Genomic DNA, 288358 nt, shown 5'->3' on the forward strand with positions numbered 1-288358 from the left:
GATCATTTTCTGGGAAAACACACATTACTAAATTTGTCTCAAAGAGAAGTGAAAAAATTGCAATGACCAGCAAGCATGGACAAAAGCAAACAAGTTTCGAAAAACTGCCTCCCCAAAAAAGGCGTTGGGGTCAGACTGTTGTCACAGCGTGTTCTTTCAAATGTTCATGGAACAGATAATTCTCCCATTATGTAAACTGCTCCAAAGTAGAGAAAAAGAAGGAATATGCTCTCGTTTATTTTATAAATCTAACATGGCATTAAGAATAAAACCTACGAAAGGATATAGCAAAAAAGCAAATAAAGTTATTTCAACAATAAAGATGCGAAGCTTCTAATTAAATCCTAAGTAGACACGAGCACACACACTGAATTCAACAGCACAACGGAAGACAATGTCGGCTGCTGGGAGACACGCAGATTGCACACACACTCCTGCCACGTGCCCTGCTGAGGATGCTGGCGCCTGTTGGGGGGCAAACGGCACCTGCTGGGAGGCGGGGGGTGCCTTACCCAAGAGAGCAGCCTGCTGAGCAAGGACCGCCCACCCCGCCCCCAGCAAAGCGCAGAGCTGGGTCTGTGGGTGACCGGACAGGGGATAAAAAGAGCCGTGTCTCCAGCACCTGGGAACGGGGTCGGGGAGCTCCACGGTCCCCCAGATATCTCCTCTATGTGCCCGACAAGGTCGCCAGCATTCTCATGTCTGACACAGAGCACCCACACCAGTCAGGATGGGAGTGGGGGCAGTCCCGGCGAGCGAAGGCCTTTCCAAGTGCCCACCCCAGGGCTCTGGAGAGGGAGGGGAGGACAAACAGGAGAACCAGAGACCCCAGCGTGAGCCTGCGAAGAGGGAGGCAAAGAGACGGGATTTGTGCTGAAACTGAGACCAGAGTTAATGTAGGCTGAACTGAGTCACGGGGAGGAAGCTGAGTGCCCCAGAACCAGCAGAAGAGGCAATCCAGAGAAAGTCTGGCTGAAAGAAGTGCCCAACAAGCTACTTATAATTGCCTCTTTTTTTTTTAAGTCACATCACATATACGGGATCTTAGTCCCCCAGCCAGGGATCAAACTCTCCTGCATTGGAAGCATGGAATCGTAACCACTGGACCACCGGGGAAGTCCCTTGTCTTCTCTTCATCATCTGTGTTTTCCTGATTTGCTGCAACAGGCATCTTATTTTTATAAACGGAAAAAAATTTAAGATTGAAACTGACACTGTGGATTGTGTGGAAAGGAAAAGTATGCCGTTTAGGGTATGTTTGAAGGAGGCTATGATATGGTGCCCGGAAAAGATTTAGAGGCTGTTTATCATCACATACCTACAGAGGTAGGCTCTGTAACTGTCAACTCCATAAAAATGCAAACTATAAATAACCATCATAAACCCTGAAGAAAATATAGGCTCACTCCGGGATCTTGCAGACGCCGGGACAATGGCCATTGATTTCGAACGTCAGGGAGACAGATCCCAGGTTCAAGGAAGGAAAACCTCAGTCCACTGGGGCAGCCCAGCATGGATCAGTCTCCAGGTTAGACAGCTACAACTCCATCTCCCCCCCAGGCAGGTATGGGTGATGTGCGGACTCCTCGACGGACAGAGACACCCCGCCCTGGCCCCTGCTACCCGCCTCAGCACCCACGCCATTCCTCCAGCTGCTGCCCACATTCCCAGTCCTCCGCCAGGTCCAGGATGGACCCAGAGCCCCCTCGCCGAGCTCCCTGCATCACCGCTCAAGAATCCCTTCCATTTTCCTGAATGTCTCCTTACCCGTCCAAGTCACATTTTGCCCTTCCCTCCCTGTCCTCTCCTAGTGGCCTGGGCACGCCTCCCTCCCAACCCTGTGACATTTTCTCACCATTGGCTCCCACTAGGCTGTGAGTCCCCCGGGGGGTAGCACCTCTGACCTTTCAACTCTGAATCCCTAGGACCACGCCTGGCACACAGCAGGCTCTCAGCAGGCACTGGCTGGCTGACTGAATAACCACATCATCCAAGGTTCTTTTTTTTAATCCACACAGGGAACAGTATCCTGAATGTGTTTGGCGGCAGTGAAAACCCTGCTTGCCCACTAACCCTCTTGCAATTCTCGATGCCCCATAAATCAATCGAGGTGGACATGATTATTGCGCACTTTGGTTAATTGCAAACCCAATCATTTCCCATTAAAAAGAATGGCATTTTACATAAAGTTGAAACGAGCCACTGGTTTTGAAAGTGCATGCAATGTGGTTTTCTGATGGGCAGAGGAACTTCAGGGAAATATTTATTGTGCTCACAGATGACATTCTAGCTATTGTCTGCATTCCTCTTTATGGCATCATAAAGATTACTTTTTACGGTCAGATGGCTGACATCTTCATCAAATCCCCTAATGTGCGCATTCACCGAGGATCATTTGTGCCAATGAGTTACATTCAGCAACATTCAACAAAGGTTTATTGAGTGCCTGCTATGAGCTGGGCTCTGAGTACCGGGATTTGTCTCCAAAGCTTTCAAATCTGCTAAAAATATTCTCCATTTCACCAGCAGGCAGGCCAAAAAAAAAAAAACAAGTTTGCTCTCGTCTCCTCTCTGGGGCCCACTGGGTGAAAATGCGCCTAGAGCTGCCCAGAGAAATAAAACCTTCCTTCAAGGACCGTCCGGATCTCCTGAAGGGTTGTTTGCAGCTGGCTGCAGGGAACACAAGCTCAGTCTCTAAGCACCTGAGCTGTGGGGCACGCTGCAACCCTTCAACCCTGGAGACCTGCCTGGCCCCCTCCCAGAGACAGACTGCCACCAGCCCTGGCCTGGCCCTGGGTCCACATTCAAGGTCACCTTCAAGGCAGGGAGACAACACACTTAACGCGCACCTCTGAGGCGCATCTTCTTCATCAGCTGATGGGATAGTACCACCTTACCTCCCAAGAATGTGATGAAAGTCAAATATAAAATCTGCCTGACTTGCCTGGTGGTCCAGTGATTAAGACTCCAAGCATCCCCTGCAGGGGGCACAGGTTCAATCCCTGGTTGGGGAACTAAGATTCCCCACGTGCCGAGGGGCGCAGCCAAAAAAGCTTTTAAAAAGAAACAAATAAAAGCTACGAAAGATAAACTACCTAGGTTACTGCAAGTCATCAAGGAGATGTACATAAAAGGTTCATCTCACCTAGCCCGGGGCTCTGTGATAACCGAGAGGAGTGGGATGGAGGGAGGGGAGGGAGGCTCAGGAGTGAAGGGAGATATATGTATATACATAATTATGACTCACGCTCGTTGTTGTATGGCAGAAACCAACACAATGTTGTAAAGCAATTTTCCTCCAATTAAAATAATTTTTTAAAGGCTCATCTTTTTGTATTTCTTCCAGCCATACAATGGTCAGATAAGACCTCACCCTTCCCCCACCTCAGGCTGTCACACCAAAGTGTCAGCGAAATGGAGAAAAGAGGACGGACAGAGGGGAAGCACATTAGAAGGAGACTCAGCTGACCTTGGTGACAGGCCAAGCATAGGAAGCGAGGGAAAGAGAAGGTTTGATGCTGGTGTCAAGGCTTTAGCTATCGGACCATGGAGATGGTGATACCAGGGACCCCAACCTGGGGAGGGCCAACCTGGCTTTGAAAGCTCTCAGCTCTGGCTTTTGCTGTAACCTCTGTCCCACCTCACATCCTTCTTCATTCACCAGATCCGTCCCCCTTGCAGCCATGGTGTTTCCTCCTCCAGGAAGCCTTCCTTACCATCAAAGGGGGAAGGGAGCCTCTTTCCTATAGTGTTGTGTTGGTTCACAACCTCAGATATGCAGATGATACCACTCAAATGGCAGAAAGTGAAGAGGAACTAAAGAGCCTCTTGATGAGGGTGAAAGAGGAAAGTGAAAACGTTGGCTTGAAACTCAACATTCAAAAAACTAATATCTTGGCATCCAAGTCCATCACTTCATGGCAAATAGAAGGGGAATAAGTGGAAGCAATGACAGATTTTATTTTCTTGGCCTCCAAAATCACTGCAGACAGTGACTGCAGCCATGAATTTAAAAGACATTTGCTCCTTGGAAGAAAATCTTTGACAAACCTAGACAGCATATTAAAAAGCAGAGACATCATTTTGGTGACAAAGGTTTGTATAGTCAAAGCTATGATTTCTCCAGATCAATTCAATTCAGTCACTCAGTTTTATCTGACTCTTTGCAACCCCATGGACTACAGCACGCCAGGATTCCCTGTCCATCACCAATTCCCAGAGCTTGCTCAAACTCATGTCCATCGAGTCGGTGATGACGTCCAACCATCTCCTCCTCTGTCGTCCCCTTCTCCTCCTGCCTTCAATCTTTCCCAGCATCAGGGTCTTTTCCAATGAGTCAGTTCTTTGCATCAGGTGGCCAAAGTATTGGCACTTCAGCTTCAGCATCAGTCCTTCCAATGAATATTGAGGGTTGATTTCCTTTAGGACTAACTGGTTTGATCTCCTTACAGTCCAAGGGACTCTCAAGAGTCTTCTCCAACACCACAGTTCAAAAGCATCAATTCTTCGACACTCAGCTTTTTCCAACTCTCACATCCATACATGACTATCGGAAAAACCATAGCTTTAACTAGGAGGACCTTAGTCACTAAAGTAAAGTCTCTGCTTTTTTTTTTTTTTTTTTTTTTATTAGTTGGAGGCTAATTACTTCACAACATTTCAGTGGGTTTTGTCATACATTGATATGAATCAGTCATAGAGTTACACGTATTCCCCATCCTGATCCCCATATGCTGTCTAGGTTGGTCATAGCTTTCTTCCAAGGAGCAAGCGTCTTTTAATTTCATGGCTGCAGTCACCAACTACAGTGATTTTGGAGCCCAAAAAAATAAAGTCTGTCACTGTTTCCATTGTTTCCTCATCTATTTTGCCATGAAGTGATGGGACCAGATGCCATGATCTTAGTTTTTTAGGTTTCTCCAGTGAAAGTGAGTGAAGTCACTCAGTCATGTCCGACTCTGCGACCCCGTGGATAGCCCACCAGGCTCCTCCATCCATGGGATTCTCCAGGCAAGAATACTGGAGTGGGTTGCCATTTCCTTCTCCAGGGGATCATCCTGAGCCAGGGGTTGAACCCAGGTCTCCCGCATTGCAGGCAGACGCTTTAAACTCTGAGCCACCAGGGAAGCCCAGTAGTCATGTAAAAATGTGAGAGTTGGACCATAAAGAAGGCTGACTGACGTAGAATTGATGCTTTCAAATTGTGGAGAAGTCCCTTGAGAGTCCCTTGGACTGCAAAGAGATCAAACCAGTCAACCCTAAAGGAAATCAGTCCTCAATAGTCATTGGAAGGACTGATGCTGAAGCTGAGGCTCCAATACTTCATCCACCTGATGTGAAGAGCTGACTCTTTGGAAAAGACCTTGATGTTCGGAAAGATTGAAGCCAAAAGGAGAAGGGAACAGCAGAGGATGAGATGGTCGGGTTAGCATCACTGACTCAATGGACATGAATTTGATCAAATTTCGGGAGATAGAGACGGATAGAGGAGCCTGGTGTGCGCCAGTCCACGAGGTGGCAAAGAGTCAGACACGGCTTAGCAACTGAACAACATTGTTCCATCAGCATGGATTCTGATCCCTCTCCACTGGGTAGAGGCAATATGCCTGGATGTCTGGGACAAGCAGGTGGAAGACCGCCAGGGCTGAACAAACCATGAATGAACAAATCGTATCCAGCAGCTCCCCAGCAGGAACCAGAATCTACCTGGGGCGATTGAGATGGAGAGGACCAACAAAGGAGACCAAAGTGCCCAGGGGTCCATGCCAGGGGGCAGGTGCCACCCCGCCGGTGGGGGAGCGATGTTACCAGAAGGAAGCAGCTTGGGGACAGATGCTAGGGCAGGAGGAAGGTGGGGCCAATTGCCCTCTCTTCTCCGCCACTCCCTCATCTCCAACTGTACCTCCTGCTGGCTGCGCTTAGGGACTGGGTTATGCCTTCCAAAATTCAAATGTTTAAGTCCTAACACCCAGCACTTCATAATGTGACCGTATTTGAAGATAGGGCCCTTAAAGAGCTAATTAAGGTGAAATGGGGTAGTTAGGGTGGGCCCTCATCCAATGTGACTGACGTGTTTATGAGAAGAGGAGATTAGAACACAGACACACAGCTGGGGGCAGGGGGCATGGATCCCGTGAAGACAGGGGGAGAAGACAGCAGTCTCTGCTGGTCAAGGAGAGGCCTCAGGAGGAGCCCACCCAGCCAACAGCTTCACCTCAGATCTCCCGCCTCCAGAACTGTGAGAAAAGAATTTCTGTTGTCTAACCCAGATGCTGGGACGTGTTCCGGGGGCCTGAAGAAGGTAATACAGACATCCCGCTGGAAGCCAGCATGCAAAGCGATGTGGCCACATGATCCTTAGGGGTCAGCCTCCTGGAGCCCAGAGCAGAGCAGATAAGGCCACGGAGGGGGCCTGGGCAGGGGGCAAAGAAGAAGAATCTATGCCCAATGAATCATCAGTTCATTCTGAATGCTGAGTGCACAGCTGAGAGGAACCAGGTCTGCACTCAGAACTCAACACGTGCCTGGAAAGTTGGAACCGAGTCAGGGTGAAATACCTTCCCCACCAAGAGTCAGGTGCTGCCCTCAAGGAGAAGGGAGGCCCAGGGCTGCAAGAGCCTGGGTAGAAGTGAAAACAGCTCACAGTGCAGGTTCCTAGAAGCAACAGGCAGGCCGGGTGACACCAGCAGGCCCAGTGGGCCTGATCCAGGGACCCTGGCTCTGGTGCCATGCAGAGCAATACCAGGACCGAGGTGCTGGCATTCTCTTTATCTCCCAAGGGCCAGACTGTGCATTGCATTTCACATACATGATCTCATGATCACGTCCCAAGATTTCATGATCCCAAGTTGTTGTTCAGTCGCCAAGTCGTGTCTGCCTCTCTGCAACCCCATGAACTGCAGCATGCCAGTCTCCTCTGCCCTTCACTTTCTCCCGGAATTTGCTAAAATTCTGTCCTTCACTTTCTCCTAGAATTTGCTAAAATTCATGTCCGTTGAGTCGGTGATGCCATCTAGTCATTTCATCCTCTGTTACCCCCTTCTTTTTTCCTTCATTCTTTCCCTGCATCAGGGTCTTTTCCAGTGGGTTGGCTCTTCACATCAAGTGGCCAAAATATTGGAGTTTCAGCATCAGTCCTTCCAAAGAATATTCAGGGTTGATTTCCTTCAGGATTGACTGGTTTGATCTCCTTGCAGACCAAGGGAGTCTCTAGAGCCTTCTCCAACACCACAGTTCAAAAGCATCAATTCTTCATCACTCAGCCTTCTTCATGATCCAGCTCTCACATCCACCAGTGTCCAGTGTCCATGGAATTCTCCAGACAAGAATACTGGAGTGAATTGCCATTCCCTTCTCCAGGTGATCTTCTCAACCCAGGGATCAAACCCAGGTCCTCTGCATTACACGCAGATTCTTTACCATCTGAGCCACCAGAAAAGCCCCAATAATCCTAAGATTTCTAAGCAAACTCTGGGTTCTAATTTGCAGCTAAAGAGACTGAAACTCAAGATAGGGCCTTTCTTGTACATGCCAGGAGGGGATCTTGATTTTGTTCTATAGCACTGGATCCCAAACTGGGAAACCTAAAAATCACTTGAGGAGTGCACTAAAATGCAGATTCCTGGGCCACAGAACAGGAATTCTGATTCCGTGCATGTGTGGTGGAGCCCCATAATATGCAATTTAAATTAGAGCCCTGGGAGGCAGGCGGTCTCGGTGACAAGTCTAACGGGAACAGAGAACGCATCCCAGAGCTACAGCCAGGCCTGATGCCACGGGATGTGATGGCGTGAATGTGTTGTGGGCAGGAGGTAGGGAAGGCAACCACGAGAGAGAGAGACGTCTCTCAGGAGAGAGACGCCGTGATGATTACAGGAGTGGAGAAGCGTGAGGATGGAGAGCAGAACTGTCACACCTGGACGTGTTAATCAGAAGCGGGAGTGATGGGGGGGCCCGCCGCGATGGCCTGGGGGACAGCAGCACCAGTTACCAAGGTGGCAAGCACGGGACGGAGCTCAGGCGGCAGTGGGGTGAGTGGCTGTGGCCTCTCCGGGGTGCGTCCAGAGGCGAGGCCGGGCAGAGGTCTGGGCAGGGAGCTGACTATGGAGGCGTCAGAGCGTGGCTGTGGGTGACCAGGAAGTGGGGGATGGACAGGAAGGAAAGGAGTTGCCATGAGGTATCAAGCAGAATACATAGGGCTTTCCAGGCGGCTAAGTGGTAAAGAATCTGCCTGCCAATTCAGGAGACAAGGGTTCGATCCCTGGGTCAGGAAGATCCCTTGGAGGAGGAAATAGCAACCCACTCCAGTATTCTTGCCTGGAAAATTCCATGGACAGAGCAGTCTGGCAGGCTACAATCCACGGGGCTGCAAAGAGTCAGACACAACTGAGCACACATGAATGCGCACACACACACACACATACACACACACACACATAAAGAGAGAGAGAGACAAAGAGAAAGAAATAGGAGAGGAGCATTTAACCACATGCAGAAAGGTCAAGAATGAAAAAAAATATACAGTCAGGTAAAAGAGGTCAAATCCAAATAGCACCATGTAGAATAAACTTCTGGGACCCAAAACTAAATCTCAAAGTCCATAAACATTCACTGTAATTACCTTTCTACTATAAATTTAATAGTAACCAAACTGTAAGAGATTGACAGTGTACACTGTAGGTAAATAATTACTTGCACACACACACACACACACACACACACGCACACACACACTAGAGCCATTAGGAGGCTAGTTAATTGTTGTCTAGTTCTGCCAGAATGGAGTGCTGTTGATGGCGATGTTAACACAAGTTGGGACACAAGTCTCTTCTTTCTAATACATAGTGACCATCCACGGAACACCAGTACAGTGTCTGCCCTTCTGCCATTGAGAAGACAGCATTTTTACTCCTTCCTTGCCCACGCTTTGCCTTGTGACTTTGCAGACCCTCCCTTTAGAGCCCCGCCCCAGCTGACTGAGCCCGCCCACAAGATCTGCTTTGGCCAATCACACATCAGCAGACTTAACAGGTCAGAGGCTCTACATGTGCTTGGGTGGCTTGGGTTGGTTTGGGTCGGCCTGGAGGCTGCTTCTACTTGCATGAGAACTCACCCTGCAGAGCCACTGGGCTCATGGCTGCTCCATGTCTCCAGCTTCAGCAGACCGGAACCCAACCTGAAATCTGGGGTCCTAGCAGTATCCAGCCAAGCTCAAGTTCATCTAACAATACAGCAATATACTAAACAACTCCGGAAAGACTAGAATTATGCTATGCACTACATTCTATTATCTTTCCTTATATGTGTTAGTCGTGTCTGACTCTTGCAACCCCATGGACTGTAGCCTTCCAGGTTCCCCTGTCCATGGGATTCTCCAGGCAAGAATATTGAAGTGGGTTGCCATTCCCTTTTCCAGGGAATCTTCCCGGCCCAGGGATTGAACCCAGGTCTCCTGCATTGCAGGCAGATTCTTTACCACCTGAGTCCCCAGGGAAGCCCATCTTTTCTTATATCAGTTTAACTTGTTATTAACTATTGTAGGCTTTAAAACAGTATATTTTAATAAATAAAAACTAAAGTAAAAATAAAACTTAGACTCTTTTACTATTTCAATTATCTATTGATCTATTTTCCTATTCAGTCATTTGAGAGAGTCCTTCATAATTGGGTTGCACATGTAACAAATAACATTTACAATCCTCAATGATTGCAACAGTTTGTGCTGCATTAATACACATTGACACAGTTAATAACAGTCCATTACATGACACACATAGGAGATCTTCATTTCAGGTCCCACGCAAATCCCTGCCTATGCTTGAAAAGACTCTTTTGGTATCAACCACAAATCTCAGAGATCTCCTCCCACCCACTGGAAATATTCAGGCATCCTTCCTGCTATCCCAGACCCATCTAAAACCAGTCTCCTAACTGAACCCCAATAACTTGGCTGGACCCCAGAGGCTCCATCTGCCCCCAGCAAGCTCCCCACCCCATGACACTAGGGTCCTCCGTGAATGGAGTGATGGCCAGAATTACAATGCGACTCAAAACTTTCTGCTACCAGACCCTTCCACATCTCATTGCAAGACTCCCACTTGTTTGGCTTTTACCCATTCAACTCATCCAGGGATCCACTATTCTTTGGGGGTACACCTCCCCCATTCTCATCCTCTTCCATATCATTGTGTTGGAGCTGCCTCCATCTCTCCCAATCTCAACAAGGGAACACCCAACTCAAAGCAAATCTATCCAAGTGTCCATCCTTGCAGCTATGGTGATTGGTTTGGGCATGGACAAGAGGTCCTACCGACACAGATGAGTTTTGGTGCTGGAACTTCAGCCAGAACTTTCAACTGATATCGTTGTAAAGCTGGACGAAAGAAGCTACAGCTTCCGGTAGCCACTGTGTGTGAAAAACCTGTCCAAGAGCAGAGTCACACAAGGGGAAGAAGAAAGAGTTGAGAGACAGAGTCTGCTAGACCTGAGCATTGTATCCAGTCATGCCTGATGCTGGCCAGGCATCTCGGTAACGTGAACCAATGGCATTGCTTTACTTACCAGTTGGAGTTGGAGTTGACCACAATCCTCTTCGCAGCTGAACAGTGCCTGACCTTGCTTTGTCCCTTACTTGCCCAGACAACTTTCTGGCATGAAGTCCCAGCACCTTGCCTCCTGGCCACTGTCTACAGGGACATCCCCTGCCCTTTTCTCCTCCAAGGGCCGTTGTCACAAGGAAGCTCAAGCCTTCCTCTTCCCCATGCTCATCCTGCAATCAACAATGGCACCTCTTTTAGTCCTGAACTCAGTAGGATTTGTCTTTGGTGACGGAAATAGTAATGAAACACTCCACTCAGAAGGAAAGAGCAACGTTCCACGTGTCTCTTTTCAGGGCCCATCACACTTAGCACTGAAGAGTAAGGGCATGTGAGATGGAGCAGATGGCGATGATAAAACTGGTGGGAAAAGCTATTGACTGCTGACATGCTGCTGGCTCCTTAGGTTTAGAATATCAATAGCTCATCCGTGCCTCCTTCTGAATATTTACCAACTTGCCTCATTCTCCACTCCTAACAAAACCAGTGCAGCTCCAACCTTGGAAAGAAGCAAGAGCTAAGCTATGTGGCAAGGGGAGCAGATCTTCTTGGATTTTAATGATTTGTTTCAAATGATCTGGGCCCCACGGGCTCAGGGTTTAGCCACCAGGGTCTCCTCATTTAGATATTCATTCTCCTCTCAACCACTCTGAGACTGAATGCACTGAATTCAAACCCCCGTCCCTCTACTGACAAACTGTGACCCTGCTTCCCCAGCGTCCTAAACATCACAGCAAGGCTTACATGCAGGTCCACGGCTGACCCTCAGAGTGGAACAGTTCCTCACCTGGTTACCAAGGATTCAGCTGCCTCTCCGTGCCATCAGGGCGCTGGATGTGAGAAGTTTAACATGCAAACCCTGTTGATTAATACGGGCCAGTGTCTGTAATCTCCCTGGGCAATCTCATCCATTATTGGTTTCCATTTCTGCCCTGAAGTTGATGCTCCCTAGCTCTGAACCTATGTCTAATGGGATAATGTTTTTGAGCCCCAAACTAGAGCACCCTACCTTCAGAGCATCCTCAGGTGGCCTGCAGACATCTCAAACTCATGTGTCCAAAACTGAACCCTACCTTCTCCTGAAACCTGATCCTCTAACCACAACCCCTGTCCGCATCTATATGGAACAAGCTATGTGCCATGTTCGTGAAAATTATTCTCAACTCTTCCTCTAACCAACCCACCACCACCTGCTGATCCTAAAATGCTTGATACCTCTGTCATCCACTCCTCTGTACTCCACTGCAACCTTGGCTGGGTTAGACCATCAGCCTTCTTTTTTTAACTTAATTTTGTATTTTATACTGAGGGTACAGTTGATTTATACTGTTGTGTTAGATTCAGGTGTACGGCAATGTGGTTCAGTTATACATATTCATAGATCTACTCTTTTTCACATTCTTTTCCCATGTAGTTTATTACAGAATATTGAGTATAGTTCCCTGTGCTATGCAGTAGGTCCTTGTTAATTATCTATTTTATGCAGTGTGTATATATATGCTAATCCCAAACTCTTAATTCATCCCTCCCCTACATTTCTCCTTCGGTAACCATAAATTTGTTTTCAAAGTCTGTGAATCTGTTTCTGTTTTGTAAATATGTTCATTTGTATTATCTTTTTAGATTCCACATATTAAGTGGTACATGCGTGCTCAGTCGCATCTAACTCTCTGCAACCCCATGGACTGTAGCCCACCAGTCTCCTCAGTTTGCAGGATTTTCCAGGCAAGAATACTGAAGTGAGTTGCCATTTCCTCCTCCAGGGAAACTCCCCGACCCAGGGATCGAACCCATGTCTTCTGCATTGGCAGGTGGATTCTTTCCCACTCAGCCACTTGAGAATCCCAGATATAAGTGGTATCATGTGGTTTTTGTCTTTGTCTGACATAATTCACTCAGTATGATAATCTCTAGGTCCATCCAAGTTGCTGCAGATGATGTTATTTCATCCTTTTATGGCTGAGCAGTATTCCATTGTGTGTGTGTATATATATATGTATACACACACCACATCTTCTGCATCCATTCCCCTGTTGATGGATGTGTAGGTCACTTCCATGTCTCAGCTATTGTAAATAGTGCTGCAGTGAACACTGCGGATGAACATATCTTCTGAGCCCTCATTTCCTCTCCAATCTGCTTTTCACCCTGTAGCCAGAGTGATCTTTTCTAAAATGCAGACCCAACCCTGCACTGACCTGCCCAGCACTGACCTTCCAGGGTAAACTTTGCTTCCAAACCTGATGCCCCAGCCAGACAGATCTGTCTGCAGCTCCCCAAGACGCTTCACAGCCCCAGGCCCTCGCTCAGGCTGTCTGCTCACCTGGGCCCCTCGCCTGACTCCTTTCCCTGCCCTCCATGTTGATCTCCCCATCCTCTGTGTCCCTACCATTCGAGTTTTGCTCTAATGTGGCACTCATCAGATGCCTGGAGTCCTTCACTTATTAAGGACTTAAGTCAGGTCTCACTCTTTAGGAGTGTGAGGTCCCCGTTTTACCCCTGGCTGAATCCCCAGCATCTAAGCAGCTTTCAGAAAATCCCTTCTCACTAAGGATTTGAAGGAGAGTTTCTGCCTCAATAGCAGTGTTTCGCTTCTGCCCAGGACGGTCCTCAGAACGCAGCGGGTCTGGGTGTGCGGAGCCCTGCGGGACAAGAAACCAAGGGGCAGATCAGAAGGCTGGGCTAAAGGACCATCCCCCAAAAGTTTGCAACCCTGGAGCCTGCCCTTTAGGGGAAGGGGGAAATGTCACAGATCCCGTCCCTCCCTGATGAAACCACTGTGCCCCAAAAAGGTCTCTGTGTCCCCCCAGGCATTTTCTCTGGTCACCTAGGAACACTGCTTGGTATTTATGAGTGTAGAGAATGCTGCTCTCACAGCTCTTTTTCCTTCCGTTTCATTAGCCAGGAGCGTTTTAATGGTTTGATGCTTACTCTTCTCAAATGCAGAAATGTTAGTGGCTTCCTACCGTGAAAAGTATTCTTCATTCCCAGGCTCGTTTCACCTTAATCTACACGGGGTGGGGGTTTCTTCAAGAGCTGCAGCCTGACCTCTGGACAAAACACAGTATGTGGTCTTCAAAGCTCAAAGGACCCCGAATCAGTGGGCAACAGAGCTTTCAGATGAAAATGAGCGATGGAGAGAAGGAGAAGAATCCACTCTTCCCAACAAATTCCAAACTTTACCACGTGATGGTTCCTCGGAGGGTATCATAACAGACATATGTTAAATTGATATTTTCAAATGAGTGTATTCATCACAAAAATCACTGCAGCACTATCAGCCTTTGATCTGAGCACTGGAATCCCAAGATCAGCGATGGATCTCGGGTCCAGTGGTTAGACAAGGAAGCAAAAAGGCCGAGGCAGGAGTAGAACCAGTCAGACAGTCAATCAACAGTTACTCAGCTCCCACTGTGTGCCGGACACATGGGATCAGTGGCAGACAGAACAGAATAGTCCCTGACTAAAGGACTCTTGTTCTCCTGAGAGGGGACAGACCTGGAAAAGACTAGGAAGTGCTTCACAGCCAAAAGGAGCCTGGATTTCATTCTAGAGGTCATCACAGGCATTTAAGGTAGAAAGTGACATTTTCTGATTCATACTTTGAATGGGTCATCTAGCAGTTAAGGAAAGAATGGGTTTTTAGGATACACTCAATCCTTTATAGAATCACGCTAAGAGTTATTGTAGTAGATTCAGCAACTTAGGAAGAGCCTTAGACTGGGGTAACTCTTGGAGGCAACAGTTTGGGAATGTATTTCCAGTGTGCCTTTGGGGTCCACCAATGTGGGGGATGAAAGAAAGACGAGTGAGGGAAGTCTCTTTGATTCTTCACTTAGGCAGTGAAGGAACTGTGATGCCATTTATGGAAAAGGCTGAGCACAGGGAGGAACCATTGGTAGGAAACGGACAATCAGAGTCTTGTGTTGGACATTTTGTAACATCTGCATAGCGATGTTAAGAAAGCAGGTGGTTTTGATTTCCGTTTCTCTAATAATTGGTGATGTTGAGCATCTTTTCATGTGTTTATTGGCCATCTGTATGTCCATCAACAGAGGAATGGATAAAGAAAATGTGGTACCCATATTGTTGTTCAGTCACTAAGTCGTTTCCTACTCTTTGCATGGGACCCCATGTACTGCAGCACTCCAGGCTTCCCTGTCCTTCACCATCTCCCAGAGTTGACTCAAACTCATGTCCATTGAGTCGGTGATGCCACCCAACCATCTCATCCTCTGTTGTCCCCTTCTCCTCCTGCCTTCAATCTTTCCCAGCATCAGGGTCTTTTCCAATGAGTCAGTTCTTTGCAACAGGTGGACAAAGTATTGGAGCTTCAGCTTCAGCATCAGTCCTTCCAACAAATATTCAGGGTTAGGATTGATTGGTTTGATCTCCTTGAAGTCCAAAGGGACTCTCAAGAGTCTTCTCCAGCATGCATACAATGGAAATATTAGCCATAAAAAGGAATGAAATTGTGCCATTCGTAGAGACATGGATGGACCTAGAATCTGTCATACAAAGGGAAGTAAGTCAGAAAGAGTAAAACAAGTATCGTATGTCAATATATATGTGGCATCTAGAAAAATAGTAGAGAGAAACTTATTTGCAAAACAGAAATAGAGATACAGAGGTAGAGAACAAATGCATGGATGCCGGGGGAAGAGGAGGAGTGTGGGATGGACTGGGAGATTGGAATTGACACATAAACACTATTCTGTGCAAACAGATAACTAATGGGAAATCTACTCAGTGGCCTGTGTGACCTCAATGGGGAGGAATTCCAAGGAAGAGGGAATATATCATACATTCAGCTGATTCGCTTTGCTGTACAGTGAATGTACAGTGGTATCCAGCAACTAGCAGAACATTGTACAGCAGCTAGACTCCAATAATAAATAAATAAAATGACTCAAAGGAAAAAATAAAAATTAAGGTAAAATACAAGACAAAAATGAAGCAGGCAGACTTGAGTCTGCAGCTCGCAGGCCGGAATTGGAGGTTGGGGTAGGGGAAGGGGGCGGTTCCCATCTGAGCTGGAACCAGAAAGAAAGTTAAACACTGTGGAACAGATATACGATGGCATCTATCCCAGAAGGGAATACACACAATGAAATGACTCCCCAGGGTTTCCACTTAGGTAGGCTTGTTTCAGAGTAAAAGTAAGAAATGGTATTGAAGGAAAGGAAGCAACCGCAATAAATTCAAAGTTTCCTATACGTGGGAAGGTGGGCAAACCATTCATCAGAAGAACTTGCCCCTCATCCCTGGTCCTGCCCATATTCCCCGTGGCCTCAGACAAGTCACTGGACCTGTTGAAGCCTCAGGATCTCTGTCTGTGAAGTGAGTGTTCCTCGGGATGGTGCAGCTGTAGTCCCCTTAACGCCTCATCCTGGAGCCCAAATCACTCTTGTGCTTACACCCTTGGGCCGGCACAGTGCTGGGTCTGGAGCCATACTCAGGTGTATTGAAAAGGATCGTATATCAGGAAATTCATCCATAGGGGACCTCCCTGATGGTCCAGTGGTTTAAGACTCGGCGATCCAAGTGCAGGGGGCCTGGGTTCGATCCCCGGTCAGGGAAATAGATCCCCCAGGCCACAACTAAGGATCTGCATGCCGCAATGAAGACCAAAGATCCTGTGTGCCACCACTAAGAACTGGCACAGCCAACTAAATAAATAAAAAGAAATATTAAAAAAAGAAACACCCATAAGTTTGGAGAGGCCAGCATGAGTGAGGAGTGGCAGTGAGTGCATGGCGGAGGCCTTCAAAGGCGTGTGATCCAAGTCACTGTTCCCCTCTCAATCCCTGCCGAGGAAAGTCATGGACCCATGTTGCTCTGATGATGTGCAGAGTCCTCTCTGGGAGGAAAGGAAAACGTCTCTTTGTGATGGAGGCAGGTGAGATCCACAGAGCACTGTCTTGTGTGCTACAATCTGTGTTGCAGGCAAACGAAGTGAAAGTGATGGTCGCTCAGTCATGTCTGACTCTTTGGGACCCAAGAACTGTAGCCCACCTCTGCCCATGGAGTTCTCCAGGCAAGAATACTGGAGTGGGTTGCCATTCCCTTCTCCAGGGGATCTTTCCAACTCAGGGATGGAACCCAGGTCTCCTGCATTGTAGGCAGATTCTTTACCATCTGAACCACAAGGGAAGCCCATTTTGTAGACAAGAGGGAAACGCTTCACAAAGTCACGTGATAGGGCTTGGTTTCCTAAGCCCAGCAACAAGATTCAAACTGCTTGTGTTGTTTCTAGCATTAAATTCATCACCAATCTTCTCAGCATCAATGAACTAACTCAGTTCTAACTATTTTGTTACACAGTGATGTGACATTGTAATTTGCTTATGAATATTTTTTGCAGAAAAAAAAAATAACAAGCTAAAAGAAAGCATGCTGCAAATTTCACAATGAATAGTAAATGCAACTTATTGCAGCAGAGTAAAATGAGAATCTTCTATGTAACAAAAAATTAGGACAAGTAAGTGGATACTATTAAGAGACATGTTCAACAAGTACACAGAGAATTTTATAAGAGGTTTCTTGTCAATGGCCAGAAAAGAATCAAGAAAATTAGTCATCAGAAATCAGAATTGTGTCTAACAAAGATTTTTAAACAATAGATTTAAACAGATTTTAAATCTGTTTAAACAGATTTCGAACAAAGCTGAGTTTATAACTTCGGCCAGCTATAAAATGGTTTAGATTTCTGCACACACACAAAAAAAAATTTTAGATGGAAAGATGGTAAAAGAAGTTGTTATTTCAGCTATGAAAGTTTTTCTTAAAATGATGAAGAGAAAAATTTTTTAATGTATTCTGCAGGAGTGAAAGATCTCCAATTAAGATCCAAACCATTGCCTGTAGAATATAAGACCTTTCAAATAATATCAAAGATGTGTTGATTCAAAATTTGAAAAATTGCAAGTGTGTATTTTTAACTTTAGATAAATAGTGCAATATGGGAGCTACCACTCAGTGAAAAAAATTTTGACAGTAAGCTTAATGAAATTCAAATGCAAGCCAAGTATTTCTAGTGCAGATTTTGCATCGAAATTGAGATGTGTTGTAAGTGTAAAATACACACTGGGATTTCAAAGATCTTGTATGAATAAAAGAATATAAAATATTAATAATTTGGAATATTGATTATATGTTTAAATAATATTTTATGTATATTGAATTAAATAAACTCTGCTATCAAAATTACTTTCACTGCTCAAAAATCTCTCAGTGCAAGAATCTGCTTCCCACCTCGGGGGAGAGAGGGGGGAAGAAGAAGGAGAAGCAGAGGAGAGAAAAATGTGAAAGGATGCTGATGATGAAATAAATGTAAATAACTCTTGTTTTCTTAAAAATAAACACACACACGCAACAGTCTGGAGCTAAAATCCAACTTAAGAAGTGACAGGGTGAAGAGGAGGGAGTCAGGAAGGAAAATGGTCCTGAGATTCGGCCAAAAAGAAGGAATAAAGTACCGATTCACACTACAAGATGGATCAACATTACACTAAGGGAAATCAGCCATTTACAGAAGACTGTTTAGTGAAGAAGCACATTTACATGAAATAATTGAAATGTCTGGAATAGATAAATCCATAGAGATAGAAAGTGGATTCGTGGTTACCTAGGGCTACAGGGCAAGAGGGAATTGGGGGTGTGGATGATTAAGGGCTCAGAGTTTGTGTAGGGAGAGATGAAAATATTCTAAAACTGAGAGTAGTGATGGTTGCATGACTCTCAGCATATACTAAAAACCACTGAGCTGTGTACTTTGAGTCGCGTGCTCTACCTTCTGAGCTAGCCAGGTGGCTTAAACTGTATACTTTTCTCTCTTTTTTATTTTCTGGTTGCACCACACAGCTTGTGGGATTTTAGTTCCTTGACCAGGGGTCGAACCTGGGCCCTTGGTAGTGAAGGCACTGAGTCATAAGCACCGGCCAGCCAGGAAATTCCAAAGTATGTACTTTAAATGGGTAAGTTGTATGGTGTGTGAACGATATCTCACGAAAGGTGTTTTAGATATGTGTGTGTGTTAAGTGTACTGAAGCTCTCTTACTCTTGTTGTAAAGAGGAGGGTAGGCGAAGATACTAATCAGTTCTAAATACTGCCTATTAATTCAATTATTGAAATAAGAGTCACTCCCCTGTCATAAGAAAGTAGAGACTAATCAAGAAATGCTTCTCCCAGAAACTGCTCGCTGAACTCATTCTATTCCTAGATCTGTTTGGGGGTTGGAAGGAATGTCATAGTTAGTGGTCGGGGAGATGCGATAAAGCGAAATACGTGTTTTATAATAAATGTCACTTCTGTCAATTCTGGCAGTTGCAATACGTGCAAAACCAGAACTCTCCCTGCGGGGTGTGAAAGGGAGAGCTCTGCTCGCAGGAGCCGTGGAGCAGAGCCCGAGGGATGCGGGATGCTATGGTGGAGAGGATGCTGGGGTGACACATGGGAGGGGAGGAGGGTGGGGGGGATCGGGGATGGGGAAGTCACATGCCTTGCAGCTCAAAATCTTGGGGACCACAGTACAGGACATTTGATGGATATTAAAACTAAACTCCAGTTACATTCTCTATTATTATCTTAACACTTGGTCTTGCCCGAGTCCAGTGGGCAAACTTCTCAAACTTGAATGGGCACCAGAACCATCTGGAAGGTTTGTTAGAACACAGTTAATGGGGCCCCCTCCCAGAGTTTCTGATTCAGTAGGTCTGGGGTGGGAGGGGCCTGAGAACTCACATTTCTAACACGGTCCAGATGATGCTGATGCTAAAACTGAAGCCACCAATGCGTGGACCACGCTTCCAGTAGCAACAGCAAAAAGAACCTGCCAAGTGCATCCCACAGCTGGATGAGGGCACGGTGGGGACCCTTCGACACCCATCTCTTAGGACGCCTCTTGAAATGCTCCAGGGGCGGAAAGGGTTAATGGAGGGCCATTGTGCTGCCCCAGGAAAACTGGCTGGGTTCCTTAAGCAGTTTACATCAGATTCAAGGCTTCTTGCTTATTGATTGCAATCAGTCAAGTTAGCCCTGTAACAAATTGCCTTAAATTATTGAAATAGTAATAGGCGCAGCTGGGTAAATAATGCACGGGATGGTGAGGGTCTATATTCATTAAGAAGTTGCCCACATTGCATGTCTCCCACTGGGTCTGATTCAAAACGATTTGTTCCCGCCCGCCCAATATTTCTCACTGCTTGCCCATCTGCACACTCTCCATCTGAGCCATTGATTGAAATCCCTCATGCATTTCTCAGAAGTTCCCCAAGCGGAGTCAAGGTTTCACCGTGCATATCTGCAGAGTGGCCACACAGACACATGCCCTAAGTGTCTTTAAGACGCTTAACAGCGTGAGTGCTAAGCGTTTAATCCGTCCTGAAGATGATGAAACTCATGATGAGAAACAAGTTGCTCTCATTTACAGGCTGCATTGTAGGCAAATCAATGAACTTGAACCCAAGAAGCCTTTGTTTCCAAAATGCAAATTTCCTTCCCTCCCCCCCCCCCCCCCCCCCCCCGCCACAGCTTTATGGAGCTACAATTAACAAAGAGAATTGTCTAGACTTAAGGTGTACCATGCACTGATTTGATACACACACCTATTGTGAAATACTCACCACAACAGTTAACACATCCATCACTTCTCATAGTTACCACTGTCTGTGTGTGCCTATGAGAATGTCAAGAAGACTGAAAATCCGGTGCTTTCTCCGCAAACCTCAAGTATATGAACACAAGAGTGGTAACGATAATCGTCATGCTGTACGTTGGAATTTTTGCCCCGGCCAAAGGAGCATGAAGAAATATAGTGTTTGCTCAAGGAAACTTCCCCTGTAATGAGATACGGCAGAGACTAGCCGTGGTAGGGCTGATGAAGATTAAGATAGGCTCCTTTGAAAGCTCGTGAGACAGAACATACAAATCACCATGGAAACCAAGCCACGTTTTATTGTGTGATAGGTTAGCTAATTATCCTAAAAAGGTAAGAAAGCCCACGGCCTAATGGGAGATCAGGGTGGGTATTAATGAATAATACGGCAGGATGACGGAGGAGCTGGTCAGCTAGGAGCACCCAGGACTCCCTGACCTGCCAGGCAGGACTGGGCAGAGAGTGTTTTGATGCCCTATTAGATGCAGGGATGAGAGGGTTGGCCATGGACTAAGATGCCCTGTCTCCCCAGCTTCTGAGGCTCCCTGCTGACTCTCTGATGCTTCCAGTTTCCATGGAGCTGAGCGGATTTGGAGGGAACAGACAAGTGGGAGCAGATGGTTTTGCCGCTGCCCCAACCCCAGAAGCCAGCCCAGTGCCGTGTGATACACCCTCCAGGTGAAAGGCTGGATGGGAACAGGAAGGCAGGGAAGGAGCGTGTAAACCCATCCTGGGCGCCTGCCCTGGGAACTTTCGCCCATGTTAGCTCACTGAATGCTCCCTAAAGCCTGGTGGACCAGTGGTAAGAATCTGCCTGCCAGTAGAGGAGACGCTGGTTCGATCCCTGGTCCGGGAAGACTCCACATGCCAAGAGACAACGAAGCCCCTGCGCCATGGCGACTGAGCCCCCACACCTAGAGCCTGCGCTCTGCAACAAGAGAAGCCCCGATAATAAGCCCCAGCACCACAACAGAGTAGCGCCTGCTCGCCTCAACTAGAGAAAGACTGTAAGCAGCCGTGAGCACCCAGCTTAGCCTAAAAGAATTTTAAATGAATTTAAAAAAATTTTTTTAGCTGGTCTGTACTAAACTAAATTTTTTTGTTTGCTAAATACCAATACGAGCCCAACACTGAGTCTTTTCTTTTTCATTCCAATAATCTCAAGCATAAAGGACTAAGGGATATGACAATCCTTTCGGTAACCATAGACTAGATTTCACATATGTAGACTCACCACATTTATTTCAGACCTTTTTATTTTTTAGCAAAATCTTTCTGATTTAAGTAACTTCTGAAACACAACAGTTGTGTAAATCCTTCCTACCATGTCTCTATGCTTTTACCTATCTAAGTGTTAATAGGTATCCATAAAAACAAAAAGACTTGTGTGTTTTCCATTTCAGGTCATTGGTATCACATGATATTTATATTCTGCAGCTTCGTGGCGTCACTTGACATTGAGTTTTCAAGAACTGTGAGTATTGACAGTGTAGATCAATAAGTGAGTTCAGCAACATTGCTGAGTTTATTCCATGAAGGCAAGGGCAGTCATAAGGAAAGTGACATACACCTTCGGCTTTGAGACTTTCAGACCTGGAATGTGGTCAGTTTACAGAAATATTCCATGTGGGCTTACGAAGGATGCCTCATCTCTGATATTTCTGATTCCATTTGTGTCAATTAGATTAAGCATGTAAGTGCCATGTGTGTGAGTGCGTGCTCAGTCACTCAGCCACGCCTGACTCTTTACAACCTCATGGACTGTAGCCGGCCAGGCTCCTCCTTCCATGGGATTCTCCAGGCAAGAATACTGGAGTGGACTGCCAGGCCCTCCTCCAGAAGTGCCATATACTTACTATTATAAATAAAATTATACTAGAGGCCTTTACCTGTATCAGCAATTTTGATCATCACAACTTTTCAAAAATATGTATGATGTGGGTCTTACAGACCAAGAAACGGGAGTCTCAGAGCTGGGAAATGACAGGCTTGGCACCTGTCTGCTTTGAAAAGGAGTCAGTCTTCCAGAAGTCAGTATCTGCAACTGAAGAAACGATCCAGCCACCAAGGCAAGTAGATGCACTTTAGTCTGTGTTTAAATCCAGATCGGTGAAGCTCTGAAATGATAGCTCTCAATCTCTAACCTACTGTGCAAAATCTTGCAAACAGAAGTCCGGCCTCTCTTAATTCTGTCGGGCTCCTCTGCACTTGACATTTGGGTTGACCTTCTCTGCTGACTTTGCAGTGTCTCCCCGACTTTCCCCAGTGTGGACTACCCACCATGGATGTCCTAACACGCTCAGGTCCTCTGGGGTCACGCCCACCCCCTCCCACCTTTCAGGCCTCCGCTGACCATCAGGTGACCAAGCAATGACAGGTTCACAGGTGAACAACCAAAACCCGATCCAATGTGTCTTTCCACCCTTTATGACTGCAATCTTTGGGCCTAACAGAACAGAAACTGAAAAGGCAGATTCATTATGATACTCAGGTAGCTTAGCTATCAGGCCTCCTCCCTTGCCAGAGCCCCTCTATGGACCTTAATTCTCTGTGGGTAATTTTATCTTCTCCAGGAGGATTCCAAAAGTTGTGTTAACCTCAAGCCACCCCGAACCTGGACCCACGGCTGCAGAAATGACTTCCTCTTCGCGGGGATCTCGACGTTGAGCTGCGAGCACTGTGGGAGAGTTCACAGGCCACAGTCTCAGGATTAGAGCTGAGATCCGAGCAGCAGGCAGGGACCTCGCATGCCCCACCTCCTTCCACCCGCGCGTCATGCAGGGCACCTTCCCCCACCCCGTGGGACGCACTGGCCTCATCAGTCCTGCTCCGCGGCGGCCTTCCAGCCAGCACCCCGCCTGCGCCCCGCCCGGCTCCAGCTGTGTCCGCTGGACTCTTGGGGAAGGGCCAGGCCCAAGCCAGATGATCTGACATGATGAAAAGGGAAATACTCCGCATTCCTTCTGCAGAACACATCTGCCAAATGCCATGCAGTGAGGAGAAGCAGGCTGGGGATTTCTCGAGCTGACCAATGCGGCTGCAACCCTAACAGGGTTCCGTGGGGGGAAAAACTGGGTCACCTCTAATGCAGGTGAGCTTCACGGGGACACGAGCATCTGCCATGGAAGGAGCAGGGGGTCAGGGAGCGTGACCGCCAAGGAGAACGCGGGACCAGCATTAAGGTACTCTCCCAATGTATGCGGACTTCCAGTTTTGGAAAAACGTCTTCATATTCCCAGAAATGACCCAGTGGAACAATCAAATTACATTATTTTCTCCAGTCATCAATGCATAGTGATGGTTCCAGACAGAAAGGGCCAAAACCCTCTTTTTAACTCTGTTTTGACTCACGCTCTGCCATCAGCCGGAGCTTCTCATGAAGGTCCTCCTTCACCAAAGTGCAGCTTCTTTCTTCACCACCAACTAAGGTGGTTTGGCAGTGAAAACCTCAGAGTGTCAGTTTGAACTTGAGTCAAACTAGGCATCTTCTACCCAGGACACGTTTTTAAATTCATTTTTATTGGAGTATAGTTGCTTTATATAATGTTGTGTTAGCTTCTACTGTACAGCAAAGTGCATGAGTTATATATATATTTAGATATATATATACACATATAGCCACTCTTTTTTTGAATTTCCTTCCCATTTAGGTCATCACAGAGTGCTGATCAGCGTTCTCTGTGCTATATACAGTAGGTTTTCATTATAAGCTATTTGATGTGTGCCTGCATGCCTCAGTCACTTCACTCAAGTCCAACTCTTAGCTACCCCATGGACTGCAGCCCACCAGGCTCCTCTGTCCATTGGATTCTCCAGGCAAGAATACTGGAGTGGGTTGCCATGCCTCTCTCCAGGGGATCTTCCCCACCCAGGGATCGAACCTGCATCTCTTACATCTCCTGCATTTTATACATAGTATCAATAGTGTATCCTGCAAACTAAAATGCCTAGGAAGGCCAGGCAGGGACCATGAATGGCTGAAGCAAGCCAGGTGGGAATGGTGGCCTCCCTAAGAGGATGTGTCCACCTAAAGGCCCCAGGGTTAATTCAGAGCAGACAGACCGCTACCACGCAGGAACACAAGCCCGGAGTCATGCACTCTGATTGGTAGTTGGAAAACCTGGACTTTGATATAAAATCTCCAATATTTTTTTTTACAACTAATCCAAATGTTTTTTAAAAACAAACACTGAGGACCAAACAAATACATCTGCAGGCTGAACATAGCAGATTGTAAGTGCTGGTGCAGTCTCACTGCCGAGACCTGGGATCAACCAATGTAAATCTATCTAACCCAGCTCCAGAGCACCTGCTCGCTCCACACAGCACCATTTTGCCAGGCGGAGACTAGGTGAAACATCCGATTTCCTGGCATGCTGCCTGCATCACTCTGGTTACTACCTCTCTCGGAGGACTGGCGTTTCTGAGGATTCAAACCCAGAAATGGGGACTTCCCTGGAGACCCAGAGGCTAAGACTTTGTGCTCCCAAAGGAAGGGGCCAGGGTTCAATCCCTGGTCAGGGTGCTAGATCCCACAGGCCACAGCTAAAAAAAGGTCCCACGTGCCACAGTGGAGATCAGATATCCCTTGTGCCATAACTAACATTCAGAGCAACCAAATAAATAAACAAAATATTTTAAAAAATATAAATGATGCCCCCAACAACAAGGCTGCCTTCTTCAACCTAATTCCTGCTTTTCCATGGTTCCTTTCCCTCATAGCTCAGTTGGTAAAGAAATCACCTGCAATGCAGGAGACCCCAGTTCGATTCCTGGGTCGAGAAGATCCACTGGAGAAGAGATAGGCTACCCCCTCCAGTGTTCTTGGGCTTCCCTTATGGCTCAGCTGATAAAGAATCCACCTGCAATGTGGGAAACCTGAGTTCAATCCCTGGGTTGAGAAGAATCCCTAGAGAAGGGAAAGTCTACCCACTCCAATATTCTGGCCTGGAGAATTCCATGGACTGTATAGGCCATGGGGTTACAAAGAGTCAGACATGACTGAGCGACTTTCATTTTACTTTCTCCTCAACTCACAATAGAATAACCTCATCATTTTGCTCAGTCAATGGTATCAGTTAGCCTCCCAGAAGGAGACTTTTTTCATTTGCGTCAGATTTGGCTTTTTTTTTTTTTGCTCCCATCAACCTTTTGACTATTTTCCTATATGATCCCTTTAAGATTCTTCCTCAAAGATCCCACAAAGCCTCACACAGTGTTTGCACAATAGCGAGCATTTCACAAGTGTGAAATCAGAGAACAAAGGGCACCCCAAACCTTCAGCCCACTCTCTCTTCTCCGCCCCTGGGCAGGCATTTCTGCCTTAGACCAGCTGAAAAGCCAGGCTTTCCATAATCTGATAAACTTCCAGTGCATCTACATTACTGAGTAATGCACCAGACCGTGTGGCAGGTCCTATTCTTAATCAAACCCTCTCAACTATCCTCTAAGACTGGTCCTAACTTGGTCCTGCACTACAGATGAGGAGAACAAGGCCCAGAGAAGGAAAAAAAACCCTCAAGCAGCAAAGTTAGGATGTGAACCCAAGTCAAAGCAACGCCCAGGGAGATAGTGAAGGACGGGGAAGCCTGGCATGCTGCAGTCCACGGGGTCGCAAAGAGTCGGACACGACTTAGCGACTGTACAACAGCTAAGCAAATCCAGAGCCGACACCCAAGGTCACCAGCTGTACAAATTTCATGCGCTACTATTTCCCCCATTTTACCCATGGAGGAAGACGCTCAGAGAGATAACAAAACTTCCTAGAAGTCACACCCAGCTGTTAAAAAAAAAAATAAAGCAGATTCACAATTACCTCAGGATGATACTAGGCACAGATCCCAGGGGCAATTCTAGATCCACTTCTAAATTTTAACACAAGCTTAGTGGAAATGAAAAAATGATTATAATAAGCGTAAGAAAGAAGTCTGATGCTGGCTTTGCTATAATCCCCGCTAATCGTGTTTTTAATTAAAAAGCTAAAAATAAAAGCATACGTGAGATTGGCGTGCAGGCTCTTCCCCTGCATTTGTGAGTCTGATTTCTTCCCTATTTACAAGCATGAGCTTGTCCCCCAGCCTTTCACCACTTCATGTGTGGTCCATGGAGCAGCAGCATCGACACCATCTGGGAGTTTCCCAGGAATGTGAAATCTCAGGCCCCACCCCAAGACCCATGAAATCAGAGTCTGCATGTCAACAGACTCTCCAGGTAATGTGCATACACAGGAAAGTCTGAGATGCACTGGACCCCAGAAGATCTCAAATATCAGCCTTTTTATGGACAATTCTCTTTGGGGCATCCAAAAACAGAATCTGACTAGTGAGCACCAGCTTTTAAATACAAAATACCCAGAGACATAGCTCCCAAACAAGACCTGTCTGAGGGGATCACCAGGGAATGTCTCAGAAATCTCAGTTTCCAGGCGAGGGAGCCCACTTTGGGGGACCCTGAATTATACCTGAATCCTCTGCTCCCGTGGCCCCCAGACTCAGCATCTGCACCCAAGAGGCCCACCCACCCCTCTCCAAGTATTCTAGGTCTGCTTTTCACAGAGCAGTAGGGAGGGCGTCATGGCTTTCAACCTCTTTGCTGAACAACTAGAAGAAAACTGATCTTTCACCACATGGAAAAATGCACCCAAAAATGAAGTAATAGGGGAATAGCAATGAACCTTAGGGGCTGTCCATAAAGCAAGCCTAAGAAGATTGTTTTGAAAATGTCCTTATAAAGTCACATGGTGAGTCCTCGGTGGCCGAGCTGTGGGTGGTAAGGGGCTGAGACCAGAACCATGGAATCCTGGGTTATAAGAAGGTTGGAACTGCTTCGTTCAGAGGCCAGATCTACAATCAGTCCTTGGGGGAGGTGCCCAGGAAGGGACCCTTGGCCAGAAGGACCCGAGCCCGGGAAAGCCAAGACCCTTCATCCAGAAGGCGGTGCTCGGCCTTTCTCAGGGCCTGCTGCAATTTCATTATCCTGTTCACACTGTACAGATGGGAATTTAATAATTAATTAGGGAGTAGCTCACCCCAGAGCCCGTGTAGGGGGATTATGCAAATCAACCAAGATGTGTGGCAAGGGGCTGAATATTTCATGGTGTGTTTAATTTGCAAATACTACCCACCGAGAAGGCTTAGGCAGGAAACCTATCATCATAATAATTATTATTGCTCATGCAAAACCACTTGAGTTTCCACCAGACGTCTTTCCTTTCAACTGCTTTTGCCAAACATGTCTCCTGAGCAATGTGATATTTTTAAAAATGAAAGAAAAAGAAAGAAAAGTAACTGCCATGTAAAAGAATATTAGGAACAAAATAAACCTTTTTGGATACAATAAAAACTCACATAGACGCTACCTTTGCTCATCCTACAACTGTTAACACTCAAAGATCTTCTACCTTGTTCATTTTTCTCTTACATGCACTCAGGTTACCAAATGAGCCTGGAAGGTGAATGAAAAGAATCCAAGGCATTACATCTTATGCAGTCCACACATGCATTAATTAAGCCACCCACGGATTCTGAATACCCCCAATATCCTTCCTATAAATTTCACCTCTGCTTAAATAAGTCCAGGGTAGTTTTCTATCTCCTCCCTGCAAGAACGCTAAATGTTCTAGCTTGTGTGGATAACAAGATCTAGAGAACCACGTAACCAGGGGCTTCTAGCTAATTCCATCTGTTCCACAACCATCACCACCAGCACTGGTTGCAAACTTGATCATCAAGAACAGGGTCAGCAAACTTTTCCTGTAAAAAGCCAGTAATAAATATTTCAGGCTTTGCTGGCCTTACAGCCTCTGTTGGAATTTCTCAGTGCTGCGGCCACAGGGGAAAGCAGCCACAGACAACGTGTAAACAAGGGAGCATGGTTGTGTGCCAATAAAACTTTATTTATAAAATCAGGTGGCTGGCCAAATTTGGCTGCCATCCAAACTTCCTGGTACTTGAAGTCCAGCTATAGCATTTCTTAAGATCTCCTGCAACTTTATTTTAAAAAAACAAACAATGTAAATCCATGGCTAATTCATGTCAATGTATGACAAAAACCACTACAGTATTGTAAAGTAACTAGCCTCCAACTAATAAAAATAAATGAAATAAACTAATTAATTAATTAATTTAAAAAAACCAAATTTTAAAAAATGATGGACTCTCTCTCTGTGACTCTGAACATGTGTCTATGCCGATCCAACTGTATTAGATTAAACCAGTGGTTGGTTCTCACATTGGGCAGCTTCTGGAGACCAAGATCAGCTTTGTGGGCCTGTAAGTTGTATAGTGGAACGGGGTACCACACTTAGAATGGCCCCAGGCCCACACTTGATTTAATTTTCTGCTGTCACTCTCTTGAAATTCTTAATAATTTTTGTATAAGGGGCATTTTTATTTTGCCCTGGACCCCAAAATCATGTTGCTACTCCTGCTGGAGACATGGAAAATATCAAAGATTGTCACGACTTGAGGAGGTGCTGTTGGCATCTGGGGAATAGAGACAAAAGATGCCGCTATACAACCCATAACACACAAAACATCCCCCGACCAGCACCATACAATCATCAAAATGTCGACAGTGCCAAGGTTCAAAAGCTCTGGGTTAACCCGTGTAAAGTTGCCAATATTACACCATGTCTGACCTATTGAATACCAATAAAGTCATTTTGCATAGTGCAACCTCCTTTAACTGTGTTTTACATCTTTACAGGACCTAACAAAACTATTTACAAACCAGGAAAAAAGCCCTCTCAGTCTATGCATTCCTGTTTTCTCTTTGTTCACCACGAATAAGCCTCTTTGAACCTGCCTCCAGTTGATTTCCTCCTAGATTCATTTCCTGATTCCTCCAGAGAAGAATACTTCCAAATGGCAAAATTTTTTAAGATTCTGGAACATACTCAGCAAAAATGAATCTCCCAACTACTTCGCCCCCATCCCTGATCCCCCCTTCTAGAGCAATCCTATTTAGAGTGTTCTCATTTGCCCTTTGCAGACATTGGGGACAGTCTGTTGCTGTTTAGTAGCTAAGTTGTGTCTGACTCTTTGGAACCCCATGGACTGTAGCTCGCCAGGCTCCTCTGCCCATGGAATTTTCCAGGCAAGAATACTGGAGTGGGATGCCATTTCCTTCTCCAGGGGATCTTCCTGACCCAGGAATCGAACACGCATCTCCTGCACTGGCAGACAGCTTCTTTACTGCTGAGCCATAGGCAAGCCCAGGAGCATTCTATGAGCTCAATTTCCCTCTTGGTTCCTTTAGGACACCCTTTATCCGCCAGCCTGAAATGTACCGCAGAGATCTCCTGCACCAGGTCCCAGCCCTGCTTTTGTTTCCCATTTTTGCGGGGGCTGCTTACTTCCATAATAAGGATCCCAAACCTTCCAGAGCCCTCTCCTCCTGCAATCAGCTTATCAGATACCCCTACTCCCCCTTTTCTGAAGTCCTGGCTGAATAAAAAGCAGTGCTCCATTTTCCATTCTCTAATTTCTCTCCCTGGGTGCTCTTTGTCACAGAATGTACATCTATTTAAAGTCTGTCAGGACCCAGCGCCTGTCAAAGTCGTTGAACAGAATAAAAAGCTCTTGAGCCTGATCCAGGCCAGTTCTCTATACATAGACTTGACCCTCATTCCTGTTCCAAAAAGAGCAGGAAAGAGACAGCCTGAGGTTGGAGGCTGTAACTTCCCCAGTATTGATTCTGACTCGCAGAGTGACGGCGGGTCCTGGGTATATGTGACCACGGACATGCTCATACATTATTAATACCACTTCTGAATTAAAAAGAAAGACCAGCAGAAGCAACCAGAAAAGCATAAGCAGGCCGAGAACACCAGTTCAAGAGTGCGATTAATTATTTAGCGCTATTTAACCACAATCTTGATTCAAGGGCAACATTTGAGTTGGGAGAAGTGTGTAGGAAAATGTGGCTCTGACCCCAAGCAGCAGCAGATGGCTGCTGGAGGAACAGCAGGTCCCTGGGAACCAGCCCTTCTCTTCCTTCTTGACCCTTCAACTCCCACGGCCACCAGACTTTGTCTCCCAGGAGAAAGGCTGCAGGCTCTCACTTCCCCTAACCCTGCGAGGAGGTGAGGCTGAGATGCTCTGGGTCAGTCATCCTGGCTGCTTGATGTCAGATGCAGCAGCTTAGTGATGGGGAGAAGGCTGAGCCAAGAGTGGCCCCTGGGACCTAGGCAGGTCTGGCGTTCGCCTCCCCCCCGGGCCCGCCTGTCCTCACGCTGCAAGCAGAACAGAGGTGGAGAGGATGGGACGGCAGCGATGGCGTGATTGTGGCTTGACAGGAATCCCTCCACAGTTCCTCCAGCTGAGCCTACCTGCCTCCCAGCGCAGGCACTCCTCAGCTGCATCCTTATCTAAACGGGTGCCTTGGGGTGGCGATGCCCGGAGGGAGGGTGCAGGATAAACTCGGTAAAAGAACAGAAAGGAGGCCATGTGGAATTACAAAGGATTCTGTTTTTTGTGATTTCTTCCTATTCACTTTATCTTTTTTCATTTATTTTTAATTGGAAAAGGGTTGCTTTGCAATGGTGTCTTGGTTTCCACCAACAGAATCAGTCATCAGTATACACATATCCCCTCCTTGCTGAGCCTCCCACCTGCCCCACCGCCGCCGCACAGCTCCGGGTCGCCCCAGAGCGCTGAGCTCAGCTCCCAGCGTATTACAGAAGCTCCCCACCAGCTCTGTTTCACACGGGGTAGTGTACAGATGTCGACGCGGCTCTCTCAATTCATCCCCCGGCTCCTTCCCCTCTGTGTCCACAAGTCCATTCTCTGTGTCTGCATCTCTATTCCTGCCCTGCAAATAGGTTCATCAGCACCATTTTCCTAGATTCTATCCTCTATGCATTAATATTTAATAACCATTTTTCTCCTTCTGACCTACGTCACTCTGTATAACAGGTTCTAGTTTCATCCACCTCATGTCAAGTGACTCAAAGTTGCTCCTTTTCATGGCTGAATAATATTCCACTGTGTATATATGTACCACAGCTTCTTTATCCTGGAATGGCAAAGGACTCTTAGTTTTTACTTTCCAGACTCATTGTGATAGAAAAGCCTGTGCTGCCTGTGAATGTGTGTGGTGAAATTCATGACATTAAATTTACCATTTTAAATAGTTTGAAGTGTACAGTTCAGTGGCCTCAAGCACATTCATGCTTTTGTGCAACCATCACCACCGTCCATCTCCAGAACTTTTTCACCATTCTAATCTGAAACTCTGTGCCCATTCAAAAGTAATCCCCCATTGCCTCTCCTTCCAGCCCTTGGCAACCGTTTCCCTTTCCATCTGTAAGAATGTGACTATTCTAGGTACCTCGTTTAAGTGGAATTATACCTTATCTGTCTTTTGTGACTGGCTTATTTCACTTAACATAATGTCCTCAAGGTACATCTAGGTTGTAGCAGCTGTCAAAATGCCCTTATTTTTTCAGGTTGAAGAATATTCTATTGTTTGTGTAGAATACATTCTGTTTCTTCCTTTCCTCTGTCCATGAACACTCTCATGGTTGTTTCCACCTTTTGGCTATTGTGACTAGTGCTGCTATGAATATGGGGTGTACAAATATCTGAGATTCTCCAGGCAAGAATACTGGAGTGGGTTGCCATTCCCTCACTCCAGGGGATCTTCCCAACCCAGGAATCAAACTCATGTCTCTAGCATCTCCTGCATTGGTAGGCGGGTTCTTTACCACTAGTGCCACCCAGGAAGCCCCTTTTTTATAAACACATATCCCCAACAGAGATTTTATTTCACTAGTTCTGGAGTGAGTCCTGGGAACCTACATTTTTAACAAGACCCTCCCCCTCAGCTGATTCCAATGCCAGACCAGGTCTGGGAAACAAGGAACTAGATCCCAAACAAATTGAGTTGATCCCAGCCTAGAGTCCTCTTTGCAGTTTCTCTGCAGTCAGATGGGTTCTGTAGTAAGCCCACCCCAGGGAAAGTAAAAATAGCTTCCATGTTGTAAATGCCAGCTCCAAGAGCCTGAACAGGGGACATCTGACTGTCCTCTTTGGAACAGGGAGGCCAGAAACCAGGATTCAAGCTCATCTCTCTCAACCAAACACCATGCTATTAGACTCATGGACTAAGGTGCTCTGACTCCTCTAAGCAGGTGGCAGTTCTCCCGGGTCACTCAAGATGCCATCCAACACCACAGGATAAGAGGACAGTAAGTCCCCTATGTATGAACAAGTTCTATTCCGAGAGTGCATTCCTAAGTCCAATTTGTCATTAAGTCCAAATTAACCTAGGTACCCAGCTAACACAGTCGGCTATATGGTACTGTACTGTAATAGGTTTATAATACTTTTCACACAAACACAACATAAAAAACAAACACAAAAAAATTAAGAAAGCATTTTTGATCTTGAACAGATCAAATAGATCTTGACTAGTACCTTGAATAGCACAATACAACAGCTGGTACACAGGGGCTGGCACGGAGTGAACAGGCAAGAAGAGCTACTGATGAAGGAGGGAGAGGAGGTGGGAGATGGTAGAGACGAGAGGTCATCAGCAATAGGAGAGCTGGGGGGGCAAGCTGAGAGTTCACTCACGCCTGACGCTGATGGCAAGGGTTCAGCTTCCTTGCTGGATTTAAGTCTATCTACCCTCTTGAAGAACCGATCCAGTGATATCTGGGTAGTAGCTCTTTTATTCCTGTCATAGATGACACAGTGGCACTAGACTGCGTTCTGAATAGCTGCTGCAAACTTCATGCACCATTCAGGTCCTGCACCTCAAAAACTGACAGTGTCTCCTCAAATAGAACTCACTTACGTGATTGGACATGAGAACACACATTCGTGTCTTTTCAAGTTTGCAGCTGGAAGGCTCGTATGGAGGGACTTACTATTACAGAAGAGAAAAGGGCTGCACCCCTCAGGCACTGCTATAGAGCAGATCCTCAAACTATGAGACGCAGCATCGGTCAGAAGCCGGCTGCTTCATTTCCGGAATGGTGTCACCCAGTTTGGAAACAGGGCGCATGGCCCATGGTCGAGCTTTAAACCCGTAGGTCAGCTCCTCTCTGTCTTTAATGCAAAGTTGCAAAGAAGATGAACGGACCGGGAAAGGCCCGTCGCCTTTTGCTACATTCGCACCCCGGGATTCAAGAGCCTGTTGCCCAGGCACAGGCGCACGGGAGGCAAGGTGGGCGCGGCCACCTAATGATCTGGCGCTGGCTGGGAAGAAAAAAGATCCAGTTCTTGGCATCCGACGCGTGTGATCTTAGTGAGTCCTCTAATCGCCCTTCAAGGACAGATTCTCCCCACTTTACAAATACGAACGTGAGGGTTAGGGAAGCTGTGAGGTGTACCCATGGTCACCCAGCTGATGCCAGGGCGGAGACGGGTAACCAGACCCCCGTGTCCTGGCCGTGACGTCCCGTCCCTCTCTGCCTGCTCATTCCCCCCTCCCGCCTCCCAGCTCCAAAACGGTCCCAAAGCCTTTTGGCCCCATCAAAGCATATTTCACAGATTAAAAATGTTAGGAATTCCCTGGTGGTACAATGGATGAGAATCTGCCTGCCAGTGCGGGGTACCTGGGATCTCATGAGCTGTGGAGCAAGTAAGCCCGTGGGCTAGAGCTGCTGAGCCCAAGCTCCGGAGCCCCACGCTCTATAGCAAGAGAAGACCCCGCAGTGAAAATCCCGTGCTCCACAGTGGAGGTTATTCCCTGCTCACTGCAACTAGCGAAAGCCTAAGCACCGTAACAAAGACACAGCTCAGCAAAAAGAAAGAAAGAAAGAAAAAAATTTAATGTTAAAAATATCAGGATTTGAAGATGAGTGCCATCAAGAATCCAGGAGAAAAAGAAGGATCTTGTTTCGGAGAACATTCTGCTAACTTTCTCATCTTCCAATCATTAAAGTTTAGACTCTAGAGGTCTCAGAAAAAAAACCCTTTGTCAAACCAAACTAACAGTATGCCTCTGAGCTCCTATAATAATTACTGGTGGTGCTGGTGGTTTAGTCACTAAGTCGTATCCGACTCTTTGTGACCCCAAGGACTGTAGCCCACCAGGTCCTCTGTCCGTGGGATTTGCCAGGCAAGAATACTAGAGAGGGTTGCCATTCCCTTCTCCAGAGGATCATCCTGGACCAGGGATCAAACTCAAGACTCCTGCATTGGTAGGCGGATTCTTTACCAACTGAGCCACCAGGGAAGCCCTTAATAATTACTATTTTGTTGTTTAATAAGATGCTGCTGCTGCTGCTCCTAAGTCACTTCAGTCGTGTCCGACTCTGTGTGACCCCATAGACGGCAGTCCACCAGGCTCCGTCATCCCTGGGATTCTCCAGGCAAGAACACTGGAGTGGGTAGCCATTTCCTTCTCCAATGCATGAAAGGAAAAGTGAGAATGAAGTCGCTCAGTCGTGTCCGACTCTTAGAGACTCCATGGACTGCAGCCTACCAAGCTCCTCTGTCTAAGGGATTTTTCAGGCGAGAGTACTGGAGTGAGTTGCCATTGCCTTCTCCAATAAGATGCTATTGGATATTTTCAGGAAGCCACAGTGTGAGTCCATCAGACTTCCTGTGATATTTTCCAGAACATGTTCAGTCCCCTTTATAGTGCCACATACATGCTTATCTCAATAACTTCTTACTGACTAGACGAAGAAATGAATGAATGCATGCATACTTCGCATACATCTTGAGTTGACCTATTGGAGTGCTGTGTTAGTCTAGGTTCTCCAGAGAAACAGAATATATGTTCAAGACATATGTATAGACATATGATAGAGAGATCTTAAGTCTCTCTCCTCTCAGCTCACATGATTGTAGGGCTGGTAGAATATTTGTTGGGCAAGCCAGCAGCCTGGAAACTCTGGCAGGGTTTCAATTTTCTGATGTTGAAACATAAATTCCCTCCTCTTTGTAAACCTCAGTCTTTGCTCTTAAGGCCTTCAACTGATTGGATAAGGCCCACCCACATTATGGAAAATAAAATGCTTTATTTAGAGTCAACTGATTGTAAATGTTAATGGTGTCTGGAAAGGCCTTCACAGCAACATCTAGACAAATGTTTGACCAAACAGGTACCATAACCTAACCAAGTTGACACATGAAGTTCACCATCGCAAACACGTACCTCCTAAATCTAGAGATTTATAAAAATGTAAGTTACTATGGATACTACTAACGAGAAGAAAAATAAGGATGTTCAAGACTGACAGCTGTTAGTAATAAGATGAGTATGTAATCACAAAGTCTAGAGTTGGGATGCTGTTACTATTTTTATCCTGCTTGCTTACAGAAAATATTTGAAGAATCAGAGTCAAGAGCAAGTATCCAGAGATTGTCAAGAGAACTAAAGTTATTGGGCTTCCATGAATCTTCACTCTAATGAGTAATACAATTACATATTACTGTGTCTCCACTAACTCATAGGATTTTAGAACTATGAGGAACTTCCATGAGAGACTGCTGTTTTATGGGGAAACAAATTCAAGACCAGAAAGATCGATGCCCTGAAGGCTGTAACCTGCTAAGCCATATGCCTCAGCCCTTCTCCACACGCAAGTCAGTCACGTTAACCCAGCCTTTACCGAGTACCTACCACATGCCAGACTTTCTGCCAGACCCCTTGCCAGGTCCTGGGAACACATGCCAGACTTTTTTTAAAGCACTCCATGTATTGAAATCATTTAATCCTCACAATGATGCTTTACGGTGTATACTATTATCACCCCTGTTTTATAGAAGACAAAATGGAGGCATTGGGAGCATAAGAAGTTTGCCTGAGGTCACAAGGCAACCAGGCCAGAGTGATGGAAACCCAGGTATCCTCATGCCCAAGTATTGGATTGGCCAAAAAGTTCATTCGGATTCTTCCAGCGGATAGCATGGAAAAACATGAACAAATTTTTTGGCCAAGTCAATATCTGCTCTTGTCTATTACATGATTGTCCTTCATGGTCAGGAAGATGAAACTATAAGCAAAGGTTTTTTGGGTTTTGTTTTTTTTTCAGTGTTGGGAGGGATGATATTAGACAGGGGTCTTGTAATGTCCCAGGGAGTCATGCAACTAAGAGAGGTGAGGTGAGACCTGGGGTAGAGATAGAGCCAGATTTTGTGGGGCTAATGCAATCTGAGGGCTTTCCTTTAAAATATGAAGCTATGGGGAGGGAAGCGGTAGCGGGGATTGGGATGGGGAATACATGTAAATCCATGGCTGATTCATGTCAATGTATGGCAAAAACCACTACAATATTGTAAAGTAATTAGCCTCCAACTAGTAAAAATAAATGGAAAAAAAATAAAATAAAATATGAAGTTATAAATACAAAATCAGGTACAAAAATGAATATTTACTTAGAATAAGAAAAAGATCAACTGCAAATTTGCAAAACTGATCAACTACCACAAACATTACACTATGCAAAAACCTATATTTTTATTAACTGCCTAATCCACCTCAGCAATACTTTCATCCCTACACATTTGTCCTGCACATTCTCTGATTGCTCTTCCTCTAATAATGCAACTTTTTTCTGCAGGGAAAATAGATCATTCAGTTCTTCTCCTGACATGATTGATAGAAATTTTATTTTTGTTCTTAACAGTTAGAAGGAATTCTTTCCAATTCCCAGCTAACTTCTGGTTTGTTCACGGAAATTATAGGATTGTTGTCAAAACCAAGAGAACCTCTCAAGGTTTATATATGAGCTGTGAAATGTTCGGGTATTTCAAATTTTCTTAGGCAGTGATGATGAGATTCTTCAAATTCTTTGATGGATGTCATTAACCAGTTTGGTGTTGATTTTCTTATTATAGAGTGTACTATAAGTTTAAACTGTGTTGTCTATGTCAGTATTCTGAGCAAATCAGCAAGAAACTTAAGCCTTTTCCCAATGTGTTCATATGATTCACTCCTCTTAATTAACTGGATTATCAAAAAAAATCCATGGATTTAGTCATCCACTCTATTAGAAAGAGAATATCTTTCTCTTGGTGAATTTCTGCCTTTGAAATATTGAAAAAATTTCTCTTACAATTTTTTAAAGTATGAGTAATTTGTATTTATTTCTTGGTTTATTTTAATATTTTTTCATAGTCCATTAAGTTTATCTGTTGGCTCTCAAATAAACAAACTAATTTAAAGATGACAAAAATAGATTCACTTTCATCTACATCCAAATTAAAGAGTCTGTAATTTCCCAATTCTTCTATTGAAATGTTCCAAAATCTCTTTCCAAATGCCAAGAAAAATGCATATTCAGGTTTATCAACTTTTTCAATAAGCTTTTTCTTCTTAATTATGTTTAGGCTCTTCTCCCAAATCTTCAGAAATATATTTTATAGCACTCGACACATCCCATGTTGCAAGGCTCACACGGTTTCATAATGGGCAGATCTTCTCATGACACTTAAATCCTGGAAAGAAAAATCCATGCTTGGCCAACATGGGAAAAATCCATGGAACAGATGCAACATACCAAAATAGTCAACAACTTTAGGCATGGTAGAGGCAGCAGGGGGACCAGGAAAGAAAATGCCTGAGGTCATACCTGACTGCAGCTAAAATATTTTATGTTTGCAAATTTACAAAAACATATGGCTTGAGGGGAGGAATAAATTCGGAGTTTGGGATTAACATATACACACTACTGGATATAAAATAGATTAACAAGGACCTACTGTATAGCACATGGAACTATATCCAATATCTTATAATAATCTGCAATGGAAAAGAATCAGAAAAAATATGTATATGTATATATATGCGTGTGCCTGCCAAGTCACCGTGCAATTCTTTTCAACCCTATGGATCATAGCCCACCAGGCTCCTCTGTTCATAGGATTTTCCAGACAAGAATACTGGAGTGGGTTGCCTAGTCTTCCTCCAGAGGATCTTCCCAACCCAGGAATCAAACCCACATCTCTTCTGTCTCCTGCACTGGCTGGCAGTTTCTTTACCACTATTGCCTCCTGGGAAACCCATACATACATAAATACACCTGAAACATTGCAAATCAACTATACTTAAATTAAAAAAAAAAACTTACAGCCTTGTGAACACGTTGCTAGTGGCCCTCCCAGGGCTAAAACTGAACCCACAAGACAGAGAGAAGTTGAGTGTCCTAACAAGGAGACGACAGCCACAAAATCCCCAGGGAATTGATAAGGCCAGACAAGGTTCCCAGTACACCAGTCAGACCAGAACAAGGGCAGCTCAAGGACACGCAGAGAGCTTGCCCTGTGGTCAGTGAGATGCTCAGGATGTTATCGAAAGGAGCGTGTGTGTGTGTGAGCTCCGCCTGCTTGCTGCTCAAACACCAATAAACAGCCCAGCTTGGTGGAAAGGAAAGTTTGCTTTATTTCAGATGCCAGCAACTCAGGGAGAGAGGGTGGCAGACATCTGTCCATAGGCCGACTCCCCCGCCCTGACAAACAGGGGGTGAGAGCTGTTATAGACAGATTGAGTGGGGGAGACACATGCAGAAACCACAGTCAGCTCTGACAGTCAGCTTCAGATGGGTCATCGGTGGTCTGACCAGCGTCATCTTGGTTGTTTTAGGTACACTTAGTCTTCAGTTCCAGGGTCGGTTTGCTTCCGTTCCTCTGAGGCCAGTTCTGGGAATTATGGCAGCTCATGTCCTGAGCAGTCTGCTCATCATGCAGTTAACTTCTTCCACCTGAATTTCAGTATCCATAAGACAGCTCACCCGATATGGCTCAGAGCATGATCTACAGCCCCTGAAAAAGAACTAAAGGTCCTTGACTAAGCCAAATGGCTAAATCATTATTATTTAGTCTCCTTTGACTGTTTTCCTTTGTTTCTGCATTCCTCACTTCTCTGATTAAACTTATTCTTTGACTAAAGTTTTCCACAGACAAAGACCCAGCCGAGGACACGATGGGGGGCAAGGCCCATAGGGTCCTGCTCTGTTTCAAGGAAGGTTGTTTGTGGTTTTTTTTCCCCCAGATTAAAAAAAGAAGTATGAAGGGAAGGGAGAATGGGGAGTTAAAGGTAACAGGTAATAAGTAATAGTTATAAGGAACAGGTACAGAGTTTGCATTGCTAAAGATGAAAAAGTTCTGGCAGAGAACAGGTGTGATGGTTTTACCGTTAATTACAACCATTAATTACTTCTGTGGCATTAATGCCAAGGAACTGAACATTCATAAATGGTAAGATGGTTAATTGTGTTATGTATAGTTTACCACAAAATTTTTTAATAGAAATAAATTAAAATTTTTAACAGAAAATATTGAAATCATTGCAGACTCACAAGCAGTTGTAAGAAGTAATACAGAAAAATCTCTTACACTTTACCTAGTTTCTCCCATGGTAATATTTTGCAGTACAACTAGGATGCTAGACCTAATACAATCTACACCCATCTTATTCAGAGTTCTCAGTTTTATCGTACTTGTGTGCGTGTATGCATGTGTTAAACAGTTTTGTCCCCTCTGCAGGTTTGGGTATCCACTACTGCAGTCAAACTACTCAACAGTTCCACCAAACTGTCCTTCATGGTGCCTTTTTATAATCACACCCACCTCCCTCCTGTTCGCCCCAACCCATCCCAAACCCCTGTCCTCCATGGACAATGATAAAAAAATGAAACAAAATGTGATCACTTGAAGAATGTTATATAAATGGAATTGTACATTCCTATCATCCATTCCTCCTTGGTTTGACCTTTCCCTCAGTATCATTTCCTGGAGATTCATCTAATTTGTTACATCTCTCAATAGTTTGGTCCTTGTTGCTGCTGGATATTAATTCATGGTATAGATGTATCAGAGTTTGCTTAACCATTCACCTAATGAATGATATCTGGAGTTTGGAAGGACAGTTTTGAGGTATTACAATAAAACTGCTGTGAACCTTCATGTATAGGTTTTTGCATGAACATCATTGCTCAGGAGTGTACTTACTGGTTCCATGGTAATTGCATGCTAGGTTTTTTTAAGACACCATCAAGCAATTTTCCAAAGTGTGTTTTCCAGAGTTCAATTCAGTTCAGTTCAGTCGCTCAGTCGTGACCGACTCTTTGTGACCCCATGGTCTGCAGCATGCCAGGCCTCCCTGTCCATCACCAACTCCCAAAGTTCACTCAAACTCATGTCCATTGAGTCGGTGATGCCATCCAACCATCTCATCCTCTGTCATCCCCTTCTCCTCCCACCTTCAATCTTTCCCAGCATCAGGGTCTTTTCACATGAGTCTGCTCTTCGCATCAGGTGGCCAAAGTATTGGAGTTTCAGCTTCAACATCAGTCCTTCCAATGAATATTCAGGACTGATCTCCTTTAGGATGGACTGGTTGGATCTCCTTGCAGTCCAAGGGATTCTCAAGAGTCTTCAACACCACAGTTCAAAAGCATCAATTCTTTGGCACTCAGCTTTCTTTATAGTCCAACTCTCACATCTATTCATGACTACTAGAAAAAACATAGCTTTAACTAGATGGATCTTTATTGGCAAAGCAACATCTCTGCTTTTAATATGCTGTCTAGGTTGATCATAACTTTTCTTTCAAGGAGCAAGCATCATTTAATTTCATGGCTGCAGTCACCATCTGCAGTGATTTTGGAACCCAAAAAAATAAAGTCTGTCACTGTTTCTACTGTTTCCCCATCTATTTGCCATGAAGTGATGGGACCAGATGCCATTATCTTAGTTTTCTGAATGTTGAGTTTTAAGCCAACTTTTTCACTCTCCTCTTCCACTTTCCTCAAGAGGCTCTTTAGTTCCTCTTCGCTTTCTGCCATAAGGGTTTCCAGAGTTGGACCATCTTAAATTCCCACCAGCAATGGATGAATGATACAATTTGCCCACATCATCACCAGCATTTGGTGTTGTCACTATTTTTTATTTTAGCTACTCCGATTAGTGTGTAGTGGTGTCTCCGGGTGATTGCATTTCTCTCATGACTACTCATATTGACCATCTTCACGGGGTGAATTGTTAAGCATGGTGTGTCAAATAGGCAGTTTTGAAAAGTTTTTGTGAAAATGGTTTCTATTGAACCTGATAAGGACCACTGCCGGCCTGAGCCAGGCCAGGAGCATCAGAGACAGGGATGGGTGGAGCAGGGGATTACAGAAGAGCTTTAGGAAGCAAAGTTGGCCAATTATGGCCCCCGGTGAAACAGGGCCCGGCATCACTGAAAGGGATGGAGGAATCCAGTGTAACTTTCTAGATTTCTAACTCAGACGGAGAAAAATTCAGTCCGGAAATGAGTTTTGCCTGCAAGATATCCATGTAGCCCAAAGTATATGGATATGAGCGCTCAAAGTCAGGGTCCAATTTGGGCTGAAGATACAGAATTGGAAACTCGGAGACACCCCATCACTAAGATTACTGGGCCGGGGGGTGGGGAGCCTGATGTTTTAAGACGCTCTTCTACTGGTTCCCTGTAGGCCACAGCCCCAGGCATCTGGGGCGCTGCAGGGGCCCCTGTAGACAAGCCTTTTCCATACCGCGTGACACGCCTCACACACCTGAGTTTTTAACTTGTATTAATATATAGGTTAGGTTATGATTTCACACCTTCATTAACGAATTTTTATTTATAGATTTTTTTTCTCCCAGTGTGAGTACTTTTCAACCATATAATAAAAGTGCTAAACCCGGTGTGAAAGCGTGCAAAATGTTTAAATCATGGAGAAGTGGCCGTGACTTCCGGCCAGTTGGTCTTCCCGGGGTCAAGGGATCTGGGCGCCAAAGTGCTGGCTTTCGGGTCCCCTGGGCACTCTTTTCCTGAAGGCAATCTCCCACCTGCTCTCTTTCCGGGGGACCCCCACCGCCGCCGGCCCTCTTCGCCCGCCTCCAATTCCCCCGCGGGGAACAGGTGGCCCTTTGAACTCGAGAATTCCTCTCCCCAGCATGCCGGCTCGCGGAAAGCCACAGGCCCGAGGAAGGGCCGATCCCTTCCGAGCTGTGCCTGGACCACCTCCGGGGAGCTCTCAGCTGGGCTCTGCCCTGGGTTGGGGGCGTGGGGGGTGCGGGTGGAGAGGGGACGACCCGCTCCCGGCTACTGCTGCCCGGCGCCTCTCCTTCCGAGTTTCCAGCCAGCTGCAAGCTCGCCTTTGCAACCTTTAAGAAGGTTTTTTTTAATTACATTTCCCAAGCCCCTCTCACCTCCAAGTGGACAACACCCACACACCCCCTACCCCCAACCCCACCCCCAGCGACGCAGTATGATAGCAAGCTAAGCCGCCCGGCCGGAATGAGTAGAAGTGCAAACCAAACTGTCTCTGCGCCAGAAACGGAGCCTATTCATTTGTCAGACAGCTCTGGGGGGCGGGAGTCAGGGCCCCAAAACACACTGACGGTGGATTCCAGTTTGCCTCTGGCAACTCATAAGGTTGCTGCTTAAACATAATTCCAAAGAAACGGAGGTTATCCTTGGGAGGGAGGGAAGGATGGGGAGAGAAAGGCGAGCTCGTCTTGTCCTGTTACCGAATCGCAACCACTGATCCTTCGAGACACAGAAGGCATAGGTCAAATCCAAGATCTTACTGCAGATCGCAAGCTGAGGGGGGAGGGGATCGTTCTCCCAGGAATAGGAAACTGCCTTCTTGTCGCCTAATCATGCCTCCAACGTCTCCCGCGCTGATAATTAGCATGGATGCAGGCAGCGATAAGGGGACCCCACCTCCTGCCATGGCTCTACATCCATGTAACTGATCATGCGTGCTTTCGGCTCTGAACACCAAAAGCTCCTCCACGCACTTTTTATCCCCCCTCCCCCAAAAAACAGGGGAAATCGTGAAGCTTTCTTTTCACTTACCTTTAGCCTCTTGCTTTATTTTTGGAGTTTTCTAACTTAAAAATTCAATGTTCAGACCCTGGTTATTTAAAAACAAGCACCTTAACGTCCGCTGCATAAACTGTGCCCCTAAATAATATCCCTGGAGGTCCCGAGATTCCTAAAATGAGTCCAAGGAAGTCAGGAGATGGGGAGGAAGAGGAGAGAATTTGTAGTGGAGAAGATGTTGCCCACACGTTGCCTCAGTTTGCTTTCCAGAATCTTCTCAAGCCTATGTCAGAAGACCTTCCTTGGTGCCAAGGTAACTTCTCTCCTGGGCTGAGTATGCCCCCCCCACCACAGTTGTACCCGCCCTGTGGCGTAGACGAGGCCCCCCCCCCAGCATTTGAAGGGAGTCGGTGTCATTCTTCTGGGGCTCACTGCAAAAAGTGTAGCAAGCTCCTCCTTTAGACAGAATGCGTGCGTGCTAAGTCGCTTCAGTCGTGTCCCACTCTTTGTGACCCCATGGACTGTAGCCCACCAGGCTCCTCTGCCCATGGAATTCTTCAAGCAAGAACACTGGGGTGGGTTGCCATGCCCTCCTCCAGGGGATCTTCCCCACCCAGGCATGGAACACTGGTCTCGTGTCTCCTGCGTTGGCAGGCAGTTTCTTTACCACTAGTGCCGCTTGGGAAGCCCTAAGACGGAGCGCATACCACAGTTACATGGAAAGCCTGTCACTAACAGCAGCGGATGCAGTGATTTGGGGAGTGCACAGATACCAAAAAAAAGGGGGAGGAGGGGAAACAAATATGTATTTGCTGACTTTTTGTTTTATCAAGAAAGGGTTTTTTTTTAGTTGACATATTGTTGATTTATAGTACTATGTTAATTTCAGGTATATAGCAAAGTGATTTAGTTGTATATTTTTTCAGATTATTTTCCATAATAGAATATTACAAGATATTGTTTTGTTGCCTGTGCTATATAGTAAATCCTGGTTTTATATCTATTTTATATATAGTAGTGTGTATCTGTTAATCCCCTCTTCCTAATTTATCCCTCCCCTGCCTCACTTTCCGCTTTGGTAACCATCAGTTTGCTTTCTATGTCTGTGAGTCTGTTACTGTTCTGTAATAGATTCATTTGCATTTTTGTAGGTTCCACAAAAAAGTGATATCATATAATATTTGTCTTTCTCTTACTTCACTCTAGGTCTAGCCATGTTGCTGCAAATGCAAGGTTTCATCCTTTCTGATGGCTGAGTAATGTTCCATGATATGTATATGCGTGTGTGTGTGTGTGTATACAAATATATGTATATCCATTCAATTCAGTTCAGCTCAGTTGCTCAGTTGTGTCTGACTCTTTGCGACCCCATGGACTGCAGCGCGCCAGGCCTCCCTGTCCATCACCAACTCCCAGAGCCTACCCAAACTCATGTCTATTGAGTCGGTGATGCCATCCAACTATCTCATCCTCTGTCATCCCCGTCTCCTCCTGCCCTCAATCTTTCCCAGCATCAGGGTCTTTTCAAATGAGTCAGCTGTTTGCATCAGGTGGCCAAAGTATTGGAGTGTCAGCTTCAGCATCAGTCCTTCCAATGAATATTCAGGACTGATCTCCTTTAGGATGGACTGGTTGGATCTCCTTGCAGTCCAAGGGATTCTCAAGAGTCTTCTCCAACACCACAGTTCAAAAGCATCAATTCTTCAGCGCTCAGCCTTCTTTATAGTCCAGCTCTCACATCCATACATGACTACTGGAAAAACCATAGCCTTGACTAGACCTTTGTTGGCAAAGTAATGTCTCTGTTTTTTAATATGCTGTCTAGGTTGGTCATAAGTTTCCTTCCATACACACACACACATATATATTTCATGGAATATATATATGTGTGTGTGTATGTGTGTGTGTGTGTATATATATATATGTATATATATATATATACATATATGTATATATATATATACACATACAGTCCATAGGGTCACCTCTGGTCTGTAGCCCACCAGGCTCCTCTGTCCATGGGATTCTCCAGGCAAGAATACTGGAGTGGGTTGCCATGCCCTCCTGCAGGGGAATCTTCCCAAACCAGGGATCGATCCTGAGTCTCCTATGTCTCTTGCATTGGTGAATGGGTTCTTTACCACTAGCACCACCTGGGAAGGCCTGGCTTTACATTGAACCTCAAAAACATGTGCATCCAGGGGAGATCCCTGACAGTCCTTTGGGAAGGACTCTATGCTTCCAGTGCAGGGGGTGCAGGTTCGATCCCTGGGAAGGGAACTGAGATCCCACATGCCACAAGGCATGGCAAAAACATAAAATAAACCTCTAAAAAAGGTGTATCCTTTGATTCTATTATTGCACAAATGTGTTCTAGGAAATAATGGAGAACGTGCAAAGACTTCACGCTCACTAAATATCCAACAGTAGGAAGTGGTTTAATACAGTTATGGTCTATGTAATGGAAGAATGAAAGTTTAAATGATATGGGCTTTGTGTTGAAATAGACAGTGGTTCAAATTTTATTGTTTTAAAAGAGCTACAAACAATAAGCATACTTTTTTGTTTACTCATTGTTTTATTCAACAAATATTACTAAACAAGAGGAATACATTAAAGATCAAGATAGTTCCTTGCTCTTAAATTAATAGAATTGCATTTACTGGGGTGACAGAGTCTGGGGATTGGACAGCAATGAATAAATTAGTGAGAAAACTATCAAATTGTGATAACTGCTATGAAGAGAATTAAAGTTGGTGACTTAATTAATGGGCTTCACTGGTGGCTCAAACGTTAAAGAATTCACCAGCAATGTAGAAGACCTAGGCTCGATCCCGGGATCAGGAAGATCCCCTGATCTTACTACCCACTCTAGTATTCTTGCCTGGACAATCCCATGGTCAGAGGAGCCGGGCGAGTTACAGTCTCCAGGGTTCCAAAGAGTGGGACATGCAGGACTTAATAAATAGATGTTTCTGGCATTTTACACTGAGCTCTGAATAACAAAGAAGAGGAAGTGATGAGAGCACCCCAGGCATAGAAGGCAACTAACGCAAAGGCCCTGAGGCAGAAGCAAGCTTTAGATGACTTGAATGTAAGTTAATTAATTAGCAGCTGGACCCTGCAGCTAAAGCAAAGTGTAAGAGGGCAGAGTAGTAGATGAGGTCAAAGACAGAGCAGGAGCTGGGTCCTGTGGGTTTGGTAAACCAGGGTAACGAGCTGGGATTTTATTCTGTGTGCTGTGGGAAAGACCTTGCAGGTCTCCAACAGGAGACACAACCTCGTTACTGTAACTGCACTTCACTCTGACCGCTGTGTGAGAAAGGATTTGAATGCAGGAGTAGAGGCAGAGAGACTAGTCACCGGCTGCTGTGTGGTTCAGCCAAGGCGTGAGGGTGGCCTGGACTAGGCTAGGAGGTGGAGAGGGGGAGAAGTGGGTGCAGTCAGGACTGACTTTGGAGTTAGTACCAACAGGACTTGCTAATTGATGGATGGCTCCTGTAATTTCCCCCCGTTTCGTCCTGTTCCCGTCAAATGCTTCCAGCTCTGATTCTGGTCCTTCTCTAGCAAGGTTCATCCGCACTTCCTGCATTTGGGTTCTGTGGGAGGACTTGGACCATAAACTAAATCTCCCTTTCCTCAAAGCTAGCTCAAGCTGGTTTTCATTCCTTGCGACCTTGGCTGAGGCCATCAAGCAATAAGAGGGGCGCAGCAGTGGAAATAAGCAAAAGTCCGAGAGATAAGGCAGCCTGTCCAGTTCAGAACTGCAGAGCAAGGATTCAAACGCAGGTGTTCGCAGCCCACAGCCTGCACTTCCTTCTCTGTGCCGTGTGCCAGACAGATGTGATGCTGCTGATGTTCATGAAACACCACCGGTTGTCCACCAAAACTGAAGCCCCCTTGTTCCGTGGAGACAGAACAGCAGCTGCCTAACTATACTACTTTCCCAGCCTCCCTTGCAGCTCGGAGTGGACCTGTGACTTCATCCAGTGGAATATTAGGAGAAATGATGATGCAAGAAGAACCCATTTATTTATGGCTTTGATTACGCAATCACCAAAAGGCTCTGGGGGGGATGGAACAATGACTTGAAAATAACCTGCATCCCAGAATGAGCACATGGAGTCTGAAGTGCCCACCAGGACTGTTATGTGAGAGAAAAAATCTTTAAGTCATATTGTTGTTCAGTCTCTTGATTACAGCAGTCCTGCCTTACCCTAACTGATCTATATGTTTTTAAATATCAGTGGCCTCTTCTGTTAAAAAATAGTTTAACCCCATAAACTTAATACCTCCAGACAATGGAAGATCCTTGAGGGTCCCTACTCCAATCTATGATTGAATTTGTCTCATTTGTGGACTGGATTCAATACCTGATGCACTCTCAGGAGTACCTTTAAAATCCAGTTTTGGTTGGAAAACAAAATCAACAAGATCTCCACGCATGAGGTAGGAGAATTTTTTTTTTAATGTACTATTGTTTATTTGTAAAAATATTTGAGTTAAGTATTGTATTCCTTGTTCTTTATAAATGCTTAACAAATGATAAAGCAAAATTTAAAATCATGACAGTGTTGGTCACTCAGTCGTTTCCAACTCTTTGTGACCCCATGGATTGTAGCCCACCAGGCTCCTCTGTCCATGGGGATTCTCCAGGCAAGAGTACTGGAGTGGGTTGCCATTCCATTCTCCAGGGGATCTTCCTGACCCAGGGATTGAACCTGGGTCTCCTACACTGGCAGGCAGATTCTTTACCATCTGAGCCACCAGGGAAGCCCCAAATCATGAAATCTAATATTAATTTGGCTGGAAAAGAAATAGATTTTTTAATTAAGTTTATTCTAGGAGGGCCAGGTTCTGGGGGTCAAGAGATCTGGCTTTCAAATGTTAATGAACCATTTTACTAAAGATGTTGGTGAGTCAGGGAGCAAGGTGAAAACCCCAGTTGATCAATGAGAATTTATTTATATCAGTCAAGGAACTTCTCTCCAAAGGGTCCAAATTTGAATACCATCCTAAGAACCCCAGGGATGGCTGTGACTCAGTTACTTCCTGGGAAGCACATCCGAATATTTAAAAGAACCCTACAATCTCCCTGCCCTTCCCCTTGGTTCACAAACTAACAAAGCCTTCCAAAACCTACCAGAAAAACATCCCATCAGCAGATCTTGCTCCGTGGACATCGAGTGCATGTGGCTGGAGTGATACCACTACATATTATTCCACGAGCCTTGGCAGTGCTGCCAAAAGTAGGGCCCAAGCTTGCTCTGAAGAGCTGTGGGTATAGACGTTTGCAGCTCAAACCTGAGCAGGAGAGGTGGAGAAGGATGGTAAGGAAAATGGGACACACACAGTCAGCAGGAAATGCACTGTCTGGGGACTCAGACATGGATTCAAATCCTGACTATACCGTGTATTCATTCACTCATTGACTTCTCTGAATCTCAGTTGCTAATAAACTGAAACTATTTGCACCCATCTCAGAGGGCTGCTATGACAAAAAGCTATGACAAACCTAGACAGTGTATTAAAAGGCAGGGACATCACTTTGCCAACAAAGGTCTATATAGTCAAGGCTATGGTCTTTCTAGTAGTCATGTATGGATGTGAGAGTTGTTGGACCATAAAGAAGGCTGAGCACTGAAGAACTGATGCTTTTGAACTGTGGTGTTGGAGAAGACTCTTGAGAATCCCTTGGACAGCAAGAAGATCCAACCAGTCCATCCTAAAGCATATCAACACTGAGTGTGCATTGAAAGGACTGATGCTGAGGCTAAAACTCCAATACTTTGGCCACCTGATGCAAAGAGTCGACTCATTGGAAAGGACTCTGATGCTGGGAAGGATTGAAGGCTGGAGGAGAAGGGGACAACAGAGGACGAGATGGTTGGATGGCATCACAGACTCAGTAGACATGGGTTTGAGCAAACTTCAGGAGATAATGAAGGACAGGGAAGCCTGGTGTGCTGCAGTCCATAGGGTCACAAAGAGTTGGACAGAACTTAGCAACTGAACAAAAGAGAGCACTCTGAGGAGGAAGGAAGCATCTATAACATAGAATGTTCTGGCACAGTCAGCACTCAGTAAACAATAGCAAAACTGAATCCAAACTGATCCTGCCTTGAGACAAAGAAATCAGCAAGCCTTGCCCTTCTGGCCATGTCACCATGAGGAACGGCAGTGCCAGCTGCCCCCCACTTCCCCCATTTCTGAACAGTCAAAAACAGGCTTCTGTGGATGCTGTGGGGCCATGCTCGCCCACCACATTCCAGCTGCTCTCCTGCGCCTGTGGCTGCCCGAACCCTCCCGCTCTCCTCCTGGCTAAATCAGCCGGAAAAACCTCCTTTTCCCACTACCTTATTCTATTGTCCAAAGGCATGAAATGACAGTAAAGAGATGTTTTGTTTTCTTTCTATCCCTGAGCTGATGGTTTGCTTACCTAACCAAAGAAAGAAAAAATAACCTTCATTCTGCTTTACTTTGGTCCTTAGAGTGGTGGCTCCGACAGTAAAGAATCTGCCTGCCAACGTAGGAGACCGGGGCTTGATCCCTGGGTCAGGAAGATCCCCTGGAAAAGGAAACGGTTGTCCACATCAGTATTCTTGCCTGGAGAATGCCATGGACAGAGGAATCTGGTGGGCTATCGTCCTTGGGATCTCACAGAGTCGGACACGACTGAGTGCCTAACACGACATGAGGCAGCGGTGACCGGACTGTGGGGAGAAAAGCCGCAGAAAAACTAACTATATCTTCCTTTCTTATGATGAGCACAAGCACTGGGTTTTAGTTTAAACTTGCGTACGTGCTGTCAAATATGCAAAACTGAGAGATTTTCTCTGTGGAATTTTGGGGCTCCCTCCCATGCAGAGACAATGCTGATTGGTCCAATCACCATCCACCCCCTTCCAAGCTTCTTGTAACTTCCCAGTCTCTGTAATGAGAACTCACCCCATCTGACACCTACCTTGATACTCCTCTGTGGCCCACTTCTGCAAAGCATTTGGATCTTCTACAGCCCTGTACCTCCCAGTAGAGTCTTAGCACCCTGGGTCATGTTCCTGACAATAATATGTCAAGATTAATGGACTGTTCTGGCTGGTGGCCCAACTCTTGTCTCCCCAAAGCATCTTTCATTGACCTGCCTAAAGTGCAGCTTCACTTCCGTTATTTCTCTGCTCAGTAACCTTCAGTGGTTTCCTATTAGTCCTTCTGCAACCGAGCTTCCCTACATGGTGGCCCTAACCTCCTTCTCCATCACATCTCTGTTCCAGCCCATGAATTGCAACCAGACTTAACCATTCCTTATTGAACTTCCCACATTTTGCTATCTCCAGGACTTTATCCATGGGACTCCTCCCACCCACTCCTGACACCTGAAATACTCTCCCTGCTCCCCTAACATCCGCAGATTAAAATCAAGTCCATCCATCGGAGACCATCTCCAACGACACCTCTTCCATAAGGACTTGTTCCCAATCCTTCCAACCAGTGATGAACCTATCTTCTAAATCCTATGACACTGTCTACCCCTCTACCTTGTAAGTGTCAACTCCAAAGTCTATAACGAGTTTTGAGTAGCAGTCTGGTTGGAAGGGAAGGCCAGAGTCTGGCCTTAAACCTGCATTTACACAAACACTCTGTGTCACTATAATTATATGAGGACAGAGGCTGATGAAATGAAAAACTGGAGTTGTTCAGGCACCGCCCCCCCACAAACCCCAGCTACTGAGACTTCACTGCTCCACCTTCCTTTCTCCCACTGGACTGCATGTGTCTTATGGGCAGAGGCTGTGTTCCTCAAGTAAGTGCCTGCTGCTGGGTCCAGCACAGCGCCAGCTGTAGAATAACTGCTTGACACAAAACGCGCTGGGTTTATTAGAGCAGGCAATGCCTCTGGGATGCCATCCACCCCACCTCATGGGTGTCTGTGCCAAACAAGTTAAGACCCCAGCATCTACTCCCTACTTGTGTCTTGCTGAAGCCAGGTGTGGGACAGCCAGTCCCTCTCTCTTTAAGAGGCTCCTATGACAGCTCCTGACCTGCTTCTCCTTTAAGCCTCACTTTTACTTTTGAACATGAATTTACCCCAGAAAGTCATGATGGAGTGGTACTCAATCCAAAGCGACAGTCCAGGTGCCAGCCCTCAGCAGATAGTCATGCCAGTTCACTTCACACTGCTTTGCCAGCTGGGAAGAAGCCTTAATCAGTTTCATCGGGAATTTACTTTCGGAGGGTGTGCTCTCGCCTACAGGTGCCACCCCTCGCTAGAAACAGCTCCATGCTCCACACCCCAGTAACCAGGGCTCCCTGCACTGGGGGGTGGTGCCTCGTCCCAAAGGCTCCCATCAGCCTCACCCACACTGCACACTTCCCAGCAGACTAAGGTTCACTGTGGAAACCAGAAGCTTGCGCAAGGGACTTGGATTGAGCGTCCAGGGCTGTACCTATCCCTTGCAAACAAGAGAAAAGAAAAAAGCAGCCGAGAAGGGGTGGAAACCCCAGCCCTCTCGTTTTCCTCTATAAATGTAAAGCCAGATTTTAACCTCTCCCAGCAACTCTGTACACGGAGCAAGAGAGAAGCTTACAGATATTAGTCTCAGGCTGCATTAGACCTTCACTTCCCCCACTTTCATAGTGGCTTTAATTTTTTTTTTAACTCTTGGACCCAGGTTAGCCCATTTCCTGTTCATCTTTTTTTAAGGAATTCAGGTCCTTCTCAGTAAAGAAAGACAAGCATTCCCTGGAACTTGATATTAGGAGTGTTTCTAGATGGTTGGTTGAGAGCATGTACATTTGTTCATTTGCACCCTAAACACACCCCATGGCCTCATTTAAGTCTGACTGCTCATGTGTGCATTGCAACTGCCTTTGCCTGGTTCCAACTTAATCAAGCACTTTAATGAGTAACATTCATATTTGTTATCTCCTCCATGGGAGCCAGTGCTCATCAAGGTAAATAGCAGCTAGCTGTCTCCGCGGCCTATGGTTAAGCTGAGAATCATCTGTCCTCATCTAGACAGTGAACTGTTTGTCCCCCAAGAAAGGAAAACCCTTCTGGGTCCTTTCCAAAGGTTTCATTTTAAAATGTTTCCACTTACAGATCTTTTTAAAATGACAAGGGAGTTGGACAAGCAGTAAGAAACTGTCTATTTGGGTGATAGTGATTCAGAGATTCTTGTGGCATGCCTATCAAGTGCTAGGCACTATACTAAATGCTGAGGATGCAATGAGGACCCCAAGTGGTCCAGACTCCTGCCTTCAATGTGGTTACAGTCTGATGGGAGAAGGACACACTAGATAAGGGTCATGCTAACCAGTGCATAACTGCAAAGTGAGATCACTATTAGGAAGGGAAACATGTGGTGCTGGAATAGCCATTCCCTACCGGAGGAGAGGTTAGAGCTGAGTTGAAAGACAGAGGAAGGAAAAAATCAGTTTTCACCAACTGTTAGGGCTGGATCTCTCCCCCTCCCGCTCCCTCTCCCAACATCTAGTACAACTCCTCTATGTGAGGAAACTGAGGCCCAACAAAGCTAAAACTCTTGCCCAAGGTCAGACCTAATTATAGAAACCAGTGATCCCAATACCCAATCTCTTCCTGCTAAATCACATGGATTTTATTTATATCCCAGCTATAGACTATCTCATTGCCAATAAAAAACACAGACTATAGAGTTCAAACCACATCCCTCAGGACCACAAGCATAAACAACGATCACGTTTTAATGTAGATAAAACCTTTTTATTTTGCAAATCCAAAGAGGTCTCATCACATCCAAATCCAAAGACAGCTTGTTTTCCGTTAAAAAAAACGCCAAGGGCATCACCCCGTCTGAAATGCACTGGCCAATTTCTCCAGTCGCGCAGCGCTAACAGGGGCGTGAGGTGTGTGTTCAGGCTGACTTCAGGGCCCAGCTGCAGTTTCTGACGTATGCGGGGCAATGGAGTGGCTCCTTGTCTGTCACTGCAGGGATCCGAATCTTTCTCCGGATTCCGGAAGCCTCTGGGGCATTTATCGCAGCTCAAGTGGCCGTGTGGTCGCCAGTGTGTGCGTGCGCCGCGCGGTGAAACAGTCTTTTGAAAAGCCGGTGAGAATCCACTTGCAATCCGCGCGTGTGCGGGTAAAAGGGCAGAGCAAGGACGAGAAAGACCCGCAGCGGAGCACACCCCGACCCGAGGTGACCGCTGAGGAGCGGCTGCAAGGTGGGGGGGACGTGATAAGGTCGTCTTTATCCTCTAGATATGCCTGAGCTTTGTACTATTGTATGCAACAGCGTATTCGTGCATTACACATTTAACGTACGTATGTTAGCTTTCCAACAGAAGAGTCTTAAAACAAACATCTCAGTCTACAACAAAGGTGTATCTCTGGAGAGAGCAGCGGCGATTCTCCTGGAAGCGAAAGTCTATTCCAGAAACCTCAGAGCAACTCCCCCCGACCCCGCCCCGGTCCCTGACCCTTGGACCACCTTGGAAAGGATGATGAAAACGTGCTCTCCAGGGCATCCCAGCGGGAGATTGGGAAAGTTGCAGGCGCCTCGAGGGTCGCCGCACTTGTCGCCCGCGCCCCCCTGACCCGGGCGTTTAGGGCAGTCTCGATTTGCATCGTGCGCAGCCCCAGCCCACCCCTCAACGGGCGCTGATGCGGGAAGGTGCGGCCAAGGAGGGCAGAGCAATCAGAGTCCGCACCGCCGCCTCCTCTCCCGCCCCCTCCCCGCCGGCCCCGCCCGCCTCGCCCCCTGCTCGCGCCCGGGGCGCCCGGCCCGCCCCCTCCCCTCCGCGCGCAAACGAACCTCGAGACGCCGAGCGCTCGGCGGCGGCGGCGGCGGCGGCGGCGGGCGGAGGCCGGGCGAGGGAGGGGGCTGGCCCTAGCAGCCCGACTCGGCAGTTGTCTCCGGAGCGCGGGCTGCGCCTCCCGAGCCTCTGGGCTGGGGAAGCACTCGCCGTTCGCTCTCGGGCCGGCTCCTCCAGGCGCTCGCAAGCATGCAGCCCGGGAGCAGGCGGCGCGCCCCGGGCCGCTGCTGAGCCGGCCGGGGTGGCGGGGACCAGCGCCTGCCGAGCCCCTCCCACCTTGCCCCGGGGCCGAGAGCGGCGCCCCGGCACCCCCTCTTCGCCCGCCGCCCGGCCAGCGCCACCCCCCGCGGGCTGCAGGGGCTCATGCAGCCGCCAAGGTAAGCGCGCGCCGGGAGCGGGACCGACCCGGCTCTGACAGCCCGGAGGCGCCGCCGCCGCCACTTGCCCGGGCCACTGCACCGCTTTGGTTCCCACCGAACCCCTCGCCCCCCCAACCCTGCGTCTCATCTTGCTTTCATCTTGCCCAGATTTGGAGCTTTGCTGCGCCTCGATCGCTTGAGCTCTTGGCAGCAGTAAAGTTTTTGTGGTTTGGTATTTGTAATTTTTTTCCCCTAAAATGCTCTCCCCCGGCAGCCCGCAGCGCGCGCGGTTGGGCACACCCGGCGACCGTCTGTACCACTGTGCGCGTGCCGGGAGCTCCGATTCTCCCGCGCGGCCACCTCCTCCTCGGGCGGCCGTTCCGATCGGCCCGCGGGGCCTGGGACCGAGCGGGCCACCGGGCCGTCCCGCCGTGAGCCTTCACTGGCCAGACTCGCCCGGGCCGCGTCCCCCTGCCCTGCGCCAAGCTGCCTAGTTAGAGGGGGCGTCGACGCTGCGCTCTGTGTGGGTTCGGGTCCGAGCGGTCCCTCGCCTGGGAGGGCAGGTGCGCAGGAAGATGAGGGGCTTGGGCTGAGTGCTTAAGGGGTAGGACCCCGGGGGCCCCTGGTGTTCCTAAGCGGACAGGTGGACCCGGCGGGCTCCGCGCAGCGAAGACTCCGCGCGTGACGCGAGCCGTGGCCCATCCCGGGGAAAGCGCTGGGGAGGGGGAACAGGTGTACCCAGGGGGAGGGCGATGAGGGGGGCGCCCCCGTGCAGTTCTTGATTGCAGCCTGTTAATGTGATTGCGTTGGATTTGCTCGGACGTAGAGTCAATTCCCCCAGATTTAGATTTTTTTTTTTTTTTTTTTTTTTTGATGGGCGCCCGCGAGCTACTATTATGTGGTGTGGTTTCGGAAGGCGTCGGATTGTATTTATTTTTATAAATCGGGTGTCTTGCGGACGGATTAAGGGACATTGCGCCATCTAGCGGAAATGATGAGCCGCGCGTTTCTTTTAGGCCTCGAAGTTGGATGTTCTCAAAGTGGGAGACGCGGGGCGTCTCTCTGGGAGGCAGGAACTAACCCAGGGACGAGTTTTCCCCGCTGTATTTATTTACCTTCCTGCTGAGCTGAAGCGCAGCGACGACAGAGCTCCGCGCGCCCAGCTCACGGGTCAGAATTGCAGGTCGCACTGAGTGGCAGGCTTTCACCTGGAGAAGATCCGTCACCTTCTTCTGGCTTTAGGGTCCTCTCTCACAAGCATAGGGCTTCCCGGGTGGCTCAGTAGTAAAGAAGCCACCTGCCAATGCTGGAGACGCACTGAGACATGAGTTCCATCCCTGGGTGGGGAAGATCGCCTGGAGGAGGACACATGGCAACCCACTCCAGTATTCTTGCCTGGACAATCCCATGGGATACAGTCCATGGGGTCGCAAAACGTGGGACATGACTTAGCGACTGAGCACACACAGCACAAACATAACCTAGAGGGTTACCAGCGGTGAGCCAGCGCCTGTTCTCTGGACACGTGTCGCAAAAATTGGCAAAACCTGTGCCGGGACTGAGCTCTTCTCCTGTGCATCACAGACAGGAGTGATTTGTCAGGGGAGTCTTGAGCCCTGACTCCCCTAGAAAAGAGATGGGCTGTGCTCTGGAGGGCAGCTGAAGGAGAATTGAAAAAGAGGCTGGCACAAATCCGTCCAAGAGAGGTATAATATACGAAAATGGCTTTTTTTTTTTTTTTTGCGCAGAGACTTCCTGCTGTTGCACTTCCAGGGCAGGCAACAAGCAGGCCTCCTTTATAGGGGACGTGATCCCCAGTTAGCAACTGGGCAGACTTTGTTGGATGGCAAACCCAGCGGACAAAGGCTGTGGGTGGGGCACCCAGGGCCAGGCGGGCTCCGCGGTCTCTCGGAGCCTGGTTTCTGCTCCCACCTTCCAGCCCAGATGATGTTAGCAATGAGCTGGACTCTCCCTGTCCTGAAGGGTCGCCGGCTCCTTGCAGAGCGGTGTGGTGCTCTCCTTGTGGGGAGGGTCCTTGCCCCCTGAGAGCCTCTGAGCTGCGGAGGTGGTGAGGGAGGTCCCCAGCTGCCTTTTTTCAATAACCCGGCTTCTGTCCTTTCCTTCCCAGGTGGTAGACTGGCGCTTATGCTCCGAACAGACTTTCCAAATGAGAGGTGGCTTCTCCGCTCACTCCCCACGCTGTCACAAACTGTGTCTCCCTTTGAGGGTATTTATTTAATAACTAGATTTAGGACAGAAAGGGCCTTGCCGTAACGAGGCGTCTTATTCAAAGAAGGCTTCTGTGACCTTCGCTAGGGAACCTCTGTCTGCTTTCTCTCCTTCCAGGCCTCTCTGAGGCCTGATTCAATCCTTCTCCAGCGTGTGTAATAATACACAGTGGAGGATGAGAAGCCCCTAGTTCACACACCCCTTGACTTGGCTTTTAAACCAGCCTGTAGGGGCCAGATAAAGGAATCCTTAGATGAGGAGATGTGAAATAAAATGATTAGGTACTGAGCGTTCCTAACACCGGGACGGGGAGGGGGGCGCTGTTTCAAGTCACTCTCACAGTGATGCTCGCTGCTTCTAGGGAAGCGGTCAGGAAGAGGTTCTGGGATTTCCACTTCTCAAAACTGTTGCCCAGAGAGGTGGAGAGGTGTGGCCAAGGTTTTCTGCAAGTTTACTGGGCTTTTTTCCTTCAGCCTTGCTACCAAACAAATTAAACTCAAGCACTTGCTTTTCCAAGTATGGTCCCCAAATTAAGTCATGTCTTAAAGGGATACTCTCTCCCAAAGCCTGCCACCCACGAAGAGAGGCAGGATATACCCAAATGAAACTGATCCTAAACAGACAAAGTGCAGGCTTATTGGCATCTGTTCCCTGAAACGAAAGGGCACCCCTCCTTAAAGATCACTGTTCTAGAATTTGACTTATAACATTCCAAGACAACTTTTAAGTGTCTGCAGTGTCCCTGTGGCTCTCAAGGAGAACGGCTTTGCTTTTCAAGCAACATTCATTGTTTATTCATTGAACAAACTTAACAGAGACTTAACTTGAAGAGGGGAGATCAGGCCTTTCAGATGACGGGTCTCTCCTTTCCTCATTCTGACTGAGCGACAGTACAGTTTCAGCCTCCCTTCCTTTAGCAACATTGCTCTGAAGAGTGATGAACAGGACGATGGAAAAAATTAAGGACTGCCTTGCCCAAGTGTGCAGGCAAAGTTGGTCAGAAGTCAGTTTCCTTGGTGAAAAAATGAGCATCTTTTAGGATGACAATTTCTTAGCCAGATCTGACCCATAAGGAGAAAGTGCTGTATCACATTAGAGCCTAAGGATAAGGAGGCAAGAATGCCTACTGAGGTATGAAACTTTATAATTCTAAGGGCTGGAAGAAAAAGAAATGTTGTGATTTGGGCAGAAATTGGGAAAAAAAGGCCAAATGCAAATATCTGTTATAGCCCCCTTTGAAAGATTTAAGAATTTGTCTCTGCGGCTTAGAGGGTAAAGAATCTGCCCACAATGTGAGAGACTCAGGTTTGATCCCTGGGTTGGCAAGATCCCCTGGAGAAGGGAATGACTGCCCACTCCAGTATTCTTGCCTGGAGAATTCCATGGACAGAGGAGCCTGGGGGGCTACAGTCCACAGGGTTGCAGAGAGTCGGACATGACTGAATGGCTAACAGTTTCCATCAATTCTGCAACCATTTTGGAGAAGGAAATGACAACCCACTCCAGTATTCTTGCCTGGAAAATCCCATGGACAGAGGAGCCTGGTGGGCTCCTGTCCATGGAGTTGCAAGAGTTGGACACGACTTAACAACTAAACCACCACCACCAAAAGATTAAAAGTCACTGCTACTTGAAAAACATAAATGCGTGTACATACCTTATAAAATTATTATATCCAGATTTACTACAGTAAAGAATGAAAGTGCTGCAGACACTGTTTATGCAGAAAACTATGATAAAATTGCCAGTTGAGTTTGCTTTTCCTTTTTCGATTGTTTTGTTTAAAGCAGCACTCCAAGATGGAGAGCTTTCAGGAATCAGGATCCTGGGTTTGTCAGAGTCTGAAAATCTGGCAGAAACTTGAAAACAAAAGATTCTGTCAACAATCTGGTAAAACACAGCTAAGTCTTTTAGATTCTGTGTCCTTCACAGGACACATAGCAGAGATGAGCATAGAGATGAGCAGAGCCCTAAAGCTTGTTGATTTCTATCTTACTAGGGCATCTTTTTGGAGAAGGCAATGGCACCCCACTCCAGTACTCTTGCCTGGAAAATCCCATGGACGGAGGAGCCTGGTAGGGGGCAGTCCATGGGGTCGGGAAGAGTCGGACACGACTGACCGACTTCACTTTCACTTTTCACTTTCACACATTGGAGAAGGAAATGGCAACCCACTCCAGTGTTCTTGCCTGGAGAATCCCAGGGGCGGCGGAGCCTGGTGGGCTGCCGTCTATGGGGCCGCACAGAGTCGGACACGACTGAAGTGACTTAGCAGCAGCAGCAGCAGGGCATCTTTTGGGCTTCCCAGGTGGCGCTAGTGGTAAAGAACCCACCTGTCAATGCAGGAGACAAAAGAGACTCCAGTTCAATCCCTGGGTCGGGATGATCCCCTGGGGGAGGGCAAGGTAACCCACTCCAGTATTCTTGCCTGGAGAATCCCATGGACAGAGGAACCTGGTGAGCTGCGATCCCTGGAGTTGCAAAGAGTGGGACATGACTGAGCAACTGAGCACACCTACATGCACAAGAACAAATCCACTGGGCTGCTGAGGGTTTAGCTAAGCCACCCCATTGGAAGGACTGATGCTGAAACTGAAACTCCAATACTTTGGCCACCTCATACAAAGAGCTGACTCATTGGAAAAGACCCTCATGCTGGGAGGGATTGGGGGCAGGAGGAGAAGGGGATGACAGAGGATGAGATGGCTGAATGGCATCACCGACTCGATGGACATAAGTTTGGGTAAACTTTGGGAGTTGATGATGGACAGGGAGGCCTGGTGTGCTGCCATTCATGGGGTCACAAAGAGTCAGACATGACTGAGCGACTGAACTGAACTGAACTGATCCTCGTGGTATCGCTGCCTCCGCATCCATTTTGTTTGGCCAGGAGGGCTGTGGGGAGCTTAAATTGACACCAGCCCCCTTGTGCAAGCGCACGCCCTAGAAAGCAGCCAGGGATCATAACCCACAGTCTCTCCTTCTCCCCAGGAGAAGGATCCACAGTCTCTCCTCTCAGCTTGTGCCCCCTTAGCTGAGACCCGCTTCAGGCTCAGCGGAAGCCCACATTTTTAGTTTGAATTGACCAATCTGGCCTTAGGTCAAGGAACCCCGGCAGCCTCTACCCACGGCTCCTAAAGGCGTGTGCCCCGAGTCGGGTCTCTCTGTTCGCCCTTGGCCTCCCTGTGTGGCCCCTGAGGTACACCAGGCCCTTCCTGCAGGACCTGTGAGCGGCCCACGTCCTTCTTGCAGTTTGTCCCGTGGTTCACAGGTGAACCGTGACGTCCCTTCTGGACGAGAGTGGGTGCACCCGCGTCAGAGTGGGGGTTTGACAGAGCCTCGCGCAGAGCCACGTGGAAAGGCACGTTCCATCCACAGCATTGTAACAGCTGCCAGCTTTCCTCAAAACAATGGGCACCTTGAAGAGAAAAAGAATTCATGCTTGTTTGGAAGTTTGGGTACATGACTTTCATTTGCATGCTGTGCTATGCTCAGTCGCTCAGTCGTGTCTGACCCTTTGCGGCCCCATGGACTGCAGCCCACCAGGCTCCTCCGTCCATGGCATTCTCCAGGCGTGGATACTGGAGTGGGTTGCCATGCCCTCCTCCAGGGGATCTTCCCAACCCAGGGATCGAACCCAGGTCTCCCGTATTGCAGGTGGATTCTTTACCGTCTGAGCCACATTTAATTTAACATCATTTATGGAAAAGAAGTAAAATATAAATAATAAATTGATTTTTAGTACAACTTTTCTCAGATGGGCTTCCATTTATGCAAGCACAAAGAAATACAGCTGATAGGAGTTCCCTGGTGTCTTGCAGTTAGCATTTGGCATTTTCAGTGCTGTGGTCCAGGTTCAATCCCTGGTTGAGGAACTGAGATCCGGCAACCTTCGTGGTGTGGCCCAAATTTAAAAATTGGAACCGTAGAGCTTGAGGACTGGATCACCTGTAGACGTGAGGAGGTCCATGATCACTTCCCTCACAGGTCCAGACTTGCTAATAATCCCTCACTGCTAGGTCTGGTAGGTCATTTCTGCCACAGAACAAGGAGTTTATGGGAGTTTATGTTGTTTTACATGAGTTGGTACAGCTAAAATAGTTTGAAAGTCAAATTTCTGAATACCGATTTCAAAGTGCTCCCCTTACTATCCTCGGTTTTGTGTCCTTGGGTATCTCAAGGTCATATGGTAACGAAAAGCTTGATGCGACGCTCTTCCATGCAGTGAGGTTTTACATTGCTTTGATTTTTCTCTGCTGAGAGCATTTTGAGAAAGGAGATTCCTCAACTCCAAGCATCTGGTTTCTTCATGAGCAAATAGATGCTACTGGCAGAGTCTGCTGACTTCAGGGGTGCATTGCTAGGGAACGTACAGCTCCCCACATATACACACCTGGGCCAAGAGTCAATGAGGGTAAAGCAAACCCAAGCCAAGATGACACCCAAACCAAACCAAGAAGGTGCTCAAATCTTCCCTTTCTGGGTCAGTGACCAGTCTCTAGGGGTGGAAGCCCATCTGATTTTGAATTTAAGACAGGCTCTGAATGGCTTGAAGTCTGAAGGGACTGCAATGAATTATATTGTAACTAGCGTTCCCTAAACATATTGTTGTGTAATATTTACCTGTCACTCAGAGGCTGTTGGCTTCCCAAGTGGCTCAAGTGGTAAAGAACTCTCCTGCCAATGCAGGAGATGAGGGTTCAATCCCTGGGTCAGGGAAGATCCCCTGGAGGAGGACATAGCAACCCACTCCAGTCTTCTTGCCTGGAGAATTCCATGGACAGAGGAGCCTGGCGGGCAACAGTCCAAAGGGTCTCAAAGAATCAGACACACTTAGCAACTGAGCTAAGCCCAGGTAAGTGCTCTGTGAAAACTCTATGAAAACTTGACCTAAAAATACCCAAAAGAAAGGGAAAAAAAATCTTTATTTCAGCTTCCTAAGTTTTTATGGGGATAGAGTAGGAGAGATGGTTTGGGAAATTTTTTGTTTTCTTAAAACATTTTAATATTTTTGTTTGTTTATGGAAAACAGTATATCTCTAAACATATTCACATCTCTAATCATGAGCCATCTTTATATATATGGAGCATAGTATTTGACTAACAGGAAAAAGTAAGCCCTGGTGAAAATGAGAAGTAGCTGTGATTTGGTGGGAAATACACGGGACTTGACACCACAGGACCTGGGTTTGAGCCTCTCCCTGCCATTTATATTCTCAGAGACCTTGGACAAATCACTTAATCTCCCCGAGTCTCGGTCTCCTCATTTTGAAACAGCTGTGTCCATCACATTGTTGAGATGACCCTACAGCTATGTGGGAGACTTTTTCTTAGAGTGGTTGCTCAACAAAACTTGAGTATAACTGATAATGCACTTAGAACCCACCTGGAGGTCAAGGTTATCTAAAAGTCCTTGGGCACTAATTCAAAAAGATACATGTACCCCAATAGTCATAGCAGCATTACTTAGAATTGCCAAGATGTCAAAGCCTCATTTGCAGCAATATGGATAGACTTGGAGGGCATTATGCTAAATGAAGTAAGTCAGACAGAGAAAGACAAATACTGTATGATACCACTTGTATGTGGAAGTTTAACAATACAACAGACCAGTGAATATAACAAAATAAGAGGAAGCTGACTCACAGGTATAGAGAACAAACCTGTGGTTGTCAGTGCGGGTGGGGGAGTGGGAGATACAAACCCCTGGGTGTGAGATAGGCTGTAAGGATGTATTTGTGCAACATGAGAAATAGAGCCAATATTTTGTAATAGTTGTAAATGGAGTGTGACCTTTAAAAATTATATAAAAAGTAATTTTTTAATTTAAAAACTAAAGGTCGTTGGGGGAATTCTGCGGATTTTCCAACAGTTCCCACTCATCCAAAGGCTCCAGTGTATAGTAGATACTTTGTTACAATCAAAACAATGGTTCTTATTGGTAATATAAGACTAACATTGGCAATTACTTATCAACACTTACTCTATTCCTAGCATCTGTTCTAAGTGGTCTATTACTGTGTTAACTCATTTAATCTTCACAATAACCCTATGAGGCAGCCAAAGTATATCCCCATTTTTCAGATGGGATAACTGAGGTTTAGAGTATCTGTTCAGACTTTATGTTCTTGGCCAGCATGCTGTACTGACTCTCTAATGTAAAAGTGAAGACATTCCCTCAGCCTCCAACAAATTAAAAAAAGAAAACCATGGTAGTAGAGAGAATGTCACATAAAGCAATACATTGGTTTTGTCCTGGATTGGCACCCTTCCCCACCGCCCATCAGCTGGGGATCTTCTTTATTTCAGCTTTGCATTAGCCATTCTAAACAGTTTTGAATTTGATGAATAACTTGGTTATCTGTTCCTATTGCTAAATGCCTATGGTATTTGTGCTTGGCACCAACTTGTTCATTAATCCAAATACCGTGGCCTTCTGCTGGTTGGGAGAGATGCAGACGCACTGTCAGTTGAAACAGTTGCCATTTGGTGGATAAATGGGTCCAAGCTGGTTCTTCTCCCAAGAACTTACTGGAATGTGAAGAGGAACATGCTGGGTGGTCTGTTCTCCATTGTAGGAACCTGGGGCATCTTAGTATAGGCACCCAAAAGTTGTTTTAAAACGAGGTTACTAAGTGTTTTCAAGGTGTGGTTTCAGGTATACGGTCGTATTGCTGGGAATGATTGCCGAAGAATTTCATGCTGGCACTAAAACATAGAAATGTCACTTTTCAAATAACATTTCCTACTTGCTCATCAACATTTCGCTTGGGGGAACCCAGAAATGGTCCAGATGGGGCCCGAGAGTGGCTCCTCGGACTCAGGTGTGGGCAAGGCCATTTAGTTACAGAGCTAACACCTGGTCACTGAATCCCTAGAGACACCAGACTGTGAAGCTGGGAGACACCACCCCCAGGGGCATGGGACACCCAGGTCATGATTCTGTAGATTGAGAAGCTGCGGATCCAGAGATATCCAGAGATAGGATGGGACAGGGGCCACACAGCTAGACGTAGAACTGTCCCAAACCCCCGGTCTCTCTCTTTCTCCATATCCACTTCAGTGTCTAAAAACTCAATCTCGGACTTCCCTGGCAGTCCAGTGGTTAAGACTCCGCACTTCCACTGCAGGGGGCGCAGGTTCGATCCCTAGTCTCAGGAAACTAAGATCCTGCATGCTGCACCCTGCCGCCAAAAAAAGAAAAATTAATTAATTAATTAAAATTCTCAACCTCAACCCTGACAAGTAAGCGATTCACAAATGCTATCCCTCCATACTGACCTTTGCAGGCAGAATTGGCAGCTGCAGACCAGCTGGTAGGTGTGTGCTAGAGTCATGGACAAGAACTGGAGAGGAAAGTGAGGAAGACTTTCATAAATGAAACTCCACCTATATACTAGTGGATAATCCCATCTAGGGAGAAAGGGAAGATGTAGCAAAAGAATGAATGAAGCCACTCCAGGAGCTTACTGAGAGTCTCAGCGGTCAAGAAGGAGAGGTACAAATAGATGGAAGGAGGGGCTTACATTATGGAAATGAGACCCCAGAAACTGTTAGTAGATCATCTGAAGGCCTCCGACGAGACTGGGGGATCTCAAAGGGAATCCTTCCTTCTGTCCTGAGTAAGAAGATGAGCACATATTAATAGATGGACAACGGTCAGTAGACAGACAGAAAACCCAACATCTCTGTGCCTGGGAAGGAGCCAGTGAGCACATGAGAGGTGGCAGGTGACGGCTGGGAGTCACCCAGACCTGCCCAAACCCCACTCTGCCACTCAGCCAGCGGGATGACCTGACTCGGTTACTTACCTTCTACCGTGTAAGTTGGGGTAAATGTGGATTTACTAACTTACAGACGAGAGAAGACAGAATACGTGTTTTTGAAAGTGGGAATTAAGTCCAGGAGAAAGAGGATGTAATTTTTTAAAGGCAATTGGCATCCCTCACGTGGATTTCATTTATTTTTTAAGTGGGGTATAGCTGACTCTGCCAACAAAGGCCCATATAGTCAAGGCTATGGTTTTTCCGGTGGTCACGTACAGTTGTGAGAGCTGGACCATAAAGAAGGCTGAGCACCGAAGAACTGATGTCTTCAAACTGTGGTGCTGGAGAAGACTTCTGAAAGTCCCTTGAACAGAAAGGAGCTCAAACCAGTCAATCTTAAAAGAAATCAACCCTGAATACTCATTGGAAGGAGACTGATAACTGATGCTGACGCTGAAGCTCCAGTATTTTGGTCACCTGATGCACACAACAAGCTCATCACTGATGCAATGGACATGAGTTTGGGCAAACTTTGAGAGATGGTGAGGGACAGGGAGGCCTGGCGTGCTACAGTCCATGGGGTCCCAAAGAGTCAGACAGAACTGGGCAACCAAACAACAATAGCAACATAGCTGGTGTACAATATTATATGTTACAGGTGCATAATAGAGGGATTCACAATTTGTACAAGTTATTCTCCATTATTCTCCATCTATGGTTATTACAGAATATTGGCTGTATCTCCCATGTTATACAACATATCCTTGAAGTTTCTTTTATACTTAATAATTTGTATCTCTTAATTCCTCACCCCTACAGTGCCCCTCCCCACTCCCCTCTCCCCACAAGTACCTTAGTCAGTTCTCTGTAAATCTGAGTCTGCTTCTTTGTTCACATGAACTGTTTTATATTTAAATCTCTCTCTGTGGACATATATCCCCTTTGGCTGGGGAACCCAGTTCTTAGTGTCTTCAGCTCCTGCCATGAGTGGAGGGACTTACAGGGCTATTTCACTGAGAGACAGAATGAAATCGGAAATACCCATTGGGGAGTGAGCAACTGGGGGCTTGCTAATACTTTTTGGTAAAATGATAGCTAGCTAGCTAGAGAAATCGATTGCTTGATTGATTTTACGTGTGCTTATATGCATACGGAAATATCTAGAAAGATACACATGAAACTGTAAATAGTCATGACCTCCAGGGATAGTGAACTGATTTCATTTAACAGGAAATTGATTTTTTTTAACGTGTGTATAATACTGTTTCAATTTCTTGAAATAAATTTGATGTTAGATTGAAGGAAACAGAAAGTCCAGGAAATTTGCTGTCTCTGTGTTTTCTTTAAAAAAAAAAAAATCCCTTTTATATCATTCCAGCACCATGAATATGCACATGTCTACCAGCAGGGGTGTGCTTCTGGAAGGTTCTGGGGCAGACACTCCACACAGATGTCCCATGCCAACCTGGTCCTCGGAAGTGGACCCCTGAGCAGGGATGCCACCCCACGGGGCAGTCTGATGTGGTTTGTCCAGAAGGTGGAATTTTGACAGATGGTGTTCCAGTCTTGAGGCCAATAGTGATGCAGCTGTCACCATAGATGGTGCTAATGACATCTTGCTCTGCCGTCAGTGGTCCAGTTCCTTAAAGAAGCTACTGACAGAGACCCCAGTTCTGAAAGGCCCCCCAGCCTTGTTAAGTCCCAAGTTGACTTGTGGCAACCGAATGGGAAATAAAGATGGGACTCCTGAGACACCACACAAACACCACTCTCAAGTGTCCTCAGAACTAGAATTCTTCATCTCCACTTCTGACTGCCCCCCTGGGGTTCCAGGAGGGGGGTGCAAAACTGCCTGCTGCTCATCTGAGAACCCCCAAAACCCGCTCAGACCCGAGTACTCAGTGAATGTTTGTTGAATGGATGAAACAGAAAAACTGATTAAAAGAATCTACCTTGTAGCGGTGGAGGGATCTTACTAACCTGATCATAGACATTAAAAGACATGTGAAGGGTATTAGTGGCTCAGTCATGTCCAACTCTTTGTGACCCCATGGACCGTAGCCCACCAGGCTCCTCTGTCCATGGGATTCTCCAGGCAAGAAGACTGGAGTGGGTTGCCATTCCCTCCTCTGGGGCATCTTCCCAACCCAGAGATCAAACCAGGGTCTCCTGCACTGTAAGTGGATTCTTCACCATCTAAGCCATCAGGCACAAAAGATATGGCCAAGAGCAAATAAAATCTGCTAATGTGTTTTAAATCCATTGAGAGGTTTCAAAGAGAAAGTGAAATATTTATTCAGTTTCTAAAGAGAGCCATTGGAATATCAGGGAAAGGTGTGTTTCAAAAATCCATTAAAATATTGTAAAAAAAAAAAAAAAAACCTGCATGTTTTAATTAGTAAGAATAAGCGTCCCTCGGGGTAAGGGACAGAGCTCAGAACCGAGAAAGCAGTGTGCACAGAGAGAAAAGAAGTCTGCAGCAAAGGAAAAAACCAAAAAACCCAACAAGATAAGCCAAAATGGGAACGCACTGAAAGGCTTCCCAGAATCAACGGTAAAGAGGTTTCTTCATGCCAGAGTAAGGACAGTGAAAGCCATACTTTGGAAGAAGAGAAGCAGGGAGATTTCCTAAGTCATCATGGAAACAAGCAGGTCAAGGAAAGCCTGTGGCCCTCTACCCTGGGACCATCTGGAGGAAAGGGAGAAGTGGCAATTAAAGATGGCAGTCATATCTCGGTGGCCAAAAAAGGCAACTTTCCTTCCACACTGGCCCTCGCCCAAGGGCGTACATGCCGGGCCTCCTGCCCACAGAGGAAGCCCACCCATTCAGGAAGGGTCACATTTAATAGTCACTTTGGGGGAATAGATGCTAAAAAAGTAGTGTCAGCAGGCACTTTGTAAAGTCCTAATTAACTGGCCAAAGCACAACACACTTTCTGAAAAGAGAACATGAAACTGGACCAATCATCTATTAGCATTCCTTGAGGAGGTAGAAATAGGCCTGGAGAAACACAGGGAAGAATTATGTTTAGACGTTCAAAATTCCTTCTGACAAAGTTCCACCCCAAAGGTCATTTCCAATAGTAAGTTCCTCCAGAATGCAGAGGGAAATCACCATGGATCGGAATTGTCCTTAGAGATAGGAAACAAAAAATATGATAAACAGGTACTTTTCTAAATGAAGAATTATAAACAGTGGGGATCCCCAAGGACTGCCAGTGCTCCCAGACTTTGTTTAAATGTCCATAGATCATCTGGAGGAATGAATGATTCCAGGCCTGCAGATGAAATGGTTCCAGACTCTGTGGAGAGATGGCAAACAAATGGTGATTAACTGCAGGACCAGTTTATGAGTTTACAAGAAGATGCATATTAAGCTTTCATAGGGGCAAGTCTCATCCAATGCATTTAGGAAAACATAATCCAAATTACAAAAATAACGAACTGTGTCCAGGCTGTTTATAGCTCCCAAAGACTCTTGAGGGTCTTTGCAAAATGTTTGTTTGCTAAAGGCCATGCAGGACCAAGTGTTCAGAAATGGTATTGGACAATAAGCCAAAAATAGTGCTCTCCCTGGGCTCTACCCAAACCTGGCAGTTTTATGACCTTCTCCTAGAGGAAAATATCTCAGAACTGTATGAAGGTGAGTAATCGCCCAAACAGAAGGCTTTCCCAAGAAGCTGAGTGCTTTATTCTTGAAGGACATCAGCGTGGAAAGATGAAGCTAGAAAGGTGATATGATCAAAGTCTATAAAACTTTAAAGGTTACGCAGAGATTGAGCAGCTCTGGTTTATCAAACCTGAGATGGCCAGACTCAGTGTAGCCCTTGAAGTCTGAAAGAGGAATTTGAGCTATATGATGCAGGGAACTTAAATCTGGTGTTCTGTGACACCCTAGAGGGGTGGCATGGGGTGGGAGGTGAGAGGGAGGTTCAAGACGGAGGGGACCTATGTACATCCATGGCCAATTCATGTTGATGTATGGCAGAAACCAACACAATATTATAAAGTAGTTATCCTCCAATTAAAAATAATTTTTTAAAAAAGAGGAATTTGAGGGATGATTACAAAAGAGGATTGGGTCCCAATAAACAACTGAGTTCCTCTAAACGTGGTACAGGGAAAAATTTTTCAAATGTGAGGAGTGGAGGAGGCTCAAGAAATTTTGCCAGTGAGTGAGTTTTTCCAGCCAAAAAAAAAAAAAAAATGAGTGCCATTTCCCACTCCAGGGGATCTTTCTGACCCGGAGATCTAACCCTCATCTCTTGCATTTCCTGCATCTTCTGCATTGACAGGCAGATCCATTACCACTAGTGCCACCTGGAAGTCCGATGGATTAAGAGCCATTGACAACACAACAATGGAAACAGTGACAGACCTTATTTTCTTGGACTCCAAAATCACTGCAGCCATGAAATTAAAAGGTGCTTGCTCCTTGGAAGAAAAGCTATGACCAACCTACACAGCATATTAAAAAGCAGAGACATTACTTTGCCAACAAAGGAACGTCTAGTCAAAACTATGGTTTTTCCAGTAGTCATGTATGGATGTGAGAGTTGGACTATAAAGAAAGTTGAGCAATAAAGAATTGATGCTTTTGAACTGTGATGTTGGAGAAGACTCTTGAGAGTCCCTTGGACTGCAAGGAGATCCAACCAGTCCATCCTAAAAGAGATCAGTCCTGGGTGTCCATTGGAAGGACTGATGCTGAAGCTGAAACTCCAATACTTTGGCCACCTGTTGCAAAGAACTGACTCCTTGGAAAAGACGATGAAAAGATTGAAGGCAGGAGGAGAAGGGGATGACAGAGGATGAGATGGTTGGATGGCATCACCGACTTGATGGACATGAGTTTGAGTAAGCTCTGGGAGTTGGTGAAGGACAGGGAGGCCTGGCGTGCTGCAGTTCATGGGGTCACAAAGAGTCGGACACGACTGAGTGACTGAGCCGAACTGACAACACATCCCTGCACTTCTGACGATGGCAAAAATACTTCCTGGGACCAGTATTGGACCTTAGCTTTCTCCTGATTGGTCGGAAATTTGCCTAGATGTGAGAAGACCCAAAGTCAAACCAGTTTGAGCAAAACTAGGACTTTGCTGGCTCCCATAGCTGGAACAGGCTCTTGGGTGGCTCCGAGGAGCTAAGATGAAGCTTCAGGGAGAATCACAGGCTAGAGAGTGGCATGGGGATGGTTAGCCCTGAAAATTTCCATCAGTCCTTGAAAAGCTCACCAGACACAGTTCAACTTTAATAATTATATATATACATATATATATATATATATATATGCCAACTCTGCAGACACAGCTTCAACCCACAGCACTCTTCAACACTCGCCTTCCTGTTAGATTACTCCCCCCAGATCCATCCCACGGAGGAATCAGAGATCAGAACCAGGCACTTCTTCATGGTAACAGTCTCAGGACAGGTTCTGATTGGTCAGCCTGGGTCACGTGCCAGTCTCTGGCTTTAGTGAAAGCAATCATTGGGTTCTCTGTCTTGCCTGGACTTCAAGTCCAAGAGGATGAACTGATTGACTCAACCTGGGTCTTACATGCACCCAAGGTTGATGGAGGGTGACAGAGCTTAAAACCTACAAGTCCCTACACATTTGTCACCTGGGAGAGCTCATTAAAAATACGGAAACCCAAGGCTCTACCTCCTGAGATTCAAATTCAGATGCTCCAAGTGGTGCCTGCCTGCTAAGTCACTTCAGTTGTGTCCGACTCTTTGCCACTCTATGGACTGTAGCCTGCCAGGCTGCTCTATCCATGGGATTCTCCAGGCAAGAATACTGGAGTGGGTTGCCATTCCCTCCTCCAGGGGATCTTCCCAGCCCGGGGATCAAAACCTGCGTCTCCTAAGTCTTCCTGCTTTGGCAGGCGGATTCTTTACCACTAGCACCACCTGGAAAGCCCTAAGTGGCACCTGGGCATCTGTATTGTTGTTAAGTCCCCTGAGATGGTCTCCCAAAGGAGTAAATCCCTCTTCTTCAGGAGGCTTTGGGTGGGGCTCCCGAGTTCTAAAGATGCACACCCTAGCAGAGCGTGTGCTGGCCTTGCAGAGGCTTTCCCAGGCTCTTGCTGTCTCTGTAGCCTCACCTCTTTCTCCTATAGCCATCATCAAGATCTTCCAGCTCCTCAGACAAGCCACACCTTGGTAAATGGTATCTTTGGTGTTCCTTCTACCTGGAAGCCCTGCCCTGTGCCTCCTCCCTTGCCCACCATCTTCCCCTGGCGCACACCCACACTGGGAAAACTTCCCACTTTGCACCCTAGTCTGGGCTGGAGGCCCCCAGCGTCTATGTTCTGTGCCTCCCTGTCAGAGTCTGTTATTCCTTCTTGAAAGAGATTGTTAAGTTTATCTGTCTCGCCTTGACTTTAAGCCCAGTGTGGACTTGCATCATTGGCGTGAAAGACACATACTGCATGTCAGGGATGGGGTTTGGTGTGCTTGGCTCTGCAGTTTATTAGCTGGTAATTGGGTGAGTACTTAAGTTCACCCAGCCTCAGTTTCCTCATCTGCAAAATGGGGATAATAATGGAAACTACCTTAGCTTAAAGTGTCTAGAAATGGAACGCACTTAGCCGGCACCTGACATAATGTGAGAGCACATTGAAGCATAAGCCATTATTATCATTCTTTTCCAAATTGTATTTATTTATTTGGCTGCGCTGGGTCTTGCTGCTGCACAGCCTCTTCTCTGGTTGTGGCGAGCAGGGGCTGCTCTCTAGTAGCGGTGCACAGGCCTCTCACTGCAGCAGCCTCTCTTTGCAGAGCACAGGCTCTAGAGCGTAGGCTCAGTCGTTGTGGCTCACAGGCTTAAAATTGTTCTGAGGCATGTGGGATCTTCTCAAATCAAGGATCGAACCTGTGTCTCCTGCACTGGCAGGCGGATTATTTACCACTGAGCCACCAGGGAAGCCCCTATTACTATCATTCTTAGTGAAAATGAATCTACAAAGACACCTCGCAAAATTTTGGGTCAAGCGTTCCCCAGGTGGTCAGCTGTTCACTTCTGACCTCTGCTTTTCCCCCTCATCTTCCTCTAATATCTATTTCTACCAGCAGTTCAGCAGACAGGAGTTGTCTTATTGATTTCTTCGTCCCCCAGGGACTAGCATGCACTAGTCCTAAATATGTATTTATTGACCGATGACTCAAGCCGTGGACTTGAGAACACGCCTGTTCATACCCCAGAGGCTGGGGAAGCCAGAAGTCCCTGCCCCTGGGAGGGCATCAACCTTATGTAGACCTTGCTTTCCAGAAGCCCTCTGCCCCTTCATCACACAGCACCACCACCGCCCCCCCCCCCCAAGGTGGAAAGGGAGAGACGAGGGATGGTGGTTCAGTGCGGGCACCTCCACAGCCAGGACTGAGGGAAAGGGAGCCAAAGCATGACAAAGTCTCCAGGGAAAATGCAGAAGTGATCAGAAGGTAACGAGAGCTGTTAGTCTTAAGTCAGCTACACGCGGAGTTAGGTGAATTTCTATGGCAAATGGAGTGCTGAGTTCCCAAACCCAACATTTCAAGAATTTTTTATTTTTGCAGAGAGCCGGGGAGTTGTCAGTAATAAGCTGGTTGGTTTGGCCAGTATAGACAGATTCCTCAAGGTCAACACAACCCCATATTGCTCTATTTGTGGCTGGGTTTCTCTTCATAGTCTTAGCTGTGTGAAAGCCAAATCTCTACTTTTACGATGTCCAAATCCAGCCTCACACATCTCTGCTGTGAGAAGGAAGCCCTTTGTGCCCCTGCCCAGATGATGCCCTTATGCTGTAGGAATTGGGTCTCCTCCCCAGAGGGCGGCCAGGCCCCAGCAGGAATGCTGGGGCGCGTCCACGGCCCAGTGTCCCTCCCAGGTTCTACAGGCACACCTCGTAGTACTGCTCTGCGCAGATACTGCTTTCTTTAAAACAAATTGAAGGTCTTTGGCCACCCTGCATCCAGTAAGTTTATCAATGTCATTTTTTTCCAACAGCATTTGCCTCACAGACTTTGTGTCTCTGCGTCTCATTTTGGTAATTCTCTCAGTCCTTCAACCTTTTTCTTTCCTGTTATATTTGTTAGGTGATCAGTGATCTTTGATGTGACTCTTGCAAAAAGATTCCTGACTCACTGAAGGCTCACTTGATGGTTAGCATTTTTTAGCAGCAAAGTATTTTTGTTTTCTTTTTTTTTCATTGGAGGTTAATTACTTTACAATATTGTGGTGGTTTTTGCCATGCATTCACATGAATCAGCCACGGGTGCACATGTGTTCCCCCTCCTGACCCTCCCTCCCACCTCCGTATCCCACTGCTAGCGCTGAGTCACTTCAGTTGTGTCTGACTCATTTCGACCCCGTGGACTGTAGCCCGCCAGGCTGCTCTGTCCATGGGATTCTGCAGGCAAGAATACTGGAGTGGGTTGCCATGCCCTCCCCCAGGGGATCTTCCCGACCCAGGGATCAAACCTGCATCTTTTACATCTCCTGCATTGGCAGGCAGGTTCTTTACCACTAGCGCCACCTGGTATACATGTTGTCTTTTTGACATAATACAATTGCATACTTAACAGAGTGCAACATAGTGTAAACAACTTTGATATGCCTTGGGAAGCAAAAAAAATTCATGTGACTTGCTCAGTTGCTTTGTTGCGGTAGCCTGGAATGGAACCCACAACATCTCCAAAGTACGTTTGTATTCAATTGTAGTCTTGGGGTGACAATATTATCAGCCTGCCCCTTAGATGAAGACACTGAAGTGTAAAGGCTCAAAGTCCTGCAAACAGAGACCTTAAGGTCCATAAACTAAAAAGTCCTGCAGCCAGAGGCCCCACTCTTGGGCAAGGACAGTGCCTGAAGGGCCTGCTCGCAGGCCTCCTTCTCAGCCTCCCTGCGGGGTCACCCAATCCCATTCTCTGACCTGGAGATGCTGCAGCTGTGTGGGGGTGGGGCTGCTGGGAATGCTAATAGACGCTTTCTCTCTCTCATTAGCAAGAAGCTTTAGAACTAACTTGTGAAAAGCAGGATCTAGCAGAGGGTGTTAATTGGTGGACCTCAAAGGTGTCTCTGTGCGGTCTGGTTCTGGGCCCGCCTCACTGTGCTGGGGCCCTCCTGCGATTCTAGAGAACAAACTGTGGGTCTGGCTGCTGGTCGGGCCAAGCCTGAGAGGAATGCAATCCGAGACCTGGATTTTGAGATGGTGGCCTTTCCTCGGAGGAACCTCTTGCATTTTACCAACAGGGGCTTAAAATAAATCCCCCCCTTTTTTTTGAGGGGAGAGGGGTTAATGATAATTAGACAGAGCCTGTTGGACTGAGACCCAAATGTCTGAGGGAAGTATGGTGGCACTCCAGATTGTCAAGGCCAGCAGTGGCCATCACGGCATTTTCCCCTGAGGAGACAACGGCTCGCTTTTGCCGGGTGGCCTGGCTGCTTGAGGTGTTAGTCGCCTTTCCTACTTGTTTTGTGGAAGCCAGCTTCAGCAGTTTGACTGCTTCCGGCTGCACACAGACCTTGGGTCCTCTTCCCCGAGCCCAGAGCTTTCTCCGCCCGAGCTCCACTCCCAGGGAGGCCGGCAGCATCCCGAAGGCAGACCCAGCCCTGCGGCCTCCGCGGCCCACAGCGAGTGACCGACTGCCGCAGAGCTTAAGGGAAACATCGGAGTGGGATAAAAACTCAGAAGTCTTTTTCAAAGAACCAGATGAGTAGGCTTGCAAGTGAGGTGAGGGGGTCCCCGAAAGAGGGAGGGGTTTGACTAAAACCACTTGCTCCGGCCTATTTGTGTTCCATCCAAAAGGCCTTTCTCAGGGGACCCTGCCAGTCGCTCTTAAATAGCCCAACAGCCGCAAGACAGCTGCGAGGCCTCGGGAATCTTGAGGAGGAGACATTTTACTCCTGGAAAAATAAGTGACCGAGTTAAGGGAAGTCACCACCCTGATGCCCTCCCAGGAGCCGCCTAGGTGGCCTTGCCCCGGAGTCCGGGCCCTGCGCACGGGGGACCGCCGCATCCACGCCTCGGGGTGGGGGGACGGGTGGGAGGCGGGGGTCGCCACCCGCCGCCTCCCTTGGGCTCGGGGGCCCCCAGCCCGGGGGCCACGGGGTGGGGGGTGAGAGATCCGGAGGGCCACCCCGCCCCACCCCGGACACATCCGAGGTGGATCCTCCAGCCTCCTGCACCCGGGACACATTGGAGCGAGAGAAGAGCCCGGGTTATCAGTGGCGACTTTGGGACTGCGGTCTGGTTGTAAAGGGGTCCTGGGTGGTGGTTTTCTTGTTTTTTTTTTTTTTGAAGCTCAGTTTCTACTTAGCTTGGCCACTTGTAGGGAAGATGGGGGCGGGGGGGCGCCGCGCGGCCGTCCTTGCACCCTGCGGGCCTCGGCCGTCTCGGGGGGTCGGGGCCTTTCCCGGTTGTACATCCGCGGGGTTAGGGGCGCCGCGGCGCGCCCACAGTCCCCGGCTTCCCCGGGTCCCCGAGGCCAGCGCCGCGGCGCGGTCCCCGCCCAGCTCCTCTCCGCCCGCCCCCCGCCGGCCGCGCTGAAACCCGAGCTCGAGGGGGCGTGCCGCGCGGCGGCGGGGGCCGCGGGGCCGCGCCGACATTGGCGGGGAGCCGGGCGATGGCCGGCGAGGGAGGGGCGCGCGGGGCGGGGGGGCGCGCCGGGCGCCCGCGGCCGAGGTGGACCGAGCCTCCCGGCTCGCAGCTCCCGCCGGCGGAGCGAGGCCGCCCTTTCTCGGCAGCGTGATTTATCTGCTTCTTCTTTTTCTCCTGAACTCTTCTTCCAGGGAGAGGCTAGTGGTAACAGGCCGAGCTGGATGGATGGGTATGGGGAGAGGGGCAGGACGTCCAGCCCTGGGATTCTGGCCGACCCTCGCCTTCCTCCTCTGCAGCTTCCCCGCAGGTAAGGCACTGCCCCAGCCCGGGGACGGCCGCTCCCCGAGTCTCCTCGCGGCGCCGGGCCACAGGTCTGCGGGCAAGTCGGAGCGCAGGCTCGCCGGGCGCCCTCGGGCCCCCGCCTCGCGTTTCCACGCGTCTTTGTTTCTCCCGCGTCCAGCCGAAGGCGAGATGGATGCGCGTGGGGACCTGGGGGTGGGGGTGGGACCCACTCGGGCTGAAATGAGAAAGAGCCAGGGGGGAGATCGCAGGCGCCGGGGACGTCTCCCAACTTCCCAGAAAAGGGGGTACCCGGGACGCTCCACTTGGGGGCCCCGGAGAAGGGGGAGAAAGGGTGGCACGGACTCGGATCCGGGGGGCACTTTCTCTAGCTTCTCGTCCCGCAGTTTGCAGACCTGTCCGGTGCCCAGGGGTGGAGCCGGGGCGCCCCTGAGGTCCCGGCCGAGCCCCGGACCGCCCCCTCCCGCGGGACCGCGTCCCGCCCCCACGGGCTTGCCCACGCGGGGAAGCCCACGGACTGGGCACCGCCGGCCCCCTGTTCCTGTGTGATAACATCCCGCGTCGCCCCCTGTTTATTTTTATTGTGTCAGAAAGGGAGAGAATTTCAGAATTAAAGCTGAAAAAGCCCATCTGTTTCCAATGAATCCCCCATAGTTTTTCACAATGTTTTTGGCAGATCGCTGCTTTCAAATTCCTCCGAGCCGGGACCTCTTGTTTTTGTTGGGGGAAGGGAGACCAACTCCACAGAGAAGCATTTGTTCCTTCCCAAACGCTCCAGTTTCTTTACTTTTTTTTTTTTTTTTCCCCTTTCGGGGGGAGGGGGAAGGCACGAAACATAAATCCCGGGTCTGTTTTCTTTATAATGTTTCATTAAAGTTTTTATTCCATTTTTGCCATATGCTACTCACAGCCTGGAAACGCCAGTTAAACCCTTTATATCCATTTTCCCCTTGCTAAAAAAAAAATACAAATAAACCCAACGTCACGGACCAAATGGTCCCCGATGCAAGGCGGGATTTCCCGGCCTCTTCCATTGTGCTGCGGGGTTCCGAGGTGTCTTTTTGCAAAACTGAGAGCTTGCTTCGCTCCACAGCCGGAACGAATCCGCAGCCCCCGCGCTCTCCCGAGCTTTACAAGAAAGGACTTGAGTTAGACCGGGGATTGGGTTGTTTTGTTTTGCTCCTCAGCCAACTGGGTTTCAGGAACTGGCAGAACTGGGCAGTCCGGACCCGGCCTGGCTGCAAGTTGGGGCTCCCGGTGGGAGGACCGTGCCGCAGCGGTAAGGGAGAAAGGATCCGTTTACCTTCCCGCCCCAGCCCTGCTTCGGGGCGGGGGACCCCCCTCCCCGGAACCCACCCGGCCCCGCGCGCCCCAAGGGCGTCCCGGGTGAGCCGCAATCTGCTCGTAGTCCAGGATTCCATTGGGGAGGCCCCGGCCAAAGACAGGATGGAGGGTGTCAATGCCTCAAAGAGCTTGGACCCACCCGGTGCACCCTCCCCGTGGAATATTACAACCTCCACACCAGGTCAGGCAGCAGGGAGTCCTCCTCCTCTTCCCCTTTTCTTTTTTTTTTTTGAAGGCAGTTTCCACCCTTCCACCCCCTCTGCCTTCCCCCATAGGAGGGTCTGGCTGATTTGGTTCCCTCCCAAGAACTAGGAAAATAAAATTTGAAGTGACCCCCTTCTTTCAAAAAGAGAAGAAATCCCTCCTTTTGGAGAAGCAGGAGTTTGCAGTGCGTGTGCATCTCGATTTGGTTCAGATAAAGATCCAGCCCATTGGAGGTTTTATCAGATAGGCTGATAAATGGCTTTTGTCCCTTGGCTGCCATGGGGGATGTGATCTCAGCTTGGAGCTGAAATTAAGAAGGGGGGCTTAGAGGCCCTTAAAACAACACCTTCCCGCCCTTAAAGCGGCAGCACTTGTTAGCTTCTTGGGCTGGAGGGAGAGGAAAGGAAAGGCTGACAGGAGGTACTCAGAGGTAGGAAGGAGCTGGCAGGGTGGTGGGGGGATTTGCTGTTTTCGTTTCTCCATCTTAGAAAACTTGAAACGTCTCCCCCATAGTCTGAGGAAAGCTGGTGGGTTATATAATTCACAGCCCGAATTCCATCACTTGTTTCCAAGAAGCCCATTTCTTTTTGGCTTCAAGGCTGGTAACTAAACCCTGGCAGATAGAGCAGATAGCTGTTGCACTGTCATGCCAACTGGCTAATGTTTCTTCTAATTTGAGGCCTTGACAGGCGCATTTAGTCAAAATTGCCCACCTTGCTGAAAACTGAGCTTCCAGTATGCCCGCACAGGATACACTGGGGGGCTCTGAGAACGTGTGGGCTCCGGAATCCTGGGTCAAGAAGAGAGGCTCTTAAGAGGCGAAATGGATCATTTCCACCACAAAGAGATGGACTATCGAATTCCTGACCTGTCGGCAGAGGGGCTGCTTGGGGATAAAGTCAGAGAACCTGCGGGTCTGGTGGGAGTGGGGTGGGCGTTTGAGAAAAAAGAAAAGAAAGCTCTGGAGACAGTCAGGGGCCCTGTGTGCCAGCCTCTCGCTCTAAAGACAGGTGGAATCCGCTGGAACAGCCGCATGAAAGCATAGACTTGTTCCGTGCTAGTCGACTTGAATGGCGTCCAGGAGTAAACCCATAGGAGTGCAAATTAAATTGGACATAGTTATGTGGAGAAAGATGCCTTAACCTCTTGCTAGACTGAGAGGGCTTGTGTCTTTTGAGAGTGCTGACATGTTCTCAGCATGCATGACACATCTCCTGCGGTCCTGACACAGGGACCGCATGGGGGGCCCTCATCTGAGCAAGGCTGGCGTCCACCTCCGAGGCCTGGTGGAAGGACCAGGGCCCTTCCGTGTCCCTCGGGTCATCAGGGTGTCCTGGGCATGATGCTGCACTTTCAGCCAAGGGACAGGGTGGCCACGTCTGGTTGGGAGGGGGGGCGCATGGCGGGAGGCCAAGAAAGGCTTCTTAGGAGAGTCTGCCACTAATAACATCCACTTCAAAAGACAATTAATAGATAACTTTTTAAAACTTTGAAACCACCTTGACTTAATAAAACAGATTTCCAAGAGGAACTCATCAAAGTCATATGTTGTAGATATGTTGGCACGCTTCCCTTTGGCTACATAGGGATGCTGTCCTCCAGCTCCGGTGGTTCTCAAAGTGTGGTCCTTGGACCAGCAGCACCAGCCTCCCCCGGGACATGTTAGGAACTGACTGAAGCTGATGCTCTGGGAGTGGAACATGCAGTCTGTACTCAACTGTGAGGATCGATGTTCTAAAAATTATTGCCCTGGGCCTTTCATGTTTCCTCCTGTCTTTCCTTTTCCTTTTAAACTGCAGTTGTTTTAGAAATGAATCCTCATGGGGGAACTAAGGCTTGCACAGACCCAGGCCCTGTGCAGTATCCAAGGACATCCATGCCATTCTAGAGTTGAGAACATTTATCTGAGAGCTGCCATTCAAAAATGTGCAAGCAAGTCAACCCGCTTATCACATCATTGTCCTCCCAGTAGGGAGACAATGTGTCCCAGAGGGAGAGACTGTAATGAGTCCCATTGCCAGAGCCAGATGGACAGTAGCGTCAGCCTGCAGGCTGGTGTGTGACATGCCAGGGGATCTGCAGGGCAGAGGCCTGGCTCCCAGGTAGGGTGGGATGTAAAGTCCTGCAGATGGTTGGCCCCTTTGGCCCTGAGGATGAGCTGGGGCATAAGGAGAGGATCTCTGGTCGTCAGGTTTAAGAAGGGAAACTGCTGCAAGCTTGGAGGAATCCCAGTGCCAGAGGAGAACTGGGCGGAGACGATCAACAGGCTCAGATAAGGATGCTCCGTGAGATGGGGCAGTCGGGTCCAGATCTCTATGGCGGTGAGGGAGCCGCATGGGGACCACTTTATGTGTTGGAGGTCATAAGGTTCCTGCTAAAATGTCCTTCTTGGGTGCAATGTGCAAGGCCCTCAGAACTGGTTAGAGGATCCAGATTTTATGTTTGGTTGAGGGGTTGGGGTGTCATACTGTTTTAATGTCTGGCTGCATTCAACATGCCTAAAATTGAAGGCCCTGTTTCTTTAGGGTGACTAACTCATTCCAGTGGAGCCTGGACTTCCTAGTTTTAAAGTTGGGAGTCCCATGTTTTTAGAAGCCCCCTCAGTCCTGGGTACCACAGGATGGTAGGTCTCCCCGGACGCTCTGTGTCCTGGGACCAGGGCTTGGCCTGTGTCTGTTAATCCTGCCGCCGCAGACAGTTCAGTCCTGGGTGTAAAGGGGCCTCTCCCTTCTGTCCATTTATCTGGGGCTGGGCCTCCTTCCTGCACCCTGTCCTGCCTGTCCCTAATGTCACCTGCCACGAGCAGCCGAGCCACCCTAGGACCTGCCTCTGGGGCAATCCCCGCCCCCAACCCACTTTCCAATTTGCTCAGGAACTCAGGGCTCTGCGTGACACTCCTCGGAGCACCCAGAAGGGAGAGCCCGCTGATGCCGGCTTTCACGCTCCTCTCCAGCCTCATTCCCATGGTCTCTGGCACGCCCCTGGGCTCCAGTCCCTGCTGGTCTCCGTACCTGCCACCACCCACCCGCCTTATGGGTGGGCGGCCCCCAGGTCTTGCCCATGCCATGCCCGGTTTGGAAAGGGAACGCCCACTGGCAAAGCCCAAGGTCAGTGCATCTGTCGGGGCCCAGCGCCATCCCTCCGATGACCCGAGGACCGGCCACCTTGGCTGCTAACACCTGTGCTTCCTCATGTCCTCGCTGCTTCCCGAGTCTTGGGTTTTTAATCTTCTTCTAAATCACTGGATCTGTTTGTAAGGGCAGGAGCCCCACTTCCTACTTCTCCGTGCGCTTTTCTTTGACACGCACCCCAACACACCTGGCACAATCCCGGAAGTTACAGGACCATTGCGTTTCTTTGTGTTTCTGTTTGTTTTTTTGCTCCACGGACCGAGATTGCAGGTTTGGGGAGGGGGGGTTGTCCAGATATCCCAATCATTCTTCCCAAAAGATGTTTTTCTGTTTATAAAGATAGTACTCATTTTTAAACCTAAAGATCGAAAAGGATAGATAAGAAAATGAAAATAACCGAAATACCAACCTCCCACAGGCTCCCATCACTAGTTAACATTCATGAACAGCCTTCAAGATATGATACTGTCATATTCCCCACAATATGATCATTTGAAGGAAAACAACAATTTTTTTTAAATTTATTCATTTGGATTGGAATAGAGCCTATTAACAATGTTGTGATAGTTTCAAGTGAATGGCAAAGGGACTCAGCCATACATACACAGATATCCATTCTCCCCCAAAACCCACCTCCCATCCAGGCTACCACATAGCACTGAGCAGAGTTCCATGTGCTATACAACATGTCCTTGCGGAAAACAACATTTAAAATGTATATTTATTTATTTATTTGGATGCATCAGCCTTGGTTGTGGCCCTTGGGCTCAGCAGTTGTGGCAAATAAGCTTAGTTGCCCCAAGGCATGTGGGATCTTAGTTCCCTGACCAGGGATTGAACCTGCGTCCTCTGCATGGCAAGGCGGATTCTTAACCACTGGACCACTGGGGAAATCCCCAAACAACAATTTTTAAAGCTCTCCCATTTATTCTGTGGCCAGAGCATCCGAGGTATTCTGCTAAACGTTTGAAATATGTCACCTCATGTCTACGGCCATACCACCCTGAACGTGCCCGATCTCATCTGAAATATGTCACTTCGTGAGATGGTCACCCCGCCCCCCCTGAGCATCATTGCTCCCACTGTATCGATGAGGAGATGGAGGGTCAGAGAGGTTCCTAACATCACGCAGCATCGTCAGTGGCAGAGCCAAGAGGAGAACTCAGACCCCTGTCCTTTTCCACACGCCAGATTTTGGATAAACACACTCATTAAATGTGCTCTGTAGCATTTCAGACTCTGAGCTGTGTAGCATACAAGGCTTTACGATGAGGGGGAAAAAATAAGAAACTTTGGAGATGTGATTGGATAGCAGAATGAAGAGTGACCACACTTTCCCACGGCGCTCACGTTGTTGCCTCTTCCCAGAGGCCCCTCTGCTCCCTGTCCATCCCCACCTTAGCATTTCAAAGCAGATGCCACCCTGCCATAGGTCGGGAAAACAACTTTGGCAGAGCTGTCGTGGTGCAGATTTTCCCAAGTCAGATTTATGTCTTTGGGGTTTTTGCTTATTTATTCATTTCATGCACCATTTCGCCTGGGCAGTCGGAATACCGAAACGCCTATTAAAATGATCCCTCTGCGCCCAGGTCCCCGCAGAAAGGAGCCATTATTGCTCCCCGTGCTAAGGAATGTTCCAGGAACACAGGCTCACACACGTGTGTGCACCAGCCGGGCCTGTGCCCTCCCAGTACACGAGGAAGGTGGAAGAAGGGTCTGCCTGTGGAGGGAGGTGGGGGAGCAAAGCCACTTCCAATGGATTTTGACCTGGGACAGCTCAGCAGAGGAGGGCAGGCTCCTGAAGGCAGGGCCAGAATGGAAAATTGTCATCTCTGAAGCCAGCCTTACTTAGACTTGCTCAAGAGACACAGGTTCAATCCCTGGGTTGGGAAGATCCCCCGGAAGAGGGCATGGCAATCCACTCCAGTATTCTTGCCTGGAGAATCCCATGTACAGGGGAGCCTGGGGGGCTACAGTCCATGGGGTCACAAAGAGTCGGACATGACTGAGTGCAGCAGCAGCTACCTAGACTCAGGAAAAGGGAGTGTGCCTCAAAGCAGGAAGCCCAAACTGCCCACCTGCAAGCTTCGTTTATGCCTGAAAAGTGACGCTTGTGCCCCCAAACCGTCCTCCCTGTGGAACCCAGGCTTGCTCAGCTCTCTGCCCTCCTGGCAGGGTGGTCTTGGCATGGGATCCCGTGCCCGGCTCCTGCCTGCTGTGGGCCCTTCTGACCCAGAGAAGCCCTGCTGACAGGCCCGCCGTGGCCTTGCGCCTGACGGTGAACGCATGTGCTTTTTAACGCCCTCTTGGCTGCAGATCCGGCTGCGTGTGGCTCCAGGGGGAGCCAGCGGGGAGGGTGTCCAGTTGGGAAAGCTGAGGTGTGCCCTTTTCCTTGGCACTTGGCGTGGTTTCCTGCAGCGACTTGGCGTGTGTGGAAGCTGGGACAGAGAAGCCTGGCTGGGTGTGACGAGGGGGCAGTGCCGCCTGCTCTGCTCGGCGAGTGGCATTCAGCCACCTCTGCCCACACTTAGCAGTGAGTTAACCCCCAGCTCCCCTAGGGCTCAGCCAGTAAAGAATTCACCTGCAATGCAGCAGACACAGGAGCCGGGAATACCCCTCCCCCCCGGAGGAGGAAATGGCATGGCAACCCACTCCAGTATTCTTGCCTGAAAAGTCCCAGAGACAGGAGCCTGGCAGGCTGCAGTCCCTGGGGCCGCAGAGTCGGACACGACTGAACCAACTTAGCACAAGAGCAGTTGTCCCCTCCTGCCTTCCCTCAGCCGGTACAGATTCTCTGAGAGGCTTCCCCCCGCCTTCATCTTTCTCAGGTCAGCCGGTCCCCAGAGGAAGCCCCTGAGACATCTCCCGGTGCTCTCAGGGGGGCAAGAGACCGCTGGAGTCACGGGCGAGGGCGGTTCCTTGGACCGTTCTCTGGCTGAGCTGGGAGGAATGCCTTTGAGGGAAGGGGATCATTCCGGCTGCTTGCGGGTTAAGTAAGGCAGAGTCCTCTGCACCTGGTGAAAAGCCCAGTCCCTTACCTGGGTGTGTGCCTTTTCGGTATCTGATGCCAGACACCTGCGTGTTTACGCCAGGGCGATGGAGCAACAAACCTGGCGGCCCCAGGCATCTCTCAAGCTAGGAGACTCCGGAGCACTGCCCAGCCAGAGCCTGCCAAATTCTGGCGCTATATCTGTCCCCTGTCCCCTCCCAGCTGCGGTGCCAGAGGACAGGAGAGACTGGGGAGTGGCCCACTGTGCCTGCCTGTTACTACGGTGTGGTACTCCCTGCAAGCCCAGAGAATGGGAGCAGGTTTCCCACCTCCTCTGGGATCTGCATCCCAACTTGTTGCTAAGAGATGAGCCTCAGCATCAGTGCTGCCCCAGGGTAGGGGGGCGTGGGGGTTGGGGGGCTGTCAACCCCTTCCACTGAGTTCTCCTTGAAGCTGTTCTCCCTCTGCTCTGCCTGCTTCTACGCTAATTAAAGCCACCCTCTCTTATGTTACGCCACTTCCGAAAATAGCCTTCTCATCATGCCAAGTGCGTACTGAAACTTATTCGGTGGGCTTCCCGCTTTCAGCAGGATCTGACCTGAAATCCTTGGGCTGGCTTATCAGGGTTCAGTCAGGGAAACAAACCACACAGGGTGTTGCCACAGAGGCAAGCTATTACAGTGGACTGTGTCTGGATGGGCAGGGGAGGGCGGGCAAGGCCACGAGGGAACACGGAGGCGGACACAGCATTGCAGGAAGGGACTTCCACTCCTGGGACTGAGGGGATGAAGGGAAGAGGACCTTGGGGGCGCAGGGCTCTGAGGAGGGTGGCTGCTGCCCGGCTGATCTGGGCACTTGGAACAGCAGCAGCTGGAGGGGAAGAAGGGGCAGGACTGGGTTGTGATGGCCAGGTCAACCTGCCTGGGCCTCGTCTAGTGCCGCCTTGTGGTGGGATCAGGCAACAGGGAGCTGGGTGGATGGGGGACACAGGGTTTGCACCGGCCCAGCCCCACCCGGAGCAGAGCAAAGCAGTTTGAAGCTGAACCACATTCGCTTCATCCCCGGCTTTCACTCAGGGCTTCCGTGTCTGGCTCCAAACTCCCAGCGCACTCTCGCCATCCGGTATTTCGCCTTTCAGGCCCGTCCCAGCTGTTTTGGAGTCCCTTGGACTAAGGTACTTCTGCCCCACATCACCTGGCGAATCCCACTGCCCTTCCAGACCCCGTGGAACAGCTGCTTCCCCGGTATTATCTGTGCCTCCATCCTTCAATCTGTGTAACGTGAACCTTCTCCCCAGCCCCACGGTGGTTTTTATAGCTGACTTCACCTGAGCTTGTTCCAGGAATGGCAGGAAGCACCTTGCCTGCACACAGTGGACTGAGTCCAGAACCTTCAGCTAGTATACGAATCCAGGCAGTTACCCTGCAGACCACAGAGCCGGGCAGAACCAACGTGATGGGCGGCTTGCCTTCCAACAAGCCTTACTCCTTTAAGGAGAGGCAGGTTTCTCTCTTTCCTGGCTCACCCCACCCCTCCTACACCGCCACTGAAACCTGATCTAATCCCTTTGCATGAGGGTAATTTATTGGTCTGCTGGGCTTTTCTCGGTGGCAAATTGCATTGTCTTTATTCCCGGGTTCAGGCGCAGGAGCGGCTCCGCATTCCTAAGACTCCTTTCTTGGGGCCGGGCCTTCGCACCCCTCGGCACTCGGCGAAGTGAGTTTTATTGGGCTTCTTTGTTATGCAAACAAGGCGGTAATAATCAGGCTATTATTCTGAAAGATTGGGCTTGATTAACAGTTCAAAGGAGGTCTCCGAAAGCAGCTAATGCCACGGCAGTGCATAAATATCTCTGTCCTGCCTGGGTCTGTACAGCTGCTGCTCCCAGATCCCGGCCCCCCGCCCCCGCCCCCCGCCTTTCTGTTCCAAGAGGCTCTGGGTTGCTATTTAAAGGAAAAGAATTAAGTCAGGCAAGCCGTGGGGATGTGATTCTCGCTGCTGTGTCTCAGACCTCGAGGAAGGCAGACTGGAGCCCATGCGTGCACGCTCTGTTGCTTCAGTCATGTTCGACTTTGCGACTCCATGGACTGTAGCCCTCCAGGCTCCTCTGTGCAAGGGATTCTCCGCGCAGGAATGCTGGAGTGGGTTGCCATGCCCTCCTCCAGAGAATCTTCTCAACCCAGGGACCAAACCCACGGCTCCTGCGTTGCAGGCAAATTTTTTTTTTTTTTTAACCACCAAGCCACCAGGCTGGAACCCACCTCCCCACAAAGTGAAAGGTTACAGAGGTGGGGTGCCAGGGGAGGGGGGTACAGGTGCTTTGACGAGTGTGGGAGTCAGAGGGTCCTCAGGGGATCTGTGGGCATGAGGTGGCACCCCGGCTCAGGTGTGGATGGTTGACACAGTTCCGTGAGGCCCAAGGAAGTTGACCCAGGAGAGCCAAAGGGCCATCTCCGGTATCTGCAGGGTTAATGTTGAGCCTTTTCCGTGTGGCTCTAGAGAAGGACCAGAGCCCCCACCCATCTCCCGTGAGCCAGCAGACGTGGGGTCCACAGCTGGAGCTGTCAAGAGCAGGAGGGGCTGGCCCTGCCCAGCAGAGCTCCTGCGGCAGTGGAGGCCAGCCTGCCGCTGAGCAGGGGGGCTTTCCTGCCCCGGGGGCTGGCTGGAGGTGCAAACTGTTGACCTGTGTCTGCTCTCAGGCCCCGGGTTTTAAAATTCCATGCTACACGTTGGGAGGCCGACCTGGAGTTTGCCCACCAAGCAATCCATACTTATAGTGATCTCGATGAAGCCAGCTGCATGGACAAACAGAAGCCCTGGGCCTCACTGCACAAGTCAGGAGTGAATGGATTCCCGGGGTCCCCAAGTCCTGCTGTGGCAAGGGGGCCCTCCTCCAGAGCTGAGCGTGGGTTCTTGTCTAACTCTTACAAATGAATTGTGCAAGGAGACACACGTGCTGATAAAGCAAGAGACTTTATTGGGAAAGGTGGAGAGCAGGAGGGTGAGGGAACCCAGAAGTGCTCTGCCACATGGCTGGCAGTCCCAGGTCTTCCCGGGATGGGGTTAGTTTCCGGGTTGTCTCTGGCCCCTCATTCTGACTCAGAGTCCTTCCTGGTGGTACATGCGTCGAGAAGGATGGATTCCAACAAGGATTCTGGGAGGCTGGTAGGACATACGGACTGGTGTCTCCTGTCTCCTTTTGACCTTTCCCGAATTCTTGCGGTTGCTGGTAGCTTCTTAGTTCCTCGTTCCTTACCAGGACCTCCTGTTACTGAGATAACTCACGCAGGTGGCTACTGTCTTCCCTGGCCAGGATGGGCAGTTTGTTTAGTCACTGGTTCCCATAACAGTCCCAGCCTGCACCCCACCTTTTGAGCCAAGTGTCCAGCATCGTGGGGCACCAGAGGGAATTCAGGGGTTTCCTAGTGGTGACCCTGGCTGGCCAGTGTCTTTGCAGCCTCTGGATTCTCATCTGTTTCCTAGTAGCTGATCCCCAAAGTCCTAAGTCCCAAGAGGCTTGAGTCAAACACAAAACAGGCGTCCTAGGCTTCCGAGAAGTGTAAAGTCTGTGCAGGGTCTTAGCCTTTTCCTGGGTCCCTGAGATAGAGCTTCAGGTACCCAGGATCAGCACGGGCTCCCTGAGAGCCATCCCAGCGGGGCCATCTGAGATGGCAACAGGAGCTCAGGAGAGCTTTGCGGCCCCGGCTCTGCACACTTCAGCTGCCGCCTGGCCGCATGGTGAGGTCTGCAGGAGCCAGGCCTGAGCAGAGAAGGCAACAAGAAGCCTCGCTCAGAAAAGCTTGCCTCCTCCTCCCACTCACAGTAAGATGTCTCAAACTCTCAGGCTTGCCTTCCTTCCTTCCTTGAACACTCACATCAGAAAAGACTAAGGTTTACTGCCTGGAATTCAGGTGGTTTGGCTTTTCTTTTTTTTTAAGATACGGCACATAAAAATCAGCCACTTTGGGCTGTCTCTGGCAGGTGACGCCCCAGTGCAGAGCTTTTCCTTTTGATGCTGGGCGAGATTATATCAAGTCTCTGACCTGGGGGGGTGGAGGTGGGGAGAGCTTCCGCCTGTGATTTACAGAAGTAGACACAGGGAGGCAGGATGACTCCAAGGGGGTCAGAACCCCTCGGCTCCCCATCCGTGGGGACTGTCCAGCTCTGGCATCCCCGCCGCCCTTCCCTGGGAGCCCCCCCGCCCAAGGAAATGACGGCAGCCGGGCTGGGAAGAGCTGCACAACCTCCTGGAGAGAGGGCAGAGGGGGACGGGGTCCCCCACCTCTGACCCCGGCTCTTGTTACTCTCAGTGGCCTCTTGGAAGCCTCTCCCCCACCCTGATCGGTAGCATCTCCATTATGATGAGAGCGCCTGGGCTTCCTCTTAGACACCCAGGAAGATGTGCAAGGCCCGAGGAGACCCAGGACATCGGGGATGTGTGGCCACAGGCATCACGGTCCTGGCTTGATCCAGGTGGGGCTGGGCCTTCGGGTGTGAGTGGACCCAGGAAGAGCTGCCCAGACTCTGATCTGAGTCAAGGCGGAAGGGCAAGTTCCAGGGCCAGCCAGGGCCCTGACCTGAGCAGGAGGCAGCGGCGTGGGGGCTGCAGGCCATCCCTGGGTTCCCGGGGGAGGAGGCAGTGGGAGGCGCTGGCTTCCTTCCAGTGCCCTTCCATCCCCGCCGTGTGACTTTTAACCCGCGACCCCACGGGGGTTGTATGTGTCCCCCTCCGAGACTATTGGCAGGAACTCTGATCTGGGGAGTGCCCACTGGTCCCAGGCACCCCCCCGTCCACCTCCTCAGTCCCCAGCCGGCTCTGAGGCAGGTGCTGCCCCCACAGATGCAGAAACTGAGGCCAAGCCACTCCCCACAAGTGCTAGGAGGGGACAGAGCGGGACCTCAGGCCAGACCCCCGCCCAGCACCGCGCGCGCGACCAGCGTCTCCTTCAGACTTCACCCTTTTCGGCCCGGTCCCGGGTGACAGCATCGCGAATGTTCTCCGGAAGGTTGAGAGCTTCGAGCTCAGCCCCTTGAGTCTCCCCACCACCACCGCCGCCCTGCTCGGTTGGAGGCCCCTGGGCGCAGGGAGGGCAGGAGAGCACCCTCTGCCGCCACCTGGGGGGCGGGCAGCTGCCATCCCCCCTGTCGCTCCCCGTGGCTGGGGGTCTGGGGGCTCAAGACAAGGGCCCGGACGAGCAGGGATGAACAGACGAGAGCTGCCCGCCCCGGCCACTCCGCGCTGGCCGCTGGGCTCCCTGCTGGGTTTGATCCTCGCTGCCCCCCAGCCCAGACCAAGTGCCCCGGCACCGTCCAGACCTGTACGTGTGGCGGCGGAAGTGGGGGTCGGGGGGGACTTGGCCCCGCTGAGGCTGTGACTGCTGATGAGAAGGGAACCCGCTCTGGCCCCAGAGGGCCTGGCGGAAATGCAGATTTCAGGCCCACCTGGTGCGCAGTGACATCTGAGGAACGGCCCTCCGAGCAGGTCCCCGAGCATTTGAGGGACTCCCTTTGGGGGGGCGGATTTCGGTCATGGGTTTCAGACACCCCAGAGAGCTCTGAAACACTGCTCTGAGCCTAGGCGGTGGAGATGGCAGGACACCCCACATTGCATGTTCGGGGAAAATAGAGCCACACATGACAGGGGTGAGGAGCCCACACCATCTGAGTGCAGGCGGGCCCTGCCCTGGGCACCGTCCTGACCCCAGCCCACCGCCGGCTGCACCCTGAGAAACAGACCCTGGGAACCAGCGTGTGGATGCGATGCCACCGAGAGTGTGTGGGCCTCCTGGTGGGTGAGGGTCTCTCAGCGTCATAGGCGCGGTCGTCCTGAAGCCCGCCTGAGGGGGGTGGTGTGCCCCGAACCACCCAGTGGCCGCTGGAGGGGATCATGGAGGCCCCAAGGTTGTCTGAAATCTTGGCGCTGCTGAGGGCCTGGGCTCTTCTGGCCTGAGGCTGTGCTGTGTGACCCCATGGACTGTGGCCCCCCAAGGCTCCTCTGTCCCTGGGACTCCCAGGCAGGAGTACTGGAGTGGGTTGCCATGCCCTCCTCAGGGGTATCTTCCCGACCCAGGGATCGAATCCACGTCTCTTGCATCTGCTGCATTGGGAGGAGGGTTCTTTACCTGCAGGGCCAGATGCAATCCCTGCTTCTTCCTCACAGTGGAACCTCAGGCAAGAAAGCCAGCCTCCCTGAGCCTGGCTCTGCTCCTTCAGGAGATGGGGTGATGTAGTGGCTGCCCATGGGGCTGCCCGCGGCCCTGGCCACCGAGCCTGGGACACAGTCGGTTGGCTGGGACTTCCGTCTCTGCCACCCCAGCAGGGCTCTGGAGGAGAGCTGAGGCCAGCGCAGGCCTGCGTGTGCTGCAGGGGTCTGGCCGTAAAGGGACAGTCACTGTCTTTCATGTCCTTTGGGCGTGGTGAGGGCCAGAGGGGGGCCTAGGGCTGGTGGGCAGTGGACGGAGCCACAGCAGCCGCCATGCAGCACGAGGCTCAGTCCTTCCGGGATGGTTTCCTCCTAGATACCTCTTCCAGAATTCTGAGAAGGCAGCAGGGCAGGGCAGCTCACCTGCTTCAGAATCACTGAGGCTACTGGAGTGGACATCACGCAGACCAGAGGTGGAGGGTTGGGAGCTGCAGAGGCCAGTTCCTCTGACCTGTGTTTCTCCACACGGCCTGTTCTGCACAATCCCCTCCACACCCACCCTTCCGCCTCGAGGGTCTCGTTTCCCGTCTCCCACACAGGCCACGGTAGCATCTGCAATCCACTGGGAGGTTGGGCCCTTGGGCCTCTTCCACAGGTTGGAGAATCATGAAGATGGCAGGCCCAGAGATCTAGCCACCTTTTTTTTTTTTTTTTAATTAAATTTATGACTGTCCTGGGTCTTTGTTGCTTTGCCCTGGCCTTCTGTAGTTGCGGAGAGCAGCCCCTGCTCTCTTGTTGGCGGTACACGGGCTGCTTATTGCAGTGGCTTCTCTCGTTGCAGAGCACAGGTCTAGAACATGCAGGCTCAGTAGTTGAGGCACACAGTCTTAGTTGCGTGTGGAATCTTCCTGGACCGGGGATCAAACCCGTGTCCCTGTGCTGGCAGGAGGATTCTTATCCACTGTACCACCAGGGAAGTCCCTTCTAGACACCTGTTAAAGGAGCCCTGGGCCAGGAACGTGCCTTTCAGAAAGCGCAGCCGCACAGGGGGTCTCCCTGGCCAGGCAGCTGTTCACGGCCCTCATCACCTGTCATTTACCAAGTCCGCTTCTTTAGGTCGGCACGCTTCTTCAACTTAAAATGGGAACACTGTAGCTCTCCTATCAAATCTATTTTATTTTTCCCAATACATATTTAAGTAAATATGTAACTTCTCAAATTAAAAGAAGACTGCTCACCCAGATACCACCTGAAATGGCCTTGTTTACCAGCAGTGTGACAAATACACGTTAGAGGAAAAGCCTGGATTTTAGGACGAGCATCTTGTTTCCTAGATGTGTGACTTAGGTGGGCCACATCTGTTCGAAGAGTGTGGTGTCCGCTCCAGCAGAGGTGAGCGAGCGCCTCGAGATAGGTCATCCAGGTGTCCAGGTACGGGGCCAGGCAGCGGCCCGCACAGTGCTTTTGGAAGCCTGCCCTCATGGACTTCTGTCCCTGCTTTTAATCCCCACTTGATTGTATAGGTAAAAAGCCAGTTGTTCAGTCGCTCAGTTGTGTCCAACTCTTTGCGACCCCATAGACTGCAGCACGCCAGGCTTCCCTGACCTTCACTATCTCCTGGAGTTTGTTCAAACTCATGTCTGTTGAATCGGTGATGCCATCCAACCATGTCATCCTCTGTTACCCCCTTCTCCTGCTGACCTCAATCTTTCCTAGGATCAGGGTCTTTTCCAATGAGTCGGCTCTTCACATCAGGTAGCCAGTATCAGAAAGTAAATAGACTTTTCCAAGGTTAACAGCCAGATTAGCGGCCCAGCCAGGGGTGGCTGGAGCCAGAGCCCCTCTTCTCATCTGCTGACCGGGCTGAGACACCAAAGGCTGGGCCTCCGAGCTGCTCTGCTGGGCCCTTTGCCCCTGGAAGCCTGTGTAGAAGCTTCCCTCCTGCTGCCACGGGTAGTCGCCACGAGCTGAACAGAAGAACCCAGGAGGCTGGGTGGGAAAGGGCAGCTTCCGTGTGTGTGGGTGCAAGATTCAGGTGTGTTGAAGTCACAGTTCTCAGGCATGAGGTGGGGCGGTGGGGCAGACTCCGCCTGCCAATGTAGCAGACACGGGTTCAGTCCCTGGGTGGGGAAGATCCCCTGGAGGAGGAAATGACAACCCAGTCCAGTCTTCTTGCTGGACAGTTCCATGGACGGAGAGGCCTGGCGGGCTACGGTCCATGGAGTGACAACAATGAAATTGTCACTAAGGTCTCAAAGCTTGTGAGCAACCTTAAGAGGAAAAAGGCATGAATTAGAGCACATCCAAGGTTATCACTCTTAGTTGCATCCCAGCTTGCTGCCCAGAGCAGAAGAATGGTGTGTGGGGCTACGGTACCGAGAGGGAAGCTGCCCTTAGTCTCTGGAGGAAGCCAGGGAACCAGGGCTAAAAGAATAATCACAGTGGCCAACATTCACTGAGCTTCCGCTCTGTGCCCCATGCAGGGCTAAGTCCTTCTGCACTTTGAGCAACCTCACAGGGTTGATACTATTATTACCCCATATTCTAGATGGATATATGAGGCAGGCGGCCTTCCCAAGCGGCTCAGTGGTAAAGAATCCATCTGCAATGCAGGAGACTGTGGGTTCAGTCCGTGGCTGGGGAAGATCTCCTGGCAAAGAGAATGGCTACCCACTCCAGTATTCTTGCCAAGGAAACCCCATGGACAGAGGGGCCTGGGGAACTGTGTAGACCTTGGGGTCGCAAAGAGCGGGACAGGACTGAGCACCCACTGAGGCACAGAGAAGTTAAGTGATTCCTGCAAGGTCACACAGCGGCAGAGATCGGAACACATACTGAATATCGGGGCTTCATTCCCTGCCAGATTGCTATTGATGTGAATGTGTCAAAGGCACAAGGGTGGGCAGAGAGCTTGCGGGGCAGGGAGGGGGGTAGTGAAATGGGGGTGCTGCTCCACTCACCCTTTAAGCCTGCGGAGGGCTGGCCACCCAGGGTCATTAAGGAAGGTAGGCAGGACCCATCTTGCACTGGACCACCTATCACCTGCGGGACCTGGGATGAGGCCGCCTTCCTCCCTTTCTCGTGCCCGCCGCTCTGGCCCGTGGGAGGGTTCCGGAGGCCTGGGCTCACCATTTCCAACCTGAAGGCGCCCCCCTTCCATCCCTGCAGCCTCCTCCTCGTGCAAGATCCTCAAGTGCAACTCTGAGTTCTGGAGCGCCACAGCTGGCAGCCACGCGCCGGCCGCGGACGACGCCCCTGAGTTCTGCGCGGCGCTGCGCACCTACGCCCTGTGCACGCGGCGCACGGCGCGCACCTGCCGGGGGGACCTGGCCTACCACTCGGCGGTCCATGGCATCGAGGACCTCATGAGCCAACACAACTGCTCCAAGGATGGCCCCACGTCGCAGCCACACCTGCGCACACTGCCGCCACCCGGGGACAGCCAGGAGCGCTCAGACAGCCCGGAGATCTGCCACTACGAGAAGAGCTTCCACAACCGCGCAGCCGCCCCCAACTACACGCACTGCGGCCTCTTCGGGGACCCCCACCTCCGGACTTTCACAGACCGTTTCCAGACCTGCAAGGTGCAGGGCGCCTGGCCGCTCATCGACAATAATTACCTGAACGTGCAGGTCACCAACACACCGGTGCTGCCCGGCTCGGCGGCCACCGCCACCAGCAAGGTATGGGGGACGCTGGGGTGGCAAGGCAGGGGGGAGGGGGGTGGCAGGGTGTCACAGCACCAGGCCCTAGGGTCAGGAGGGCCCAGACTTTCCCCCACCAGACCCAGATGCCTTCTGCACCCACCATGTTCTTTTTGTCAGTCAATGAGCTGGTTATTTAGGCAGGAATTTTCTGGATATTCTTTGTCATCAGGTAAACCATCCTGGTAGCTCAGCTGGTAAAGAATCTGCCTGCAATGCAGGAGACCCAAGTTTGATTCCTGGGTGGGGAAGATCCCCTGGAGAAGGGATCGGCTACCCACTCTAATATTCTTGGCCTCCCGTGGTGACTCAGACAGTAAAGAATCCGCCTGCAATGCAGGAGACCTGCCGTTCCATCCCTGGGTTGGGAAGATCCCCTGGAGGAGGGCATGGCAACCCACTCCAGTATTCTTGCGTGGAAAATCACGTGGACAGAAGAGTCTGGTGGGCTACAGTCCATGGGGTCACAAAGAGTCTGACACCACTGAGTGACTAAGCGCAGTACCGCACAGCAAACCACCCTGGAGGGCTTCCCTGGTGGCTCAGTGGTCAGGAGTCCACCAGCCAATGCAGGAGACATGGATTCGATCCCTGGGTGGGGAAGATCTCCTGGAGAAGAAAATGGCTACCCACTCCAGTATTCTTGCCTGGCGAATTTCACGGACAGAGGAGCGTGGCGGGTTACAGTCCATGGGGTCGCAAAGAGTCAGAAACGATTTAGCGGCTAAACAACAAAACACCCTGGAACCACCTCTGCCCTTTGCCTAGAGTGGGGTGTTTCTTTAACTGCCAGCCACCATCCACTAGGGGTCTTTGAAATCAGCACCCTGGGGTCACAAGCTAGCACATAGGCATAGATTTGTTGGTGGGAGGGGGTGGGCAGGCAGAGTAGAACAAGATCGCAAAACCTAGCCTGCCTTAAAGGCAATTTGTCAGTGCTTTGTAAGTGGGAGGGTAAACATTCAGGGGACTTAGTTGCTGTTGTTTATGTGCCTGCACGTTGGGTATAGATGTAAGATGGATTTTTTTTCCTGGGGTTAATAGTCCAGAAAGTTTAGAAACACTCCCAGAGCATTCAGTTTCAAACTTTTGGAGTATCCTTCTCTTTTGCCTCAAACTGTATTTTGGTAGAAGTCCAGTGTCAAATCCTGATTAAGAGGAGCCTCTATGCAGGTATGTTTCCGCAGTTGTCATCACTGCACTTCCTGTCCTGTAGGGGTCAAACCCCACCCCAGACAAGTGGGCCTGACAGCCTCCTGGGGGTGACGGCCCTACCAGGGACTCTCATTGCGGCTGCGCATTTACAAACTGAGCAGATTTTAGATGACAGTGGTTCTGGAGCCCCAAGCTGGTCTGACCCCAGATATCTGGGTGGGGATCAGATATGTTCTTTGTTTAAAGCTCTGGGGCATGACGGGCGTTACAGATGCTGGCTGGAGGACAGGGCTGCAGGATGCCAGGGGGCACTGGGAAGAGGGAACAAGTGAGGACAGGGCATCAGCCCTCTGGGCACCCCAGGGGCCACCCAGGCAGCCTCCCCAGCCGGGGCACCTCCATTTGACGCATCCGGAACTGAGACTTTAAGAGGGAAAGCGGCCTCCCCACCCAAGTGCATTTGGCTGGAAACCACACTAGGATTTCACCCGGGCCAGGGGACTCCAGAGCCCAGCAGGTTCTCGCTGTCAGGAGAGGCGGTTCCCACCTGGAAGCCCCCGAGGCTACCAAGAGCCAGTCGTCTTCTGACCCAGGGAGGCTTCAGGGTCTGGGTGGCAGGACTTAAGTGCTGCTCTCAGAGCCCCACCCAGAGGCAGCCCCGATGTGGCCGGGGCCCAGGCGATGGGACATTCCAGTCCCCTCCAGACTTTTCCCCCCGCCCCGTTTGCAGGGATGGTCTCCCGTGACCTCACATTCTGACTCAGCCAGAGGACATGGTCTCAAGTTCAGGAGGCCCAGGGTGATCGGATCCCAGGCGACAGGGACATCTCTGCCTCCCCAGGGCCTGGCCCTCAGAGTCCCTGGGGCTTCCGATCTGGCAGTGGGTCTGTTTTGCCAAGAAGAGCACGTTGCAGGGCAGTGTGTGGAGCAGCGCCAGGCTGGCCCACAAGGGTGTTTCTGTTCCTTCTCATCCCTCCACACCCCAGGGTAGGACACCAAGGTGACCTGGCCGCCAGGAAAATTCCTGCCACCTCCCTCTGCTCCGGTGGCCCCTGCCTGCCCACAGGGATCTCTCCAGGGACCAGCGGCTGGGTAGAAAACAAGCAGGCCGTGGCCCCGTGGGTGCTCTTACAGGCTTCTGGCCCCAGGCCATGAAGCCTGGTGGGCGGCGAGTTGTGGGCTCACGTCTTCCCCACGCCCAGCCCTCTGCAGACCCAGGGGGGCCCGCGGCAAGGTCGCGGTTGCGCTCTCTGCGGCCCCTTCCCCTACCCGCCTTTCTCCCAGGAGCCAAGATAAATGAGTGTCAGGAGCCTGAGGCTGTGGCTTCTAAATTCAGCAGCAATCATGCCGTGGAGGGGGACCCCGCCTCCCCGTCCCCTCCTGGCAGGGAGCAGAGGGAGGCTCCCGAGGGTGTGAGGGGACTCTGGGCCTCGGGGGACCTGACCCAGAGTGACGTCAGGATCAGGGGTGATAGCAGACCTGGCGGGGCTGTGCTCAGTAACCAGCAAGGGGGGGCTGTGGCCTCTTAGATTGCGGGGACGAGGTAGAGAAAGAGCTTTTAGGTCACGTATCCGGGAGTCCTACAGGCCAGGGCGAGGTGCCTGGCTGTAGAATGCCTCCATGCCACCCTGGGCTCTCTGGACACTCCATGGGACCTTAGCTCAGCGGCGGTTCATTCCTTCATTCATTCGTTCTTGCGTTCCATTCATTCACTCATCTGACCCACACGCTTCAGATGCTTGCCCTGTGGCCGGCTTACTGGGGGGCACCGTGGCCCGCAGAGCTGCCTGAGCAGACAGGGAGCACCTCCCTTCCTCTCGTGGCGTGAACCCTCCAGACGGACCTGACAGTCTGACGCAGAGCCCCCTAATCAAGGCGGTCCCTTTCTGCCGTGACCCAGGGCCCCCTCGGTCTTCCCAGCGGGAGAAGCGCTTGAGCAGCGCCCTCTCTGGTCTCCCAGTCAGCCAGAAGGCAGCGCGGGCTCTGCTGGAGGCTGAACGCCTGGCTCCTTAGTCTGTGGCCAAGCCCGGCCCGGGCCGCAGGGCGGAGACCAGGGCTGTGTGTGCCCAGGGGAGAGACACCAGTGGCTGCTTTCCAGCTCCCTCGGCCTGCCTCGGCCTGTTCCGTGGGCCTTCAGTCTCAGGTGTGTTTGCTCCTCCGCCGATGCAGACGGCTCTTCTGTGCCAGCCTCTGTGCTAGGCGACGCCTCCCGCCCAGCAGCCCCCGGGTTAATGATGGACGCCAGAGATCAGCCCCGGGTGCCCGTGACGGGGGCTGGGGCAGCGGGATGCCGAGGGTCTCGGGGTCGGGGGGAGGGCGGGTGGCTCCACCCGGAGCCCTGGGGAAGGCCTCCTGCACGTCCTGGCCCTGAGCTTACCCCCGAAGCAGTTGGAGTACGGGCTTGTATCTCCAAGGTAGTGGAGCCCCGACTTCACAATCCCCAATTCCCAGGTGGCGCTAGTGGTAAAGAACCTGCCTGCCCAAACAGGAGAGGTAGGAGACGTGGGTTCAATCCCTGGGTTGGGAAGATCCCCCGGAGGAGGGCATGGCAGCCCACTCCAGTGTTCTTGCCTGGAGAATCCCATGGACGGAGGAGCCTGGCGGGCTACAGTCCATAGGGTCGCACAGAGTCGGACACAACAGAAGCACCTTAGCCCGCACGCACTCCCCAGCCACGGTGCCTCACCCAGGAGCGTGACATCCTCGCTGCCCAGCCCTGCCCAGCGCCCCTCCCCGTTCTCGTGGAGAGCCCGGATCTAGAGTTTGCCAGCGCAGGCTGACAGTTCAGCATCCTCTTCCCGTGGGGCCTGCCTCCCGGTCCTGCCCACCCCCCTGCGCTGCCTCGCTCTCTCCTGCCGTGCTGGGGGCACCCCGTTTTGAGCCTCAGGGAGGAACTCTGGTCTCTGTGCCCTTGCCCCTTGCAGGTTCCCCGAGCACTCGCATTCCGAGCATCTTCCACCCGCTGGGCCCGTGACATCCCACCGCCCCCCCCCCCGCCCCCGCAGTGTGGGCCCGTGAGGACGGGGGTCGTGGACTGCTTCCTCCCCGCGCGTGGACACAGCCCCAGCCGCAGGCCTGGCCCTGGGTCGTCTGATGACACGGGGCTCCGCCCGCCCCCCACCCCCGGGGGGGGCACGGGGGCGCGGGCCCCGGGGAGGGGGCGGGCGAGGCGGGAGCGGAGGCCGCGCCCGTGGCCGCGTTGGCAGCCGGCCGCCCCGCTTTCGACAGGCCCCCTTCATGCTGTTACTTGTGGTTGAGTCCCAGGCCCCGGTGCCAAGAGGAGGCGAGCAGCCTGTCAGCCTTCCAGCAGACTGTCTCCGCGAGCGACGGTGGGGAGAGTGAAACCAGCCTTTCCTGTTCCAGGGAGGCCGATGGCAGCGGGGAGGCTGGCCCGCTCCCCACCCGCGGCCTCCGTGTGTCTGTGTGGCCCTGCGCAGGGACCCCGGCCCCGCGGCCCACGGCCCGCCCCCCGGGAAGGACCACCCACTGCCCGGACCACCCTGGCGGCTCCCCTCCACCGCCCCCCGCAGGCAGGCGGCCTCCGCGTGGGGTGAGAGTCTTGGATGGAGGCAGGCAGCCGGAGGTGGGTCCCTGGGCAGGTCTGGGTGGTGGGGTAGTGGCCGCGCCGTAGGCTTCGGCGAGGAGGAGTGGCGGGCTGCAGCCCTCCTGGACATCCGTCAGTGAACCAGAGGGCCGCCTCCCGGACCAGCTATGACCTCCCCGTGGATATGGGGAAACGGAACCCCCGGGCCCAGGGAGCTAGGCACGCGGGGCCCCCCATCCGACGTCGCCCTCAGCGGCTCGGACAGCGCCTCCAGCCTCAGCTTCCGAGCACCAGGCCCTGCTCGCGTCCCGTGAGGACTAGGCGGTGCGCCCCCTTCCCACCCGCCTAGTCATCCACCGGCCCGCAGCCCCAGCGCCTCCGCCCCCAGACGTCGAGGGTCCAGTAAAAGGGTTGCCTTCCTTTTAGAATCCGAAGGAGAAAACCAGCGTGAGCCAGCCTGGACTGTATCAGTCTTTACACCCATGCAGTCACACGAGGTGGTTTTTAATGGTTTTTTTTTTTTTTTTTTTTTCTTCAATATTTATTTTTATCTATCGGTTTGGCTGCGCTGGGTCTTTGTCTTTGCACGCGGGATCTTCGGTCTTTGTTGCGACATGTGGGATCTCATTCCCTGTCCAGGGATTGAATCCGGGCCCCCCTGGCATTGGGAGCGTGGAGTGATAGCCCCTGGGCCACCAGGGAAGTCCCTAATGTTTACCGTTTCTGATGGAGGCAGGGATGCAGGAAGGCCCAAGGGCCTGGAGTTCCCCCAGAGTGGTACTGTGGCCGGCCTCTCTCAGACTTCATCCTCACGTTTCTCAGGAACAGGGTGAGAAGGGCCAGGGTCTTCTCTGTGTTCCCCCCAAGGGCCCTCATCCACCGCTGGTCACCCCGGGCTTTTCACTACATGAGGGGATCTGCAGAGCAGTGGCAAAACGCAGCGGGGGACACCTCCCTCGGGCTCTCGATCTTTCCACCCTGTTGGTTTGCTCAGCCCGGAACCTTCTGTAGCCGCTAGGCTGCCCCCTCCAGTCCTCGGGGCTCTCAGCCCCTGCTCCCGAGGCCTCCAGCCAGGGCCAGCTCCCCCTGGGCTCCGGGCCGTGCCCCTGGCTGCCTCTCCCCGACCCTGCTGCCCTCGCTGCCCCGTCACCGCCGCTCTGGGTTTTTCCTTGGCGTCCGGCAGGTCTGGGCCTCTGCTCTGTCTCACGCCCACCCTTAGGCCAGACACTCCTCTCGTGCATTGCTGCATTGCCCTTAGCACAGAGAGCGTGCAGACCACTTTTATGGCCCTCAGCTGCCACACGGCCCCCGGGACCCAGCAGCCCCCTGTCCTTCAGCCTCCAGATATCACGGGGAGGCGGGGTGCCCCAGGTGGTGAGGGTCTTCCTCTGCAGGCTTGGTGGTGGGGGTGACGGGGCAAGGCCTGAGAACGGGGGCTGGGTGCCCTGCAGAGGTTGAGGAGTGGGCTCTTAGCCGGGGACCCAGAAGGCCTGGGCACCATCTTGCCCTCATCACCCCTCCTCCCTGCCTGGCTTCAAGCTGGGAGTCCACGTTCTGGCTGCCCTTGGTCCGGGCGGTGCCATGGCTATCAAGGCATCCAGAGACACCGATGGCAAAACAGCGGGCCCCAGACAACAGGAACCGGGTGGGGGGTTCCAGCTTCACTCACGTCTCCACCCCCCTCAGTCTTCCCGGTTACATCGGGAAGGAAGGCACAGCTACGCATCTCATCCTTGATGATGGGAGACAGGTCACTCCACGGGCTGCTTGTCTCTTGTCCTTCCCCCAGGCTGCCCACCCTATGACTTTTTTGGCCAGGAATGCCCAGCGGCTGCAAACCAAGAGCCCAGTCCCAGCTCTGCCTCCTGCTGGCGGTGTGACCTTGGGCCAGTCACTTTACTGTCTGAACGAAAATGTCCTCATCTGTAAACTGGGGGGATTGTCCCCTCCCCTGCAGCACCGCACGAGCCCGTTAGTAATAAATGCGGCGAGTGAGCCGGTGTCTGTGTTCTCAGGAGGAGAGTTCCTGATGGAGTTACTTGGCCTTCTGCTTCTCCAGCAGCTCAGGGCAGCCCCTGTGCGGCTGCAGGCTCAGCGGAAATGGGCCTCCCTGCCCCCTGGCTGCAGCTGCCGTTTCCGCCTGGAGCCCCCCATCTCCCTTCTGCTGACCAGCACCTCCCCCCCTACCCCCCGCCACCGCTTCCTCCCGCTCCTGCCAAGGCCAGGCTGGGAGAAGCCCTTGGGCCAGCCCCGCCACCGTGGCCTCTGCTGGCCTCTGTCTCTCTGTGGACTTTGTCTGCTTGTTCTTTCTGTGAACATCAGTCTCTTCTGTTCTACCTGCTGTCTTGATTCAGCCCAGGGCTTACAGTCCTTTGGTTGTGGACCATATCAGTTTCCTATCGCTGCTGTAACAAGTACCACAAACTAAGTGATTCAGACAGAAATTGAGCCCCTTATACTCCTGAAGGCGAAAAGTCTGAAACAAGTCTTTAAAAAGCTCAATGTGTTGGTTGGGTCAGTCTTTCTGGGGGCTCCGGGGAGAGTCTCTTCATTGCTTATTCCAGGCCTCTGCTGGTTGCTGGGATCCTTCAACTTGTGGCCCTGTCCCACTAGTCTCCTGCCATGGAAACACCTTCTCTTCTGCGGTCAGATCCCCTGTCTCTGTCTTACAAGGACACATGTGATTACACTTAGGGTCCATCAGGATCATGTCTCCATCTCAGTGTCCTTAACCTAATCCCACCTGTAAAATCCCATTGGCCATTGTTGTCCAGTCACCAAGTCGTGTACCAACTCTGCGGCATGGAATGCAGCACTGCAGGCCTCCCTGTCCCTCACCGTCTCCTGGAGTTTGCCCAAGTTCATGTCTATTGCATCAGTGATGCCATCCAGCATCTCACCCTCTGTTGCCCCCTTCTCCTTCTGCCTTCAATCCTTCCCAGCATTTTTCCAATGAGTTGGCTGTTCCCATCAGGTGGCCAAAGTATTGGAGTTTTAACAGGTTCCGGGGTTTAGGGCGTGATATCTTAGAGGCTATTATTCAACCTACCGAAGTGGATAAAGACCTTTTATTTTTAATTAGCCCTGCTTGTCATCTTATGATTCCCCTCTGCATATAGTAAATGAGCTGCTTTTCTATTTAGAAAAGTACTTTCTAACGTTCCCTTTATAAATAAATTTTTTTTTTAATTTAAGCAAATTGTCTTAAAGAAAAATATTAAATGCATAATAGCGCAGGTCTCACCGAACATGGCCAAAACAGGGAAGGGACAGTCTGGGGCGCCCTGGGGTCTCCTGCCTTCTTCTGCTCATGCAGAGCATCTGATGAGCCCAGGGCTGGGCCTCCCCCCGCAGTCACCAGCACCATCTCACCCCCTGTGTCTCTCTGCCCTCCGGCCCGCAGCTCACCATCATCTTCAAGAACTTCCAGGAGTGTGTGGACCAGAAGGTGTACCAGGCTGAGATGGACGAGTTGCCGGCCGCCTTCGCCGACGGCTCCAAGAACGGCGGGGACAAGCACGGGGCCAACAGCCTGAAGATCACCGAGAAGGTGTCGGGCCAGCACGTGGAGATCCAGGCCAAGTACATCGGCACCACCATCGTGGTGCGCCAGGTGGGCCGCTACCTGACGTTCGCCGTGCGCATGCCCGAGGAGGTGGTCAACGCCGTGGAGGATCGCGACAGCCAGGGCCTCTACCTCTGCCTGCGGGGCTGCCCGCTCAACCAGCAGATCGACTTCCAGGCCTTCCGAGCCGGCGCGCCCGAGGGTCCCGGCGCCCCCCAGCCGCCGGCCGCCAGCCCCGCGCCCCCAGCCCCGGACACCTTCCCCTACGAGACGGCCGTGGCCAAGTGCAAGGAGAAGCTGCCCGTGGAGGACCTGTACTACCAGGCCTGCGTCTTCGACCTGCTCACCACGGGGGACGTGAACTTCACGCTGGCCGCCTACTACGCCCTGGAGGACGTCAAGATGCTTCACTCCAACAAGGACAAGCTGCACCTGTACGCGAGGACTCGGGAGCCGCCAGGCCGGGCGGGGGCTGCCCCCGGGCCGCCCCCGGCCCCCTGGCCCCTCCTCGGCACCCTCCTGCTCCTGGCCTTGCTCCCCGCACTCCCGGGGGCCGCCTAGGACGGACCGCGGGGGGCAGCCCCTCACTGCACCAGGGGCCGGTGGCTTCCTGGTGGTGGCCCCGCGGGGGACGGTTACCTCCCCGCCGCCTTGGGCTGCCTGCTGGCGAGGGCTGGGGGGCGTGGGGTGTCCCCGCCTTGCCCTCCCTGCCCCGGGGGCCCGCGACTGGGTGGTGGCAACGGGTGCTGTGATGTGTGTGACCTCCAGCTGTGCAGAGAGCGAGCTGCACCCCCACCCCGGCCCCGCCTCCGCGCGCCCCACCATATGAATGTGCAGATCAGAGCCCCAGCCCCCACCCGAAGCCCCCCACCCCCGCGCCAGAGACCCTGAGCGGGGCAGCACCGTCAAGCTGCTCCCACCCCTGCAATGCACTGAGAGAGGCCCGGCTGACTGCTGCACACGCGCCGGGGCCGCCTGCGCCCACCGCACGCACACACTCTACACACTCGCACACACGGAGCCGCGGGCGGGGGCGGCCCAGGCTGGACCCCTGAGCAGGGCATCCCTTCCTGCTGGGCTTCTAGGACACGCCCCAGGGCGCTGCTTGGCGCCTGTAGGAAACTGAGGGAACTCTTTGGCCAAAACGTTGCGCCCTCCCGGTGTCCTCCCACCCGTGGCCTCCCCGTGAGCACAGGAGAGACCAGCAGGCGCCCCCCAGCCGGGCACAGGTTCGGCCCGCACGTTGGCGCGCGCTCTGAGCAATGACCTGCTCTGGCCCCTGACCCCCACCGCCCGTCCTCCCGACCCCCTTCCCGTCCACCGTCCTTAGGAAGTCGAACCTTTGTTTCTAAATTGTCCACACGGAGAACGACCGCCCTGAAGTCTGGTCCTCCCCAGCAGGTGGTAAGAGCCGGCGGGCAGGGAAGCTGGGGCCGCAGGCTGTGGACCGGGGACCCAGCGGAGAGGGCTAGCTGGCCTGCCCTCATCCTCTGCTTTCTCCTCGCTTGCCCCCTCCCGCCCAGAGCCCTGCTCCCCACCCTGCCCACCCACACGTCTGCCTTCCAGGGAGAGGAGCGGGAAGACGTCTCAGCCCTTAGCATCCGTGGCAGGGTTCCCTCCAGCTCAGACTTCGTTCTAAGCCCCGCGGCCACACGGAGGCTTCCCCACCGTAGGTCAGCCAGGCTGTCCATCCGAGGAGCCCCAGATCAGTCCCGCCTCCGCTGCTGTTTCAGAGACCCCCCGGAGGGCTCCGCGGGCTGGCTCCGCCCCCAAAGGCGTGGCCGTGCCCCCGGGGGCCCCCCTTCCGCAAGCCCCACACCCCCATCACTGTGCCCCCGCCGGCCGCCCTCTGCTGACCCCGGGGACCTCTCATACACTGGCCCAGGAGGCTGCGGACTGGTCCCCGCCTCCCCCTCCAAGAGGTCCCCTCGGAGCCCTGCCAAGCTGCGGGCTGGGCGGGCAGGCGGGCGGGAGTGTGACCCCGGCCCCTCCCTGCTGGTTTTTAGATGGTCCTTATGTTGGAAGTAAAAAGTGAAGCACTTTATTTTGGTTGTGTTTGATCACGTTCTGCTTGGAAGTGGGGGCCCCTCACTGTGTCCGGCGTCTGCGACCTGTGTGGCGTGTCACCGCGTGTACATACTGTAAATTATTTATTAATGGCTAAATGCAAGTAAAGTTTGGGGGTTTTTTTGTTTTGTTATTTTCTTTTGGACTGTGTGTCAGAGTTTGTTTTCTCAACGGATGTTGGTTCCTTTGGGGGTGTTGGGTGTCCCCTTGGTTGGGTATCCCCAGGGTGTGTATACCTGGGAGGGGGCAGCATATGGGTGTGTGTGTGTGTGAACTGAGTGTTGTGAATGCCTGCAGAAGGGGAAGCAATTAAACAACCAAAGCCCCCTACTTCTCTGAAATCACTTTCCTTGCTATGAGCTGTCTTTGGGACTTGAGGGGTCCAGGTTCCCTTGCAAAGCTGGCATCATCCCAAAAACATGACCGCGTGCTGCAGGAACGTGGAGGGCGGTTGGGACCAGGTTGGGGTGGGCTGGCCTGAGATCTGAGAGGAGTCATCTCAGCTTCTCCCATCAGTGTGGGACCCAGGAGCGGGGACTAGCTACCTCCCTCCCCAGAGGTTCCCCCCACCTCACCTGCAGCCCAGGTAGAGGGTGACAGCGCTGCCAAGGGCCCAGCGGTGAGCAGCGGACCAGAGCTTGCCAGGGCCAGCTTCTGTACTGGCTGTGTGCACATTTCACCCAGTGACATCCCTGGGCTTCCCAGGTGGCGCTCTGGTAGAGAACCCGCCTCCCAGTGCAGGAGACACAAAAGACAAAGGTTCGATCCCCGGGTCAGGAAAATCCCCTGGAGGAGGGCATGGCAACCCACTCCAGTATTCTTACCTGGAGAATCCCATGGACAGAGGAGCCTGGCGGGCTGTGGTCCGTGGGGTCACACAGAGTCGGACAGGACTGAAGCAGCCAAGCACAGCACAGCGCAGTGACCTCCTGGTGGTCCAGTGGTCCAGACTTCACCTTCCAGTGCGGAGAGTGTGGGTTTGATCCCCGGTTTGAGAGCTAAAATCCCCCAAAACGAAACATCATAAAAAACATACAGCATCACCAAAAAACATAGAAGCAACATTGTAGCAAAATCAACAAAGGTTTTTTAAATTATCCGTATCAGAAAAAAAAAAGCAGGTAGTATCATCCCACTTTAAAGCTATCCAGTGAATCAGGCGTGTAAAATGCACGCCCATTTTACAGACTCCAAAAGAGGCTCAGGGAGATGGACTGACTGGCCCAGGGTTCCTTAGCAAGGGCAGAGCCAAGACGTACACTGAGGTGTGTTTTGCCCCCCAGATCCCTGCCAGTCCGTTACACCAAAGGCCAGGTGGCAGAGGAGCTGCACTGTGACGCCAGGCCATGTCCTAGTCTTTCCACTTTCCCAACTCCATGACTTTGGACCAGTCACTCACCTCTCTGAGCCTCCATCAGCTCCCTTATAAAGTGGGGGGTGCCCATCCCATGGAGCTGTCTGAAGATTCAACAAGTTAATTCCTGGGAGGCACCGAGGACAGGGCCTGGCACCCAGCAAGCGCCCAGCATTGGTGTCACTGCTGTGCTGAGGCGAGAGGGGCTGAGTGAAATGGTGGGTGAGGGCAGGGGAGAGGGCCACAGGAACCCCGGAAGCTTGGGAGCGCGGTGAACCGAGAAACAGTGAGCATGCACACCGCTCCAAAGCTAAAGTAGAAGTGGGGCTCTTTCTAATCCTCGCGCTTAATTAAGCAGGCTCCCAGAGAGGACCAAGGGCCTCCCAGGTGGCGCTAGTGGTTTAAAAAACGCTTCTACCAAAGCAGGAGACTTAAGAGAGGCGGGTTCTATAGGGTACGTGGGGTCACAAAGAGTCGGACACAACCGAAGCGACTTAGCACACACATTACTGGGGGTGGGGGCTTCCCCAGTGGTTCAGCGGTAAAGAATTCACCTGCAATGCAGGAGCCGCAGGAGATGTGGGTTCAACCCCTGGGTTGAGAAGATCCCCTGGAGGGGAGCACGGCGACCCACTCCAGTATTCTTGCCTGGAGAATCCCATGGACAGAGGAACCTGGCGGGCTTCAGTCCATGGGGCTGCAAAGAGTTGGACAAGACTAAAGCGATTTAGCACATGCACACCAGAGAGAACCAGGAGTCTGGGCTTTGGGAGGAAGAACCAGCTTAGAAGGGACACGAAAAAGCTGGGACATCCCCCACACACCTTGCCCAGTTACCCAGCCGCCCAAATTGATAGGCCGCTCACCCTCACTAGAAACGGGGATGAAAAGAACACCAATGGGGAAGGGGGTGGGAGGAGTACCACCAAAAGCTGTTGGCACTCAGCCAGCACAGAAGAACAGATTATTAAGAAGCCGGGGCACACAGGAGAGAGGGGGAAAAAAATCAGGCCATCAGATGAAAAGGCTACGGCACTCGCCAGATAAGAGGCTTGGTTTGGAACGTGTTCAGGACCTTAAACTCTACCAGCTGGAATTCTTTCCAAGTACCATGCCACTCGCTGCCCTCCTGAACATGGAAATTTGCATTTCATCGTGAATATGGAACACGGAGTCGTGAGTTAAATGATTCCCAAGAAGCGGCTTCCTCTGGCTCTGTGGACTGCGTTTGGAGCAGAGAGGCCCCAAGGCCCCGAGCCCGGAGGTAAGTATATTAGCAGACAGGGCTTGGGCCCTCTCCTCGCCGCATCCCCACTCACTGGGAACTTGGACATCTTGGCGAGGCAGAATTCCTAAGGAGGGAAGACAGGAGAGAAAGGGCCATTAAACACCAGCAGCGTGGGTCATTCATAACGAAGGGGGCAGATTCTGGGGTGAAAGCCGGTGGGGCCAGGCCAGAGGGGTCTCGTCAGAGTCAGGCCAGCATGCAGGGTGGGGACGGGGTGGCACAGAGCGGGGATGGCTCTTGGTCCCGGGCGGCCGGCCGACTTGGCATCTAGATTGGCTCTGCCCGTCGCTGACTGTGTGGTCTCCCTTGGATTTTTTTAACCTTGGATTCCTTATTTGTAAAATGGAATTATGAGTACCTACCTCCCAAGGCCATTACAGAAATCCAGTGAGCTAACATTCATAAATCCCCTCGCACACGGGGCCCGACGCCCTGGCAAAACAGAGAAGCCACCAGACATGACCCTCATCCTGCCTTTGCCATTGTGCATGTCCCTTGACTGATTGGGTTCCACGATCACGGGTGCTGGGGGATGCGGCTGAGACCGCACGCACTACCCGTGCGAGATGGGTCCCTAACCCAGCAGTCCGTAACCAGTGGCCAGGCTGTACTGGGCTTCCCTCATGGCTCCGACAGTAAAGAATCTGCCTGAAATGCAAGAGACCAGGGTTCCATCCCTGGGTCAGGAAGATCCCCTGGAGAAGGGACCGGCTGGCCACTCTAATAGTCTTGCCTGGAGAATTCCGTGGACAGAAGAGCCTGGCGGGCTACAGTCCATGGGGCTGCAGAGCTGACTGAGTAACTAGCACTTTCATTTTTTTCTTTTTTTCAGCCATGTCTCACTATATGTTCATCCTTCAGTCATGTCTGATTCTTCGTGACCCCGTGTACTATAGCCTGCCAGGCTATTTAAAAAAATGGTCTCAGAAGGATGGGCTTAATGAAGAAACTGTGCCGGCCAGTAGGTGTGCAAGGTATGATGTGTGGGAGCAGGCGTGCCCCCCTGTACCACTCCAGCCTCACCCAGAGTCGTGCTGCGAAGCCTCATGAATTCTTCTGCACTTGAACTCACTTCTGTCCCCTTCATCCCTCCCTCCCACAGAAATCAGAGCCCCCCTCAGGCCACCCTCTGGAGCCAAAGCAAAGGAGTATGGCCAAGCAGATCTGCCTGGGGAAGAACATGCTCGAATCGTCTGCTAGAAACAGGTCGGGGCCTGGGTCTCAGGTTCACTCCAGGCTCCTCTTGTGCACAAGCCCAGCATCAGCATCGGCTGTCTCTGGGGCTGGGGTGCTTTATGAATGTGGGTGAGCTGGCTCGGGCTGAGGGGGACCCCCTGAAGGCAGGACTCGCAAGGGATTAAGACGATTGGAAGTTGGTAGAGAAGCAGTCCACAGCTCATCAGAAAGGAACCAGCAAGAGAGTTTGGTCGACTGGCCAGTCCCACCCAGCCCAGGGCCAGGCCTCAGCTCAGAGCGGGGACTATGCCTTGGGTTTGGTGGGCCCAGATGGCACCCAGGCAGAGAGAAGAGCCCAGGCTCTGGGACCAGACCCGGCCCAGGGTCCCAGCCTTGTGTGATAGGCGACCTGTGGCAGTTCTCAGCCTTGGCGCTCTCACCCGTCAGGGAAGATGACTGCGTGCCTTCTGCAGATGAAATGCCGACCTCTGCACCTGCCCTGAACTCACAGTTGCTGTGACCGTTTTCACAAAAGCCCTAGAAAGCAGAGGCTGTCACTCTGGTTTCCAGGTAAACACCATGCCACTCGTCTGCCCCTCCCTTGAGGGTCCCCAAAGCAGGGGTGGTGGCAAGTCAAGGTTCTCGTTGCCCTGGGGGTGGCAGGGAATGTGGCCAGACCCTCACCTGCAGGCTGGGTGGGTAGGGGGACGTCGATGGACCCTGGAGAGAAAGAGGAGGGCAAAGCGGGTCCCCCAGATCTGAAGTCTGAGAACCTCGGGGTCAAAGGCACCTATGGATCCTCGGCAGGGTCACCACTGTCCAGGGGTGCTCCTCAGCCCCCCCTCTCAGCTGGGGGATGGCCTTGTTGCAGCTGCAGGTGCAGACCCCACTCCCAAATGCAGGGAGCCCAGAGCCCCCCACCTTGCCCCGGTCAGGGCCACCTGCTGACTGATCCAAGGACTGGTGGGTCACGAAGGAGCCCCATCCAGCTGCTTCCTTCCTGAGGCTCAGGTGACTGGACTCTTGGGCTCCATCAGACGGGCCTGGCGAGCAGGCAGCCCTCAAATCAAGGCCGGGGGGGCCTGGACTCCCAGGGTCAATGCCAAGGCCTGCAGGACAGAGCAGCCCCAACATCTACCTCCTTGAGTTGATGCATCCTTCCCGGGTGGGAGGAGGTGGGCGGTAAATGCCTCCAGGAAGTGCCCGGGCCCCTCCCTCTGCGGGGTCCAACCTTCCGTTCTCTCTCGTCTGCACAGACCCTGGTAGGCGTGCCCCCGGCACGGCTGATCGGGGACACTTCATTTAGTCCACACGGATTCAGGGAGGCCCTAAGACGTGTCCGGGGCTGGGCTCTCTGTTGGGGACACAGCAGGGATCCCAGGCCACTGCCTGGGACAGATCACAGAGGGTGGAACCGCAAGGAGGAGATGAGAACCGCCGGGGGAACGGCCCAGCGCCGGTCCTCACATTGCTTGCCTTGTTCTCTGGCCTTGAGCCAGCACATGCTGGCCCTGAGCCCCCATCTCTAGTCCTGGGGAAGGACCCGGACAGGGTCACAGGGCCGTCAGGAGGATAAGAAAGTACCCTGCAGAGAAGTCCCTGAACCGGGCAGGGACCAGCTCTGCCTTTAGAGGCAGGAGAAGCTGGAACGGAATCTGAGCTCATCCAATTCTCTGTGTGATCACAGGTGAGTCACTCCAAGTCTCTGCGCCTCAGGATCTCCAGCTGGAAAATGGGGATAAGTCTGACCTCACGGCAATTTCATGAGGACTCAAGGAGAAAGCGCAATAAAGCAACAGGCCCACAGTCTGGCACCAGTAACCAACCCTCTGTAGATGGGGGCGTCTGCCCACCTGCCTAACGCTCAGGCTGCTTCCTTTACTCATGAGTCAAGGCCACGACCAGCTCAGGGCTCCCAAACACACATGACATCCAAATGCTTTCTAGGGGCCAATATTCCCCAGGCCCCTCCAGGGCTGGAGTCCATTTGATAATTTATGAGGTAGGGATAGAATCTTTATAATTATAGCTTCTCTCAACTATAAAATCAAGACACATTTATTAATTAAGCCCAAACAAAACTACAAGGCCAATAAAACACACAGGGGTAGCATTAATTTAAGCAATGGGTGATGTTTCGCAGACCCTAAACGGGCCTTCCCCATGCGATGGAGGTCGAGGTGGGGCCGCCTGGGCCAAGGTCTTGCCATGTCCACTGCCTGTCATCCACCCCACTGCCTTTGGCTCCACAGACCCTAGGAAGCCTATCGTGGTCATGAGTCCCCTCAACCACCAGAGAACCAGCATGGATCCCTCAGCTCCAATACACCCCTCAAGTCCCAGGTTCTTTTCTCCCTCCTGCCCTTCCTAATGACCGGAAAGATGTTCATCGAAATGAAAACATAAAGAAATTTAAATTATTCTAGAACTCTCAAGGCCTCCCCAGAGGCTGAGCGGTAAAGAATTTGCCTGCAATGCAGGAGCCGCGGGTTTGATCCCTGGGTTGGAAAGATCCCCTGGAGGCGGGCATGGCAACCCACTCCAGTGTTCTTGCCTGGAGAATCCCATGGACAGAGGAGCCTGGCAGGTTACAGTCCATAGGGTTGCAAAGAGACACGACTGAAGTGACTTAGCACGCAGAGATTTCAGAGGACTACCCTCCGCTCCCTGTATCTGTAGGCCCCAAATTCAGTCCCTGAATTAGGACCCAGCAGGACAGGAATTGGCTGATCTGATTCCCATCTGTGTCCGCTGTCCCAGCAGGACTCAGGGAGTGAAGAGGCGTTGGCTCTGTGCAGAGGATAGAGCGCCCAGGACAGGGTTAAGAGGAAGAGGCTGGGAGGCCCCAGGTGGGGGGCCGGGGGCCACAGGGGCCCAGAGCGGTGGGGGAAGAGGTGGCCCCCAAAGGAGACAGGGAGGCCCACGGAGCCTTCATCTCCAGCCTCCCCCGGGGCAGGGAGGGCAGAGAGTGGGCTGGACCTCAGGACAGGTCACCAGGCCCAGGCCGCCTTGGTGGTGGCTCACCCTGCAAGGATGCTTGGCCCGGCTGGGCATTGCTTCCCATAAAACGGGTAACCCTGGTCCCCACCCTGCAGAGGTTAACACCGGGCCCAGGTTATGGCAATCGGGGAGCAACCTGATCTGAAGTTAGGTGGTCTCACCGGCACCCAAACTCTGAGCCCGGCTGCTTTGAGGACCCTGGGTCTCCTCCCTACTCCGCAGGCCCTCCTGTGTGAGCCCACGGAGCTCCCCTCCCTGCTGCAGCCACTACCCGAGACCTCAACGCCTCTGTACGCTCCTGCCTGGCACAGCGAGCCTGAAGCCAGGACCTGGGTGCCTCCCTCCTGGGCTAAGGCAGCCAGGGGACCGTGAACCCATGTGCGTGCCCAGCATAGCCAGTCCAGGAGCTATGATGAGACGATGTCTAGCAAATTGCTGGTACTTAATACTTCCCCCCCTTGGTGGCCAAGACGGTAAAGAATCTGCTGGCAATGGGAGAGACCCGGGTTTGATACCTGGGTCTAGAAGATCCCCTGGAGGAGGGCATGGCAATCCACTCCAGCAGTTTTGCCTGGAGAATCCCCGGACAGAGGAGCCTGGGGCTGCAAAGAGTTGGACATGACTAAGCAACTTAAGCAGCTTACCAATCTTTCCCCCAGGTCTCTATCGCCTCATCACCCTTCCAGTTATTTCCCTGGATCTTCCTAAAAAATCCAGCAAATGAAGAGCTAATGCCTGGCAGGCCAGGCAGCCTTGGGAAAGTTGTTCCACTGCCCAGAACTGGCTTCTTTCTGCCTTAAATGTCCCTCTGGTCCAGGCGGCCTGCCGACTGGGACCTGAACTCTGGTCTGAGCCCCCAGCCCGCTCACCCTCCAGGGAAGGGGGCATCCCAGGCCTCGTCTCCCGGGGCTCCCTCTTTGGGCACCGCACAAGAAAGAGCTCCAAGCCTCGCACCTACAGGGCCCTCGCGGAATTGGAGCTCAGGGCTGGAGGCGAAGGAGACCTGGGCCCCGCTGGGAGCCCTACTTCTCAGCAGGTGTGGTGGCATGACAACTTGGGGGCAACAGATTACCCCGGGGGCTCTGCTGGCGTCTGTGGGCACAGGGAAGGAACAGAAGGAACGGGAGAGCAGGTCAGAGAAGGCTGTGGAGGAAACCAGGCTCCAACTGCATTTGGGGGGAGAAATAGGATTCGTCAGGGACCAGGAGGTGAGTGATGTGAAAGCCGCTCAGTCGCATCTGACTCTTTGCCACCCCCTGGACCATACCGTTGATGGGATTATTCAGGCCAGAATCTTGGAGTGGGTAGCCCGTTCCCTTCTCCAGGTGACCTTCCCAACCCCGGGATCGAACCCAGGTCTCCCGGATAGCAGGCAGATTCTTTACCATCTGAGCCACAAGCGAGGCAGGGGGAAACAGGGGCTGGAAGCCAATCTGCTGGTATATGAGGCTGCAGGGGCAAAGGTGTGGGCTGGCTGCAGCCGGGGCGACTCAGGAGAGGAAGATGAGCCTGGAGAGCTGGTCAGGTCGTGCAGGGCCTCGGAACCCACTGAGCGAGCTTAGAGCTAAGGCGAGGGTCACAGGGAGCCTCAGAGGGATGCCTGGGCCTCGGGGCTCCGGGCGGCGCCGCCCGCCGCCGCGAGGGGCTGGGAGGGAGCAGAGGCTGGCCCTGGCGGAGCCCGTGCGTCCCCGCAGGGTGGCGGGAGGTGGCCATCAAGCGGGGCCGCCGGACCGCCCCGGGGGCGGAGAGCCTGCGCGGCTGGCTGAAGCCCGCCCGATGGGCCGCGGCGGGGCACTGCTGGTGGGGGCGTGAGGGGCGAGGTCCCTGCAGCCGGCACCTTCCTTCTTTCCCCCGCCCCGCCACACGCCTGCGGGGAAAGGGCGCCTCCAGGTCTCTGGCTCGGGTGCGGGCTCACAGCCCCCGGGACCGACCCTCGCCCCATCACGGGGGTTTCATTCCCGGGGCGGCGCGGCCGGCCGTTTCTAGTGGGAATCTGCTGCCCTCTGCAGGACGGTTCTAGACCGCGTCACTAGGACCCTCCAGCAGAGACCGAGGGCTGATCCCCAAAGCCAAGGCGGACCCCACCTAGCTGGCGCGGCAAGAGAGGTCTCCAGGCACGGTTCCCCGCAGCCTCAGCTCAGTTCGGTCGCTCAGTCGTGTCCGGCTCTTTGCGACCCCATGGACTGCAGCACGCCAGGCCTCCCTGTCCATCACCAGCTCCCGGAGTTTACTCAAACTCATGTCTGTTGAGTCGGTGATGCCATCCAACCATCTCATCCTCTGTCGTCCCCTTCTCCTCCTGCCCTCAATCTTTCCCAGCATCAGGGTCTTTTTCAATGAGTCAACTCATTGCCTCAGGTGGCCAAAATATTGGAGTTTCAGCTTCAGCATCAGTCCTTCCAGTGAATATTCAGGACTGACTTCCTTCAGGATGGACTGGCTGGATCTCCTTGCATCCAAGAGACCCTGGCGCCTCAGGATATGCCAACATGCCCCTTTGATAATATCGACAGATGCCAAGGGACCCCGCAGGGACCTCAAGCAGGTCACCACAGCCCGGCCGGAGGCTCTCATATAGTTTGTGTTTGAGGCTTGGAGAGGTGGCAAACTGACCCAAGAACGCCGGCTGGTTCAAAGCCAAGTGCGCCCACCTCCCAGACCCATGCCTCCCTGGGTCGGCCTCGCGCCGTCTCGGGCCCCCGTCCCTCTCTCCCTGGCGTGTATGTGACATCTCGTCCTCCTGCTGGGTGCTTGTCCAGGGCCTGCCCCCCCACCCCAATCCCCAACTAGGAAATTGGCTGAAAGAAGGCGGGGTCACACCTTACTGTCTGTGTCCACAGCGCCTAGCACAGAGCCGTTCAGGGGAGAACCTCGCTCTCACGATTTCGTCCCAGCTCTGTCTTCCCCACCAGACTGGGAGCCTTGAAGGAGCCGGTCTCTGTCTCCACATGTACACGGCTCCAGTCCCCAGTGGCCTTCCTCCTGTGTTTAATCTCATCCAGAGCAGGTTTTGTAGAGGCCCCCCTTGCAGGGCTCTCAGGACGGGGAGCTCCCATTGTCAGGTCAGCTCCAGGGTGAGGGCTGTTATGTTCTAGGTCCCTCCAACCTTCCCGCCTAGACCCACGCCGCCTCCAGCCGAGAACTGATGGATGCTGACTGCTCCAGGTGGTCCTCAGGGCTTGCAAACCTCTCTCTTCTCCATGGCCGGGGTTCTCACTTACAAACCACCCTTAACCCTAGGAGCTGTCTGCTTCCTGTGCAAATGAAGGTGGAAAGGCCACCTGTCTTACAGCACGCAGAGAGGGGCCAAAGGGACAATGGCTGACCGCCCTGCCCGCCCCCAAACCACCCCTGCCCCCCAAGGCCATCTCAGTGCATGGGGTCAGTGGGGACCCTGCTTCGGTAACAGTTCCCTCTTGGGTCACCAAAGAAATTCAGAGAAAGGTGTGGACTCTCTGTGGGGCAGCTCTGGCCCCAAGAAGTAGCTCTTTCTGCCTGTTTTGGAGGTCGGAAGTCTGTAGGTTAGGCACTTGCCTCTATTCCACACAAAGTCCTATCACGGGGCACAGAACTGACCAGGAGTCCCCAAGACTCAGCCCAGGGCAGGATCCCACCAGCAGCAGCGGGGGCGGCCCCACAGGCCTGGGTTTCTACAGATGTTTATCCAGCGGAGCCATATCTTCTTCCCACTTCACAAAGCAGAGCAAGTGCCGGCTAGGAGGTGAGCCCAGTGGTTTTCTAACCTCAAAACCTGATGGAAGAACTGCCTCAGGCAAAGCTGGTCCTGCTCCTTTAAGAGCCACAGGTTGGAACCCGGAGCCGCAGGTCTGGCAAACTGTGGGGCCTTGTGTTTCAGTAAGTGACCTTTCTGTTGGCGCTAATTGAGGAGGACTTGCCCGGATGCCAGACGTGCGGGGGCCCTGCCAGGGAGCAGGGAGGGGCCTGAGCCTGCTCCTTCCAGTAAAAGGCAGGGGTTTTTGGCAGCGGTCAGTTTAGAAGCCTGGCTGCTATTGTAAATCATAAGCTGATTATTGCACTTGTTCTTAAAGTTTCCGATAGCAGTTCCAGGCGAGCTGTGAGTTGCAACACAATTGAGAGTTAAGTTTATGGTCAGGAAGAACCCTGAGCTCTTCCTCGAGTCTCTGACTCCCACTCCTGACGCTGGAACCCCAACGCAGCCGGGTGAGGAGCAGCAGCGTGTGTCCTGGGCGGGCGCCATAGGAGTTCACCCCCAGGCTCCGAGTGAACACACGGGTCTATTTGGTGTTGAGAATTAATGGAAGACCTTTGCGAGGGCTGCGGTGCGGTTTCAAAGTCACCAAGTGCTGGTGAAACCCCTGGGGTCTGGCAGGCCTCTCCGCCTGCTGTGCAGACGTCTCTCCACCGCCGTGCCACCCTCCCTCCGTCTGGGCCTTGCAGGAGCTGGGCCGGCCCCTGCGCCAAATCGCTCGAGTTAACATTTGTGTCAGTGTTTCCATTATAAAGTGCTCTTTCCGCCTTCAAGAATATACAGCCCAACTGTAAAATTACCCTTGAGGCTGCAGGCTGGCTCAGACCCGGCGGTCTGGCTTCCTCCAGGGGACTGCAGGGACCCCCGGGGATGGTCCCTGCCCGGAGTGACGGACCCGGGGGCGGTTGCTCTGCACAGACCCTGGTGAGCACAGGGAGGGGATGAGGACAGCAGGTGCTGGCTGGGGACGGTCAGCCTCTGCTACTCGGAGAAAAGTCTAGAACCTGCGGGGTTAGGTCCTGGACCCAACGACACAACAAGGGCCCAGGTAGGGGAAAAGCTCCATTTCATAAGCTGCCCAAGAATCCCAATGACCCAGCGACTGGAGGGAGATGAGGAGGTGAGTGTGGTCTTGGGTCACACCAATGCAATGCAACATGTTCGCCTGATTCTAAAAATCCTCAGTAACACTTTCTAATATACAAGAGTCAAAAGTACAGCAGTTTTACAATGTAGGAAAATTTAATACATACTATATAAACAACATTATTTACATCAGAAATCACTAGGACAGTGGCATTTTTCACAAATATAAATTAATTACTGTTTAGTCAACAGATTTTAAAAGTCCACAATTTTACAATAAAGAAAAATCATCCGTCCCCAACCAAGTGGGGCACAGATGGACTAAAGCAGGCTGGGCCCCTGGCCTGGCTCTCCTCGCCGACACGGCCGCCCCAGACGAGCCGGGGGCCCACCGCTCCTGCTGACGAGTGGGTTTTGGTCTGTAGGATTCCCGTGTCACTGTGTGAATTCCTAACTGGGTTGCGTTTGCACCGCGCGCCCTGATGCGGCCCTCAGGTATCGGGGTATCGGGTTAGAATGGGGTATCGGGTTAGAATATCTGCAGCACGACGTGAGAGGTGTCCTGGGTTCCTGTTGGAGGGTGTAAGGAGGGAATGGCTGAAAGGAGGGGGAGCCCGGGGCAGCGGCCGATGGGGGGACCAGCCTGGGGTGACCGCGTCCTCGGCGGTCCGTGCTCCTGCTCAGGTTCTCGGTGGCGCTAACTCTCCTCTTCCTCGGCCCTTGCTCTTTCTACCTAGTAACTACATCCTTCAGAGCCACAGAAAACCATCCTCAGAGACTCCGAGGGAGGCTTCTCCCATCCACGAGTGAGAGAATTCCTATCTGTGCAAATTTCTGGTTTCGACAGAAGCATACAGTATTCATACTGACTGACAATGAGGAAATGCTTTCTCTCTCCCAACGCACTCTGCAAACACACTCCGGCACCTAAGACAGATGCTTTTATGAGGATACTGTACTTTCTGTAATCAACTTAACACTGATCTGGCTGATACTGCCTTTTGCTGCAGCATATGGCACTAGAAGTCCTGAATGTGAACAAAAGGAAGCTCCTTTTTCCTCATGATGAGACATCTTTGGGAATAACTCACATCTCCTATCAACAACTTCAGAGGAAAAAAAACCCAAAAACCGTGAGCTCTGAAATGCAGGCCCTGCCGGTCCTCCCCCTGGCCCCTCTGACAGGACCATGACCCACCCTCCTACAGAGGAAGCCGAGTTGGGGCCTCTCTGTGGACCGCCACAGCCCGGCGATGGCTCAGGGACCCACAAGCCGGCCCGCCCTTCCTCTCTGGCCGGGCGAGACCAGCACAGGCAGTGTCAGTACTGTGGGCAGGGACCCCAACCCGAGCAGAGGCAGTTTCCTGTCCCCCCCACAGCAGTCAGGCATGGCCCAGCGGGGTGAACGACCCCAAATACCAGGAGGTGCTGAGCCCATGGAACTCCCCACACCAGCTGTGCGGACCCTGCCTCCCACGAGGACCTCGGCACAGGCCAGCCAAAGACACTCTGCAGAGGAGCGAGCAAGAGCCCCCCAGACCCGCCCCTGCTTCACCGTGTGAGGCAACAGTAAAGGCATGAGTGGTGTGACGGTGATTCCTGGAGTCCCCTGGAGAGGGGCAGTTAGTGTGGGGAGCGTAACCCTGTGGACACCCAGGGAAGGGCTTCCCCAGCTCCGAGCCTGGAAACCCACGGGCTCACTGCACGTTCAAGTCAGTTATTCTGTCTCTGTCTAGAAAGGCCTTTGCATACTCTAACAATACTGGCGAATTATCTTTAAGGTGAACGGAACAGAAGGCCCCGGAACCAGGAAAGGGAAAGGAGCCTGCTAATTACTGCAGCTAGCCTCAATCCGTCCTCAGCTCTAGTCCAGCTCTTCCTATCTGCAGCTCAGTCACCCTGTCCTTGAAGGCTTCCAGATCTGGGGGAAAAAAATGAACTTAGGTTTAGATTTAGCTTGACCTCCTTCTAAAAGATACTGAGTTCAGTTCTAATGATCTCCAACTAGCAGTAGCCGCATGTTCACCACAGGGAGTAACTGATTCGTATCTGGCCACCCACCGCGCAGTGGCAGGAGGTATGTGATTCCATGACTCCTCCCTCCTCAGGTTGTGCAAAGATGAGCTGCAGATGGTGACCCGCCGCCACACGGACCACACCACCAACTCCCCCTCCAGGCTGGGAAACCCACCCCCCACCTGGTGCTCTGCTCCGGTGCCGCCAGCACCCAGCCAGGCGCAAGCCTGCTCCCACCCCCTTCTCTCCCCCCATCACTCAGTGTGGGAGCAGTGGATTCCCGAGCCCTGGCCTCCCGCCCCCACCCCCGCCTTCAAGGCGGCTCCCAGGCAAACCAGCCCCGCCCAGTGCAGCGCTGAACCACGACCTTCCCCCTGCAGGGCTGGGGCTGGGATGGGGGGCTGGGGAATGGGATGGTAGGGAAATGGGGGATGGAGGATGCGGGGGGGGGGGGGGGGGGTAAAGGAGGCCCACGCAGGAGACCACACCTCTGAGACACAGTGTGGGGCAATTTAGTGTTGCTGGGGAAGAGGCCATGGAGGAGGCGGCCCCCGCCCCCCGCCATCAAACAGTGAGGCTCGAGTGTCACTTCTCCCGAGGACACGTCTGAGGGGGTACCTGCTCCCCTGCAAGTCCTGTGGTGCAAGACCCCACCCGCACATCCCCTCGCCTGTCAGCAGCATCCGTCTCATCAGAGTGCACCAGACCCCGTGTGTCCAGCGGGTCCCAGCAGCCTTCATGCACACGTGCCTTCCCCGACCCCGCACTGAGGCCCAGGGCGACAAAACATTCACAACTCTAAGACCTCTCCTGCCTTCACTGGGAAACAGCCCATGAAGCTGGTAGACAAAAGCATCACCGCTTCCTCCTGGCACCCATCCGAGTGGGAGGCCAGGACCAGGCCAGAATGCGATGGATGCCCAAGTGCAGGAGGGGGTGACCCAGATCAAAGCCGGGCTGAGCCAAAGGCCCCCACGCTCTGAGTGCCCCTCAGTGGCAGGCTGACGGCAGCCCTGTGTCCAGAAACGCCCTCTTGGGTCTGGGTAACCGGCTCCTGTAGATCAGACCAAAGACGTCCAGGTGCTTCATGACGCTCTTGCTCCCCTGCTTTCCAAGCGGTCCTTTATGTTTTCCTAACATTCCAGTTATAATCTGGGTTGTTTTTCTGTTCTAATGATCTCTCCAAAGGAGACCGATGATCCAGGGGTGACTTGGAATCATGAGGAGATTTCTGAGAAGGGGGAGAGCGAGGATCTGAGACTGCGGGGTGCAGCGGGGGTAGGGGCTGTTTATACTCCCCCAGTTTGTCTGTGTGGAAAGAGCGGTGGTGGTCCGAGGGCCCCTGGCCGTGGTAGCCCATAGGGGGGCGGTGATCAGACATTCGTCGGAAATCCTGCTGGTGGTAATTTTGAGGCCTAAATTCATCCGATCGCCTCCGCTTGGAGTCATGATGGTGCCTGAAATAGAGACAGGAGAATCAGCTAAAGACCAAGGCTGGATTCCCACGCCGCCTCCGTCACCCACTGGTTCTTCCTCACGCTGGAGGACACTTCAGGGACTCAGAGCAAATACTTACATTACTAGAACTCAAAAAAAAAAAAAAAACAAAACCCCAAACCAAAAGCAAACTAAAGTAGTAACAAAGGGCCATTTTATACTTATTGGCAAAACGCAGCCCATGAAATGACATGAGCCTCATCAAGTCTGCAATGAAACAAGCACAAACTTGACTCACTGATGGCTTTGTAAACTCACATTCCCTTCAGGAAAACTGGCAAGATCTACAAACACTCTCATGCTCCTCAACCCAGCCCAGGAATAAAATAGAGCCACAGAAATTATTTTCTAAGTTATTAGTAACAGCAAAATCTCAAGCAACCTAGATATTCAACAATAAGTGCAGGGTTAATTACTTTCAAACAGACTCAATGTGAAGAATATTAAAATTTTTAGCTGGGACTATGGCAAACTGCTTGTTATACTGTTAACGGAGAAGCTGTAAGAGTCGACAACAACCCCCAGCTCAAGAATGGGCAGAGGACTTGAACAGACACTTCTCCAGAGGAGACACACAAATAGCTCCAAAGCACGTGAAAAGATACCCAACATCTTTAATGAGCCCTAATCACTAGGTAAATGCAAGTCAGAACCACCATGAGGATGGCTACATTCAAAGCACTGGAAATAAACAGTGGTGAAAATGCGGCAAAACTGCAATTCTCATACATAGTTGGTTGGGACTGTATAATAGCTCAGCTCTAGTGGAAAACAGTTTGGTGGTTCCTTAAAAGTCAAACGCAGAACTACCATATGCCTAACAACTCCAACCCTAGGTAAACACCCCCAAAGCACTGAGACAGACATTCAAACAAACACTTCCATCCATGCTCACAGGAGCGCTATGCACAATAGCCAAAAGGTAGAGAAATGCCAACGCCTGTTCATGCATGGAGGGATAAACAAAACGCAGCATGTATGAGGCTGGTGCAAAAGTGACTCTGGTTCTGCACTGTTGAACTTTGCCATTTGATATTGGAATACATTCTTAAATAAATGTGTTGATGTTATACATCATTTTAATGAGCATGTCCCACTTCACTTTTTTTTGCTAATGACATATTACTTGCTGTTTATGTTTATTTTAGACTACAAAAATGATGTTAGACAAAAAAGGAAATTCGAGTGGTTTTCTTAATGAGTTCAAAATGGGTGGTAAAGCAGCAGAGACAACTCACATCAACAACGCATTTGGCCCAGAAACTGCTAATGAATGTATAGTGCAGTGGTGGTTCAAGAAGTTTTACAAGGGAGTTGACAGCCTCAAAGATGAGGAGTGCAGTGGCTGGCCACTGGAAGTTGATGTCAGCCAACTGAAAGCAATCACTGAGATGATCCTCTTGTAACTACACAAGAAGCTGCAAAAGAACTCAACGTCGACCATTCTGTGGCTATTTGAAGCAAACTGGAAAGGTGAAAAGGCTAAATTGGTGCCCGATCAGCTGACCACAAATCAAAACAATCATCATTTTTCTATAAAACATTGATCCATTTCTCAGAATGTGACGTGTGATGAAAAGTGGATTTTACCCGACAACCAGCAACAACCAGTTCAGTGGTTGAACTGAGAAGATGCTCCAAAGCACTTCCCAAAGCCAAACAAACCCGCACCAAAAAAGGTCACGGTCACTGTTGGGTGGCCCGCTGCCCGTCTGATCCACTAGAGCCTTCTGAATCCCAGCGAAACCATTACATCTGAGAAGTATGCTTAGCAAGTCAATGAGACGTACCAAAAACTGCTACGCTTGCAGCTGGTATCGGTCAACAGAAAATGAACCCAATTCTTCTCCACAACATCATCTGACCACAGGTCACACAACCAACGCTTCAAAAGCTGAATGAATGGACCAGAAAATGTTGCCTCATCTGCCATATTCACCTGACCTCTCCAACTGAGTACCAAATTCCCTCAAGCATCTCAAAAACTTTTTGTAGGCAAAATGCTTCCACAATTAGCAGGAGGCAGAAAATGCCTTCCAAGAGTTCACTGAATCCCAAAGCATGGATTTTTATGCTACAGGAATAAACAAACTTATATCTCATTGGAAAAAATGTGTTGATTGTAATGGTTCCTATTTTAATAAAGATGTGTTTGAGCCTAGTTATAATGATTTAAAATTCATGGTCCAAAACCACAATTACTTTTGTTTCAACCTAACATATACATTGGAATGTTATTCACCCGTGAGAAGAACTGGAGTACTGATACATGGTACAATGTGAATGAATCTCTAAAACATCATGTTAAACATCTGAAAATGCCAACCGTAAAAGGCCACATACTGTATGATTCCATTTATGCAAACTGTCCAGACTAAACAAGTCCACAGAAACGGAACGCAGAAGACTGGTGGTTGCCAGGAGCTAGGCAGAGAGAAGAAAGGAGTGGGTATGCAGTGGTCAGAATTTTCTTTAAGGGGATGAACATGTTTTGGAACTTGACAGAGGCGGTGGTTGCACAACACAGTGAATGCACTAAATAAATGTCCCTGAATTGTTCACTTTAAAATAACTAATTTATGTTATGTGAGTTTCACCTGAATGAAAAAAGGAGGAGGGGAGAGGATGGGAGGGAGGGAAAGAGAGACTGTCCAGGTTCCAGCCAAGATGGAGTAACAGGGACTATATCTACTGCTGAAACAGTCAGAAAGGGACAAAATGTGTGGACAACAGTTATCAAGACACCAGATGTCACGAAAGAACAAGCAGCGATTCCTATGGGATGAGGAACCAATGAGGTGAGTCTTACAAGCACCCGGCTCAGCAGAAGCCCAGACTTCCTGAGATGGGCGGGGGCATCAACACGGCTGGAGTTCAAGTGTAGAGTGCAAGAGAAGAAAGTTGCAGAGAACAGAGATCAAAGCTCAGCAAAGGTGTTCCGTCGGGTAGCTAGTGGGACGCGGCTCAGGCTCACGACCCAGGGGCCAGGGGAACAACAGAGAAGGACGAGAGACGCGGGCGCCCTGTGCTCACACATGGCTGGAGCAGTGCCTGCTCCCTTCCCACCGACCAGACTGGCGAACCTCCCGCTCCAAGGGGCGCTGGTCGAGCAACGTGAGGGGCCTCGCCTCTGCACTGCTCCAGTTCTGCCTAACAGTATCAGCAGCAAGATCCTAAAGAATCAAACTGCTCCCAAGTAACTAAACCCTGCTTCTGGACAAAAGTCCAGAACAAAATATCCAGCACTTAACTAGGTATCTAATCAAAAATTATCAGGCATAGAGAAATAAAAGCAAAAATAAGCAAATCGGACCTCATCAAACTTAAAAGTTCTTGGTTAGCAAAGAAAACCATAAACAAAACAAAAATCAACCTACAGAATGGGAGAAAATATCAGCAGACAATGCCACCAACAAGGATTTAATCTCCAAATTATACCAACAGCTCATACAACTCAGTAACAAAAAACAAACTCTGTGGAAAGATGGACAGAGGGACTTCCCTGGGGGTCCAGTAATTAAGATTTCATGTTCCGATGCAGGTGGTACAAATTTGATCCTTGGTCGGGGAGCAAAGATCCCACATGTCACACGGCCAAAAAACCAGAACACAACAAACTCAATAAAGACTTTAAAACAATGGCCCATATTAAAAAAAAGAAAAAAAAAACTTCAAAAATGGGTAGACCTAAATAGATATTTCTTCAAAGAAGACACAGAGATGAAAAGATACTTACAACTGCTAATTATTAGAGAAACACAAATCAGAACTACAATGTATCACCTTACACTGGTCAGGATGGCTGCCATTAGAAAGTCTACAAATAACAAACTGCTGGAGAGGGTGTGGAGAAAGGGAACCCTCTTTACATAAATAGTGGGAACATAAATAGATACAGCCACTATGGAGCAAAGTAGGAGGTTCCTTAAAAAGCCGAAAGTAAGAGTTGCCATGTGACCCAGCAATCCCACTCCTGGGCACGTATCTGAATAAAACTCTAATTTGGAAAGACACACACACCCCTATGTCTACAGCAGCAGTACCTGTAACAGCCAAGACATGGAGACAGACGCTCACAGGCAGATAAAGGAATAAAAAAGGTGTGGTGCACACATACAATGGAATATTACTTTCAACTATAAAAAATAAATAATGTCATTGGCTGCAATATGGATAAACCTAGACATTATACTAAGTGAAATTAAGTCAGAAAGAGAAAGATATCATATGATATCACTTCATTTACATGTGGAATTTTAAAAGATGATTCAAAGGAAAGTATTTACAAAACAGAGACTCAGATACAGAAAAACTTACAGTTACCAGAGGGGAAAAGGTGTAGGAGACGATAAATCAGGAGTTTAGGATTAGTAGATACAAACTACTATACACAAAATAGATACACAACAAGGTCCTACTGGATAGCGCAAGGAACTACATTCAATATCCTATAATAAACCAAAATGGAAAAGAATATGAAAAAGAACAGAACCAGGAAAATAAGACCTATAGTGAGGCAATAAATCAAACAATTAAAACCAACCCAAATGATAAAATTAGCAGACAAGGATAGAAAACCATTTTTAAATTGTATACCAGATTTCAAAACGTCAAAGACAGACATGATTAAAAAAGACAAAGGAAGAGAAACTATCCAAATGAAACAGAGAAAACGTAATTAAACAAAACACAGCATCAGTGAACTCTGAGACAAATGTGTAACTGGGATCTTCACAAGAAAGTGAGGGAACAGAATAAAGTATCCAAAGAAATAATCGTAAAAAAAATTCCAAATGTGATAAAATGATAAACGTGCAGCTCCAAGAATTCCCAAGTATAAGAAACATCAGGAAAAATACACCATGGCACATTATAATCAAATTGCTAAAAACCAGTGGTGAAGAAAAAGACACATTATGCAAAGAGGAATAAAGATGACAGATTTTTCATCAGAAATGATACAAGCAGAAAGTAGATGAACATCATTAAAGCACTGAAATAAAGTGTCAATGTACAAACTGTCAATCTATAAATTTATACCCAGCAGAAAATATTTCTGATAAGTGAAGACAAAATAAAAACTTTTTCAAACATACAAATGCTAAAAGAATGGTAATGATAACCCTATATGCAAAAAAGAAAAAGAGACACAGATGTACAGAACAGACTTTTGGACTCTGTGGGAGAAGGCAAGGGTGGGATGTTTCGAGAGAACAGCATCAAAACATGTATATTATCTAGGGTGAAACAGATCACCAGCCCAGGCTGGATGCATGAGACAAGTGCTCGAGCCTGGTGCACTGGGAAGACCCAGAGGGAGCGGGTAGAGAGGGAGGTGGGAGGGGGGATCAGGATGGGGAATACATGTAAATCCATGGCTGATTCATGTCAATGTATGACAAAAACCACTACAATATTGTAAAGTAATTAGCCTCCAACTAATAAAAATAAATGGAAAAAAAAAAGAATTTATCACCAGCAGACCCACACTAAAACAAAAGTCCTTCAGGCAGAAGAAAACTGATGCAAGATGGAAATACAGAGCCACACAAAACAATGCAGGGTCAATGCCCAGTGGAGCCAGACAAGATGATACAGCAGAGTGGGGGTGAGAAGTACAGACCTCCTAACAGAGGCAGCTGCGCTTAGCCACAGCTGCTATCCTGAAAGCAGCCTGGTGTCACCAGCTCTTCCAAAAAGAAGGCAGGACATGGAGATGTTCATACGAAAGTTACCTATGTTAAATTCAAGGTGCAGTCAGAGCCTGTCTTTAGCCTAGGGGAAACCAAACCTCCTAGGAAGTTAAAACATAGCTAAGTCCTGAAATTAAAGAGAGATAAAACCTCGTTTGGAGAAGGCAATGGCACCCCACTCCAATACTCTTGCCTGGAAGATCCCATGGATGGAGGAGCCTGGTCAGCTGCAATTCATGGGGTCACTAAGAGTCGGACACGACTGAGTGACTTCCCTTTCACTCTTCACTTTCATGCATTGGAGAAGGAAACGGCAACCCACTCCAGTGCTCTTGCCTGGAGAATCCCAGGGACGGAGGAGCCTGGTGGGCTTCTGTCTATGGGGTCACACAGAGTCAGACACGACTGAAGCGACTTAGCAGCAGCAAAACCTCTTTAGCCCTTCCTAACTCTCACAACTACTCTCACAGAAGCTGGCCCATCATAACATATCATCACATGGCTGCAGAGAAGGGACAACTTGGAAAGGCTCTGACCCTTGAACTGCAGCTCCTGGCACACCACAGGCTGCGTCCCACCTGGTGTGGCCAAGAGCCTAGCACAGAGTTTCACCATTCTGGCTGCTGACTCTAGCATTTTATGGCTACCTATTCTCTGGATTTTCTCAGAGGAAGGCAGCAAACTCTCCCTACACAAGTGTGATGATGAAACCACAGGTGGCTCCCTGGCCCCGAGAATGAAACTTAAAACCGGTAACTTGGCATTCGAAGCCCCTCCACCACCCAACCTGTCATCTTCGGGGTGGGCACCCCATGCTAGGGGGCCATCCTTGCCCTGGCCCTGGGATGTCAATTCTCTCTCTCTCTGCTTAACTGACTCTTTACGGCCCACATCAAGCCTCCCCTCTTCCTCAGCCCTCAGGAAAAAACTCAAAACTTCCTTCTTTCATCCATGCATCCCCCGGCACTCAGCATCAGCAGCTGAAGACGCCGTGATGGCAGAAACGGGGGGCCAGACGTGGGACCACGCCGGCACACGTGGGGACGTCACGTGACAGCGTCACGCCTGCGCTGCGTGCCACGCCCCTGGCCCTGAGCCCGCAGAGCTCGGCCGGCGCCAAGGCCCACACACCGGTCGTAGTAGTCCCTGTGGCCCCGGTGGTCTCGGTCGCTGCTGTACTGGTCGTACGGCCTCTTCCTCGACAGGCTGTTGGGGCGGTAGCTCCCCGAGCGGTGGGCGTCCATGTGCCGCCGGTCCCCGTAGTGGTGGTCCTTGTACCAGTGCTGCTCGTACTGGTGGTGCCGGTCGCTCCCCCAGGGCGGGTTGTTATTGCCACCGCCATAGTTGAACTTTCTTTCCCTCTGCCAGTCTCCTCGATCTGCAAGAAAATCATCATCTCGTGACTGCAAGAAATGGCTGTGTTTCACTTTCACTGAAGCTTAAACTGGAAAGGGCTGACACACGCTGCAGACAGACATTCCACTTCCTCCTCCTTGGCCCTGTGCTGCTGGTTACCAAACAGATTACGAGTCCGAACGTTCTTTCCCAAAATGTTTAATGCAAGAGAAAACTTACCACCTTTCTCCTTCTGCAATCTTAATAACTACTGCTTTTTGTTTTTCCTTTTTTTTTTCTTTTACTGCTTTTCATTTTCTACCTGCTTACCTTCCAATCCAGGGCAGACTCTTAAAATGAGATTTCACTAAAACAAGCAAATAAAACCCAACAACAACAACAAAAACCCAATACCAGGCAATTATTTGGGAAAAGACACTGCTGAGTTTCACAGCCACAGGTAACATCCTCTGTTTATCCCTCTAAAGTTTATTTACCTGCTGGTACTGTCGGCTATGCCTCGTCCCGGGACACCTTGCTAGACCATAGCTACTGATGCTACTCTTCTTCCTCAGCCCACACCACTTTCTTGCACTCCTCCTGTAAAAAGTGATTCCTCTAACTCTGGATTCTGTAACTCTCAAGAATAGGAGCCAAACTGCAGTTTGTTTTAGATTCTGTAAGCCTCCCTTTTTATCCTGAGGTGAAGAATCACACTTATGAATCATAAAAGGCAGTGAAAACACAGAAGTCCAGGAAAGGAGGCTCAACTGGGTTGAAATGTGGTCCCCAAAACGTAGACCCACTTGGAGCCTCTCAGTGTGAAAACAGGGTCTCTGAAGTTATAATGACGGATCCTGACTTGAGATCACCTTGGACTCATTCACACTGGGCCCTAAATCCAGTTGGGGACAAAGAGACACAGAGAGGAAGACCATGGAGAGAGGAAGACAGAGACTGGAGCCATGCAGCCAAAAGCCACACCACCATGGCTTGCTGGCAGGCTGTCGGCCAGGAGCATGTGCCGAACAGGTTCTCCCTCAGACCTTGCACAAGGAACCAACCCTGCTGACACTGTGATCTCAGAGTTCTGCCTCCAAAACTGACAGAACATATTTCTGTTCTTTTAAACCACCTAGTTTGCAGTGCTGTGTTACAACAATCTTGGGAAACTAACACAAAGGCTTAACCAGCAGGAACTCTCTGGCCTCACAGGACATCCATCTACCAGGTAAGATCAAAGATGTGCCACCAACTAAACCTCTCTCTACTCATTCTATTGGCCTTCTAGCATTCTTCTACAAAGCCAAAGAATAATTCCATCAAGGAACCTGTTTGGCTTAGAAATTTAGACCATCAAAATAATATAGTCAACCAGTGGCTTAAATTCATTGCTGACCCAGGGTGGAGTACCAGGGGACCAAGAAGTAAAATACTTTTTGACTATTCAACCAAAGAACCAACAAACAACAAAAAGACACACCTTCACAGCATGAAAGGATCATTTGAAGATGGCTTCCAACGAAATAGAAGGTAAGGTTTCAAAAGGGTGTCAAGGTATGTGGTATAGTAGAGATGCTTAAAACTCAAGCCAGGTCATTTATTTCCAGAGAAAGTAAACAGTGCTTTTCTTCCTTCTTGAATCCTCCATGGGGTAGGGTCACTGGTTGGGAAGTACTGACTATTAAGGAGAGGGGGTGAGAAATCCAAAGTTTTAAAGACTACGAGTTAGTTTAACAAGAAGAGTTCTTTCTAAGGATCAGAATATAAAATCAGTGACCTCACAGTCTAATCCCGAGAGGAAAAAAATCCGGTAAAACTGATATGACTGCATCTAAGAACATGGAAATATTTTCCAACCATGTTATTGTATAGTCATTCCTTACCCCACCAATAAAATGGAGATCAATTAATAGACCTAAGATTTTCGGGATTAATAGATATGGAACTTCTGTAGAATTACACCCTGCCAAAAACAATTAGAAAATGCCAGATAAACAGAAAATAATCTACTTAAAGACATCAGAGAGCAGCCCAAGCAATACAGACTAGAACGGATAAGATTCCAAAGAGCAAAGAGGTAGCAAGAGTCGACTTCTGGGGAAGTCACTGCAGTTCACCGGGGAGATCTGTGATTCTGAGCCTGGGCAAGAAGCTGAATATCTGGGCTTTTCCCAGCAGAGAACCCTTGCTGGAGAAACAGAGCCACCAGCAGAGCCCTTGGTGGTCTTCCTAGGCTAAAGGGACACTGGAGACTTGAAGGACTCCAAAACACACAGACAGTTTTCCCTTACAACATTTGCTGAATCTGCAGGGAGCAGAAGGCTAAAAAGCGAAGCTGGAGACCTTCTGACAGGCAGAGCAGTTGAGGGTGGTGTCACAGTGCCGGGCAAACCAAGATCCGAGTTTAAGAGCTGCCCGCAGGGAGGGCCGCCGGGTGCAGCAGGCCCCCTGCCGAGCTCCCTGGAGGGCCAAGCCCCCTGGAGGGCCAAGCCCCAGGAGCAGGGGGTCAGAGGAGGACCAGGGCACTCACTAGTGCAGTGATCGCCTCCCGCTCTGTGTGACTGGGGAGGAAAGAGTAAACCCTCTCTGGGGCAGAGAGACTTCATCTGGAGCTTGTACAATTTTTAACACACAGTGCCTGCCATTTAACCAAAAATAACTAGGCAGGCTAAAAGACAGGGTGATATGACTGAAAACCAAGGGGGAAAAGAAAACATACAAAATGGCTCAAAATAATTCAGATATTAGAGTCAGCAGTCAAAAATTTTTAAATATCTACAGTTAATGTGTTTCAAATATGAAGAAAAGGTGAAGAACACCGATTTTTCTAAAGGCTTGAGAACTTTACTGGAAGATGAGAATGTACTTTAAAGAAAAAAAGTCAAATGCAAATCCTAACACTGAAGTTTAAAAAGAAACTACAATGAAATGAAAGTTTACTTCATTTTGATTATTATGGAACATTTGATTCTCTGTAAAATGTAATACTATGCTTCCATATATAACAGTGGTTCCCAATCCTTTTGGCACCAGGGACTGGTTTTGTGGAAGACAATTTTTCCATGGACTGGGGAGAAGGTTTGGTTTGGGGATGATTGAAGCGCATCATACTTATTGTACACTTAATTTCTATTATTACATCAGCTCTATCTCAGATCATCAGGCATTAGATCCTGGAGACTGGGGGCCCCTGACATATACTATATTAAGATATTGTTCTATATGCTTTTTTCTTTCTTACTATTTTTATCTTTAAAAGTAATTCATGCTCATTGTAACCAGTGAAGTAACAGATAATAGAGAAATTAATTTCCTCCAATCCTCCCACATTTTACCAGCCTGGAAGAAAAAAGAACAAAGAAAAAGAAGTGTTAATTGCTCAGTCGTGTCCGACTCTTTGGGACCCAATGGACTCTAGCCCATCAGGCTCCTCTGTCCATGGGATTCACCAGGTAAGAATACTGGAGTGGGTTGCTATTTCCTTCTCCAGGGGATCTTTCTGACCCAGGGTTCAAACCTGGGTCTCTTGCATTGCAGGCAGATTCTTTACTGTCTGGGTCATCAGGTCTAAGGTAATTGCTATTGTGTGTATGCTTTCACATCTTTCTCTATGCTTATGCAAATACATCATTCAAATATTTATGATGGAAAACAACTTGGTGGTTCCTCAAAGAGTTAAACACAGAATTATCATATGACCAAGCAATTCCACATTCCTAGCTATACACCTAAAAGAAGTGAAAACAGACACTCAAATAATTGCATACAAATGTGCACAGCAGTACAATTCACAATAGCCAAAAAGCAGAAACCCAAATGCCCATCAACTAATGAAAGGACAAACTGTAGTCTAACCATACAATGGTGTATTGTTCAGTCACAAAAAGGAATGAAGTACCAATGCATGCTACAGGGACAGGCCTTGAAAACCAGATGCCCAGTGGAAGGTCCAACACATACTATATGAGTCTGTGTGATGCCATTAACACAAAGAATCCAGAATAAGCAAATTCACAGAGACTGTGGTAGTCATGAGCTGGGGAGAGGGCAAAATGAAGAGAGTTTTTCCTCTGAGATGACCAAAATGCTCTGGCACCTGATAGAGGTGGTAGTTACACAACAGCATTGTGAATGTTTTAAATGTCACTAAACTGTTTATTTTAAATGGTTACATTTCTTTACATCATGTGACTTTCACCTTATAAAGTTAAACATACATGCCACAGAGATTCTGTGGTTTTGCTGCTGCGTTTTTTCCTTCCAATTTTGACTTTTATCTATAAGGCAACTCATTGTTTTTAACAACTGCTAATAAGAGAGGAAAAATGCCCTATTATTCATCTAGCCATCTTTCTATTAGTGGGAGGTCAATTTATTTCCAGCTTTTTGTCATTATAAGGTTACAACAGCACCCTCACCATACATATAAGTGTTTGCATTCCTACAGGACAGACTCCCAGAAAATGGGCCTTTATATTTAGATACTCCAGGCTATTTTCTGGAGTAGCAAGTCACACCCTTAGGAATTTATGTGAATTTAACCCTGTAATTTTTGCTGATCTGAATGGGTTAAAAAAAATGGTTAACTTATTGTTACTTTAATATATATTTCCCTAGTAGTGATACTGTTCATCTTGTCCTACTGGCCATTTGAATCTCCTCTTCCAAATGAATTTTCCATTCCTAACCTTTGTCCATTTTTATATTTGGTCATCCTGCTGTTATCAATTCATAAGAGGTTTTTCAATATTAGCAGTTTTAACCATTTAACTCTCATACAATGTAAACGGTTTCCCTCAGTCTCTCATTTGTCTTTTTGTTTACTTGAGTGAGTTATGTTCTCCCTCAAGTTGAATTAAGTCTTTTGGATTTTTATTCCATGTATTATTTCACTGAGGAAAAAAAGGAGGACAATAAAGTGACAGAAAAGAATAAAGCACAAAGGTCAGGCTACTGTCTTTGGAAAAGCAAACAATTCTTTTGTAACCTCCTCTTAAACCTTCATGTAATGCCTCACCTGCAGTACTAAAGTGTCTCTTGTTGGGGTGATTGTAGTTGTCTCTTGGGTGTCCGTGCATCTGCGGGCCGTGAGAGGCAGGCAAGTGAGGCTTCTGCGGGTGAAGGTTGTGCGGGGTGTGGGACTGAGACATCAGGGAGTCACGGCTGGAACCCGAGGCCTCTGGTCGAAATGGTTTCTTACCCCCAATCACATCCTCTTTCTTCTTCTGCTCCTGGAGAGTAAAAGGAAACCAAAGACTCTCAGGATCCCAGGCGCAATTCCCAAGAACAGTATAAAAATCATCACCTTTAAACATTTCCCTCTTGATTTTTGACAAGTCCCTCTCGGCTTCCCTGCTGCTTAATACCTTCTTAAGGAAACATGCTGGTAACTCCACTGAGCTCCGGGGCATGAAAACCCGCACAGAGCCCACCTGCTGCTGCACCTACTGGGCCCCTCGCGGTAAGGAGGCCCGTCTCCATGACCTGCGGCTCTCAGAGCACGGGCCGGGCTGCTGGCTGCCGCTGCCTGGGCTGAGGAGCCGGTGCCAGGTTGGCAGCCCTCCTGGAGGCTGCTCTCGGGCCACGTGAAACCAGAACCACCAACCCCAGCTGGTCCAGTGGGAACTGCTTCCCGTGCCAGAGTCATCACACTGAACATATAAATCTAAGTAACATCACGTCTCAACCACACAAATGAACTATTCAAAATAAAAACATCAGAAAATATAGTAAGGAAAAAATAAGAAATGTGAGGTGACATAAAATCTCACCACCGGGGGAATTACTGTTAATAATCTGGTCCATGTATGTGTTTATAAATATATATACAGTAGTCCCCCCAATCCATGGGTGAGAGAGTCCAAGGCCCTCAGTGGATGCCTGATACTGAAGATAGTACTGAATCTGTGTGTTCTATGTTTTCTAAAATGCATATATGCCTAAGGTACTTTATGTTAGGCACAGTAAGAGAACATCCAAATGGCTGGTATCACTACACTTGGGCTTTGTGGCTATCACTAAAAAAATAAGGATTATCTGGACACAGCACTGCAATACCTTAACAGTCGATCTGACAGCCAAGAGGGCTACCACTAAACTAACACACAGGCAGCGAACACGGTGTGGACACGCTGGACAAAGGGGTGGTCACGCCCCAGGCAGGACAGAGCGGCACGGCCCAGGACTTCATCACGCCACTCAAACCCGGGAGCAAACTGCAACTTACGGATTGTTTAGCTCTGGAATTCTCTATTTAATATTTTAAGACCATGACAGACTACAGGTAACTGAAACTGTGGAAAGCAAGACTACATAGGAGGAACTATCTTGTGTGTGCGTGCACATGTGTGTTTTTAAACAAAAGTATTACCTGACATTGTTTTCTCAGTTAACGTACTGTGAAAATCTTATGTGAATACTTACTGAATATTACTATAATGTTATATTTATCACTGAATACTCCCTGATATGGATATATGAAGTCATTTCCACATAAACATATTTAAATCCTTAATTATCTCTTTCAAAGAAGAACTGCATGTTTTAGTCTTTCAGTAAATCTTACTGAATTATCCTCCAGAAAGGCTGTGAATGTATACAATAACTCCAACTAGTAGGACCACTAGTTTCATTTTTCACCTTAATCTAACTTCTGATAACCTGATTAAGGAAGCCCTTTAGCCTTTACATCATACATCCAACTTACACTTATCCTAACTTCCCCTCTTTCCGAAAGTGCCTTGCCCAACTATTTCACTCCTTACTGGGGCTTTTCCTGACTATTCTTTCAAAGACTTTTCATAATGCATAAAGTTCACGCTAACATTCAGCAAAAATGTTACTAGAGTATTCCTGGATATTACTGTTCTAACATGTTTTTCCACGTGAAATTAAATTATAAACCACCTGAGGGTGCTGACCCACCGCTCACAGCAGTGTTGGCGCAGGGCAGGCTCGTGTAACAGGAGACACTTCTGAGCACCTGCCCTGCGCCTAGCACCACTCCAGGTGCTGACGATCCGGGAGAGGATGAGCACCCTTCAGCTCGCAGGCCTCCGCGGAACAAACGGGGTGGTGAAGGAGGTGTCAAGTGTTCCTAGCCTGGCCCCACGTGGCTAACTGGGGGGAGGGCCCACAGGGCAAGTCAGCAGATCTGCAAATGGACACACCTCTTCGTGCCCATCCCCCGCTACCAAAGACGGGGCAGCATCTTCTGGGCACCTTTCAGTGTCTGTTCCTTCACTCAAGCGGTCGGGACCCTGTGCACAAAAGCTGGAAGGACGCCAAGGACACACGGCCCAGAGAGAACAGAAAAAGCAGGCGCTGCCCATGACGTGATCTTTCAGGAGCCACACTGATAAGCCACCATAAGACATGTGCATAGGGAAGGAAAGGCCTGGTGAATATACACTTCCAGGTCACAAGGACACAGAGGAGCAGGCCCCTGTCAGAACGTCAGTCCTGTCTGGCTCCTGTACACTGGCGCTATCACACATCAGGTCTCAGCCAACAGTCTGACTAAGTGGAGTATGTCTGACTGAGTCAAGTCTGACTTATTGTGGAGTATGCGGACAAACTGCACGGCTAAACGGTGGAAGAACCCGTCAGGCGAGAAGCCAGCCGCACCCCCCTTCGGATCCAGGCCTCCACCTGTAACGTAAGAGCAGGGAACCCCAGGCCCTTTCAAGACAGCAACCTATGAGTTTACAATCATCTCCTGAGGCGAAAACAGGAATGAGGGAGCTTTTTTGGCAGAACTGGTTTTTATCTGTTTGTATGAATTAGGCTTAAATTTGTATTTTTACCTCTTCTTCTTGAGATCTTTTCTTATGAGCCATCTTGTATAACTTGTGCAATTTTCGAGCATCAAATTCTGTAAACTTGGAAACAAAAATCCACAGGTTCCTAAAAAAAAGAAAGATAAATTTTTTCTGGTAAATTATAGAATTTTTAAAATAACTGTTCTCTTTATGGATGGCAAGTTAATGAATTTTGCTATAATTGGAATACTTTCCAAGTAGAGAAAATAGAGAAATAATCTTTCAGGTCTTGGCATCAATAACAAATACACATTCAGATGCTAACTAATGTCAACAGAATTTGACCAAGGGGTCTAGAGAAAAGGGGTCTGTCTCACAACTAAAACTCCTCTAATTTATTTCACCTGTGACTTCAGACCTACTATCTGGCCCCACCTCTGTTCTCCCTGGACCCTCAGGCAGTCTGTCATGATCACCACCTCTGCAGGGACCCAGGTACCATTGGACGTCTCTGCACTGCTGCCCCTTCCTTCCTCCCACTTGTCACCACCACAGCCTGTCATCTCTGCCTTCAAAACTCCAAGCAACTGCTCCCTCTGACTCCACTGTGCGTTGCCTGACTGTCAACAGGGGAGTGACTGGCGAAGCAGGTGTGGAGAACACAGAGGCACAGGTACCCTTGTGTGCTGGAAGGAAAGGCGCGCGTCCTCGCATGCTTCCTGGAGAGCAGTCACACCACGCCACGCAGTGCTGCTCAGAGAACACTGTCCAGCACCCGACCAGTAAACCTGCTGCCTCCTACGGAAAGTCATTTACTCTTCTCTCTTAAGCCTTCTGTAGTAGCACTTCTGCCATCTTAGCAACCTGCTTTAAACCCTAAGAGCCACCTTCAAGGCTTTGCTGCAGCCCGAGAACTCCCATCTAAGCAGGCCCACTCTGCTCTCCCACGCCGGCTCGGTCTACCTGCCTGCCCCTGCACTTACTTCCCTCCCTGACTACTCTTCTGCACGGGTTTCTACCTTCTTGGAATTCCTACCTTCTTGGAATTCCTACTAGACTTGATCTTCCAAGCACTTCATGAGGGACAGTTTCTCATGAGTGGGCAAGGAATTACTTACGAATCACAGCAGGCCAGGACCACAGTACCCAGCGCATCTAAACACAGACTGGCCTCAGTACACATTATCCAGCCTAGCTTCATGGATCTACATGCTAGGATGATGACCTTTTATTATCTTCCAATAGGGGTTAAGCTGGGTAAAACGAAAGCCAGATGGCTAGATACAGGGATCCAGAAGTTGGGAACAGTCTAAGAGGATAGTCAAGTCACATTTCAAAACTTAAAATGTTCTTTTTTCATGGCTGTGAAGCATGCTATGAATAGCATCATGACAGAGGTTTTCTTAAATCTCCTTTTCACTCAAAAATCCACCCACTGATATTAGGCTATTACACAAAGATAATTAACTGTGAAGTATATGAGTTCAGTGTAACTGTGGAGTATAGAAAGAGACTTAATGTTACAATTGTCTTTGAGAAATTCCAGGCACATTTTTATAAACACAGAAATGAATTATAAGTGAATCTATGTAAGTCATGATGTCTCACAAACTGAAGTTCTGGATTAACTGCATTAATCCAAATTACTACTAGAGCTCTTCAACTATTAAAGAGAAGAAAACTCACAGCTCTGGTGGTTTGAACCTTTGCCTCCTCTTATCAGTTGATAGAGAACTAACCAACTAGTTGGACTATCTCTGACTATTAACCTGAGATGGGTGGAGTAGTGAAATTATAGATGATTTCTATCCCTTCCAGGTTCAGAGTCTTTATTCTGAGGACAGGCCAGCAAATCCAGTATCACAGTATTTCTCTCATAAAGTAATAATATCATCCTACCCAGTCAAGACTGGTCTCAGAGGAATAGGCTACTTCAGGAAAGAAAACTGAAGCCTGCAGGTATGCTGCCAATCATCGGCTTTTGCTGAGAAAAGGTTTTTTCATTAGGTGGCTGTGTCATGTTGTAAAAAACAAAAATAGAATCCTAACACACACTCTGTCATCAAGTCAGAACAGGCGATCCGACAGGCATGCGAGCCGCGGCGGGTTACCTCCTCCACAGCTTGACGTGCTCCTGGTCTGAGTAGGCCTTGAGGCACTCAGCGATCCGGTCCCCGATCTTCAGCAGGCAGTTCCGGGTGTGCTCCAGCTGCTCCTGGACGCTGAGCCCCTTGTCAGGCTTGTCCAGCTGTTTCAGCGCCTTCTTCACAGGCCGCATCCTCTCCTTACACTGCAACAGAGTACAGACGTTAAGCCAGCCGCATCCCGCGCGTACTGTGCCCTGAATTCCCAGAGAGCACACAGTTCCTCGGGCCAGTGATCACTCATAGAGAAGCAGGGGAAGAAAGGCAGGGCAACAAGGAAAAATGTTAGAGTCGGAGAGACTTGAGGTTCCAGTCTTAGCTCCACCGCTCAGAGCAGTGACATTCACACCTTACTTGGTCTCTAGAACACTGCTCTGCTTCCTCACCTGCCAGAAGGGCATTCATGACGAAAATCAAATGAGAAGCAGTTACAGACCTAACCTAAAAACCTGGCACCACAAACTACCTAAAACTGTAGGGTAAAATATTTACAAGTCCTTTGGGTTTATAAGAAACGGAGAGAAAGGCATCCAGATAAAGACAGTGGAATGAACACAAGAAACTTTTTCTCCCTGTCTCCATCCACTAACACAACAGGAAAGGAATTGACTTCAGAAGAGATAAGCTCACAAAGACAAGGCAAATGCAAGAAAAAAACAGCAGCAAAATAGTACAGCAAATGAAAATCGCTTAACAGAGAGCTGAGAGCCAACCCGATTTATGCTGCAAACTTATTGCCCCAAAGGCTTGCTAAGTATCACTGGGGGTAAGGGTGAAGGCTGAAAACAAGGATTTTTTTTTTTAAAGACTGCCTCAAAGGAATAGACACCCAGATCTCTAACTCTGCCCAACAACATATATGGAAGTTTATTCTCTGGAAAGGATAAAAGTATTTTAACTGGGCTACACAGGCATAGTTGGGGGGTAAGGCTACTGTACCGAAAACAGCATTTTATGGAATACATGCGTAATATATGCATATTAGATGAGCCACCAACCAGCTTGGTTTTTTTTTTTCTTTTTTTTTTTGCCTCTCAGATTCCAGAATGAAGAAAGCCAGGTCTTAATCCTCCATCAAGAAAACTGGAGGATTCTTGTTGCCTAAAACCTGACTACCCAAGAGCTAGAATCAAAAGATGCTAACCACCCCACTGAAGTTTCTGAGGAAGCAGCCCAGCCAGATCACCCTACGAAGAACACTCTCAAAGCAGATCAAGTGCCACCCACATCTCAGAGGTTCCAATCAGAAGTTTAGTCTTTACTCTTAAACATAAGAAGACAACCAAGGAGTACCAAGCCATTGAAAAAATCTAACACGAATGATGGAAAACAAATCTAGGAGAAATATATGGGGGAAAAAGATCTTGGAAATAAAATATGATAAGAGAAGTGAAAGCCTCAAAAGAAATAATGGCATTTCTCCTTAGAAATAAAGCTGAGGAGATCTCCGAGAAATGTAGGATTGACAAAGAAGAGGAAAACATTTTAAGACAATATCAGGGATCACTCCCAGAGTCCAATGTCTGAAAACTAGGACAAAACTAAGAACTGAGGAGGAAATTACCACAGAGTAAGTCAGGAGAATTTCTCTGACCTGAAGGGCATGGTTGTCAGCCACTAAGTTTCCAGTCCATGTAACTGGATAACAATGAAAATCCAACAAACTCCCATCATTTTGTGATAATCTCCATAGACATACACCTAAAATCTTGTTTTCAGTATTATATTTAAAGTTTTAAGAAAGACACAAAATAAACTGGAAGATATCTGTAATGAATGTAACAGACAAAAGATTAGTATCATGAACAAGATTGCTATAGAAAAGGTAAGGACTACCTGTAATCACTTTTAAAAATCCAGATGCATATCAGAATTAGCTTGAAGTTTTTTGAAAAATACAAATGCTCAGGTATTGGGGGTGGGGGGGGGGGGAAAGTATGGATATAAAAGTTACCTAGAATAGACAAAAGATATGAACAGGCAATTCACTGGAAACACGAATACCTGATAAATATGAAAATAAATGTTCAACACCAACACTAGCCAATTTTTTGATACCTCTTAGATTGGCAAAAATTAAGAAGTCAGAAATTACCAAGTGTTTCCAACACTGGGAAGCACCTAGAACTCACACTCATCATTAGAAAGGGAGCAAATCTTTACAATTGCCTTGAAGATGAATTCTACAACATCTAATAAAGCGGGAGATGTGCAGACCCAAAGAAATACCTGGCTTTTCTGCACAAGCTACACACTAGAGGAGCTATTACACACACGTATGACAATATATTTACAATTTCACTGTAGCCTATTTGTAGTGGTGAACATTTGGAAAACCTCAATGTCCATCAATAGGATAAAGAATGAACTGTGGAAATCATAGAATAATAGGAAACAGTGAAATCAGAGACACAATTATCAACATGAATAAATATCAAAAGTGTGCATGCTGAAGCAAGTTACAAGATACACAGTGTGGCATTTATCAGTAGGTTCCAGTCATGGGAAGCAGCAGTGCACACTGTTTATGGACACTTGGGAGGATGTGCAGTGTAATGGGAAGAACCCAGACTCTTGGGTCAAATTGCCTGGGTCAGATCTCAGCTCTGCATCTTAACTCTGTGAAAAAGGACAAGTTACTTAACTCTCCTCGCATTATTTTTTTTTTCATTTATTTTTATTATTATTATTATTTTATTACTAGTTGGAGGCTAATTACTTTACAATATTGTAGTGGTTTTTGTCATACATTGACATGAATTAGCCATGGCTCACATTATTTTTTAATGGGTAAAACAGAGATGATACCTACCTCACAGGTTGTCATGGAGAAAATACACAAAAAGCACGCTAAAAATACCTGGCTGACTATGTGAGCTGTTACTGTCTTTAGAGATACTAAGCAGTAAAACTCTGAAGTCACACAGGAGGACTAGGACACGGGAGGGACACGGGAGGACTAGGACACACGAGCACGGTGACATGGGAGGACTAGGACACACAAGGACGGTGACATGGGAGGACGGTGACACATAAGGACAGTGACAGGAAGACGGTGACACAGGAGGACAGCGACATGGGAGGACGGCGACACGGGAGGACTAGGACACACGAGGAAGGCGACACGGGAGGACGGTGACAGGGGAGGACTAGGACACATGAGGACGGCGACACGGGAGGACTAGGACACACGAGCACGGTGACATAGGAGGACTAGGACACACAAGGACGGTGACATGGGAGGACGGTGACACATAAGGACAGTGACGGGAAGACGGTGACACAGGAGGACAGCGACATGGGAGGACAGCGACACGGGAGGACTAGGACACACGAGGAAGGCGACACGGGAGGACGGTGACAGGGGAGGACTAGGGCACATGAGGACGGCGACACGGGAGGACTAGGACACACGAGCACGGTGACATAGGAGGACTAGGACACACAAGGACGGTGACATGGGAGGACGGTGACACATAAGGACAGTGACGGGAAGACGGTGACACAGGAGGACAGCGACATGGGAGGACGGCGACACGGGAGGACTAGGACACGAGGAAGGCGACACGGGAGGACGGTGACAGGGGAGGACTAGGACACAGGAGGACGGCGACACGGGAGGACTAGGACACACGAGCACGGTGACATAGGAGGACTAGGACACACAAGGACGGTGACATGGGAGGACGGTGACACATAAGGACAGTGACGGGAAGACGGTGACACAGGAGGACAGCGACATGGGAGGATGGCGACACGGGAGGACTAGGACACGAGGAAGGCGACACGGGAGGACGGTGACAGGGGAGGACTAGGACACAGGAGGACGGCGACACGGGAGGACTAGGACACACGAGCACGGTGACATAGGAGGACTAGGACACACAAGGACGGTGACATGGGAGGACGGTGACACATAAGGACAGTGACGGGAAGACGGTGACACAGGAGGACAGTGACATGGGAGGACGGCGACACGGGAGGACTAGGACACACGAGGAAGGCGACACGGGAGGACGGTGACAGGGGAGGACTAGGACACAGGAGGACGGCGACACGAGAGGACAGTGACAGGGGAGGACTAGGACACACGAGGACGGTGACACAGGAGGACGGTGACACGGTAGGATGGTAACACATGAGGACTGTGACACGGGAGGATGGCGACAGGAGAACTACATCGAGTTTAGACTTGTGGGCACTTCTGGGGAGGGAACAAAGCAGGGCCCGGCGCTTTAACTTTACAGGCTGAGCCTTAAAAACGCAGACCTGACAAAACTCCATGGTACCTCTATCAATGCCTATTATATTTCTGAAATTTTTCTGTTTTTTAAAAGATATCATGATATCAAAACAAGAGTAAATGACCTGGTATATATAAATGCGATTTCCTTCCTTTATTTTTAATTCAGGTACAGTTGATTGATGCTTCCTTCGTGGGTCAGTGGTAAAGAATCTGCCTTCCAGTGAAGGAAACGCAGGTTTGATCTGTGGGTCAGGAAGATCCCCTGGAGAAGGAAATGGCAACCACTCTAATATTCTTGCCTGGGAAATCCCATGGACAGAGAAACCTGGAGGGCTACCATCCAAGGGGTTGCAAAGAATCATGGATGACTTATCGACTGAACAAGAACAAAAACAGCTGATTTACAATGTTGTGTAAAAGCCATTTTTAAAATAATATGGTACCACAGAAGCATTAGTCAATGATTTTCTCCAGTAAATAATGGGTTAAGAGAAGCAAGAAACAGATCAGAGAGCTGGTTGGGTAATTGACTTATTCATTTACTCACTTACTGAGATACCTCTATCATCTCCACGTACTTTAGAAGACATAGTACTTTCCCTCAGAGAGCTCACAGGAAGAAGAGTAAAGAGATTTAAGAAAAATGAGATAAGTGTGAAGAGAAAAAAACATACACACATGCATATAGGGTTTTGGGAACACACACACACACACAAAAGGGTAAAAAGAGAGAAGACTCTTACAGACGAGGTCAAAATTCTATCCATTGCTGCCCCAGAGCAGGAATATTCTGAGAGGTGGAAGACCACTTTTTCTTCAAAACTAAATGAACATACACTTAAGTCAAGTGAACAGTGATGTGTGGAAGTTTGAGAGAGGAAGAGACCTCGAGAGAGGAGGAGAAGGGGCACCAGTGCAGCACATGAAGCACACACCCGCAGCTCCGATGAGGGGCAAGTCCCCGAGGGCGCGCTGGCCTGTCACCACCCTACGGACGGCCTGGTCCACGACCCTCCCCTCAGCTCCCTGCCTCTGAGGAGGAGGCGCGCCACGGCCTGGACCACACCCTAGGCCACGGCTTAGCTCCTCGCCCCATAACACGGGAGCATGCGAGATAGGCCACGCTTGCCACTGCTCCAGCTCACACGGCCAGGCCCCCAGCCTGGTCTCACATCATGTCATGCTGCTTATTAGACCGACTGAGTCAGGCCGCAGGAACTAGGAGAGGCGTGGCAAGCACGGCAGCTGCAGACCCCGCCCCCTCGATTTCAGGACTTACTATGCTGAATGTCTCCTGGTCCAGATCATCCTCCTCATCCTCTCCAATGGGGACGGGTTCGCTTCCTGCTGTGATGTGGACAGGGCCCTGAGAGCGCTTGGATTTACTTGAAGATTTGGCATCACCACCTTTAGGCTTTTCAGAAAAGAGTTACAAGGAGTCATTGTCATTTGTGTGCTCCTGTCTTGCAATTTGGACTTCTTTGCTGTGTCACAGCACTACAAGTGGGTATACCAGATGACCTCAGTTTCGAGAGCTCATGAAGCCAAACATATTTAATTAACAGTTTAATCATATATCATTCCCATTCCTGTCTCTAAACAGAGCCAATTATAATTTTAGCTTCATCAGTGCTATTTTGGCTTCTATTCCCTAATCAATGAAATGTACAAAAACATCATCAAGAGGTTCAGACTGTGAACTGAAGAGCTCCAGCAGAGGAGCAAGCAGCAACTTCATTAAAAGCCTAAGAATGAGCATATGCTTCCATCTAAAGAACTAAATACTTTAAGTGACTGAATGTGTATGAGTCCAGGCGGATGAAGCTCATGTATCCATGAATGGGTGCAGAACGACGGAGATACAAATATAAATAAAAATTAACTTTAGGCACGAACCTTTAAAAACATAAAACAATACTATGCTTTATTTGTGATTACACAATATGTAGGAAAATTATAAAAACACGGGTAAGAAGGTTTCATACCAATTTCATAGTGTTACAGAGGAGAGTAATGAAACTGGGAGAAGGACCAGAGGGGAGCTTCAACTTAGGGGCGTTCAGTAATGAGTGTGTGGAACACCAAACACAGTAGCCAGAGAAAAACCCACTTGAAGTAAACATGGAAAATGTTAACAGCTGCAATATCTGTTGCTGGTACCAATATCTGGTACAGGGTTGCTGGTTAAATCGTTTTCTGTGCCCCTATTTTTTAAATATTTCATTTTAAAGGTATCTTTCTGCGGAAGCACAAATGCAAAGAAAGATATCTGTCTCAGTAGAGTTCATAACATTAGAAACTTGAAAGCAATGTCAGTATGGGAAACTTAAATTACTTCTAAAAAGTTATAATCAAACAAAATCTTATCTACTAAAAATGACTTTTTTATTTATTTGCTTGGAAAGCTATTTGTGATATATTGTTATGTGGGAAGACAAGGCAATCCAAATAGTCTGGCCTAATTTTTCTAAAAATTTGTTTTCTAAGCAAATTTGTTTTCTAAACAAATTTTTAGATTTGTTCTTATAGGCATATAATAAACGATTCATATGTCCTCATCAAGAAATCTGTTAGACTTATAAGTGGATGATAGAATTCAGTTATTTGCATGTTTTAACAATGATTAAAGATTAATTGAAAAATAACTTCATCAGAAGTCAGCAAGATGCAACACTATACCAGAATTCTAGATTTGGAATGAAAACTTCATAAAATCCAAATACGAAGATTACATAATAACAAGGCTTTTAACCCATTTCTACTCTTGATAGTATCTGGTTTGAACTCTAAACATTTCATGTATTCAGATTCATCTGTGGTCGGTGCTTTTCTACCATGAGTCTGAGAACATGTATCACGTAACTTCCTTTCCCATCTCATTCTAAGACCCTCTCTGAAACGTGCAATAAAAGAGCAAGTAAAGGCTTCTATATTGAAGAATACCGCAACTCATACACTGCCCCCTCTCTGCAGGAAGAGCTGCAGGCATCCCAACAGGAAGCCCCATCCTTCCTCCTGGGATATAGTCGTGAAACGACAATTCTTTCAGGGCCCTCAGACCCCGTTTTATTTCTAAATCCTAGAAGGGAATCCCAAAGGCTACGGGCATCTCCGGAAGCAGAATGGCGTCAATACCTTCTCTTTCTTGTCTTTCGATTTCTTCCTTTCCTTGTCCCCTTCCTTGTCTTTCCTAGAACTCATTTGTTTCTCCTTATTCTCCTTGTTCTCTTTCTTCTTCTGTTTCTTTTTCGTTGGACTTTTTTCTAAGCCATCATCCTAGAAAACAAATGGGGCTGTGAGTTTTTGCCACACACTTTGTTATTTCCTCATTTACTTTCTAGAAAAAAACTAAAAAGCACTGCCCTCAATGGCTCATCACTGCATCCACAGAAGCATGTTCTCAAGCACACAGCCTTAAAGCCATGTGCTTCAACTGAAGCCTATAGAGGTAGATGCTCTTCGCTAACATTTTCTCTTTATTATTCACAGCAACCCTTCAACATAGGCATCATTATTCCCATGGAAAAAACTGAAGAACAAAGAGATTATTGCTAGGTAGTAACTGGTAAGATTGGTAGAATCTGAATTTACATATGCTTGACTCAAATCCATGCTAGTTCACCTACCCACTGCTGAGCCTCCTGGAACTAACCTCAAAGTGCAACAAAATAAAATCCCATAAAGTTTTCAGTCACTGATTCAACATGCTGCCAAGTTACTTTTCACTTTCCTTAGACCAGAGGTCACAAACTGACAGACGGGCCAAATCTGATCCACAGAAGAGTTTTTTGGGCCCAACAATGAACTGCATCATAGGTGCCCCTATGCATGAGGCATGCACTCCCTGATTAACCACAGTCTCCACCACTCCTTATCATCCCAACAGTGATGCTGAGCATCACCTGCCATTTATCACTGAATTTTGTGGTTCCCTTTACTTGCTTCCATTATCTATGAATTTTCAATCACTGATTTTACATGAACAACTACATTCCTCTCTCACAGGTTAAGCAAAGATACATGCATTTTCTATTTCCATTTTACCTACTCTGGTATGTAAACCAAACACACTTCAAATGGTTTTACACCAGCTGGCATAATAAATGTAACTTAGAAAATAATCTCAGCTGAAATCCAGCCTCATACCTTTACTTCCCCCTCTTCTGACGGATTGTCCGAGTGTCGAGGAGATGAAAACTCAATACCATGCTCGTCTTTCAGCCTCGGTGCTTTGTTTTCCTTTTTCACTCGAGGCTTCCGCTTCTTTAATTTGGCCTGGAAATAGAAGAAAATGATGATAAAACTACAAACCAAGTCCCTCAAAAGCATGACCATATAACATTATGATTCTTTGCATAGTAGCAGCCACATAATTCAAAAGAGGAAACTCAAAGGAAAATTCAAGGTAGTACAATCAATTTTATCTGAAGGAGAAAAAAATAAAACCATTCTGTGCCTCACAAAAATGTCCATATTCTTGAACCTACTGACTTCATTTTTTGGAATTTAATCTCAAGACAAAATTCAAAAGAAGGAAAAACACATTGTGCACAGATACAAAGAAAAGATAATATGCAAAAGATAGTAACAGGAACAGAAAAAGATGTAGAAGCATGCTGTATCTAAAAATAAGGAAAATGTGTTTATCTACTCAGATATACTATTATCCAAAAGTAAAAAACATGATATCATCTCTCTCTCTCCAGAACCTAACTTACAGAATATCCTCAACATACTATGTGAAGAATGACATACTTATGTAACGGGACTTTGTTAAGGACAAAGTATGGGATTGGGATTTTTTTTTTTTTTTTTTTCTAAAATTTGCTTTGTTTACAATGCAGGGAAATTAACACAAATGGCATAGCTCTAGGAGCACTTAAGAATATGTACACATAAAGGCTACTGGTACTGGCAGTAATCTGTATTATCTCCTAACTGTGATTTGCATCTTTCCAGGCTTGAAGAGAAATGAAAAGCTGAGGAAATAAAAGGCAAAGCTCAGAGGAGTCTATTAGCAACTCAGTTGAAATCTTTCACTGAGCCATTGCAATTGAAGTCCACTTTCTGAATTAACCGTGTATCCTAATTACCCATCTTATCCCTGGGACCTGTGTCCCAGTGTTAGCTGGAACAACAAGCAAATCCAATGATATTCAGACAATAATAAGATCTATGTTCCAAAACTGAGGAAAGGGCATAAAGCAACAGCAACAGTCTATCTAGACCAGGGGCACTGCGAGAGATGAGAACTATTCTGAAGCAGTATTTTAGGAGAATGAGTTTATACTAAAGTGTTCAGGTCAATTACTACACAAACATTCCTACCATTACCAACCAAATCATTACTACTGAACTCCCAATAGCAACACCTAACAAGGAGAGGGTAGCATTCTGTGCCACACCCGGCGGGGGCATCTCTTGCCCACCTAACCCTGCAGAGCAAGAGCCTCGGGCCCTGGGGGACGCCCGGCCGGCAGCTGCACTCACCTCTTCCCCGCCTGTCACAGCGCCCTCCTTCTCCAGACTCTTCCTGAGCAGCTTCAGCAAGTAGTCTGCTCGGGTCTGCAGCTGCTTCCCCTGGGGCTTTTTATCTGTCTCCATGGGCAGAATCTTCAATAGGAAAGGAAGAGAAGCACCCAGCATGGCCCACGGCCCGGTTAGTGGATCAGGATGCACGGAGGTGACAAACAGCTGAGCGATCCTTTCCCTCCCCAGCCACCCAGAACACAGATAAAGCCTCAGATCCTATCTCATGTCCATGGCTCCCAGTCACTGACATCCCTTATGAGCCGTTCTCGTTTTACAAAATGGGATGGAGAAATCCAGCTCTCCCACTGGCTCCTACCTGTGCTGTTAACAGGGAAGAACAACTCAGGTAGGAGGGGCTTGTTGGCTTCGTCTGCTAGAGCATCCCAGCCGTCGTGGATTTCCTCCTTCCAGGAGCAGGGAATCCCTGGAGCTAGGTTAAAGCTTCGTTTTAGATTGAAAATGCTTCTTAGAGCATTGCCGGAGAGCACTGAGCTATGCCAGGACGCAGCGGGACCTCCTGGCCAGGCTGGATGTGGTCTCAGTGCTTATGGCAGGGTGCCGGCACCCTCTGCGAACACCGCACCAGGGACGAGCGCTGTGTGATGCTCCCGGCAGGAAAAGCCCTGCCGGGAGCCCAACATGGAGTGCATCCTACAAAAATTTGAGCCAGTCAGCTTTCCCTGCTTACAGCTCTGAGCACGGCCTCACTACTAGGCAGCCTGATGTGCAACGGATAGGGTGGGAGGCTTGATTTTGTGGGAGAAGTACAGCCCGTGTTTAACTCCATTACAAAAAATACCAAGGCACGGCTCATTCTTTCTCCAGGTGGAGAACTGATCCAATATCGTTTTAAAGAAAGTGCCAACAACTCAGGCCGAGGAATGCTTTTATTATTAATAATAATCCAACCCTGGTATTTGTTGCAATGAGACCTAACCTATGATAAATATCAGAATTTTAAGATTTCTCCTATGTATTTCCCCAAAATTTCACCTGGCTATTATCTTCAGCTCTGAAACAGTGCCACAGTCCACTAAAGACAATAATGTTTTCAAGGATAGAAACCCCAGGAATTTACTGTTGCACTAATCTTCAATTTGATCCCCCACCTCTCAGAAAAGTTAAAAGTAAGTCATTGATATAAAAATATACAACAAATCTTCTAGAAATCTCCAGCACCACAGAACCACTTACTTTGTCAGTTAACTTAAGCTCTGGGTCCGTTTTAATTAGCTCCCAGTTTCCGTAGCCATGTTCATAAATCCCCAGCAGTAGACGAGAGTCATCCTCTACTCCCCACTCGACATCAAAATGTGCAGCTTTGACACGACAGGATAAGCAATATCTGAAAAGGTTTCCAAAGCAGGAGCATGTGAGAGGAGAGGCCTTTCTGATTTGGAAATAAACACAAATGAACATAGACAAAGCATTCTAGTACATCAGAGGGAAGACAACGAAAATACTACATGCAACTGTAACTTCAAATCTGTTTTCTAATGGCACAACCAGCTGCGCGTGGGTACATGTTATACTCACTTTTTTTTTTCTTCAGGGTCTACAGGAATAGATTTATGCAGCATCTCAAACTCTTCTTCATGTTGGATAATAGATTTCACATTAACCTGAACCCCAGATATCTTGATAGTTGGGCCTCTCTTTTTCCCTGGTCCTTTCCCTGAAGAACATAAATTGCACATTTGTTACGTGAGAATTCACTGCTGTTTCACAGAAAATGTAGGTGAACAATCCTAAATGCTCTCTTATTCCCTCAATGTATATCTCTGGTTTACCGTTAATCCAAAGATACAATCAATAAGGCAAAAAATTTTCTCAATTAACGTTTGTAAAATAATCTCTAAACAGTTCGGTTCTTTAAGATTTAGAATTTTTCAGTCCAGCAGTGTTTATAATTGTATTTTAATCTTCCTCTTCGTTTTATACTTTGGCTCTAAAATTAATTAATGAAAGAAGATTTTCAAGGCGTTTATAAACACTTAAGATTTTTCTTTTGTTTTTTAAGTCACCAATAAATTTTTTTAAGATGAACTTCTTTACTATAAAAGCCTGAGATCAAGTTAATACCTAACACATTTGAAAGGATGAACAAAATAAGTCATGGAAAAGTTGTCCCTAGCTCGAGTTTCAAATTAAAGTAATCCTAGAGACAAAAACAAAGCAGGTCAGCTCTAACCACAGACTTTCTGACCAGAGTCGAAATCCAAGAGATAACGACACTTGTCTGTGAAGAAAAGAAGCCCTAGGGACAGGGATGAAGGCAAGGTTCTCCATGTGTCCCTATTCTACAGTTCTGACTTTGGGTCATGCAAATTGTTCACATAATTAAAAAACACAAAGTTTCATAAAAACAAGAAAAGTAGTCCCTAGAAACTGAAATGTAAACAAAAGATACTAAACTACATATTATAAGTTGGTGGCATAACCACACAGAGAAAAGAACAACTTCAAACAATTTTAAAACACGGTACTGTGTGTATTGCTAATGCATGTATTTTAAGGACAAAAAGAAATACAAAGGAATCAGACTTTGCATTGAGAAGTCTTATTGTTAACAGTAACACTGGGAGAATTCCTTGGCAGTCTAATGGTTAGGACTCAAGGCTTTCACTGCCACGGCCCAGGTTCAATCCCGGGAACTAAGACCAAGCGAGCTGAGAAACAGCCAAAACAAACAAACAAAAACCATAACCAAAAAAAAACAGTACAACTGGGTATTAATATTTGGAACCGTGTAAGACAAATACATGATTATGCTAATATTTCTAGGAACAAAAATTTCTTGGCTTGAGAAAAGAGATATCAATACTCTGACATTAGAATTGGAAATTGGATTCAGGAATACATTCAGTGCCAGTTTACAGAAAATACAGGTATATGGAAGGGGCTTCCCTGGTGGTGTGTTGGTAAAGAATTCGTCTGCCAATGCAGGAAACCTGGACTCAGGAATACACTCAATGCCAGCTCATAGAAAATACAGGTATATGGAAACATGTTAAGTAATGCCCAGAGGAAGCAATCCGTCAGATTCGGGTTGTGAATAAGCACAGAGCACGTGTGGGCGAGGGGGCACGTGTCACAAGGAAATATTCCCAGATATGCTGTGAGATGGACAAAGCAAGGTACAACAGTATGCATGCTACATCACCAACTGTGTTAAAATAGTATCTATTCCTTTTTTGAACAGATATATACATATATTTTTACATTTCTAGAAAGAGACAAGAAACAGGGATAGTTGGTTTTCATTTTTGAGCCATATGAGTGTAACACTTATTCAAATCAATTACAAGGAAAAAAGAAAAACAATGTAATGTTAATGTTTACTTTTGAATATATTCTGGGTGCTATAAAAGCACAAATTTGGATCTCTGTCCATACCACTCAAGTTAAGTTTTTCTTTCTTTCCTGGGGAAAAAAAACAAAAACCACATCTAAAAATGTTTTCAACTAAATTCAAGGTGTTTTAAAATTCTATTACTCTCAGTAATAGTATAAAGAAGAAAATTTCAGAGCACAAATAATGCTCTACTTAGTGAAACAGCTAATACTGCAAGCCAAACATGACAACAAGCACTTCACATGTATGAAATTATTCAAGTGGCCATCCAAGCCCGCTGACTCAGGGCTACGACTCCATTCTACACAAGACCCTTGAGAGGCTATCACTTGTCTCAGATCTTGCAACTGAGAACCATCAGGGCCAAGATTCCAGGTACACTGGTTGCCTCCTACGTGTGAACCCTTAATCACAGCTGACAGAGCCTTCTGTGAGTAACCCCAGTGAAGGGAGACACAAGAATGGAGGCAACTGCACAGATATACCACAGTCCAGGGAACTGAAATGGTCACACCTTCATCTCTTTGAGGTTCAACTATAAGGGTGTCCTTTAACAACAGGGACTTCAGCTCTCTCCAGACACCTCCGGCTTGTAGAGGACAGGCAAAAGTACTTTTGGTGTGTAAGAGAAAACATGCTATAGGTCAAATTCAATTACAACAAATTCTAGTGCCAAGAAAGTCTCACTCTAACAAAGAGGTTTATAATATTCAGCTACTGCTTTGTCTATTTGGATTAATTCTCTAAATCCTTTATCACAACAAAACAACACCTGTATGTGCATCCAAGATAATTACTACTGGTGGTCTGTAATGTACTCACTTGGAGCCACAATACAAATGTGCCCAGTCAGGCTTTACTTCCTCAGATCTTTACATCATTCAAATCACCTTGACCTTTCTACAGTAAAATTAAAAGAAATCATTCCGCTTGTTCAGTGCTCTGCACCCTGGGCAAATCAACTTCGTTTGGGAGTAAATCTTAGGGATCTAACAAATGAGCTCACATAAAGGCAGGTGAGAATACACACCTCAAAAAATGAGGGAAGCAACAGGATACAAGCATGAAGAAAGAGAGAAGAGAAGAGACCCCTGAGCAGCAGAGATCCCAATCCAGGTCTTTGAGCATCACTGAGGCAGACTTGCTGACTTACCCTCGCTGGCATTTTCTTTCAGCTGCTCTTCATATTCCTGCATTGCTGACACACAGCTGTTGTGAATCAGTTCCCCCAAGCGCTTCAGATCCGCAACAGACTTATCTACCAGCTCAGCATCACGTGCTATGCACTCCAGCCTGAGGAAAGACAAACACCAGGACACACCTCAAGGCCCTGTGCCCATGTGACCTGCCGCTTGGTTTTGCATAAGCTTCCTCCTGCAAAGACACTTTTCTCTTCATTCCCCAATTGACTGTTTTAAGGCTCCAACAAGAACGCTCCAGCAATGACTATGACTAACTTACTTTCTGTCATAAAGAATTTGACTTGGAAGAGTCCACAAAAACAGACTAATTCAGAAAACAGGGGAAAGGGTTCAGCTTTCTTTATTAACTAAATGGGCTATGGGGTGAAGTGGCCAGAAGCTATTAGCACTAGTTTGCTTCTTTGGGCTCAATCACTTTCCTTTCTCCAGCCTACTTCCATTCACTTCATTGTTCCTAGAAGCAAAGTTCAGTTACATCTGCAACACATTTTGTTGATCTACAAGTCATCTGGAGCATGTCATGTCTAAAAATCAGACTGTCAAAAGGTGCCAGACCTTAAAAATGGAAAACAGAACCAAAAAAAGAAACTGCTACATAATAGAAGGGAAAAAGAAGTGGATAAGAAACTATTGTGTTACTAAACTTACCGTTCAAGAGGGAGACCAAACTTCTTATATGCCTTGATGAACCTAGGAAAATGATTAATAAATCACATTTAAAAAGCAGACTTCAGCTATGCTGGTGCAAACACATCCTGTGATGAAATATGAGCCATAAAAACGGTCAAAACATAAAAATGGTCAAAAAGAGATTTTGCCCAATCCTTGCAACTGCCACTAAACGAATGAATATCGAATGCCTTTGAAAATAGCCAACTTAAAATGAGTGCTAAAAAGCTTTTCAAACCAAAGATCAACTTTATTCCCAGTGACTGGTCATGAAACTGCTTAGGGATGTAACTGAGTATGGTGGCTTAACTCTAATAATATCATTTTTAGAAGGTACAAGTTTATAGGTAATAGGTAATATATGATTTAATAACCACAACTCTTATGATAAAATCCAATATAGTTTTACAGGTCTATTCAGTCCACTGCTATTACTTTCAATTACACACTACAATATTTTCCATTATGTTCTGGTCATTAATACAACTAGAAGAGTTTTAGGACTGCCTCAAGTACTTTTTGTAATGAGGCAAAGTAAAATAAATTTATGATTTTAAACTTTTTAGGCAAAACTATTTTGGAAACTCTGACTCCTTCTGTCAAACGGTGTCTCTGACCTAAAACCTAATCATCCTTCCACAAGTCTCTAGTCTAAACTATGCTAAATGCCAATATATGTGAAATCTGTTCCCCTCCCTAGAGCCAACCCTTCCATTAAAAAAGCAAGATTCATAATATATGAAGGGCATCACTGTAAAATGCCAAATTATCTGGTTAGGTAACAGTGAAAGAAGAGATACCATGGACAAAAAAATGATAAGAGAAGGCACGGCAATTCTTAAAAATGGTGATGAATATGACAATAGCTATGAAACAATATTAAAGGAATAGCATGGATACAAGGATTAGGAAAGTACTATATGTGAAAGCAAGCCTGAGGGTTATTCCTCAACTCTACATTTCTTTTTCTTGACATATACTGAAATATTTTACATCTGAAATAATATGCCCTTTTGAGCTTACTTCAAAATAATAGTGAGACAGAGAAGCATTCTAGGAATGATGGGATAATAAGGACCTCTGAAAATCTGCTCCTTCACAAAAGCAACAAGAACACTGGCAAAAACTGTCCAAGTCAACTTTGTTGGAATGCTGGAAATTAACCAAAGGCTTGCAGCTAACTTATAAGCATATATCCAAGAAAACAGCTGAATCTCAATGTGAATGGTGAGCTCGCTGCCATTCTGACTTGCTCTGTTTCCCATGCCCTCTCCCCAGAACCAAGACTGCCTTGAAAACCACTTTCCCAGCTACAGCAGCTACGCAAACAGCAACACAGCAGCCATTACAGGGAGCAGAACGGGCTTGGCGCTCCGCAGAAGCCCCTTCCCCAGAGAACAGCGCTGTCTGGCCTGGCCGACGGCACCCTGAGAGACTCCATTCTCAGGCTCATCTTCATTTGACTCGGGTCTTTGTGAAGACACTGTCCATAGTTCATCAGTCAAAGATCAATCAGAAACAAAGGTTCAACACCATGGCTGCCTGAAGCAGCACTATAAGCTGGGGATGAACAAGCTGATCAAAAACTGTGATGGAAAAACTGGGGTGAAAAGATGTTCACAGGTGTCTTTGAAAAGCTAAGGCATATTCCTGGGAATCTAGAAGGCTGCACATGTGTAGGGCTGTGTGCAGGCACAGTGAAGACAGGAGAAGTTGTTCACCTCTCACCTCTGACCAGTCTTCAGGCTCCACACAAACAGGAGCTGAACGATAAGGCAAAGTCGTAAACTGCCTGCCAGAGCACTGAACACATGCCTCAACATCCACAAGGAGTCCTTCAGCAAAGGCTGGAGATTTACTGTTTGGTAGACTTGAGGTGCTTAAGAAAGTCTCTGCCCAGTCACTAGCTGAGCTCTAAGCTAAATGAGCAGAGACTTCACAGAACTAGTCCAGAAAAGTTACCAAATAAGCAAACAACGACAATAACAAACAGCAAACACAAAAAACTCTGGCTGGCAGGGAGATTTTGATGTCCAGACTAGCCACATTTTACTACTTAAAATGTCCAGTTTTCAACAAAAAGTTATAGGAAACAAGAAAGTATAATCTATATACAGGGAAAGAAGTCAGTTTTCAATGGAAATAGTATCTAGGAAATCCAAAAGTTGAACTTAATAGACAAAGGATTTAATCAACTATTGTAAATATATATAAGAACTAAATGAATCCATGTCTGAAGAATTTAATGAAAATTTGAGAAAGATGTATCACTAAATGGAGAATATTAGCAGAGATGGAAATTATATAAAGGAGTCACATATAAATTGGAGTTGAAAACTACAATAACTAAGATGAAAAAAATCACAGGAGTAGATGTGAACTGACAGAAGAAAAACATCAGCGAAAAGGTAAGTCAACAGAGACTATCCAATGTGAAAGAGAGAAAAAATAAAGACTATCCTTCAAAAACAAAGGAGAAATTAAGACATTCCCAAATAAATAAAGATAAAACTTGTTGCTGCAGACCTGCCCTAAAAGAAAACTAAAGAAGGGTACTTTGGGCAGAAATGAAAAGACATGAAACAATAACTCAAATCCACATGAATAAACAACAGCCTCAGGAGGATACCTGAGTAAGTAAAAAACACAGTGTATATGTATTTTTTTCAACAACTCTTTACTTCTCCTGAATCATTTTAAACCTGTACAATAAAAGCACAAAAAGGGAGAAGGAGTGTACCTAAACTGGAGTAAAGTTTTAGAATACCACTGAAATTAAGTTGGTATTAGTCCAAAATAAATTGTTCTAAGTTAAAATATTGATTATAATCTCCAGAGAAACCACTAAGAAAATAAATTTTTAAATGTAAAAGAAACAAGAAAATTAAAATAGTATACTAAAACTCATGCAATACAGAAGAATGCAGTAATGGGGGAAATAATGAAACAAAAAAGATACAAGACATAAAAAACAAACAGAAAAATGCAGACATAAATTCTATTTTATCAGTAATTGCATTAAATGTAAATGGTTTAAAGATTTCAACCAAAACAAAGAAATCAATAGAATGAATTTTAAAAAATCATCTAACTAAATACAGCCTATAAGAGTTGCAAGTTAGATTCAAAGACACAAACAGATTGCAATAAAAAAGGAAAAAGATATGACATATACAATATCAAAAGAGTTAAGAGTATCTACATGAGTATTGAACCAAGATATAAACTTTAAGACATAAACTGTTGCTAGAGACAGAGGACATTTTATAATGAGAAAAGGGCTAGTCTATCAACACAACATATTATCAAGTATATACGCCTAACAGCAGAGGCCCAAAATATAGGACGCAATAACTGACAAAATAGGAGAAATAAATAATACAGCAACAGTAGAGATGTCAACACCCCATTTCCAATAATGAATACAACAATCAGGCAGAAGATCAAAGAAAATAGAAGATCTGAACAGCAGTAAACCACACAGACCTAATAAACAGCTTTTGCACATCCCACTCAACCTCAGCGCAATATACTCTTCTCTGTGCAACACTAGAGGTAGGGGGCAGCAGAAGCAGGGCCACACACAAGGCAGACTGCCGATTCATAATGGTTAAGAGAATACCCAGGGGAAAGGGTGCTGAGATTTTATCAGTGTTTGTATGTATTTACGTTTTTCCATAAGAAAGAAAGAAAGAAGAACAGAACACGTATAAGATTTAGTGGGAAACAACGACCTCATGGTTTCAAATGCTGACCTAAAAGGACTATGTGATATAGTTGAATTAATAATATGGATTAGATCATAAAGCTAGCTATCTTCAGAGTTTCTACTTTCTTCACCTGTTTAAAAAGATAACATATAAACTAGGGGGAAACGGTTTGAAAGCAACAATTTTAGGTTTTTCTGGAGGGCAGAGGGATGTGAATCAGACACCAACAAATGTGTGGAAAGTACTGACAGAGAAAGATGCCTAAAACTGACAGAAAGTAACAAGAAGCAAGCTGACGAACAATATGCTGTGTATAGCAATGTGCTGTATGTATTAGTAAACCAAACTGATACCAGTATTAACACTAACAGAAAGCAAACTGGGGTTATCTGTACTCTAATTTTTTATATTATACCATTTCTTCTATATACATTGTTAAATATGTATGCATGTATGTACTCAAATTCTTCAATAAAAACAAAAAAAAGTCCCAGCCCAAGGTGGCCGCCAACAGCGTCTTTCCTCTTGACTGGACTTTCTTCATCATGAAATGTTCAGAGCAGAGAACAAGTAGTAAACAAAGCTCAGCTGAGGAAAAGCTTGGACTCCAGTCTCCCTGCCGTCCTCCGCCCTCCTTGTCACCCAGGCCAGGGATGTACAGCATGCCCGCCCAAATGTGAGGGGAGGGAGAGCAGGGCCTCCACCAACCTCCGGATCTCAGCGTCCGTGAATCCCTCCACCAGGTCCTTCCGCACACTTCGGGGACGCCCTCTGCGCTTGGGCTTCTTGTCATCATCAGAGTCATCCGTCTCACTCTCAGAGGCAGAGGACCTCTGGGCCTGTCTCTTAGACTCAGTGTCAGAGTCACTGTCATTTGTCTGAGCCTGAAAATGCAAAGTTACACTGTAGCAAATGCCAGGTCCAAGTGATCTAAGGACTAAGACCAGCCTATCTTAACTCCTTAAAGCTCAGAACTTCCTATTGTATCAGGCAAGTCAAACTGCCTTTAAGAAAGAGGGAGGCAGATAGCATGTGATGAAAGAAGATCTGCTTGGGGTATTCACACTGCCAGAGACATACTGTCTCTGGTCATCATTAAGTACATACTGTCTCTGGTCATCTGGTCACCATTAAGTACCCTGGAATAAAAATATTTGGATTGTAGGTTCATGCTTACTTTCTTGGGCAAATTACCTCTCCACGCCTTTGTTTTCCATTTGTAAAATGGGGATAATAGCATCTATAATACAGGGTTTTCATATGAATTAAATGAGTCAGTTAGTGTAAAAGCACTGACTTATGCCTGGTACACTGTGAATACTCAATAACTACTATTAGCTAATATTGATTTACTAGGATCTTAGGCAGACCTAAGTGTGCTATCACCAACAAACTGAGTAATAAAAACATAGTTTATCTATTTCTATGTTCTTGCAAAAATCAAATTAGATAGTGCCTCTCATGGTGCTTTGTGACTGAAGCACCTTTATATAATCTCTTACTAAGTATTTATATAATCTCTTACTAAGTATTTATACTAAGTGCTATGAACGAACCTTTACAGGTGAAGAGACATTTGACTCTGAAAGCTGAAGGCCTTGCCGATCAGAACCAAACTGTCAGAATTACTACTTCTAGTGTCAGGCGCAAAATGCAGCCTTCTATCAAACTCAAATTCTGTTCAGCCATCTCACAAAGGGCCAAGATGCAGAGATGGAACATCTCCCAGGTATACACCTGGGCCCTGTGCACGCGTCCACTTCCCTCTGCTAAGTTTCCAAAATTCTGCCCTGGAACCAACCCTCCATGTCAGAAGCACTTTCATCTCGTTCACTAGATCACCTTTTTAGTGGAACTCCTAATTCGAGGCAACATGTAAATCTCTTCCAGCTCCTTCTGCCGCTCTTCCTCCTCCACTTTCTTCCTCTGCTCCTCTGGGATGATCTCATCCCAGTCCTTGTGAGGACGCTCATCAAGCTCTTCTTCATCCTCCATCGTTGCGAAGTTGGCAACCTTACAACAAAAGGACTTCAGTCTGACAGACATTTCACTACTTCCCAAACACCAACTACTGAAACGCCAACTCATGCAGTGCTTTGAATCTAAAATGCTATGAATGATAATGGGACTCCTATGATATTACATAATCAAAAAAATCAGTTTTCTACTAATTTCTCCCTCATCCCCTCAAAAAAATCTACTTGCCAAGTTCTAAAGTTCATCAGGAATTTTACTTAAGAATAAAGAAAGATAGAAAGATACAAACTGTCTTATGTTTTATTAAAAGATGTGCTATTAAATCATACACATTTTCTAATATATTAACTAGAACTTTTAGATTCATTTAGATGCTAATAATTGAAGGGAACTCCCTGGGGGTTCAGTGGTTAGAACTCCATGCTCCCACTGCAAGACTGCAGCGGACACAAGTTTGATCCCTGGTCAGGGAACTAAGATCCCACATGCCGTGTTGTGTGGCCAAAAACACGGTAAATATAGATCATAACATCCGAATCCCTAATGTTAGCCCAGTGTGGACTGACAGGCCTGTACATGGTAAACTGCTACTGAATACAGCTCATCTGAAACAAAGCGTAACTCAAAGCAGTAGCTACTATCTAGTCAACTGGTTACTTTATTCACTTTTATTAAAAGTATAGTAGCTCAAGGTATTTCATTATTTCACATGCTCAAAACTGTACTTTAGTCTCAGGAATAAAAACAAAAACATAAAATGCAAAAAATTCAAGCAAATTTGGAAGAATATTCCATTTACTTCATGTTGTGGTCTGATCACTAAGTCATGTCCAACTCTTGTGACCCCACGGACTGTAGACTGCCAGGCTCCTCTGTCCATAGGATTTTTCAGGCAAAAATACTGGAGTGGGTTGCCATCTCCTTCTCCAGGGGATATTCCTGACCAAGGGATCAAATCCCAGTCTTCTGCATTGCAGTCAGATTTTTTACCAACTGAGCTATCAGGAAAGCCTGATATCAGACATTTAGTATCTATTTATATAGACATAATATGTATTCCAAAAAGAAAGGTATCTGCATGTATGAGTCTGAAAGTCTTAGACTATGGCTACAGAGAAACATCTACCAACTCTGGCCACTTCTGAGCAGTGGTGGGCAGGCCCCAGGCCTGGACTAAAGTTAAAGAGCTTTAGGAAGTTCCATTCCTCAAAATAACTTAAGAGCTGACACTGAAATCAGAACTTTCAGGCAAAATTAACTCTTAACTTCCAACATGGATATCATGTCTTCACAATCAGAATTTTAATATTCCAGGACAAAACCAGAGGTGTGTAATTCCTGAGATTTAAAATTTAACATTTTTCTGTTCCATAAAATGAATTATCTGTCTGATCTCTCAAGTTAAGCACTATTTGTAACTACTTTAGATCTCACTTTTAAAATGGTATTAGGTGATACAAATACCAATACTGCACATACATCAGTGGTTCATGCAATTGGGAATTTAACTTTCCCAAGAGTGGTGCAGCAGTCAAGGGCCAGACTCTACAGGCCAGAATCCCTGTCTAAGAAATAATAACTCCAAACGTGTAACTTTAGGAAATCTACTTAGCCTCCTTGTGTCTCAGTTTCCTCATCTATAAATGATGGTAACAGTGACTTCAACACAACATTGTTGTAAAAACTGAAAGACTGATATACAGAATGCACTTAAAACAGTGCTTATAGTATGAATTTTATAAGGATTGGTTATTATTACTTAAGAAACGTGTAGTCATAAATACCTTAAAAAAATGTTTGTTATGTTTCCAACATGTTAAATTAGGTTAACAAAAAAGAATTATTAGGAAAAGAAAGTCAATTCAGTGATGCACTCCAGACATACAGAGTCCCTAAGTAAGCAGAATCCTACCTAACTAGATGCTGAAACATAATGGCCAAAAGGGCTTTAGAAAGATAAGTGTCACCAGTCATCTGGCTTCTGATCAATCTGTAATATGCAGAAATTTTTCAGACCTAAATAATCATATAATATTTTGATTAGGACACCATCATGAAGATTACTTCTGTTTAAGAAGGGAGCATTAGTCACAGAAGTGAAATCCAGTTGAAACGCTAACAATTCACCTCCATCTTCTGCATCCTTAAGACACATTATCTCTGATCCTAGCATTCTGTGATCCACTCAACCCTTTTCTTTTTCTTCCACTGAGACAACTTCTACTTGTGGCCAACCCTGGACTTCATCACAAAGTACTGCTTCCTCCCAAACACTTCTTTCTCAGTCCTAGTGGGTCTACCACACAAAATCATCCATGTAAACCTCTTACCCTTGTCCCTAACATGCACAGAACCAACCAATGATGAATCCACTCAACCACATTCTCACTTGAACCTGGGCAACTTTTTGCCACTTTGATGACTCTTCTGTGCCTCCTAAGCCAATCTTCCACCTTGGAATGAACAACTGATTCAGTTTTTCTGACCTCAAGTAATGCTGGAGAGTCATCTGATCCTGCCGACTTGCTCTAACATGAAGCCCCACCTTCTAAATTCAGCTCTAGTCCCTATCAAGTTCTTCCCAGCAACTCCTGGCCCCTGGATGGAGCGATCCCAAAACTGCTCCACTTCTCAGTAAACACCTCACTTACTGGTAAGTAAGGTCACCAACTGGAGCTTCTATATCATCTCTCCCCTCTCCTTCCCAAAGTGTATTCTTCTTTTGTCTTTCAAAAGCCAGATCTTCCATCTGTGCTTTTGATTATATCCCTTCCAGTCTCCTCCTGGGCAATGTGCAACCAAACTGTCCTTTTTTCCTTAGAACCTTCAATGTTTTCCTATTCTCAAGCTCTTTCCTCAACCTAGAAACATGGTAACACCTTTCAAAAGCCTTACCTTGCCTGACCCTTTCATCCTTATAAATTACTTTCACTGTTTTCCTTACTAAGCTTTTTAATAAAGTCTATACTCAGCACGGTCACCTGCTATTCATCCGGTATCCAGCTTTTGCATTTAGTCCTGAACTCATTTAATTTTCTATCAAATACCACCAATCATCCCACAACTTCCCGAATGCCACGAAGTCAGCAGGAGCTTCCCACCTTCTACTTTCATACCTCTGACCTCTCTTTGTCATGATTCTACTAATGTCTCTCCCAGAGCTCCACATTATCTAGTTCTCCACCTGTCCCACTGACAGCGTATTTGCAGCTTTTCTCACACCAACTATCTCTTTTCTATCCACCGACTCTGGGCAAGATGTACCACTTCAGTGGTTACCCCCATGGGAAGGACTGTACAGTCTATATTTACACCATTCTTGGAACTCTAGAGAATGATTTTAAGGGATATGAATCAATTTAGGTAAAAAGAAAAGCATAGAGTGTCTTGCACTGACAGAGTACTGACAGGCATTACTTATTATTGGTTCACAAATCAATGCCAAGGACTTTCTCAGACAATGATTTTAATACCTTAAATTGTGACAGAAGTTCATCTGTTGCACTTGTTGAGACTTCGTTCTCTCTGGTTTCAGCCAAGCGCAAAATTTCATCTATATCCATTTCCTAAAAGAACATGGTAAAAAGGCAACAGTGGTTAGCACTGACTGAGAATACTGGTGCAAATAAACCAACTCTCTTCTCTGATACTCCATTTTCTTTTACACTCAGTTTTTATAATGTTTTATATCCAACATTTCAAACTACTATTTATACAAATCATAAGATGAAACTTCAGAAATTACAAGAAATAAAATTGGAATAAAAAAGAGCAAAGACAAAATCCTCAATACTTTTCTCATTCTTTCCTAGTCAATTTTGTAAGTGCTTTCAGCTCTATAAGAAAAAAGAGAAGCTATGTTCTGCAAGTAACTACTCTTTCTTTAGAAAAGTCTCAGGCTCGGAATGTGCTTCCAGAAAAATTTAGACTCTCACAGATGATACTTATCAAGAAAAATTTTCCCCTTATTGTTAATTACCTGAGGCTCTGATTCCTCCCCTTCAAGTTCTTTGAAGAGATCCTCTGCTCCAAATTTCAAAATCGCTGTCAGCTCTTCTTTATTAAAAGGATTTGAACTGTAGAAGTAAAATGAAGTTGTAATCTCTTAGGGACGTCAAATAACCTCTATTGAGTTCTAAATATCTATTCTTCCTAAAGAGGTCCAACTATTGGCGAAAATAGAAATTCTGCCACAAGAAAAATGATCTCACAAATATTTCATGGTTTTTAATCCACAGGATGAGTCTGCAGTGGTAAACCTAACTTACCAAAAGACTAAGAAATTATTTTCCTGTTGGTTCATCTATTTACATGGGTAAGCAAGAAAGAAAATAAGCAACATGAAAGAAGGGAATTCTCTCTTCATCCTTTGATTCAGAAAGTTATTGTTCACCAAGAATTTTCAAACACCTCCTCTCTGGTCCAAAATAAAAGAACAAGCTTTTTCTGTCTAGTTTTCTTTTTAGTGGAAAATCATCATCACCTAATCAGAAAGGGCTCGTTTGATTTAACCTGTAACACAAACTCTAAGACAGCCACAGAAGATGCTCAAAAATTTGGTCAGAACGTACACTCTCTAAGAGAAACAGTTGTGCTTCCAAATAAAGCCAGTTGAAACTTAAAACTATTTTCCTTTCATACCCTTTTGTTTTCAATAGGAAAGGCAATCTCCACACAAACATTTTTACCAATGGTAAGAAACGGCCACCAATTCACTGAAAAGTCCAAAGCAATACTGTGCCAGGCAGAAAGCCTGATGGCGAGCACACAGCTGCCGCTTCTGCTGCTGTGTCGTACGGCACAGGCAGAACCAAAAGCAAGAGGCGGGAAGGAGGGCAGGAAAGACAAGAAGGCACATGAGGAGGGCTGATATGCCAAAAAATAGAAAAAAAAAGAGGAAGGAGAAACAGGGAAAGCAAAATAAAATGAAAATGTCATCTTGCAGTTTTGGCTTGGTCCTTTCCAAGTAATCAACGATTGATTAATGTCTGTTGTAGAGCATCTCATGAGAAGAATGAATGTATTACACAAAATGATGATGTAAAATTGACTTCTGCTACCTCTCCCACCTTTCTGGCACTTACTTGGACCTTCCAGAGTTGTTTTCCAGAACCGTTCGGCCAGTGGTATCCATGCGCTGAATCACCAGATGGTCCAACACCATCTTCTTTTTGGCCCGTTCTATGATCTCTTCCTCCACGGTCCCCTTTGTAACCAAGCGGTAAATATTCACCTGTAAGAAAAGGCAATGTTGTGCTTATGCCTGTTCATACACATAGAAAGTTACTTCTGTCTAAAACCAAGAAGAGAAATAAAAAAAAAAAAGTCTGTTCTCTGCTATGGCATACTACTTGTAAGTCATCGATCCAAGCAGACAACTTAAGCATTAATATATATAATATCTTCTACTATGGGCAGCATGTTACATTCTTAAATAAAAATTGCCTCTAAGAATTATTATTATAGCCTTGACCTAACAATAAAAATGCTGCTAAAGAATTATCTGTTTCACCGAAACTGAATCTCCAACCACATGTGAAACTTAAAGGCAGCTAATATTGGAACAGACTTTGAAATTTATCCTTGAAGGAAACAAGTGTGTACTTTTGCAGCATACGAAAGCGCTAACGTTGAACATGTGTAATAAAAGTAGACTGTCTCGAACAATGTGAATACAACAACTTTTCTATACTAAAATAGAAATTTTCAATTCTAAGTCTGTTTATCATGTACCTTTGAGCAAGCCAGAAAGTTACTGGTCATACGCTTTACAGATGGTGAGAAAGAACTGTTCCATAACTATAGGCTCATCTCATCTCAGCCCTAAAGACAGCTTCTCTCTACTAGCTAATTAACAAATAGATATCTACCCACAGACAACGACCTCCCCTCCAAAACACATCCAAAGGCTTCTCCACTAACCTGCTTCTTCTGACCAATTCTGTGGGCTCGGGCTTGTGCCTGCAAGTCGTTCTGGGGATTCCAGTCAGAGTCAAAGATGACAACTGTGTCCGCGGAAGCCAAATTGATTCCCAGGCCACCAGCCCTTGTCGAGAGCAGGAAACAGAAGTCCTGTACACAATGCAATATACTACTTTATGCAGTGGCCTTCTCAGAAACAGTTTCACAGTCCAATAAGCCCTTATACCTGGAAACCCCTGCAGGTGTGAAGAAAAGTGAGATATGATGGACAAACTTTATGGAGGCTAAAAGAATGTCAGGGACTTGATGGCAGAGTGAATTTTCATTTGATTAAGAGGTAAGAGTTGGTGCAATGAGCTAAGGGAGTAAAGGAGAAATGGATAAGGCAATAGGAGCAAAAGAATTAGTGGTCTTGCCCAACTAAAATTAGTATACAAGCAATTAACAGAAACCAGACAAACTTAGTTATCAATGGATCACTTCAGTAAGTTGCCTACATACTTATTTCCTGGGTAAAGGTGAGTTATGCCATGTAAGGCAGGCAGTCCATGTAAGCAAGGAAACTTTATTGAGCAAATGTCCTTTCATTTATTAGGCTGCTGAGGAATACAGAAACACTGTACTAACAGGTGACGTGACGGAACCAGTGGGTAGCACAGGACCCTCAGTCACCATGGGACACGCACCAAGAAAACCAGAGCAGGACCAGCTGAAGAGCTGTGCACGGGGAAGACCCCGGCCCTGACACAGTCCCGTGTCCATAGCAGCGGCATACCAGAGACTGGCCAGGCACCTTACACCTGTCTGCATCTCGTGAAAGTGGCACTCACACACTGGCAGTTCTATCTTTTGATAAATGGCTGTATTTAATACATATACATACACGCAATGAAAGGGTCTCCCCAGTCTAAATAACAGTCATTCACCAACACTGTCACAGAACTAAAAATAGAGCTATCTCACAAGAACTTTTTTTTTTTTTCATTTTTTTTTCCACAAGAACTTTAAATAGTTCCAATAAAGAACTGATCACCAGGGGTGCTGAAGCACTGAGTCTGTGATCCTTGGCAGAAATACCCAGCAGTTCCACACCCTAGAGCGAAGTCCACAGGTAAACATTGAGAATAAGACATCTAAAACACGAAGGAAACCGGAGCTCTGAATGATCATAAAAGATTATTTTCAGTGTCACTCTTTATCAAAGGCAGTATGAATTACATTAAGATACTAGTTATGTCTATTACCAAATAGGGAAAGGTTAAAAATTATGAAACTGAAAGGTGAGGTAAAACAGAAGTATTCATACATAAAAGTATGAACATACGGACTTCCCTGGTGGTCCAGTGGCTAAGACTCCGTGCTCCCAATGCACGGGGCCTGGGCCCGATCCCTGGTCAGGGAACTAGATCCCACATGCCTCAGCTAGGACTAGGCACAACCAAATAAATACATTTTTTTAAAAAGTATGAATATAAATTGTTTGGAAAAAGTGATTCGGCAAAAGGCACTAAAAACCTTTTTCACATGCTCATATCCTCTTAATTAAACATCTGACAACAATAAAATGGTTAAATAAATGAGGGAACAGGCATGAGAAAACATTAGAAACCATGATTTTTTAAATCTTTAATGATATGGAGAAAATGCTTAGAGTAGAATTTTGAATGAAAGGTGACAACAAGACTATATGCAGCATGATTCCAACTGGGGCAAACGTAAAGAAATAAACGGCTTCCTCTCGGATGAACGAAACGAACCCAAATGATATGAATAGCAAGCTGGAATGGGACTTTGTACAGCTTTTCTTCTTTGTACTCTTCACCAACTTGCAAAATTTCTAAATGTACATGTAATACTTTCCCCCAGTAATAAAGTACATAAATTTTTTAATTAATTTAAGAAAGACTCAGATTTGCAGAAAATGGTAGAGAAACCATTTTCACCATCTAGCCATGGGGTAGGGGGACAAGTGGAGAACTATGAAGAAACCAACTTTAGTTTTTTCTGACACAGGGTAGTCTAAGACATTTAACTCACACTGAGTTTTAAACTAAGAGTAAAGGCACAAAAAACCGATCTCAACACATTCTGAACAAAAATAGCTGACACTGATGGCATGCTTGCTCAGGGCTGTGTGCTAATTGTTACACTGAAGTCGTCACTGCAGGGTTATGAAGCAGGGAGTGAAATCATGCTTTTACAGGTGAGGACATAGGAGGAGGGAAAGGAGGAATGGGAATAGATGGTTATCAATATTTTTAATAATTCAATTCCTCTTGTCCTTGACTATTTACAGCCTTGGTTCTGAAGAGATTAGTGTCTAAAACTCCTCAAGGAAAACTAAAATTTTAGGCTAGAGAAGAAGCCAGAATACCACAGTCTAATTGGGCCTGTGTGCAATTCGAGGGGCAGGAATCCTGCCACTCTGGAGGGACAGACACAGTGCTTAAAGCTCATGAGAAAGCAGAGTGAAGTCCGGTCTTTCCACACAGAAGAGCTGCCCAGACTTCAGAGGCTCCTAGGCTCTCTCCACTGACTGCTTGGTCTCACCTCCAGCACTCTCCTTGGCTTCCTCTCCTCCTCACACCGCTACAGCCCTCCACACTAAACCTTTCTTCCTCCTTCTCTCCAACCCCACCATATTTAACAGCTTGACAGGCACACATGACAAGGTTACACAGCTTCTGGCTTGTCCTAAGGGCTCTTCCACACGTGCCTTAAAAACAAAATACTTTATATTGCCAAAGTCAAGCTGAACACCTAACAGATGAACCAACGCTGCTATCAGTCCAAGCAGGGGAATTAAGCCACATCCCTACCAAGGTCCAACAAATTTGGGACACGACAAACATACTTTTCAAGACTCAAGTCACCAAGAGTACAGGTGAGAACCTTCTGAAGTAGCACACATGTCAAAGTTAATCCTATTGGTCAGCCCTCCGCAACCTGGCCTTGTTTTTCTTCTAGGTCCAGAAATTTGCCATCTGGGAGCACCAGAGAGCACTCTGTTGCTATCAGAGCTACTCTGCCATTAATCCAGCCCAAGGAAGAGAAACAAGCATGCATATGCTTTTCTGGGGTGACAAACAACCATGTTAAGAGGCACCTTTTACGTCAGTGATTTCTCTTATCAGGTAAGACAGCTGCACTGTGAACTGTTTCTGAAACAGCACATTCAGCTAGAAAGGCTTTCCCCCTTGATACAGAGCCCAGACTGCCCAAATAACAAAGCCATGCATGCTGTACCTCAGACCCATCTGCGTTGAAGTGGTCCAGCGCCTGTTTTCGGATTTCTCCCTTGATGGAACCATCCAGACGCTGTAAAAATAAACCACGAGAAAATCATAAGGTAGGAAAATCAGCTGCACTCAAAATAGAAGAGAAGACTTGAAACCTTCCTCACTCCAACACCCTCTGAGTAAAAATAACCAGAACACACTGGCCAAGGGCCGTCCAGGGGCTCTGCTTGAGCAGCACACCCAACATGCCCCAAGCTCTCCGGTTACACACTCCAGCTCAGAAGCTTCTGGTTCTAAGGGACACCTAGGTTCACCCAAGGATCAGTACGGCCACTAGGACAGCAACCGAGCTGTGCTCAGAGGCTCTGTCTGATTTTCCGTCTGTGGGTACTCAAGAGACTAGGAAATACTACCAGTGGTCCCCTCCTGCGGAATCAGCTCCTGCGGAAAAGTGATGCTCCTAAGCTAATACGGCTGAAAGTTGCCCTGTTATTAACTGCTATATACACCAAAAAATCCTTTACATAATTTTGTTTGGAAGACATTTTTCCACAATATTGAAAACATTAAGCTGGTCATATATATCCCAGCTTTTCCAAAAACTAAAGCATTCAAGCACCAAAACGTATCCTCAGGAGAGCCCCTGGCATTTCCCAGAACGTACAATTCTTACACTAGACTGTATGTCAACTCTAGGTCCAAAACAATGTCACCGTGGAGATACCATATAATATGTAGATACTGAAGAACTACTACCAGTACGCTGTATAGAAAGCATTTCTCACTCTTTAAAATCATTTTCACATAGCTGCCCCTTCATCACCACTTGAGACAAAGTACCTCATTTTACAGAAGGCAAAACTGACCAGACAGATGTTGTCCGCTAGCCAGTGACCAGTGAGGGGGCGGGGCGGGGTCTGGAAGGACACACAGCTCAGCGTTCTGCCCACCAAACCCAGAGCCACCTGGACACGGGCAGAATCACACGTGGGGACCCTCCTTCTCCTATCTGACTACCAGCTCTACATGAGAGCCCTGACCCAAAGGTAAGTTTTTAAATCAGAAAACCCAAACTCCCTCTTTTCAGTATTCTCACTAAGCGAAGGCATTAGGCATGATGACATGACCAGACTACTCATTCCCTAGAGAAAAAAGTAACATGCTCTGATTTCTCTTGATGCCAAATGATGAGCCAGACCTAAAAGCACCCAGGGAACAGATGTACTCAGAGATCACCGACTCTCCCTACTATGCTATTTCTGATAATAACCACAGTATTTAACTATATTCTAAGACAGCTACTGCAAGACCACACCAGGTATTATGGATATAACTAGGCCTTTTAGGGTTATTATGAAAGATAATCTGCTACTGAGTTTTAAAGCTTGGTCTTCTTAGAATCACTAGCTTCAAGTATCTTCAGTATCAGCCTAACTGCATTAGTCCATCCAAAACTAAAGAAAAAACTTATTTAATAATTAAAAATCATGCCTTAAATGTCTTAAAAATCAAAGCATTAAAAAATATTAGGCCAAATAGGATGGGGAACACATATACACCCATGGCTGATTCATGTCAGTATATGGCAGAAACCACTACAATGTTGTAAAGTAATTAGCCTCCAATTAAAATAAATAAAATTTTTTAAAAAAGGACAATTCCTTCTCAAATGAAATGCAACATGCTGAGGATTTTGTTTGTTTGTTTGTTTGACTAAAAGAATAGTTATGACCTGTACCATTCCTATGGGAGAAAAAACTCCTCTTGGCAGTCACAGCTGTGTGTAAGTTTATAACACAGGAAAATTTGTGACCATTGTTTTTCAGTTTTGTGATCATCATTCCCTTGTATATCACTACCTTATGCTCTTCTCGATAATCCAAACTTTAATATGCTTTTTGTTATCACTGATCACAGGTATTTTCTATTCATTAGGATCTTATTCTGCTACATAATTTCTGTCCACCATAGTCACTAGCAAAAATTGATAATAAAATGTGTGTTTCTCCAGAATTGAAAAAAATAAATAAGCAAATAAAAAATGTTAGACCAAATAAATTGCACACATGCCTATACAGAACAGATAAGTTTTTGTTTTTTTATTGTCTAATAGGCAGAAAACATTATGCTAAAGAAACTCCTTCCTCCCTCTTATTTTGCTCATAATCTTACTGGAGATTAATGAATGAAGACGAAAACCCTTAATTTTACAAAAGTAAAACTAAGACCCTCCTGGAACCTTAATCTCAATTTGTTTCAAACAAGTGAACTCTTTGTTTTCTACTTGAGGATAACTTAACAAGCAAAGCATACACCCTAGGAGAGAGGGAAGGAGAGAGGAAGGGAGAGACCCTAAGTACTGAGCATGCTTACCTGGAAAGGGTAGTGCTTAATAGTGAGGTACTCAGCCAGGATATCCAACATCCTCACCATCTGAGAGAAGATAAGGACTCTGTTTCCTCTTTCTCGAAGTCTTGTCAACAGTTTATCTAATAGAATCAACTTCCCACTGCTCCTGATCAGGGACTGAAGAATGAAAAGACATGATCATGATCAAAAGGATACTTCAATCTGCCCTTTACCTCTAAGAGTTCGTATTTTTAAAATCATCTTAAAGCTTTTGGAAGCCTTCTGCAATCTAGCTGACAAGCAATTCCTGAAATGTTCTTCACCTGGTATCTGTGACAATATACTTTCCAGATTTTTCCTAGCTATTTGGTTTTTCTCACCTGTTTTTAAAGCTTATTTTGATGCTCCTTGAAGCGCCATCAAGGAGGAAAAGGAGTGTTTTTATTAAAAGCATCTACAGAAACTAAACTGTCCTTAAGAAACTTAAGAAACAAGGTAAGCACACACCAGAAGAATTTCCTGTCCATTTTCCCTTTCATTTTCTTCAGGGGGTTTAATCAGGTAACAGTGGTTGCAGCATTTCTTCAGTTCCATCACAATATTAAGGAAACCAGATGTGCTGCCTCTTGTTCCTTTGGCAAGAGCCTTGTAATTCCTGGTCAAAATCCATCTGCAAATTAAGACAATAATGATATTATTAGATGCAAAGAAAGAGAACAGGGTATACCAGAAGATTATAAAAGGAAACACTATTACTGAGGGCATGGAGGTGGAGGGGAATTAAAAAGGCAAGGAAGGATGCTTTATCTTCTATCTCCTGCCACCTAACTAGGAATCCTCAAATATCTCCAGAGTCAGACCATTAAACATTCTATTCAGTATTTCAACCTGGCTGAGCACAGGAATATTAAAAGAGGAAAATAACAAGAAAAAATGTGATGTATGATGCAGGGAGCTCAATGATTAAGGTTCTCTGTGACAACCTACAGGGATGGGATGGGGTGGGAGGTAGGAGGGAGGTTCAAGAGGGAGGGGACATATGTATACCTATGACTGATTTATGTTGATGTATGGCAGAGACCAACACGATATCCTCCAATTAAAAGTAAATACTTTTTTTTTTAAGAAAACCAAGGCAAAATATATATATACATATATATACTACAACATATATTACATTTATGTATTTTACATAAATAATGACTGTCACTGAAGCTATCTTTAATATAGTATAAAAGTGGAAATTAAGCTATCACAAATTAGAAAAGCAGTTAAATAAATGAGATATATCAAAGACAGAAGCTACATATCTATTTAAATTGTGTAAAAGGAGTTTTACAGAATACAGTACTCATGATGAGAGTGTTTTACAACTCAGTTTGGAAAGAAGGGAGGACGGGGTGCATGAATATTCACACATATCCAAATAAGCTCTAACCACAAGCCCCAAAATATGAGAAGCACTTTTCTTCTGCACTGTGAAATTTCTTTATACTTTTAGGAATCACATGTTTAGGAACCCATCTCAAAGAGGGATGCTCAAAGACTACAGCACTATTTACAAAAGGCAAGTATTCGGAACTACCCAAATCTCCATCACTGAAGGACTAGTAATAAACTTTTCCACAGATCCACTATGCAGTTGTAAAAAGGAAGGGCTGCCTGTCGCTGTGAACTACTGTGGAGTGTTCCCCAGCACAGCTGTCTGGCATCACTAAGTGGAAAAAGGTACAGAAAAATGCACAGTGTGCTACCATCTGCATAAGAGAAAGGCCAAAAGAAGTTAGTGTGTATCTGCTTGTATTTTAAAAATCAAAAATAAAGAAAAGATAAACATTAAGATGTTTAAATATAATAGTAATCATTACCTAAGGGGAAGAGAAACTAGAATGGAGGAGACAAGGATGGAAGGCAGCTATCTTTGAACAGGCCAGTCTTGGCAGTTTTGGCTTTGGAGCTCTGTTAACTATTATAAATAATCATAAACAAAATTAAACAAAGCAATTCCTTAAAAATAAAGTTCCCTCTCTCTGACCATATATAAACTGCTATTTAAATCTGTGTTGAGCCCTCACTAAAAAAGGCAGTTTACCTGTCAGTTCTCCCATGTCTTCCTGGCACTGATCTTAATCCCATTTGGGCCTGACTCAGCCATTGACTTACTTATAATACTGTTTCTGAAGGGCTGACATCTCCACTCTGAGAATCTGTTCCACTTTGGCAGGAAGAGATTTCTCCACATCTTTCTTCACTCTTCGGAGAAGGAAAGGCTCTAGCACCTTATGAAGACTCTGATAGCCATTCTCTCTCCCTTTCCCATGGTCTTCTTCAAAATCTTCCCAGAACTCAAACCTAGAGATAAAACAGAACAGTGTTACTCAATTACATAGGAGGAAAAAAAATTTCTTTTTCCAAATAAAATTTCTTTTTTAAGGAACCAACTAGGAAAAAAAAATAGTCTGTTAAAAAAAATGAGTCTTCCCTATAAGGATAAATAAATTTTATCTTTCACTAGCTTTTGAAAACAAGAGACTGGAAAACAAAAAGGCAAGGGAAAATCAACTGAATCAATTTCATCAGTCTATGCTGGATAACAGTAGGTTTCCGATTCTCAGACTGGATCCAGGGTTCACAAAATATTTCAGTAAATCATGCACTTAGTACGTAAGTAACAGACTTCATTTTTTTGGGCTCCAAAATCACTCCAGATGGAGACTGTGGCCATGAAATTAAAAGACGCTTACTCCTTAGAAGGAAAGTTATGACCAACCTAGATAGCATATTAAAAAGCAGAGACATTACTTTGCCAACAAAAGTCCGTCTAGTCAAGGCTATGGTTTTTCCAGTGGTCATGTATGGATGTGAGAGTTGGACTGTGAAGAAAGCTAAGCGCTGAAAAATTGATGCTTTTGAACTGTGGTGTTGGAGAAGACTCTTGAGAGTCCCTTGGACTGCAAGGAGATCCAACCAGTCCACCCTGAAGGAGATCAGTCCTGGGTGTTCACTGGAAGGACTGATGCTGAAGCTGAAACTCCAATACTTTGGCCAACTCATGAGAAGAACTGACTCATTGGAAAAGACCCTGATGCTGAGAGCGACTGGGGGCAGGAGGAGAAGGGGACAACAGAGGATGAGATGGCTGGGTGGCATCACCAACTAGATGGACATGAGTCTGAGTAAACTCCGGGAGTTGGTGATGGACAGGAAGGCCTGGCGTGCTGCAATTCATGGGGTCACAAAGAGTCGGACACGACTAAGCGACTGAATTGAACTGAACATGTTATTGTGATAAAATGTTAGGTGGAAAATTAATCATAAACTATTGTTTAATAAGCTGTAATTTACAGGGAAAACAATATTCAGAGATAAAAGAATAATTAGTGGTGATATCACAGCTGTCACCAAAGGTAAAAATTACATCGTTTCCATCAGTCATCCTTACTGCTCACAGATTTAAAATAGATTACAATGGCAGTCAACCACAAAATAGGCCCCAGACAACAAGAAGGATATAAGTGATACAAATTTGATACTAACAGAACTTGGAGGCACAAAATTTATTAATGAAATTTAAAAACATGTCACCCATAACAAATTCTGCCTGAACTCTACAGATCAAAGTTTCTCCTGTGTAAATATTAATTCAACCATCTTTGGATCACTAAAGGATCTGTGGCAGAAATTCAGTATGGGACACTTTGATCAAAGTTCTTTCAAAAATAAAAATTGAAAGAAGTTTATTTCATGGGGCTTAGAAAAATATGCTCTGACTTGCCACATGAAAGCCAACAAAGCACTTGGAAGAAGCTGCTTAGTTTTGTGTACAGATTGAAGCTCAGTGGAGAAGATGCTGCCCACAGCCTGCCTTCCGACAGCAGGATGCCCTGCTGTGCTGATGTCAGTCAAGTCCCAGAATTATAGATTTAGGACTCGACATCACCTACAGCTACCATGTAATGATCTCTGATAAGAAAGTCAAAGAGAGCAAATGTCAGCACTACCAGTGGCCACAAGGAAGTTACTGCTTGCTGCCACTTCTGAACTCATGGATGGCCAGGCAAGTCATCAGGCACTAGGAGCATCCGTTTCAAGCCCATGTGACACCTGATAATGCCTAAAACAACCATACTCAGAGGTAGAGAAACGACCTTTAGAGGCAGAGATCTGAAAATACCATTAAAGCACCTCCCTCGACAAACCGAAGGTACACTGTATTTTGCCACACTGCTAGGAAGATAAGAACATAAAATAAATTGAAGAATTAAAACTGATAAGAGGATTAAAAGGAACAACGTAAAAAGTGAGCTATCTCAACAGCATCTCAACGCAAAATGTATGAGGCAACTGGAAGTGAAAGACCATTCCTATACATCAGGCTATTTTCTGAAGAGCTGGGAGATAAATAATTTCAAGAAAATGTTTTAATTTACAAAACATATAATTACAACTACACTAGTCTAAAAACTTAAATAATGAACTTTTTTTAAACAAGACTCACTACTCCTACTATTTTAGGCAACAAATACTTTCACCGACCTAGTGTACTCTTATTGCGTTAAAGGAGCTAACATGAGACATTGTTTCTTAGATATACACTGAATTATTTACAAACCACCTATGGCTGCTTTCTGTCTATACAGCAGATGAGTAGTTGTGACAGGCCACATGCCTAGCTGAAATGTTTACTACCAGGTTCTTTACGGAAAATTTGCTGGTCCATGCACTGGACAACTGTCAGTTTGTACTACCATGGATATAAAAGGTGTACCGTCATCATGGTGAACTTATGATAATACCACATCACAGCCTACAGAGTCACTATTTTAGCTATTTCTCTGTTAATCAACTTCTGTATTTAACATGTGACTCTCACCAAAGTAGAAACAATTCTGCATTTCCCAGATCTTGGGATTTTGGATAAACAGAAGCTCACTCTAGTGAGGAACAACAAAAAAGAAAATTAAATCAAAGTAGGTAAAATGATACATTACAAGTCAGCGATAAATATGTGAAAGGAAAAGTGCAAAAAAAATTCAGACTGGTCTAGAGAGCAGAAGCAAAACAACAACTACAAAACACTAAGAGGTAAAAAATCTCTGAAAATACTCTATCAAACAGTTATTTTGCAGGGTGGGTATGAAATACACATTTGCACATGATTATATGCATATGCTGAATTCTTTGATGTAGCCATAGCCCTTTCTCGCTTTAAAAGCAAGCCCCATACTGTGCAAAAACACTACATACAAAACACAGTGGCTCACTGATACGTATCTCTAGTAAGGGTAGTAACCACACACAGTAAGGGTAGGCTCCTGGTCAGAGTCGCCACGCAGAAAAGGTGATTGGATCGACTCGGCACAAAGGAAACACCATTTCAATTGGTTAAAAAGAATACTAGCTTTTGGATGCTGAGAACAATGGCCTATCACAGTGGAGGAAGGGAAAGTTCAGAAGTTACATGAGTAAACCTCTCTTCTGTACAACGACATTTCTTCAGTGGGTCACTTCCCTAAAAGGAACAAACGGTTGTAGAGAGCCATAATGAACTTCAGGAACCAGGGAAAAGTACTTCACAGGCTTTGTCATCCACACAGCTCAGACGGAAACAAAAGAAAATCTAAACTCAGCTAATGGATTTCCTTCTTACACATACATCTTCGTGAAAAATGATTTTTTAAATGTCTGAAAATAATAATGCTTTAAAAACAAAGCTTACAAAGAGAAAAAGCTCTCTTACACATACACATGCTTATACACACACATGCATACACACACACAGAGTGTTATCTCTTAACTCCAATTCATCCTCCAATAATTATCCAAATGGCCACATGGAAAACTTTGGCAAACAGTAACTGAATGATCATCTCTAGTGGAAAAAAGTAATTCAAAGTTCCTCTCTTCAATTATAAAAACAAGATACATAAAACTTTTTTCCAAAATGTAGCCCATGCTGGGTGGGATGCCACAGTTGCTTAAGAGCAACAAAAAATTAATTATGACCATTTAGGAGTCAAAATCTCTACCATCCACTTCACCATTTGTACAAAAGGACAAATCTTAGCTAACCATTCATTGGAGGAAACTAAGCATCACATTTCTTTCTCTAGAAAATGAGCACATATGTTCCCACAGACCGCAAGGTTCCCACTATGTAGAATACTTCTACTTCATCTCTATGGTGCTATGAAGGATGTACTATTTCTCTTTAGAATTTGAAGTTTAAAGGACATGGGCCTGGGTCACAGAAGACCAGAGACTGATCTCAGTCTATCCACTTATTAACCATACGATATGAGACACATTTTCATCATCTAAGACAGCATATTCTCACTACAGTCTGAGACTAAACATACACAGTGTATCAAAAGTCAGATACAAGAAAACAATATGAAAATTCTAAAGTAATATACTTGAAAATTCTCTTATCCATTTCAGAAAACAAAGATAATAATTGATACCCCCACTGTTTCTAAACTTTCATTCATCATCTGTTTTATAGCACGTACATTTTGAAAAACACACTTTATAAGAACATGGGCTTCTGCTAATACATGATGAACAGGGTATTTATTACAGAACGGACAATAGAATGTTTAAAAACAGAAGGGGGAAACTGCCTCCCTCCTCAAAAAGGTGACTGCTATTGACTTACAGAGCTCTGTGGGAGGAAGAGGATCCAAGTGAGCAGCAAATGGGACACGGAAAAGATCAGCAGCAAGACAGGGTGGGGAGGGTGGAGGATGGCAGATGAGCAATGTGGGGAGACAGCAGGAACTCTCTCAACTGGTGGTGACTTCACCCCTCTGGGGGACACTCGGCAATGTCTAGAGACATGTTTGGTTGCCACAACTGGGAAAGGGGGGTCACTCCTGGCATGGAGTAGGTAGTGGCCATGGATGCTGCTGCACATCGTAAAATGCAAAGGAGAGCCATCCCCCATTTTGCAAAACAGAATTATCCAGTCCAAAATGTCAACAGCGCTGAGGTTAAGAAAGTCTGTTCCAAGAGAAGGCATGGGAAGGAGGGGTGCAGGGGGGCCTTCTCTCTCACAGGCATACTATAGTGAGGACACCTGCAAGAAAAGGAAATGGTCTAAGCCTGTTCTACCAACCACCGCAGTAAGAACATAGTAAGAGTAGTCAAGTTTCTCTGTCTCCTGAGGAGTCTCAAACTATTCTTTAAAATTAAAGGTGAAAAGAGAACAGCACAGACAAATGAAGACAGAATTTGTGGTTACCCTCATCACCTGATGAGGAAACCAAACAGAATGCCTAAACGCGGGCCTAGGCCTGCTTTACAAGAAATATTAAAAAGAGCCCTTCAGGCTCAAAGTGACACCTGACAGCAACTGCACAAGAAGAAATGAAGATCACTAAAAATGATAAAGTAAAATGGAAAATATATAAGACTGTATAAACATATTTTCTCTTTTCTTAATTTCCTTAAAACACAAGTTTGAATAAAGCAATCATTTTATCACTGTATTCTTGGGTTTACAACAAGGAAGGAGGAGAAAATAAGAGCTATACTGCAGAAAAGTTGCTATATTTTACCAGGATTAAATCAGTATTAATTTTAAGAATATTGTGCTAAGATATATACACTAAAACCTTGGAACAACCACTAAAAACCATTTGTTGAAACAAAAGAAAAGGAACCAAAAAGAAATAAGACACATAAAGGGAAAACAAAACGGACATAAATCCAACCATATCAATAATTATACTAAAAGTGAATGAGCCAAATACTCCAATCAAAAGGCAGAAATTATCTTACTAGAGAAAAAAGGAAAATCCAACTATATGCTGTCTACAGGAGACATTTAGACTCAAAGAAAGAAACAGGGTGAAAGTACAGCAATGGAAAATATTATACTGTGCAGACAGTTCTCAGGAGAGAGCGAGAAGTTATAAAACCAAAACAGACCTGAAGAGCAAGAAATATTACTGGAGATGAAGAGGGACATTTTATAATGATAAAAAGGTCAACAGATCAGAAACATATAACAGATATGGGTTTGGCCAAAAAGTTCATGAACTTTTTGGTCAACCCAACATAAATGTGCACACATCTAACAGCAGAACTCCCAAACTGACGGAACTGAAAAAAGTAGGTCATTCAACAACTATAGTTAAATAGTAAAACACTTCACTCTCAATTACTGATAGAACAACTAGACACGGAGTCAGCAAGATATAAAGAAGGAAAACTATTAACAAAGTTGACTTAACAGACACAGAATTCTACCCAACAAAAGCAGAATAAACATTATTCTTTTCAAGTATACATGGAATATTCTCAAAAATAAAAAACATACTAGACTATATAACAAGAAACAATTCATTTAAAGCACGTGATCTAAGACAGAAGTAAACTACAAATCATTTGGGAAATGTATTTGGAAAATAACACACTTTAAAAAAAAGAAACCCATGCACAAAAGAAGAAATCAAAAGAGCAACTCAAAAATAGGTGACAGAAGTACAGAACAGACTTTTGAACTCTGTGGGAGAAGGTGAGGGTGGGATGTTTCGAAAGAACAGTATATATATTATCTATGGTGAAACATCACCAGCCCAGGTTGGATGCATGAGACAAGTGCTCAGGCCTGGTGCACTGGGAAGACCCAGAGGAATCGGGTGGAGAGGGAGGTGGGAGGGGGGATCGGGATGGGGAATACGTGTAACTCTATGGCTGATTCATATTAATGTATGACAAAACTCACTGAAATGTTGTGAAGTAATTAGCCTCCAACTAATTAAAAAATAAAAAAATAATAAAAAATAAATAAATAAATTTAAAAATTTAAAAAAAAAGAAGTGATAGATGTTCCTGCCCTACAAGTGGGTTCATCTGTGCCCTTTTTCTGGATTCCATATACATGTATTAATATACAATATTTGTTTTTGTCTTTCTGACTTACCTCACTCTTTATGGCAGACAAAACTTTGTAAAGCAAATATAATCCAATAAGAAAAAAAAGAATCATTAATAGTTGAAATAAAACAAACAAAAAACAAACAAAAAAAAATAGGTGAAACTGAATTAAAACAAAAACACAAGACAGCAACATTTATGGGCTGCAGCTATAGCAGTTCAGGGAGGGAACCTGTATCTTTAAGTACCTATACTGGGAAAAGGAAGAAAAGGACTTAAATCAATCATCTAAGCTTCCATCTTAAAAAAACAGAAAGCAAGAAAATTAAATGAAAAGCACAGGAAGACAATAATAAAAATGAGAGTGGAAATAAATGAAATTCTAAATAGAAAAAAAAAAAAAAAAAACCAATAACATCCAAAGCTGGTACCTTTGAAAACATCCCAAATATTGTTAACTTTTACCTTCTGTAAAAAGACCAAGAGACAAGACACAAATTACCATAGTCAAAGTATTATTTAGATCAGTACTGATCCTTCAAACATTAAAAGGACTATGAGGAAATACTAGTTTTATGCCAACAAATTAAACAATTTAGATGAAATAAACAAACTCTTAGACACAAGTTAACAAAACAAAGTCAAGATGAAACAGAAAACCTGACTAGACCTATAACTAGAAATGGAAATATTCACTAAAAATTTTCTCATAACGAAAAGTCAAAGCTCACAAGGCAACCCTGGGGAATCCTATCAAATGTTTTAAAAAGTAATACAAATCTTAACAAATTGTTTCAGAAGATAAAGAAGAGAATACTGTACAATTCATTCTATGATCCTGATATCAAAGCCAGAAAGACATCACAAAAACAAACAAAAAAAACCTAGGTACCTCAGAAACAAAAATGGAAAAATCTTTAACAAAATATTAGCAAATTGAATCCAGAAACATAAAAAGGATTCAGCATTATGACCAAGTCAGATTTATCCCAGGAATGAAACGCTGACAATATCTAAAAAGTAACTAATGCTATATACCACATTGGTAGACTATAGAACAAAAAATCATATGGTCACCTCCACAGGTACAGAACAGTTCAGTCGCTCAGTCGTATCCGACTCTTTGAGATTCCATGAACCACAGCACGCCAGGCTTCCCTGTCCATCACCAACTCCCGGAGTGTACCAAAACTCATGTCTATTGAGTCGGTGATGCTATCCAACCACCTCATCCTCTGTCCTCCCCTTCTCCTCCTGCCCTCAATCGTTCCCAGCATCAGGGTCTTTTCAAATAAGTCAGCTTTTCGCATCAGGTGGCTAAAGTCTTGGCGTTTCAGCTTCAACATCAGTTGAACAGAAGAACAGCACGTGACAAAATCCAACACAACTCAAGAGTTTGTAAAAACTCTTCAAAAACTAGGAACACAAGAAAATTTCCTCATCCTTATAAAGGGTACCTAACAAAAATTCTGTAACATCCTACTCCCACCAATTCTACTCAACATGAAAGTTCTAGCCAATACAGTAAGACAAGAAATAAAAGGCATCTACCTACACTGAAGAAATGAGGTACTACAGCCTTTACTTAGAGATGCGAGTCTAATAAAGAACTTCAATCTAGACCACTTTTAAAAAAATTAAAAACCTCTTCAACTCATAAAGGGTGCTACCTGGCGGAGTAGAAGGATGTGCACACATCTTTTCCTGTGAGAACACCAAAATCGCAACAAGCTGTTGAACAACCATTGATAGGAATATGTTGGAACACAACAAAAAAAGATACCCCACGTTCAAGGACAAAGGAGAATAAGGCAAACGATTTAACTTAAAAATGGGTGAAAGACTGAACAAACATATCACCAAAGATATGCTAATGGCTAATGAACACTTGAAAATATGTTCAACATTATAGTCATTATAGAAATGCAAGTCGAAACACAATGAGATATCACTACCCACCAGAATGGCTAGAATCCAAAACACTGACAATACACCAAGTATCAGTGATGACAGACAGAAATGAAAAAACTCAAACATTTCTGATGGGAAAGTAAAATGGTACAGTCTCTTTGGAAAACAGGTGGTAGCTTCTTAAGAAGTTAAATATATACTTTATGAACAACCGAGCAATTCCACTCCCACGTATCTAGTCATTAACAAAATAGCCCCAAACTGAAGCAACCTAAACATCCATCAACTGGTGACTGGGTATGTATAGAATGAAATATCACTCCATAATAAGAGAATAACTCCTAATAAATTCTACAACATGGGCGAATCTCAAAATTATTATGCTAAGTAAAAAAACCCAAAAACAAAAGATTACTTATTAGGATTCAATTTAGATGAAATTTTTAGAAAAGGTACATCTCTAGAGATAAAAACTGTTTAGTGATTGCCTAAGGCTAGAAGTTGAAGCAGAGATGAACTACAAACAGGCAAGAAGGAACTTTTTTTGGTAAAGAACATATTGTAAAGGTAGACTGTGGCGATGGCTGCACAATTCTGTAATTTACTAAAAAAAAAAGAACTGATTTGTATACTTAAAATGGTACATTCTATGGTTGTTGTTGCTGTTCAGTCATCCAGTCGTGTCTGACTCTTTGCAACGCCATGGAGGCCTCCCTGTCCCTCACCATCTCCCGTACCACATTCTATGGTACGTACATTATATTCCAAAAGGCTATTTCCTCAGGCCATCCAAAACATGCCTTGCTCAGTTTACGGCACAGAGTAAGCACTCAAGTCTTCTCCAAATTAAAAAAAAAAGAAAGTGTTGGAGCATTTATCTGTTAATTTGACAATTCTTAATTGAACTGTTTACTGCATGCCATGTACTATTCTAGTTCTGTGGACCACAGATGAATAAGTAAACAAGATCCCCGCTACTTCTGAATGCATAATTTAATGGCATGGGATCAGTGAGGAAATAAATAGGGGGAAAAAAAAGGTGCCATATAGAAAATGAAATGGGGTATAGAAAATAAGCATGTCTGATAAGGAACTTCAGGTTCGCTGGTCATATAAGCTAAGGCAAAGATATTAATAAGTGACTTCCCATCTGAAGATGAGGAGAAAGAACATTCCAGACAAAAAGAATAGCAATGCTTGGACCCACACATATATGGACACGTTATCTGTGACAAAAGAGGCAAGAATATACAATGGGAAAAAGACAGTCTCTTCAACAAGTGTTGGAAGAAGTGGACAACTCTGCAAAAGAATGAAATTAGAATACTTCCTAACACCACACACAAAGATAAACTTGAAATGGATTAAAGACCTAAATGTAAGACCAGAAACTGTAAAACTCTTAGAAGAAAACATAGGCAGAACACTGTATGACATAAATCATAGCAAGATCCTTTATGACCCACCTCCTAGAATCATGGAAATAAAAACAAAATAATTAAATCGGACCTAATTAAACTTAAAAGCTTTTGCATAGCAAAGGAAACTATAATCAAAGTGAAAAGACAACCCTCAGAATAGGAGAAAATAATAGCAAATGAAACAAATGACAAAGAATTAATTTCCAAAATATACAAACTCATACAATACTCAATACTGGAAAAACAAACAACCCAATCAAAAAGTGGACAGAAAGATCTGAACAGACATTTCTCCAAAGATGTACGCATGGCAAATAAACCTATGACGAGATGCTCAACATCGCTCATTATCAGAGAAATGCAAATCAAAACAACAATGAGGTATCGCTTCACCACAGACAGAATGGCCATCATCAAAAAATCCACAAACAAGTACTGAAGAGGGTGTGGAGAAAAGGAGACATTCCTGCACTGCTGGTGGGAATGTAAACTGATACAGCCACTATAGAAGACAGTACGAGGATTCCTTTAAAAACTAGGAATAAAACCACCACCTGACCCAGCAATATCACTTCTAGGCATACACCCTGAGGAAACCCAAAACTGAAAAAGATACACGTACCCCAGTGTTCACTGCAGCACTATTTACAATAGCCAAGACACGGAAGCAACCTGGATGTCCATCAACAGATGGATAAAGAAGCTGTGGTACATATAGACACCATGGCCATAAAAAGGAACACATTTGAGTCAGTTCTAATGAGGTGGATGAACCTAGAGCCTATTGTAGAGTGAAGTAAGTCAGAAAGAGAAAAACAATTATCGTATAGTAACACACATACACAGAATCTAGAAGGAAGGTACTGACGAACCTGTTCGCAGAGCAGCAATGGAGATGCAGACACACGGAACAGACTTATGGACAAGGGTGGGGGAGGAAGGAGAGGGTGGGATGAGTGGAGAGAGCAGCATGGAAGCATATACAGGAACATATGTAAATAGATGGCCAATGGGAATGTGCTGCATGACTCAGGGAACTCAGACTGGGGCTCTGTGATAACCTAGAGGGGGGAATGGGCAAGAGGTGGGAGGGAGACTCAAGAGGGAGGGGACATATGTACACCTATGGTTAATTCATGTTGATGTATGACAAAAATCAAACCAACATTGTAAACCAATCATCAAACAATTAAAAACAATAATAAAATAAAAAAAGAAAAGAATAGCAATGCTTGGCTTGTTAAAGGAACCAAAAGATGGCCAGAATGGCTGGAGCACAATCAGTGTTGGAGAAAATGCTAAGATGGATCAGACTAAGTAGGGTATTCCACATTAGGGTAACAATTTAGATTTCAAGTATCATCAAACACCATTGGATAATTTTAAGTTTTATGAAATGGGCATACCATCTCTCCCACAAAAATCTTTTCAGTAAAGACATCCCACAATTCTTTAATAAGGTAATTTTAACAAATCTGAAGTTGATGCTTTTATTATCAAAAGCTTAGATTTAAGTTATTTTATTATCAGATTGTATACCTTGTTTACTCCATTCCAATTATATTGATGACCTTATAGCTACTAGGAGAAGGTCTGAAATGTTTTCTATGTCAATTATTTCCTCCAAAGCATTAAATGATTCAAATGCTTGGCAGACAATATGCTTTCTTCCTTAACAGACTGAATTCTGAGCTTTCTATCATTTGTTATAAAACATTTCACACTTTAATTGCTGCCTCAGTTCAATGCTTTGCTTTCCCCAAACCATGCCATCTGTTTTCCCTAAGGTCTGCTAAAAAAATTAAAAAGCATTGGCATTTCAGACATTCTAGCATCTTTTGAAATACATAGGAAGGAGCTTACTTCTCCGGCATAATAAAGTGCAGCAAGGACCAGAGCTCTTTGAGGGAATTCTGAAGAGGGGTCCCCGTAATCAGGAGCCTATGGTTGGACTTGAAATCAATCAGAGTTTTATACAATAAAGAGTCATCATTCTTCAACCGATGGGCTTCATCCACTCCCAGAAAGGCCCAGTTAATACTGCCCAGCACAGTCTAAAGTAAAAACAAAACAGAACGAGCCACCAGGTCAGAAGGGAACCCAAAAATACTTTCAAGTGTTAATTATCTCTGTACAAATACCATCACAAAGGTTTACATAGAAACATTTATTCTTCACTGACTTAAAAGTACATAAGACTCTTCTGTTTATTCTGTTAGTTGCCAGATTGGTGTTTACTCAAAAGAGCGGGTCATCCTCTAAAACCTACAGGGGGTCTTTTAGGTATTGCTGCATGCCTCAAAGCAAAAACACAAAAACTGGTATGCTGGGCAAAAACAACACAAAAACAAAAACTCATGATTTTGCAGTCTCTCCTTAATTAAGATTCTTCTCTGCCTATTCTCCATCCCAACCCTGAAGCACAGAAACACCAAGAGCCACCAGGCTGTATCTGTTTACACCCATCATCATCAATGGGATCACTTGGCACATACATTTCATAGTAATGGTAGAAAGGAGATAACTTAAAGAGCTCCATTTTTCTGTCCTCTTCACAGAGACCATTCACAACATCTGTTCTGGAGAAGTGCTTAACAATAAGATGGCAAATGCCTGAGAGGCACTCAAGACCAGCTTCCAACGACTGACCAGAATCTCCTATCAGTTGCGGGCCTCAATACTCTTTCATCCCGTCTTATTCAACTGGCTTAGGTGACCCAAGGTCCCCTTCAACTGTAAGGTTCTGGGTTGTTGTTTTTTTTAATATATAACCTTATTTTCTTCATGGATTTTCTGTTCTTCATTTGTTTGCTTTTTTAAATAAAAACAGAAAAATAACATGGCAAGGGGGAGGCAAAGACCACACCATTTGGACAAGTCACACTCTTGGGTTACCAATTACACACCTTATCTTTTAAGAGGATCTCATATGTTGTTATAAGCGCATTGAACTTTAGCCTTTTGGTTTGAGAGTGAATCCATTCATATTCTCGTATCTATAAGAGAAAATAGAAATTAAGACACAATTTCTACTTTAGGCTTGCTATATCACCACAAAGTCTTATGACAGATGCAACAAAATATGCCAAATAAAAAATTAAATCTAATTATAACTTTATGAATACCTTATACATTCTAAACTGATCTAAGCAACCAAAGCACAGAGCAATACAAGTTAGAATTAAAAGATCTATTACTGAGCAGCAAAAACTTTATTGTCAGAATTCAAGTAGTCTTCTCTCCCTATTCCCCCACCCCCACCCAATAAAGTACATTTGAGAAAAAAATGCATTTCATGAGCAATTAAACCCTGGTGACTTGAACTTCTCTAGAGATCTTCCAGCATGAGAATTTTCTTAAGGAAATATAATTTGACTATTCTTTGGGTAGGGCATACTTTTATTAGTAAATAAAACAAATTCCAACTTCTGATTTGGTCAGAAATTTCATTAATCATATAGTAGTAAGATGTGGCCCCCAAGAAGGAAAGGGAGGCTTACAGGATAAAAATACAACCTAGTAAGAATGAAAATAACATCAAGGCAGAGAAACGTAAAAACTAACACATTCATACAAAAATATAAAGTATATAACTGGACACCCAGCAAGCACAATGGCCCATGACAAAGCTACTACAGTTTGGTTATCAGGTTAGGAATGGAAAATGGGTCAAGGAGAGCTTGAGAAAATCACCATCAAGTGGGAAGGAAGAACAGAGAAAAGGAGTACTGGGAAGAAAAGAAAATGTCCCTGACTCCACAATTATTTAGGGTTCATTTTCTTTGCCCTCACCTTTCAGTGCAGCAGTGTTTGAAGCAATTCTACATAATCTAGATTTTCTTTTTTAATGGTTAACGGATGGATCAACAAACCAAGGAACTATTATGTACTTAGAAACTCAAAATTAGAGCAATGAAATCGGCCAGAGTTTAGTTTAGGCAATTTCAATGAAACTATCTGATAAAAATAAACTTGAATTAGCACAATAATACATGGTGAGAATGTCTCTCTAAAAGGTTTTAGGATTCCCAGTGGCTTGCTCTGATTATAAGCAACTCCCTAGAAACAGTTTATTCCAACATGCAACCAGTGATGAAAAAGCCCAGGTCTGGGATTGGACACATCCTTGTCCCTACCCCAGCTCTGCCACAGTCCAGCTGGCCTGAGGACAAGTGTTAACCTGTTAATTTTCTTCATCAGTTGATTGGAAAGAATATCATCTACTTTAAAGATCATCATGAGGATTATAGGTAATATATATGAAGTGCCCAGCACAGGGCCTAGCACATAGTACCTTAACAAATGTTACTTGTTATCAAGAAAAGACCTCTCAAACAAAGATAAACTTAAGCCCGTGTGTTCCAAGTTCCTGATGCTCAAGTTAACTCTGGTATCAAACAAATACTCCTCATGTCTGCTGCTCTGAAAGAGCTCACTCTCCTTTTATTCCTTTCTCATAAGTTATACAACTGCCCCCATTTTTTAAAAGTTAGGAAACAAACTAAGAACTAAGTTATTTTCAGTAATATCTCTGTCAAATACTATTAACATTTCATAAGGCATAAACTATCACATAATGCTTTGTAAATAAAGTGGTCTTGAAAGTACAGAGGAAAGAAGGAAGAAAAACTTCATACTGCAATTCAACTAGGAAAGATTCCCATTCATATATTGCTGTTGTTTTTCTTTACAAAGTAAGCATACGTTTTTACGACTATCAAAATTGTATTTTTGTGATACAGAAATCTCCCAGTATCAGGGGCATAGCACAGTGTCAGAATCACAATTTTACTAAAGACTATAATAGCTTTAGGTCAATTTCCAAAATACATTTATAACACAGATTCTATCCCAATTCTTTTTGTTTACACACCGTATTTCTGCTCATCAGGTCACCTATGTAAACCACTACGTTAATCTCTGGTGCCCAGATTTCAAACTCCCTCTGCCATGAGGTGAGGGTGGATAAAGGGACGACTATAAGAAAGGGGCCATACAGCTGGTGTTGGTGGAACAGGTAGGAGAGGAATGATATGGTCTGGATGGTCTTTCCTAGGCCCATTTCATCAGCAAGGATTACACTGTTACTTCTGCAGAAAGAAAAAGATAAGAACAAAAAGATCATCAGTTCACACACAAAAAACAAAACAGTACATGCAAACAGTAGAGGCAGCAAGGCCTCACGATATTCCTCAGCAAGACATGGGTTTTGGGCCTCAAATGTCTTTCCTCTCCTCTGCAATCAAGTCTCCTACGTCAGAAGACAGCAAGGTAATAAGTAATCTAAGTATATTGAGGTCCGGATTACTCCCAGAGCCGGTTTAGATCATGTCCATTATCTTGCATTTTGCTCTTTGCCAGCTACCTCTTGTAACAGAAGGCAGGTTTGTAAGTGGTATACACAAGCATGTGACCTGGGCTCCATCAATACAGAAAGCAGAGGCAGACAGGCTACCCCACTGCTGGTGAGCCCTACAGCCTGACAGTCAGGGGCCCTTGTTCACACTGCCCACCCGTTCCACTGCCTGCCTCTGGGCTGTCTAACGCTATAATCACTACCCTCCAGACCTACATGCCGCAGGCATACAAAGCTTGTTTTAAACGTACTAGTATCTAGCAGGGGTAGGCTGCAGATCAGATCTCTGAATCCCACCCCAGACCTGCTCAATCGGAATATCTGGAAAAGGGCTCAGAACTCTGTATTGTTAACAAGCACTTCTGGATACACTGTAATATGAGTATACTCCTTGGACCACACTTTGAGAAACACAGCTCTCGAAGACAGGCAGGATTTCAATAGGGTGCTAACAGGAAAGGACTGTCCAGATACTAGGAAAAAACTTTAATTAATTTGAGCTAATTTAAACTTAAAAAAATAGCCAGAGTTAGGAAGTATGTTCTGGAAATAGAAAAGAGTCCATCTGGCACGAAACCAGGGATGCATATATGCCATAAGGTTGAAAATATAAAAAGGTTCTTGAAAATCAGGCCATGGGAAATTTACATATGTATAATACACACTTAATCAGTGGACCAGAGAGAAAACTAATATTCAAGTTAAAGACAACTAATTGATTAGAAAAACAAGACATTTAATTCACTAAGAAGACATCTCTTTGAGTGATTTCCCTCTTATTTCTCTCACCTTTTCACACCACTGGGGAGGAAACAGGGTTGGTTTTCTCCAACATTTCCTCTCCCTAGCAAACTGCCACTGTCCATTTATACACATGAAAGGAGGTTTGGGTTGATCTGCCTGTTTTTCTGGAACTAGACCAAAACAGCATGCTACATAATGCACGGTTCCCACAACCAGGGCCCAGCAGCTAACTGGACCTTTATCAGCTGATTCCCAATTAAGGAGTTTAAAGACTCTACAGGGTGTGCCTCATTCTCTGAGGTGGGCTCCCGAGAGCCCTGAAGTGTACAGCAAGAGGGTTAGCTGCACAACTGCTAAGGCTCCACTTAGCTTATAATTGCCCTTTAGGAAGGTCACAGCTCACTATTCTCTGAAACAAAAATAATCTTCCAGCAATCGAGAACAGCAGTTACCTCAGACCTCCATTCTCAAAGAAATCAAACCTCCTCAAGATCTCTGTTTCTCACACTGAATGTTAAATATTATATAAATTTTAACAAGACAAAAAATAGATGGCTCAACTAGGAAAGTCACATACATAAATGCATCTCTGTAAAGAAAAGCCATCTTTTCAGCATTGAGAAAAGAAGTTCACATATCTTTACTTTCAAGCTGTAGTCTAATTCTGAAATAAGAATTCTTGCTTTGCCACAAAATACTGACAAATTTAAGAGTTTACATCTGGGGAAGGCATGTGCAGACAGATGTAAGGTACTTCCCCTCCTTCCTCCACCTCTGTGCCGCCGTAATGGTGCACATGAGTGTGCTGGCTGGCGCTCCAAGAACACCACCGATGCGGAGAAGAGAGGCAGACGCCAGGTGCCCATCTATCAGACCACGCTCAAAGTCACTGTCAGGTTTCTAACATGATGATGAAGCACGGTCACGCTGGCAAGTTTCAAATCATCGATGATCACCGGGCTGTAAAAATTGTCGAGAACCTCACAGGCAGGCTAAGTATGGAGTGACCAGCCCCAGATTTGATGTGCAACTGAAAGACCTAGAAAAATGGCAGAATGACCTGCTCCCATCTCGTCAGTCTGGTTTCATTGTACCAACAACCTCAGTGGGCATCATGGACCACAAAGAAGCAAGATGAAAACACAGGAGGGGAAACCTTTGGATTCTTTTTCAAGGGATATAATACATATATGCAAATAAAACGCCTTGAGGGGGTTTAAAAAGGTACTTTTCACCCTGCATGTTCTATGAGGACAGGGAAATCCTGTCTTATCTTGCTTCACTATTAAATTCTCAAGGCCTACATGGGTTCCTAATGCACAGTAACTAAGGAATACTTGAACCTGCAATGGACAGTCTCAAAGTACCTTTAAACCTCATTGTCTCATCTCTCTTTCTTCTTTTTTCCCAAGGCTATGGTAATCTGATTACAAAAACTGAAGGATAATTTCACAAGTTCAACTGTCAGAAACTTTCTCTAAATGGGATGGCCTGTATAGCAACTGGGGAGCAGGGGAATCACAAGACTCTTGAGCACCAGTATGTAAATTAGAGATCTTCTCTCATCTTAGAACAATTCCTTCCACACCAAAGATTTGGGCAAATTACCTTGCTATTTGTGCTCACGAATAACATAGTATGACGCAGGTCGCGTCTATTACCCTCCCAATAACTAAACAACAAAGCACTTTTTGCTTCAGGCTAAAGTGGTAATTACACATACAGGAAAAGTCCCATAAGTGATTTCTCTTAATCATATATACATATATATGTGTGTGTGTGTCATATATATATATATACACACACACACACAAACACTCACACAAACATATATATATACACACACACACATATATATATATGAATCTTTTTTTCTATAATATACAATGGACTTCCCTTGTGCTCAGTGGTAAGAATCCACTTGCCAATCCAAGAGACATGCGTTTGATCTCTGGGTCAGGATGATCCCTTGGGAGAAGGAAATGGCAACCCACTCCAGGATTCTAGAAAATCCCATCGATAGAAGAGCCTGGTGGGCTATAGTCCATGGTATCCCAAAAGAGTCGGACACGACATAGTGACAAAGAACAATAATATACAATGGGGCTTCCCTGGTGGCTCAGATGGTAAAGAATCTGCCTGCAATGCAGAAGACCCAAGTTCAATCCCTCGGTTGGGAAGATCCCCTGAAGAAGGGAATAAAAAGGAGTAATTCTTTGCATCTAACAATCCTAAACAGCCAGAAACAGTAGAGAAAACATCAGACATAGTCTTCTACATACTTGCACCAGGAGTGAGCAAGCCAGTTGAGACCTTCCAGCTGATAATCTCGGAGCTCCAGATTCTCTCCTCCTAAATATGCCGGCTGTTTCTTTAAAGCCACAAATCGTGGTCTCTGCTTCAGCGCCTGAAATGCAGAATGGAACAAAGACCAGGTGTGAAGAAAACCTTCTTCCTGTTCATCTATTAAAATGCTAGCCATGATTTCTGCGCTCTACACTAAAGCATAAGAATTGACATTTCACATCTGTATCACCAACCACACTCAACCCACCATGAGTTCCTGCATCGTTGTCTACATCCCCAAAGCCAGACTGCGGCCCGAGATTATGTTAGTTATCGCTCCTTTCCTGCAGTAAGTGTGTGAACATCATTAAACAGCACTCGCTCTGCATCACCTCTACGGTAGGGCAGTGAGTCGCCTGTTTTCCTCTCGGCGTTACCTTACCCTATAAACAGCACAGAACAATGCCTCTGGGAAAGTCTGTCTATGCCACCATAACAGCATTTGTAAATGCTGAAATGCAGCCCATCTCCCTTGAAGCCCCAACTCTGTGAGTCCGGCTTTCTGAAGGAAAAGATGCTGCTCTCACCTCCAGAGGTGTGAAGATTTGGCAGTCTAGTAAAACCATGTCTCCACGGTTTGCACAAAACGTGGATGCTACGGCCAAATCAGTTTGGGAAATACTGGGTTAAAAAGTTATATACATCCCATGGCTTGTGACTCTTCAGAGTCTACCATGCTTGTGGATGCCGTGAGCTTACAGGAGAAGCTCATAGGAGTGCGTCCCAAAGTGATTTGCCCACAAAAGCCTTTTTTGCAGGGAGCATTTCTCTGGATATGAGCACTCTCTGGAATGAGTGCCCTATTAAGAAGTGTTTGATGAGGTAATTATTGTTTGTTTCAGTTCTCCTCTGTGAGCAGCTGGCAGTCAATAGAATCAGATGCCTCACTCGCACCCACTGGAAACCAGCGGTCCGCTCCTGCCAAGTCTCCTCACAAAGCTTCTCCCGTCTGACCCCTCAACCGCTGCTACTTCCCTCATCCTCACGCCAACTGTCCCTTCAGGGGCTTATTCTACATCTTCCTGGTCGGACCTTCTGGCTTTAACTATTTACTCTGGAGTCTCCAACACACAGTCATTAGATTAAGCTTTCTAAATGAAATACTATTTCTGTCCTGCTGCTCTGCTCAAGAAGGTAGGCTTATCAATACCCACAGGATAAAGTCAACATATCCTTCTAGGTATTCAAAACATACACACTTTGATTTGTCAACATCACCTCGCTCTTCCAACCCCGAGCGAGGCCTGGTGGTTCCCCAACTACATTATGAGAACATCCTTCTCTTAGTATCTTTCACAGAGGGCAATAACCTGGGCCCTTTTATCTTGTCTAACCAGCTCAATCTGTTCTTCAAGCGTAGCGTAGGGCAGTTCATGTACCACACTTCCTCTAGTTTTAAAACCCCTTCAATGGTCCCTATGGCTCACTGACTTCTACCTCTGGATGTATCATCACACTCACTGACTTTCAGCGACGCACCGCTTTTCACAGGTACAGGTTTGGTGCCATGAATCTGAATGACAGCCTCTTGGACAAAGAGGCCATGTCTTACATACACTTTTATTACTGAGGACCCAAGCATTCCACTTTATAAAGGGAATAAATAGCAACAAAAGACAAGGATCTGTGCAGCCAGTGTAGCAAATAAGAGACCCTGACAGATCCTTGTCTTTTGTAGAATACAGACACTTCCCTTTACCACCACTTCTCTTTAAAGTGCTTTAATTCTTTCAAGGAGTCTCCACAATTATCTCTGAACTAGATATATCTAATTGTGTAAATAATAAGATGAAATGAGTTAGTAAAGCCATTATACAACATGCCCTCCTCTCCTGTTTTAATGATTCTCCTTTGATACCAAGATGAGGTCACCTTCCAGTTCAACATGAGAATCGTCATTTACTTCTGTAGTCTTTTCTCTTCCCAACATCTATGTGTGTGACCAGACCCTTTCTGCAGTACACCTTTCCCCTGAAAACTCAAAAGCCAGCAGTCAGCACACCTTGCATTCCCTTGTGGGGATGGTTTTTGAGTTGTTGCGACTGTGGAAGCTGTCAATGCAGCTCTGGAATTTCTTTCCGATCAGGGCTTCGTCTTCCCAGCTGCACTCTGAATAGGGCAGTCCCATCCACTTGCATAGATACTCAGGTTCGTTGGAAGGGGCCGGCTTCCGACTATGAGCTATTTCACATACAAAAATTTACAGATCAGCAACTGCCAATTAAAGGAGAGGGGTGACATTCTGTTTTATGTGTAACCAAGGCAACACCACGTGGCAAAGCATGAATTGCTCTTAGACAATATTTATAAACAAGATCTCTCACTTACCTGGAAAGTCTGTTTGACCCAGTGTAGATTTGCTTGTCTTCACAGCTAAATAAATGGAAAATTAAGTAAGTTATCACAAAACCAAGAATACAGTGACATTTTAGGTCCTGTGAGGAAGAGTACAAATATACTCTATCTCACATCTTAAAAAACATAAAACAGAGACAGCCGTGTTCTTCTCACGACCCCCTCTCGCCCCATTTCTCTGTCTCCCCCCTCCGCCTGCAGCCCCACCACCCCATGGATTCATCTCCCCAGTGCCAGGTCTACTGCCAAGCTGAAGGACCAAGTCCCAGTCCTCCTCAACTGGCAACGCCACCTGCTGCCCAAGCTCCGTGAGTCTCCTGGTGCTTGACACGCCTGCCCCTGGCTGCCATCTCACTGGCGGGCCTTTCTCACTCTCTGCCGGTTTCTTCCCGACTTCCAAAAGCTAGCATGCCCTCAGACTGCTCTCACTATGTATATATACATTTCTTAATGATCTCATTAAACCGTGGGCTTTAAATACTATGTACACACAGATAAATTCTCAAGTTTCAATCTCCAGCTAAGACCAAGTTCTAAACTCCAGATTCACCCACTCTGCAGCCTTCACAATACTATCCACTTAGATGACTGCAAAGTACATCAAACTGACAGACTAAGCTCTTGACTTCTCTCCCCTTAATCTTGCTATTTCAGTAAATGGTACCTCCAATCTCCTGTTTGCTCAGGTCAAGAATCCTGGCACCACCCTTGCCACCTCTATCGTCCCCCACCTCCAAATCCACCAGCAAGGCTTGTTAGCTTTTCCTTCAAAATAAATCTAGGCATCTGACTATTCTCCAAAAAATGCATTTTTTAATATCTACACATTACTCCCAAAAGAGAAAGTTCTTTTATTCCTGGAACTTCAACACTGTTTAAATGAGTTTCCCTGTACTTACCTATTACTCTTTCTACGATCTGATATTGCTTGTTCAGCTCCGAGGCCAGCTCTTGTTGGCAGTTGAAATATTCCACATCTTCAGGAGAAACCTTCCCTAACCTGGCCAGAAGTCAAACAGGAAAAATACATGCTAATTAGATCTGGAGAATCCGTACTCATCTATCAATGCAAAGTCAAAACAGTAAAGGAAACTTAAGTCTTTACTTTCATATGTCCCTTTAGTAATCTTGTACTAATAATTAGGCCAGAGATTTTAAGAAAAACATGTAAGACTTGTAGAAAACACTGAAACCTCAGACTTAAAGGACACACCAGCTGTTCTTGCTGATGTGGCCTGTTTATAAAGAAACCTAAAAATAAATATTTTGCGTGATGAATTCATGTGATCTGTGATAAATTCATATATCTTAAAAGACAAGGCCAATAAAACTCAGATTTATAAGATGTCTTTTTTTCATATATGATGGACTTTAGGAGTGATTAAATGTGACATTTTTTTTTTTAATGTGACATTTTTAAAAAACAAATTATTCTCAGTTATACAACAACACCAGCAACTTGAAATTAAATACTACTATAACTTTCAAAATTCTAATAATTGCTCTCCAAACTACCCATACCTCAGAGATATATATATTTTCGTTTTTGACTCAAAGGAAAAAAGTATCTGATTTACTGAAATAGCATATTCTGCACAGTAATAAAACAGAAATTGGAACCCATTTGTCCCTAATTCCTAACACTAAATAACCTGATCACATGATACTGAAACGTGTGTCCTTGGGGGAACTTACACTTATTTATTAGCCAGTTTAGGGGTGTATGTAGTGTGGCCCCACATTTCTCATACAACCTGACATGTTCAAACCTGTAAGTAAGCTAAAAGCCACAAGGTGATCACAGTTTCAGAACACTCCTGTCACCTTATTTCTGTAAACCGTAAAACCAAGATCAGTTTTAAGTATACCACACTCCAGAGAGTTCTCTAGCACACCAAACTCCTGACATCCAGGCCACGCCAGCAAACCCAAAGAAAGTACCAGGTGCTTAAGGACATGAGCCGTGGACTCAGGCTGCGGGAGCCCCAATTCGGAGCCCGCAGAGCTGCTCTGCAGCTCACTCTGCCAACAAATAACACTGCACAAATATCACAGGCTTACTGTGAGGACTGATGACGAGATCAGGTCTGAAAAACGTCCCATAAACTAGTTGTTATTATTACACTCTACAGACTTCCTGGCTATACATAAAAATATGTATTATCGTCAGGTCACAGTTTTATAATAGGTAACCATGGATGCCTCCACGTTCATTCAGGTGACAGAAGCAAAATTTGATGTTCTAGACAGTCATGTTCTCCATTGACTATTTAAAAACCCTCCCTTCCCCCAGGCTGCAAATGTATTTCTTTTATCCAGGACAGGTAATGTACCATTGCTTGATTTCATCCTCTTTCTTCTTGAAGTTCTCTAGTTTTTTTAGACCCTTCACTTTTTGTTGCTGTAAGGACTCTTCACTCTCCCATGTGCTGTGGATATATGACCAGCCCTTCCACTTGATGAGGTACTGGACTTCGCCTTCGTCCTTTTCAGGGTCAAAGTCGCTACTAGGGTCTCCATTAGCTTCGACTGCATATACAGTAGTAGAAGCTCCAGTGGCTGCAAACAGATTCAGTTAAATTTTAAGAAGTCTATGAAACCAGACCCTGAAAAGCTTCCCAAATACACAGCTGTCTAAAGAGTCTCTTTTTGGATGAAGTACCAAAATCCTTTGTCTTCAAATATGCAGAAATTCATAAATAATACACAATGAACATGCCCAGCAATTTCAAATGTTTTCAAGATGCAAACCCAATTTTTCCCATCTAAACATTCTAAAATTTGCTGGTGAAATCAAAGAAATCTTTGTGTTCAAACACAATAAAAATGGAACAGCAACATCCTTTTGTTTTGGTCCCTACTAACTCAGGCTAAATACATAAAATTTGGGCCTTTCTGAGCAGAGAGAAAAAGTAATTTGCCAGCTTCCAATGGCAGGGAAGTGGCAGCAGGAACCACGACTAGCTGCAAAGGTGGCAAGAAGCCCCTGAAGCAGGCTAAGGAGATGGACGAGGAAGAAGAAGCATTCAAGCAGAAACAAAAGAGAAGCAGAAGTAACTCAAGGAGCTAAAAGCTAAGGCCACAGGGAAGGGTCCCTGGTCACAGGTGGAATTAAAAAAGTCAGAAAAAAGTAAGCTGTTCCTTGTGCCTGAGGCAACAGTGATCCTTAAATCCATTCCTACTTAAATATTTGCATTCCCTGCCCTAACACTTTTTGCCATCTATAGCAAGAATGAAGTACTGTCTTTGCATACCTCCTTTCTTTCCCAGCCTTGAATCTAAGACCTTTTCAATAGTTTCACTATTATCCTGCTGTTCATCAACTCCTTCTCCAGTCATTTCAATGAGGTCATCTGAGTCAGTCTCAAAGTCATCGTCTTCTTTATAACTGCATGAGGAATAATGCCGAATAAATAAGAAACTATCTTTTCAGATCCAAAATCACCGTAAGTAAGATCATTAGGACAACCCTTTTGGCTCCAACTTGGTGTTTTGCAGATCAGCCACGATAAAGTGGGCTCAAAGTTCATCTTTTGTTCCTGCTTAAAGTATCACTGCATGTTCATAGATAGCTGCAGGAAGGCTAACTCATATTTCAAAATAAAAACTGACTAAAATGATTTTTGTAAGCAAGACACAGAAAACTACAAGGACATTCTTATGTTTTCACTTAACGACATCATTACTATGTATAAACAAGGAAACAACTACAAAGAAAGAAAATGCATAATGAAAAAAATTGCCTAATGAAAAAATTGGTTCTAAGATTAATGCATCAACCCTGCATTTTGTCTCCCAATAACAAGAATATGAAATTTAAGTCTTCAAGTTACTGAGCATGCTTCCTGGTACGAAAAATATTAAAACATAACCTTCCACCATATATTATACTAACAACGAAGGGTTTAGGAGTTACAGAAGAGAAAAACACAATGTTGGATGCAGTACAGCCAGCTGTAGGAGGAAAGGGTGCTAAGCTACACATTCATACATTCAAAGCCTAGTCTTAGCTTTCAAATTATTAACTGGATTCATTGAACAGGTGATTAATAACTTCAGGATTCAGGTTCACCATCTTTAAGTAAACCAAAAGAAAACTAAGTACCCGCTAAAATGAAATTAAATGCCTCCTGACTGGTATAAAGTAAAATATGTACGTTTTGTATCATTTCCTTTATTTCATTTTCTATTAATGCTTCATACACTATCATAACCTTGATAAGATTATTACATCCAAGTAACATTATATAAAAAAAGTGAAAGTGAAAGTCTCTCAGTCGTATCCAACTGCTTGCAACCCCATGGTCTATACAGTCTAGGAAATTCTCCAGGTCAGAATACTGAAGTGAGTAGCCTTTTCCTTCTCCAGGGGATCTTCCCAACCCAGGGATCGAACCCAGGTCTTCCGCATTGAAGGCAGATTCTTTACCAGCTGAGCTACAAGGAAAGCCCAACACTATATAAGCTGAAACTCAGAGGAATTTATCTGATTGAAAGTGCAATTCAAAAGTAAGACTGCAACCCAAATGTCTTTCCTAAAAAACAGTGTTATACTTTTATTTTTGTTATTTTTTTGGCCACACCACAGGGCATGTGGGACCTTATTTCTCCAACCAGGGATCGAACCCACACCCCATGCATTAGAAGCAAGGAGTCTCAACCACTGGGCTGCCAGGGAAGTCCCAAAGAATGGTATGAAATGAAGATAAAGTCACTACCACCCAAGGAAACGTGAACTTGAATTGAAGTAGTTATCTACATAGGAATGAAGGCTTGCTATGAGTTATCACTATTATTTCCATTTTCCTATTGGCCAGGACCATTCTTTTTGAAAGAACCTTTCTGAATACAATCTCAAGACACAGGTCATTATTTTCACCTGTCAAATGCCTGATCCTGGACTTATTAAAACCAAGCTCTAGCCAGTTACACTATGACCCTTCCTCTCGCTAATGAAACCCTTCCGGGACATCACCTACCTCACATTTTTAGCTGCTCTGCGGCGCGTCTGCCTTTTGGGAGCTTCGTCATCTTCATCCTCATCATCAGAAGAGTCTTGCTTTTTCCTCTTTCCACGCTGAGTCTTAGGTTGCTTTTTAACACGAGGTTTGGGCACTGTTCTAAAGTGATAGAAGGAAAAATGGCCAAGTCCTTACTTCATCATTTGGGGTCTATTTTCAATCTATATAACTGTACTTCCCAGAGCAGCGCTCATCGTAGAGATTAACCAAGGGAATGTTAAGACATGAATATTCCTAGGTCCTGTTCCATGAGATTCTAGTTCATGAGAAATCTCCTTCACTAGAAACATGAAAATGGTTCTACTGCTGATACCCTCCAGTCATTTATAGGAGATACGGTCGGTCCACTGTAATTGCAGGTTCCACATCCACGGACTCAACCAACCATGGATCAAAAACTTATTTGGGGGGAAATAAAGTCCACAAAGTTCCCAAATGCAAATTTTGAAACTGCTGACCATTAGCAGCTATTTACATAGTATTAACATTGCAGCAGGTACTAAAAGTAATCAACAGATGACTAAAATTACATGGGAGGAGAGGCCTAGTCTACACGGAAATACGACCGCACGGCATTTTATATCAGGAAGGGACTTGACACCTGCAGATTCTGGCCTCTATTTAACACAAGGGTCCCAGGACCCATTCCTGGTGAGGATGAAGGGAGGGCTGCACTGTGGGTTCTCTGGCAAGGATTCTCAACTGCTCCTCAGGACCACCTGACATAAACATACACACATAGCCTGTGGCTGATGGCAGCTCTTTTCTGGGAAATTTGGAATATCTACCAAAGTTACTAATGTAACCATTTTACTTCTGGGAATAAGTAAAAGATACAAACAGATAAACTGATACAGGCAAAGTAAAGTACTCAATGTGGTATTTGCAATAACAAAAAATTAGAAAAACTGAATGGTCATCAAGTGGGAACTAGTTCAATAAACAGAATACTTGTTATTGTTGTTCAGTCACTAAGTTACGTCCGACTTTTCTGCAACCATGGACTGCAGCACACCAGGCTCCTCTGTCTTCCAGAATCTCCCAGAGTTTGCTCAAATTCATGTCCCTTGAATCAGTGATGCTACCTAACCATCTCATCCTCTGTCACTCCATTCTCCTTTTGCCTTCAATCTTTCCCAGCATCAGGGTCTGAAAACAGAATACCATGCAACCATAAAAAACAATGGAGGGAGGAGTTTCCTGTGCATTGGTAAGGAAAGATTTCCAAGAGAGATAAAGAAAGAAAAATGCAGGAGAAGATGCATGGAATGTTATCATCTGTATAAAGAAGTAAAGGACAAGAAATAACTACACGTATTTTTTCTTCCATGTACATAAAAGACACCTGGGAGACTAGCTGAGAGGCCGTGCTCTGCCGCAGACCACGGGCACAGGTGAGACCGGCCCGCCGCTGGCGGCGCCTCCCCTGCAGCCGAGACTGAGAGCCACAGAGTTCTCACAAGGAAATCAAGTACTCCCCGCAGTGGTGAGAAGGTGAGAGGAGAAAGACGGTTCCGAAACTCACAACCACAGCCACCTCTTTCTCTCATACTTGCCGTAACCTACACTACACAGACAGATGACCAGAGAGTCAATAAAAGATGTGTAAAATCTAGAAGACAGAACTAGAGTGGATTCCAGGGCTGAGAGCTGAAACTCAGATGAAAGGAGACAACACCTACTAATGAATGTCCCTACAGGGGTGGAAGGTGAGGGGGAGGTACAACATTCTAAGCCAGGGATAGACAAATACTTCTGCTGTAAATGGCCAGAGGATAAATATTTTTTACTTTCTCAGACAAGAGGCAAAGTTGAGGCTACCACATAGGTACTTACATAACAAGAGAAAATAAATTTCAACAAATATTTTACTGAAAAAATTCAAAATAAAATAATAATGATCAAGTACATTTTTTGTGATACAACATCTACTAATGAGAAGAACAGAATTCTTTTTGAAGGGATAGCATTTCACATAACTAGGGTTCAAATTTAGTGTTCCTTATCACGAAACTACAAATGCTCACCAGAAGCTACACTAGGGACTTCTCCAGTAGTCCCTGGCTGGACCTTGCCTTCCAATGCAGAACCCTGGCTGGGGAGCTAGGATCCCACCTGCCTTGTGGTCAAAAAATATCGAAGCATAAAAACAGAAGCAACATTGTAACAAATTCAACAAAGACTTTAAAAGTGGTCCACATCAAAAAAAAACTTTTAAAAACAAGCTGTGTTGAGCTCACAGGCCACATAAAAATAGGTGGGGAGTGGGATTTGGCCCAAAGCCCACATTTGTCAACCCCATCCCAATACTGCAAGGAGAAAAATCTTCTTGGGGCCTCACTGCCTCCTGTCTTCCTCCCCCCATCATCAGTACCTTTTGTTGCCATTTGTCTGATCAGAAATTACCAGTTTCCTCCCACCCCCACCTACTTCCATCTCTGCACAGATTCTCTGCTTAGTGTTATATAGATCATACGAACAGGGCATACGAACAGGGTAATAAACAGTCGAGTATGTTTCAGTCAGCCAATTAAAACGTAGGAAAACTTAGTTCTCCCCAAAAGAACCTGTACCCTGGTCAAATACACAGAGAGCTTTTTTTTAAGAGTGGAAGAGATATTTGTTCCTCATAACCAGTCCACCTGGAATATGAAACACCAAGATTCACTCTCTAGCTATGTACCGTGCAAACACACAAAATCCATAAGTAGCTCAGTCATGTAACTACTTGCTAGCGATGCAGACGGGCAAGAAGCTAACCAGGCATTCGGAATCCAGAGCCACAACACCCCGCAGCTTGCCAACCGAGGCCCTCGTGCCAGCACGACAGCATCCTCCTCAACCCGACAGACTAAGCTCAGGCAGAGGCAGAGGCGCGCGCGCCAACACTGCACCTTCTGGGGACAGCTCTTCTGGCTCTCACTGTGTGCTCTGGTTCGCTCTCTGCACTGGTGCCTTGCTCCTGTTCCTCTTCTGAGAGCTCCCGTTTCCATTTTTCTCTGTGATCAAAAGCAAAGCAAAAATTTTTTTTTTTCTAAAAGAATTCCTCTAGATCATTTTGCTTGAAGAATCTGGCAAAACCAATTTCAAGCAGAAGAGCCAAAAAAGGCAGAACATGTATATTTTAGGTATTATGCTAAAGATTTGTTTTAGCTCCAAATTTTGATTGTGCTCCTTTCTGGGATGTGTAATATCTATTCCTATTTTGTATCTGGTATCAAAATAAATGATGAAGCTAAGGCTGTAATTTTTTTAAATTATTTGTTCTGAAAAAAAAAAAAATGTTGCCAATTCTCTAATATTCTATTTTTATTTACTACTACCATTGACCAGACTGAAGCTATAATATACACTAGATCAGAAGTTTTCAAATTTTAGTATGGATCAGAACTATATAAAGGATTTGCTGAAAGAGATTTCTGGGCCATAGCCAGTTTTTGACTCAGGTCTAACATGAGGCCTAAAAATCTGAATGTTACCAAATTCAGATGATGCTGATACTATTGAGAGTGTTCTCTGAGTACTACACTAGCTATTTTCACATCTTCAAAATATACTGATTAAACAATCCCTAAAATTATGTTATTAATGATAAACCTACCACCTACTAATTAACCTGCCCAGCTAATGAAGTAGTTTTAGTAATCCCTAAACACAGTAGGTGTTGTTCTGCTCATCAAGATAACAGATGTCTGAGGGAGAGTCACACTCTGTGCCACACCCTGTAGGTGCCCTGCTCTCCCAACAGTTCCTGAAGTTTACTTGAAAACTAAAAAAAAAAAAAAAAATTACAGGATCTCAGCTCATTCCTCACCTGCAGGGAAGAAGGAAGGAACATACAGAACAGCAACTGGTCACAAAACATCTAGGGAAACAAAAAACTCAACAGGCAAGAACCTGGGTTTAGGGTTTCTCTCTAACAAAACAATTACTATTGTGCCTCTGGCCTCTATATAGAAAATGAGGTTATGCTAATTGCAAATTGCAAAGTCAAGTCAATATTCTTCATGGAAAAATAAGTCAAAGTAATAGTCGAACAACCTTTCTCAACAGTCCTACACTTGATTCAGTGGAAACACCAGGAAAGAAAACATTCTCAAGCCTCCCATGAAAAGGTCATAGAGCACTTCCACGTACATTACTCAAGTTCTACTGGCACAAGGGCAGGCAAGTGGAGATACATCTTTGTTAAATACAGATACAAAGACTGAATGCTATCAGTCTGTCAGACAAGTAGGGTGACTGGTAAAATATCAAGGTCTACTATTATCACCTAATATCCATCCCTTCCTTTTTAAAGCAAACCATACTTTGGGCACCTGCCTTAGTTCTCCTTTCCTAGAGTCTCATACAATAAATGTGTTCTAAAGGATCCAAGGAATAGATGTACGGACAGGAGGAAAAAAAGATGTCTCCAGCAATGGGGAGACTGATACCTAAGGATCTAGCCTTCCTTGGCCAAGTCTAGAACAGTTTATTTACCCCTTAGAAGGAGTTTACACAGTCAAACTGGAGAGCTGGTTTCATAAGAAACAAGTTTGAAAGGACAGGCACGTAAGACCTAACGGAGAACAGAGGAGATGAGAAAGCTCTACAACCAAGTATCATTCATAATTTCTCTAACTCTGCCAGGAACTGAGAGTGTTATATCAGAGTAGCTAACGAGGTCCACTTCAACAATTTTAGAGACTAAAATGGCAGTAGACACTGAGAGAATGGATGTTGAGAGTTTTCCAGTTAAATTGCAGATCTGTAGACGTACAGATAACCAAGAGGACTTTGAATCTCCCAATATGAGAAGGTACAAAAACAGCCAATCAACTGGTCCAAAGTCCTCTTCCCATATAGAGGGAAACTCAAATCCAGCGGGAACAAGCTGTTTGGTATATGTCAAACCCACATTTCTGCTACTCTCACCAGAACCCACTGAAGACCATTCCAGGAGGAGCTGAACAGTTAAGAGGCTTAAAAGGTTGAAAGGAGTTTTATGTATGTGTATCTGAAATTGATGGATTATTTCAATTTTCATTTTAATTTTCAAGAATGGTGGGGGAGGGAGCAAGTTAGGACCAGCAATACTGTTAATTCTGTGTAAGAGGTGAAGTGACAAGGGCAAATCAATTACTAACAGATTATTGCCCCAACCCGGGGTCTCCAAAAGGTGAAACAAACGTCCACCCCTAGTTTGCTGGCTTCTCAAATAATGTAGACTGTGACTCCCTGACTAAGCTGTACATTATAAGCCGGGCTACAAAGAGGAGAAGTCTCAAATATGAGATCATGATTAAAATATTTTTCATGTTAAAGAAGACTTGAATTGCCAGATCCAATTCTAAGAAGTCACCAGTGGGATTCCCTAAATGGGAATCAATCAAACTTTGGCCAAAATTTTGCTAACTGGGGGAGAAAAATACTAAGATTTGACCGCTGAGGACTCAAGGCCATATAAATAGATAGGAAAAAGTCAGAATGCAAGTTAACTAGGTATAGTTTTCTTTCTTTACTGGGAAAAAGTGGATTCCTTTTAATTTTTCTTTACTGGGAAAAATCAAATCTAAAAAACTATAAAGAAGGGAAGGAAAAAAAGCCATTCTAAAATAAAATAAGCCTAAAATCTGGCCAAGAGCTACTGAGGCTTCCTAATTAACTGTCTTTGAGAGCTCAAAGAAAGGAAATCCTTTCTCTTCCACTTTAGAAGGCAGAAAAGGAAAACAGGGAACCAACTGCTTTAACAGCACTGATTTTCAGTCAAGCGTCTCTATGAAGAGGATAAATCTGGTCTAACAAGGACTCTCTTCTGCTGTGTCAGAGACTGTGACAGACTTCCACTTCACAGCACTGGAAAGGAAGAAACAACTATAATCTCAGGAAAATAACTTCAAATGATTACAGATAAAAACATTTTTAAAATTACAGGTGGAAAAAAATAAATAAATAAAATTCCAGGTGGAAGAGAGGGTTCTAGAGTCACTGTTCAGTGGAGCTCAACACTACTGGGACTGTAATGAGTCAGCAGAAATCCTACCCAACATTTCACAAATTAGGACAGCATGAATAGGGACTGCCTTACCTGCCTCCTGAGAAACCTGTATGCAGGTCAAGAAGCAAGTTAGAACTGGACATGGAACAATGGACTGGTTCAAACTTGGGAAAGGAGTATGTTAGTTATACGCTGTCACCCTGTTTACTTAACTTCTATGCAGAGTACATCATGAGAAATGCCAGACCAGATGAATCACAAGCTGGAATCAAGACTGCTGGGAGAAGTATCAACAACCTCGGATATGCAGATGATACCACTCTATCAGCAGAAAGTGAAAAGGAACTAAAGAAACTTCTTAATAAAGGTAAAAGAGGAGTGAAAAAGCTGGCTTAAAACTCAACATTCAAAAGCCAAGATCATAGCATCCAGTCCCATCACTTCATGGCAAACAGATGTAAAAAAGGTGGAAGCAGTGACAGATTTTTTTTTCTTGGGCTCCAAAAATCACTGCGGACAGTGACTGCAGCCATGAAATTAAAAGATGCTTGCTCTTTGGAAAAAAAGCTATGACAAACCTAGACAGAGTATTAAAAAGCAGAGACAGCTCTCTGACAACAAAGGTCCCGTATAGTCAAAGCTATGGTTTTCCCAGTAGTCATGTAAGGATGTGAGAGTTGGACCATAAAGAACTGCCAATTAATTTAAAAAATGTTTTCCTCCTCTAAGCTTTTAAAATACTAACTCACATGACTCCAGTGGAATTAGTCCCTTCTAAGACTGTAGTCCTTAAAGTGTCAATATCACAAAAGCAAAAAAAGTCTGTGAAAGTGCTCCAGACTAATGAAACCTGACAACTAATACAATATTTAACCTGAGACTGGATTCTGTACTGGGGGTGGAAAAATATTATAAGCAACATTGGTGAGCTTTAGATTCCAAACTGGAATCTAAATTAGACAATGGTATTGTAGCAATGTTAAATCTATTTACCTTGAAATTGTATTTTGCTTACAAAAGAGAATATCCTTATTCTTAGAAAATACACACTTAGTATTTAGGGGTGAAAGACCATGATGTATGAATCTTAGTCTGAAATGGCTCAGAAAAAATATTACCTTGTGTGTATACATAAACATACATAAAGAGAACTCTCACAATGATAAAGCAAATGGGGCAAAAACAGTACGCAATGGTGAATCTCAGTATACAGGCATTCCTTGTACTGCTCTTACTCTTAAAATTTTTCAATTGTTTGAACTTAATCCCCCCAAAATGTTTAAAAAATGGTTCCTTTTAAAAACTTTAAAATCTGTGATACAACCTGCAGGGTTTCAGAGAAACACTGCCCTGTGCTAATATGTCAAAATTTCCACTCCCCTGAGTGCATCTCGCTCAGTTCTGTGTCCATGTGCACACACACTAGGCTGTCGTCCTTGCTGAGATCAGAGAGGGCCCAGCAGTGCAGTCTCTCGTGACCTGAGTCTCAGCAGCTGCAGGACCTCCTCTAAACCATGTTACTAACTAAACTAACTCAGGAGAAGAGCTCTCCACAAATCCCAGTGCCCTCCAGATGCCCAGGAGGGCATGACGTGAGGCCAGCCCAGAGCCCAGACTAAGAGGCACGAGGAGATCCTCCGCTTATGATAAGTTCCTAAGGAAGAGCCCAGGAGTAGACCAGCAGCCTCACAGAAGACACACCCTCTCTCCCTTACCGACAAGGAGTGCAAAGGTTCTACTCGGGCAAAGAACGGTCACAAGGGCCTCTGAGAGCTGCTAATTTTGGAGAGCTCTCAGGATTGAAAGGAGAGGGAAAAACAAATACAGAAATCAGTCAAAATAGCAAGTCTGATGTATCACACAGGGGCTGAAAGCTGGAGGGCTTCTCACACCCAAACGAAGCTACATAAATGAGGTGTTCAGGGACTTCCGCTAGTGCTTCAATGCTCAAGACTCTACGCTCCCATTCCAGTGATGACAGGTTCAATCCCTGGTCAGGAACTAAGATCCCACGTGGAGAGTGGCCGAAAAAAAAATCAGGAGTTCAGATTTTCAAGTACAGTACATTTAGATTCCTGCCAATGGACCAGCAGAATGTTGCCAGATAGTGGAGGAAAAAACACATGCATGGACTTCCCAAAAAGCCTCGAAAGCCTTTAGCTGGGGAAACTGAGATCTCCTGAGCAGGCCCTGGGACGGGGATAGAGCATTCTGAGCTGCCATGAGGCAGGGGCTTGCCTACAGTTATCATTTCTGCAACTCTAATGAAATATTTAAAACACAAATGGAAATTGTATGCCCTCTAGGCAGGGCAAAATTAAATACTATGACTTTTCTTAGCATAGTTTCTAATAACTGTTAGGTTACCAGAATAAGTATTACCCTATTCTAGAGATGCGGAAATTTAAAGAGTCACATTACTGTGCCTCAGGCCAAATACTTAAGAATTACGCTGTGTTTAGTCACTCAGTCCTGTCTGACTCTTTGCAACCCCATGGACTCTACAGCCCACCAGGCTCCTCTGTCCATGGAATTCTTCAGGCCAGAATACTGGAGTGGGTTGCCATGCCCTCCTCTAGGGGTCTTCCCAACCCAGGGCTCAAACCCAGGTCTCCCACATTGCAGATGGATTCCGGATTCTTTACTCTTTGAGCCACCAGGGAAGCCCATGAACACTGGAGCAGGTAGCCTATCCCTTCTCCCAGGGATCTTCCTGACCCAGGAATTGAACTGGGGGTCTTCTGCATTGCAGGCAGATTCTTTACCAGCTGAGCTTCTAGGGAAGCCCAAGTTAAGGATTACTAATACTTTAAAACAGAGAAGATATAACTGGGACTCACAACGAGAGCCAAGGACAACTGTTTATCATGAGAAACCCCTGAATTTGTGTGCAGGGTTTTGAGTATTTTTCTGAGAAGACAGGCTGTAGAATTCAGTTTGTCAAAGGGATTCATACATTCCACCCCATAAAGATTTAATAATTTCTCAAAAAAAAGTCAAATTTTTTTTACCGAAAGTAGAATTTTTAAAGTTTTACAATAACAAATATCTAATCCATATCATAAAGGGATTTCACATTAACCTCATAATTAAAATTTTCTTGCTTATGAACTCTCAACAGTAAAACTACACAGACACAATAATGTATTTCATATTAAAATGGGTGTCCAATCAATATAATTTTATCACGCCAACACAGAGAACAAAGGAACAGGAAAAACAGCCAATCTAAATGTGTTCCTTGCTTAACTGGAACAGAACACCAAATGCCTGTAGGTTTGGGATTTGTGCACATTTTTAAGGAAAAAAAATAATGGGCTGATAGGGCAAATCAATGGAATAGCTGTGGTGTGCCCTGAAAACCAGCCCAACATTTAACATCTGAAAAACTAAAAACTTCAAATGCCACTGCTGCTGCAGCAGATTCAGACAGACAGGACGCCAAGTCAGCAAGAGACAGAAGCGGACTCTGGGGCCCAGGGTGCACTGCAGACGCAAGTAAGGCAGTCTCAGAAACAGCTGCATGCTCCAAACTCCCCAAGTGAGTACTACCCCAGGAAAGACTTACTGTTTTTTCAGCTGCCTCTGGCCTCTTCTCTTTGGGCTCCCACTCTCAGACCCGCTACTTGCCTTCAGGGTGTGAAGGGGAAAAAGATCACAGACTTTAGTTCACAGTTCTCAGGGACAATAGGAACCCCGGTTCCACAATGCAACATTACTCAATAATGAGCTTTCAAACAGAAAGACACCTAAGCCTCTGTTTGGTGGTGTTCACTCTTTCGTTTTGAAAATTAATCTGTCTCTTATTGCTGAGTTACCTGTAACACCAAGAAGTATTTCTTTCAGCTTGACTTCTGAAAGAACATAGTCTAATAAAATTTTGTGATGAAGGAGACATCCTGTACCTACAATGGCCCACTGAGCAGCCAGCAGTCACATGCGGCTGGTGTCACTCAGGAATGGACTTTTCATTTTACCTAATTTTAACTAATACACATTTTAAAAGACCCATGTCTAATGGCAACCATGCTGGGTGCTGATATAGACCATCTGGCACGAAAATGCCACACAACATTTAGCGTGCCTTTAAAGGCGGTGACTGTGAACCTGTTTCATTTCAGACTCAATGAAGGGCTTGTTCAACCATGAGCCAGCAGTACTCTGCTGACAGCAGCAGACCAAGGGATTCCAGTCACAGACATCTGAACAACTCTTCTTCTCACATGTTAAACCAATAGGCAAAATACTCCCATTTCTGTTGGTCCTTTGACCTACCGACAATGTGTTAATTTATATACAAAAGGGAAAAGGTTTACACACCATGTGCTTGGTTATAACAAACATGGAAAAAGAAAGCTAACTGAGGTTAACCAGCTCAGAGGTCACTCAAAATAAAACACTATAAATGCTATGCATGTGTAGTGGTCAATCACATTTTTAAACTACACTTACTGCCCCAAACTCATTAACCTTTGGCTACTAATATTTAACTGTTATCAGTAGGACACTGCATAGTTAAGAACAGAAAAGTCCTCCAAAGAATGCAGAAAGGACATTTCACTGAGAGACCAAAGAACACCTCTTCAGAATGTAGTCTATAAACCTAACACAGAATTAAAACAGAGAATTTCCCCAAAAACTTCACACAAACTGAGGAAAGGTCTGATTCTATAGAGACAACAAAATCCAATATATGACACTAATTTTTAAAATCATCAATCTATTCAGTCTCAGAAAATTTCATCAGAAACTAAATAGGTATTCAATATTTTATACTGCACATTAAAAATGAACTCAGAAAGCAAATTTTAACAATTTAGGTAAAGTAAAATAATTACTTAAGCACACTCTCCTTTTCTCAGCAGTAAATCTAAAGCTACTTCCTTTGTCACCATTGCTTAGTGACTCAGCTAACAAAATCTAGAATTTACAAACTCGATGTTTTAAAGAGTAAACTTCTTGCTATAATCAACTGCACTATGAGAAACAAACAAAAATTCAAGGGCAGTTTTATGTAATACTCTACACTGACATGATCTTTCTGGTAATTTTTTTTTAAAGCCACATGTGGCTTTTCCTGCTGTATTACAAGGTTTAAAAAACTTTCTTTCCAGTCACTTAACTCCCATGCCTGAAGTTCATGGTAATACAAACCAGAGTCAGAAAGGATGAGGTAAGATAAGGAGTGTGAACATATCCCCTTAAAACATTGTTTTTTCTTACCTCCTCCTTAATATTAAATCGTGATGGTTCTTGTCTGCTTCGGTTTGACCGCCTAACCCCATAAACATCAGGATATTCTTCCCACATCTGTAAAATTAACAGACTACACATGAATCTTTTTTCTTGACTCCCATTTACTATTTACATTATTGGAACATATATTTCAATTTAAGTGAATTCAAATAACTATATATCAAAGGGGTTGTTTTGTTTAATGAGACAATAAAGGACCATCCTGAAAAAGAATAAAGCATATTACCCTAGAACTCATTAAAGTTGTGACAATGCCTCTTCGTCACTACACGGCTATTAAACTAGAAAGCACGCTGCCTACCCATTGTCAAAATATAAACTTACAGTTGAATAATATGGAGACATAAGAGAACTGCTTCCACTAAAAAAATATTTACTTATGAATTTTAAGTCCCTAATGCTTTCAGTTTCAGCTTTGACTGCATAAGACTCATCTGAGAAACTCAAAATCAACAAAGCCCCACCACCAACTCTTGTTAAGTAAGAACCAGTTTACTTGCATATATTTAAAAATTCCTCAGGAAGTGCAACATGCCAGATATATTCAAAATTCAGCATTTCGAACATTCAGCCTTAAGTTCTCAGAAGGAGACCCACTGGCGCCCTTGCCCCAGCACACTTCATTGTACACTCTACCAGTACTTAACCCTTTGCCTTGAAGACCTGATTTTGGCCTCTCCTGCCTTCCAAGATGGCCAAACTCTTTCTATGGAGTGTGTATCTCCCCAAATAATCCTTCTTTCACTTTAAAAGACTCAAATTAACAAATCAAAAGGAAAGATACAAAAGGCCCCCTTTTCTTCCTGATTGTCTAACCCCCAGCCTCACTCATCTTCCCACAGGTTAACGACTGATAAGTATATTGTGTGTGAATGAAGTGAAGTGAAAGTCGTTCAGTCATGTCCGACTCTTTGCAACCCAATGGACTATATAGTCCATGGGATTCTCCAGGCCAGAATACTGGAGTGGGTAGCCTTTCCCTTCTCCAGGGGATCTTCCCAATCCAGGGATCGAACCCAGGTCTCCCCGCATTGCAGGTGGATTCTTTACCAGCTGAGCCATAAGGGAAGCCCAAGAATACTGGAGTGGATAGCCTTTATCTTCTCCAGGGGATCTTCCCAACCCAGGAATCAAACTGGGGTCTCCTGCATCGCAGGTGGATTCTTTACCAACTGAGCTATGAGGGAAGCCCACGTTGTGTGTTCTTTTAATGAAACCAATCACCTATAGGCAAAAGAAATTTAAAAGATTGTGGAACACTGAAGTGAAGATGCACAACAGAGTTAAACATTTAGAAGAGATGCTTGAAAGCCAAGATTAGACAGTTGGATTTACCATTGAAATATGGGAGGCAGCTAATGTCATGAAAATATTTGGAGTGAGGCAAGAGAAGATTCGGGCTATGGCTCATCATGAAATGTGTGGAAAGTGGACCCCTAAAAAGACAAAAATGATGAAAGACAATCCAGGAACACAATATGTCACAAAGGCAAGGGAGGACATAATCAACAGTACCTTAAAAAAAAAAAAAATCCCAAGAAAGCCAAAGAAAAACAACCCCTCCAAAGATAATAAGCATGATGTTCTAAGGAATAGGCATTTCAGAACGAGAAGCCATATAATCATGTAGTTCAGTGTCCTCAGTTTACAAAAGGAAAAATTTCTTAACCTTAGAATGAGTCGGAGGACAAAAGACCCAACCAAGAATTAGTTAATAATCAAGCGGTAGGAAATAAAGGCAAAAAAGGCAGCGAATGTCCACAACTCGAGCCAATGGGGCAGAGAAAGGGAGGTAGCAGAGCTTTGCTCCAGCCCCGCCAATCAACCCACACCCTGCCCTTTCTTAAACCTGAAAGCTGTAAAATGGCTCCACAGGAATTAGTATTTATTAACTGGGTGGCTCAATTCTTTAAATGGTACTACATTAATTAGCTTTACCATTTTAAAATATTAGGCATTCAGGCTCACCTGTTGGAACTCTATTACAACATACACTGTAACGTGTACATCCTAAAATCATCTTGTGTTCCCATCTGTCCTTTTGAGAGCTAATGATACCTAATTCAACTCTTCAATAAAAGCTACCATGTGAAAGAGAAGAGTGTACAGAAAACAAAGAGTGTTCTTTATAAGCTTGTTTTAGAATAATTATTAAAGTCATTGCCTAATCATTCTAACTGGCTAGTACATCCATCCATGTATCTATTAACTTCTTAAAATTGATCACCTTAATATTTCTGCCAAAGCTGTACTTCCATTGTGACATGCAGTCTTAATCCTGTCTCTCTTTAAGTTTTACATATATATATATATTATACATACACATATATATTCCTTACAGTTGATTCCCAGAATCCCAGTCAACATGACTTTAAAAGTTTTAAACACCCTGTGCAAGTCGTGGTTTCTATGGCTTGCTTTACTCTCTGCAAGTAAAGAACTCTTCACTGTACAGAAGAAAGTTAAAAAAGATGGCCAAGAAGGCCTTCTGCAGGTACATTCCTAAACTGAAAGACACTCAGAGAAGAAGCGGAACCTTCCATTTACAGGGTCTCTCTGAAATAATCACCACCTGAAATGTCTCCTGTGAAAGGTCTCTGAGCAGGCAACACAGCAGAACCCTGGAGTGTCTGAAAGTCCCTTTTCTGGTGACAAGTTAGGTAGCAAGGACAGTTTTCATTTCCCTGTCCCTAACAATACAACACTACCTGCATTCCCCAACCTCCCACCAACCCTTCAGGGCCATTTAACCTTAAGTAATGACTATACTGGAAACAGAAGAACTGAAATAACAGTTAATCTCAATGCTGCCAACAGTTGAAAGCCACTTTGTTTTTTTTTTATTTCAGGATTGTTGAAGCTATTCTATAAAAGTTGCAGGTAATTTAAAATCGTTTGTCCTCCTGGGAAGATCTCTGTGTGTAGACACAGATTTGTATCTTAGAGGAAAAGTTAATTTCTCATAAAGCTTTCAGCATAAGAGATTTTTAAATTTCTAAAATCAATTTTTAAATATTTTTAGTGATTCTAAACTTAATTCTCTCAAATTAGAATTTCAAAAGATCAGCTGCATCTCATGACTACCCAGACCAAGTCATTATTTTTCCCCAAAAGGAATGCATCCCAAAGTTTGGACATCAGTGAGAAAATTCTATGCAACTCAATTTTCATCTTTTTGCATTCTCTGCTGGAAAATTCTTCCGTTAGGCGAAGAGTATCTACATTGCCTAGGTACAGATAATTTCTTTTCTGTGAGGATTACTTCTCCGTCTATTCTTTAATAAAATAAAACATCCCTTATTCTTGGACTGGAATCATCCATCACAGTACAACTGCATTTCACAATCATATGTGAATGATTTTCTCTGGTATTACTCACTATTGTGCTAAAATAAATATATATATTTTAACTACCTTTTTTAAATGCCAAAAAAAAAAAAAAAAAATGTCTCTCTGCCCTATAGGATGGTTCATGTAATTATTAGTATTTTCCTCACAGCCCTGTGTCTAACTAGGAGAGCAGACAGCAGTCCCCGTTCAGAGCCAGAGACAGTGCATTGCTGGAAAAGGCAGCCGCAGATGAATTTCACTATGGAGATACACCGAGGAGCTCTCCACGGGACGCAAAGCTCTGCTCTCGGGTCCAGGCTCGCAGCACACTTATACTGTTCAGCAAGGCTGATTGGTACCTTCTTCACATCAGCTATCCGTTCCTTCTTAGAGGCTGGTTTCTCTTTGGCTTCCGGAAGAACTGGCTGGGACTTGGAACCTGCCGATTCACTCTCAGATTCCGACTGACTCTCCGAAGATTCAGAGCTACTATTTGACTCACTGCCATGGCCACTTCCTGGATCGCTGCCCTGCTCACTCTCCGACTGGCTGCCTGAGTCTGAACCCGAAGCTTCTTCAGATGCTGAATGACTTAATTAAAAAAAAAAAAAAAAAAAAGATAAAAAAAAAAATTTAAGAACTGCCACATAAATCGGTTTTAAAAGAAAAATCCTAGCATTACTATGACAGCAGATAGCAATTTGGTAATTAATACAAGATCAAAATTTTCAAACATACTTTTATATTCTTATTTGCAAATATTGTCACTAGTGCCATTCTCAACATCCCTGACAGCTACCATTTCCTGATTTACTTATATAATGCCATATGCCACATAATTTACATAGATTAGCTCCTTAAAAATAAAATAAAATGGGGGATATTATTTTGTCCTTCACTCAGATGAAGAAAAACTGAAGCTTAAAAGTAGTTAAACAATTCTCCAAGATGACACAGGTAGGGTTTGAAACCAGGTCCATCTGTCTGAATCCAGTAAGTCTTATTTGTTCATTATTCAGCCCCTCCCTCAAGACAAAGACAAAACCACAACAAAGCAAAAGGAACAAACAAACAAAAAAGCAACCAACACAGAACAAAATAAAACCAAGGCAGAGTCACTCAAACAGTAAAAATGCAATCGATGCAATTATCCAATCAATGGCTCTCAAAAACAGGTACAAATTAAAAACATACACACACTAACCCCAAACCAGAACTCCTGCCCTGAAATTTCCTGCAGGTGCATCCCAGACCTGGTAGACTTAAAAAGGATAAACAAAGAGTCTAATCCAATAAAGACTGCCATTGGCTTCCCATACAACACCAACTGCATCATTCCAAGCCCCCATCAGGAAACAGCAACAGGTAAATGGCAGAAGTCACACCAAAAAATAAAACAGAAGGCAAGGGAAGACTGAAGGCAATATATCACCCTGTGTTCCTCAGTGTTAAAAAGAGAGCCAGGGGCATGATGGCAGGAATGAGGATACTCTAAAGAGACGTAAATCTGATGGACTCTACAGGGGAAAAAAGGTGGACAGCTCCCTCAGCTCTTCTGCGTAGAAACTATCTGTTCATTTAGGAAAGGCAGAGCAGAGGAGGAAGCAGGCAGCAACCGACAACCTAAAGTAATGCCAACACAAAGGACCTCAGGTCTAGCAACCAGAAGACAAAAGACTGATGGCATGAAGCCAGAAAGGACTTTTTTAAAAGAGGGAGGCTTTTTATCTACTACCACTCCCTTCCAAACTAGAAATGAGGGGCTACCATTTGACAGATGTGTCCACAGAATGAACAGGACGGTACACAGGGAAGAGGCATTGACCCAAACATCCCGTGCGACCCACAGCAAGCAAAATACGGTCAGAGGGGCTTCAGTTTACATGAGGAAGCAATGAGAACACAGGGAGTGGGAGAGTGTCTACCTTGGGAAAGGGAGCAGAAGGGGAAAGCAACTTATTTGTCCGATTATGTAGTAGATGCCAGGCAATATGGTGAGTACCTTACATGTCTGTTTGGCTTATATATCCCCCAGCACAACACTTTTAGGCATTATTACCTAAAAGTGGAAGATGAAAGTGCTGGGGGGAGTGAGGCAGAAATTTCACCTCAGGTGTGGCTCTAAAAAGCTCATGTTTTGTTTCACCACAAGAGTTCAAAGTCCTAGAGACTCAGCCGATCAACTTGATCCCTGTAACAGTGACTCAGTACCTTCAAGGCCCCATTACACTTACCGACTCCTGGGTCCTTTGCACAGTAAAGTTAACTAGCCCAGGTGACTAACACATCTTAATTCACTTATTCTCCACCTGTGACCACTCAGAAGGTGCTCAACAAGCAAGAAGAAAAAAGAGAAAGTAACCAGTAACCAGGAAAAAAAAAGAGAAAGTAACCAGAAGAAAAAAGAGAAAGTGCAGGCTCTGGCCCTCCTGGCTTGGGGCTCCACCCTAGATCATCTCAAGCCTGCGCCCTCTTGCAACCAATGCCATCAGTCACTGCCAGTGTGATGGAAACAGTTCGATACCAGTTCCCACGTCAAGGCATACCTGTGTCCATGAATACCTCATTCTCTTTGAATGGCCTCATAGGATGAATACATATTTAAACTGCTCCCTTGTTAAAGGGACATTTAGGTTATTTTCAAATTGTTCTCTTATCAAATAAGCTACAGATATCACTGATATACTTTCATATCTCTGTATTCCTGAGCAAAATATTTAGATTTTCAAATTGTTCACTATAACAAAACTATATTTTTGTACATGTGCTTCATGTGCAGCTCTGTATTTGTGTAGGAAAGTGACCTCTGGAAATGCGAGCAGGCATACACCACCTTTCAGATAAAAAAACACATCCAGGTTTCTATCAGTACATAGCCATGTGCATAAAACCATTTTAATCACCAAACTGCCAACAGTGCTTTACTCTATGGGGTGGGTTATTTGAAGTACCTTGTGCATTTCGTGAATTACTTGCGCAATTTAAAAAATAAAAGTAGTAACTCTGAAAGTCAAATCCAAGAGAAAACATGGAATTTTCAACTGTGTTTACCTCTGGGGGTAAAGGGAGGCAGATGTAATCAGAAAATGATATGGACGGGTTTTAGGACTGAGGCTGAGTGGTTGAGTTCATAGCCGTTCACTATGTATCAATCTTTTTAGTCTTTCAAATTGTTCATAATAAATTCAACCGAGAGTCAAATTCAAGGCAAGGGTGTAAGAATCTCCAATCCTACACAAAATGAACTAAAGATATGCATGAGAGTAAGACCAAGGTTTTATTTTTTAATCATTTCTGAAATGTCAGATTTAAGCGACCTAAAATAATATTGGGAGGGGGTGTTTCAAAAATAAGCCTTAATAAAGATGTAACTCAATTAATTTGCATACTTCTTCTAGGAGGACAAATTCCTAAGTGGTGAATTAGAAAAAAAATATTTAGAAAAAACTACAAATATCTCCACATTTAAGATACTGATGACCTAATTATTAACTCAAAGGACATGAAATTCCCCAAAATATTATGAAGATTCACTATTAATGCCTAATAATAATACTAAATACTATCAATATTAAACTGTAGCCTGCTATGTTTAGAGTAGGAGATGTGTAAAGTCCACAGGACTGGAAAACAGGACAAATCAAGTTAGAGGGTAAGTAGTCCTCTAACTAAGCTTTCACCTAAATTAAAGTAATAAAATTACCTGATTTCCAATGGCATTAATAGCTAGTTATAAGGCAATGGAAAACGGAATTTCTGAGAATGATTATCCACCATACATATAGAATTCTCATGAAAAATAAGTTTACCTAAAAATTACACAAAACCTAAGTTGCAGACAAGTTTTGTAATTTTTGACTGAACAATCACAACAATGGAAACACAATGTATAAATAAAGGGGACTAAAGTCAAAATTGCAAACTGCTGGACTCCAATAGAAAAATACTTATTTAAAAAAGCTTAAAAAAAATTTTAACACTTCCTGTCATTCACTGCTAAAAAAGATTTGTTAACTCTTCAAAATCCCTTTCAAGCTGGCAAAAACAGAGATTAACTGTGTCTTTACAACTGGACTGTGAAAGCAAGCTGTTCCCTTTTTAATCACCACTTTAGCAAATGACCACAAGAGGGCAGCACAGCAATACCTGACTAAAGAGCAAGCCTGCGGTTCTCTGCCCAAGAACTGCCATTTCAGCACTTGCTGGGTTCTGTTTATTTTCCTAAACTTACAAAATGGCCGAGCTGCTTGGCAGAACTTGTTTTTCTGGTTGGGGGTGGTGAAAGCAAAATCTAGAAAAACACAAAGCAATCTACACTGGAATTCCATAGAGCTTATTTCCAGACCATGTACTAGCAATAATAAAAGAACTAGCATTTATGGAGCACTTCTGTGTCATATGTTAACATTCTCCTCTAATCCGTACCCTCATTTTACAGGAGTTCTTGCCCAAGTATGTGTCTATGTCAACCCCATCCCCACAGTCTGAACTATGAAACCCACAGTATTAACCTCTAAGTGGTGCTGCTGTCCCTGTCATCATCAGTTAAAGAGATTATCAAACCACCCAGCAAGAGATCAAGGCCAGAACCATTTCACGGGCGGTGCAGGACAAGTCCTGCTCAGTCACTCCTATGTGTCTAAGAGGATAGAAAGGCAGAGATCATTGAGTCACAAGTTTCTTACTGGTAATAAACACTAGATATAGTTCCTCTCACAAGTTACTTCGTCTCTTTAAGACCTCCTCCACCTCTGGTTCAAGTCCCATGATTCAGAAGAATAAGCTACATTTTAAGTCAGGTTCAAAGACAAGAGAGTCAGAAATTTCAATGTACACTCAACAAAGGATTTATACATACAACACAGGAAGAATTACAAAGCAAAAAAAAATTCCAATAAAAACTGGGCAAAGGAAATGAACATGCAATTACAAAAAAACAAACAGCAAAAGCCAATAAACATTTTAAAAAAGGTAATTAGGCCTCACTAGTAACTTGGGAAGTGTAATTACAACCCATTAATTTTACACTCATCTGCTCTGCAGAAATTAAAAAGTCTGGTAACATTAAAGGATGAGGAGAAAGTAGGGGAAATAATACTCATATATGATTACTGGAAAAGTAATCAGCAGAAGCTCTGGAAACCTATTTTGTGTTATCCAGTTGAGCTAAAAAAGACACATGAATCATGTGATTCAACCAGTGGATAAATAACCTAAACAAATCAGCAAATGTGTGCAACAGGTGAAAAAGTATATATAAAAATATTCAGAGATCTGCTCACTAGATTTTTAAAAAGGAATTAACTTACATGTTCATATATGAAAATGCAAAGAAAATATGAATATATGAATATCAGTTCAGTCACTCAATCACACTATGCAATTAACTACAGCAGTTAAGACTAGGGGTGTGTCATCTATAAAAATCAATATGACAATTTCAAGGCCATATTTTTTAACACAAAATATATTACATGAATCATATAATTTCTAAAGTGCCAAGTTTTTCATATGCCAAGTTCATGAGAGTGACAAGGGAAAAGGGGTAAACAGGATTTTAACTGTATCTATCTTGTTTAAAACTTTAATTTCATTCTTTGAACTTTTCTTAACCTCTCAAAAAAAGAGCTGTGTTTCTAACACTGCAGAACTAATTAGTATTCTGACGTAGATCATCCTCAGATTCAACAATTCTTTGGGAATTTACTTTAACACTGGGAACACGAAGGATTCTCTTTTCAGAAAAAGGTATTGGGTTGACTGAAAAGTACATTCAGGTTTTGGGAAAAGCCAAATGAACTTTTCAGCCAACCCAATAACCATATGAGACAAAATGCACACCAAAATACGCTGTACAGTTTCAGAAGATAAAGGGTTAAGTCCTATCAGTAACCACCTCTTGCTTCCAAAATTAAGAAATGGGGGGGGGGGGGGGGGCAGGATCTACCTTTCATAACCATGCTTCTAAAATTCTCAGCTGGTGTCAGGCAGAAGGCACCTTTATCTCTATTATGCTACTTCTGCTGCCCAATAACCAGGAAACATGGGAGTGGTCCTCAGTTTAGAAAAGCCTAAAACAAATGGAACCCAGACAAACAAATCAGTAGGGAAAAGTGAGTTATAACAAAAGAAGCCTGGGTACAAATTAAATACCCATTTCACTCACAAACAGTTATCCCGATCCAGATCTGATAATGCCCTAAGGACTACACAAAAGGCAAGCTTTCTACCCAGGTAGAAGACCAACATGGAAGACCAGCCCTTCATGGAATGAAAGGCAGTTACAAGAAAAACTAGTCCTATAAACCACCATGGGTTTCTCTGGTGGCTCAGTGAAAGAACCCACCTGCCAATTCCAGAGACAAGGGTTTGTTCCCTGGGTCAGGAAGATCCCTGGGAGGAGGAAATGACAACCCACTCCAGCACTCTTGCCTGGGGAATGCCATGGACAGAGGAGCCTGGCGGGCTATAGTCCTTGGGGTCGCAAAGAGTCAGACATGACTTAGTGACTGACAACAAAGACATAATCCACCGTATCAACTGATGTATTTACCCCTATTTAGACCCTGAGGCTGGATGAACTTGTTTGACCAGGAGTTCCTTTCAGCCCTTGGAGTCTTTTCTTTCCTTATTAATAACTTTCAGGCAATTGTGTTTTAGACTTTTAAAAGACAGCAACTCCAGAGTTCAAAGGAGATTTAAAAGTCCTGGCTGCTAAGCTCAATAGTAAATGTGGAACTTATGCCCACATTGTCACAGGAAGTGAGGTCCCTGAACCAGTCCCCAGAAAAGGTGAGGGCTCCCAACTTTCCTTTTTCCAACTTTCTTAAGAACAGCCAACCGTTTTTGAGGCAAAAACTTTACTAGTAGTTTTAGACAAGTTTCTCTCATTTGCCATCACTGATGTTCTGCGCCAGACAACCCTGTTGCGGAGGGGGTGGAAGAGACAGACAACCTCGTGCATGGTAGGATGTTTAGCGGGATCCCTGGCTGCTACCCACTAGATGCCGACTGCAGTCCAACCCCAACCAAAAACACCTCCAGACGCTGACAAAGTCTTGCAGGGGTGCAGGGAGGTGGTGTCCTTAATTTCAAAACTAGTTTATTAAAGCATTACTTAATGCTAACTTCTATTAAAGAAACAAGCTCAGAGGGTCCTGTCTGCAATTCAACAGCTAAAAAGAAACAGAACAGACCCAAAATCCTGTCCCATTAGCCCCTATTTCCCAAACCTGACTGAGTGCAGAAATCAAGGGAGCCTGTTGTCAACAGATTCCTGGGCAACATCCCAGATGATGCTAGTGGTAAAGAACCCGCCTGCCAATGCAGAAGACAAGAGAGACACGGATTTGATCCCGGCGTTGGAAAGATCACCTGGAGGAGGGCACGGCAACCCACTCCAGTATTCTTGCCTGGAGAAGCCCATGAACAGAGAAGCCGGGCAGGCGAGTCCATGGGGTCACAAAGAATCAGACACGACTGATCGACTGAACACACATGCATCTCTGAACGACTGAGTTACAACTTCCAGGCCAGAAGCCTGGGAATGTTTAACAAGCAAACTCGGTGATTCTTAGCAAGTAGATTGGGGGACTTAAATGCCATATAAAGCTAAATTCAGAGGGAATAGACCTTTTAATCAAACAAGAGTAAGGGAGCACTGCAAGAATTTGACCCATCACCCACTTCCCTCTAAATGACAACTTACCAGTCATATGCTGCCTCCATGTGAAGGTCTAACATATACTGGAACTGAAGATGCTAGGTAAGACTTGACACCCACCACCATCAGGAACTACTTCTCCAGTGCATGCATCAAACAGCTGTTCCAGCCCTGGCTTTTGCAAGGCCACACCTGGAGCACAATTCTGATTATCTGCCCCCTCCCTTCCATCCCTCCCCTCCCTCCCCTCCCCTCCCTTCCATCCCCTTTCCATTGAGAAGCTCAATGTCTACAAACTGGCCAAATTCAAAGTGCATGTGTGGCTGGAGAAGGTCAAACCAGACAAGGGCAAGGTTCCAGAGCAGGACCCCCTACCCCCACCCACCAGTGCCTCACACTACCGCCAGGGCAATCACTTCCCGGATACAATTTAACTTGAATCTTTTCACGTAAAAGTATGGCCTTATGGCCTTTTGAAAAGCAATGTGTCTCTTCATCAGTCACACTGGTGATTTTCACCTTCTGGTTTCTTAATAAGTTTAAGGTAAACAGAACACAGAATCATTCTACATTTTCAATCACCAAATACTTTCCGCTTACCCATCTATAACAATTCATCCTGGAGCCAAACTGCCAGTGCCTGAATCCAAGTCTACGCTGTCCTCGCCCTTGTGCCTCAGTTTTCTCGTCTACAGAAGAGGAGTGATGATCACGCCTACCTCACAGACACAGTGTGAGGACAGACTGCGCAGATAAACACACACCAAGGATTTGGAACAAGCTGCAGGCTCAGAGCAGTCACTATCTCAGCAATTACTGAGCCTCTCCAGAATTAAGTCAACGCAGGTTTCAATGAAACATCTCTCAACAATCAGATCTACTGGTTTGATACTTAACCTAAGTGTAACATGGTAAGCAGAACCAGCAAAAACAAATCTGAGAAGTAACTACAAATCCTCTAGCTCAGTATACAACCTAACTGAAGGAATGGGATGACACGGTTAGTATAAAAAAGCTCAGCAGGACGCAGGACCACCCACAGAAATTCAAAGGCAAGCTCTGGGGACGGCTGACCTGGGAAAGCTAGCGGAAGGAGGTCACTAGCGATCCTGCTACACTAACTTTTATGCTAAATAGAATATACATTCACAACTCCTTAGAACAGCGCCTGGCACAGCGAGCACTCCATAAAATGTAAATCGACTCTGGTAATTTTCTTATAAAATGTTCACCGCATATGTTATTTTCCTTCAAGATAAAAATCCAAAATGAAAGATTACCAGCTATGGCTGGACTGAGAAATCACTCATATATATGCAATACCTTGAGGTTTATTTTTATATCCTACTCTCTTATTCTGTTTTTAAACCCTGGTTACAATTCACAATCCACCAATGGATGACAAATATCACCGTAAATAACTGCTTCACAGGACAACCCAGGGCAACTACTCCAGCCCTAAACTACCTTTCCTCAGCTGGGGGAGGGAAGGAATGAATGGAATGTAACTGCATTCAAAGTCAATTATGGAATCTAAACTTTTAGAGGTCTCTAAAAGGGTCTCGAGAGTCCCTTGGACCGCAAAGTGATCCAGTCAATCCTAAAGGAAATCAACCTTGACTATTATTCATTGGAAGGACTGATGCTGAAGCTCCAACACTTTGGCCATCTGATACAAAGAGCCAACTCATTGGAAAAGGCCCTGATGCTGAGAAAGATTGAGAGCAGGAGGAGAAGGGGGAAGACAGAGGATGAGATGGCTGGATGGCAAGCTCCGGGAAGCCTAGCGTGCTGCAGCCCACGGGGTCGCAAGGAGGAGGACACGACTGAGCAACTGAACAACAAGAAGGTTTAAGAAGACAATCACAGTAAGGAAGAGACAGCAAGAGTTTAAAGCAACTGGGGGGCAAGGGAAAAGAAAAACCAGTATAAACAGTTTAAAGGTATGCTACAGTAGGATCTGGCATGCCGTTGAACGGAAACCTTCCCTCTTTTCCATACACCACCTCCTTATGAGCACCCCAGCCCCACTGCTTCCAAACCAACTGCCAGGTGCCCTAGAAGGGAGCTGAGAAACCAGGACAGGTGTACCAAGCGCTCCGTCGGGAGATTTGCAACACATGCGGAAACGTCAATGTACGGGAACAAGGCAAATCTGAAACACATTCAGAGCTTTTTAAAACCAAATCCCCAGGGGCTAGGCTGCACACTGGTGTTTTTAGAAGCTCTCCAAGGTCACAAACTAACCAACCAAAAAAAAAAAAAAAAACCAGAACTCAACAGATTCATAGACCAAAAGTAAAGGAAACGAAGGAAGCAGTGGAAACCCAAACACAAATCACGAGACTACAGGCCTAACAGAATAAACTGGACACTGCCCATTACATTACATGAAACAAATGCCACTACAGGGAAGACTGATGGGTAAAAGCAACCTACAGCCAACTCGGTATTTGTTGTAAATATTAGAGCAGTTACGTTTATAGCCAAACAGCACTGCGCCTTGGCATGAATCATTCCCTCTGGTACAGCCTGAGGTGGAAATGAGGCAGAGGGTGAACGAGGGCGATGACTGCCAGCCCCGGGAGGAGGAGACAAGGCCTCCACTCACAGTGACTGCCAGCAGGACTGTGACTCAACACAAGCTGGGCCAGCCCAGAGAGCCACACGCTCCCTTCAGAAGGCTGGGCTTCTCAGGAAAAGGGAAGAAAAATTCTAGGATTAACAACAAAATACACCCAAGGTTTCAACTAAAATCACCTCAACTGGCCTAAACTGACTCCTGTGGGAGGCCTGGCCACCAGTCTCAGGGGCAACCTGGCTCTTAAAGGGGAACTTAGAAACTATTGAAAAAGAAAGATGAAACATGGAGAATAAAGTGTTACTCGTAGCTTGCAGTTATTGAGGACTTGCAACCTAATAGTGTCTCTGCTAAGCACTTTGTAAGCATTATATAATTTAATCTGCATGACCCAATGAAGACTGCAATTATCCACTTTTTTTTGGCTGCACGGCAAGGCATGTGGGATCTTAGTTCCCTGACCAGAAACTGAACTCACATCCCCAGAAGCGGAATTGACTCTTAACCACTGGACCGCCAGGAAGGTCCCATATCCACACTTTAAAAATCAGAGAATTCCAGCAATGTACTTCGCTGGCCTCAACTGAGAAAAGTTGTCTGCACTAAACGCTGCACCACGCCTGCGTGCTCTGTTGTGTCGACTCCTTGTGATCCTATGGGCTGTAGCCCACCAGGCTCCTCTGTCCAGGGGATTCTCCAGGCAAGAACACTGGAGCGGGTTGCCATTTCCTCCTCCAGGGGATCTTCCCAACCCAGGGATCGAACCTGCATCTCTGTGTCTCCTGCATTGGCAGGCGGGTTCTTTACCACTAGTGCCCATCATCGTACACACCTCTCGCCAGGCCAGGCAGAGAAGGAACTGCTAAAGACTTCACAAATTACAAAATGACTCATTAGAACTAAATCATAAGTATAAAATCAGAACTATCATTACAATGATGCCTTATCACTCCTCTGCAACATTCTCCTCATAAAGAGGAGACCCCCCCCAAACTGTGGGGTCTCTCCAAAGTTATCACTAAAATAACAAAAAAGGTGACCTTAGCCAAACATCTTAACATAATGCTGTACATCAATTATATTTCAAAAATAAATAAGTGATAGAAATAGATATGAGATTTGAGAACCAGAGGCAGGGCTTGGGAATGGTTCAGGGGGAGGGGAGTGAGTCTGGGGGGAGAGGGAGTTAAATGAAGGGAGATAAAACGCATAAACTTCCAGTTATAAAACCAATATAAAGTATGAAGTCCAACACTGCTAAATCATTGATAACAAAGATACAACACTCACTGGCACTTACTGAAATGTGTCAACTTTTGTTGTTTCAACTTTATACTAAACTAATAACACTAAAGTTCCAAAGAGGTAGTAACAGGCAATTTTGGTGAAGTATGAATTTGAATTCAATGTCCAGTCAGGCTGAAATGCTGGAGGGAAGTAGTCAGCTATAGTAACAAACACAAGCATAAGTAAGGCAACACTGTTGCTTTTAATTGTATACAAAATAACTCTTGAGTGATTAAAAAAAAAAAGTTTCTTCTCTAAAGGAAACCTCTTCAAGAAATCCAATCAAGTTGTAAGGCTCCCCCCCCCCAAAATACAAAAACCCTTAAAAACTTGATGCTCTGATCCAGAATCCAATTACCAGAAGTCACACAGAGCAGTCACTTAATATTTATGTCAGGAACAAGCTGGCTGTGCTCCATTTTATGTGTGAAAGGACAGAAGTCTAGAAATAGGTGGTTTTAGGAGGCATATCTCACAGCTGTCAGGGGTTTAACTGCATACGGAAGGATGTCAGTCAACCAGTTATAAAATCTGTGAGTTTCACATACTGCCAAGTAAAATGCAACTGAACTTCCAGATTAACCCCTCAAAAAATAACTTGCAAAAAATTTTATAACTAAAGTTCCTCATCAAATAGTGTGCCCACCTTCATGCAATTGCTTAACCTTTACAAAAGATGTTACACTCCAAAAAGCCAAATGTCAAATGGAAACTGCAGGTTTTCAAAACAAGAATCCAAAAGAAAGAAAAAAGATTAACTAGCACTTTTCTTGCCATTTCATGACATTCTGCACACAGGAGGAAAATCCATAGAAGGCTCAATGAACAGAACTAATACTCCGCTTCTTCAATAAGTTAATTGGCTCCAAGTAGCATGCAAATAGTTCACAGAGATTAAGGATGTATCATAATATTCATTTTAACTCACAAAGTAATATCTATGACATCTACTACAGAGCAGTTTACATCCTGTTATTCTCTTTTAATTTAGGGCATTTAGCAAATAAAATTTTAATGTAACCAGGACTCAATCACAAAATATAAGAACAAACCTTTCTTCTAAAATGTTAATGATCTTCAAATTCTAAGTAGTGTCCCTAAGGCTGTTAAAATTTTCATCATATATATTTAAGCGTATAACTGAAAAATCATTTACAGAATACTTGATGAACAAGTCTATAAAACAAACTGAAAACCCAATTTCACCTAAAGGTTTCAACAAAGAATTCCTCCTGAAGAACCAAAACTATGCGAACCTACAAAACCAACTAATAATGTAGTGAATTTTACTCTACAAACTTGATACAGAAAACATTCACGATACGCCCAGAGAACATTTCTACCTGCATTCAGGAGTTCCACATCTCTTTGGAAGTATCGTATTTTATTCCATAAAAAAATCTTAACTATTGCCAACAATCTGACTGATATTGCACTGACTGTTAAAACACCCCCCAAAAGCTTGGGGGAAAAAACTATTCACCGGGGTACGGTTACAGTATTGATTACACACCAATACTGTCTTTCCTTTGTGCTTAAGTTCATTACTTGAGACCGAATTATAAAGTCATGGTTGGTAAGCTATGATTATTTTTTTAACCAAAAACCTTGCAAGGGTTGCTAAATAAGGCAGACCATGAGCATCACTGTACTATTTTAACAGGTTTACCAGGACTGAATTAAAATTTCCAGAACGGGGAAACTTTCCTAAGATTTTACCAAGGAGTTCCACTATCGCGCATGCTTCGTGAGTCACTATTCTTTTACAAGTGCTGTAACACTTATAAAGACTTGCCTCCTAACACTTCTTTATAGTAATGAATGGCTATTGCTGTATTCGTTTGTTAACCTGATATTAGTAAACTAACAGTTACTAAGAAGATGAAAATCTCTTGCTATTTTCTACCTAATTATCCCTTAAAAATAAATCACTTTGCACATACTGACCTGAGTTTTTCTCCACCAAATGGCAACTGAGAAAATGTTTGGTACCAAGTAAAACTGCACGGGGACAAGTTCAAATAATCTTCCCTTTGTTTATGAGCCATGTCTTAAACAACAGCTCTAACACCATTAACAACTTTAAATTAAAATAAAAATCTCTCAACAGTGAAACGCTTTTGGTCAATGGTCAGAAACTCACTAATCTTCACAGGAAACACACACACACAAATAGAGGGGGGAAAAAAGAACCCTCTAGGATATGAGAAAGGAAAACGAAAATTGTAAAAAAAAAAAAAAAAAAAAAAAAAAGGCAGGTTTTCGACTTGAAGTTTTCCGATTACTGCCCTTCACTTTCTCCATAAGCAGAAGCCGCTTCTAAAACAGTAAAACCATTCCTAGGGTTGGGCAAAGAACACCCGCCGCAGGGTGGAGACGGCCACAGACAGGGCGGAGGACGCCGCCGAGAAAGGCCGCCCACCGGAAAGTCCCAGCAAGCGGCCCTGCCCCTCCCCCCACTCCGTGCCCCTCAGCTGGCGGCTGGTGCCGCGAAAAAGAACGACCCAGGCTGCGCACGCAACCTAACGTCATTGCGTACGCTCCTCCCTGTGGCGAGGGGCCTGACGTCACGGGGCGGAGCCTGCCCGAAGGCCGCCGCTGTTGACCCGCTGTTGCCAGGCGCGCGCACAGCCAATCAGCAGTCGGCGCCGGCGCCGGCCGGCCTTTGAACTCCGCACGGCAACTTCCTGCTGTTTGGCGAGTACACAGTGCAATGCAGTATGTCTGTCAGCGCTGCGGCACAAAGGAACAGCCATTTTGTGACTGAGCTGGACCTGCACCAAGATGCCAGGGGCTCAGAGCTGCTGCCTGCGCTAACTACCAAGCTGCCCTTTATTTCAGTACCAAAGAACGAAAAGGGGGGAGAGGGGCAGATGTTTTGGTAATTCAGGTTTCAATTTGCTTTATTTTCAGTCTTCTCAAAAATATCCCGACTCTTAAGAATTATCAGCATCATAAAATGGCTGCCACTTAAAAAACTCCCTGTTCCAGTTCACAAGCAACTGCATTATGCCAATTCCTAACCATCACCAGCCTTTTAAGACTGACAACTAAAAGGCTGATTTAAAAAGTAGATTTCGCCCGCAGCTCAGCTTATCAAAATAAATCTGGTTCAAAGGCAGAGGGTTTGGAGATAAATTTTAATAAACGTTTATGATAAAATCAAAACGCAGCGTCCTAGAACACAGAGCTCTTTGTGTGCACACTTCCACTCGCTTTCCCTTCTCTTCCCATTATTTGCTATTACTGAAGTCACCCCAACTGCGAATTCTTTTAGGTAAGTGTGTGAGCCTCATTTCTCAGTCCATCCCTAAAACTTTGTTTCAAATACTTAAAACTTACAGATACCAAATCAAACATTTTTGAAAGTGAACTTTTAACCTTCAAAAACCATGACATACAACGTGTGACATTATACTTAAGCATTAACTTCAAAAGAGTAACAAACTTACAAAATGACTATTAAGTATTGCCATTATTTCCCAAAACAGGAAAATACCAGATCTACCCAAACTTACATTCAGTTCTCCCAGGTCCTAAAGTAATTTCACAGACCAAAAAGTTTACTTGGCCTGCAAACTCCTCCCTTCCTCTTTGATGGCTCAGGCTGCAAGAGTCATTTTTCTAATATTCCCCAAACACTAGACTTTGTGCCACTGAAACTAGGTCCTTATGAAGAAATTCTGAAGCATTCAGGAACCAAGTAGTAGCTATGGCTAAGTCATAGTTTTAACTCACTTAAAAATACTAGCTATAGTAACAGTCATAGTTTTAGCTCACTTAAAAATAACAATTTACTACAATATAACATCACTAACACTCTCTTAGCTTTACAATTTTTAAAGGAAGTGATGTCATAATTATGTACATGTATTAGTATGCAATTTAGGGGTAACTAATTTAAAACTCTGTCTTCTTTTCAAAGTGTCTCAAATATTTCACACTCATCTGGTGTATGAATCAAAATATACTTGACAAAATATTCAAAAGTACAGTACATGCTTCTAGTTAAGCTGCAACCCCATAACCAGAAGACAAGTGCATGGCAACTTGCATGTTTTCCAGGTCAGAGTCAATTATTAAAAGAGAGAATAACAAAACCACTTAATTTTTTTAAATTAGAAAGCAGAGTCTGATCAATGACGTTAACCACAAACCTTGCATGAGAAAGCCAAAACCCATGTGAGATATGCAAATCATACACTCAAGGGAGTACCAATTTTAGGTATTGAATCTTTAATAATTTGTCAAAGATTCCTGGGGATTCCTATTTCTTCAAGTCACCATCACTTTTCAGAAAAATCAGTTTAGAATCAGTAGTTTTCTGTCCTAAATCTAGCCTAGATAATTACACGGGTAATTCAATTTCAAAGACAGCAATCCAAACTATGTGACAACTCAATTTGCAAACGAATTTGGAAAGGTATTTTTCAAAGCAAGGGTGAAATTATTTTAAGTCTTATAAAACAAATAAGAATTCAACATTAGAAATAAACCATGTTCAAAACTTTCAAATCACTAACCTAGTAATAATACATATTGTTTATAAAAAATTATAAAAGTAAAAGCAAACTGGAGAGGGAAAAAAATTCATATAAAACAATCAAATTCTTGTTAAATGCATTAATTTAAAATTTGTATTGTGACAGTTCATAGAACACACATCAAGAAATCATACATACTGTGGAAAATTAATATACAGATCATACAACAAAACATCTGAGGCTTTTCATACAACAAAATATCTTAGAGGCTTTATTACTTAGTCACTAATACAGTGAACTCCAACAAATGTGAAACAAATCATGATTTGAACAAACAGTAACATTTGTAAGCTTCAGAAGATAAAGCATTCCAGACGACTCTGTCGAAATAAATCAATAAATTTAAAGCAGCTACAACTAAAATGTGAGGTTAAAAACACTACATCTACCAACCAGAGAAAATTGTCTAAATATAAGCATACAAATGCAAACCTTAAAGTATTTTAAATATAAAATAAACAATTAGAATCACAGTAACACACACATAACAGAAGCATATTAATCGTATTCCAAGATTTCTGTGATCACAGGTTTGATTTCCTAAATGCAGGAACTGTAACCATCGAGTGTAAAGCTTTTGATTAAATCTTATCAAATTTCCTAAAATGTCAACAGTATCAAAAGAAACAGAGAGTCAAATAAAAATATAAACTGAGAGGCATCAGTCAAAGGGTCCTTTTTGCAATTTCATTTTAAAATGTACATTTTTTCATTCATGTAACTTTCTCAAATGTCTATTTACTATAATTTACTACCACAAGGCTCCTCTATGGCCTTCAGTTACTAGTTTGGGTATCCTAGATTCTTCAAAGAAAAAATTTGCCTTGTATGTAAAATGGTGCAATGCAGCAATGGCTAAACCGACAAGGTCATTTTCCCACAGCACGAAAACCTAAAAACTGAAATTTACTGTCAAAAAACCTGTGGTTTGCAGGAAAGGCCCCCTTGAATAAAGGTACCTTACCTTTTGACTGCTGTAAGAGGCCTTAAGTCACAACTTAACTTTCATAAATTGCTACCAAAAAATTAGGGTGTGGCATATTAGCAATCTCAAGGTCACGCTTTAAAAAACGAACTCAAATTAGCAAAATACTTAAAATAAAACAGACAGCTATCCTTGTCTGTCAAGGTAAACAATGTAAGCTGAGGTTTCCCCAAAAAAAAGAAAAAAGGAAGAAAGTTGATAGCTCATACCTCGATGCATTGCTGTGTAGCGAACTGTCCTCCTCTTGGCTTTTGTCCTTATTTCTCATCATCTTTTAATTCTTAAATATTAAGGGGGAGGGGGAATCTGTTTGCTTTGAAGTCCTGTGCCCAGGTATTTACTGTCAAAAGTTGAAAGAAAGGTAAGGTCCCAGCTTCTATCGATGGCTTTTATTATCAGGAACAAAGTCCTGACTATGTAACGATATTGTTATAACACAACGGCGGTAAGCACCAAAAAACAAAATATTTCTATTTTTTTCCTTTAAAAAAAAAAAAAACATGATAAACCGAACAGAGGGAATCATCACTATCAATAAGGAAAGTTTCTCAAAGTAACACACTGGATACAAATAACAATCTCTGTATCTTATTGCGTCATCCAGGAATTTCACATATTTACAGAAAATAGAGCAAACTTAAACATGTAAATCTTTTAAATTACCACTAATGATCGTGAACTTACCTGATCCATGTAGTAGGTCCAAAGCAAGAGTCCTATCTAGTAGTAGAAAAATATCAGATCCCAAATAATTAAAAATAAAAACAAAATTCTCCGTTAAAAAGCAAAAAATAAATAATATAATCCTCAAATATGTTAACTGTTCAAAAAAATAAAGCAACAAATAATCCTGAAACGGGTCCGGAAGAAAAAAAACCTCATTAGGAGAGCGCACAAAAATGGAGGTGCGCCATGGCTTCTAAGCTGGAAAAACAACGACCTGGGCTCGCAGTACGGCTGCTTCTTTCCAGCAAGGCACGAAAAGAAAGCTCCCAAGAGCTGCTTTTCCCCCTAAAAAAGGCTCGAATCGACCCCAGTAAGCCACTAGGAGAGGCAGGGGGCTGCGGGGGCCCCCTGAGGCTGCCCAAAAGTTAGGGAAAGTTGCGTAAAGTGAGGCGAAGGCTGGGAGCTGAGCGCGCTCTCTCTAAGGCACAGCCGCCATCTAGAGCCTCCTTCCCAGCTCTGAGCTCTGCCTTTGATTGACACTCTCTACATTTACCCCACAACTCAGGTGATGTACCATAGACCCACCCCTTCATCTCCACCAAAAAAAAAAAAAAAAAAAAGATCCTCCATCCCAGGGAGCCTAAGGACCCCTACCCCCACCCCTCCCTGCCCCTCCAGACCACCCCATCAGGCGGAGGGGGGAGGGTTTCTTAACCCCCTCTGGCTCAAACACCCTTTTTAAGCCAGAGAGAAATGTAATTTGTTCCTTTTGTCTAAAGATCTGCTAAATATTTCAGTCCTTGAGCTAAAATAACTTCCTCTCTGGACAGGAAGTGGTGTTTTATCAAGCCATTTTGAAAAAGGGATAATTCTTAGGAGAATATAAAGCTCAGCTTAAGTACTAATCTTTTTAAAAACTACCCCCCACCATGGTAAAATGGTTTCTAAATAAAAGCAAAACCTCAATTTCATAAATTAAAATTCAACTTTTGCCTCCCTTATGAAGCCTAAAAATTATCTAAGGATTAAGTTTAAGGGGGAATTTTCCATCCCAACCAGAAGGAAGGGGCACAAGAGCGCCTCCCTAGTGTTCAGTTGCATTAGGGCAAAAATTAATGCAACTAGTTTTTATTCAAAAATCTCAACTTTTCTTTGTATTTTCACAAAATTCTTTAACCCATTATACAACCTTGCCAAAACCATACCCCCAAAATTCTCATACCATACTGATTCAGGCAAAACAATGTTACTGAATTCAAGAGCATGGAACTACCAATGAAAAAACAAACCCAAGGAACTCCACCTCCAAAACCAACACATATATTTCAACCATCCCCTTGTATTCCGAATCAAATTCTAAGTATATAGCCATTTCAACAATGGTAAACTAGTAACAACCTGTCATATCTGATGGAAAAGTTACCAAAGTAATGTCACAGGGCAAACTCTCCTACATATCAAAACCATGACATTCACATAAACAAAATCACTATGCCAAAACCAAATCATTCAACTTTCTCAACAAGCACCCCAAGAAAACATTCACACAACCAAAAACAATCAACTCTCCTTACTCAACATATCAGCCAGACCACCACCCTTCCCTCACTGAAAAGCCAACTTGAGACTTATACTCAACAAAAGCAGTAATTTGAACCCAGGTAAATGTAAAATCCATAACCAAAACCCAGTCTCAATTCCATACTGTCTACAAAAGATAATTTTGTACCAAAATCAAAATCCCACTTTTGATCTATATAAACCAACCAAATCAGCCAATGAGAATGAATACAACATCTCTATCGATCACTGACTTGTGTATCCTGGTATTTGACATTACAAACATGGTGTGGTTAACATTTTCTCACCAAAACAAAACACAAAAGCTGAACTATCATTTGTTCTCTATATAATGGGAAAATACAATCAACAACTCATTTGGTTTATCAAAGTCTGCCACACCCCATAATAGTAACTGAAAATGATTTTAACTGATTATCAATGAAACTGCAGCATTCACCCAGAATTCAAACAAAAGTTATCAATGACATAGTGTGGTTCACTTACTCTAAATTTCTAAGTGTATAGCAGAAAAATACAATAAGCAATCTTATCTTATAAAATCTACTGTAGACATTATTGACACCAAAATGTTAAGTTCTTCTGCGAATACCCTAAGGACCTTCCTATAATCCAACACCTCTTTACCTAATATTAACCATTAAGATAAAAGAGGGATTGAGTTTAAATGTTCAGATATTCTACAAGATGTTTTATAATATTTAATAAGCATAGGTGAAAGGGACCATTTCCATCAAAACATACTAATTCAGAAAAATACTCTTACCATTCATGCTGAATTTTGAAGCAAAAGGCATTTTTTTTAAGAAGTTCATTAAAGTCTCACAGCAAATCAAATATCCTTAACCCACTGGTTAAGCAAGATGCTTTCAGAAAGTATAAAATAGTATTTTAACTGAATAACCATTTTTTAAGGCACAAATAAATTTCTACAACTTTGTAAAAAGACAAATCTTAACCAATCAAATAAAATATTTTCCAGCACACCATTTCCATTTTACCAGCTTTATTCAGTACACTTGACTGCTGGGCAACTGTAAAAGGTCAAATGTTATTTAAGGCGACACTGAATATTTAATGAAACATGAGCTTAAAAAAAAAAAAAAAACCCAAACTGAGAAATTTTAAAGTGTTAGAAATTTTATTAAAGTTAACATTCCACAAGGTCATACTCATACAAATCAAACCGCAAAAAATTCCAGGCATACAAACTATCATCTGTTAATGTGTCATCTTTTTCTACAAATGTCAAAAATATTCTTAATGATACAAAAAGTCTCTAGAAAGTCAAATTCACTGTCCATCTGTGCTGTTAAGAAACCTCTATCTTCATTCATTTCATGAACTCCATGTTAAAAGAACCCTGTCTTGGTTGCATATTATCACAGCACTCTTGTATTAATCCATTTTTTTCAATTCCCCATAGTGGACTGCCATCTTGATTTCTCAGTGGTAGGGTCCATTTGAGACTCTTCAAGCTGACTGGTGCTTGATGAAAACATTAAAAGAAAAAAAATGCTGTTGGAATATCAACAATCATATTCCTTCAAACAGACAACATCTACCCACCTTGAAGATAAGCATACCATACATAATGCTTTAATAATTTTGTAACAACTTTAAACTCTAAAATTGTATTATATTAAGTTGCATGTGCTGCACAGACAACTTCTCATTGAGAAGCATGGCAAAAACAGCACACCAGTAACAAAATTCTTTTACTGTCATAGATACAGAGTAACCATAAAAATGTGGCAGTGAAGAGTCACACTTTTAATAGTTAAATGTTGTTATACTATCTACATGAGAAATAGAAACAAAAATTCAAATCCAACAATTCTGGAAAGCTAAAGTACAGCAACACTATGGATTCTAAATCTCAACGCAGAAAACTTTCCAAGCTTCTTCAAATAAAACTAAATATGGAAAAGAATCTTAAAAGAATTAAAAAAAAAAAAAAAAACCAAAGCAGCAGATCATAGCAGTTTTCTGGTGCAACAGATCTTAATTTTGCATAGATAACACAAATGGCCGATACAGATAATCTTGAGCTACATACATGAGAATGCAGGAAACATAGCCACTAGAAAACAAAATGATCAAACGTGCAGAGTATCTGCCTGTCTTATTTGATGTATCAGATTTCAAATTCAATACAAATAAAATTCTCATTTCAAAAACATCAAATATTCCTCATTTTTTAAAAAAATTATTACTTAAATAATTTGAACTAAAGGAATTAAGTCAGGAGATTTTACCATTAAATAAATGGCCCTGATTCATCATGATCAAACATAATTAGAAAAATAAGCTTTAACTCTGATCTTCTCTATAAATTTTGCAGCTCTCAAACTAAATTTGTATCAATAAAGTCTGGATGACTGTCTTGGAAGTTATTAAATATAAGAGCATTTTTTGCTCACTAGGTAGTTAATACATTCATTCCAAAACTATAAGGATTCATTGCTGTTGTTGTGTACCATATACAGTACAAAAATCTACTGAATAAATCACATGATTAACCAAGAGATATCACCACTCATTAAACAGATACTAAAAATGAGTGTCACAACATCAATAAACATCAAATGAAAGATATTTCTCCCAAACATTTTTTGCCAATATCTCTCCAGCCTACAAGGAGAACTAAAAATAACTCATTTATTTCCCATATCAGTAAAATAGCTTCCACTTGAATTGTTCATTCCTTAAAGAGACATATATCTCTATATTAAAAAGATAAAAACCTTCATTCCTCTTGATTAGTTAATTATAAACCAATTTCTCAAACTCTGTTACAATGAAGGAACAAGCTCTAAATGAAGTTTGGAATGTAAACACTATTATGATGAACAATGACACTAATGCATTGATATCAAGTTATAATCATTACAATAGCAATAGCTGCAATTTACTCAATCTAGTACACTAAGTGATAAACTCAGTGCTTCATATTCTCCTGCCACAAGGCAAGAGGCAAAATCCATTCTTGACACTATGTAAAATATTAAAACCTTATTTAGAAAAATTAAAACCATATTTTTAAAGATCCACAAGGAAGCCTAATGATATTAAAATCGTATCAAAATTAACAGAATACATCATCTTGTGTGACAAAAATAGAGATTAAAAAAACCCAGCATATTGGCTGTGCTATCATATATACTGTCATCATATTTAAGATGGTAAAAAAAAAGGGGGGGGGGTGAGTGGGATGAAGAAAAAGACTGGTACTAGAAAAGCCATGATCAATCTGCATTCCTATGAAGCCAATCAAAACCCAGAAAGCATTGTGTTAATAAGCAAAAGAGCTAAGTCAAGCATTCAAAGCACTTAAAAGAACAGTAAAGGATTTCAGAATGAGCCATTCAATTTCATGGAATTTCAATTTCTTACAAAAATTAAATTTGCAAATAAGAGAAGTTAAAAAAGTGAAAAGGTATGCATGAGTTGAGCCTGGAAATTTCATTGGCAACTAAATCCAGTTCTTCATCTGTAAAACAGAACAGTAGTACCTACCTTATGTAGCAGTAGTGGTGAAGATTAACATTTATAGCTTTTACATTACCTGGCATATAGAATGACCTCAATAAATATTAGTTATTACTCTTATTACTCCAATATACCAGAGTAACCAAAGTACCTGAGGACCTACAGACTAACCTTAATGAATCAAACAATTTATATTCCAGTGGTCATGGTATCTCTGAAAAATCTATAGGGTCATGGGGTCAACTATTTAAAAGACAAAAACAATTTCTGCTTTAAAGAGTATTTAATATCACATTTGGAGAAGGAAATGGCAACCCACTCCTGTAAATCTTGCTTGGAGAATTTCACAGACAGAGGAGCCTGGTGGGCTACAGTCCATGGGATCACAAAGAGTCCAACATGACTGAGTAACACAACACTAATGTTGCATTAAAATAAGATCAGTACAGAAAACTGAATAGGGTTTAGTATCAAAGCCCTACTACTCCGTATCTTTTCAGTAATTTGTGGATTACTGCAAACATACTGAAGAGATGATGGTTTGATCCAGAACTCCATCATCGCACTTCAAGCTTCAAGCTAGTACTATGAAAAGTTAAGAGAACTTTCCCACTATAATGGTCACTTATATCTTTTTTCTTTTTTTTAATTTTAATTGCTTGTTTTAAGTCAGTTCTAGAAAAACTTGTATGGTAAGAATGTAATAAGTACCTACTATCTCTTAAAATCCCCAAATACTGTACAGCCAAAAATTAAAAACATAATATTGAACAAGAAAGTTTTAAATTCTAATTCAGTAAATTTGTTTAAAAAACACTGGGATACTGTAAAATGAGTTGTCAGTTGAAATGCAAGCAAGTGATTCATTACTGGATGTGTTTTAAGAGAGGTTCCCCTAAAATAAGCCATTTCCCTACCTCTACTTCTTAGCAAACCCCTATTTTAAAAGCAACAAAATAAAAAAAAATAAAAATAAAAAAATAAAAGCAACAAAATATGTGGGGGACGGGGAAGAGCACAAGGAAAAAGATGAATGACTAAATTTTTTAAACAAATGGTTCTAATAAATGCTACCGTTTGTCAAAATTCAAAGACTTAATGCAAAACCAGTGGGACAAACGGGTTCAAAATTACAGTAAGAAGGAGAAATTGATCATTATCATCACGTAATTAATCTTTTTGGTACTTATGTCATAATTTCAGTCTTCTTTGCACAGCCTTTAAATTTGTAATTATTTAATAGTGAATTCACATATTCTGTCTTATTACCAAAAACAGTTTGACTCCTCAATAGGATTAAAATATATTAACAAGTCTGGGTCCTAAATAAGGTGGGCATGCAAGAAACAAAAGCAGCCAGCTGTTGTTCACACTGTTAAACTATGCTGTTCAACTGTGGGGGCTAAGAAAGTCATCTTACTTAAAAGTTTTATTATCAAATCTTCCCCATTATCCCTATTAGTTTAAAACTTGACTACATGTTCCTGAAAGATTGAAAGCTGTGGTTTCTTGAAACTTTTAAGCTTTTACTTGAGTCAGAGTTTAGTATTCAAAGCATATCTAAAAGTTAGTATTTGAAGCATTATAAACTTAATAATCAATCTTCATTTTTAGTTTACACCCAAAACACTAGCTGACAAATGTTTAACAGCAACTATATACATTAAATCATTAAGTATTTACTGAGCATCTACTATGTGCCAGGCAATTGATCACTTTAAAATAGAAGGCATGAAGTCAATAAATTATACTACATTAGGAAACTTTTCATTTTTGTCCTCACCACTGCCCATTTAAAAAAAAATTCACTATTTTACAGGTCCTAGTCACCATTTATATAATAGAGGTTCAAACATAATGAGAAACAAAGATTATCATACAGAATCTAGATACGCAAATGTGATTCAAAACTTTCTTTTATAAAACAATTACTAAATAATTATCATACTAAAAAGTTTTGTCAAAAATAATTCCATCTGAGAATTCATCCAAATTCATTTATACAGTCTCACCACTCTTTTCCCACTATCTGTCAGATGGTGAGTTAGAAATTCCCTAGTAGTAACCACACCTTCTACACTATCAAGGCGAAATCCTAGTGTAAAAAGGTTTTTAGTTGGGTTTTCAAGTTTAAGGAAAGCTCATGATTACTTCATTTATTTGAATTAGTAACAATGAAATCCAGAAAAGTATGCTCTATTACCAAGAGAATTCAAGGGCTTCGGAGTTCTACATATAAAAAGCTGACAAAAAAGAAGGATCCAGAATAAGCTAGGTTTCCTTAGAGGACAAGATGCTAAGTATTCAATGGTTTGTGGCTATTAGCTACAACTATTCTCTACTCCTTAGCTCTAAATAAAGTAGACACAGAAAATGTGTAAATGAAACAGCATAGCTGCGTTCTAATAAAGTTCTATTTATAAAAAGAGGGCAGTTTACAAACAGCTAGATCTACGGTGCAGGTTGTTTATTTTGGCTGCGCTGTGCATGTGGCCTCTTATTTCCTTGACCAGGCATGGAACCCTTGCGCCCTGCAGTGGAAGCCCAGTCTTAACCACTGGACCATCAGAGAAGTCCTAGGTATAGTATTAAAAGCATATTCAAATACAATTTCTTGCCATTTAAACTTTGCCTGAACCTAAGTTAAAAAAGCAGAAAATAATAAAAAGTTGAAGTACATTAATAAGATTTTAATAAACCTGGTACACATCCAACCATATTGGGGTTTTGCGCTGCTTTGAACCTCACTAAATCCCTGTTCTTATACTCATTTACTTAAAATTTCCAAAGTCATATCTAAACTTAAAAAACAGATTAAACATGTAAATTGAGTAAAAACTTACTAAATGCTTCCACCAACATCTATTTCACTTCGCTGTAGAGGCCCCTTAGGTAATTCAGCTTCAGGATTCATATTCCTACAGAAAGCGAAAGAACATAATTTTATGTACAGAAAGACAAAAATAGATTTATGTGGAAATTTCAACATCTTATCAGAATCAATTACCAGACATGTATTTATAAAAGTTCCAAAAGATCAAAAGCTCTAATCCAGAGAATCTTAAATCTGAATGCTCAGAGCTTCACCAGTAGAATGTTACTATAAAAACACATGTTAAGTCTCAGTCCCCAAGAACTGAAAGTCCCCCATTTGAAAGTTCAATATGAAAATGTACCAATTTAAGAATTTTTAGAAAATAAAATAAAATTTAGGATTTAAACAACTAAGCTACCTAAATGTTTTCCAAGACCAAGGTTTCCAATTTTCAAATTATAAAGCAAGTTCCTGATGACTTTACCAAATCTAAAACCCATGAATCATTTTTTGACTGTTCATATCCAAAAAATATTGCAAAGATCAGCTTCAAAATTTCTTCTAAGATCAAGATGCTAAAATTTCCTCCCAACGAATTAATAAAATGAAGCAATTAACAAGAAACACAGCATTACTCATTTTTAAGCTTCCAAATTAAACCTGAGCTTATATAAAGAAGATAGTTACTGAACAAAGATAAACCCTAAATCAATCAAGTAAAATAAATTGATTTAGTCCCTGAGAGTAGGGCAGGAATGACTTAAGGGAATATCCATGAAAGAAATGTCTGAGGAAAACTCATCAGTTTATTAAAAAAAGCTCTCTACCAGTACAAGTATGTGGTTCAGGGTGCTCACTCCATGAAAACCAGATGAGAAGTTGGATCACACTTTGCACCACCACAAAAATTACTGACACTAATGTAATCTACCACTCTATCTCCTTTCCAAAACCTGACAAATCCTTCCTTTATGCGGAGACCTGAGTTTGATCCCTGAGTTGGGAAGATCCCCTGGAAAACGGAATGGTAATCCACATCAGTATTCTTGCCTGGAGAATTCCAGACAGGGTAGCCTGGCAGGCTACAGTCCAGGGGGTTGCAGAGTCAGACACAACTGAGCCACTAACACAAGCTAAGTTCACCTTAAGGCGGCTACAAAATTTGATAATTTTGCTCATATTCCTATCTTTAATATTCTGCAGTAACAAGGATTCTCATTTAGTATGAAATTAAAGGTATATTATGATTGCTAGTCATTTTATAATAAAAGGCAAAGATGACTTTAGTGTACTCTTACATTAACACTAGGCCATCTGTGCTTTTCTTATATTTGATTGTCATCTTTTGAGATCCTCAAAACAACCTAACATCTTAACTAAGAATAAAACTGGAGAGCACTGTGAAATATAAGAAATTTTTCACAAAAATAAGGTACTAGTGGTAAAGTCATCAAGTTGTAAGAAAACATAACTCATAAACCATTAGTTAAGCAAAATATTTAGCTTGATAACCTAAGTTAAAGTGATTTTGACTACTCTGTAATATATATTAAGGATATAATTGCTTTTTTGGGAAATATTCAATTTCAAATAAACTTAAAAAACAAAGGCTTATTTGCCAAAACAGTGGATTATCTAGCTTTACAAACACTATGTATAAATCAAATTGTTGTAGTAAACATGCTTCTTGGAAGTTATGTAAACATTCAAATCAGTTTTTATTTGTAAAGTTCAGAATATTCTTGAATTTAAATTGTAAAGGTTAATTATATTCAGAAATAGCAATCAATTTGAAAATTAAGTGTACTGAGTCACTTAATCTGGAAGGGAAAGGTAGCTGAGTGAGAGGAGAATATTTATCTTTGAAATACAGTTGTATTCAGAGAAATTTTATAGATTATGTCAAGCATGTAAGCTTTATAATCATGATGGTCAGCTGCAAATGTTACACTGAATACCTTAATCTTTAAATTATTTAATGAAATAATTATTAGGAAATAAATTCAAAACAACACTTTCATTGCAGCATTCTAAATCTCTATTTTTTAAACACACTTCTCCATTATGTCTGCATTTATACTATTTATTAATATTTTAGAATGCCTAAAATTAGGAAACAGCTTCTCTGGTGGCTCAATGGTCAAGAATCCTCTTGCCAATGCAGGAGACACAGGTTCCTAGGTCAGGAAGATCCCCTAAAGAAGGAAATGGCAACCCGCTCCAGAATTCTTGCCTGGGAAACCCCATGAACAGAGGAGCCTAGCAGGCTATAGTCCATGGGGTCACAAAGAGTCAGACACAATTTGATGACCACCATCAAAATTAGGAAAGTCAGGTATACTACTGGTCCAGGTCTCATGTTAGTCAAATAACTTCAACACAGAAATAACATCTACGATTTGCAATGCAAAAATTATAAAAACTGCTCTCCAGTTTAAGAGAATTAGACACCATTATTTTTACCACACAATTTAAGAGCAAACTGGTGTGAGATTGGAAAACTCCAAATATTTTATACAAATTAGGAAGACTAAAGCCCACAGTGAATAAAATGTCAAGATTACAGAATTAATTCACATTAGAAGCTGGGTCTCCTCTCTGCTGAATCAGTTATTCTTTCCATTCTTTCACACACCTCTCATTAATGGAGAAGATGGAGATATCCCCAAATTATCTTTTTTCCCTCTCAACAAAGAAGAAAATCAGAGTAAAAGAGGCAAATTAATTGACTGTCCACAGTCCAAAATTTTAAATAATTAAAAAACTGTGAACGATAGTAAACTAAGCTTGAAAGAAAATTTATATTCAAAATTATCTGTTTCATATAATCTAGCCTCTAATGATATATGTAGTAGTTCATGAAAGCCTTTTGTTAACTATGGGCATGGCTTCCTTCATATCTGTGGAATTCCAGGGAATTTTTTAAACAGTTGTTGCCACGATGATAAACACAATGGAATCCAATCTCAAACCTGATCAGGTAATTTTGATTCAAGAATTCAAAATGTTAAAATAAAAACAAATATATAAGTATTTGTAACTTTGACTCAAACAGAAAGTAGTAATAAACTAAATATTTTTTTACGAAATATAGTAACTTAAAATAACGGTACCTTTGGTTATATTTGCTCTTGTGTATCCATTAATTTTGTCTACCAGAAATACTGCCAATTTTACAAGCTTGGCTCAGCAGCAGATTTCAAAACACTGACCGTATTATTATGAAGGTCAAAGGACATACAGATCTTTTTAAAATGTGACTTATTAAAATCTTTTCTTTTGTTGGTGATTAAAAGGAAAACGGAACTCCATTATGTTAATTTAGGAGTTTCTATATCATTTAAACTAGTTTTATAATGATTAATACTGGACAACAAAAGATAAAAATCTCCATTTAACATTTTAATCTTTTTGAAAGTCTTTTTTTTTTTTAATTTTATGGATTTAAATTACAACTGGTAGTCTATTATAAGTCACTGCCAATTTCTACTTAAACTTACCCTAAACTTCACATACATTTGTGTCTTAAGAAGTTAAAGTCTCAATTTTTACAACAGTGTCCAAGCACATGTGAACAATAACATCCTATCATTTACAAGAAGGAAACCCTAACCTTGGTATTTGTATTAAGGATGCTTGGGATGAAAGATGTCTTGACTTTACATATACGACATCTTTAAAACATTACTGCTAAAGGTCTAACATTTGGTTTCTTTCTGTGTATTATAATGAACACAAATTTGACCAAACTGCAAAAGGACCAAAAGCAAAAATTAAGCTAAAGCAAAAGGAATAAAAATATTACCTTTATCATCTACTTGAATCAACAGAATAAGCTAACACCAATGATAAAATTATCCACAAAAATTATAAGAACAAATGCAAACCTGCCCTTATACGAATTAATTGGCTATTTGACTAGCCTTAAAATTTCCCAAGATATCTCATTATATTCCATATTTCCTCTGGTAAATCCCTTGCTAATATCACTTGACATTAATTTCCACACTCAGTGTTAAGGAGTAAGAAATTATTCCTGAAAATTATTTTTTTCATTCATGGATTTTAGGATATCAAAATATCACATACATGTTGAAATTATTCCTTCCTTTCAAGCTCTAAAGACTTACTAAGCTAAAGGTAACAAGTCTCTTTAGTCATATCATTTTAGTTTCCTATAAAATAACTTATTTTTATACCTGTTTGGGAAGAAAGACTCACAAAAATAGGTAAAGCGAGTATTTTAAATCCACTAAATAATAACTAGACTACGAAAGGGTCTACTTAGTTTTTGAAATACAGTTCTTTTAAGAATTGTTAAGATCTGCAGATACAAAAATTCTACGCCATTTCTAAAACATAATCTGCATTATCAAAAAAAAATGGCTGAAGAATGTACCTTCCAAATTGTAAAGATGACGACTCAACTTCTGATTTAACCATAAATCTAAATCACCATTTAACTGAAAAGTACTGAATGTCTCACAGCTGATATAAATTACATGTATCAACTGTTTTAACATTAGCACAAAACTGCTTTGATATAAGGAAATGCATTTGATGGGCTTTTTCTCATCCCTTTTTCGAGATTAACTCTACAATTTATGTCACATTGACGACCTTTACTGTTATTTTCCTATTCAAATGTTGGTAGCTATTAAACTTCATATGTTGGGTTAAAACATTTACTTACTTGCTATACAAAAGACAGACTATCACAAAGATTTATCCTCAAGGATAAAATTCCATGGTCTCAGTCTTCAAAATGGCATACCTTTTGGGGGGGGAAAGAAAACAATATTCTAAACAATTTATTGATGGAACCACCAAAAGCCAAGTAGGAATACATGTTTTTAAAGTTCTTATTTCATAAAAGGAACAAAAACTAAAATCAATGCTCACAAAACCCTAATTTTTAAAACATTCTCCCCTAAAATGTTAGTATGAATAGTAACTAGATTGAATTTTCCAATGAACTTATTTCTTTAATATTAAAACTGTTTGTACAGTATAAAAGAAAAACATATCTTTGGTTTATGGTTTTCCTGAAAGTGTAATCATTTTTTCTTGGTCCCAAAATTAAACAAAGGCTTAAAGGACCTTCAATACTTTAAACTATTCAAAAGGCACATTAAGTTACAATAGCTATGCACGTAAGACCTCTCACAGAAAAGGTTTAAAGATTTTGTAAAATTATTTCAGATATTTACTCATAATCAGTATCAAAAATATAAATTATCAAAGAAACTAAAAACCTAATAAGCTTACTTTTACGTCAAAGTAGTAAAATTTACCCATTCTTACCTCAAATAAAACAGCGTATTTGTTCAGAATCGTCAACCAAATTTAATTTTAATCTTGTAAGTTACCTTAAAAAAAAAAAAAAAAAGATAATATCAGTGTTTTGATTTTTGAACAATTCTTGGCCAAAGTTTCAGTGTGATGAAACAATGAGAAAATACCCAGAGACATGATCATTGGATAAATTCAAGAGATGGCTCATCAACATGCTACCTGTACATTTAAGGTTGCAGTTATTTATCATAGTATCTATCAGTCTTTGTTTTCCTCATCTTTTAGTTGCATGGATAAACATTAGAGATAAGGTATTGAGATTAAAAAAAGAAAAAATTCACATCTTTGGACAGGTTTAAGATTATGACCTTGTTTTCATTTTTATTTTTCTTTGATACACGAAAACAAAGAAGTTTACCTTTTGTAAAGATTGAAATCACCTTAAATTTTCTTTACCATCTAGAACTACCTTTTACAAGAATAAGCAATTAAAAATTAACTCCAGGAGAAATTAGTGAAGTTAAAATGGCTACTGATTACTTTAAATTTTTAAACCACAAGTTATTTGATCTCACCAAGTGGGATATTAGCTTTGTCTTTAAAGCAAATCTAAAACATGTACTATCTATGATCTTTATTCAATTTCAAACTGAGGTCTCCAACATTTTCAGGGTCCCTTCCCCCATTTCTCATGTAAAAAGATCTTATGAGGTTAAACAGCAATTATTTTGCATTTTTGCTATTTAGAGGATTCTGAAAAACTAGATTCAGAATATTAATGTAAAACGACTTGCAGTGTTCAAAAATTTCAAAAACGCTGATTTGAAAAACCAAAACGGTTAAAACAACAGAGTCTGTAAAATCAAGATATGCGCAACTGATGTAACGTGTAGCAGTATACGAATGCTATTCGGAAAATAAAACAATTTCACTAAGAAAAATACCCTCAGAAACATTAAAAAATACAACAGTACCTTTGATTTTACAAGTACTACGTAAATCTGCCGAACACTATTTTTACGTAGATCTTCACCTCCACAACAACACAGGAGCTACCGCAGGACGAAGACAAATATATTCTAAAATACACAAAGGTTTTGTGCATTTGTGGTTTGTTCTTCAAATCACTAAACTTAAATTCCCTCTCAGAGAATGTTTCAAATTTCTAGACTGTACAGGGGACTCTACAAATTTTTTTAAAAAGCGTAATACACTATTAAAATACTGTTCCATTTTGAGCATAACTGGATTTTTATGCATGCAACAAATATGGCTCCTCTTCATCGCCCATTACCGAGCAATCCTACTTTAATATTTACACTACCAGAAAGTAACTTCACAAAGGGATTTGGTGTCTGAATATTCCTTTGCAAAAGTTTTGTCGACCACAGCTTGTGAAGATACACATTATTTTTAAAAATATTCAAACGACGAACTTAAACTTTTAAAAGTCGAGGAACTGACCCAAGTACCTCCTAACATTCAGGTGTGGTAAGTTACAGATAACGGCTCCTTATGACCTTTTTAAAAGTACTCCAACAGTAGATTTAATCATTGTTCAAACAACAGAATGTCAAACAATCTTGGCGTAATTACTCAGTAAAATAAACTACCTTAATCAAACGTCATCGTCTAGCACCGTAATTATAATCTATTTCCATTAAACAGCCCTGACGACATAGTAAACTTGGCTTCGTAATTTTTGAAATACCAGAAGCACTCCTCCAACCTGCGTTTTTTAAAAAGACAACCTTAACATCAATAAAGGGTTGAACAAGCAGCAACTACCTTTTCATCTGTAACACTGCAGCCGTTTTCAAAATCGGCTTGGAAAGAGTTAAAAGCCAACACCCAAAAGAAAAAAAAAAAAAAAACAAGTTTTTATTTTTTGTTGAAACGTAGTCAGGATTCCATTGTTCTTTTAAATTCGACCACGAAGATGAGTTTCCACCTCACGGGAAAGGGGTTAAAAAAACTCCCCCGTTGAAAGGACGTGAAAAGGGGATTCTTTTTTCCTTACCCTGAATATCAAAATAACTCACCAGGACAGACGGGGGCTCTCCTCGCGCGGTCGCCGCCGCCGCCCCTCTCCCCGCGGGGCCGGTCCGGGCAGCGAGGAGGCCCCCCGCCCGCCGCGGGGTCTGCAGTGGGGCCCCGCGCCCCCAGCCCCCGGCCCCGCGGCGCTTCCCGCCCGGAGAGCCAGCGAGCGGCGCCGCCGGGGGAGAGCCGGCCCGCGAGGCCCGGCCCGCCGCCCCCTCCTGCTCGCGCGCTCAAGGACATTTTGCTTTTCCTCCCAAGGACAAAGGACAATAAAAGGAGCCGGGGAGCCACTCACCAGGTCCGAACGCCGCGGCCGGCCCCTCCTGGTCGCCAGTACCCGACTCCCACGCCAGGGCGCCCGCCCGAGCCTCCCGCCCGTACGGGTCGGGCCGCTGGGGCCCCGGGGAGCCTCGGCGGCCGCTGCCGCATCGGCGCTTTCCACGTCGTGGGCCCGGCCGCCCCGGGCGCCTCTGCCGCGCGGGCTTCCAGCCCGGCGCGCGGCCCGCCTCGCCCCCCAGCCACGGCCGCTTTGCTCCCGCGGGTCTGCAGGCCGCCCGGGAGCAGCTCCTCGCCGGCCGGCGTGCCCCGCGACCGCGGCAAAACGCCTGACAGCTCGGAGTGCTGCTGCCTCTCCGGCCATCTTGTGCAGTGTGTGTGTGGTGTCTCTCTCCCGTCTCCTCTCTCGGCTCTACTCCCTCCTCCTCCTCCCCCCGCCCCATACACCACACAACATGGCCTCTTCGCTGCGGCGGCGGCTGCTGCGGCGGCAGCAGCTCCGCCGCGTTCCTGCCCGCTCCCTTCCCCCACCCTCCCCGCCTCCCGCCCGCAGCCCCAGGTAGCAATACGCATGCGCGCCACCGCCCGCCCGCCATGGCCATTGGCTCCTCGAGCTTCCTGCCACCCCCCTTCCCGGGGAGCGGTCTCACGCACGCTCGCAGGCGCCTTCCTCCCGCCTAACAACAACCACTTTAAGGCTATTGGCTAGTTCTGACCCCACCCCCTTCAGCTACCTCCCCGAGGATAGGCTGGTCTTAATGCCACTCATCTTCTGTAGGTGTCTCTGATTTTCTTGAGGGGTCCCAGCCAGCGATTGGCTGACGATGGAACCTTTGGTTTGGAGCTTGGTTTGTTGGTTTGCGCCCCGCAGTGCGGACCCCTCGGAGAAGACTAGGGGTCCCAGGCGCGGAATAGGCCAGGCCAGTATTATTAGTACAGTGTCCTAGAGGTGGGGCGTTCGCTCCTGGAAAAAACTTGAAATTCGGTGTTTCTGACTTCAGATATTTGTCTTCTTTAAAAAAAAAAAGAAAATGACTGACAGGATGACGGGCAAACAAGATGCAGGTTTGGGCAACACCATTTTTCCTCAACTGTAGATTTTTCTTCTAAACAACCCAGTCCTGCCCTAAAGGTCACAGAATTAGAGCCAAGTTATTTTCCAACCAGCACATCCCCCTAGCCAAGCATCCTAATTGAGATGCCGCTTATTTGAGAGTTTGTAAGCTTTTTGTTGACCATTTAGGAGAGGCCGTGTTTTAGTATGTACATTGTACCTCGACCTTGTGAGTCAGTATCTCTTAATCCTGGTTGGACCAGATTCCACCCTTCAGGGAGTGTTTGTTAAAGCGATAGTTTGAAGCTGAGCAGTCATAGTCTACCTGCCAACCACCTTCTCCCAGAGAACAGGCAAAACAAGCTCCACTTCCTTCAAGCAAATCTTTCCCCGCCCCCTCCCCTTCTTCCTACTTAAATCTGGAAGCAACTCTTGGCAGACCGAGGAATAACTGAAAACCTAAACTTTCCTGAAATGGATGGGAAAAGAAGAAGTAGTGGCTCTCTCCCAATGCCAGCATTTTACAAATCTTGCTCCTTTTGGCAAGGGACCTGGGAAAAAGGAGAGGAATATAGACGCTCTTAGTCTTAACGGATTTATTTGAGGGAAGGAGTCTTGTGGAAAGGTGGGCAACTCTGAAATTCTCTTAAGACCCTGTTTTCCATTCTTGAATTAGAATCAGAATGTTAAATATTCATGAGGCCTAGGACCTAGGTCTGGCCCCTTCTTTTCAAAACGATACAGTTGTTAGTTCATTAAGTACAGCATCAACTACTTAGGACAGAACTAGGGCTAGAACTCAAATCTAACTTTATATAGATCTTAGGGTTCCTTCTATGCAAACTGGCCATTCTCCTTAACAGTATAATTTGAGCTCTAAGTGAACACAAAAAGAATGCTTCTTTAACTGAAATTCAGCTTTCTTCATTTAGTTTCCAAGGTATTCCTTTACACAATCTAGCTTTGAACATTGTAGACCTGCTGCAGGCTATGTTCTCTGAAATAGCCTCACCCTGAACTTTTTGTCTTCAGCCTTTCTGATTTTTCTTGTGTATTCTTTGTTCATCCCCCCACCTTTTCCCTCCTAGCCCTACCTGAAATCCATCTCTGATTCTGCTTGTCCTGGTTCATGGCGGAGTACTTCTCTGCCAGCAAAACTGGCCTGAACAGGTCCTTATTAAAAATAGGTATGATTGAAAAGCACTGAGTAAGCTATGCACCAGGCATTGTTCTAAGCCCTCATTGGAGGTTGATTTAGGTGATCACACAGCACCCCATGAGAGGCTATTATTATTGCTGTGTATTATCTCTGTTAGGAAACTGAGGTACAAGGAGTTTAACTTGCTTAGGTTCACACTGCTAAGAAATATTAAAACCAACATTGAGCCCAGTAGTCTGACTCCAGACCCATTCCCTTCTGCCTCTCCCAGTTTTTGGCCAAGACTGCCCCCTTGCCAGATGCATTCAGTTGGATCTCCCATTGTGGGAGCTGTCTGATTTGCCAGGTGCTCTCTCCCCTACTTCATTGAAGTGTTCCACCATCAGAATCGGGCCTCCCTCCAATTGGGAGATGTCAGATGTCATTTTAACTTAATTCCCAGACCTGGTGCCCATCCTCCACCCTACTGCTATCAATCGCCTGGCATACCACCTGGGAACTCTAGCTCTCTGGTTTTGGTTTTGTCTGTTTGTTTTTGGCTGTGCTGGGTCTTCATTGCTGTGTGTGGGCTTTCTTTAGTTGCAGCAAGCAGGAGCTACTCTGGTTGCGGTGCTTGGGCTTCTCATTGTGGTGACTTCTCCTGTCACAGTGAACAACACTTTAGGCACATTGGATTAAGTAGTCATGGCACCTGGGCTTTAGTTGCTTGCCAGTGTAGGAGACATAAGAGACTCTGGTTCAATCCCTGGGTCGGAAAGATCCCCTGGAGGAAGACATGGTAACCCGCTCCCATATTCTTGCCTGGAGAATCCCATGGACAGAGGAGCCTGGTAGGCCACAGACCATAGGTTTGCAAAGAGTCAGACACGATTGAAGCGACTTAGCATGCACACACGCCTTAGTTGCTCCATGGCATGTGGAATCTTCCAGAAGCAGGACTGGAACCCTGTGTTGGTAGGCAGATTCTTAACTCCTGGACCACCAGGGAAGTCCCTCTAGCTCCCCTGTTTTACTCCTTGTTCAATTGTGGATCCTCACAGTTCAATTGTGGAGTGACTCCCTTTTAAGAAGATACATCTTGGGTGGCTTACAGAAGACAGCTTTCTTCTCCCAAGCTTACATTCCACACAACGTCTTGTTCAGAGAAAGCCCTTATCTACCCAATGGAAATGTTTTCCCTATCACCTCATACATGACAGTCATGATTTCTTTTGCCATATCAACAATGTGCCTTTAGCCACCCTCATTAAAGCTAGACTGGTGGTGGTGGTGGTTTAGTAGTTAAGTCGTGTCCGACCCTTGTGACCCAGTGAACTGTAGCCTGCCAGGCTCCTCTGTCCATGGGATTCTCCAGGCAAAAATACTGGAGTGGGTTGCTATTTCCTTCTCCAGGGGATCTTTCCAACCCAGGAATCGAACCTATGTCTCCAGCATTGGCACGCTGAATTCTCTACCACTAAGCCACCAAGAAAACCCACCAGGGAAGCTAGACTAGCTCTGCCCTAAATAAAAAGCACCTGACACCTGGCAGACCACAGCCTCCTTCCATCACAGTTCATTTCGTGCTAAGTGATCTGCAAATGAACCCAGAGGAGGTCGCTCCCTCCCCCAGTCCCCGCAGGCTCCTATTACGACTGTCTCTCCTTACTAGCAAAAATGAAGAACCCAGCCCTCAGCCCTGACTTACTCAGAGGAAAGGCCTCTTCGTGCACTCTAAGTAGATCTGTTCCGATTTAATCTTGTCCAAAAAAAAACTTGGATGGGCAGAGAATATTTCTGGAAGGATGCAAGATCTGTTTATACTGGTCATCTCTGAGGAGACCTGAGAGGAAGGTGGAGAATCAAATGGGAAGGGCATTTTGTACTCTCTACCTTTTCGTGACATTTGAATTTTGAACCATGTGAAAGTATTACCTTTTTAATGAAAAGGGAGAAAACTCAATCTCCTGGGCTAAAAGTTGACACTGTTAGAAAGGTAACTTAAAAAAAATTTTTTTGTGGGGACTTCCCTGGCAGTCCAGTGGTTAAGACTTCACCTTCTTATGCAGGGGGTGTGGGTTCGATCCCTGATCTGGGAGCTGAGATTTCCCTTGCCTTTTGGGCAAAACACTAAAACATAAATCAGAAGCAATACTGTAACAGATTCAATAAAGACTTTGAAAATGATCCACATCAAAAAAATCTTTTTAAAAAATTTGTGTATATGTCATCTGCACTTGCTACACAGAACACTTGTACTTTTTCAAATTTTTTTTTAAATGAAATAAAGGTCACACAACACTCAGTACCTCCAGAGATGTGAATGGCCCCTGGAGTGTCCATAGTTGATGATAAGGGTCCCTGGCACATAAGATGGGCAGCAGCTCCCGGTCCCCGTGTGCCGTGGCCACACACTGCAGGACAGAGCTGCTTGCTTGCGTCCCTGCAGCTCCTCCAGCCTGTTTCCCGTTTCTGTCCTCCTCTCCTCTGGTGGCCATTGAAGAAGAGCCAGCCAACCATGCTTCCCACCTAGTGTCCTATCCTACACATCCACCTTTGCCTGGAGTGTCTCCCTTCGAGGGTCAGCCCAACTCATCACAGAGGCTCAATCAAAACCTAGGATGACCTTGATGTCAGAGGCAGAGTTTTCAAATACAGGCTTTTCCAGATTCCACAGCTCTGCTCCTGCTCTTTGCAGTTTCTCTTGCTGCTCACACTCACATGACTTAACACGCAACCTCTCTCTTATTTCTGGATACACCCTGCTCCTTCTTCACACACGGCGGTCTTTCTTTTTCCCAGGGTACACCACACACAGGCTTGAAACCCGGTTACTCAAAAGATTTCCAAATACAGTTCTTGTTTCTTCCATGTACCAGGTACTATTTTTTTTTTAAACTTTATTTCTTTTTAAAAAATGTTCATTTATTTGGCTGTGCCAGGTCTTAGTCGCAGCACACGGGATCGTCAGTGCGGTGCATGCATTCTCTAGTTGTGGCACTGGGGCTCCTAAGGGCTCAGGCTCAGTAGCTGCGTTGTGGTTCCACAGGTCCGGTTGCTCTGCATCATGTGGGATCCTAGTTCTCCAATCAGGGAGCCAACCTGTGTCCCCTGCATTACAAGGCAGATTCTTAACCACTGGACCAGCAGGGAAGTCCCAGCAGGTACCATTTTAGAAACGGGGGATGCTGCACAGACTGGGGTTCCTGCTGTCATGGAGCTTATACTCTGATGGGGCAGCAGTCTGTACAGAAGAAAATACCAAGTAGTCATCAGTGAGGTATGTTGATGGAAGGCCTAACCTCAGTATCAGGTTGAGTGGTCAGGGAAGGCCTCTCTGAGGCGGTGACATGTAAATGAAAGCAGAAGGACACAAAGGAGGGAGCTATGTGTAGCCAGTTCCAGGCTAACGTGGCAGACAGTATGCATGCAGCTAATTTTGCTCCATCCCCAAACTGCATTAAACAGCTTTTCTTTTCCCTTTCTTTCTTTCCTTCTTTCCTCTTTTCATAAACTCATAAGGAAAAGAACACAAGAGAGCAACACAATTTCCAAAGCTGGAATATAGATGGATTGGGGTTATCTTAAAATTTAGCAGGCCTGAGAAAGCGAAGATCCAACTTGCCTTACACTCAGAAGGCTCAGAAGCCAGAACTGAGGATCACTGGGACTAATGGGAAGGGGAAGGCTAAAATAAAGAGAGCTGAGTGTCAGCAGTTTGAGAAGCAGTGAGAGCTCACATCCCATCCCTGATCCCAGCAGGAGACTGGAGATTATTCTGAAGAGAGTTTCTGGTCTGAAGGATGCCAGGCACACGGAGGGCCTAGGTACCACCCTGAAAATCAGGCGATCCAGAGGCCAGATGCTCAGCGAGTGAGATGACTCCAGTCGTCTTGCCCCCAGGGCTCAGTGGTAAAGAATCCACTTGCCAAGCCGGAGACGTGGGTTTGATCCCTGCATCGGGAAGATGCCCTGAAGAAGGAAATGGCAACACACTCCAGTATTCTTTCCCAGGAAATCTCATGGACAGAGGAGCCTGGTTGGCTACAGTCCATAGTGTTGCCAAGAGTCAGACACGACTGGGCACACCCACAGTCCCAATTTGGCTCTCAGAATGCTGGCAATGTGACATTTACCTTTGAGTACGAGATTGGAAGACTCTTTTTGAGGAATCTAATAGGTCTATGAGGAAGGCCCACAGAGGGCATTCCTAACTCCTAACAATGGTCCAACCAGGTCACCAGTCAGTAAAGCTCAGGATCAATGTATCAGACACCTTTTGTGCACTGCTTCCTAACCCTCTTGACCTCAGCTGTTATTCTACCCAAAGTCATAGCCACTGTTCCATCAGGTTGCATATAACTTCCCAGAGCAAGTATGATGGTTCGTTTCCTGTGTCAGTTTGACTAGCCACGAGATGCCCAGATATTGATTAATACTCCTGGATGAGATTACCATTTGAATTGGTAGACCGAGCAGATACTGCATGGATGCTCAGTCGTGTCTGACTCTGCGACCCTGTGGACTGTAGCCCTCCAGTTTCCTCTGTCCTTGGGATTTCCCAGGTAAGAATACTGGAGCAGTTGCCATTTCCTCCTTCAGGGGAACTTCCCCACCCAGGGATCAAGCGTCTCCTGCGTGGAAGGAGAATTCTTTACTGCTAGGCCATCCGGTTAGCAGAGTGGATACTGGGCCTCATCCAATCTGTTGAGAGTTTGAACAGAACAAAAAAGCAGACAAGAGAATTTACTCTCTCTGCCTAATCTTTTTTTGAGCTGGGTCACTTGTCTTTTCCTACACTCAGACTGGAACTTACACCATTGGCTCCCCCGGTTCTTAGATCTTTGAACTTGGACTAGAATTACACAACTGGCTCTTCTGGCCTCCAGTTTGCAAATGATGAATCATGAGATTTCTCAGCATAATCACCTGAGCCAGTTCCCTATAATATCTCTATCTAGACCTATCTCGTCCCTGAATCTTGCTTTCTGTCTCAAAGCTGCTTTGACGTCTCTGGGTCAGCAGAATCACACTGCATCAGCATGGAGGAATGTGAAGACAGGGATTCAGGGAAGATAATACCTGTGGGGATACCTTTAATCCCCTGATTGGACAGCTGAGACACACTCTACGAGACTCAGAAGATGCCATGGAACAGAGCACCATTCACTGCGGCAGACGTCTAACACTGATACTTTGCTCTGCCTTTTCCCTCTCACCATCCCCCACTCCTGCTTCTTTGGATCACTTCATCACTCCCCTGTGTGGAAGTCTTGGGCTCTTTTCTGAGGAAAACCTTGGCTGAGATACAATAAGACCCAATCTTACAGTCAGAGCTTCCAGTCACCCTTTCAGACTCTACTCTTGATAAGAAGTAACAGTTAATAGTAAATAGTTAATGCCTAACAGCTAATAAAAGTTTCTCACATGAAAGATAAGGACCAAAACCAAGAGGAATGAAAAAAAAAAAAAAAAAAAAAAAAAGTAACTTGAAGGAAAAACAGGCCATGAAGGGAAAGGATATTAAAAAGATAAAATTTATTAATCATCATTAGTATTTCAGAAGGAAAAGAGATGATATTGGATCCATGAAACAAGGAAAGGATGCCATATAAAGAAATAATTCAAAGAAACAAAAAAAAAACATAGTGACAGAAATGGAAAACTCAATAGAAAGAATAATAAAATTGGAGAAAACTCAGAGAAAACAAAGTATGAAGGACAGAAATGGACAGTAGGAGACAAAATTAGAGGATAACTCATGTAGGCAACCCGCTCCAGTGTTCTTGCCTGGAGAATCCCAGGGACAGGGGAGCCTGGTGGGCTGCCGTCTATGGAGTCACATAGAGTCTGACACGACTGAAGCAACTTAGCAGCAGCAGCAGCAGCATGTAGGTTCAACATTTGAATAATAGAAACTCCAGAAAAAGAAAACAAAGGTAATGAACTGGAAAGAATCATCAACTAAATAATTCAAGATGTTCTAGAGTTGAAGAACACAATTTCCAGGTGGAAGAGGGTGATCTAGAAGCAAGACTAACAGATGAAGTAGACAGAGTTTCATCATTGTGAAATTCCAGAATATAGAAGTCAAAAAGGAAGATTCTACAAGCTTCAACGGGGGAAGGTCACATACAAAGGACCAGGAATCAATAGTTTCAGGCTTCTCAATAACATCGCTGGAATCAACAAGTTAGTGAAGGAACTTCCCTGGCAGTCCAGTGATTAAGACTCTGAGCTTTCAAAGTGGGCAATGCTGGTTCGATGCCTGATCTGAGAACTAAGATCCCATGTGCCAGGCATAGCCAGAAAAAAAAAAAAAAAAAAAAAAAAGCATGTTGGTGAAGCAACATCTTCAAAACACTAAGGGAAAAATTATTTTCAACTTCAAATTCTACACCTAGCTAAAGTACCTAGCATATAGGAGGTAAAATGAAGACACCTTTCATGCAAAATCTCAAAAAGTTTACCTCCCATGAGTGCTTTCTCAAGGAGCTGTTGGAGAATGAATCCTTCAAGGGAGCAAACCAAGGAAGAGGAAGTCACAATCAGAGGACAGAGGAGACTTATTACAGAAGGCGGGCAAACAGAATCCTCAGGTGGACGGTTACAGGGAGATCCCAGGCTGTCGCATCTGCTCCAGACAGCCACCAGTCAGAGCTGGAGCAGCGTAACCCAGGAGACAGACTCGAGGATGGCTGCATCTGGATCTGCCTCCCCTGGCTCCTTGCTTTTTGCCTGAGGACTGAATACCCAGGTGAACCCGCTTTCTTGCTCAATCGTTCAGTCATTTCTGACTCTTTGTGACCCCCCCATGGACTGTAGCCTCCCCAGGCTCCTCTGTCCATGGGATTCTCCAGGCAAAAATATTGGAGTGGGTTGCCCTTTCCTCCTCCAGGGGATCTTCCTAACTCAGGGATCAAGCCCGTGACCTAGCTTATAATCTGGACGTGACCTATCTGGACTAGGTATTGATAAAATTCCTCTCTCCCCCATTAAACCACGCCATCTAGATCAGCTGAGGACTCACTTCTTCCTCCACAGATATGGTCTGCTTGGGTCTACTGCTAGACCAAGGCGAGCAGCAGATTAAAACGGAGCAGCGTACTCCCCAACCACATAACTGCTGCATGTCCAACACTTGCCTCCTATTCTTGTCCTGTCAATCCCCCCACTGTCTGCAGCGTGTCTTCTCCAGGATTCACTCCTGACGTTGCCTAGGTGAGGTTCTCGTAAATTCCCAGGGAAGCCTCACTCAGACTACAACCTGCAGATGCATCTCTTTGCCGTCTTCTGGGAGCCTTCATCTAACTCTGCCAGTATCCCATGATAGCTAGGTGAGTGCCTACAACTCAGGCTTTCCATTAAGTGATAACTGTTCAGGGCCTTCCCTGGGGGTCCAGTGGCTCAGACAACACACTCCCAATACAGGGGGCCCCAGTTCAATCCCTGGTCGGGGAACTAGATCCCACATGCTGCAACTAAGAGTTCATATGCCACAACTAAAGGTCCCAAATGCTGCAGCGAAGATCCCATGTGCCACACCTAGGACCGGAGCAGCCAAATGAATATATATTTTAAGTTGAACTCTATCAAACTTTCAAGGGGAGTGTAAGGGAACTTGTGCTTCCCAGCCAAGACACAGCCTGAGGAACCAGATTTACGCACCTGCCTGAAACAAACAAAAGAGACAAAAGGCAAGAAACATGCAAGGGTGTTTAAGACAGCAGGCATCAGCTAACAAAGAACCATGACTCCTGAATGCAGGAAACAAATGCAATAAGCACTCCTGTTACCCCAGCTTACTGCCTGGATTGCAACCATGTCTCCAGGCCTCAGTACTGGGGGAGGAAACCTAGGCAGAACCCTGCCATCCCCCTGAGCTGAGGAGATGGGCTGGCAGTCCAGGGAGTCCAGGGAGGGCAAGGTGGCTGGAGTTACCAGGGCAGAGTACCAGAGAGAAGACAGCATGAGCCATAAAAGGAACAGTTCATAACCTAACTGTGTAACATTAGAAATATCTCCTTGAAACTGTTAAGAAAATGAAAAGCCACAAACAGGGACAGAATATCTGCAAATCACGGATGAATTATATAAAGAACTATATAAAGAATATATAAAAAACTCTCAACATTAAATAATAATAAACAATGCAAACATTTTATATCATATATTAACACATACATATGGAATCTAGAAAGAGTACTGATGAACCTATTCGCAGGGCAGCCATGGAGACCCAGACATAGAGAACACTTACGGACAAGGGTGGGGGAGGAAGGAGAGGGTGGAATGAGTGGGGAGAGCAGCGTGGAAGCTCATACACTGGCATATGGAAATAGATGGCCAATGGGAATGTGCTCTGTGACTCAGGGAACTCAGACTGGGGGGAATGGGGTGGGAGGTGGGAGGGAGGTTCAGGAGGGAGGGGACATATGTACACCTATGGCTAATTCATGTTGATATGTGACAGAAATCAAACCAACATTGTAAAGAAATCACCAAAGAAAAATAAATAAACATAATAAAAAAATAAACAATGCCATTTTTTAAGTGAGTGAAATACATAAAGAGTTCATCAAGGAAGATATACAAATTGTAAATAAACACATGAAATCATGCCAGGGGAATTCTCTGGCAGTCCAGTGGTTCATTGCCAGGGCTTGAGTTCAGTCCCTGGTTGGGTAATGAAGATCATGCAAGCCAAGCAGTGAGGCCAAATAAAAAAAATAAGATGCTCAGTATCATTAGTCACTGGGGAAATTCAAATTGAAAACACAATGAGATATTACTATGTACTTGAGAGTTTAAAAGACTGTCCCAGCAGGATATAATAATATACATGATAAATATAATTAACACCACTGCATGAGATTTATGAAAGTTGGTAAAAGAGTAAATCCTGAGTTCTCAGCACAATAAAACACTTTTCCTCTTTCTTTAATTTTGTACCTATATGAGATGACAGATAGTCACTTAACTTATTGTGATAATCACTTTATGATGGATGAAAATCAAATCATTATGGTGTATATCTTTAACTTATATAATGCTGCATGTCATCTACATCTCAATAAAACTGAAAAAAGAAAAATGAAAATAAAAAAAACTGCCAGCTTGTGAGGATATAGAGCAACCAAAAAACACGCTCATGCTTTGCTTTTGAAAGTGCCAAATGGTACAGCCCCTTTGGAAAATGTTGGCCGTTTCTTGTTCAGTTCAAAATACTTAACATATGACCCTGAACCTAGATATTTACCTAGGTGCATGTCTATGAAAGGGAATACTACTCAGGACTTCCCAGACAGTCTAGAGGCTAGGAGGACATGCTCTCACTGCCTAGGGCACAGGTTCAGTCCCGGGTCAGGGAACTGAGATCCCACAAGCCATGTGGTGCAGCCAAAAAGAAAAAAGGAATACAAATCCATCACTTTTAACAAATAAGCTACCGATACAAGCGACAGGGCTGATCTCAATATTAATTTTGCCTGAGGAAAAGAAGCCAAAAAATAAAAAAAGAGTACATAGTATATGAGTCCATTTATATAAAGTTCTAGAAAATGCAAACTAATAGAAAGTAGATCAGTGCTTTGGTTGCCTGGAGATGGGAGAAAGATGGGGCGGGATGTAGAACAGGGACATCAGAAGGCATGAGGGAGGAACTCTCTAAAGGTAATGAGTATCTTTTTTATGCAGATAGTCCTGCAAATGTAAACGCACACTGAACATACCAAATTGTACGCTTTAAATATGTGCAGCTTATCGTATGTCAATTTTATACCTCAATAAGGCTGTTTGTTCAAAATTTTCCAGTTTTTTTTTTTTTTTTTTTCTGGCTGTGCCAGGTCTTAGCTGGGATCTTTGATCTTCCTTGCTGCCTGCAGGATCTTTCAGTTGGTGGCATGCGGAATCTTGGGGCACATGGGATCTAGTTCTCTGACCGGGGATTGGACCCTGGCCCCTTGCATCGGGAGTGCAGAGTCAGCCATTGAACCACCAGGGAAGTTCCTGCTTATTTGTTTTTTTGATGGAGGATCCTGTGAAGATTGTACTCTAGAAACTTTTGTTCCTATTTCATTTTTTTTTTTCAACACACATGGATTTTATCTTTTAATTAAAAAAAAAGGTTTAGAGTTAACACCTGGTTCAAAGTGCAAAGGGTATACAGTGAAAAGTCTCCCCTCTCTCTTCCTATTCTACCCAGAGCTCCTCTCTGAAAGCAATTAAAGCAACTAGTTTCCCCAATGTCCTTCCAAAGATATTCCAGATTTTATTATAAGGATCACAATACCGAGATGACTTAGAGTGTGGGTGTATTTTATCTGTTGGCTCTAAGACTGCAGGACTGGGGGCCTATCAGACAGGCGGGTCGAGCCCCTGTGAAGTCATGCGTCCCAACATTCTCTCCCCTACAGATATGACCATCAGTCTCAAGTGTTTCTGTCCTTGACCTTCCTCCTGCATCACCCACTGACCTCTCACCTCTGGAGCTCTTCAGACCTGGACCTTCCTGACATGTACTGGCCCTGCTTTATTCTAACTGCTTCAGACATTTCTTTCTCAGTCATCTTTCTGTAGCCACTTTCAAGCATTAACATTGGTGGTTTGCCAGCTTCATAAAGCAGCTACTCAGGCAGACTGATGGTGTCACGCTCCTGTGATTCTGTTTAGCCTCTGCCTGCCCCTCACCTTTGCTCAGCCCTCAGTGGCAGCAGCCCACATCTCCCAAGAGTACAGTGGGCTGTGCTTGCTCGACTGAACCAGTTCATTCGAACTGTTCTGTCTTCTGTCCTCCAAAGTGAACTACTTTCCCACCTTGGAATTTCCATGAGTTAATGGCTATGTTGCTTCCCTGGTGGCTCATATGGTAAAGAGCCCATGTCCAAAGCAGGAGACTTGAGTTCAATTCCTGGATTGGGAAGATCCCCTGGAGGAGGAAATGGCAACCCACTCTAGTATTCTTGCCTGGGAAATCCCATAGACAGAGGAACCTGGTGGGCTACAGTCCACGGGGGTCGCAAAAGAGTGGGACGTGACTTGGCAACAAAACAATGGCTATGTCATTCTGTACTCAACGGGCCCTTTCATAGCTTAATATTTGTCTACTTGGGTATATGGATCACATCTCCCTGAGCAGGCTCCACGTGCTTTGGCTGACAGCAGAGACCTTGACTTAGATTTTGTTTACTCCTGCATAGTTGTAGATGCTCAAATAACAGCTGATGAAAGATTTGCTCTGTTAAAATACCCACCAACTGTAAATCAGATTCCATTAACTAGATTAGGAGAACTTTATACTGAATGGGCTTCAACATGATTTAGCCAAAGTAAATCATCACAATTTCATGTACTTCTTCTGTAAATATAGTTTTCCGCTTATTGAAAAAATGAAAGTTAGTCACTCAGTCGTGTCTGACTCTTTGTGACCCCATGGACTGCAGCCCACCAGGCTCCTCTGTCCATGGAATTCTCCAGGCAAGAATTCTGGAGTGGGTTGCCATTTCCTTCTCCAGTTAGAGCTCCTTAAAAGTAGGACACACCCTGTATGTCAGTGATCAAAAATAGATCTTGCCCCTGGCACTCTGATAGACTGTCTGGAACTCTGATATGTTTATGCAATAGCCCCTGACCAGCCACCCTGAAGCGACTCTATCCTGAGAACTCCTTGGGCCTTCACCTGGGCTCTGATTTTCAGGGTGCAATAGGGTGATACCTTGCCATCTTTTCCCTTTCTTAGAGGTAGGCACTAGGAAGAGAGGGAGTGGACAGAGGCAATGCAGGAGCAAGCAGAACACAGGGACCTTGGCACCCTCAGCTGTGGGATCCAACCTGGTCCCGGCTGCTCCCTGGTTCTCTGATTGCAGCCAGGTTCTAACACTCGTCTCCAAACATAACCCATGACTGTAGAAAGCCTCATATTGCCCTGTCTGTGTGCACAGCACCATCAACCCTCATAAACCCACAGGAGGTGGATGAGGTGGCCTAGGGAGCCTGGAAACCTCAGGCTGATAGGAAACAACTATTCCCATTACACAATAACTCGAGGTCAGAGAACAAGCAAATAACTGGTTCTTAGTTCTTCAACCAACAGGGATCTAACCCAGCCTCCCCTGCAGTGGAAAGCGCAGAGTCTTAATCACTGGACCGCCAGGGAAATGCCCCCCGCCACTGCCCCTTTTTCTTTTGACTGTGCTGAGTCTTTGTTGCTGCTCCCGGGTTTTCTCTAGTGGTGGAAAGCAGAGGCTACTCTCTAATGGCGGTGTGGGGTGCTCTCATCGTGATGGCTTCTCTTGTCGCAAAGGAGAGATTCTAGAGCGCACAGGCTCAGTAGTCGTGGCTCTCACACTTAGTTGCTCCATGCATGTGGCATCTTCCTGGATCAGGGATCTAACTGATGGTGTCCCTGCATCACAAGGTGGCTTCTTAACCACTGCACCACCAAGGAAGCCCCAGCAAATAGGCAGTCTTGATTTAAATATTTGGTATTTTGTTCATCAGGGATATTTTAGCATTAATTTTCCCCTTTAAAAAACTACATAAAAGTATTATTTGTCTTGATTTGGCACCTGTTAAATTTTGTGCCTGAGACAAGTGCGTTCGCCTGAACCCCAGTCCTGTGTGGACGGTAGAGTTGCAGAAGAGTAGTTCTGATAACCAAAGGCTTCAGTTCTGACCCAACACAGCCATGAAAACCTCAAGACCGGGACTTCCTGGACCTTACCCTCATGACTTCCTCAGTTATATAATATAGATGATTTCTATCTGCCCCACTTTCTTTGCAGGGCAGTTAAGTATGACGGTCAGATGAGATGACGTAGGAAAAAAAATTACTCTGCACACAAAATGGGATAATAATTAGCAGGCATTTGTCTTCAGGCTTGCTCTTTAAGCAGGGATTAGCCAATCCAGTTTAATCTGTAAGCTCCTAGGTCGAATGGGATGGTGACCTAGGAAATTCAGAAATTGCGTGGTATCTAACAAATACTGAGATCTATCTGGCCTCTGGGTTCTGACCCTGGGATAAGTCTGTGCTAACAGAGTGACCCTGACCACTGCTTTGCCTCTCCAGAACCCAGGGATAGGATGTAATTCCATTCTCGATCCATATCCTTGACAAAGTGAACTTTGACTCAGCTGACATAATTCAAGCCTGATCTATTTCCAGACTCATACGCAGGAAATAACCATAACTTTGAATGAGCACTGTGTTTTTCACAGTGTCATTATTTTTTGTACAATAGTTATACTTACTGTATACATTAAGTTCTTAAAGGAAGGACTGTGGAATAGTAATTAAGGGTTCTCCTAAAAAAATTTTGTAACATTAATTTATTTGTTTCCTGTATAGTTGGGCTACCCTGATGGCTCAGATGGTAAAGAATTTGCCTGCAATGCAGGAGACCCAGGTTCGATCCCTGGGTTGGGAAGATCCCCTGGAGAAAGGAAATGGCAACCCACTCCAGTATTCTTGCCTGGAGAATCCCATGGGCAGAGGAGCCTGGCAGGTTACAGTCCATGGGGTTGAAAAGAATCAGACATGACTGAGCAACTAACATTTTCAAATTTAGGTAATTTCTTTGTGACATCTCATTAGTGTCTCATCAAAAACTTGCTCTTGTTACTTATTTTTTAAAGTTTTTTTTATTGTGATAAAATATATATAACATAAAATGTACCATTTTAACCATTTGAAATGTACAATCCCGTGGCATTAAATATTTCACAATGTTGTATAAGCATCACCTCTATTTATCACCAGAATTGTTTCTTCATTTCAAACTGAAACTCTGTACCTGTCAAATGATAATCCTCCATTCTTCCCTCCCCAACCCACGGTAACCACTATTCTACCTTAGGTCTCTATGAATACACCTGTTTTCAGTAACATATAACTGGTATCACACAACATTTGTACTTTTGTTATGTAAACTTTTACATACAAGGGTAATTCTATCTTGTTTTGTTTTTCTCTTTAGAAGACTCTTTGCCCACTGAAGGAAAACATGGCTTCTCTTACTGAGAAATTATGTAATAAGATTGTTTCCCTTTTTCTGAGCCACCAGGGAAGTCCTTCTCTTTTCTATACAGCGCCAAATAGGAAAGGACATTAGAAGCTGTCTAAAACCAGCAGAACTTTCGACTGTTATGGATGAGATTTTCCTCTGATCCATCCAGTTAATTAGATATCTAATAATCCTGGGTTTTCATTTCAGTGACTTAGTCAAGTGGAGAAGTTACAGTAGTCTTTTATTATTAGCATTTTACACCTATTTGCCTAATGAATGAATTTGGTAACTTGTGAAGTTCCTGTTAGTCCCCAGCTTCTCAGAATCTAAAGGCTATTTTCCTTGCTTCTTATTTTAGCTATTTTCTTTTGCAGAAGTATGTAAGATCAGGTAGCGGTGAAGAGTTGACTTTTGGAGGTCTTTGCTTGTCTGCTTTACTTAAAATGCCCAAGGCTTTTTCAAAGTTTGTCAATCAAGGTTCCAAAATATCCCCTAATACTGGGAGAATATGGTCAAACTGTATGTATCGGTATCACTTAAAGTAATATTTTGCAACCCTCTCATGTTGATTTTTTTCTTTACCCTGGAAGTTTGTTTCTTCCGTTGCTCCCTTTATGAGCAATTGCTTTCCTTCCCAGGCCATCACGGCGACCCACATCTGTGCAGGAGCCCCGAGAATGAAGCACACACAGGCACTAACAGCCTTGCCCTTAAGAAGCTGTCATCCAAGTTAGGTGGCAAGAGGGACATTTATGAAGTGATTGTGTCTCATGGAAGCCGGAATATGATCAAAGATCTAAAACGGGGAGGGGGGGGGGGAGCTCAATAAGAATGGCTCCGTGAGGTCCAGGGAAGGAGAGAACAGATGGTGGGAATTGCCTGGGGGAGCTTCTTAGAGAAGTGGAGTTATACCCTGAGCTATGAGGACCGAGGTAAGCAGAGGTAGGAGGTGGATGCTCCTACTTGTAGGAAGTAGCAGAGCTGCAGTCAGTCCCCCTACGCCATGCTTTTGAAAAGTCATACATGTTAAAGTTAGTCCATTGACATAGCAGCTATTCAAACTGGGATAAAGAGAAGCATCAACATAAAGTTAGCCTGAGACAGGTAAAGAAATGGTTGCTCCTCCAGGGCCCAGGGGCGCAGGCTTCATTCTGGTGCTCCTGTTCTTGTCAGAACTCTGGACCGAACTATACGTCTCACCTGACATGGTTTTCTTTTTTTTTTTCTGACATGGTTTTCTATCCCACATTCCAAAACTGCTTGCTCCTCCCCAACCAAAATCCAACACTTGCGGTTCATTATTGCTTATCATGTTCCTGATCTCCACCAGAGATTTTCAATAAATTCATTGTTCTGTCCTTCCCACTAAGCTCTTCATCTGCCATCCGAATGAGTGGTGATTTGTTTCCACTGTGTTTACCACTCACCAGTAATAAAGGAAAAATGCCCAAAGCATCAAGAAGGAAGAATATAGGTACACTGTACAATCCTCTAATTAGCTAACAAATGTCTAGTTTTTTTAAAACTAGCAAACGATATAATAGATAACTAGCTTTGTTCAATGGCCTTTCAGCCAAGTCCTGCTTCATACTGAGTGCAGTGTATAGCATTCAAAAATTAACACAACTCGACTTCCTGGTGGTCCAGTGGCTCTGCATTCCCAATGCAGGGGGCCTGGATTTGATCCCTGGTCAGGGAACTAGATTTTACATGCCACAACTAAAAAGATCCTGCATACTACAACGAAGTATTCAGGATATGCCAAAAAAAAAAAAAATCAGTTTACATCACTTCAGACTTGGAAGTCAGAAAGTGTTATGTGTGACATGACTAAGTTTAAAGGTGAAGTTGAAGGTATTAATTGCCAGCTCTGACAGACATGGTTTCAAACTAATAAAAAGAAGAGAAGGATAAGATTCTAGGAGTTGTTATTTTCCAGTGTACTCAAAAGTGGGAAAACATGTAAAGTTCAAGAAATACGGGTAGGGTTACAGGGAAGGGTGTTTTTTCAGTGAGGAGACCCAAAAAGGCAAGGAAAAGCCTGAAATTTAGAAGGAAAAACTGTGAGGTTGGGTAAAAATTAAGGCTCCCAGGAGGCCGCAGCCAAGGAGAAGCTTTTACTGCTTTCCTGAAATGCCACCGGGCTGCAGTCTTAACCCCTTCTTCACCAGAAGTCTCCAGTTCAGTTTATTTACATAAATAAATAAAGACGGGAGAAGGGATGTGCTTTAGCACAGAAAACTTTGTACAACCACCATACAAAATAAAGTTTAGGAAAGCTACTGAAAGGAGTCTACTCCTTTCTCCTTAGTCTCTGTATAGAACAATTGAGGAACTCCATGCTCTGTTAAATATTTAGTTGTAAATACTATGGACAAAGACTATAGCTGTACTGATGGGCTTGATTCACAGCTGAGTAACAATATGGTGACTGCAACCATGAAATTAAAAGACTCTTGCTCCTTGGAAGAAAAGCTATGACAAAACTAGAGAGCATATTGAAAAGCAGAGATATCACTGCTGACAAAGGTCTGTCTAGTCAAAGCTATAGTTTTTCCAGTAGTCGTGTACAGATGTGACAGTTGGATCAAAACGAAGGCTGATGCTTTCAAACTGTGGTGCTGGAGGAGACTCTTGAGGGTCCCTTGGATAGCAAGGAGATCCAACCAGTCAATCCTAAAGGAGATCAACCCTGAATATTCATTGGAAGGACTGATGCTGAAGCTGAAGCTCTAATACTTTGGCCACCTGATTCGAAGAGCTGACTCATTGCAAAAGACCCTGATACTGGGAAAGGTTGAAGGCAAAAGGAGAAGGGGGTGGCAGAGGATGAGATGGTTAGATAGCATCACCAGCTCAATAGATATGAGCTTGAGAAAGCTCTGAGGTATAGTGGAAGACAGAGGAGCCTGGCATGCTGCGGCCCACGGGTCACAGTCAGACACAGCTTAGCAACTGAACAACAATATGCTGGCCTCCAAGGAAAAAGCAGAAGGGAGCCCTGCAGACTGTAAAGGCCTGTTTGGTCTTGGTTTCTGAGAGCAGAGGTAGGGTTTTTAATACCTGAGAAGGAAATAAAATAGAAGTATTGGTGGGAGGCTGAGTAGGTTCCCCGTAGGACTGAAACTGTGGTGCTGAGAATCAACAGTCTTGGACGGAGAAAAAAGCTTTTTTTTTTTTTAAAGTTGAAGTACAGCTAATTTACAGTGTTGTGGTAGTTTCTGTGTAAAGCAAAGTGATTCAGTTATCTATATATGCTTCATCTTCTTTTTCATTATAAGCTATTACAGATCTTGAATATAGTTTTCTATACTCTACAGTAGGTCCTTGTTGTTTATCTATTTCTTATTAGTAACTTGTATCTGCCAGCAGGCTCCCCAGGTGGTGCTAGTGGTAAAGAATCTGTCTGCCAATGCAGGAGAGGCAAGAGATATGGGTTCGATCCCTGGATGAGGAAGATCCCCTGGAAAAGGAAATGGCAACCCACTCCAGTATTCTTGCCTGGAGAATCCCAGGGACAGAGGAGCCTGGTGGGCTACAGTCCATGGGGTCGCAAAGAATGGGACATGACTGAGCACGCACACACACAGCTTGTATCTAGTTGCTAATTTATCCCACTCTTCTTTCCCCTTGGGAAACCATAAGTTTGTTTTCTATGTCTGTGAGGGAAAAAAAAAATCTCTAGAAGAAGCAGACTATCAAGAAGATTTGAAAGAGTGGACATCCCAAGCCGATGAGAGTCAAAGCAGTTCGCAGATGAGGATGGAAGCAGACACCCCGTCACCACCACCCCCCACCCCCACCCCGTCTCTGGAAGGAGAAAACATCTCCATGACTGCGGAGGATGTGGGGTTATCCCAAAGGCTTGGGAAGCCTCCTGGCAGATACAAGCTACTAATATGAAATAGATAAACAACAGGGACCTACTGTATAGCATAGGGAACTATATTCAAGATCTGTAATAGCCTATAATGAAAAAGAAGATGAAGAAGAATATACAGATAACTGAATCACATTGCTGTTCCCATATGTAGCAGGGCAATTAAACATTCACGATGCTATCTTATGGGCATTGATGCTGTTTTCAAACCAGAATCATACAAATGGTCACCTGATCTTCATGACCATGCTTCAAGTGGCAATCGGACTCTAGATACGTCATTTTTCCTCGAATCAGCATGGAGGGCCAAATAAAAGTATTACCTTTCTCTCTAAACTCTCCTTTGATGCAGGAGGAAGGGTCATTTGTAACCCACTAAAATATATAGAACTGTATCTGCATTTTTAACAATTGTGGTAAAATAACACACAGCATAAAGTTTACCATCTTAATAACCTTATTTTATTTTTGACTGAATCACATGACTTATAGGATCTTAGTTCCCCGATCAGGGATTGAACCCAGACCCTTGGCAGTGAAAGCACTGGACCATCAGTGAATTCCCTTAATCACTTTAAAATATACAGTTAAATGACATTAAGTACATACACATTGTTGTATTATTATGCACATCTTTTTTTTTTTTTAAGAGTTCATAAAGCACTTCAGTATTTTGTGGTACATAGTGTCATTACAGAGAACAGTAGCTATGGCCACTTGAGAAATTTGGAAATGCTTGTAAGTGGAGTTTTAGCTAGTAGAGGACAGGCTTTGATTCTGTTCGTGCTCCTGTTGTTCACTGGATTTGGAAGGTCTGTAATCAGCTCAGCTTGGGGCCATGGGCACGTGCCTATGTGCAGCTCAGAATGTGTTAGTCTGACAGGCAGTCCTACAGAGCTGAGAGTTTGGGTCTTCCATGTCGTATTCATTTCCTAGAGTAATAACATACCACAAATTGGGTGGTTTAACAACAGAAATGTATTCTCTCACAATTCTGGAAGTTAGAAGCTCGAGATCAAGATGTTAGCAGGCTTGGTTCCCTCTAAGGACCATGAAGAAGAATTCGTTCCAGGCTCTTCTCTTTCTGGTGACTGCTGGCAACCTTTGGTGTTTCTTAGCTTATAGAAGCAACACGTTGGGCTTTCCTGGCGGCTCAGTGGTAAAGGATCTGCCTGCCAATACAGGAGACACGGGTTTGACCTCTGATCCGGGAAGATCCCACACGGCGCCGGGCAGCTAAGCCTGTGCGCCACAACTGTTGAGCCTGTGCTCTGGAGCTCAGGAGCCGAGATTACCAAGTCCATGTGCGCTGGGGCCTGTGCTCCTCAAGAGGAGTCACCGCAGTAAGGAGCCCTGCAGCTGGGGAGTAGCCCCTGCTCTCTGCAGCTAGAGAAAAGACTGCACAGCAAAGACCCAGCACAGTCACAAATAATAACTAAACAAACAAAACTATTTTTAAAATGGGAATTTTATTTAAAAAAAGAAAAAAAGCAGCATCACCCTGCTTTCTGCTATCATCTTCACATGACTGCTCCCTGTATGCAATGTCTGTAGCGTTTCCCCATTTTTGGCGGCCCACTCGACTTCAGTATGACCTCATCTTAACAAATTACGTCTATGACCCAATTTCCAATTAAGGTCACATTCTGAGGCACTGGGGGGTTAGGATTTCAACATATGAATTGGAGGAGGGAGGGCACAACTCATAACACATGTGAATACAGTTATAAATGACCCCTTGTGAGAGATTTGGACTATAAAGAAAACTGAGCGCCGAAGAATTGATGTTTTTAAACTGAGGTGTTGGAGAAGACTCTTGAGAGTCCCTTGGACTGCAAGAAAATCAAACCAGTTGATCCTAAAGGAAATCAGTCCTATCTATGGGAAAGATGCTGGGAAAGATTGAAGGCAGGAGGAGAAGGGGACGACAGGATGAGATGGTTGGATGGTATCACTGACTCAGTGGACACGAGTTTGAGTAAACTCTGGGAGTTATTGATGGACAGGGAGGCCTGATGTGCTGCAGTCCATGGGGTCGCAAAGAGTCAGACACAACTGAGCGACTGAACTGAACTGTGGGAGATTTATCCTCTCTGGACCTCAGATTCTTCATTTTTTAGGAACAGTGATTGTTGCTGCTCTTAGTTCCAAGACTGTGAGCCTTCAGGAAGCCAAGGACTGACCTGTCCTATGAGCGAGAAGCAGGTTCAACTTTATTTCTTCTGTCTGGATGAGAACCCGGATGCAGGACTGCGTCCTCACCGCACCATCAGTGCTGTGGTGTAAAGTCCTTTTTTACCCCCCACAACTCCAGTCCTTGTACATCCGCTGTGCTTCATTGCCAGCTTAGCAGCAGCTGCCCATATGGCCCCACCCCCTTGCTAGGGTGGCTCCCACCCCGCCTCCTCCCAGTGTCTGAGCAGTTGCAGGTTTTCACATCTGGTTCCACATTCTTCTTCTGATTTAGTGGCACCCTGACCAACCAATGCCTCCATCCTGCCTTTCCCAGGCCTTGCTTTGTTCTCCCAAGACTAGTAAGGGACAAAGCTGGACAAAGCTGATGTTTTCAGCCCAAACATCACCACCCCACCCCCAGACAATGGGTATTTAACGCACCCTCAACAATTCCTCTTATCAAATATCCTATCAGATCTCAAACTCTACAATAACCATATTGTCAGAGATATACATGATGTCTTCCTAATTCCAAGAATGGGCTGCACTGCAGTTCTACTTCTAGAGCAGTACATTTGCATGGCCAGTGATCCAACCATATAAACAACCTGGCAGTGATCGTACTCACAAGTATTATCAAAATCGTACAACATATTTAATAAAAGCTAGTGGACCGCTTCCCTGGTGGCTCAGATGGTAAAGAATCCACCTGCAATGCGGGAGACCTGGGTTGGGAAGATCCCCTGGAGGAGGGCATGGCAACCCACTCCAGTATTCTTGTCTGGAGAATCCCCATGGACAGTGGAGCCTGGCAGGCTACAGTCCACGGCATCACAAAGAATCGGACATGACTGAGTGACCAAGAACACGGCACACACAGTGGACTGCATGTTCAGTGTTTAATAAAAGCTAGTGGACTGCATATGTGTGTGCTAAGTCACTTCAGTCCTGTCTGACTCTTTGCAACCCCTGGACTGTAGTCTGCCAGGCTCCCAGTCCATGGGATTCTCCAGGTAAGAATCCTGGAGTGGGTTGCCATTGCCTCCTCCAAGTGGACTACATATTTATTGTTTAATAAAAGCTAGTGGACTACATACTCAGTGTTTAATAAAAGCTACTCATACTCACAGACAAACCTTGAAAGGAACAGAAGACTAGGTATGTGATATAAAGAAAGTCAATCCAGTGGGAAAATCAGGGTGAAGGTTAATTTATGTGTCAACTTGGCTGGGTTATGGTGCCCAGTTATTCAGTCAAACACTTGACTAGGTGTTGCTATGAAGATATTTTGTAAATGTGATTAACATTTACAATCAGTTAACTTTAGGTAAAGAAAGTTACCCTTGATAATGCTTCATCAAATCAATGGAATCTCTTAAAAGCAAAATCTGAGGTTTCCCAGAGAAAAAGAAATTCTGCCTCAAGGCTGTAATGTGGAAATCCTGCCTGAATTTCCAGCCTGCTGTTTGGACTTCAGACTTGCTAACGCCCACAGTCACGTGAGCCAGTTCCTTAAAATAAATCTCTCTCTGTACTTCACTCTGGTATTGCTTTAATGTGAGGGAGGTTTTGTGTGTGTGTGTATCCTATTGGTTCTATTTCTCAAGAACCCTGACTGATATGATCAGATTCATTGTTAGTTGTAGCCACAAGAACAGGATGAGTTTGAAAGAAAGACTTGAGATAAACTAATTGAGAGGCTAGAAACCAAGCCTTTAGTAATTTTCTACTCTGGGTAGAAGGGAAAGAGAGGAGAAAGATAAACGGCATTTGATGACTCCAAATGACTTGCTTTCTATATGAAAGTTGGATCAATAAGGCAAAACCCCTAAAAGAAGGATGTCTAAGATGTTTTCTTAAGTCCACATACCTGGGATCCAAAGATGGAATGAATTCTAAATTTAGCTCTACAAACAAATGCTTAGAAAATCCCCCTGTTGACAGGCTATAAGCATAAGCTGGACTTTCCTTCACTTCTACACAGTTCTTGAAAAGATGGAATAAGTAGGTTATTCTAGCCTCAAAGGCAATGAAATGAATTATGTATGACTCAATAGAGAGAACTGAACAAATATAAATGTATATCTTCTGGGCCAAAAATAAGCCAATTAAAGGGAAAAAAAGACAAACACTAGATGAGGGGACTTATTCACTAATAACATGGAACAGGATTAGTAGTCTTACTATTTAACAAGGTTGTAACATTCAGTAAGAAAAACCCCAGTAGGTAAATGCACAAGAGTCTTCTACCAGGTAATTTCAAAAACAGTTTGAAACGATTATAAACGGCTGGCAAACATTTGGGGAAAAAATGCCCAACCCTACTAATTCAAATAAACACAAACAGAAGCAGCAATGAAATTACACTTACTTCCATCAGATTAGCAAAGAAAAATGAAACTACCCATGATGGTGCTGATGGGAGAAAATAGCCTATTGGAAAGCAACTTGGAAATACCTAAAGACTTTAACCAAGTAATTCCTTTTCTGGAAATGTCTACCTAAGAGTTGAATCAGAAAAAAGGTTTCACACAGCATAATTTAAAACAGCAAGATGGGACTTCCTTGTTGGTCCAGTGGTTAAAACTCTATGCTTCCACTGTGGGAGGCATGGGTTCAATTCCACATGCTATGTGGTGTTGCCAAAAATACATAAAATAAAATAGCAAGAAATCAAAATGTCCTAAAAAGAGGACTCGTTCATTCATTTAGTCATTGAAATATTTGAGTTCCTACTATATGATCATTTGCTGAGATTGCTAAACAATGCCTAGCTTTTCTAGATTACTCTTCTTTTTTAAAGTGGATAGGATTTGTGTATATAAATAGACATATGCTATTATACATAACTTGCTTGAAAATGTTTATGCTGTCACTGGAAGGTTATGCAAGGGACTCGCTGCAGAGATTGCCCTTGGAAAAGCAGCTGGGTGTCGGGTAGGAGGCTGAATTACTTTTCATGGTACTCTCTTGTACCATCTTGAATTTTTTCAGTAATCCATGGATTTTGTCAGTGTTTTGAAAGTGCATGCTGTGTAGCTAATCTTATTTTTTATAGGGACATCTTGAGTTGTTTGCAAGAGATTTCTTGGGTGTTTCATCTTCTTGAAGGTAAAAGGCTCTTCAAGGGAGGGGACTGTGTTTTATTTCTTTCTATTCTCCAAATGCATAGCACGATTAGAGTACATAATGGGAGCTCGAAAATACCTGTTGAGCAGAAAATAATTTGGTGCTCAAAGACCCTGGGAGAAGAAGTTAAAATCAATCACTCTGGGACTTACATGGTAGTCCAGTGATTAAGAATCTGTCTGCCAATGCAGAAAACACAGGTTCAATCCCTGGTCCAGGAAAATCCCACATGCCGAGGGGCAACTAAGCCCGTATACCACAACTGCTGAGCCCGTATCCCACAACTGCTGAGCCCATGAGTCCTAGAGCCTGTGCTCCACGACAAGAGAAGCCACTGCAATGAGAAGCCTGTGTACGCCAACTAAAGAGTAGCCCCTGCTCACTGCAACCAAAGAAAGCCTGCACATAGCCCCCAAGACCCAGTGCAGCCAGAAATAAATAAGTTAGTTGGATGGCATCACCGACTCTATAGACGTGAGTTTGAGCAAGCTCCAGCAGGAGAGAGTGAATGACAGGGAAGCCTGGCATGCTGCAGTCCATGAGGTCACAAAGAATCAGACACGATAGAGCAACTGAACAACAAAAATTTTCTAAAATGGCTAACATTTTTTTAAAAGACCAATCACTGAGTGTTATTTTAATGCTGACTTGTATGTTTTAAGATGTTAAGCCACAGTTTGCTAATCTGCCAATGAGAAAAAAATAATTGATGAAATTCTTTGATGAAACTCTATATGGAGAAATGCAAAATGCTTTTTTTCTTTTAAAAGGGAAATTTAACTCATAGCATCTGGATTGAGAAAAGAAGGCTTCTCGCTGCAGTGGAGCACAGGCTCTAGGCATGCAGGTTTCAATAGTTGCAGCACTCCGGCTCCGTAGTTGTGGCGCACAGGTTTTGTTGTTCCGCAGCATATGGGATCTTCCCCGACCAGGGATCGAACAGGGGTCCCCTGCATTGCAAGGCAGATTCTCAATAACCAGACCACAAGGGAAGTCCCACAAAATGCCTTTTTAAGGCCCGTGTAGCTATCTGTAATCTTAATAGCTGAATTAAAGTAGCTATCTGTAATCTCAGTAGCTGAATTAAAGACGTTTCAATATCAAATAAGAAAACATATAATCTCAAGGTTTTAATTATTACAAAAAACAAAACATTTTAATATAGGGTCAATTTTGAGCATTTGTAAGAGATTATGTTTATTTTAATATACTTTGGGTGGTGGTTGTAATCTATAGAAACCCCTTTATCATCAGTTTTGCTTTCTTTTTCCTTTATTCTCCTGTATATGAAACATAGGGAACCGAGTAGTTAAGGGTAATAAATTTCATTCACCAGTGAATTTATCTCTTTTCTACAGTTTCATGAATGAATGACGACACCATTGGAAACTGGCACCAGACTTAGTATATTGATGTGGTTCCCTTCACTACCCCACCCCACCCTCATTTGCTTTCAAAAAACCATTGGCAGCTGAGGAAATTCACTGGCAAACTACCACAAGGAAGTGTATTTCACTAAATGAAGTTCCTGAAATGCAGCTTTTGTTTCTTGTTTCCTTTTGCTCTGCCAGCAACTCCAGATTATGAGAAAATGCACTGTCTGCATTGCATAGCATAAGACAGCTCAGGACTGTTCCAGAAGGTATGACCACTATTCTATACAAAGTGGGGCTGTGGCGGGGGGTAGGGAGGGAGCCTGAGGAAGAAAGGAGAGAATGAAGGAACTTATGAACAAAGGATCTGCTTTTGTTTCTGAAATTCACAGAAATACTCTGATGAGTGAAGCACAACACACAAAATTGGAGGCAGAGGTGCCTGCTAATAAGATCTATTAGCAGGAGAAGGAGGAGGACCAAACTCCTTGAAAAACAGTGAGCCAAGTTCTCCCAGCTAGTGGAAGGGGACTGTGCTGCATATTGCTCAATGAAAGGAAATGCAGAGACTTCCTGGATGGTGGGAAATCTGAAAATTTGATTAAACTGAAGAATGAAGCTTGAGATATTGACAACAGTGGTCTATCAATCTAGATCCCAGAGCAACAACTGACAGATCACACGTTGTCAATCACTAACCTGAGGCCAGAAATCCAGAAAGGCAGCCCAGTAAGATGGAAAGGATGTGCCTTGTCATCACGGAAGAGGGAACTGGGTGCTGTATTTCTTGTGGCTTCCCTTGATAAGAAGAAAGAGAGAGGAGAAAGGGGGGGCAGAGGCAGAACAAAGGAGGAAGAGAAAAGAAAAAGGGAAACAAGGTGAAGAAATTCAGCGAGTAGGGGAGAATGAGAGAAGGAAGAAGAGGCAGGAGCTAACATTTATAGCTGTCATCGCAGAGGAGGGATATATTGGGAGTCTGGGATTAACATAAACGTTACCCAGTCAAATCTCACATGGCTTATTATATGAAAGGCCAATAATCGAGAGACAAGTTGCTGGGGCGTGGAATAACAACCTTACTCGGAAAGCCAGCAAACTGAGAAGATGGTGAGAGAGCGCCCCCGCAAAGAACCATCTTGCCTGAGTTAGAATTCAGGCTTCTTTTATACTAAAAAGGGAGGGAGTAAAGTCAAACACTTCCTGGTTCCCATCAGCCTTCAGAGGGGATGTGTTCATTTCTTCCTCCTGCAGCCATCACAGGTGGACCTGATCAGGATGTTTCTTGTGAGCTAAACAAAGGTGTTTTAGCTTAATGCTCATCACCTGGGAGGCAGGGTTTCCAGAGATGGGCCATTATGTATAATTTAAGCTTCCAGGCAACATCCCTTTGGTGAGTAACTTGTAATACAATACAAAAGCATGAATCACATTCACACTGCTATATACAAAATAGATAAACAACAAGGACCTACTGTGTAGCACAGGGAACTATACTCAATATTTTTATTTGCTTATTTTTTAATTGAAGGATAATTGCTTTACAGAATTTTGTTGTTTTCTGTCAAACCTCAACATGAATCACCCCTAGGTATTCTACTGAATATTTTGTAATAACCTATAAGGGAAAAGAACCTGAAAAGGTTTATATCTATCTATCCTCTCTCTATACATATATATCTGAATCACTTCACTGTTATACCTGAAGCTGACATTGTAAATTAACTATATTCCAATTTAAAAAATATATATAGCTATCATTGCATTTCTTCTTCTCTACAATCCCAAAGAAGTATTAATTCATCCCCATTTTGTAAAGATGGAGGCACGAGGCTGTGCAGCTATGAAGGGTTAGAGCTGGACTAGAACCTGACTGCAATAACCCCCTTTTTCCTGCTGCATATGGAAACGTTCAACAGTCAGCAAACAGGACACCTGTTGGCTATGGTTTGGTCAACTGGTGTCAGCGTGTACAGGATGTCAGCCGGTGGGACATTACTCGTGGAAATGTTGTTGGAACATGAAGTTAAATTTCACCTTAGGGAAAGAAGTAATGAAGGGAACAGAAAGGCTTTTACTCCTTTACATCAATCCTGAACACACAGAAAGGGAAATTACAACCAGTTACAGTGACATGCTAAAAGAGTTGACCTTTTTAGAAAAAACACACATGCACCAAAAACTACATTAGTTTGTCTTGGAAATGAAAAGCTGGAAAGTGACACAGTGTCCTGTGATACAAAAATTAGACTGTAGAGACTCGCTGATATTTTAAATCATCACCTCCCCATTCCCCAACCCCCCATCTCCCCAACAAGAAGGAATGGTATCACACTGTGTTTACAACTACAGAGGTGAACTGAAAACACTTAACTCGGAATTTTGTGCTCTGATTCTCTCAAAACATCACATATCCCTTAAAATAGATGAACTGGCTTCATGTGGTCCTGTCTGAAAGCAGAGGTCTGTGGGTTGAGCTTTTTCTTTCCTTTTCTGTTTGACTGCACCATGAGGAATGTGGAATCTTAAGTTTCTGGACCAAAGATGAACCCACGCCTTCTTCACGGGGAGCACCACTGGACCCCCAGGGACATCCCAAGTCTACCATCTTAACCATCGTAAAATGTACAATTCACTGCAGCCATCACACCATCCACCTTCAGAACATCTTGCCAAAATGAAACTCTGTACCTATTAAACATAACGCCCCTTTCCCATCAGCCCCTAGCAACCACCATCCTACTTTCTAATTTTATGAAGTTGACTAATCTAGATAGCTCATGTAAAGTGGAATTAAACAGCATTTGTCCTTCTGTGACTATTCCACCACACATAATGTCCTCAAGGTTCATCTATGTTGTAGCATGTGTCAAACCATTCCTTTTTAAGACTGAATAATACTTCATTGTATGTATAGACCACATTGTGTTTATCCATTCAGCCATTGATGGATAATTGAGAAGCTTCCTCTTTTTTTTTGGCTATTGAGTTGATTTTTTAAGTCTTGTATTTGAAACAAAATTTTAAAGAAAGTTTCAAAGTATTTTTCTATAGATGATCTTGCTTTATTCTACCTATCATCATTGTAGTTATGGATATATTCATAGGGTATTGTTTTACAAGTTTTGAAAGGGAAGTCAATCACAAAGGTAGAAAATAGCTACACAAAACATCCCACTGCAAGCAGTCCATGGAGAGGCCTTATCAAAGTCACACAGGGTAAAGAGGCTCCCAGGTCTCCTCTCTGGGGCCATCCTGGGTGTTGGCGAGCCCTTGGCACACTGGAGAATTCCAGTGCCAGGTTGGAGCAGGCAGGAGAAAAAAGGGCTTACCTTAGACCCTGGCATTGGTAATCTGCTGCCCTGCCACTTGATCACAGACAAAAATATAACCGTGATGGTTCAGGGGTAAAGAATCCACCTATAATGCAGGAGACATAGGAGACACAGGTTTGATCTTTGGGTTGGGAAGATCAACTGGAGAAGGGAATGGCAAGTCACTCCAGTATTCTTGCCTGGAAAATCCCTGGACAGAAGAGCCTGGCGGGCTACAGTCCATGGTGTTGCAAAGAGTCAGGCACGACTGAACAGCTAGCACTTCCACCTCCATTGCTGTAATATCAATAAGATCAGAACACGAAAAAGATCAGTTTCAAATTTGACATTTGTGGAGTGCAGGATTAGGGAGATTTTTCATCTTTTATCCCCTTCAGAGGGAAGCATCCACAGAGTTAGTGCTTAGAGAAAGCAGCTGAAGTGTATGATGAGTATGTGATGAGCTCATTCAGTCATTCAGCAAACATTTTAAAGGACGTGGTAGTTTTTTGCACTTTCACATGGCTGTCTGTCTTTGACTTTGCAAGAATCCTCTGCAGCTGGCCTGTTTAGTCACATGTTATGAGGTTTGTACCAGGCAAGATGTTGGGGGCAGCAGAGTATGGGGTCTCTGCAGGCAAACTGACTCCCCCATCACCAGCTGGGCCACCTGCAGAGATGACTTCACCAACTTGAGTCTCAAGCTTCCATATTTCTAAAATGAAGCCAATGATAAAGTCCACCTCCTAGGGCTGATATAAGAATGGGATGAGATAAAGTACATAAGGCATTTTGCCCAATGCCTAGCAGACAGCTGCACAAATTCACCATTGTTACATATATGCATTCATCTCTGCTTACCTACACAACATACATATATGCCCCATGAGGTATATAGTCTTTGCTGTTTAGTTGCTAAGTTGTGCTAGTCTCTTTGCAACCCCATGGACTGTAGCCCGCCAGGTTCCTCTGTCCATGGGATTTCCCAGGCAAGAGTACTGGAGTGGGTTGCCATTTCCTTCTCCAGGGGATTTTCCCCACCCAGGGATTGTACCTGTGCCTCCTGCATTGGCAGAGGGATTCTTTACCACACGGCCACTTTTGTTGTTGTTCAGTCTCTAAGTCATATCCAACTCTTCCCAACCCCATGAGCCACCTGCGGAGCTCCAAACAAGGCATTACGTGTTTCCAGTTCTGAAGTTTTAAAAGCAAATGAATTGAATATTTAATTTTAAAAAGCTGCAGAAATCAGTGGCTTGGAGAGATGCAAGTGTGTATTATAAGGAAAGCAAATCCAGCAAGATGTGAACTGCAAAATCGAAGTGGCAGATAGATGTGTGTTCGGTGCATAATTCTTTCAAAGTCTCTTTATTGAAATTCTTACAATGAAATGGTGGTGGGGGGCAATCAATGGCTTTCTATTGGTCACTTTTAACTAACTTTGGTTGTGACAAGGGTTAGGGCAGCAGACTGGATATTAAAAATATTGACCAGACTTGCTATTCCTCCTCTGCCCTGGCCGAATGCATTTTGGGGTGGGGGTGGCATTTCTCAGGGATGGTGTCTGAGGGGCTCACTCACGGCTGGCAGTCAAGCGAGGCATCTTTAAACAAAACCAAGCAGAAGCAGACATCAGCTGTCAGCTTTTCTAGGAGGAACCACCAGCCTTACCCAAAGCTGTGATTGCAGCATAGAGAATATGGCCACTGAACTGAATGCGGAGATACCACCATAGTTAGGGAAGACCCCATCCTGTTGTCCTGTCCTCTGGACCCTGAATCATAAGCAGCGCCTCCAGCTGCGTGGGTCACAGAATCAGCCCAGTCCTTGGGACTGCAGGTCCTGCTGGAAAAGATGGCAGTGGCATGCTGGCCAGACATAGCTGGGAAAAGTTGTGGCATGTTTTCATTGCTGCTGCTGCCAGATTTCAGAGATCAGTTGAGCTGCCATCTGGATGCTTTTTTCTGAGTAATGCCTCCTTGTAGCCATATGAATTCTCTTCTGACTACAGCCCGGGGGAGGAAACTCCAGCAATTCTGTATGCCTTGTTGCCTGGGGGAGGGAGTGCCATCAGCTCCCCTCCTGCCCTCCCTCCCTCCCTCCCTAAAGATCACAGAGGGGCCCACATGGCCTGGCAACAAAAGCATAAGCAGATTCACCGTGCTGGCTAGTCGGAGCTTGATTAGAAGCAACCTAAAGGCTTTCATGGTTAGATAGCATCACCAATTCAATACACATGAATTTGAGCAAACTCTGGGAGACAGGAGAGGACAGAGGAGACTGGCATGTTGCAGTCCATGGGGTTTCGAAGAGTTGGACACGACTTAGCAACTGAACAACAACAACAAATGCTCTCATAGGGGACTGGTTGGATAAATATGTCTCAGCCCTACAACAGGAATCCATGCAGTTCTTTCAAAAAAGCAAAGGCGTGCTTTAGTATTCCCAAGGAATACTTTCCAAGCTACACTGAGCATTAGAAATAAAAATAAAAGGATACAGAATAATAGGTATAGTATATGCAGTTAAAAACATATACCTCCATGAATGAACTTATGGCTGTCTGTACACACTGCTATATTTAAAATAGATAACCAACAAGGACCTGCTGCATAGCGCATGGCAGCCTGGATGGGAGGGGAGTCTAGGGGAGAATGGATTCATGTATATGATGGCTGAGTCCCATTGCTGTCCAACTAAAACTATCACAACATTGTTAATTGGCTATATGCCAATACAAAATAAAAAGTTTATATATATATGCCAGAATATCTTTGGCTGGAAGGACAAGAAAGTTTGGCATAGCATTTGAGGACAGGGGCAGGGTTAAAATGAAGAATCATATTCAGTACTTACAATATGTTTCTGGGTTGACTTCTTATTATGTGTATGCTTTCTATTATTAAAAAAACACTTACCTAGAAAAAGTAGAAACAAAACTAGACTCTCAAGGCAGCAGAACCGTAGTATTCAGTCTGCTCGAGCTCCCTTTTCTTCTGTGAATCCCAGGCAATGATTTCAACATTGGGTCTGGAGGGCGACAGACCAGGTCCCATCACAGTGAAGACCTACAGGGGACACCCCAGGAGCATGCAGCCTAACAATTCTGGGATCCCACCCCCATCCCATCTGTGCCCCAGGGCAGGTTGCCTTGGGCATTTGTAGCTCTTCTGATTCCCATGCAACTGGTTTGGTGAGAGGAGGGGAAGAGAAAGAAGGGCAAACCAGCCAGGCTGGAATTCGGAGTAGAAGGTGTGGTCATGTCAGATCACCAAGTATTTCCACTTGGGCCTTTGGCGAGATTCCCAGAGGTAAGCAGCGCTGTGGTCTCTCACTCCCGAGGGCTCTGACTCCTGGGGACACGTCACCCCAGACTTGGATGATAAGCTGCCTGGGCATCCCATCCTGGCTCTGCCACTGACTGGCTATGGGACTTGGGACATGAACAATTTTCTGAGGCTCAGTGTTTTCATTCAAAAAGTAGGAAGGGGACTTCCCTGGTGGTCCAGTGACTCCTAATTCAGGAGACCCAGGTTCATTCCCTGGTCAAGGAATTAGATCCCACATGTTGCAGCTAAGACCCAGTGCAGCCAAATAAATAAATAAATAAAAGTTTTTTGTTTTTTTAAAGTGGAGGGAGAGTGAGGATGTGGAGAGAAAAATGCAACTCATGATATCATAAAGTCATTGTTAAAATTAAACTTTCCTTAAAAAAAAAAATACTTTCTATAAATGCTGCCTAGCTGAGTAACACCATGTCCTCTGGAGCCAGACAGCTGGGGTATAAATCACAGCTATACTGGCCAATAAATAGATAGGTAGATAGACAGACAGACAGACAGGTAGGTAGGTAGATAGATAAACCAACTTGGAATGTCCCTGATAGTCCAGGGGTTAAGACTCTGTGTTTCCACTACAGGGGACACAGGTTCGTGCCCTGATCAGGGAACTAAGATCTTGTATGATTTGTGGTGTACCCTAAATAAATAAATCATAGCTATGCAATTTTCTAGTTTTGTGACTTTGGGAAAATTATTTCATCTCTTTACCTCAGTTTACTCATCTGTAAAATGGGAAGAATAATAGCACCTATATATAGCATAAGGCTTTTCTGAGAGAGAGATATATATAAATAAATAAATAAATTTATTTATTTATTTATACACATATAAATATATTTATTTATTTATACACATATATTTATTTATACACATATAAATATAAATATTATTTACTTATATGTATATATGTATATATTATATGTATATATTATGTATATGTATATATATAAATATATATAAATAAAATATATATAGATATATGTAAATATATAAAATAAATATATAAATATATATAAATATAAAAATAAATATATATATAAATATATATATATACATATAAATAAATAATATTTATATACATATAAATAAACTAACACTTGTAAAATGCTTAGTATAGTGCCTGCTATAAAGTGATTTTTGAGCTGGAAAGTGTCTTAACCCAAACTTTTATTTTTAATAATAAGGAACTGTGGGCCAAAGAGGAACTGGCCTGAGAGGGGACCCCTAATTAGTGACAAAGCCAGGAGTAAAACTCAATCTCCCAGTTCCCAGACTATAATATTTTATACTGTTAACTTTAGGCCAAAATTTTTTCTTACATTCTGGTATAAAATTAGGAAGAAGTGAGGAGAAATCTTTTTTTTATTTTTAATAATTGTATTTACCTATTTTGGGGCTGTGCAGAGTCTTCACTGCTGTGTGGGCATTTCTCTAGTTGTGGCGAGCAGGGGCTACTCTCTTGTTGCGAGGTGCAGGCTGTTGAGTGTTTGGGCTTCAGTAGCTGCAGCATGTGGGCTCAGCTCTCCGGCTCTAGAACACAGGCTCAATAGTTATGCACAGGCTTAGTTGCTCCATGACACGTGGGATCTTTATGGACCTGGGGATCGAAACCAAGTCTCCTGCATTTACAGGCAGACTCCTTACCACTGAGCCACGAGGGAAGCCTGAGAAATCTGTTTTAGATCAGGTAAAAGGATATTGGGTTCAAATTCAGTGTGTGACAACAGCCAAGTTTCTTGGGCTCTCTGAACCTCTTCCTTTGGAACAGGCTCAAAATAATAACATGAACGTCATAGAGGTGTTGTAGTAAGTGAGCGTCTACATGTGAAATGCTTGGCACACAGCACTTCTCAAAAAAACATATTAATACCAATTAACAGGTGATAGTGTTGTTAGGCCAGGAGCCCCACACCTGTGACCAGATGGCTTTTATTGCTCATTCTTCCAGGGGTAGGCAAACAAGACAAATGCTTAACCTCTTAAGTTAGCTTAAGATGACTCCTAACCTTATAGATTCATTGTGGTAGCAATCATTGTTAAAACAAATTGGAATGGTCAGCACAAGCTCTATGACATGTGACTATGAAACAGCATAGTAAATGAGGTTGGTTACTAAGTTGGGTAGTAATATTTCTGATCAAAACTAGGTGTGGCATCATCAGGAAAATGCAAATTAACATCACAGCAAGCAACAACCTCACACCCACTAGGAAGACTTTGATGATAAGTGTGTGTGTGTGTGTGTGTGTGTGTGTGTGTGTGTGTGTGTGTGTGTTCGCGCACGCGCACGTGCTCAGTTGCATCTGACTTTTTGTGACCCCCAAGGACTATACCCCACCAGGCTCCTCTGTCCAAGGGATTTCCCAGGCAAGAGTACTGGAGTGGGTTGCCATATCCTGCTGAGGGTTGGGGGGTGGTGGTCTTCCCTACCCAGGGATCAGACTCACATCTCTTGCATCTCTTGCATCGGCAGGCAGATTCTTTACCTCTGTGGCACCTGGAACCATCATATACCGCTGGTAGGAGTGCAGAATGCTAAAATTATACTGGAAAACACTTTGGTACAAAGTTAACTTTCTTACAAAGTTAACCATAATCTTACATGTTAGTTACCTATTACTGTGTAGCAAGTTACCCTGAAATTTAGTGGCTTGAAATAGCATTAAATTTTGAGAAAAATTCTCATGGTTTCTGTGGGTCAGAGATTGAGACAGGGTGCAGTTGGCACCACCATGTCTGGGCACAGCTGGAAGACGGAAGGCTGGGCCAGGAGCCCCTGGGGACTGGGAGATGATGTTGGTGTTGGCTGGGGGCTTCTCTGTGGCTTCCGCTTCTGCACAACACTGTGCCAGGGTTCCCAAGGAAAGCCTCCAGAGAGAGAGGGAGCAAGAAAGAGAGAAAGGGAGGATCCTGAAAATAGGGGATCCTACCTTATGCATTTATTTTTATTTTTTCTACCTTATGCATTTTATACCCTTACAACAGCTTCAATCTGATAAGCAATCTTGTAATATATATAACAAGTGAATTTTTCAAAATGCGCATGTTAGCCTATGGGATGCTTAATTTTTTTTTTTTTTTTTTTTTCAGTGGGTTTTGTCAAACATTGACATGAATCAGCCATAGAGTTACACGTATTCCCCATCCCGGTCCCCCATCCCACCTCCCTCTCCACCCGATTCCTCTGGGTCTTCCCAGCCCACCAGGCCCGGGATGCTTAATTTTATGGGTCAACTTGGCGAGGCTAGTGTCCTGATACGGGGTCAGACATTATTCGGGATGGTTCTGTGAGGATAGTTTTGGGTGAGATTAACATTTAAATCGGTGAACTTTGAGGAAAGCAGATTGTCCTCTATGCTGTGAACGGGTCTCACCCAATCAGTTGAAGGCCTGAACAGAACAAAGGTGAACCTGCCCTGAACAAGAGGGAATTCTGCCAGCTGACCGCCTTTGGACCTGAACTGCAACACTGGCTCTTCCTGGGTGTCCGGCCTGTCATTTCACCCTGCAGATTTTGGACTTGACCTCCATAAATCACATGAGCCAATTCCCAATCAGTCAGTCTCGGGCACGCGGGCAGCGGCGTCGGCCCAAGATGGCGGAGCTGCAGTGGGACCTGGTGACGGCGGCGCGGGCAGGGGCTGCCGGGAGCAGGCTGGGCGAGGCCGCGCTCCCCAGCGCTCGCCCCCCACTGACCCCACGGCCCGCAGGCACGGTCGCCCGCCCACCGCCACCGCTGGAGCTGGTCCCAGGCCGCCGGGTCAGGGGGCGGTGGTCGGCCCGCAGGGTCCGGCTGAACGTGGGCAGCACCTTACTCCGTGACCACCAGGCAGACCCTAGGCCTGGAGCCCAGGTCTTTTCTCTGCTGCCAGGAGGACCCGGGGCCGGACCCAGACAAGGACGGGACGGGGGCCTATCTGCCTGACAGGGACCCTACCTACTTGGGTCTAGTCCTAAACTACCCCCGTCACGGGAAGCTCATCGTTAGGAAGGAGTTGGCAGAAAAGGCGGCTGGAGGAAGCGGAGTTTTACAACATTGCATCTCTCTTGCGACTGGTTTTAAGGAAGGGATACCCACAAGGAAAACAGCTTCCCAGGGCCCGGCGAAGCACCTGTACAGAGCTCCGCGATGCCAAGAGGAGGCGCTCGGGCAGATGGTGGGCACTATGTCCGACCGTTGGAAATTCCAACAGGTAATCAGCATAGGATCATCCTATAACCACGGGAACAAGGATCAGGCAGAATTCCTCTGTGTTCTCTGCAGAGAACTAAATAGTTCGACCAATGGCATTGTCATCCAACCGAGCGAGAAGGCGAAGGTTCTTCAGGAGAGAGGCTCTCGGATATAAACTCCGGAGTCCTCGGTGATGCAACTGCAACCCACCCGAGCACCTCTGTGAAGTTCGGTATAGTAACCAAGGTTCTGCAAAAGCCAAGCCGAGCCTGGCCCCCCCAGCGGAGAAGTGCTCTGGTCAAAACCAAAGGAACCCCACCCCCAGCCACAGGAACCCGAAGACAGATGCCGCTTCCGGCTGCACAATACCTTTTCAGAAACCTGCTTTTGTTTTCTTAGCCAGTGTTGTAACATATCTTTACAAGAGCGGCTGGGCTGGGTTCCCAGATGGAGCTTATCTAGGGATGGGGGGCAGGGGAAGAGGAAAGCCTAGGCCCTTGCAGAGGCTGTACTTCTGGGAAGCCGGAACACACGCAAGAGGGTTGTCCTGAGCTGTGTCACATTTTCACCTGAGTGTGCCGTGTTGGACGTGGGCAGCCGCTTAGTCACACTACCTTTCTCTCCCATACACCCCAGACTAATGCAGCAGACACAGGGGAGTCTGGTTTAGGCTGTTGAATTGAGGTTTTGGTGAAGGATAGTCACCAGAGCACCCCACATTCCTATGAACAAAGCCTCTTTGAGGAGGGGGGGATGGGGTGTCCCTGATTGTGGTTGGAGACTGGGGTCGCAACTCTGGATTCAGGCAACCAGCGGCTCCCATGTTCGGCTTGCCTCATTTGTCTCCAGCAGCTGGGCCCCTCTGATAGCTCACCTTCTCCCCAAGAAGAGGTTCAAGGAGGGGGTTCCTGCAGGGAGGCAGACACCCAGACTGCTGGGCGCTGTAGGTGTTGGTATATCTGCTTCTTCAGCCTTTTCTTGCCCTCCGTTGGTCCATCTTCCTTCCTTGACTGTTTCAACTGGGGCCTAGGATAAAGGGATCTTGGACTCTCTGATGACTTGGGGTGGAGACAGCTGTTTTCTCTGAAAGTTGCCAAAGGTGGTAGGTTGTAATATCAAAAGTGGCCATTGTTTCTGTGGTCGTTTCTTGAAAATGCCTTGACCAAAAGTGTGATATTTATGTCTCTTCTTGGTTTCTGACCTTGGCAGTGGTGGTGAGCCCACGCCATTCACCGTAGTGTATGTGCATCTGCCAGGCAGGCTGAGAACTCCGTCCCCTGACCCCGACTCACCACCACGTCCTCCTGTGGGTGCCGAGGTGTCGAGGATCCAACACTATTCGACTCAGAGGAGCCAAGCCTCAGAGCTCATAACTGGACTTGCTCTCTGAGATTTCGAGTCTTGGTGAGCAGTCGTGGAACACAAAGGGGCCAGAGAACCCTGGCTTTTCCTCAGGTGACTTTCCTAGTGTGGCAGGTGGTCCAGAGAAGGGGAGGTGCCCATGGGGAGCGCTTTGTCCATAAAAGACCCCTCAAGCTCATGGCTCCTTCTAAGCTGAGGTTCCCTTTGCCCCGCCCACCAGCTCAGCTGCTCACCGCATGGGACTGGAGTCAGGGTTTCTCGAAAGTGACTATTGATGTGCCAAGGGTCTTTTGAGCCTGTGACCGGCCCCTGCCCAGACAGGAACCTCACATTGCCCTCCCATGTCTGTGTGTAGAGTAGGGGAGAAGTGTATGTCCGGGGCTCCTGCTGACTCACCGTGTCTATACCCCAACATGAACATGAATGTTGGCGCCACAGGTGTCCGGCCTGTGCCCAGGATTTTTACAGGTATAAAAATGTTAGCGGAACTGCTACTTACAATAAACAGTTACCCCTGCAGAATGGTTGCAGGTGTCCATCCTGACATCTTTCAGGGGGAGACAAAAAAAGATTTGGACATGTCAAGGAAAAGCTGCTGTCGACTGAGCAGGACAGAGGACGATGGGAGAGGAACTCTGGCCAAAAGGAATCAGCACCGTCAGACTGAAAGGAGAGAAGCTTCGGCGTCTGGGGCCTCAAGCCCACGCAGACCTGCTTTCCTGGGGCACATCTGAAAACCGGCCTCTGATCCCAAGCCAGCGAGCAGGAGGAGCGAGGCGGCTGGCAAGCAGCGGGGGCCCAGCCCCTCTGGATGTGCCATTTCCCTCATCGTGCTTCTCACGGGTCCACCATGGAGTCTGTGCAAAGACTGCTGAGCCCCTCGCTGAGCCCTCTGAGGAACCAGCGGGCTGCCTTTCACCAAGCTCCCTCCTCCAGGCAACCCAGTGACCGTTTTAGTTGTTCAGTGCTCCAGGAATCTGAGTGATTCATTTCTTAAGGTTTCTGGGAAAGCATTTTACCCAAGCCCTTCATGAACCAAGTTGGTCTTTTTTTCTTGAAAGCCGCCTCCCTCCGGGAGAGTCCGGCTGACCACTCTACAGAGAGGCCTGGCCATTGGCTGGGGGGTCATGTGACCAGTGACCCCCCACTCTCCAGCTGCCCAGGGCTGCCACGTGGGCGACGCTGGCCAGGCAGGGCCCAACCTCCTCTAGAGGGACTTCGTTTCTGCACAGTTTTAACTGAACTCGGGTGTCCGTGAGGCATGGAGGAGGAAGAGACAGGCTGAGAGGAAGGGCTGAGAAGTCACCCACACCCTCGAGGATGGCCTTAGAGCCAGGGCCTTAGGGACCATGCCTGTTACTTGTGGGTGCCCTTTGTTGCCATTTTTGTCTTTGAATGATGTCTGAAATGCTGTGACCCCCCCCCTTGTCAATAAACAAATGAGACAAACAAAAATATCAGTCTCTGTCTCTCTCTTCATTCACACACACACACACACACACACACACACACACACACACACACACACACACACACACACACACCTATTGGTTCTGTTTCTCTAGAGAATCCCGACTAATACGACCTGGCTCTCTTGTATCAACCCAAACCATGAGCTTCTTGACCAGCAGTTTCTGCCCTGGATTCTTAACTGCAAATGGGATTTTCATGTAAAATATTTCCTGTGGTACTTCTTTATAGTAGACAGTGTGCCCTTGATACAGAACATTGATATCGTGACTGAAAAACCTCGTCGCAAGGTGGCAGTTCTCGGTGGTTTTTGGAGGAGGACGTGAACAGGAACCATTACATGGCTCATCAGTAATCTGTTGCAAAGATGCTGTGCTCATTGGCGTAGAAGTAAATCTTTCATTACTGGAAAATGTGCATCAACTCAAGTGAAACATGGTCCTGTCAGTTTATAAAACTTAATTACGTTTTTAACTCCATCCATTGTCCCAGTAAAGGCATCTGAAAATACCTAACTTCCAGTGTGAATCAACAGTAAATTAATTGCAAGAAGGTACCAGCTTCCCTGGTGGCTCAAATGGGAAAGAATCTGCCTGCAATGCAGGAGATTTGGGTTCTATCCCTGAGTCAGGAATACCCCCTGGAGAAGGAAATGGCAACCCACTCCAGCATTCTTGCCTGGAGAATCCCATGGACAGAGGAACCTGGCAGGCTACAGTCCATGGTGCCTGTAGAGTTGGACATGATTGAGCGATGAACACACACACACACACACACACAAACCACATATGATGTGCTCAGAAATTATCTGCATTTTAATTAATCTCTTAACTGTGGAGATTTTTGTGTCATTTGGCATCAAATTTGCTCAACAAACCCCAGGTAATTCTAAACTTTCAGAATTAGAACATCCCCCCCAAAGAAGAGAAAATCGAGTGGGGAGAAAAATCAGTCCAGTGACTTAAGTTGTTTCAGCCTTGGGGAGTTAAGAAAAACACTTCAGCATGAGGACAAAAGCTCCCTTGTTTAAGCGCTTCCCCAGCTGCACTTCAACTAAATATATCCCCGGCAGAGTGTTTTCATTTCTCCACCCTCTCCTGGAGCCAATCACAGGGTGACAAACAGCTCGAGGCCCCCCGGACTGACCCTGCAGAGGTGGTGCCTCAGTTATGCTAGGACTTGCTCCCAGCACGGGCCCCCTCGCGGCCCCTCTTCCCCGGAGGTCACGGGCTTGGTCGGCAGGGGGAAGGAGCCCAGGGTGGAGAGCAGGCCTGCAGGGGTTAACTCAGCGGCCTGTCTGGAATTCACGCACCACCTGGGCTGACAGCATGAATGACTCATTGTTTCCCCTCCGAACAGTCTGAGGAGTGCTTGCTTCTCGGTGTCAATAACTGAGGCAAAGTGAAATGGTTTTTTTTCCCTTTTCCCCCTAACCCGTTTTCTAAAATGTGCAGCAACGGTAGCCAAGGTTACTGCTTTGAGCTTGTCTTCTGGGGACAAAGGATGTAAATTTACTGTCCACAAACAGACAGGGGCCCAGAGCCAGGGGTCCTCTGATTTACAGCTTGTGTGAGTCCTACAAAATGAAGCAAACTGAGTTTAAACCTCTAGCCTGCCTAAGCCTGTGGCCTGTGTGCTAGATCTTACATTACCTGTGATTTGTATACATGGAAATTCTGACCGATCATTTCCCGTGGCTAAATTTAAGACTTGTAGTCTCCCACTCCTGGTTCTAAAACAAGGTAGAATTCATCACGCCCCACCTCACATTTTCATGTACGGAGCCCCTCCTTGGTGTCTGTGAGTTTTACTCTCCTTGGGAAACTGGGTCAGTAGATTTTTCTGGGCTGCGGGATCTTCTGCCTTCTTGAGACATCTCAGTCCAAAAGCTTGAGAGACAGACCACACATTTAAGGCGAGAGAAACATAGGTTCGATCCCTGGGTTGGGAAGATGCCCTGAAGGAAGAAATGGCAACCCACTCCAGTATTCTTGCCTGGGAAATCCCATGGACAGAGGAGCCTGGCGGGCTACAGACCATGGGGTCACAGTCAGACATGACTGAGCACACACGAATCATGCGTCCCTGAAAGTGTGTCATAGCTAACAGATTTTGAACTCTTGTAGCTTTGGCCTCTTTCTTCTATTTACCTACATTCTTGGGTGTTTAGAGGAAACTATTGAAAAATGGAACATGTGAAAAAAAAAAAAAAAAAAAAAAAACAAAGGCAGAAAGGACAGGAGAAAAGTCCTGTATAGACTCATGACTGGGTTCTGACATGAACTGGGAGGTGAGCATGCAGCAGAGTGTTTTCCTCATCAAATAAAGTAACAGTCCTGAATAGATTTAAAGTCATGGACCAAAGTATTTGCAATACCCTTTTTTTGAAGCAAACGAAAACCTGCAAAGATTAAGTAGTTAAGTATTCTCTGTTTTTGTAGATAAGACACAACTATTGCAGCTTGCTTAGAGAAATGGCAGTAATCAAGGCTTCAGTTTCTCACAAGTAAATGTAGTTCTCCGAATGAGTCTGTTTTATAGCACATACAATTAATCTATTTACCAATAAGCTTCCTTCCCTACTAGAGGTTGTGTGGTCCTTGCACGTGCATGTGTGCTAAGTTGCTTCAGTTGTGTCTAACTCTTTGTGACCCTATGGACTATAGCCCACTACGATCCTCTGAAGAGGTTTTCATTTCCTCCTTCAGGGCATCTTCCTGACTCAGGGATCAAACCTGTATCTCTTAAATCTTTTGCATTGGCAGGCTGGTTCTTCACCTCTAGTACAACCTGGGAAGCCCTTGCGGTTCTCGTACCAACACCATGTGCATCTGTGTGTTAGTCACTCAGTCGTATCTGACTCTTTGCAGTCCCATGCGCTGTAGCCCACCAGGCTCCTCCGTCCATGGATGGGATTTCCCAGGCAAGAATACTGGAGTGGATAGCCATTCCCTTCTCCAGGGGATCTTCTTGACCTAGAGATAGAACCTGGGTCTCCTGCATGGCAGGCAGATTCTTTACCTTCTGAGCCACCAAGGAAAAGTCACCAGTCTCATTTCAGCAGAGACTGGAATTTAAACTTGGGGACAGCTTCTAAGCTCTGAGAGAAGAGACATCTCCATTTTCTCATTGGTACAGCCATCTTCCCAATCCTACTGAGTCTCTTCGTGAAAACACGGGCCTCAGAACTCTAACTTGATTTTAAGTTCTTTCTAATGGGTGGTGGGCTCATTCTCTTTTCTCAAGTCCAAAAGAAAAGCAATTTGCATAGTTGACTGTTTTTTCTCCTCCTGTGTAGAACTCTTCAGTCATGAGTTTAATAGACCTAAAATTACCTAACGTACCTTTCCCTTGAGAACTCCACTGTCTATCCATGACTTGTTTGTAAGTGTGCCTACAAGGAAAACTGACGGCGGGGGTGGGGTGGGGTGGGGGAGGATTTAAAGGCAGGGTATGTCAGAGGAGGCTTTCCAAATAGCTTAGGAAAGAAGAGAAGTGCAAAGCAAGGGAGAAAGGGCAATATACCCAACTGAGTGCAGAGTTCCAGAGAATAGCAAGTGAAATAAGAAGGCCATCTTAAATGAACAACGCAAAGAAATAGATGAAAACAATAGAATAGGAAAGAGTACAGATCTCTTCAAGAAAATTGGAGATATCAAGGGAACACTTCATTCAAGGATGGGCACAATATAGGACAGAAACAGTAAGGACCTAACTGAAACAAAAGAGATTAATAAGAGGTGGCAAGAATACATAGAAGAACGATGCATAAAAGGTCTTAATGACCCAGATAACCACGATGGTGTGGTCACTCACCTAGAGCCGGACATCCTGAAGTGTGAGGTCAAGTAAGCCTTAGGAAGAATTACTACAAACAAAGCTAGTAGAGGTGATGGGAATGCTAGCTGAGCTATTTAAAATCCTAAAAGATGATGCTATTAAATTGCTGTACTCAATATATCAGCAAATTTGGAAAACTCAGCAGTGGCCATAGGACTGGTAAAGGTCAGTTTTCATTCCAAAGAAAGGCAATGCCAAAGAATGTTCAAAGTACTCTATAGTTAGGCTCATTTCACATGCTACCAAGATTATGCTCAAAATTCTTCAAGCTAGGCTTCAACAGTACGTGAACCAAGAACTTCCAGATATACAAGCTGGGTTTCAAAGAGGCAGAGGAACCAGAGATCAAATTGCCAACATTCATTGGATCATAAAGAAAGCGAGGGAATTCCAGAAAAAAACATTTACTTCTGCTTCATTGACTACAATAAAGCCTTTGACTGTGTGGATCACAACAAATTGGAAAATTCTTCAAGAGATGGGGATACCAGACCACCTCACCTGTCTCCCGAGAAACCTGTATGTCGATCAAGAAGAAACAGCTAGAAATGGACACAGAACAACTGACTGGTTCAAAATTGAGAATGGAGTATGACAAGACTGTATATTGTCACCTTGCTTATTTGACTTTATATGCAGAGTACATCATGCAAAATGCCAGGCTGGATGAATCACAAGCTAAATCAACATTGCTCGGAGAAGTATCAACAACCTCAGATATGCAGATGATACCACTCTAATGGCAGAAACTGAAGAGCCTCTTGATGAGTGTGAAAGAGGAGAGTGAAAAAGCTGGCTTGAAATCTGACATTAAAAAAATTAAGATCATGGCATTTGGTCCCATCACTTCATGGCTAACAGAAGGGGGAAAAGTGAAAGCAGTGACAGATTTCCTTTTCTTGGGCTCCAAAATTAACTGCAGACGGTGACTGCAGCCATGAAATTAAAAACATTTGCTCCTTGGAAGGAGAGCTATGACCAACCTAGACAGCATATTAAAAGCTGAGACACCAAAAAAAAAAAAAAAAGCTGAGAAACCACTCTGCTGACAAAGGTCTATATAGTCAAAGCTATGATCCTTCCAGTAATCATGTATGGATGTGAGAGATGGACCATAAAGAAGACTGAGCGTTGAA

General features: G+C 45.1%; 3 protein-coding genes and 1 pseudogene across 7 annotated transcripts; 2 read left to right on the forward strand and 2 right to left on the reverse strand.

Annotated features, from left to right (window-relative positions):
• The first annotated feature begins 54019 nt into the window (after window positions 1-54019).
• RGMA (repulsive guidance molecule BMP co-receptor a) lies at window positions 54020-102996 on the forward strand. Of its 2 annotated transcripts, none has more exons than XM_065906686.1 (4): window positions 54020-54159; window positions 74905-75020; window positions 91992-92506; window positions 100630-102996. In XM_065906686.1, exons 1-4 carry the CDS (start codon window positions 54146-54148, stop codon window positions 101350-101352), a joined length of 1368 nt encoding a protein of 455 aa, XP_065762758.1. In that variant the 5' UTR covers window positions 54020-54145; the 3' UTR covers window positions 101353-102996. The 2 variants fall into 2 exon arrangements, with proteins under 2 accessions (XP_065762758.1, XP_065762757.1); XM_065906685.1 differs by lacking the exon at window positions 54020-54159 and adding an exon at window positions 73990-74084.
• Window positions 102997-114629: 11633 nt separating this feature from the next.
• Window positions 114630-228058, reverse strand: CHD2 (chromodomain helicase DNA binding protein 2). Of its 4 annotated transcripts, XM_065906514.1 has the most exons (39): window positions 227489-228053; window positions 227014-227144; window positions 210104-210335; window positions 206382-206468; window positions 204727-204788; window positions 198073-198177; window positions 195137-195277; window positions 193412-193545; window positions 192491-192716; window positions 191057-191157; window positions 190131-190175; window positions 189805-189983; window positions 187739-187863; window positions 184230-184446; window positions 182263-182352; window positions 181220-181410; window positions 169305-169493; window positions 167649-167811; window positions 167166-167318; window positions 164800-164871; window positions 161554-161703; window positions 160716-160864; window positions 159611-159707; window positions 159105-159197; window positions 155497-155667; window positions 154363-154538; window positions 149924-149965; window positions 149227-149366; window positions 146255-146393; window positions 145913-146063; window positions 144677-144799; window positions 143333-143461; window positions 142322-142462; window positions 140466-140600; window positions 134908-135086; window positions 132842-132941; window positions 130054-130267; window positions 124830-125076; window positions 114630-117965 (listed from the first exon to the last, which is right to left on the reverse strand). In XM_065906514.1, exons 2-39 carry the CDS (start codon window positions 227073-227075, stop codon window positions 117632-117634), a joined length of 5484 nt encoding a protein of 1827 aa, XP_065762586.1. In that variant the 5' UTR covers window positions 227076-227144; window positions 227489-228053; the 3' UTR covers window positions 114630-117631. The 4 variants fall into 4 exon arrangements, 3 of the variants coding, with proteins under 3 accessions (XP_065762586.1, XP_065762587.1, XP_065762589.1); XM_065906515.1 differs by lacking the exon at window positions 198073-198177; XR_010659124.1 differs by lacking the exons at window positions 114630-117965; window positions 124830-125076; window positions 130054-130267; ... (3 more) ...; window positions 142322-142462; window positions 143333-143461 and adding an exon at window positions 145035-145148 and having other exon boundaries at window positions 144678-144799; window positions 227489-228058.
• A 2115-nt stretch (window positions 228059-230173) lies between these two features.
• Window positions 230174-243565, reverse strand: LOC136147492 (collagen alpha-1(I) chain-like). Its single transcript, XM_065906904.1, has 5 exons — window positions 242989-243565; window positions 240663-240727; window positions 240052-240132; window positions 235387-235461; window positions 230174-230539 (listed from the first exon to the last, which is right to left on the reverse strand). The coding sequence occupies exons 1-2, from the start codon at window positions 243563-243565 to the stop codon at window positions 240711-240713; spliced, it is 594 nt and encodes a 197-aa protein (XP_065762976.1). The 3' UTR covers window positions 230174-230539; window positions 235387-235461; window positions 240052-240132; window positions 240663-240710.
• Window positions 243566-279971: 36406 nt separating this feature from the next.
• Window positions 279972-280725, forward strand: LOC136147493 (BTB/POZ domain-containing protein KCTD2 pseudogene; annotated as a pseudogene).
• Window positions 280726-288358: the final 7633 nt, after the last annotated feature.

This window comes from Muntiacus reevesi, chromosome 15 (genome assembly GCF_963930625.1).
Source record: "Muntiacus reevesi chromosome 15, mMunRee1.1, whole genome shotgun sequence".
Taxonomy (NCBI): domain Eukaryota; kingdom Metazoa; phylum Chordata; class Mammalia; order Artiodactyla; family Cervidae; genus Muntiacus; species Muntiacus reevesi.

Excerpts from the sequence above, each read along its gene's own strand:
- CHD2 (XM_065906514.1), bottom strand. The coding sequence starts at position 227,075 with ATGATGAGAAATAAGGACAAAAGCCAAGAGGAGGACAGTTCGCTACAC. Across the intron at positions 187,864-189,804 it reads TCCCCACAAGGGAATGCAAG|GCGCTGAAGCAGAGACCACG; the intron begins GTGTGCTGACTG and ends TCTGCATTTCAG. Across the intron at positions 140,601-142,321 it reads CGAAAGACAAGAAAGAGAAG|CCTAAAGGTGGTGATGCCAA; the intron begins GTATTGACGCCA and ends TTTTCTGAAAAG.
- RGMA (XM_065906685.1), top strand. The coding sequence starts at position 74,062 with ATGCCCTCCCAGGAGCCGCCTAG. Across the intron at positions 74,085-74,904 it reads CCCTCCCAGGAGCCGCCTAG|GGAGAGGCTAGTGGTAACAG; the intron begins GTGGCCTTGCCC and ends CTCTTCTTCCAG. Across the intron at positions 75,021-91,991 it reads CCTCTGCAGCTTCCCCGCAG|CCTCCTCCTCGTGCAAGATC; the intron begins GTAAGGCACTGC and ends CCATCCCTGCAG.
- LOC136147492 (XM_065906904.1), bottom strand. The coding sequence starts at position 243,565 with ATGGCGGGCGGGCGGTGGCGCGCATGCGTATTGCTACCTGGGGCTGCG.